The sequence below is a fragment of the Xiphias gladius genome, chromosome 20, assembly GCF_016859285.1.
Source record: "Xiphias gladius isolate SHS-SW01 ecotype Sanya breed wild chromosome 20, ASM1685928v1, whole genome shotgun sequence".
NCBI lineage: Eukaryota > Metazoa > Chordata > Actinopteri > Istiophoriformes > Xiphiidae > Xiphias > Xiphias gladius.
In genome coordinates, this window is record NC_053419.1 from 11,138,231 (window position 1) to 11,400,500 (window position 262,270).

A 262,270-nucleotide genomic window follows, 5' to 3' on the forward strand; every position below is an offset into this window, starting at 1 on the left:
GTAGTTGCACAGCTGTCAGCCTGTGGCCGAAAATACACCTGCCCAGACACCTCTCTCTCTCTCTCTCTCTCTCTCTCTCTCTCTCTCTCTAATTGATCTGGAATGCAATGGGAGGATGTTAGGGGGTGGCGATAGCATCATCATCATCACCACAGAGGGGAGGGGGGTGTGGAAGCACTGTTTGAGGGACACAGGTGCCATCCCTGTAGGAACCACTGCTCATCTCACATCTCATCCATTTTTAGACTATTATCTGTTTATCTTTATTAATTTATTGTCTAAGGTTATATAATCAGTCATTTTGGTAAAAGGGTCTTTCTCTTTATCTCTCTCTCTCTCTCTCTCATGCTCTCACACACACACACACACACACACACACACACACACACATTGAAATGGAGAGACTCTCATCCATAACCAAGGGCAGCGGGAGCAGAGATGTTGAGACACTGCAGTGCTCTGTGAGCATCACTTCAAACAGCAGCATGATAACAATATTTTTTTAGAGCATGCTGTTCTACTGATGTTGAATGTTTTTTTTTTTGTTTTTTTTGTTTTTTTTCCCCAAACCATCGTTGCAAGACCTTCGCTGTTATCGTTATTCAAAGGAGTACCGGAAACTGACAGATCATAAAGGGCCCCTGCGGTTTCTGTAGAGTACAATTACGGCATAGTTACCGATGAGCACTCTTCATCTGCTGTTTCTTTCTGCAGTGGAAGGAACAGTTCTCCAACTGTCTCTCGTAGGTAATCGTTGTTGCAGGAGTTGCAGTGACTTGATGTCCAAAACAGATGATGGTCTATGATTTGTTGTAGGCGTTAGTGGAGAAAGTACTAAAATAAATCCCTCACTTAAATTAAAATGGCATACAACAGAAAAATACTCATGGTAATATCTCAAATTTTTATTCAAGCACATACGTTCATTAAGTGTAACTTGTCACTTCCCACCTTTAGAAGACTTTCGCGAGTGTAACCTGCGGCTTGGGAAAATTAGAAAAAACAAGACTGGTACATAAAATGGTTATTTTTTCGAACTCTTCTGCCTTTCTACAATTTTGTTTTATTGTGAAATAGGTTTAACACTTCAGGTCCTTTAAAATCATTTAAATGTAAAAATACGAGAGGCCAGAATCAGTGTTCAGTGGACCCTGTTTTTTTCTAAGGGATCACAAACCAAAGAGGTTGGGTCACCAGTGCTGAAAATAGTACAATGACGTTTGCATTGGCAGTGAACATCTGGTGCGGGATGCACATTTAATAACGATCTGAGAGCCTCTCCAGCCCTTTATTAGAGTGGCAATCAGCCAAGGATGGATGGATGATTTTAACGAAAATGGCTCGAATCAGAACAATCGTCTGAATTACTGTAAAGTAAATCAGGTTATTATTACTCTCACTTAAATCAATCCTTGCATCCATATACTCAGGTCTCACATAGGATCTAATATGAATGCAATATAAAGAAGTCAATTAAACACTTAAATTACACACACAAATCGATGAAATATTAAGCAACTTAATTATAAGGTCCTTCATTAAAGTCCTGCATTTATCTTGCATAGATTTTGTTTGCACTCAGTCATGGGTTGGAGGACAAAAGGTGACAGACTTAAATGGAGGGGTTTTTATAACTTCCCGTGAGTGTCTTCAAGCCTATAGCGGAGGTCTACGCAGGTAGTGGGTTGAGGTGGAGACTTGTGACTTAACAAGTGCTTTAAGCTCTAAGCTGTAGTAACAAAATGTCATAATCGACAGGGAGTAGGTATTTGAAGTGATCATATATTTCTATTTAGTGTCATAAAGAGTGTAAAAGAAAAACATGCAAATCCAACTTCTGACTGGTAAAATGGTAACTAAAGACTTATTACAACCATAGCACTACAAGCCAGAAAAGGGCAATGCTGTCAGAATGACAGCATTGCCCTTTTAAAACATATTATCTTAAACATGATTAGTAGAACTACAGATTAATACTATATATACTACATTTCCTTATTATTTAATGCTACATTATATAGCTCTATTTTCTTCCTTTTATTTAAAGAAGTCAGTGTTGGTCCAGCATTAAAGAAAATTTGTTAACTCACACTGTTCAGAGACAATTAATCACCTTTTACTGGTAGAAGATATTGAGTGTTGGTCACAGTGGTGTATGCACACACATGCCCATATGGGCACATGCACAAATCAAATAAACAGAAACAGAGGCAGCAGACGAATCACCCAGTAACGGTCGATTAGCTTTCAAACATCAATTCAATCTATCTTTCAGTCCACAGGTCATTTCACTAGCAGCTGGAACATGCAGGACGTCCTTGGGCTTTATATCTTTTGGTATTTGCTTCTCCTGCGCGCACACACCCACAAACACACATTCTAAAACAAAAGGAATGAAAATCAATAAATGAAGCAAAGCACTGCTGGGCTGGTGTGAGCTGATGTAGGCCATTAGGCAGTAAATAATTCCAGGCAGCTCTGACGAGACCGAGGGAGTGTGTGTGGATGGACTGTAGATCAGCAAGGGGGAAGGAGGGATGAATCAATGGAGAGAGGACAGGACGGCGGAGCTCCTCACACGAGAAAGAGGATGGAAAGAAGAGGCATGAATGAACAGCAGGAATGCAAAACAGATAAGGGGGCAGAGAGGGGACAGCATGCAGAGGAATGACAAAGAGAAAAGGAGATACAGGGATGAATGAAAGAAGAGAGAAGAGAGTTTTTCATTCTACACCGCTACGTGTCTACTATCCGGAAACACACTTGGATATACCGCGGGGCTGAAAATATGCTGAAAAAAGGGGAGGAAAGGAGTGACAAAATAGATGAAAGGAAGTGAAAATGGGAGGACAAGAAAGATACATGCAGCCATAAATCCACATCTGCCGAAGATATTAGTGTCTCCTATGACCCTGACAAGCATTCACCATTTGATAGATTGCAAAGCAGATCGATATTTAAGACTGCAACGATTACAGCAGCAGCCAGCCAAGAAGCCCAAGAGTCACTCTCAGGGGGATACATTTACACTCTGATCTCAAATCCTGTTTTTCGTGGGTAGAGATTAAGATTAGGAAAAACAATCCATTTCTTTTTAATCAACAATAAACCCAAGTTAAAATACAGTACAGTGTATGTAATTTTATATGTAAAGTATATGTGTCATTTAAATGAAAGTACCTTCTCTAAGATTGTCCCACTGATTACTATGAGAAATGTTTTTTTTATACATATGAGTATATACATTTAGCCATGATGGTGGCAATGTTGGTCTGTCAGTTCAGTATTGGATGGATTTCCACGAAATTTTGTACAGATGTTTATGTTTCCCAGTGGATGAATCCTACTGACTTAGGTGATCTGTTGACTTTTCTTCTAGCGCCATCGGCGGGTCAAAGTTTTCACATATCCTGTGAAATATCTCAACATCTGCTATATGGATTGCCACAAAATTTCATGGTTCTAAGAGGATGAATCCTTATGACTTTCAGGATCCCTTAAATTTAGTGTAGCATAAAGTTCATTTGCAACAGCAGATATGTTTTGAAATAATTGCGACTGTATTACATTTTCCATTAACATAATGAGAATATGTTGTTCATTTACGTTTTTGGCAAGTTGTAAATACATTGATACTGAACGTATCATTAAAATGTTACCCAATCTTGATAATTTACAAGACTGTGGATGTGAACCCCAGTCTCTGGTGTGACAGTGATGCGGTTTGTACATCCACCATCTACCCCGACCACATCGTGGTTACTCAGCCACCGTCAATAAATTAAGTGCTTCATTCATTCATTCATTCAAAAAAAAAATTGCCTGAGAACATAATCCAGCCCACGATTGTGTTGCCAACACAACATAATTATGATTTAGTAGTTTATGAATGTAATTTCTAGGAGACAGGGTCAGAAATTGTAATTTGTTTAGTAGTTTTGTTTATGATCAATACCTGCAAATCAGCTGTACTTTATCTTTACTGCTAATTAGCTAATGTAAACATGCTAACACACTAAATGCATGTTAGCATTGTCATAGTGTGCATATTAGCATGTTGATGTTAGCATTTAACTCAAAGTACAGCCTCACAGAGCAGGTATTCATGGCTGTGTGACTTTTGGCTCTTTTTTTAAAAACTTTGGATAATAGAAACTTTCCAAAGTGATAAAATTCAGCTCTGCTTTATTTTGGCTATAAAAATGTACACTCCCAACACATTTAGCTGCTACACACTATCAGTTCTTCTATCTGAATCTTAATCAGTCCATCTGACAGTGAGAAAATGTATGCAAAGCAAATGTATGCTGATAAAAATACCATCAAAGCAAGAGATCGGGTGACAGGGCTAAAGAGGAATTGAGATATTGTGAAAAATAATTGTGACTTTACCTCTTGGGCAGTCCAGATATTTAATCTGTAAACATGAAACCAAATCATCAAGCCTGCCCTATTTTTGGAGACATTGAGGAAATTTTAGGGGGGTTAGTAAATCTTAAGAGTGGATTAAGACTCTAAAAAGCTAGAAAAGCTTTAAGTGAGACTACCTAAGGGAATGCTAATAAAACTGAACTCTTTTAAATATCATTGTTTCTTTAAATATACTGTTTCATTTTATGATTTAAAGGCTCTAACTCACATCAAAGAGTGATACTTCCCAATGGTAATGAATTTTGATGATGAGTGCATTATAATCTCATTTGCTATATTTGACCACTTAATTAAGTCATACACTCGTGACCATTAGAGGGGACAGTTGCACAAAGCTTCACAGTCAAGTAGGTCACAGCCTTTTTTTTAATTAACGGCAGCCTATATGTTAGGAGACAGTATAGCTGTCCATTATGCTGAATTATCCTTTTACTGGTATAAGGATAAAGCCGACGCTTCTGTTTCGACTTTTATCTTCTCAATTTTTCTCACTTCATTTTCACTATCAAATTATTTTTGTTTAGCTCTCACAAATGGTGGCTTGTGCTTATGACTTTGAATGTTGTAATTATTTAGATTGACCAGGGTTTGTTTTTATTGTGGACTGATCATGTTAAAGATAATGTTAAGAGCACATGTTAGGAGTCATCGTGTTTGTAAGAGAGAGGTGATTTAATTCTCTTTAAACTATGTTGTTTTTCTGGTTCTTAAATCTACCTTTTGTAATAAACATCATATGTTTATCACACACATCAGGTTGTTTCTGTCTTATGTCAATTATGTATCAATACGCTTGCTTAAAATTCTACTGAGAAAGGATTCTTTATCACTGTGTACTTCATATATATTAAATTTATATATTGGTGTTTTTCAAAACATTTAAGACATCTAATTTTTTACATGTATATGTTTTATATATATATATAGTATATATATTATATAAATTATATATGTATATAGTATTGTACAGTTTCTCAAAATGCTACTGGCAAAGAATGCTTTATAATAATTTTCAAATTCATACACCAATGGAGGTAAATTGATCAACCACTTTGGTCCAGACGTAAATATCTCTGAAAAATTGAATGGATTGCCATGCAATTTAGTACAGACATTTGTGGATGTACTAAACTAAATGATATATCTTTGAAAACCTATTAAGAGTAGAGGCACATGACCTGAACAATTTATACTGGCAGTTAATTTACCATTATTTAAAAATTATTGGTATGGCTCTAGGGACGGCAATGTCAGTCAGTCCACTACTTTGGTTCAGACTGAAATATCTAAAAAAAAAAAAAATTAAATTAAATATTCAGTGTATTGCCATTGAAGTTTGTACAGACATTCATGGTCCCCAGAGGATGAAGCATACTGATTTTGGTAATTTGACTTTTCCTTCAGTGCCACCATGACGTTCACAGTTTTGGTTTTGAGTGATATATCTTAAACGGTTAAATGGGTGGTCATGAAATTTGGTACAGATATTAAAGGTCCCAAGAGGATGAATCTTAATGACATTCACCATCATCTGACTTTTCATTTAGCCAGCAGGGTCAAATTTTTTCAGGTATCCAGTAAGATAGCTCAGCATCTGCTGAGTCTAATGGTCCCTAGATGATGAGCCCTAGTGACTTTGGTGATCCCCTGACCCTTCCTCTAGTGCCACCATGAGGTTGACATTTGTGCTTTTAGGTGAAATGTCTTAACAAATATTGAATGGATTTCAATGAAATTCGGCACGCGCATTCACGTTTCTTACAGAATTAACTGCATTACCTGCTCAATCAACAGATCAAATTTGTCCAATGCGTTGGTTTATGAGTAAATACTTGCAAAACTAATAACATTGGCTGTAGACTCCTTGTCTTTAAACAATATGGAGTAAGCTACTGATTTGAGGAAAGAGATGAGCATTTTAATGATGTCACTGCTTGTACCATCATTACAACTGCCACCACCCAGTTTATAGTGTAGCTTGAGCTGCCATGTGACTCTTTCATAAAACAATTAAAAATACAGAAGCCTTTCTAACTCTTTAGGAAAATTGTCTACTGAGTTGTGCATCCATCTGTCCCACGGTGCTGTGTAGCACTTTGTTACATAAACTTTATATCTTAATTCATAATTACATCGAGGACTTTTGCTGTAAACCCTGTTCTCTTGAGGCAGGCAAGTTGTCTGGAGATAATGGTTTATAAAGACGGGGATGGGAAGAAACTGTAGAGGAATACACTTTGGAGAGTAGATGAGGATTAAAAGGAGAAGAGGATAGAAAATAACGTTTCACTGCTAGCATTACTTTGTGTGGATGCATATTAAAACAAACTGAAGAAAAGGTTGACATCCTCATCGGTGTGTTGGTTAATTTGCCAAGAATCGCTGTCTCTATTCAATGACGGAGAATCAAAAAGCTGCTACATATCTCTGTGTAAGTGAGGACCCTGCTCATCTGACAGAGCAGGGATGGGTGAGGGGAGATAGATGGCAGCACTAAAGTGACAGAAAGCGAGGCACAGAGATGAAGTGTGCTGGTGTGGGAGGAGAGATTTTCATGGGCAGATGATGGATAGCGCAATCCATGGGCGGGGAGAGAGAAAGTGGGTTGAGTGTGTGTGTGTGTGTGTGTGTGTGTGTGTATGTGTACGTGTGCCAGCTTTAACCAGGGGTAGCCAGGGAGGCTGAGAAGTCTCAAGTCTCAGTTTAGATTGACTATCAGAATATGTAACAAAATAATCTCACATCCCGGTACTGCAACTTCAGAAAACAAGTCAAGAGTGAGAAAAATTACTTCAAATCTGTTGGAGTGGTTGTATTTTCCTCCTGGAACTTGCAAAAGTCAGATAATGTTCTTGTCAGGACTTGTCCTTTAAAATACCTGGAAAACTAAAATGCAGCTATGGCTATTCTTGACCTAACACTGATATATTGTTCCTCGTCACAACAAGCATCCCCACATTTCTGGAAAAATCCAAATCAGGTATTTTTTCAGGTACAGTGTTTCTCTTTTCAGCCATTTCCACTGCTCCCCTACCCTCTCTCCAGCATGCCAGAGCCCAACAGAGCTGGTGGCAAATAAACTAACAAGGTCAGCCAAGAGACATTTATCCCCTCTGCATACGGACTCGCCACCACATCAATCTCGCACTAAGAAGCCTGTGTGAATACAATTACAATTGCATGCACATACACACACTATGGGTGATAAACGAACCATGAGCACTTCCACAGGCGGGCAGGCTGTGCCTGGAATAAGATGACATACAAGCTGATCCCTATCAAGGACTGTAACTGTAGCATGTACGAGAATTTGTACTTGATCTCAGAGCATTGCACTTGTCTACTAAACAGAGCAGACAAGCTGCCAGCAGAAGCTTAAAACAACTGTTTGGTCTGTCTAAATAAGTAATTGGGAATTATGTTAATATGGCTTTTGACAAATTGTTCAATTTAAAATGACACTGTCATTCATCAGGTAGAGAGAGGTGTGCTGTTCATTTGGATTCGAATAGTTTGATTTTGAGTATGATAACTTCTGCGTGCAGGGGGTACACAGAATAATGTAAATACTTATAATGAGAAAGGAGGAAACTTTAAAGTAACTAAAGCATCATTGCACTGCTACGAAGGTGTGGATACATACTAAATCGCTCATATCACAGTTTGTTAGTTTTAAAGGATAAAGGTGGCAATAATCTATATTTTTCTTGTCTCAATACTTTCTGGCGTCCTTACCCTGTCTATGGGACTTAGCCCCAAATTCATTCATTCCTACTGAGGATGTAAATCTATTTAAAAAAAAAGGTCACAAATATATGCTTTCATTTTTGGCCATGCTAATGTAATAGATTTATGGATGGCAATGTCGGTCAGTCTGGTCACTTTGGTCCAGACTACAGCATCTCAACAGTTACTGGATGGATTGCCATGGATGCTTGTGAAACCTACCAAGTTTGGAGATCCTCTGACTTTTCCTTTAGTGCCACCTTGAGATTAACAGTTTTGCAGTGAAATATCTTGACAGTAAGTTTGATACAGATGCTGAGGATGAATTGTAATAACGTTTGTCAGCTCTTAACCTTTTATCTAGCAGCCTGCTGACTTTAGCACATAGCTCAAAGCACTGCTCTGCCTAAGTACAGCCTCACCTAGCCGCTAGTGTGACGTGCATCCACACATGTGGATACCAGGTATTTGGTAGTATTTGGCATCTTGTTTAAAGTTACAAAAGTTTAAAGGTCCTTCGCATGGTGGAGCATAACTGGAATCAAGATGATCGTGATTGGCGCTCACTTGGCTCATAATGCGTCAGACGATATCCGCATGAAGTTGAGCCTTTCTCTACTTTCCCCTGTAGCGTAGCTGGATGCTTTTTGAGTCTGTCGAGCTCAGCAGGGGGTGCAGGGGTGCAAAACCAAGTCTCGTTGGCAATGAATAGCAGCTGTCTCTGTCCCAGCTTTTTGAATCCATATGTGTTAACAGTCCGTTAGTCTTGTTGAAAAAGGCTCAGTAATTTTTCTCAAACAGCAGGTCTCTCTAGTTTTTAGCAAATTTTACTCAAACACAAATAAATAGTGCATTTGTTGTTGGCTATTTTCAGCTGCACATGTGTTGAGTATTTACAGCTGCAGGATGGTGTACGTAGAGGGTGGACTTCCAATATGCCACAGAGCCCATGTCCATCATAATGAAGGAACATGGCACCCAGTGCAACTATGTTGCTCATTGATGTGTTTTTGGACAACATTGTAGGTCTAGGGCAAAAAGAGAATAAGCTACATCAGGATTTTTGTAGACAGATAGTACTTAAGTGGGATCAATACATTATTTGTTTTGGTCTTTTCATTGAATTTGATGACAATAAGAAAAATATAGAATATCACCAGACTTATCCTTTCACTTCTGACTGTTCATAGTTGTTGACAGAGTTTGTCTGTTTGGCAGATGTATGACTGTCCTTTTTTAGACATTTAATGATTTAGCAGTTTTCTCTGGACCAATGCACCTGGAGTTGTTTTTTGAAAACCATGTGTGAAAGTGGTGATTGTCAGACCTCTTTGGACAAAGCAGTTTATAGTATTTTATATTTTATTTTCTCCATTGTTGTAAATCCCCAGCTCACCTGTTCACCCCCTATGCCACACCTAATCTATTCTCTAAATAGCAAAAGCTGAGGAGCAACGCCAGCAGGGAGGCAATTTGAAAAGTGCGAATTTGAATTACATTTCAAGGATTGTGTTTAATCTCCAAATTGAGTGCAGGTGTGCTTTTGGTTGCTCATGTGATAACACCAGACTTGCTCGAAGCCTTTCTAGCAAATCTAGCATGTCACCGGATCTCAGCAGTTAAGTCAGTGATTGAAATGTTATCAAAACTCCCTAAAAATGATTGGTAAAACTACAAATTATGGTTGTAAAAATCTTGCATGGCTGCCTGATATGGATGAAACGTTTTCTTTATCCCTGGCCTTGAAGACAGAGGTCAAAGTCTGTGTAGCTCTCCAGTGATGCTGAAACCAGACACTAGAAGGAGAACCACTGAGGCTAACGACTGCTGTGAATACTAATGTTGAGAATAACCTAGACAGAGACTTGGAAAAAGATGGTTGACCCTAAGCGAGCCCAAGGAGAAATCCAGAAAGGAGAGAGCAGAGACTTCAAAATAGAGGACAGTAACTGGACAGATGGGAAACACAAATTTAATAGACAAGGGGTAGAGAGGGCCAGGGGGAAATGAAACGGACTAATGAGATAACATGTTAGACAAAGAGAGATAGAGATAAATATTCCCGACAAAGGGGGTGTCTATGTCCAGTGCGCACACGTGTACACCGTGTCTAAAGCATTAACATGCGTCACTCGCCATCCCCTCCTCCACTTCCTCCTTTCCTCCCCAGAGACATAGGACAAGCCCTCATTATTTATCATCAGTGAACATGAGCTTCATTAGCAGGGCGAAACCGTGGTTCTTCTCCTGGTGACTCATCCGCCATTGCTCTATGTCCATTCTCTTCTCTGCTGGGCAAAGGTGGCAGGACGGTAATTGTCATTCTCCCTGGTTAACGGGAATCCCCGGGGTCACAACATCCACCCACGCCCCTGTGACATTCAGGCAGCAACGATAAATGAGGCATGGAATCCCGTAGATGATGTGGAGGATGAAGGGTCTTAATTCATTTGCACGATGAAGGGGACCAGTACACACAGACTGACACAGCACAGCAGACATCAACCTGTGTGCGCACTCATCCCATCTGTCATTATTATCTTCCTTCTTTCTCTTGTTTTTTTTCTTCAGTCCTCAATTCATATTTCCCTGGCCTCCTCATCAGAAACTTGGAATCATTTAATCCTTACCCTATAAATGTTTTCAGTAAATCTGTTCACTCATGACAGGTAGGATCAATCATTTTGCACCAGTTCAATAGCGGCTTCCTGGAGGATTTTTATCAGCAATAGTCATTATTTGTCATTAGTTTTTGGGGGAAAGTTCCATCAGCTGCATACAAAGAGATTTCCTCCCCATTGTTTAAAGTGCATTGCTTCGGCAGCACCACAAGTACTTCATATTGCAGTTCTGCATGGTGTTGACAGTGATGAGACTGCCCTTTGCTCTACAAAGGCAGCTGTCACTGTCAGCTCTGTCATCTGTATGCTCCTCCTGAAAACAGCAGGCTCTCTTCCTAAAAGTGAAGCAGATTAGAGCCAGGGCAAAGCTCCTTCAGATGTACGGTCAAAAAGTCCCACCCTCCTCTAAAGTACTCTCTGACAGCAGAGGCTGTTAATTCACACACGTAGCACTTAAGTTTAGTTTCATTTGTGAATATTTCTCAGTTGCTGAATGGGGAAAAATAGGCACATGACAAATAAAATGACACACTGTATCTCACGTATCACATAATTTGGTAGGGCTGTAGTCAACCAAACAAAATCCTCAAACTCTTTAACCAATTGATTGATCGCAGGGGGAAAAAAAATTGTAATCTCTAAATGAACTGCGTGTTATCTGTAAATCAAGTAAATCAGCCACAGTGCACTGCGTGCACTCTACCAGGTAGCCTTATTAGCCTAAATGAAATATAAATAAACACAAGAAGTTAGTATTTTCAGCATATTAAATCATTTTAACCTAATTATTTTTATACTGAAATGGTAACAATAGACTCAGAGCTGACCAGCATGCACCTGCCCAAATTCATATGATTTCCAAAAACAGAACTATATCAACAGGTGTTCCCAGCACAAGAACGGTTGAGGAATATACACTCAAAGCATCGAGCGTTAAACAGGAAAGTTTATGAAGCATCCTAATGCAGACAAGTTGGCCTACTGTTTTTAGATGACAAGCCACGTTGGTTGTTGAGCTGTGATATGCAAACTGCTGTTTGCAAAAGTTTACACTTGACTTTTTGGTCACTGGTTTCAACCAAATACAGCCACACCGACGACTTCTTTGACATGGTGTCAGTTATTTTGGAGCCGACTTTGAGTAAACATTCATAAACGTTAAATAAGTTAGATCTGGCAGTCTCCATTAGGTTGGGTGAGTTTTCACAACACCGCCGCGTTTTCACAGGTAGTCAGTCCCTCCTGCAGCTGCAGTAAATAATGGATTAATCCCGGAGGGCTGCTGATGTAGGGCTTTTCCCCTTATGAAAGTAACACCGGCGATGGTCCGACCAGTGAGAATTTGGTCGGACGAGAGCATATCAACCAACCAATTGACCAGTCAGCCCAGAGACTACGCCCCTAATAATTACTATTTAATATCTGGGGCACAAACTGTAAATAGTATAAAGTTAGTATTGCTTTCTCTCTCAGTTTGGGTCTGCTGAACATTTACAGTATGTGAAGCTCTGGAGTGCAAACGTCTCACTTCACACATTTCTGACAAAGTTTTTTAAATACATTGGAAATTACATTATTGATTAAGAAGTTTAATTTGACAGACTCTCTGCTCTTATTGGTGCTCCCTGCTGTCTTTAACTACAGCAAGGTAAATCCCTAACGGACTCTACAGAACCGATTCCAGCAGACACATTCAGTAGCACTGAGATGCGAGATGCACAAAATGCAAAGGGCAAGAGATAAGTACGGTAATAAGTGATTGGAACATGAGGAGCCGGGGTGTGTAGAGAGAAATCAACTCAGAAAGTGACACAGCCAGTAACAGCTGCATTTAACAGGTAAGAGCAGCAGCAGTATTATGAATAAGTGAGAACTTGTCAGATCATAGACCATTTTTGTTCGGTAACTTGTTTGATTGTGATTGATTAGTCAGTAAAAAGAGTTCAACTCAGCTTAATTAGCTGCTTGATATTCATAAAATGCAGGTGTGGAAAAAACAACATTATATATTAATGACTAAAATCAACTATTTGCCAGTCCACTGGTTTAACAGTGGCTGTGCTCCAAAACCGGACCATCACAGTGATGGTTTGACCAAGGCTGGCGTGATTTAAACAAAATACAGCATCAAAAACAATACACACTGTTTTCTCACAGCTTGACTGACTTCATATTAATTTAAACAAGAAAACATTACAGAGATTAAAGTTTGAAGTCAACAAGCTGAAAACACGTCATATTTCATGATCTTATGTGTATGTTTTGGATGGAATGAAATATGCAAAGAAAGTACTGTATTCAGCTGTAATAATGTACTGCAGTAAAATATATCGTTCCCTCTGAAATGTACGTGTAGTCTGGAGACAAAAAAGTAGTTTCACAAAATAGAAGCACTTAGACAAGAGAATTATTTTGATCAAAACTATTTTAGTAAACATACCTCTGAAAAAGTTTGGTGTTTTCAAATCTTTGTTCTTGAACACACAGAATGACGGATCAGTACTTTCACCGGCTCTATATCACATGGAACTGTTCAGTACAAAACAAAACAATTTAAATAATCCAATCTAAAATCTCACATCTAAGAAAACTGAAAAATATCAAGTTACTCACTTAGATGTGGCGGGAGATGAGTTGTCGTTTATGTCTGCCCACTGCAGTGTAAGCAGGTGAATTTACGGTGTTGTAAAGGGTGATATAACTCTAACAGGGCAGTCCTCCAATCTCATTACTGCTCCAGAATCACTTCAGAGACTAATGACATTCGTGTCAGCTCCTAAGGTTCAACCGAAGTGTGTGTGTGTGTGTGTGTGTGTGTGTGTGAGTGAGAGAAAGAAGAGGGAAGGCCTTCTCCGTACGTGACACCCATTCCTATCCCCACCTTGTCTCACCTTGATACTGCAGCACAATTCCCTTCTTCCATTTCTCCTCTTCTCCACCCTTACCTCCCTACTAAATCACCCATAACATCAGCTCCCAGGTGACATATTTCCACTATGGAGCTTAATAGATTCCTGAGCTCCGTGGTTGGCTGAGGAGCAGTGGTTTGATTCTCTAAGAGGTGAAGGAGAGACCGGTTAGAGAGAGGAATAACGCTGATGGAAGGAGGAGGGATGGAGACTAAAGTGAAAGATATTGGAAGAAATGGGAACAAAAGTTAAGAATCAGAACTGCGCAATGGAAAACATGGGACAGAGGTTGGGGTTGCAGCTGGAGGCGTGAGGAGATAAGAATCGTTGCCAAGGTAGTAGGTGAAAGAGGGACTGAACTGTTTCACTTTGTTGTCGGAATCTTTTTGGTTTGATATACTTGTCCAATGTAGTTTTTTGCCACGTCTGTAGCTACAGTTAGAAAAATGTGTAGTCTACGGATTCCATAGTCAATATTTAAGGCCAGAACAGCATAAGTTCTCGTATGTGTTTTGCAGTTCTTATCCAGTATTTGCCCCAGGGGGACTGGGAGGACTTTAAGCTTTGCCTAAAGTGAATGGGGCTCCACTACAGTGGTGTTACACTGAGGATGAATGAGAGACTGAAGCCAGCGCTGGCTGTGCTCCCAGAGGTTGAATCATGAATTATGGAGACCTTTTTGTCTCTGTTTACCCAGACGAAAGTGCCCTTGCTTGATTCATTCACTTCCAGTGTGCATGTGAAAGAGAGAAGGAGAAAGAAACGCTAAGTTTGTAAAACTGCATCTCAGTGATGTCACCAGACAACAGCTGACAACATATTTCCTTCTCAGACTCACAAACACAATGCCACTTACCCTGTCAGTGCATACCAAACACCAATGGGAAAAATGTGTCCTTTGCAGGGAGGGTAGCGCTCAGGGAAGCTGAAGCTGGATGTGAAGCCAAAGTGCAACAAAGTGTCTGTCTGTCCTGTGCTGCAGCTCTCCTCCCTACACAACCACTTTCAGGCTGACAGAGGCCGAGACAGGATTGTGTCACGACACAGACCTGCTAAGGGACATAAAGAAAGCCAAAGGTACAGAGGAGATTGGTGAACTAATAGGTAGTAGGTAAATGGAAAAAGGCACACATACAGACTGTGATGGATTAAGAGACATTAAAAAAACAGACAAAACACACACAAAGAGGTAGGGTAAGATGAAGCGTGTACTACATGACACTGTCTGCAGCAGCCCTTTGGGTATAAATAATTAATAAAGACCATTTCCAATATCAATATATATCATATAACAGACATATTCAAATTCACTTGTGAAATAATCAAGCTGATGTTCAAACTTTATTCAACTATCATTGTCTATTATATTAGACCAAATTCTTCATATGTTAATAAAAAAAACTACTTGATGCTTGAAGAAGCTCGCTGACCTAAAGTTTGCCTCAATAAAAGGATATGGATCAGTATGACACTTTTTACCCATAGAGGCATGGCTCTAGGGGTGGCAGTGTCAGTCGTTTGTCGGTTGGTCAACCGCTTTGGTCCAGACTGTACAAAATTTGAATCCATGTGATAGTTTTTGAGATATTTCAGACATCTGTGGGGCTCAGAGGATGAATCCTACTGACTTTGGTGATCCCCTGACTTTTCCTCAGGTTCCACCAGCAGTTCAGGCTTTTGACTTATCCTGGAATATTTCAACATCTACTAAATGGATTAGTACAAAATTGTGTGCAGACATTCATGGTTTCCAGAGGATGTATCCTTTAGACTTTGTTAATCCCCTGACTTCTGTGTTTAGTACTAATTAGTGCTAATTAGCAAATGTTAGCAAGCAAACATGCTAAACTGGTGATCATGCTAAATATTACACCTGTTTAACATCATTGTCATTTTTAGCATTTTAGCATGCTGATATTAGAATTTAGCTCAAATCACCAGTGTATCCAGGCACAGCCTCACAGAGCTGCTAGTGTGGCTTTAGACCAACATATGTTGGCTGGTAATTAACAAGAAATTTCAGTACAGAGATACCAAAAATATTTTTAAGGTACTGTAGAAATAGTGCTGCCATGACACCTGTGGTTTCACCAAAAAAAAAAAAAAAATCAAGCAGATTGAAAGAAAGGCAGAAAGATAGTTGACAGATAGATGGATGGCACACAGAAATAGATGTACTGAGAGACAACAGAACACAAATGCCAGACAGATACACAGACTGACAGAGCAGACAGCAAGATGACAAAGGGCACATTGATCTGATTAAACAACCTGAATGCTAAAGGTCATTTCTTTCTGAGCTGGTTTGTCACTCATTGTGGCCTAATGCCTCTGAGGGCAGGGATGCCAAAACACCAGAGATCTCTGTGGGTTGGCAAACAATGAGAAATAAACAGTTTACTGTAGGAAGAGGGGGATTAAGTAAAAAAAAGAGAGAGAGGAAGACATGGGCAGTGAGAGAAATGCTAGGAGGTGCAAATGAAGAAGGGGAGGAGGTGCAACCACACCTCACAGAGTGGGCCAATAAAATGTTAAAAGGCCGACATCAGTAAAGCATGAATAAACCTGAGATCAAAAAGTGGCTAGATGGGGAGATGTTTTCACAAACAGAGTGCAGAGAGGGGACAAGAAAAAAGAGGGAAGGAGAGTGAAATCCAGTAAATACCGAACCATGTACATACAGAAATGAAAGATGGCGGGGAGCAGGCTGGTGGTGACAGCCCATTCAGCACAGAATTGAACGGACAGGCGAGTGAATCAAGACAAGAAAGTGATAAACGAGCGGTCATCGGAAGGCTGGGTGGGTCAGCTTTGGGAGAACCCGTTGCTGAGAGACTGTGCACTTCCTTAGACCCTGACACTGATACACACACTTCCACACACACCAGTTTGAAGGGAAAGGGCGATGCTACAGTACATTTCAAAAACAGCATAAAGAAAAATGGAACGGTGTTTACAATATTGTTCTGGGTAAAAGAGTGGGACACGTGAACATTTGGTCAGTCAAGTCATATTCATAAATACTGAAACATACTCAACACTGTAGAAAACATGGATATAATATCGGTGACATTTTGAATCTTGGAGTTGGTTATTCCTGCCTTAATACAGTATCTTCCTAATACAACAGTTACTTAAAAATTTTCTACCAAAATAAACATTTGAGGAATTAAGACTAAAACATCTCATGGAAACAACTTTTTCTTGAGAGACGTTAGTTGCTTCCTGCTGACTTTAATAGAGTCAGCATGCATCTAGTGAACTGCATCTCAGCGTATTTTTACATTAATCAGTTTCTGCTTCTTTTTAAATATCCTCCTTTCCACTCAGTAACTTTTCTCCTCCCATCCCACCGCTATACATCTCTCTATCGTGATTTGCATGCTGAAATCACAGCCCTCAGCTAGTTCTACGTGATCTGACTTCAAAAATGGCAAACTTGATCCTGACGTTTCATACACACGTTGGCAAGTTTGGTAAGTCTTCCCACGTTTCTCAGGGTTTCTTCTCAAAGAGTAGCACATCGTGTGGATAATCGACTCTGAATTGCTCACAATCAGGGGTCTAAAAGTGTTTCTGTTTATGTCTTCATCAAGTGATGCACAAGAGATGTATTAAGTGTTTTCTGTGCCCTCAGTACAAACTTGGAGAGACTCTATTTTCATTTCTGACCCAAAACAGGGATAAGGAATTACTTATCATACAGAAAGCATGAGACTTAAAAATAAATAAACAAATAAAAAAACACTTAAAAGGCCTTTAGCAACCCAACTAGGATGGTGGTGAGGTGAAAGTGTGTTTTTCAAAGCTTCTGAAAGGGTTAGCAACTACCCTCAAAGTAATCAGAACTGTTTTTAATTTATCTTTTATATAAAACAAACCCAAAATACAAACGTTTGACTAAACCTGAAGCCTGGCGTAAAAATACATTATTCACGTCATTGCATTCTCTATTTGTTCCTTTTAGTACGCGGGAGTATTTCTGTTACGGCCCGGTTTCGCTCTGGGCAAAAAGTTGTGCTTCTTTTAGCAGCTGCACACCCTGGTGACGTGCTTGGGCAGCAAGGTGCTCTCACCTCGTGTTCCCAATCAGCAGCTTTAGCAGGATATTATTTGCCTGGCAGAGAGCTGAAAGAAGCAGCAGCTCTACGCAGATCTTATGCCGGATCAACCAGCAGCTGTGACTCAATCTTTGTTTTCATCCTGACCTCTGATCACTGTGTGTCTGCTAATGTAGTACACACTACACAGCACACAGGACCCGCACTCCCACACACAAATCTGTAGCCATATTCTTAGTCTTACTGGGTTTCTGCAGACTCATATCCAGGCCGACATAAGCATCCATTTGAGTATATGATTATATTATCAGTTAGCAACATTAGTATCTCAAACTTTTTTTCTTTTCTACTGTACATTTATCAGGAAATTTGACGTTGATTGTAATTTGGTTTAGTGAGGCTTGAAAGCTGTGCTCAAGGGGCAGTTTGAGACGTGATATGGAAGTAAACAATATTTAATCAATAGTTTGCGCTGGCTAAAGATTTTGGATAAAGTAGATTAAAACAGTTGATTACAGTGCATAAATCATTTTGGTTTCTTCTCTCTAGAGGATTGTAGTTGGCCTCCACTACCTAACAGTAGGGGGGCAATTATTCTAATCCCAGTTGGGTCAGCGAAATGCAGAAATAGTCCTTTTTTAGCCACGCTAGCAGCCTGGATCTAGAAAATGTCTGTTGTTCAGACTGTCCACCACTTTGGTTCAGACCAAAATATATCAATAACAATTAGATGCATTGCCATGTACAGACATATGTGGTCCCCAGAGGATCAATTCTAAAGAGTTTGATGATCCCCTGACTTTTCCTCTAGTGCCACCCTGAGGTTGACCTTTGTGGGTTTGAATGAAAAGTCTCAAAAACACTTGTCTGAATTGCTATGAAATTTGATAGAAACATTTATGTCCCCCTCAGGATGAATCACTCACTTTGGTGATCCTCCATCATCAGATCCTGGTTTTAGTTTGTCCAATACTTTGGTTTATGACCAAATACCAGCAAAATATCACTTTCCCATCCACCTCAACTGTGCTTAGTGCTAATTAGCAAATGTTAGCATGCTAACACGCTAAAATAAGATGGTGAATGGTAAACATTTTACCGGCTAAACATCAGCATGTTAGCATTGTAATTGTGAGCAAGCATCATTAGCCTAAGAAAAGCTTTACAGAACTGTTAGCATGGTTATAATGTGTGAGTCTTTGTTCTTGGCTACTGGTGGCAAAGGTTATCTTTAATTGAGTTTTCAGCGTGAAAGTGTGGACTGCATATGGTTTATTATTTTGTTGTTGACAGGTACTCCCTCAAACACAATGGGCATAGTGATGCATCTATCTTAACACCCCACTGTACAAATAAGAAATTGTTCCAGCAGCGATCGCAATGGAATCAAATTCACAGGTCAGAGAATTCTGGAGTTCGATTGGCTGGTAGTTCATTCATCTCGGGTGATCAGCGACAGGAGACCTCTGAGGCAAGTGTTTGTTTGCTGTTCTAAATTGAGGCTCTTGTATTAAATTTTAGCTTAGGCGCTGAACTGTTGCCGTTCTTACCTTAAGAGCGTAGAGTTTGTGTTGTTAGTCTATGTCACCAGTTCAAATTTAGCTAAACAGTCCAATGAGAACCCCTCATTTAATTTCAAACCCGAAACTTTATATTTGTGAGAATGTGGACATACAAATCAACTAAGAGGATGAAAAGGAAGGACCTCCAAAATAAAGCAAGGTTTTACATTACAGAATAAAGTCTGTCCACAGTATGCAGTATACATTTTACAATTTTTGGAAAAGATGCAAGATTTTAATTTAATTTTAGTGGAATAGTAGTGTAGGAATAGCAGAAAAGAGTGGGAACCCATAGAGTATATGTAGAGCACCTATTGAAGCAGTTCTGTACCATTAAGAATCCCAACAGAAGTCAACTTAACAAAATATTAAATGCATTAAAGGAATTCTGTAAAGGAAATAAGCATGTCTGTGGTGTTTTTGCTTCCTGTTCAGCTGACTGTTGACTATTTTTGTGTGATAATTTTTCTTCAAATTTTTTCCCTCAGACCGTATGCTTTTTCCCTAAAACGCTCTTCTCTTCCTGTGATCATACCAAATGCAGAAACCTGTGTGGTGGGCAAATGTTTTGCGGTTAGTCCTAAATTATCATGTCCTGTTTCCCCGCTTGCAGATTAACTCATTTCCTATCAGACAGTAGCACTCTAGAAATATTCTCTCACTTACAACACTGATATACTTACGGGTGGCCTGCAAATCTGACTTATATTTCAGCATTTTGTCATTGGTAGTCAGGTAATCAGTGGTAGCTGGCGATGAGTGTTTTAGTATTGTCTGCTTGTGTGTGTTCGTGTGTGTGTGTGTGTGTGTGTTTTGACTGATTTTTGCAGTAATGTGGAGGTGTTTAAGTGGTGTACTGTATATGAGAGCAGTTCAGTTGTGCAGAGGTTGAATTCTGTTATGTACAGGAGTGCTTCCAACAGTGTATTCAAGTGTTCCATCACATTTACTGTAAACGTTTAAGCATCGCATTTATGTCTGAAATTTAAAATGTGTGTTATGTAAAGTAAATTATGACTCATCACTTCTGTGGGCCAACATACTAGAAAAAAAAACAACCCTGGAAGTAACAGCTGCATGTCGATAGTGTCTATACTGGTACAACAGACAATCTCATTTTCTTCTTATTGCTCCATCCTGTAAACGGCCTGAGGCACTGACCTAACCCACACTGAGACAGATTTAAACCTAGACCAAAGAGGGAAAGTCTAGAGACAACAGACAGAACTTTAAATTATTGGACCCTACTAAGCCCGGAGCTGATGAAGTAAACTGTTGGATACGAGGTTTTAGTGAAAAATTACTTTCTCCTTCACTGGATCTTGCAGATCTCACACAAAATAAATCTACTTGACATTTGTTTTCTGTACAGTGCACAACAAAACCAGAGGTTGCCAATGTAAATATTTTGGGGAAATTTTCAATTTGGCTCTCTGGGTATCATCGTTTTGTCACTGACAGTATAATTCAAGCTTCATTCTGCTTTTGCAAACTGTTGTAGTTAAAGAGATATTTTTGCTAGAGCCTGAATGAAAAGGTGGGTAATTGTTTAGTCAGTCCAAAGTTAATTAGCATTTTAATTCAATTAATCAGCAACTACATTGATAATGATCCTTTCAATCATATTTCAAGCAAAAATGACAAAATTCATGGTCTCCACCTTCTCAAATGTGAAGATTTGCTGACTTTTTGGTCATATGTGGAAGTAAACTGAATGTCTTCAGGCTTTTGGCCTTTGGTTAGATCATCACTGATGGGCTCTGAGAAATTGCGAATTAATTTTTTCATTATTTATGCAACATATTATAGACCGAAAATAATCGAAAAAAATCATTAGTTGCGGCCCTAATTTTTACCTTCATGGGAAGGTAAAGGAAGAAAGAAAGGATTGGAAAGAGAGATAGACGTGATTTTAGAAGGTTCCTGGATCAAGTAGGGGGCTGGAAGTGATGGTTATTTTCATTACTCAGTAATCATTTAGTCTGTAAAATATGATAAATCACAAAATCTAGTTTGAAATTTCGTCAAGGTCTGTCGCCCATGTAATACCCTCATTTGCAACTGAAGCAACTTCATCCCAGTGAATCGACTTTTTTTTAATTAAATGCAAATTCCAGGCTACTGTTCTAGACAGCACTTAGATATAATGAGCTAGTTTATTATGTATAGAATATAAAAACTTTCTCTAATGTGTGTAGCTGCCGACAAATCCATGTTTCTGCCTGAACTCATAATCACTGCAACACAACTACGTCAAGCGCCACACACGTGCAAAGTATTCTAGAAAATATTCTAGAATATAGATTATGTGCAATAAAACACTACCCAGACAGACAGTACCAGAAATTAGTCTGCAGCCGTGTACACAATTTTACCTCGAATGAGGTAGTCGCAGTTAGGAGAATCCCATCTATCAAGAGCTATCCAAAAGGAAGGGAGCTTGTTGGGATCGGCTGCTGCTTCTGTGCTGGAACAACGCACGTGTCTCGTGTTACGGATGGCAGAGACATATCGAGAGGGAAAGGTTTACACAAGTGGTGGCTGCGGGCTGACAGAGCTCTGACCTCGAGAGTGGTGAAGAGAAGTGACTGCAGCAGAATGATTTCGCCTGCCAGGCCTCGGCTCAGAATCAGTTGGAAATGCTTCCTGTGCTTTGGTAGAGAATCTAAAGTGTGGTCCGACCTGAACCCGCATTCGAGACATAAAAACAGAAAGTGGTGTAGTCAGATCAATTTTTTTTTTATTAGGACAGCGTCTGTCTAAGAGAAAGACGTAAAAATACCTTCACGCCGCTTTCTCCCTTCCAGTTCATGGTTGGTTCCGTTTGTGGTTTAACCATTGTCATGTCCATGTAGAACAGAAGAACCGGGAGGGCGAAAGCAATGTGCAGGTAATTATTATTTTTTGTCCTTTTATGCGTTTAATTGTGACTGAGCACCTGCAAAGAATCTATGGATATGTGTGCCTCCTGTTGATTGTCTGCATCTGTCTAATCACGGTGATCATTAACTAGCTGCAGCATGACACAGAGAAAATTCAATTGATTGCAGGTGGTTGATGGAGACCATCAAAAAATATATCGTCTCTTTGCGTATACAGTGTGCTTTAGTGGATGACCGTAAGTAATGATTAATTTCAGTATTGATTAATCTAGTGATTTTTTTGGAGTAGTGTGAATGGGGGACTAAAGCCCATTCCCCATGGGACACTCTACCGTACGCAGCACAGCACAAAACCGAGGGGTAGTGCCAAGTAGTAGGGCCAAGGGGGAACTGGACCTAAGTCTACGGTCATGGCACACCGATGCTTTGAGCTAAATGCTAACGATAGCAATGGCAACATGCTGACAATGACAAGGCTAGCACGCTGATCTTTAGCAGGTATAATACTTACCATGTTCACCATCTAAGTCTATTTGGTTTATGATCAAATACCTGCCAAACTAATGACATTCACATGATATAAGTATAAGTTAGAGAATCACCAAAGTCAGTGGGAATCCTATGCTATATATTGTATTATCATATGCAGCGATTTTGAGGTAAATGACATTTGGGAAATTTACATTGTAGGTTAAATAAGTGGTGCCAACATATTTTTGGAAGGGGAGCTTTCTGTGTGTTGACACACTATTTCTGTATTCTCACGTCACAGAGGTTCTTTCATCACAGCAACACAAAGTGTGACCCACTTACCTGTTTAAGTCCTTTTTGTCCCCATTTCCAAAGGCCCCTAGGCAAGGGAGGAAGAGCAAGAGGCGAGAAAACGAGAGGGAGGAATTTCAAAAAGAGCAGTGCTGTATGGATGGGAAGGTGGACAGGAGGATATATACAGTATGTGGCTCTGGACATATGACCTTCTATAAATCAAACTGTCCATCTGTTTAAGGTCAGAAACTTCCCCTTGTCTCCCTTTCCCTTTCTTCATTTTTCACACACCAGCACTGTGGTACCTCTTGTTTACCATCAACCTTGTCTTTTCTGTCAAAAGACTTTAATTTTCTGGACGCCTGGACTTATTCACCCCGCGTTTTGGCCCTCCATTTTCTTCCCTGTGATGCATCGATTGAAGGCAGTGCCACTTATTCCCTTCTCGTTCTCTTCTCCCAGCCCTTCCTGTGACCTAAATTCCCCCGTGTGCTCATTAATTAGCTGATGCGAGTCTGTGTTCCCGAGGGAGGGTGGGAGTTTGGAAAAAACACATTACAGGACACATCAATAAGGCGGGATTAATCATCCATTGGTATGTGGGATCCATTGCTCTGTGTGCTTGTGTGTGTACATGTAGTTAACAGGCCCACAGGTGTGATAGCTCTTTATTTATGATAATATCTGTCTTCTTTACCACACTCTCCTGAGTTTAATTTAACAGAAATATGGTTTCTTCGGTCTGTATGTCTTATTCTGAAAATCCTAGATTTTCTTGAACGTTTAATCATCGTACTGTACTGGTTGTCTGTACTTACCTCATTCGTGGTCTCTTGGGTTGGGAGCTGTGCTTTTCCCAGTATGCGGTATTAGACTGATTGCCAGTCCTTTGCATGGCTAGTAGCACATGTACAGAGACCAACCTATTCACATCAATGGGCAGTTCACCGTTTCAGAACAACCTGAGCTTCAAGTCGTTGTATCATGGGAATAGTCATACCCTAATGTAGTTATAATAATACTGATTTCGTTGTTGTTTATGTTGTTGTTCTTGGATTGTGTGATCCACTGGACACGAGGCGACTAGCTGAACATTGGTTGATTTTTTTATTTATTTTCAAATTTACGTCTTATTTACTGAGAGGTGTTTCTATGCTTATTCTTAGTCTTGGACTCTGGGATTGGGAGGGTACTGGGGTACCATAACATTGATTTATAAGAAAAAAAAGGGAGAAAAAAAATTGGGGGGGTTGCTTTTTTTCTCATGAAATGATACACATTTTCATCTCTATCACTGCTCTAAGGTAGACTAAATGCTAGACACACCTCTCAGTATAATGCAATACACTTCGACGGCACCACTAACTACAGCCTCCAATATAATAATTGGGGGCTGAATCAGGTTGATTCAAAACCTCTCTGAGAGTTAATGTAAGTTTCATGACGGTATGATTTATTGCAGGACTGTTGTATTAGAATGCAGGGCGGATAATCACCAGTTCCAGGGCTGAGCCCAGAGTGCTCTTATGAAGGCCATTTAATAATCAAGCCACCCAGGGGAACCATATCAACCATTAGTTATTATTTTATTTATTTTCTTTATGACAGTTTGATGCTCAGGTGAAACTTCCTCTGAATTTGTTGTCTCTGCTGGGTCAGGGCTCTTGAGAGTCATTTTCCTCTAGCTCATGTGGTCACATTTAAAATCCGTTAGTTCTCTCTTTCGAGTAAACTGCAAATGATCACATTGCAGAGATGATGGGTTGATTGATCCACAGAAAATTACTCAGGAGCAATTTTGACAAATGATTTCTCTCTCAAGACAGTTGTCGAGCAAAAACTTCTTGTTCAAGCTTCTCAGATATGAAAATTTGCTGTTTTGAACTGTTGGTCTGACAAAACAAACAATTTCAAGGCGATTTTTCACTATTCTCCATAATTTTTATGGAGTAACTGGCAGTTTAATCAAAGATGAATATAATCATTATTTGCATTATTCTAAAGCAAACTACAAAGCCAGACAGCAAATCGAAAAATGAGAGACACAAAGTACAACAATAAACAGTGGTTTATTAGTAACAATTGATCATCAGTAACAATATTAATCAAATAACATAAAACACAAACACACATTACAGGCTTATTGGTACACTTCATTCATCATTGTATATTAATCATCAAACTGAATGCCAAAGAGGGCACTAGTGGCTGTATTTCCATATGGGTCATTTAAGGCTTTGTTGCGTTAACTTCATGGCACAGTTCCACACATTACATAAGCGCTTTATCCATTACCATGTCCCATTTAATAAAGTAGTGAAACACTCATTCTGCCAGACGGCATCAATTGATTGTGCTCAGTTTTTGGAAACCACCCAAAAGTCGAAAAAGCGCCAGTGCAAACAACATCACGTCATTGGTAGCAAAGACTTTCCTATCTCCTCTTTGCTCAAACATTCTGTGTCCGGACTCTGTTTAACCAACACCATATGTAAGCCCCATAGTGTTTGTAATAGGGTTTCTCTGACTGTCTACACATGTAAGGCTGCAGGCACTGTAGCACCAGTATGTAAGTCGATCAAGGCGTCATACAGTGAGGCTCACAGGGTTCTATATCAAATGGAAAGAACAAAAAAAAATCATAAAAACTGACATTGATAAAATAAGGATTAGAGCCTGACCAATAAATTGTCCAGCCGATATTAGCTTATTGCATGGTATATTGGTTTTGTGACCTACATTATGTGTCAGCTGATAATAACAAGTAAACTGCAGTACAGAAATGCCAAAAATATATTTGCAGTAAATTATAAATGGTGCTGGCAAGATTATTTTTCAGCAGCAAAATGTCTTGCTCACTCATTTATAATGTTTGTTATGCATTTACATGAAAATACAAACGTCTGCCCATGCATTGTTATCTGACTTTTAAACTCTGAAATGAATTTATTGGTATCAACATCAAAAATCCAGTATTGGTCAGGCTCTGGTAACACTGTGGTTAAAGCTTAAACAATGAGTTGTTCCACGGAAAAGTAATCAAACTATTTTGAAAATCAGTTAATTGTTTAAATCATCTTTCATGTGAAGGTTCTCATATGTGAAGATTAGTTGCTTTTCTTTAGATTACATTTCTCTTGCATTATAGGAAACTGAATATCTTTGGGTTTTGGACTGAAATTGAGATATCCATTTTTCACTTTTTTTTTGACATTTTATAGACTAAAAAATGAATCTGTTAATTGAAAAAAAAATAATCATCACATTAATCATCATTTGTAGTTAGTGCAGCAGCAGTTATGACTGAGATTAAGTTAACCTTATTATGTTATAACCTTACTATATAGTGTCACATAGAGAGGCATGTTAATCAAGGTTATATAACGATTTGTTAGTTTAATTGTGCATTGCATTGCATTTCTGGAATGATTGTCCAGCTGTCGTGACTTGTGCATAAAATTACGTACGGCTTAGGTTTTCTACATTCTTGGTTTGAATATGAAATATATTCAATTATTCACTTGTTTGACTATAAAAAATATATGTAACAAAAAATCAGATCGTCTTTATGGCAGACTACAAAACATTTTTTTTGATTGCAGTTTCGGGAAAAAAAAAAGAAAAGGAAAAAAAAAAGATCCAAATCAAAAAGCTAAAAGACCAGCCAAATAAAGTGTTACAGCATGTTTCCTTGAAGAACTGCCCCAATGCTGTAAATAGCCCCTGTGCATAAACTGTACTGAGACGAGCACAGCTTCAGAGTTCACCCAACAGATCCACACTGTCTCCTGCTCAGTCTGTGTCTGATAGATTTAAACCAGAAAACAGATGGGGGGAGGCTCTCTCGCCAGCCGAGAGGGAAACTAGTGCTTTGAAGTGGATTGCAATCATTACTTCCCTCCATGTCCCTGGCAAAAATGTGCTGATGGCCATTGGGTGTGCTGCTTGTTTTGTTCTCCTTCTGTTTTTAAATTAGTGTTGTTTGCCAGGCGAGTGTTGCTGAGGATTATTACATAGACTGAGTGTATAAAACATTAAAGGAGAGGTTCACATATTATCAAGTCTTTTATACATCAATACAGAATTCACATGCCTACATGTACATGTATACTGAAACAGTAGTCTATGTAATAAGCTCAGCTTGGCAATCAAATACTCTCTAGCAGGACTCAAGAGGGGATTTTGTACTAAAGAGTGGACTCTTCGAAGATACCCACTTGATTTGTCAAACTCAGACTGCTAAAGCTTCTTTTTGACTTCGACTGAACTTGAGACTTTTTTTTAATTTTTTTTTTTTTTGCACAGAATGAGGACTGTGGAGTTTGTCCCTTATCTCTTAGGGCAATTGCACATTACATGTCTATTTGACAGAATCTATGGCACACTTGGTGAATGAAATAGCCCTCTTTACACCACACGACTATGCGCTCTGCAAGGGCAGTTAAGACACGAGTTGCATATTACGAGATACAGTTCACTGGGTTCACGCTCAATTTCTCTCTTTTTAACCAATTTAATGAAATCAATTTGCGACCAGCATTGAAAAGGAGGATTACAGCAACTAATAACTCTTTCACTATACTTATAGGCATAGGTATTGAATTACGATTTTTAAAAAATCTGAACCTATCCTTTAATGTAGCCTTGGTACTATGTTTTGAGATGCACTTGCATTTTTTAGTCTGTTTTAAAGGGTCAATTAATCCAGATGTTGAGTTTTTGTTGACACTGTCAATAATGTTTTATCATTGAGATCATAGTTAGTGATGTGTTGCACTGGACTGCATTATATTAAGAGGTGTTTCTAATTTTTTGTCCTCCCTATTCCCAATCCTGAGGAGGGTAGAATATTAGAAACACCTCAATATAATGCAGTCCAATACAGCTCCACCTTTAGCTAGAACCCCAGCAAAAAAAACAAAAAAAAACAAAAAAACAAACAAATAAATTTACACATTTCCAATAATGTCAACAGAAACTGAACATTATTAATTTTGTAAAGATGGATGTTATGGCAGTGTTGTTGTTTTGGTTTTATTTGCCCAAGTTTCAAAATATCCGTTTCTGAGATTTCTGTCGCTCCAAATATAAGTTTTTTGAATGGAATTATGTTTGTGGTTCTCACACCAGCCATAAACTACATTTAAAATTTTTAATATCTCTCTCATCAGAAACAGTGTCCCACATGCTCAGAACAATCCACAGGCTTCACTGGCAACAGTTTGCATTGGATCTACTTTCTACTGAAGAATCGGTCCCTATGAAAACTGTTGATTATTTTTAGCTTGTGAACCTTTTTAAAATAAAGTAAAGTCTACTTGTGACCCCTCATCAGAGTTTATGGCCTCATTGTGGACAGGATTTGCTGATGTTGCCCTCTTGGACTCTTATTTTTCAGTGGCCTGCAGAGGAGCACGTACCCAGTATTTGACAAGAAAGGGGCAAACTTAGTGAAAAGTCAGAAAAATAAACAGAATTCTGCATCACATTTTTTTTCTTTCTAATCCCTTTACTCAGCTATGGACGTGTTGCTGTTTTTTAACGTAACATTTTAATGCTGTGTGTGGCAGAAATCTCAGATGGATATGTAAAAACTATCTGCATGTCTTGAGAAAAATAAAAATAAAAACGTTTTTTAATCAGGTTAACTGACCCTTTAAATACTGTATCTCAAATCTAGTTAAAATTCCTCAAATCTGTCTTCAACATGTAATCAACAAAGATTCATAGTTTTCATGTGATGAAATATTTCATGGATATAGGATCTCCTTACCCGTCCTATCTTGTCATCTTCCACTTGAATGGTGTCATTCATGTAAAGCTACAGAAAGTAATCTAGACTATCTCAATGTGAGAAATAATTAGGCTTGTAGCTTTTCTTGTATAGACTAGGTATGCATAGGACTTGCAGCTGAGTAAATGTTACACTTGATGCCTGTATTTTTTTTAAGGGACTGTCCATTTGCAATGTCAGCCACACGGCGAGATGGTAGTCACGATTATTCTGACAGTCTCAGGAGCAAGGAACGGGTTTTGAGGGTAAAATGTGGCAAGGACAGGCAGGTTAAATTGTGATGACCTGTTCGGGCAGAGTTCATTCGGCTGGTCTTCACTTAATGAACTGTTTGGAAAGGACTTCCTAGTTTGACGGCTTCGGTGGAGTGTCAGGGGCAGCAGGGGACTGAGGGTGGCTGCTGGTGAGTGAGGTAATGTGGCGTGCACGTCTCCCTTCCAATTCTTCATCCTGAGAATCAGAAGCACAGTCAGCCATCAGTTAAGAGACTGAGTTAATATTCCATTTCATCAGAATAAAAATCTACACATTTAATCAAATAATAAGGAAAAAGTACTTAGAAATGCTTAATAAGACTTCTTCTGAATGGCATGTCCTTTGTCTTCTATTGGTTATTTTCCCTTGTTCCTTTTCTCTGATTTATAAGAGCACTATCCAAATCTCTGTTGGATATTCTCAATTCAAGAAATTTAAGAATTTCCCCATCTGTTCAAAATTCCGCTGACTGTCAACACTAATTTACTGGCAATAAATACAGGTTATAAACTTAACCTGCTGCCCTTAAAACTTGTGAGAAGCAGGTAAGTATTGCTGCGTGTCTCAACATATAGCGTTATACATTATATTATAGCAGCGGCTGCATTCTTGTTTAATCTGCTTCGCCACATGCACAGTTGGACTTTCATTTTAACAGTCTCACATTTGATCTGATTACCAGCTGTGACAGCATGCCTGGTACTGTTTTCACCTTGTGAGTCTGTGTTTGTTTCATCGTGGCAAAGTGTGGTCCAGGAGACACCTACTGTAGCAGGAACTAGCACAGAGGTGGTTTTGAGATTGATTGATCTCAGTTTACCCTGAGATGTTTGTTTGACAATACTTAAATGCGACAGCTACTTAAGTGCTGTACTTATTAGATCCTGTAGTGTCCACATGTATAACCCAGAGGTTCGCACCGTGTCAGCAGTCTCCTCCCCTTCAGTGTGCTCTCCATATCGACTGTACAGCTCCATGTCAGACAGAGCGCTCTCCACTGCCTCCTCTTCATAGTCAGTTTGGTAGTCTGACTCCTCTGATGAGGGGAAGGAGTGGAGGACAGGAAGCAAAGAAAGCACATTGTGGGTGAATAAGTTAGAATATGTGGCGTGTAGAAGAGGTGGCAAGAAGAAAGAGGAGGATTGAGATAACTGAGAAAAAAATCATTGGTTGCTTTATTAGGTTGCACTTAAACATGGTTTCTAAATATCATTTAAATATGAAAATTGATTCTATTTATTTCTATCTATGCAAATGTTTAATTTGAAATGATAAATTTGCACAGGTCCTACTTTCAACATCAGCATGTTGCAACCTGTGTGTGTACAGTGTAAACACATAATTGATCAACTAAAATTTCTCCAGCAGCAATCCATTTCCTCTTCCATGTGGAACGGTATTTATTTGTTAATGGAGTGAGACCGCAAAAAGAAAACCCATCCAAAAACAAATAAGAGCAGGCAGTTGAAAGACGAACATGGAGGAGAAATAGTAGTAGCAGGCCTTCTCCCGGACACTGCGTGTACACGTTTGGAAAGAAAAACGTGTGATCACGGGTGTGGCTGAAAGTGAGAGTGGAGGAGTGTGTGGCGGTAGGTTTTACCATCCACCAGAGCAGGTTTGACAGGCTCGATGCGGGACACAATTTCTGCCAGGTCGGTGAAGGAAGCATTGGGACATGTCACCACCTGAAAGACACACACAAACATATAGAATACATACATTAAATTTGTTTTGAAGTCTCTGCCACTAGCTGTGTTTTGTTCTGCTGCGCATTTTGTGCGACACTACTGAACATACAGTGCTGAAGAGATGCATTATTTCCCCTGAGAGTTGCACCCTACAGTAGCATCTGAAAATAGAAAGGCACTCATTAACTGCCTACGTGGGATGGCTATTGTTTTAAAGAATGAGAATTGGATTTATTTATAAAATAGTCTGAAGCATTATGGTTTCAAATCTACAACCATAACTGTAGCTCCATTCTTCTCTCCACTGTTGCTGAGGTGATTTGTTATATTTGTTGTTGTCATTACTCCTTTCACTATGAATTCTACTATTCTTCCCTTCATCCTCCTCAGTCATGTTGTTGCTCAGATTTGGGGGTATATACATCTCATATTTCTTCATTAATCTGTCTTTTTCTCTTGTCTAGTTGGTCCTTTGTCTTTCTTTGACATTGCTGGGGTACAAATCTGGTGTACAGTAAATCTATGTCTCTGTACTTTAAGCGCAGACTGATTCATAGTTTTAATGTTATTACTTTAACAGCAGTTTAGCCCAAACCCTAAAATATGACAATGTGAACAACAAACTGCAGCAGTCAATGAGGATATAATGTAGAAACAATAACGATGAGAGAACATGTAACCAATATAGTAGAACCATTTGGTCGATTACACATGCAGAGACTGCAAATGAGAAGACCGATACCGAGGAAACTCAAGAGGACTTGAAATTTGTCTGGCAGATGTGGGGTGTTTATGGCTAACTTCTCAACATTTTACATAAGTAAGCTCATCAATTTGATGTTACATTCAGCATGTAAAATTACCTAACTTATCTTTGACTTTCCTTTTTAAAGGGTCATTAATGATTATTTTCAACTTAAGCCATATTTTCCTGATGGATTCTATTTGTTAATTGCTATGTTAACATTGTATTGATACTTATTGATAGTTATTAGTAATATCTGGTGGGGATATAACATTTGTTGCATAGAAATGTGTTACAATTTAGAAGTGGATTTATTAGTTTGCGGTTTAATATTCGCTGTGAGTGTGTTTATTATTATCATCATTGTTGTCATTATTAATTTCAATATTATTATCATCATGCTTTATTTGCTTGTTTTGGCACAGTTGGGTACTACTGAAGAGCGGTGACTGAGTTAATGGATTTTCCTATATTAATTTCCAGATTTCTCATCCTGTGCAATCATGCAAAACAAATTTTTCATGATAGCACTGATCTAAATCCGTGGCCATAAAAGTGTATTTTGGACTAAGGCCTGAGTGAGTAGCTGCTACCATAAAAAAGTGTCTTAATTTTCACTATATTCTGATAAAGGCTCAAAACTTTATCGTGATTCACTATTTCATTGAAACCCTGTAGTTTGATCCTTTTTAAAAAGCTTTCATTAAACCCTAAACACATAATGTTTCAGTTACAACTGGCCGTTTGATGCATTTCAGTCAGAAAAATGAAAATTTGTGGTCTACATTGACAAGTTTTGCTCAGAATCTAGAGTCATATTGGCAACGCACAAGGAACATAAGGCTGTGACTCTATTCTGTCTCTGCATATAACTATTCTTAATGGCTTTCTTATCACATCTTCTACATCATTTGCATGTGGTTTTCCCTCCCTTACATTGTTTTTGCTTTGGGTGTTGTAGAACTCCTCCTGGTGTCTGTCCTTCAACATTTTCTCCACCACTCCACTGCGACTCCATACATCAAACACGGTCTTGCCGTGCTGGTATCCCACCTCCTACATCACAGACACAAAGTCATATATTAAAATTGTTTTCTCTTCTGATGAGAACAATAATTAAAAGATACATCAGAAAATGTAAAAATTATATTAATTCAGAATACTTTGTGGGAGTTTGTCTGAAATTTGTTACTTTAATTAACATTTTTACAATAACTCCCGAACAGGGGTAAAACCAAGAGTTAATAAAACAGCCTACAGCTGAGAAGAGAAAAAAATAGAGGTCGGAATCCCAAGATGACACACCCTTTCTCAAACTTACAGCAATCTCATCAAACTTGCCAAACTCCAGTGTACGGTATCTGTCGATTGGAGGTCTGATATACTCGCAGTAGTCACTGTTCTTCACAGACTCCAACTGCCTCACACAGCACACGTAGGCCAGCCGAGTCTGAATCTCTGCCATGTTCAAAACCTAAGACCACCGGTGTAAAAATGAACATATGTATCACTGAAAAAACACCTCTAACAATATCCTCATGTTCACAGGACTCATTTATTTTTAAAAACACAGCCTTGCACAGTATGTTGTGTCTTTATTATTAATCAATCCATTACCTTTACTTTCTCAGCTAGAGGGTTGAAGCGTTTCCATAGCAGCCACCAGCCTGAGAGCGAGTCGCCATAATTAGTGAGGTTGGTTTCATCCCGGCTGCCCACGTCAATAGCTATCACCACTTTGGCTCCCATGGAGCGGGCCACATCAGCTGGGAGAAGGAGGAGACGGAAACAAAGTTGGGACAGGGGAAGAACAAAGTTTTGTGGGGGAAGAAGAAAGAAAAAAAAAAAAATCAAACATAGGTGGTAAAAGACAAAAATGACATGAACCAACACAACTTAGCGAATATATCAAGTTACTGAGACAAAGAATGACATTGGAGGTATGAAGTAATAAAGGTGAAAAGACTACGTGTAACAAACCAGGCAAGTTGTTGATGTAGCCTCCGTCCATCAGTAGGTGTCCATCTTTGGGGTCACAGAGAGGAGGCAGATACCCAGACAGAGACATGCTGGCACGAACATACCGCCACAGAGAACCTCAAACAAAAAACAGGCAACTCTTTAAGTTTCATGCCTATTAAGCACTATGTACTTAATTGGAAGCAACCAACCCGAACCAACAGAAAATTAAACTCGTGAAGGAGACCAATGAAAGGGTGGGTCTATCAATGAGGACAGCGAAGGCAGATATCTCAAATAAAAACGGAAACTATCTGCAGGGCTAGATACCACTTAAAGTAAGAAAAACGTTTTAGTTGAACTGACCTTTTAACAAGAACAAAGGATCTTTAGAAGTAAAAAAAAAAAAAAAAAGGAAAAGGATAGAACACTGTACCTACCATCAGTGTGTACTCTCATGGCTGAGGCAGTGATGTCAGTCGTGATATTGAAATACGGGATCCAAAGGTCCTACATACACAAAAGGTAACATCGAAACAGATCGGCATAATAATGTAAGTTCATAATACGTTTACGCTTATCTTCCACCATCACCAGATTTTTCCGCATCTCAATCAGCTGAAACTAATTCAGTGCCATCTCTGTGCTCTCTTCTTAAGTCTCCATTTGAGTTCGGATTCTGTTGGGTCTCTGGTAACCTCATCTCGCTCACCTCGATCTGTTTACTCTTGAAGACATTGCTGATGCTGGAGTTGAAGGCAGCACCAGAAAACATGGAGGTGACTGGGTAAGTCAAATCCAGAACCTTCTTAAACACTGATGTCATTTCCTACAGGGAAAAGCCAGAGAAAATAAATGTCAAATGGTTTCTTTCCTCCACACAACTGCAAGATGTAGCGTTCCCTCATGTACAAAGCAGAGTTAATCACTCAAAATTAAAATTTAAATTGATTTAAAGGAAGATCTGATGGATTATGATTTATTGTTTTTGTGGGTGCTGTATATTAGGGTTCTTTTTTTCATTATTCCTTCCTCCTGGTGTGTACACATGCTTTGCTTTAAATTTATCTTTAAAAGATAAATTCAATCCTCATAAACACCAGGATCCTTTCAACAGATCAACCTATTCAGTTCTGGCTTTGCTCATCTGAGTTTGCAAAGGATAAACTCTTTTTTAAATGCAACAGTGGTTCTTATAATTTGATATTAAAGGAGCAGAAACCCAGCCAGCTGCTTCTACAGGGAAGATTCAGATCCAAGGACAGTGCCAGAGGAGGAGGGGCTGGGGGCACTGTGGGAGGACAAATCCTGCCACATGCTCTGTCTGAAGACCAGGAGACAGAGCAGGTGTCTCAAATAGCCATCATGGATGGCCACAGTGTTAAAAAACCTGAGGATGAATTTCATAGCACAACTAAAAAGGTTCTGTTCATGAGTTTAATGTAAAACGCATTCAGAGTTATATGTACAAGACTAACTCATCGCTTTTGATGGTTAGTCAGCACAGGATATTAATTATAGAGCAGAATTAAGGTCTAAACTGAATTAGAATTGAATCATTTGCTGTTAGAAAGAATCAACTTCACAAAGACAAACTGTCAGTGGAAAGTCCAAAACCAGAAAATTGAAACTGCTTGAAAATACTCCTCTCTCCACGAGACACTGGAGCATGTGGTAAAGTATTCTCTAAAAAAGAATACTGTTTATCTACTAAAGCCCACTCAAAACATTTGTTTGTCACAATTGTTTGGATGGATTTTAGAGATGACTACAAAATGTCGTGTAGGGAGAAAACACTTGTAGGTCATCTGCCCGAGTTCTACAGAGAGCTGCATGTTGTCTAACATCCTGAAAATGTTTGAGCAAGGTCATGAAGCGTCAAAGTTGGACTGCGAGCCCCCATCTTCTACACTAATTTCCTGACAAAACGATATTGTATCCTGACTAATGAAGGGGGAAAAAACCCAAAACTGAGTTGTAACACTATGAAAATGATAGTGAAATACAGTGAAATACAGTTTGCAATGCAGATCAAACTATCATCGGCGCTTATATTTGGCTCTTAATAATTGGGTTTATTACAAGACTAGTGTCACGTTGTTTTTGTTGCTTTTACTCTCACCATTGCCCATTCTCTGGCCCTCATCCTCATGCGGCTGTGGCTGCGGTCCTCAGAATATAGTGCCCCCATCAGGGAACCAATAGAAGTGCCGCCAATGAGGTCCACTGGGATGCCGGCCTCACAGAGAGCTCGCATTATCCCCACCTGGGAACAACCCCTGTACGGGAGGGAGGAGAAATAAACATGGAAGGACAAAGAGAAATTTAACTATTTAACCACAAAGACACAGATATACCCAGCCAGCGTTGAGATTAAGAACCAAACATCTTTATGATGACACTTTGAGGCTCTGAAAGTTATAAAATCCATTATGGCCATAAGAGAAACCATATTTCGAATGATATGTACAATTTCATGCCCTCAATTACAGTATATTCTAATATGAACTTAGAAAGAAAGACCGGCTGGGACGACAAACAGTGGGATGAATGTTACCTGGCCCCTCCTCCTCCCAGAATAAGGGCAATAGCATTGCCCGTGAGGACCCGAGCCAGGCGAGAGAAGTCAGAGTGGCGGTCTGCTGGCTTCTCAAACACACGTTGATACAGCTCCAACTGGAGAAAAAAGAGAAATGACTGTTATAAAAGTAGAAACAAGGAGTGACAGGATGGAGAAGAATTGAATGGATGACGGTTAAATATAAAGATGAAAAAAAAAAAAAAAATGGAGAGGCTAAGAGAGGGACAGCGTGAAGAGGGCAAAAGAAATCGCTTTAATCTGCAGATGAGTAATGAGAAATTAAAAACAACACTTTGGCCATATTTTCCATTCCTACCAGTTTGGGCAAGCTCCTCTTAGAAAAGACCCTTCGGGGACAGGAGAGGTGGAGGTGTCTGGAGATCCAGCTTCGCATGTTCAGCCAGTCCACAGTTCCTTTGGGCGGGGGGCCGTCTTCTCTGTGCAATAGCACCAGCTGCTTCTGGGCACGCACTGCACTTCCTTCCAACATACGCTCCAGCTAGATGGAAGGCACAAGGCAAATATTTTAGAACATTTTATACTCCTCACTTTCTTCAGAGTTGCTCCTGTGTAGTGCTTGCACGGATGAAATAATGAGAATTTTGAGCAAAACCCCAGAAAAGTCCTGCAAAGTCGTGACTACCAGAGACTACACTGGGTTGAAGTGAGCACAGTATCAGCACTTATACAGGTAAGTGATTGCAATTCCATGTTTATGTTGGGGAATAATTTCAGGTGTGTTTTCAGGGATAAAATCAAGGCTCATGTCTAGAAATTTACATTTATAGCTGAACAGCTACACTGTAATTATATTTAATGGTCTTAGACCAAGGTCAGATCTGCCACACAGTCAACAGGCCCTCTGCTAAAGGTTTATTGTATTTACAAGGTGAGAGACTGTGTGCCCTGAAAGATAAAAATCAACCCAGAGCAATGATTCATTCTGTGCCTGGGCAAAAATGGATCCATCTTTCCATTTCTCCCACCATCTCCCTTTAAACAGACGTACATTCCTTTCTTTTCTCTTTGCCCATTTTTCCCCATGAAGGCAATTAGCCTCTCCTTCATCAGCTGGACGTGATCTTCCTTTCTCTCCAACCCTGCCACTCTTTCACAACAGCCATCCACCCTTCGCCCATTTCTCCAGTGCCAAAAGCTCAAATACAATCCTCACACAGTCTGTTTGACCATTATGGTGGTTAGACCCCTGGGTGTAACCATTATTCAAGGGGAAAATCATCAGCACTGACACAGACCTGCTCTACCAAGATTCCTGCCTGGTAACACATTTGCAGTGCCAGACTGAACAAGAGCTCAGTTAATATTAATTGGTGTGCTGATTTCTCTGGAGAGAAAATTCAAAACAAAGTATATCCGTTTTAAGTATAACTAAAGGGTAAGTCTAGTGACATTCATCTTTTTATAGTCAACAAATCTCAATAAAAGATCAAAATTAATATTGAATTGATTATTCTTACAATTATTGTCTGTGTATCCAAACTCTGTAGTTTAATTCTCTGTGCCATAGACCTCCATTGTTGTACTAAAACAATTAAAAACACATCTGTGACTCACACTGTTGCACTGGGTCAGTTGTTCCTTCGGTAGGCGAACATGGGTATTGTAGTTTATTTTTGACTCAGTCCCACATACACTCTTTTGCTACATTAAAAACTCACTAGCTCAACCAAATCTGCCACCGAAAATAGCCCCAAGCACATACAGCATTTACTTCTGTTTGTGTAACGTTGGCAAAAAACTACATTGCCTAGCAGTTTTAGGTAATGAATTTAGAGTAAAAATGAAACTATATGTGACCCTTAAGATTTACTTGAGCAGTAACCAGTGGGCTTGGCGCTGAGGGCCCAGACAGGAGTGGAGATAAGAAAACTTAAGAGGCGGACTTCTGCGTTGTTGGTTTTCGTCTTTTTAAGGGATTTGTTAGCAACAAAAATATAGAAAATCGCCAGCTTGATTCTATCAGTAATTTATAAAAACATAAATGCCAAAAAGTTCCTGGTTCCAGCTTCTCAGATTTTAGGATTTGCTGCTTTTCTCTGCTATGTATCTTTGTAACTTGAGTAAAAGTTAATAACTTGTTGGCTGGACACAACAAGTAATTTAAAGATTTCGCCTTGGGCTTTATAAACTTGTGAAAGGTATTTTATACTATTTTATAGAAACACATGCATAATCAAAGATAACAGATTCACTGATGTTGAAAGTCATTAGTGGCAGCTGTAAACCAATCAAACAAATCCTGGTCTTCTAAATGTAGTTATAAATAGCTAAGTTCTCCATTAATTCAACTCTCACTTCTCCTCTCACTCGCCCCCAACACCTCACCTCCCCAACGGCAGGGTCCTGCTCCCCTAGTCCCACAATGATGATGCAGTCGGCCTGACGGATGCACCGCTGTGTCCAGGGGGTCAGTGTGTAGTCTGTCTGGTAAAGAACTATACGATGGATGTCTTCCTGTTGGCCCAGCCAGCTGGACAGACGGTACTCATGGACGCTGAAGAGGAAAGGAGTCCATTACTGACAGGCAGCATTGCCTCGCCGGCAGCACATAGTAGATCTATTTTGCTGTTGTGCCAATAAAGCATACTTAAACTGAATTTAATGAATGAGTCAGACAGAGAGACAGCCTTTATTTTCCTTTATAATGGTGGGTGCCGAAGAGAACTTCTGCATCAAATCATACCTGTCTAGTGCTGCAGCTCCAAGTCGCTGTTTGATAATATCACTGGTCAGCAGAAGAATGGGGCCTGTATGCGAAAGATCACAGCAGTTACGGACAATATGTTTGGTTGAAGCACTGACTAAAACCACTCAACTTAAGACAGGTGACATGTCTTAAGGTGCTGCGAGTTATTTTAAAAAATGAGATTCTTAAAAATACGTACAAAGCAAGTGAGTAATCTGAGTAGCATCTTTAATTTTTCTAGAGAGACCGGTGTGAACTAGAAAGCCCTGAGCCACACAGAGACATCAGGTTTGTCACCCCTCTCAAAATTACTCCATAAAGACTTAAATGCTCATTGTTGTGGAAACCTAATTCCTTAATTAAATGTTAGTTAACCTGTATTTTCCTACTTGACCCCAAACACACAGCTTTGTAGTCAGGGGAAAGGAACTCTCCTGAGGGATCAGTCTCAGTTCAACTTTCAGCATAAAGTAAAAAGGACATCTAAAATTCTTCTATTGGGAAGAACCAGAGCTGCTATGCCGTAGCATGGAGACACGACAAATTTCGATGCCTGTATTTTTTTTTTTAATTAATTGATTTTATTTTTTTTTACCTATTGCAATGAGTGCATGCTGCAGCTCCAGGGTGAAGGCAGTGAGAGGTACTTCCTCTGATACAGGCAGGACTGTCACAGTTGAGAGGTTAGAGGCCTGGTTCCCTGCATCCCATTTACTACCTGGAGTGTGGAGTGCCAAACTACGAGCTGGGGAGGGACAGAAGTACATATTAGTACACTTCTCCTTCAGCACTAAGCTGTGTTAAACACCAAAACCAGTGGAACAACCCTGAGCTATCCTACGTGTTGGCGACACACAGCGTGTACACGGATGTGTTGCAATAGGATAAGCCAAAACCAAATATAATTGATGACATTAGACATGCAGACGCACACACCTGTCAGAGGACCATTGACCTGCTGGAGGATCTTCTGTCCTAGTAAGTGGATCAATCTGGTGACAACCTGAGATGCAACATTTTAGAAGCAGCTCTGTTACTCATCAAGCAGACAGCTGTAGTTTCCTCACCATATGTACAGCAATGCCTCCTTTAAAATGTAATTTTTGTGCAGTAAATTAATCTTGATTTTAAATTCAAAATGTTAGGAAAAGTAAAACAAAATGTAAATCATTTTGGGAACCTTTTACCCAAATTATTGTGCAGCTGAAGATGAATTATTCAAACTGCTCATTGTTCGGGTCATGATTCAATCAATCAAGTTCAATGATTTTTAAAGCTGACATTTTGGAAATCATGACACAGATTTGCTCTATTCAAGAAAAATAAAATTGTGCTTTCACATTATCCGGATTTAATTTAACGCTGGATGTTCACCCTACCTGGGGGAACTTCCTCTTGATGGAGCTCAGAGCTCCTTCTGGTAGTTTGGCCAGCTCAGAGTCTCGTACAGCATGCACCGTGGTGGCTCTGTTCTGATGGGTCAGGGCTTCCACCTACAGAAAAATGAACGACACATCACATTGTTTACTTGGTCAGAAAACAAAAAGGTTGGTCCCAAGTAAAAAAGAAATCCCAATTATTCCTTACATTACAGTTAACATAATGTACTACTAAAGAAATCTTCGGTTAAAGATACAAATACTTTGCAAAATACCTTATTTACATAAAAAAAAATGTATGTATGTAATGTCTTTACAACTCAGCATACAGACTTGACGTCAACACAAAAGTGCTAAATACGTCTCTGCATCTTAGCCACCTTTCCTATTCCTACCATCACAGAAGCTGCAATGACAGCTTCCCCCGTCCAGGCAACAGTAACCATAGCATCCATAAACCCAGGTTTTATTAAAAGCACTGTGTCCAGCCAGCCACAGCCTCCAATGGGAATGTGGGTGAAGTATAACATTGACTTTGCTCTACAAGGTTTATCAAAATTAGCATTAGTATCCATTAGTATCCATATTTGTACCTATTTTTAGATATTAACCCATTAAGGACGAGCATTGGGAAATATATGTTCACACATTTTACATGCTTGGTACATGTATTGTTCCTTACCACTCCAATCAGGTCACCGCGTCCATATTCTCCTATAAGCTCCTTCTTGCCATCCTCCTTCAAGATTACAGAGCGAAGTCGACCACTCAGCACTATGAAAGTACAGTCTGATTTCTCTCCCTGCCTGCAAAAAATATAAACATAACTTAAATTCACAACACATCTGTAAAAAAGCTTCTGACCAAAACCAAATTTAAGATTTTAGTTGCCTCCACTGTTGACTTCTTTGGAATGGATCTTAAAAAATATTGACTGCTCCCACATGAACGCATTAGTATTTTTAAAGTTGGCCTTGTTTTCTGAACAACCTTTTTTTCAAAATATAAAAAGTCATCACTAAAATACCTGTAGACGGCCCTGCCAGCTTCCACGGCCATCCAGTCAAGAGCAAAGTCTATCTGTCTGACAAAAGAGGACATCCTCCTCACCACTGTGTGAGCAACATTCAGCACTACTTTTGGCTCCACACGCATTATCCTGAGAAAGAGACAAAAATCGACAGGAAAAGAGGTGAAAGAAAACTAAGACCATTTTCACGGTGCTTTTAAAAAGGTTTTTTTGTTAGGTGCAAGTATTTTTTTTGAAGTCTACAGTCTACAGTGCCCTACAAAGCCAAAACAAAGTAACTACATATTTGGTTATATTTAGACCAGGATCCTACCTCACCTTACCATAAAAAAACATTACACCATAAAAATGTGTAATTTTTGTGAGAAAAAAAAAAAAAAAACATTAAAAAAACTCAAGAAGAGATTAAAAAAAAACAAAAAACTGCAGTGCCTGCACACCAGCTGGTTAAGGGTAGATAGAGAGATTTAGCAAAACCTAATTGACAGAATTTTTCCAGTTTTGTGGAACTGAAAAATCCCTTTTGATGTTCCAACATCTTAGTAATTGAGTTTGTTATAATACATAAATAAGACAATAGCTAAACCTTAAATCATAACGGAGAAAAAAAAGGTAGCAAAACTAGTCCGGTTAAAAGCTAACTAGCTACAAGCTAACTATCTTAGATTGGCAGAGCAAGGTGGAATTCGTGTGATTTGATATGCTTCATGAGGCTGAACTACCTTTAAATCACGTATTTTAATGTATCTAGTTAAAGATGAATTATTTTAACTAACTCCTTCGCTCCTTTGCATCCAGCAAATAGACAAGAAGGCTAAAGGATAAACAAGAACGCATTTTGTTTGTAAATGCTGTGTTCTCCTGGGATCCTGTAGATTTTCCAAACATAGAGTATAGCAATTGTCTTTAGATTCTATGTAAGGTCTGTGACCATTTTTAACAATCAGCATAAAAAGGAATAAAATCCATGTTTTACAGCTTGTATATCTATTATACAGTTTGACTAAGAACCAAACTTCAAACCCTTTCTTTTTTTTCTCTCAACGTCACTGTTTATTTAGTTAATGCTCATTGCCAATGCAAGGCAGTATACGACACGACATATCTTGAATACACTATTTTCGTGCATATATGTCTGCGTGACTTACTCATAAAAGTGAGTTTTGGAAATGGAGAGGAAGCTGCAGTCCCGCTGGGCTCGGACAGTGAATATGAGGGGCTCTCCAGTCAGGACGGCAAGTTGACCGACAAGCTCTCCGGGGTGTGTCACAAACAGGCGTGTCTCCTCTTCACGGTCAATCATCCGCTGGTAAACGTGGAGGAGGCCAGAAATCACAAACTGGATGCTCACCTCCTAAAGCATCAAGAGGAGAAAGAGAGAAGAGCAAAGATTTGACAGTCTGAAGGTGAATGCCAACACTCAGGTGTGGAAATGGGACACCCTGATTTGTCGTCAAACCAGAAATTATTTTCACAATTATCACAGCATTAGCTTTACTTTTCTAATGTCTCATTTAGATATGAGAACTGTGAACAGCAATATCTTGATATTATAAATGTATTACAGTAGTATTATATGGCGACAATAAACAATAATAGCGAATTACCTCAGAAACCTATATTTAAGCATGCAATTTGGGACAATTATCTACTTTTTCAGCATTTTAATGGTTTGCAAATGTCACAAAGTTTTGCATGACATTACAAGTCGTCAGAAATGTGTGCAGCTTAATGGACCAAACTGCCTTCATCTTTCATTTATCTGTGTGGCTTAGTTCAGGTCTTTGAGTGACAATGAGGGTCGCAATACCTCTGCACCCTTCAGCGGAGACAGTTTTAAGAACCACAGCACTAAAGCATATCAATGACGAGAAAAAATAGACAAGAATGAAAATGGGAAACCCTTTCATGAAATCTTTAGTGTCATGAAACAGAAACAAAGGTGTAACTGCGTTTCAAGTTGTTGTTCTAACCTGGTCTCCCTGACGAGCCACCACAGAACCAGCTTTGACTTGATGGAGTGTCACTCTGCCCTCAAGTAGATTCGGATCCTGCAAAATAAAAAATAAAAAAATACGAATATTTGCTTATCATAACATCAAAGAGACAATGAGCTCTCCTGATGTAGACCTGCAATCAGAATTTCCCATAAAATGTGTCCGATTGCACAATGTACAGTACAAGCAAAATTAATATTATCTTTGTTTTTAAAATGATGTAGTCCGTGACTTATTTATACCAGTTGATGTTCATTCTCTGTGATCAACCTCCCACCTGCAGCTGGATGATTCGCAGCAGGTCCTTCTTAGCAGCCTGGAGGATTGTGCTGCTCTTACTCAGGTATATGGCATCAGAGTGCCCCCCACTGTCTGTGTAGTGAAACACTTCAGAGGGTGTGTGCAGCATTGTCACACTCTTCTTCAGACTGGACTGGAGACAGAGACATAAGAGAGTGACTAATGAAGAAGAACGAGACAAGCAGCAGCATACGATGCAGTGGATGCTGGGATATGGTGTTCCATCTACACTTTCAAACTCATGAGACATGGAAGGGGAGTCTTACCTTTTGAGTGACTGGACTGGACGGAGCCTCATCTATAGTGACTCGAGCTCGTTCACAAGCCATGTTCAGGTCATTACCTGTAAGGAGGAGCAATACGGGTTTAAGTATGCCTGTGTCTGTCAGTATGTGTCTGCCAGCATGTGTGTGTCCTTGCTTTCAGATCAGTGACTCTGATAAGTTTGTGCAGGAAATTAATACAGACATATGCCATTTGGTGATCGCCTCTGACCAGGAGTGACCCACCTGTGCAGTCGGTGGGCATCGAGATAGACCGCGACTTCCTGTAGCTGTTTGAAGGGCTGTCCTTTACACCATCTGTTTAATGCACTTTTTCAGTCTCAGCACAACACAAAGCACAATTTTAAATGTGCTTATAGCATACCATACTTTGTCAAATTAAAACCAGTAGTCAGTTAAAAGCCTGGTCTACAATAACAACCGGGGGCATAGTGGATACAAACAAATAAAGGCCAGCCCCCAAATACAAGCCGGGGAAAAAAACAAGAGTGAATAAACCCATGGTGCCTGTCATATAATGTGCATCCAAGTTAAGCATAGTGTAAACGGTATGTTTTAAATTATGTATGTGTGACTATGTGACCTGTCTCTGCAGAGTTCTCTGTTGTCCCAGCAGGTAACTCATCCTGAAAGTGCAAACGACGAGTTGTCTTCCCGGAATTCGCCTCTCCCATAACACTGCTTATATTGGACAAAGGCACGGCCTGGCTGTCCTGTCAGTCAGGCAACAGAACAAATCGGTTAATAGTCCACATTTCAGTTAGACTGGACTATAGTTAAATTTACAGTTACCCTGAAAAAGGGTTTATTCAAAATAGAACTGAAGCACAGGGAAAATGAGGCATTAAGATCATCACTAGTTTGTGATGCAAATAAGTGTGGGTGAGTGGGTAAAACACAGCAACAACACTGACAGTATAGGCATTTTGATTTCAATAAAAAGAAATTAGTATGCAGCCAGACTACTCTATTAAAAAAATGAAAGTAAAATAGCTTCTCAACAGATCATTTATCAGAAGCTTAGTGGCCCATTTTTGGTGAGAAAGTAGTTTCTGAACATCCACAGGTCAGACAATCTCACACATAATAATGATACCCAAATGTTGTTTTTTGAGTTGTGCTCATAATAACCAATCTGCGATACCCTCCAGAAAATGATTTCACTTTCATATTAAAATTTAAAAGGTAATTCATTTATTACTTATTTGAGGATGTTTGGAAATGTATTATTACTACAAAATTCAATATTTAAATTTCATAAATTTCATTATTTCCTCCCAAAAATGACAACATTAAAGAGTATTTTGCTGGTCTCCCTGTTTTCTGTGGAGGGGTATTAATCATTTTTATTCATTTTCACGGAGCTTTATGAAGGACTGAGTTGTGATGCTGTGCTTAATGTTGTGTGAAATTACCTAGCATGTGTGTGACCGTGTATGTGTATGTGCCTTTCTGTGCTTGTTTATGTACAAATTCATAACTATTGGTACGTAGGCTTTCAACATGAGCCTCTCTGTGTGACTGTGTGTATACACGCAAATAAGTGTGCACCAATTAATTTCCTTCCTACCGGATTGAAGAGCTCAGTTGTTAGGCCCAGATAGTTATGTAACGCCAAGAAGGTGACTCTCTGGAGGCGCACCATGATTATCTGCAACACACACACCATATCAAACACTGAGGCAAACAGAACAAAACATATTACACATCAGATTGTAGTTACATCCGAGTAAGATCAAAATTATGCGTTTTAATTAGTGAGGCGTTCCTGAGAGGGGTTATTTGTTGTTAGGCAGTCTGTTACCTGAATAACGCGCACAAGCGTCTCTGGGTATTTCTTAAATACTGACTCAAAGGCCGATGCAGGTAATCGTAATATGGTGGAGCGAGTTGCAGCCCGTGCCGATACAGTCTTATATGGAGCTGGATAACCCTGGCAAATGCAAAAAAAAAAAAAAAAAAAAACTAACAAAATCAGCAACAATAGAGGGCACAGACATTAAAACCTTATCTCAAGCTTTGACGTCAGTGTTGATGGCCACCTCATTAGAATTGTCAGCGGAGTAATTAATAGGACTAAGGCATTTTTTACCTCTCAATTTTATTACTGTATATGATCGTCTACTTAGCGAATGCAACATTTTAAACCTATAGCATGATTAATTGTACACATAAGTTTACAAGTAAGTATGGTACTGCCTTAAAATGCTGGCAAAAGTCATAAGACATCACCAAAATATTTTCATGTTGTGATAAGGGATCCAAGTTTCTACTTCCAACAAGTTTTTCTATGCTTTGATTTCTTTATGTTTCTAAATTTTCAGTGTTTGAATGAATGGGTTAGTGTTCAGTGCAATCTGTTCTGCTCAATAGCAATGTGAATGTCTGAAAAAGATTTTTAAAAAGATATTCAAGGTGAGGACTAATCAAATACATGTTCTTGACCATCATAGGAACCCCAAAGGATACTGCTTTAAGTAAAGAAGTTTAACAGATAAACAAATTGAGTTGAACAGGAAATACAAAAATAATTTGCCTCTAAATGAGATGTATGAATGGAAATATGAACAGTGAAGAAGTGACAGACCAGAGACACAGGGCAAAAGAAGACAGCAGCAAAAGCAGCAGAAGTTTGTCTGATGTTAAGATGGAGTAGAAATAAAAAAGCTCACAGTGATGATGTCCAGAATACTGAGCAGGCTGTGGACGCTGTCTCCTGGGAGCACATCCTTCACCACTGGTTCTGTACCATCCTAAAAAAAAATGCATGTAATATGATAGTTGAGGAACTCATGAAATCTGAAAGTGTATAAGAACCACTATATGACAAAACCAAATTAATTTAATCTGAAAAGATTGTCAACTGAAAATCATCATGTTATCCACATACGTTCTCCTGAATACAGAACTCGAGTCGTCCATCCTGGACCACGTAGATGCTATCGTCATCGTCTCCTGGCCTGAACAGGCCTTCCCCTTCCTGCAGCTCAATAAACACCATGTGGCGACATAGTTCCAGGAACAGGGGCTTCTCAAAATGACCCAAGACCCTACGGCAAGTTACAGAAGAAAGACATTAGGGAAAAACAATTGAAGGGGCTAAATCTGTGGGAAAGTTGTTTATTTGTCTACCTGACATTCTTCAACATGTAGAGGACCTCAGAGGGCAGGTTTGAGCTCTGCACATCAAACTCTGTTAGATCAGCCTCCAGCAGTGACGGAGGGGGCTCCTTGGGCTGCAGGGTGGGAGGGTCTTTACGGATCCTTAGGATTCTGTTAAAAGGCAATAAAAAAAAATTCTAAACAAATTCCAGTAGTTAATATGCTCATCAAGGTTCAAAACAAATCTTAAGAAATGATTCGAGGTTTCACTTGCATACGTAGAATTAAAAAAATATATATTAATAGTGCATACTTCCGAGCTATGCTTAGAACTTTGGTTCTTTTACGTATGCGCTGCGGTTGCTTTGATACTGAGGTGGAAGTGGGGGGAGGAATTGAGGACAGCGTCTGGACCTTAAAAACAAAAACACGGACAAGATTGAAGAGTTTATTTTTTTTACTGCAGGCAAACAAAGACATTTTGGAGACAGAGTTAGAGAAAACAATTAAAGATTTCCCAATTAAATATAGGAAGGTAATATTAATATGAGGATCTCTGTTCATTACTAAGCTAAATGCATGCAAGTAATTATCTGTCTTACTGTATTAGGGTGCATAACAATGATAGGTTAATAGTGCCAGTGGTTAAAGTGGAGTACATTTCATGCGAGGCTGCAAGAAGATAACAACAGCACATCTTTGGCTTGAAAGATTACATTTAGTTTCATGCAGAGAGAATGTAGAAATTTTAAATTTATACAGCACAACTAATGACAATGCGTATCAAGACCTACTGTATTTACCTAAATTGTGTATAAAGATGAATCTACCAGACTGTACATGTTTGTGTGTGAGTGAGAGACAGAAATGGAAATAGAGAAAACCTTTCGCATTATCTTCCTTCCATAGAAGAGCACTTTATCTCTTTTTCTGAAGCGATACTGAGGCTGTTGTTCACCTTGTCACACAAGCCAAAAACAAAATGCAGATAAGGTCATACTCACACCACATATTTAAGACAACTGAAGAGGATATACTTTATATACATTTCCCTAAGGATCCTTATCATTTGCAGTACACAAGAGAAAATAAAATAAATATTATAGCTTTTGAATAAATATGAAGTTCAAGAAGTGGTTGGTTGACTCACGAGCAAGCTTGAATCTCCTGTACAGGAAGAGCACCACAATGCCGATCAGTGAGACTGCGACTGCAGCTCCAATCAGTACACCTGTGAGCTAGAAGACAGACAAGAGCATTGCAACAGTATGGTCACATGAGATAGCATTGCAGTGTGCTTGCACTTAGCATAGGACATTTGAGCTGCTGGCTTAGTAACATTATCCTTCAATGTCAAAAGCTGTGTCCCAGTTAAAATACTACATACTAATTCTAAGCAGGTTTTGAGTTTGTAGTGTGTTCAAAATATAAAAGTGACTAAATAAATTTAAAGCAAACACGTTAGATGTAAGATTGTTGTAGATGTACAATATTGTGCAATAATGCGCAAAGGAAATGGAGCTGCTCACTGCTGGAAAACAAACTAATCATGAATAGTGGAACGAATACACCGAGGACAAATAAATATTAGATCTTTGGTAAAACATTTTGCAGTCTTTTTGTAAAGTTTAATTGGCAGTAAAACTCAAAACCCATGGTTTGTTGACACAACACTGTATGGTAATGATTTCTTCTGTACTAGCTGGTAATAACAGTTTACTATGAAAATTAGTTTATAATACATACTGAAAATAAAAAATAGTGTTGTATGAACTTGGGACAGTTCTTTACTTCCTCGAGGTAATGAAAATGAAAAAAATCAAACATGCTTTATTCAGGCAGAGTTACCAGATTCAACTGAGACTCAAAACCACAGTTACAATAATTAGGCATCTTTATATAAAGTCTTTGGGATAACTTTGTAGTCCAGGTTAAAAGCCCTCCCTCACTGTATATGAACAGATACAAGTTTTAACGAGTCTTTTATCTCAGAGTTATGACAAAGAAAAATTTGAATAGGAAAAAAAGTTTAAACATAATTGTAATAAACGGAAATGAAATTTGGTCAGTCATAGAGTTATCAGTTATTCCGTGGAGTGGAAGGGCCGACATGCTGGATTATATAGTCTAACTCTCCCTCAGTGAAAACTGCCAAAAAGGCTCAAAAAGTAGTCCAAATGATCACAACCCGTCCAAAACATCGAATAAAAAGTAACCCATAATGACGGAAAACTTGTTGAAAGCAAAGGCTGTCAATAATTAGTCATTCCATACCATGGTGGTCTGCATCCTCTCCTCCACAAACTGTTGCACTCGAGCTTTGATGTCATTTTTACTGCTCAACAGTACCTAAAAAACGCAAGTCAGGTTAGCAACGTTTCTTAAATCGAATACAACATTGACTCAACTGCCCATGAAGCTGTTCATGATAAAGTCATCGCTGCTATGTCTGTCGTTTCACATATATTCTAAAAGAAACTGTGGCGCTTACTGAACTGGTCCATTTGCACAGATCTCCATCCTCCTCTCCATGGTTGTCCATCCTGTAAGACAATAGCGCTCGTGAACGCTGCGCCTGTAACCCAGATATAACCTGACATTTGGGTAGAATCGCACAGAGACAGTAGCTTTATATGTGAGAAGGTTACACTTCATGGAGAGGTCGCAAGTTGCTGGAAAAAAAAGGGGAAACTATGAAAAGAAGACCGTGGATTTGTCAATTAGCAGCATTCTGCCAGCCACCCTCAATGTCTAGCTTCGTGTCCTGCTTTACACGCAACTTCGTGGCATAACGTGTTTACGACAGCAGGTATAATTAACCATCAACAAAGTAACTGGCGGCCGATGTTTATTTCAACTGATTTATGTAATATATTCTCAACATCAGCTATAGCTTAGCGTTAGCTAAAATAACATTAGCTTGCAGCTGGCTGACTGAGGTTAGCCGCCTTACCAGTTATTATAAATAACTAAAGTCAACTTCACATTCAAGCATTATGAATCTATCACTGTGAACACCTGGCTTACTTTTCGAGGATTTCTGCCGCGCTGCTGCAGGACAGTGACATTTCAAAACAGACGATGGCGCGATGTTGGCAGGTAGCTAACAAAGTTTTCTGTATGCAGTCACTTGCTTAGCCCCGCCCATGATACTACGCCCACCAATAGCGTTTTTGATGTCTGCTGTTGCCTTGGTACCACTCAAAGCACTCACCCAATCAGGAGCGGATCAGGCACTCCTGGTCTACTCTAGTCTTCCTGTTTACAACATTAAAAGAAGGTGATCATCTAACAAAGATCCTCTGGACCAAGTTTATATTTACACAACACAATGTTTAAGTAAAAGAATTAAGGCTTTTAACGTAGGCTTTTGGTCAGTAGTTGAGAAGCACAATATTATGTATTGTAAGTACTGTTATATTAAAATATTATATGAAAGCTGCAGTTGTGGAAAGTAACTAAGTACATTTACTCAAGTACTAACTACATTGTTGAAGAGCTTATACCTTACTCAAGTATTTCTGTTTTAGGCGACTTTATACTTCTACTCCACTATATTTACTTGACAGCTGTAGTTACTAGTTGCTTTGTTGATTAGGATTTAAAAAAAAACTGAGCATTTAAAACTATATAATAATAACAATGCATTTTAAAGTTGTTAAAATTAGCACCACCTTGACCAGTTACAATGCTGCTTACATGCATGTGTGATGAAAAACCAATGATATAATAGCCTATAAATAACAAAAAAACATTAACTGAAACCATTTTTGCTTGCGTAATGTGCAATTTGATATTTTATGTACATTTGCTGTTATTTCTGTTTGAATTTTAATGCATTTTTACATTGTTGTATAGCCACTTTTACATAAGTAAAGGATCTGTATACTTTTTTTCCACCACTGTAAAGCTGTGAGATGTGTTTAAAAGAAATTACACAAATATTGTAGCCTCTTATAAAATTTTTAGTTCACAACATAAATATGTAACATAAATATATAATTTAGATACACCATGGTTCCATGATATTACATTCCTACTTTTTTAACGTTTTTATTACATTTTATTAAATTATTTCTGTTTCTGGGAACGAACAGGCATGGAAACATTTCATGTAATACATTTCTAGAAGATCAAGAAAAGGGGGTAAAAAGACACATACATATACAGGTACAGACATACAGTATGTACACATATTATTCAGCAAATAATGTATAAACTGTTGCTCCTTTCCTAAAACAAATTAGATATTAGATACAACAACAACAAAAATTGCTGCTTAATACTTCGTTGTTTCTTTATTCCCCCATCCAAAACTAGCCTTATAATCAGACTGAACTGCCGTTTTGTTTCATTTTATTATTCATTATTGTGTCATAATTTCCATCATTGTTTTTATTTATATTCTCATTAATTATTCTTTTTGAATTGCTTAAAAAGTTGGAAATGTGGACATCGATTCTGTCCTATCCTTTGTATTGGTGAAAAATGTTATTTGTTCTTTTAAAAATTTAAAGCACAAAGTCTGTGTCTGGCTTATCCATAGTCATTTGTTTTTAACTTTATGAACATGTAAAAAGACATAAATTTAGTTCCTGTCTCACCTCATTCATACAACAATGTAACAAATTATCTGCAACCAACATTAAGTAAATGCTTAGATACACTACATGCATGCACAATGAGACATAACCTAAATATTCTGTGGGATTCACACTGCTTTCTCTCTCTTACAGGGGCTGAATAAGAAATCCACAATAGTTCAACCAGAGCATGCAGTAGTACATACAAATATACATTTTAAGAAATTTAAAAAGTAAACTTAACTTGAAAAACTTAAAAAGTAACAGCAATACTTTTTATAGAAAGCTAATTATTGAACATGTAATTGCAAACAATTTTCTTTATCCAGACTCATATTATTTTGGCACAAATAAAACATTAATTGTGTACAGTTTTCAGGCATTTTGACAGCTTTTCTCTTTTGTCCCTGCATTTTCATTCAACTCTTCTTTGTTCTCACTTATGTTGCTTCATCTCTCCCTCTTGATCTATTTGTTCAGGTACTTGGCCACAGATTGGTAGGCAATGAGGATCTCTGAGTCATTTGGGCAGGTGTAGCGAAACTCATCTTGTTTGTATGCGTTATCAAGGTAACGTGTCAGACCTTTCAGCTCTGCAGGGATGGTAAAGTCACGATACTCCTTACAAACCACCTGGGGGAAGAGGGGAGATTGTATAATTTGCAAAAATACAGCAGTGGAATTTAGATAACATATTAGAAGGAAATGTCAGTTGTCTTTGATATTAGCAAAAACATTTAATCTGTTCCTCTTTACCGTTGAGATCATCATAAAGAGATTTCTTTCCTCCATGATGGAAATTAAGTCTTTTTTATACAGTGAGTGCTGTTGACCTCTGCTCACCTTGACAATGTGGAGTTTGGGAAGCAAGTTACAGTCGGCCAAGGTGAGGGTTTCACCATCCAGGTAGAGGCGTGAGGACTCAGTGGCATTTGGGTTTTGGTCCAGCTCATGTGGGAGAGGCGTCTCCAGGTACATGTTCAGCTTCACCAGAGTTGATAGAAATTTCTTCTCTAGCACTGAAAGACAGCCAGGTGTAATAGTCTCTACAGGTCACAGTCTCCCTCACGTGGCTACATATCAAACGTAAAACACTGTATAATTCATTTTGAACTAAAGCCCTTACTGTCATTTAATCCGGGATTGGGATTCTTTATGTATCCTGAGAATTTTCGGAAGATGTCTTCTCCAGCACCGTTGGACTCTTTGTATCGACAGCACAATTTCGGATACCTACCATTGTTAGAATAAAAATGTTGTGAGTGTGGGTCGGTGCGATAATGAGGGAGATACTTGAATGTGTTTCAAGAACTAAAAAATACCCGACATGAAATATATTAAACCATCAGTTTGTCTTTAAAAATGTCTCTACGTTTGTGTTTTTGAATGAAAATGGGACGCAGTCCACTAACTGTGGTGGGGCTAAGGTCTCCTCCAGGAACTCCTCAATCTTGTTAGTGTCCGTTTTGACCTCTTCGTTGTAGAGGAGGAAGGGAGGCTGAGAGCCTGGAGCCAAAGCTTTCAGCAGATCAGGTGCACTGTAACAGAAGAGCCGGAAAAAAACAAGGTTTAGCTTACCAGCATTGATCAGATAATAAAAATGACAAGCTTCCTTGTCTTGAACCAAACAAAGACCAAGCACAAGCATGACAACCTCACTTTTATATAATAACTGCCATGACTGTTTCCTCTCATTTTCTTTGGCTGCATTTCCTAATTCCTAAGTTTAGATTTCAGGAGGAAGATAATCTTTTGAGTTTCTTGTCATTGTTGTTTTGCAGTTTATTGTTATATATTAACACCATTACATCACTACTGCCTTTGCATTCAAAATATCCCCCTTACCTTCAAATGGATCCATGGCACTCTACCTTCTTAGGACTGTAGCCAGGATTTTAGGAATACTAGGGTCAATCCCTTAATCCCCTCCAAAAATGTAAGCAAGACACCACAAAGTGTCTCTAAATTTTATCTTATCTTTTGAGTTTTTTATATTAATTTATTCAGTTAACTGTTCAATTGAAGTATATTTCTGTGAATTTCAATCCACCGAACATTTAAGGAAACTTGCAAAAACTGGACAGTTTTACTGTCTGAGAAGATCTTCTCATTTTTGGGCTACTATTTTCATGCCTGTTGCTTACTACTTTGTACATTCTAATTCCTATTGATTAGAATTATTTGTCATTGTTGTTATAGTCTTACATTAATGCAGTGTGGTGACAGCGAGCAGGAAGTTCCTGGGTTTAATCTTCCTGGAGAGGTATGCTTCAAATTACTCACAGTCCAAAGATATGTTGGTAAATTTAACTGGAAACTACACACCGACCAAAAGAACAAATATTCTAGGAGTGTGAAAGTATTCCTCTGTCCATATGTGTTATTATTGTAGGCTTATTGTGCCTATTGTACCCTTTTTACCCAAAGCATGCTGCTATAGGTTCCAGTCCCCCTGCAGCCCTGCCTCAACTCCAGTGGGTGGAACACTTTCTTAATAGAACATTGGCATGTTTGTGTTATGCCTCATATCAATCCTTCTTTTAAAGTCTCCTTGAGATACAGGGGTTGGGAACAATAAGATGAACACAGTGCAATACTATAGTCTTAACATAAATGCAACTTTCAAATTGCCTGAAATGTTTGTTGAAATTTCAGCAGGAAGCAGTCTAGGTAAATTTATATAAAACAAGGTAGAATGTTTTAATTATTACACTATATTGCAGGTGTATGTGTTAATGTGTCTAACCCCTGTCAGTCTCAAAGACAAGACCGAATACTTTGGGAAGAAAATTAAAGTGCTCTTACCGCTTCATGTCCACAGTGGTGAGGGTAAAGTTGACCCCTTTTAACCAAAGAATCATGAAGAGTCTGTGACAGAAGGGGCAGTTCCCCACACTCTCAGCGTCCACACTGGCCTGACAGACAAACAGACATTTCATTATAAACACATACGCTTTTACACTGATTGCAAAAGGTGAAGTGAAAACAATACAAGCAAATACATTTTTGAAATGGCACACTGGTAATTAGCGCAACAATGTAAACGACAGTGAAAACATGGACAGGTATTCTTGCCGAGCCTGCTCTGCTCTGACAGTCTAATAGCAACTGCTGAGGAATTTTAAATGGAGGGTTGAAGCTCCTTTCCACCCAGATTAAACAACCAAGTATTTAAATGGTGTTTGTCAACTAAGCTATATCGTATTGTATATTTTCCACTACAGTCTGATATTTCTGAGTCAGAGATTTGTGGTCTGTGTGGAAGCTAAGGCATTTTTAAAGGGCAGGACACAGGTTTCCAAACTGGACAGGTCTCTTTTCAGTTTCTGCTGTTCACTGATACAACAGTGCAGCACAAAATAGACGCTTCAGCTGTATCATTTTTAACTACAGATATACATACAGATATAGATATAGATATAATTACCATGAAATGCATTACAGTATGATAATATGAGAGTCTTACAAGCCTTTAAGCACTGACATTTTGTAATAAACACACTTTGACAAGCTAGAGCACCATGTTTGAAAGTCCCATAATATATCAAAAAATAAATAAAAGATTATCAATTAACAAAGTAGCTAAACAATACTGAAGCAGACACCTCTGAGATTTAGGTCCATAAGGAAAGCAGCTAACTAAAAATTAAAAGAAGAAACTACTTATTTACTTGTATATTAGTTAAAATAACTGCAAGCTTACTGAACTCTGGATACAAATAGATACTGCATTTATACTGTTTTATCCACATCTGTAGTACCAGTTTCAAGGAGTTTTTTTTAAACACATAACACATCACAATTATTGTAGTTCTTACCTTAACGAAGAGTTCAATCTTCGGGGCCTCGGCCATCTCTCTTTCTCTCTTTCGTGTTATGTCCATTTATGTCCTCTGGATTGGTTTCTGGAACTGTCGATGCAAAGGCAAGCCAAAGATTTTAAAAAGAAACTGTGATTGTGAAGTTTATATTCCTATGTAATAATGACCACTTTGCAGTCTCATTCCTTCATTCATACAAACACTCTCACACACTTCACTTTCTAGAGGTTTTGATGAAACTGGTGGTAAGGTGTATTAGTGAAGCCTATACTCACACTGGTGGTCACAGTCAGCAAGAACCCTGCTTTATCTTCCCTCCACATGTAACTTTTTTTTAAATTCTGCCGTTTTACCTCTCCCTCTCTTCACTGTGTCTGTTTCTGTTTTTTGTTCATCTCTCACCACACCTGTCAGGCTTTGAGAGGGAGCCTACACCCCCTCTGGCCTTTCCAGTCCAACCAGCAAATCTGGATTCCAGCATATTTTCTGGAAGAAATCTATCACTCTCAACCTGTTAATGTCCCAGTCTGTTCACTCTGTCTGTCCCCTTTTGCCCACTGTCTCTTCCTCTACATAAAACTGGTGAGTTAATTGATGAGTAGAGTAGGTGGATCATTAGAGGCTGACATTCAAGGAGATGGTTAACTGTATTTTATATTGTTTGTTTATGAGGCAAAATCCGAAATTTGTAAGGTATCTAAAATGTTTAGAAATTACAACACAATGATCCAGTAAAATACTGTATATAAATAAACATTGCATATATGCAACAAAATTCATTTGATAAACAGTGTAAAGATGTAAGGCATGGTGCACCTAGAATAACATATAAATATATTGGATTGCAACTTGTTCTACTGTCATTTTGTGGAGAAACTCAATTACCAAAAGTATGTTGATGACCAAACATTGCACTCATATTTGATTGTTGACCATCACGTGCCAAAACTATAAAACCTTTATATACAGGCCCCCTACGCTTCTGGGAAAGCTTTCCACAGGATTTGTGGAGCCTGCCTGCAGGGATTTTCTTTCATTTAGCCAAAAGAACATTCGTGAGGTCGGGTACTGATGTTGGGCCATGAGGGTTGGATCACAGTTGTTGTTTAATCCCAAAGATGTTGGATCTTGAGGTCAGGGCTCTGTGCAGGACAGTCCAGGTCTCCCACACTGAACTCAGAAAACTACGGTATTTATTTATGGCCCCCACTTTGTGCATGGGGCATTGTCATCTGTGAACGGGAATGGGCTTTCCCCCAAAGTACTGCCACAAAGTTGGAAGCCTTATACAATATCAGTGTTGTATGCTGTAGCATTCAGATATTTCTTAATTTGAACTAAGGCGATGAGCCAAAACTAACAGCCCTAAAACAAAAATACACAAAGTGTGTGTTCGCATACCTTTGGCCATATAGTGTGTATTTTTCTCTCCATGTCAAAAACATTACGAGGTTTGAGGAAATGGTCCCACTGAGGACATGAGATTCATCTTCATCTCAACTGAAATACAATACCTGAATTAATTTCTCTCTCTCGCGCTCTATGTCTGTCTTGTCCATAGTGTCTCTGTGTTTTGCTGTCTCATTGCTTGCTTTCTGTCTTCCCCTCACTTTGATGTGTTTGTTTTGCGTTCATCCCGCAGCCTACTTTCAGTCGCTGATCAGCATTCATGACTGGCAGAAAATGCTCTCATGTAGCAGGTATTTACTGAGGACACTGAGGTTTCTGTGATTGGAGACGGGAGGGAGAAACACCCCCCAAGCAAACTGACAGAAGGAAAACCAAGGCTGCAAGCTGAGAGGAGTGAGACACAGAGCTCTCTGTTTAATAATCCAGAAAGAAATGATTGAGGATCTGTATGGTAAAATGATTTTAAAACGTGTTTTGTTGTACTGTATAATAAAAGGAGGAAATCAAGTAGCATCAAATACCTGCCCCCCAGGCGTGTCCAAGATGCTCAGTATACTGTACATAGTAAAAAAAATAATAATTTCATAGTATCAAATACACTGTATATAGATACAGTGAAAGTGAATAAAATACAAGTAAAAGTTGAAAAAAAAAATACAATGAAGTGCAAATGATGGTGCAGTGCATAATTAAAGTTCAGGGTACTGTTTATAATGTTAAAAATGCAAACAATGTACAGAAAGGGGCATCTGTATCTATGTTTCAATAATAAATAGCCCAATAATAATTAAATAAACCAGCAACAATAGCTGTCTTTTTGACAGGTAAGGCAGTAATGCAGGGCCTGCATTGGATGATATTTCAGCTTACTGGGTCATATGAACGTGCTTTAACCTGGGGCTTCTGAGGGCCCAGTACAGTCTCCCATTTTACCCATTTGATGATCCAGCATCGCCTAGAGCTAATTACAAACACAGGTCCAACGCCAATGCTTGGCAGTCTTATTAAGCAGGACACTCCCCTCTTGTGGTCTTTTTGTGTAAAACACATAGCATAACTGTAAACTTGACATGAATTTGAACTGCAGTTGAGGATGTAGATGGGACACAGTTTTGATAGCACATGCAGAATAAGCTGGTCCACAGATAATTTAGTTCCATTTCTGTGGTGCAGAGAAGTGTGTCTGATGACTGTCTGTTCAGGTATTCATAAGGTCTGAAAGTCAGCTGATAGGGAACGGCAATTGTAAGCTAACAAGAAACTATGACTTCATGTTTCGATCATTTCAGCTAGGGCATGTTTCCTCCCACACACACACACACACACACACACACACACACACACACACACACACACACACACACACACACACACACACACACACAAAACATTTTTTAGCAACCAGGTGACAACCAGGTTCAAAGCAGTTGAATTTACTCAGTAGAATAAACAAATACATATTGAAACTGTTGTAGACAAATAGAACAAAAAGTGTTAAAAACAGATAATACAACAAAAATATATATATATATTCCTGTAATGATCATTGTGGAATAAAAAAGATGACATGAACATTATACATTTGGATGGAGAAATGAAACTTGTGAGGAGTCAAATAAGACCTGGAACATAACCCTCTATCTTGAGAAAGATAGAGGGTTATCAGCCACATCCTGCTGCTGGCACATCTGCTTGTTCATTTCTAAGTGCTAAAAAGGTTGACACCAACCTATTGATAGCACAAGTATGTCATTAATATACACTATAAAATAACATTTTTTTGTATAAAGTTTTCGGCTTTTTTCCCCCTCTAAAGGCAACACATAGAGCTTTTTGCTGCTCAGACTGGTTTGGAACAGAGTCTGGGTAAAACACGTGATTTGAATAGGTTTTAGTGTGCACACATGTCCAAATTAATTACATTAAAAGAATATTTTACTATCCACAATAGTTTCACTGATGATGATTCACCAGTGTGTGATCGCCCTTGTGTAACCACCATCTACATTTTAGACCATGTGAAACAGTTCCTCTTTTTCTTTCATTGCACATATGCAGCAAACAGCTGGTAATCACACTTAGTTGTTTTACGGAGTTGTGTCAAAGAGTTAGAGGGGATAAAACTACATCATATTTACTAGAAGGCAGGAACTGAGGAGGATGTACACATAGAGAGAGGGAGCAGGTAACATAATGCTGAGCTCAAATCATATGCAGCAATCTTTCAAAGAGCCACACCTCATTTCCTTGAGAGGGGCTGTACCTTTGGTTTTTAGACACTTCAAGCTTAGCATTTTATTCTTACCAGCAGCAGCCAAAAATGGTATCAGTGGTGCCTGAGGATGGATCACAAACAAGTCATTTCATGATCAGGTTAGTGGAGGAAGCTTGGGGTTTTCTCTTTCTCGTAAAGCATCTCTCTGGTCAATGTGGTCTGAAATGTGCTGTTTTCACATACTCTTTTGTATCTGTTCACTCTATGACAAAATCCACATGTCAGAGCACTTTGCACTGTCTGTGCACTGCATCCTGTGCAAATTTCATCTGTAAGTCTCAACCACAGAGGGCTCACCTAAAAATGAATGTCTCTAATAATATCCAATCATATCTGGATGCCCACTTTTTTATAAATTATTGTTATCGTGTTCTACAAAGACATGAACGTATGGCTGTCTCTGTACAGCAATGTGATCCAGAAACGACTTTTTCTCATTATATGGTGTCGTTTTAAGTAAAGATTTAAGCCTCAAAAGAAAGGGAATGAAATGAAATCTACCTGAGCAGTTTGTTTTATGTTATCAGATGACAGGTGCAATTGGTAAAGTCTGCTTTTATAATCTCTGGTTATTGATGTAACCCAGTGAAGGTCTGTTTATCTTAGTATCCTGGTTCTTCTTATTTCATCCTGCAGACTCCTCTTTGTTTATCTTGTGTCCAGATAGTGTAAGGCATGACAATGAAGGTTGCATTAACTGCCTCAGAACACACAAGTTACGAAAGACCTATTGTTGCAAATATGGATAATAATAATGGCAGCTTGCAGTCTGATGGGAGATTTGTTTTAGCTTTGTTGCTCGCTGCTGTCCTATTATAACGTGCAGAGCAGTGCAAAGAGCTATGCAAACCTGGATTAAAGCAATATTAGCAGCGAATAAGCCTGAATAAGTATTCAGTAACAGCAGCAACAACATCATAATGTATCATGTAAAGGAAAAAATTGAAACATAACTTACATCCTGCTAGTTTTATTACTTTAGACAAAAAAGTCCATATCTGAAAACAGACACCATGTTTTATCTTGTAACCCATAAAAAGTTAAAATTTTGAGGTCCCATTCAAATCTCATTGAGTTCACAGCTATAGTGTGAGACTAAAAGTCACTCTCTAATAAAATAAGAGAGATATGGAGGGTTCATTATATCCACGACATCAATAACATCTCCATCTTTATTTACTGCACATTTTGTGGTAGTTTCCACAGGTTTGTGCAATGCAGTTTTTTAAAATTTATTTATTTATTAATTTGTTTATTTGCTACGATTGCTACGATTTTTCGCTTTCATGCACACATACAAGAACATTTGCCAGAATATCTTACCCTCTACAGCTCTTTGTCCTTTCTCACATCCTCTCTGAGTTTTATTAGTTCCTCATTTGTACCCAAGTAAGTAGCAGGACTTTTCCTTTGTCTTATGCAACGTGAAACCCTGTAGTATTGAGTCTGTGACCTGTTTTACCATTCTGCTTTCTTCATCTTTACGATTTCAAATTTCATAAAATACCTTCCCAGGGGGGAACAGATACAGCAGTTAGCCAATAAATTTAAGGAAGGGAGAGAATTATCACAACGACCAATTACTTTTCTCTGTACCTTGATTATATTGGATATTGGATTAATTAAAGAAACAAACAAACAAAGCAGGCACCCAGTTACCCTACAAATGTCATGAAATTTTTGTGTGCCCATCATTTTAATGAAGGGTGTCAGTGGATGAGACTGACTGTGGCTACAGCAGTTATTTCTCTAAATACTCTCTCTTTTTTCCATTTAGGCAAAACCAAGCATACACAAGTTTCTCTTGAGTTGTGGTTGAACAGAGAAATGTCATGGTCTCTGATTTGAATGGATGGTGGTGAGTTCTCTTCATACTGGGAGTCGCAGGCTGAGACAGAATATCTGATGGTGAGTCCTCATTGTAGTATTATGACGACTCATGCATAAGAGTTTAACTTATTTCAAGAAAGTAATTTCAGGAAGAGGAGTGTCTTTTGGTTTTCTAGCTCTACAGTTTGAGTGATTTTCTTCCAAGTGCCTCTTTCTGGAGTTTCTGTTCCTTTAAAGTTGGTTGTTCTACACAAACACTAGAACAAACCATACATGGCTTGTACAAAAAGGTGTTTCATCAGTTATTAATTCTGGGGAAATTAATCTGGATATCAGTGTTTTTACCTCACAGTTAAAAGGAAAAACTGCCACACCCTGAGAATCCCCTTTTGAAGTGGTGTCTTTTCCTGTTTATCTATGTCAGAACAAGAGCATACTCATCAGTTGCACTGTTTCTGCCTGTGGGTCCCCATTAAAAACATTGAGTAGATTTTAAATGGCATGAAAACTTGATGTAGCTTAAACTAAAATTAAATATTATTCCTGAATGTGTAGGGCTACTTTTCATGTTGTCATTTAACATTTGCTTAAGACAAAAGGTAAAGACACAAATACCTCATTGCTCCTTCATAATACTAATTCTTGATTTCCTTTTGTGACAGGAGGGCGATAACACTAAAAAGACTCTATTCAGTTTGGTGAAGAAGCGCATCCTCCTCTCCTTTCTCTGTGTTTTACCGCTTTGTCTTTTCAATGGATGGCTGATAAGATTCCAGGTTCTAACAGCCATGAATCCCACCAACTTCAGCAGCAACAGAAATGTGACCATCTTGCTGTGGTACTGGCCTTTCAGCAGGTCATTCAGCTTGAGGGGTGATGTGTGTTGGGACTTCTACCGCATCCCTCACTGTAGACTGGTGGACCAGCGATCCTTGTTCTCTTCAGCTGACGTGGTGGTCTTCCACAACAGAGAGCTGATACAGGGCCGCCAGAAGCTGCCCTTAGACCTTCCACGGCCGCAATACCAGAGGTGGGCCTGGATGTCCCTGGAGGCCCCTGATTACAATGGAAACTTGCAGCAGTACGCTTATATCTTCAACATGACCATAACCTACAGGAGGGATGCTGATGTCACTGTACCCTATGGCGAGTTGCTACCAAGGGAGGCTGAAGGACATCTGATGGAAGACATCCCTCTGAATAAGAGCTCTCTGGTCTGTTGGGTTGTTAGCAACTACCGGAGCCACCACAAGAGAAGCCAAGTGTACAGTGAGCTCAATACCGCAGTTCCTGTGAAGGTTTATGGGCGTTGGACAAGCAAACGCCTCCCCTCTAAAGACCTCTTGCCTACAATCTCTCGCTGCTACTTCTATTTGGCTTTTGAGAACTCAGTCGCCAAAGATTATATCACAGAGAAGCTGTGGAGGAATGCTTATCAAGGTGGGGCGGTGCCTGTCGTCATGGGACCGCCGCTGAGTGATTACAAAGCTGTGGCTCCACCTAATTCTTTCATCCATGTTGATGAGTTTGCAACAGTAAAAGATTTAGGAAAATATCTACAAAAGCTGGCAGAGGACAAGGAATGCTACAATGAATATTTTACCTGGAAACAACATTGGAAAGTGAAACTGTACACAGACTGGAGAGAAAGATTGTGTAAAATCTGCAAACAGTATAACAGTTTACCTCGACATAAAGTTTACTCTGACCTAGAGGCCTGGGTGAGTGCTAATAACACTTGAGCTTGCATAGTTATGGTTAATCATTAATTGACAAATTGTGAATTTTTCACATTGCATTTCTGACACGCAGACATCATTACCTAATTTTCTGTTTTAGGACTAACTTTATGATTCTTAATGCATTTGTCATGTTATTGCTGTGCCAGTTTAAAAAAAAACAACCTCAAACTGTAATAATCAGATCAACAGAAAAAGGATGAAAAGATGGTAGAAAATTAGGGGGAAAACAATAATTACTAATGAAAATGTGATGAATTAAATCCCCTAGACTCAGGAAACCTTGTCCAACATTTTAAAAACTTTTTGGGAGATTTATCAAAAATAAAAAACTGATATCTCTTATTTACAATAGTATTCAGACCCTTTGCTGTGGCACTCATGATTATGGTCAGGTGCATCCTGTTCGCTTTAATTATCCTTAAGATGTGTCTATGACTTGATTGGAATGCACCTGTGGCAAACTGAATGGATTGTTCATAGTTTAGAAAGGCACACACCTGTGTATATAAGGTCCCACAATTCACACTACATGTCAAGACGAAAACCAAGCCATGATTACCAAGGAATTCTCTGTAGACCTCTGTGATAACAGCACCTCTGTGGTGAGGCATAGATCAGGGCAAAGGTATAAAACGATTTCTAAGGCTCTGAGTGTTCCAAAGAGCACATCACCCGGCTAATACCATCTCTATGGTGAAGCATGTTGGGGGCAGCATCATGCTATGGGCGGGCTTCTCAGCGGCAGGGACGGGGAGGCGGGTCAGAATTGTGGGAAGGATGAATGCAACCAGACTGGGGAAACAATGACCCGAAGCATACAGCCAAGACAACGCTGTAGCAGCTACATGACATGTCTCTGACTGTCCTCGAGTGGCCCAATCAAACCCCAGACTTAAACCCCATAGAACATCTATGGAGAGACCTAAAAATGGCAGCTCACATATAGTTCCCATCCCATCCAACAGCGCTTCACAGGATGTGCCAGGAAGAATGAAATAAACTACCCAAATCCAGGTGTGCAGGCCTGTAGAGACAAAACCAAGTAGACTCAAAGCTGTTGTTTCTGCCAAATGGGTTTCTACAAAGTCCTGAATTAAATGTCTGAATACTTTTGTAAATGAGAGATTTGTTTCTCATTTTTAATAAATTTGCTAATCCTTCTAAAAACATGTTTTCACATTGTAATGAGTTACTGAATGTAGATTGATGGGCAAAATCACTTTTATCCATCTAAAGTTAAATCTACAGCACAATTAAATTAGCAAAAGGTGAAAGGGTCTGAAAACTTGCTGAATCCACCATGTATGCACACCACCAACACAACTAGCATGCTTTATCTACTTCAAATTAAGAACACTGACCATGTGATGTAAATCCATAGCACTTTATACCTAACACCTGACCTGTTGTCAAAAGAATCATCAGACACTGTTTTCACCCTGGTTGCATGTTACATAGCATCGAGCTACAGCCAGCAGCTAGCTAATTTAGCTTAGTACAAACTGACCTGGGTGAAACAGCTAGCCTGGCCCTGTCTGAAGCTAGAAAGTATAATGCTTTAATTAGTGCTAGCAAATTTAGAGATGCTGGCAGGCAGATTTTTTTACCTTTGGTTAGACCCGGGCTAGTTGTTTCTTCTTTTTCCAATCCTTATACTAAGTAAAGCTAAACAGCTGTAGGCTATAGCTTCACGTTTATCAAACAGATTTGAGAGTAGTATCAATCCTCTCGTCTGGCCTTTAGCAAAAAAGCGTGTTTCCCAAAACACAGCCCATTCCTTGCACCAACTCCCAGGCTTGAACACATGTACTGTAAAGACAAGACTGTATCTGATCTAATTTAATTAATTAGTTAAGTATATCCTTACTTACATCATCCATTAAAGAATGCCAAGTGATCCTTGGTGGACACATTGTGATCAATGCATTTAAAATACAAAAATTTTAAAATATAGCCTAATGTCTGAGGCAAAATGCTGCTTTTGGTTCCATCTTAAATGCTTCCTTATGGACGTCACCTTCCTTGAAATAACAGGGGATCCCCAGAATATAGCCTACAAAAAGCTTACCAATAAAAGCTCAAATAGCTTGTTCAAAGGGGACAAAGACTCCAGCATTAAATTGATCCCAGTACTGCAGTGTCAGTGCAATAAAACAATGACTTTAAGTTAAATATATCTTATATTTTCACAATACTGCAATATTAAAAAAAAAAAAAAAATGAGGCACCATGTTTAATAATCCTCTATTTGATTTCTTTTATCCACTATGTAATCTATCTTTGAAGTTGTCCAAAACTGTCATTTCATGTTTGATCTGTTAAACATCAATCTTGTTTAGTTTGTTTCCCCGTCCTAATTGAATTGTTAATTACAACACAATGAATTCCAACAAACAGCTGAGTGGCTTCAAACCTGTGTGAAAGAATAGGTGTTTTCCAGTTACTGTGAGTAATGATTCAGTTTGCCGACACACCTCTTTTAGATTAAAGAAACTATCATTTCAGTTCCCCAGTTGTGGTTCCGCAAATATTTACTGGGGGGAAAAATTTTTTTTAAAAAAAGGCAGTACATAAGTAGTTTGCATATAGAGATGTTTCAAAGAAGGAAAAAAAGTCAGTTTCCCTTGATGCAGATACACATTCAGGTTAAAGATGTGTTGAGTGCAAACTTCTCAGTGTAGCTAACATTTCAATAAATTATTAATCCATTTACAATCTGTTGCGAAAAGGTTATAAAAAATAGCTAGTCACAGGTATGACTGCGCTCTTACAGTAAATACTCAAGTCAGTAATGTTATTCATGAGGCAAGATACTATCAAAGATTATTCAAATGTTCAAGTGACAACTCGAAGTTGGTTCTTGCTCATAATTTCATGGTCACTTAGGGACTTAAGTCATGCGATGCATGGTGAAGGAGAGTAACTGACATTTAATGTCTTCATTTCTAAAATTGTCATCTGAGTAAAAAGCAACTTCTTAAAATACACCTCCAGTGAGCACTCAGACTTGACTTAGTATCAAGTGTTATTCAACATTAACAAAAACAATTTACGATGAAATCAAAATGAGGTATTCGAACAGAGTTGGTCAACTTTTCAATAGCTGATGAAGTCAGACATTTATGTCACTGCCATTCACCTGAGACTTTGAGAGAAAATATTGACAATGTGCAAATGGCGATCGTAGCAGCTAAGACATTTGAGAGTAACATAACATTTGTCACATTCACTTAAATTACTACTTTGAATCTCATCATTCCCCATTTCTTGCTAAAATATTTGCTCAAGATGTCGATGAAAATCAACAACTATAGGACAAAATTTGGGTTTGGTATACAAAACAGGACATTTTTAAAAAGAATACAAAAACATTACAAAAAGCAACTTTGTGCAAAAAAAAAAAAAAATTGAAAAATTCATCTTAAGAATTTGTTTTCCATTCCAGTGGAGACGGTTTAGACAAATACCGTAGCTGCTCTTTCCAGATGGGACACAGAAGTATTGCACAAATATTGACCCAAATGTCGAGGATGAATTCTGTTCTTAAGCATTTCTCACATTGAGATTCCCTTGATAACCCAGATCTTTCGACATGTGCACCACAGAAAACCTTCCCAGGGTTTAGCATAAGTGGATGGAATACCCTGGTTCTTTAACCCTGCTTGTATTTACACAATCATTCCATAGCTTGACAATAATATAGCACCAATTATTTCTTCTAAACCTACATTGACTCAAGCCTATGGAATAACTTACTATGCATAATCCAAGACCACATAATACAAAAGGCAGATTTAACTTTCAGTTCAAATTTTCAAAGTCAAACCAGTTGTTGGTGTGGCGTTTCATGTCATGGTTAGAGGATGTGGCCCATTGCAGTTACATTTCAGCTGAAGAACAGGAACACAAAGCAACTTTGATCCATCTCTTTGCTGCAGTGAACAGAAGGGCCTCCTCCCTTGAATTGTTTCTATCCTGTTTTCTACCAATAGTATTGGCCAGTCAGGCGATTGGAGTCAAAGAGGCTTGGGAAGGTAAGCTATGAATTTGGCTGGGACTACCTGAGCACGTTTATCCAGTCAGGTGACTAACAAGTCCGGGGTGAAGGGCTTGCTTCAGGACATCGGGTCGGTGAAGTGGGGGCATGTACAGTGTGGGAGGAGGGGCTCCAGGGTAGCTGGAAGCAGGGTAGCTCTGACTGGGAATGGGGGAAGGGGCCATGTTCAGTGGGGAGGGGCTCTGCTCGTAATACTGGCCGTCGCACTCCTCATCCAGTGGCAAGGCCAGGCGCTTTCCTTTCTGTCTGCGGTTGCAGAACCAAACACGTACCACCTGCCAAGAACAGCATTTGTAACTTAAAAAAAAAAAAAAGAAGAAAGACCAATGAGACATTATTTAAAAGCCAAACTTAAACGTTTTGTACTTACATCTCTCTCCAGGCCCAGGTCATCTGAGATGTGTGTGATCTCCTGGGTATTAGGTTTGGGACACTTGATAAAGTAAGACTCCAGAGCAGAGCGCACTGCTCCCTCCAGACTAGTCCTCCTCTTCCTCTTTCTGGTGTCAACAAATACTCTTTCAATCTTGTACATCTGAGGAATCAGGAATGTGTTAGTAAGAGTTCATGCAGTGTCAAATACATTTATGAGGATGTGTATGCCATGATATACGGTATGAAATGCGCTAACTAGGACTAGTTACGTACTGAATGGATGGTTATCCCCTTTGTTGAAATTAATGCTTGTGGGATAAGCTTCAAATAAGGTTTCCTGTGATCGCTAAAAAGCTATGGCAACTGGATGGCATAATACGCTTCACAACACCACAGTGATTTGGTTAAGGTTAGCTCAGCAGGAAGTTAGCTCATGCTGAAAAGACCAACCGATCCCATGGGGCCTGGTGATCTGTTGTCCTTTAAACTAGTTGGCAGATGTCAGAGTTGTAGACTTACATCCTGGGGATTCTCCGAGGTCTCTGCCTCATTCAACCATCTCTGAAGAAGGGGTTTCAGCTTGCACATGTTCTTAAAGCTAAGCTGCAGAGCCTCAAAGCGGCAAATAGTCGTCTGGCTGAACATCTTACCTAGATGCACACGCAAACACAAAACATCAGATATTACATGAATTAAACTGAGAATTGTTAACTTAGAAACAAAACTGATGAGAGATTAATCTAGGCTGAAATCCCAATGTGTTAGCTAACTTAACAAAATCTCAGGAGCGACAGTTTGAGAGACATTTTGATCGCTTGGCAAACCAGTGACCTCACACCTGGATACACAAAATGAACCAGATCAGTAGCTACCTTTCTAGTGTTGTAGGTAACAATCCCAATTAAAAACTACACAAACTACAAATCCAAAAAAAAAATAATAATAATAATAATTTCTGTATGGACTTGCATAGTTCTTAAAGTTGCTCCTAGATAACATAGGATCACAGATTGGCATTATGACTCAACTGATCATAACTCCGTAATCTAAACTGAAAAGCAAATACAGTATGTACCAATACCTCCATATGGGAACCAAACTTACCATAAAGGTTACCCAGGGCAAGGCCAACATCAGCTTGAGTGAAACCCAAAGTAATGCGTTTGTGTTTCAGTTCCTTAGCAAACTGCTCCAGTTCTTCAGTGGAAAGGTTCTCCTGTGTGACAGGAAATTTTAAAAGCAAAAACCATTGGAGATGGACAACTTGAGCATAGTTGTAGATGACTTATTTATTTAACCCCTCTGGACAGATTCTCTTTATAAACTTCAGATCTTATTAAAAGGAAACCGCTTTAAAACATCTGCAGACATGATTCAGTGACTGGTCTTACCTCCTCAGAGTCGCTGCAACCGCCGCTGGAAGACCCGCTGCTCCGCGTGGAAGAGGCCGGGTTCTGGGTCTGGGGCCCGGGGGCAGCCTGGGTTGTGTTCACGCTGAAAAAGGCGTTTCCTGGAAGCCCGTTGCTTGGGGGTGAAGGGGACATAGAAGGCGAAGATGCAGAGGATGTTGAGGGATTTTGATTACTGCTACCGGGCGGGGTGATATGGGCGATCCCCGGCCAGAAGGACGGGTTCCAGGCCGCAGGGTAGAAGACTCCATGGGGCACTGCGGCGGAGGCGGGCGGTGTCGGGTACTGCTGACCCTTTATCTCTGTTGAGTAGTCATCGCCAGTGTCCTTCTCAGTCTTTATTTCGGGCAGCTTGATTTGCTCCCGGGTCTCGGCTATGGGGGGACTAAGGTTTGTAGGCTGGGTAGCTGCTGTTACGCCGGGTACCTGGCCGGTGTACTCGGGCGCAGCGAAGGGATACCAGTGCTTGGGTTGCCCAAACTCCCCAGCCTGCAGGTCGGATCCCCTGTAGTCACTGGCCACAGGTGGGAAAGGGAAAAAGGTCTGCGCAGAGGCCGGTGTGATGCCACTATAACAGGATTTGTTGTAGAGGAGGCTCGGGTCTGGCAGAACGCTGTGAGGGAGCTGGAATGACGCGGCGTTGGCCAAACCATCTTGACCCAAAACCTGGGTGCAAGGGTTGGCCCGGCTGAAGTCATACGGCCTGCTTTGGCATTCCGGACTCTGCGATCTTTCAGACATCTTCCACACTGTGTGAAAGCCTACTAACAAGCACGCGTCGGAAAAAATTTAAGGTAGCAGTAAAAAGTTAGTGGTGACTGATTTCGAACCTGCTCATCCGTTTCGAGTTTACGCACAAACCCAAGAGGGATAAGACACGAAGATGCTCTCCGAAAATAAACCAGCGCCTGTCCGAGTAAAGTCCGTTTTGGGGGAAGTTTGTGCGCAAGTGTAGGCCTAAGCAGTCGCCGCTTTGGTGCAACATAACCACCAACACACCTACGGCCTACTCCATGAAGTCCCCGTCTTTCACACCGCCGCCGCCACTCGCCTCAACTTCAAGCTCAAAATGCCGCTCTCCTGCCAGGGCTCCACGGGTTTCCCTAATCACAGCTGCGGGTGTTGGAGAGCGCCCGGTCTCTTCGCCCATTGGCTGGCGCAGACAATTGCGCACAGCTGATGACGAGTTTGTGAATGACCTTGATTCCTCCCAAAGTAGTGGGCGTGTTCTCACACACACACACACACACACACTGCGAGCCATTTTTTTTTGTTGCGGCAGATCAACCGTGTTTTTTTGTTTTGTTTTGTTTTTAAAGTGAAATTAAAACTTCGTAAAGCACATCTTGGGAAAAGATTAATAATCCAACAGTTTTAAGACGCATTAAAAAGCGTATTTCCATTGCTAAATAGACACGGGTCACTGCTACTGTGAATACATAATGTAACACTATATCTCGCTCAACACATACATGAATTATAATGCTGGGTTTGTTTAAATGATTCCTCTTTAAGGAGATGGCTTTGATATGAAAATTCCTGTCACTGAATTCATTTTAATCCCTAACATTTAAAATAAATCAAATATGGTGACCCCGTGATCCTCAATAACTGTGATAAAACAAATTAGCTTAATTAATCGGACCAGGTTTTCATTTGAAACAAACAGATGTGGAGCAGGTTAATTTAGGCTGAGGTTATAAGACTGTTTTGACGGCTCATAAATTAGGCAACACATATTGTAATGGGGAGAAATTTTTTGTTTTTTTAAACGTCTACCTGAAATGGCCCCTGAGTGTAATATTTAGAAAGCAGGAGATGCGCAGGGAGAAGGTTGCACCAATGAAAGGTAGTAGCAGATAAGACGGGAAGATGTGTGGCTAAGCTCGTTGTAAAAGCTTGTTTGTGCTGGAGAACTCGCTTCGGGACTGAATGCACTCGACGCCCTGGAGCTGATGTGTTTTGGTTTTCAGTTCAACTTTTATATTTAAGCAACTGCAAATAACGGAAGCTCTGCTCTATCTTAGGTCTGTTAGATCGTTGTATTTGAATCGGGGATTAGGTATTTTATATCAGATAAAGCAAGATTTAAGTCTTAATACTGCTTTTTCAAGATGAATATTCGTGGCCTACAGTATAGCTATAAGACAACACTAAAACCTTCCACTGTCAGGGTGTGTTTAGGCAGGATTTGGACGAACTGAAATGTTTGCTTTTTTTTTTTTAATTCCAGATTTCTTGCCATACAAGAAATGGAAAAAAAAAAAAATTCAAAAGCCTGGATGGTCGATTCACCGGTATAGATGCGCTCCCCCAGCGCGAGTCGTTGGCCGCAGATTGCAGCAGGAAGACGCACTGCGGGGAGGGAGAGGGGGTGCCATTGTACGACCTGGCCCCGGGGCACCCCGTGGATTTCAGATCCCGAGTTGCGATGGTCGACCATTAGCTCCTTTTCAGATTCGAACAATAAGTCTCAACCCTTTGATTCCGCCCCACACCCACCTCCTCTCCCTCCCCCTGTCCTCAAACACCAAACAGCAGTTTCACTCTGGTCTGCAGGTCCGGGGGTTTACTGAGGGCGAATACCTTGGCATCCAGTCCGAAATGCCCTAAAGGTCCAAAACAGGTCGGAGGACCGTGGTGTTGTCTGCAGGTGCAATAATCAAGTTATGTAGGGCTATCTTTTGCACGGGTAGTATCCAGCTTGAAACGAAGGGGCTTGGTATTCATTCTTTTTGCAGCTTTAGTAGCTTATATCTCTCCATTATTTTTGCCTCCTGGCCGCTTATAATGGAGTGTTGCCTGACTGGTGAGCAATTTGAGTAAATAATGGTGTGACTTTTGCACTGTTTGTGCTGTTTAATTACTCATCAGAGGAGGTTTAGAGGCATAAAATGTGTATAAATGCAAGAAGTGGAATGAAAAAAAACCCAGAAAACATGTTTAGCAGAAACATATCATTCTGTTACACCCCGAAACTATCTCATGGTCTCCTTGGGGGCTCATGGTCCCAGATTGAGATCTACCATTAGACAGAAGTTCTTCCTCTGAACCTTAAAAATGATCTCATAATACATTAAAACCAGCAGATCAGCACTCTCTCTGCCCTCACAGATACAAAGCCATGCAGGTCTAGGATCAGGGAACCTTGGGGAAACCACAAAAGCCCGGTCAATAGCTTAAAAGACATCAAACCCCAACTATACAAGCATTGTCCTGGGCCATGGACTTGGGAGTATAATTGTCATGCAAAAGACAGACAGCAAGAGAGATGGTAGACTTTAGGTAAGGGCTTCAGAGAGAAAGGGACAGCAGAGCACAGGGCTCTCAGGGTGTCCAAAGGAGGGAGGGAGGGAGGGAAGGGGGGGGTCAATGTTGAATAGCTGGGTACAGTGAGGAGGAGATGTGTGAGGGGAGTATCTAGGGATTTAGTTGAACCCCCCCCAGTTGTCTCAGATCTTGTCTTTAGTTCTTTTTAAGTGGCCTCTTCAAGACACCTCGGAGGTCTGCTCGCTACTTGCAGGGCAGGTCCAGTCAAACAGAGAAAGGGAGAAAGTTTGAGATAAAAGAAAGCCCATCGAAGCAAAGGGAATGTGCCGCACACAACAACCAGTCACACCAGTCAACAGAAAACTACCTCTGGTGAATGCTGAGCACTTGCACCCACCCACACACACACACACACACACACACACACACACACACACGCAAGCATAAAAGCCATTTCTCTGTAAGACACCACGTGATCCTGGCAGAGTAATTCAATTGATTACTTTCTTGTAGGCACTTTTCTATATCTGCCCCAGTTCGGCTTTTAATACAACATACGTATGTTGGGTTCCTTTTTCATGTACATTTAATGGGAAGTTATACTGAGTGTATATGTGATATACGGGTGTGTGACTGAGAGGTGTTGCTATCTTAATCAGTGCATACACCCGTGACTGACGGTTGGACCTGAGATCTGAACGCTGAGCATATATGAGAATACATGTGCAATAATGGTTCACAGGCCCCCCCCAATGTGTCATGTGAGATGACACTGGTTTAACTGCACTTGTCAACTCAGAATGAAACCGTGCCAGTTTTATTTAGGGGTTCATGTGGTTGCAAAACAAGTCATGAGACTGTAAGAACTTTTGGAAATAATGGGCCAATAGTCTAGCCCACCCTCCCCCGAGAGCACAACTGAAAGGTCATTTTATTGCTTAATTGTAATGTTTTTCAAAGAAAAGAAGAATGATAAATCTACTTCAAACATCATGGGCACAAATCTCAGTCACCAGAACTTGATTGATAAAGTGCTACCACTGGAATCTACAGTGCATTCAGAAAGTTTTCAGACTCCTTCACTTTTTTGACACTTTGTTGTGTTGCAGCCTGATGCTAAAATAATTTAAATTCAGTTTTCCCTCATCAATCTAAACTCAATAACCCATAATGACATAGAAAAAACAAGAAAAGGGAAAAACTGAAATATCACATTGACATAAGTATTCAGGCCCTTTGCTATGACACTTGAAACTTAGCAGAGGTGCCTCCCATTTGAATTGATAATCTCTGAGATGTTTCTACATTTTGATTGAAATCAACCTGTGGTAGATTCAGTTGATTGGACATGGTATGGAAAAGAACAAACCTGTTTATATAAGGTGTCAGAGCTGAAAATGCATATCAGAGCAAAAACCAAGCCATGAGGTCGAAGGAAATGCCTGTAGAGCTCAGACACGGGATTATGTTGAGACACAGATCTGGGCAAGGCTACAAAAAATTCTGCTGCAGTGAAGGTTCCCAGGAGCACAGTGGTCTCAATCTGAGCTTTTTGACAGAGTGGCCAGATAGAAGCCTCTCCCTAGTGAGAGAAACATGAAAGCCACTTGGAGTTTGCAAAAAAAACACTAAAGGACTCTCAGACTGTGAGAAACAAGATTTTCTAGTCTGATGAAACCAAGATTGAAGTGTTTGGCCTCAATTCTAAGCGCCACGTCTGGAGGAAACCAGGCACCGCTCATCACCTGCCCAGTGCCCTCCCAACAGTGAAGCACGGTGGCAGCAGCATCATGGCCGAGAGCCTGGCCGAGAGCACTCAGGATCTCAGACCAGGCTGAAGGTTCACCTTCCAACGGGAAAAATACTTTAAGCACAAAGCCACTGCAACGCGGGATTGGCTTGGGGATAACTCTTTGAATTTCCTAGAGTGGCCCAGCCAGAGCCCTGACTTGAACCCTATCGAACATCTCTGGAGAGACCTGAACATGGCTGTCCATCAACTCCCGCTATCCAACCTGACAGAGCTTTAGAGGATCTGCAGAGAACAATGGCAGACAATCCCCAAATCCAGGTGTGCAAAACTTGTTGCGTCATTGCCCAGAAGACTCGAGGCTGTAATCGCTGCCAAAGATGTTTCAACCAAGTAATGAAAAAAATGGTCTGGATATTTATGTCAATGTGATATTTCAGTTGTTCATTTTTTTATAATTTTGCAAACATTTCTAAAATTCAGTTTTTGCTTTGTAATTATGGGGTACTGAATGTGGACTGATGAGGGAACACAACAAAATGTGAAAAAAGTGAAGGGGTCTGAATACTTTCTGAATGCACTGTAAACACTGCCCCTCCCGTTGAGCAGCACAATCGTCTCTCACAAACAAGTCTGATGGCTTTTTGATTTTCTTCCTAACGGCCCTGCCTTTGACACCCACCTTCACGAACCCTCCACCCACTCAGGTTTTCATCCGAGGGCCATTGGCTGCCTTCCTTCCACTGTGCACCGCTACAAAGGGCTTTAATGGCCCTTGGCATGTGGCTCAATGGGGACAGGAGACTGACCTATCCCCTCCCCAACTCACACAGACATACAGTATAACCACGTATACAAAACCCATATAGAGGTACATGCAAGCCTTCTCTCTGCCCTACCCCCAACACACACACAGACACACACAGAAACCACAAACACAGTTTCTGGGTTTAGCCATGTGTGTCCTGTAGGTAAAACAAACTTAAAAAGAGTCATACGTAATAGGCAGCAGAGGCAGCACCAAATGTGTCACACTACAAGGTGAAAGGTGTGATGACAGATTTAAAAATGCTTCAAGCACTGTAGTTTTTCCTGCCGATTTAGCAAGACTAAGTAAAATCCAAGCCATCTTAGGTTCCCTTAAAATTGGCTGTGCTCTGTGAATTTCTTCTCTGGTGTTAGGTGGTGTAACCAAGGTTTGTATCATTGGTTGAAAGTGTTGTGCGAATCTGCATCACACATCTTTATATATACCTTGTTTTAGCTCTTCATTTAACTTCTATGATGTTTACACTGAGTGAAATATATTTAAACACAAAACTCAAATTTTTTTAAAGCTGCACTATTTCAACAAATGGAAATACATGTGATGTGCATAATTTTATAGACATTTCCCCAAAATTCAGCCTGACATATTTGGTATCTTTGGAAAATTTGGTATCTTCACTAGAATTTTAAATAACCTTCTTTGGGTTTGAACAAGGTTTTGTTGCACAAATACTTGGTTTTACTGACGTGTTGTACTGACTTTCCTTGACGATATAAACCTAATTTTTTATGTACTAGAAGATTTTGCCACAAAATGCAACTAATATGAGCACAGTTGCCAACATTCTTTCCTGTGCTTTTCTGATATACCTCTATTGTGTTGACCAATAAAGACCCTTCCTTTTTCTTTACTTTGTTGTTGTCTGTTGTTTTATTGCAACATGACTTTTAATCAAAATGTGCCAAACAGCTGTATTACATTGTTATAGGGGTTCCCTTGAACTGCAGTGTCCCTGGTTTGAACCTGGCCAGGGACCTTTACATCATGTCCCTCCTACATTTCCTGTCGTTTCTCCACTATCACACTATCACTATCTAATAAAAGGCATCAAATGTCAAAAAAAAAAAAAAAAAAAAAAAATCTTTTGAATCTATCAGATGCATACTGTGAACCACAAAAAGAAAAGGCAAAAAAAGTCAGTTTTACATGTGGTAAAAAGTTTTAATTCCTTGGTGTGCATGTACAAATATCTATAAAAGGTGAACACTTTCACTCTTTATGTACATTTTGCAGCACGAGGTTAACTTGGAACCGACAAGAGGACAGAGAGGAAAGAGGGACAATACAAGATAGTGATATTTACCACCTACACATCCACCAGTATAGTTTGTCTCCAAAATTTCATTCAAGTGCTAAGAAGTCACTTTTACTGTACATTCCTCCTCCATCAACAGGATGCATACATACAGGAGGAAGAATAACTCATCAAAGCATTGCCATGAGTCAAACATAGTACAGTCAAACCATGCAAACAGACATCATCAAGTACTTCATTTTCATGTATATTTATATTCTATAATCTTAAAATCTTTATGTGCACAGATTTGACAAGACATAAAATTAAAAACACCACTGGTAACATTTTCAATGCTAAACCTTGAGTTGTTTCAGGGTCTTTTTAAAGAGATATCACAGAAATCTGATATTAAACATTTCCTGGTTACCTGTTAGGGATGTGGTTTAGCCACTAGCTATGTATGACAAAATGCAAGGGAGGGCACCTGTATTTCAACATATGTATGTTTGTGTGTGTCTCTGTTGTACATATGTCTGCTATTGTATCACATTCTTTGGAAACAGCTGCAGAAATGAAGGAAAATAACAAAGGTACGTGAGGACAAAATCTTAACTTAGACTGTAACATTTAAACAGGACAAAACATTTATAGGGACAAACCTAGAGGACTCTGAAAACCAAATGTTATAACACAGGAATGCTCCAAAACAGTGAGAAATAAATTAAAAAGGAACCCTACATACATATGTAGTATTAAAAGCCGAACTGGGGCAGATATAGTAAAGGGCCTACAAGAAAGTAATCAATTTAATTACCCCATCCTCTGCCAGGATGACGTGGTGTTTTACAGAGGAATAGCTTGTCTGCTTGCGTGTGTGTGTGTGTGTGCGTGCATAAAGTGTTCAGCATTCACTGGTGATTCCCCTGATAATGTACGGTTGAGTCATCAAATAGAGGGTTCTTCACTTCCATCTCACCGGTCTGTCAATGAGGGAAAAAAATGGATTCTCAGTCATTAAAAAAAAACATCAGAAAAGATTAGTTTCGTGTGTGTGTGTGTGTGTGTGTGTGTGCGCGTGTACCCACCGGCGCAAGTCCAGGGCACTCGTATACCGTAAAGTCTCCTCCCACTTCTTCCTCATCTGATGTGACCTCGGTGTCAAGGACTTTCTGTTCAGGTTTGTGACTGAAGAAGAACAAGAACAAGAAAAAAAGACATTCAAGTTAAGGCGGGAAAGGTAACAAGGTCAGAGGATGTAAAAAAAAAAATTCTAAGTCTGCATCAAGGCATGAGAGGCAGGGGAAGGGGAAAGGGAGGGAGTAACAGAGAGAGTGAAGAGGAAAAAAAAAAAAACTTACTTTCCTACTGAGAGCATCTGCTGTTTTTGATGTTGATAGTGATACATTTGAGCGCTTTGGGCAAGGGTTTTATCTCCCATCTGTGGTGCAAAACAGAGGAAGGAAATGTGAATGACTCACTGGAAAACAAAAGTCTCGGTGTAAAGTGCACCACAGTCCTGTGGTTATTGCAGAAGAAGAACTGAGAAAAAAAAAAAAAAGCAAGCTCTAATCATAGTAGTTTGGTGGAGGAGGATCTGTGTGCTTACCGAGGTACCAGTGGCTGGCGCAGCAGACACACCCACGCCCCCGAAGGCAGGGTAGTCGACCTTCTGAGCGAGACGCGATTCTTTCTGCAACCTGTTGGGGGCATCTTGAATCTAAGTCTCCTGCAATACTGAGGGCTGTTTCCTGCTTCTGGCTTTGAAACATCCCTTTACTTAAATTCACAGACGATGATGTATGAACGGCAAATGCAAGTAGGCCTTGGTTTTAAGGGTCACACCAGTGTCATAAGTATCTACAGATGATTAAAATTGTTAGCGTAAACAACCAACATGCAAAAAAAAAAAAAAAAAACAAACCCTTAATTTAATGCCTTCATTTTATGAAAAACTCTGCTCTTTTTATGAAATGTATTTAAACCAGCCAACAATGCTTAAAGGCAGATTTTCATCTCAATGATGCAGATAGAAAACACACTGACAGTTGACTTAATTAAAGTTTGACAGGCTGCAGGAGGTGAAGGCTGACCCCTTCAGTGACTAATTAGTCACTGCTGATGAGCATTGGACCTAAACCATGTGCTACATACTTTAATTTGAATATCATGATGCCAACTTACATTTGTCTTCCAATCACATCTAACGTTGTGTTCAAGAGAAAAAAACATAGCTGGAAATAACTTCTGATAAAAACTTTGCGTAAATTACACATAATTGTGTAAACTGCCTGACTAGTCTTCACTTTTCCCCTTAACTAATTACAAAATCGATTCTAGCAATATTAAAAGTGTTACTGTTTGGATAGCAAACATGACTGCAGTTTTTGTTTTCATTAATTTATCAGCGTTAATTAATTGACAATTTGGTTTATTATACAATCACTAATACAAACTAAGATCGGTCTTGTGTATTGTAGACAGAATTTAGCTTCCTCTTGCATTTATGTGTTCAGACTTACTTGATGTAACAAACAGTTGCCAGGATCACTGCCACAGTGCCCACCGCGACACACAGAGAGATCATAACTGCACGTTGATGCAAAAAAAAAAAAAAAGGAAAAGAGAAGGAAACAAAGAGTGTTAAGGAGTAAATAATGAGTGGTAAACCTTACTGAGAAATTTTTTATGGCTGCTGAACATAATTATGTTTCAGTTCATTTGCTCATTATGGGTAGTTATGGTCATCGTGAGTAAAATGAAATGCAACATAAAAACAATAAACACACTGGAGTGATAAGAATTAACTGTTCTGTTGGGAATTAGAAAACATAAGCAATGAAATCTTGCTGGCAATCATCCAGGCAGTAGACACCGAATTGCCTCACAACAAATGAGGCTAAGGAAATGACCCAAATTTTTTAACGCCATGGTAGTATATGCATATCTACCAGAATACTGAATTCCCTACCATCGTGCTTTGGCTTTCTGGGTGTAGTAAAGCAATATATTCTCTTACATTTTGCTGTGTCACTGTGTTGACGGCATAAAGCCATACTCACTGACAATAAATCTGTCATTCCTGGGTGCTGGGAGCACTAGAGGACCCGCTCGGCCCTCAGCCCCGGTGGCCCTGGGCTGTGGGGTCTGTGCGTTAGAGACGGCAGACACTGTAGTGCCAGGGGCTGTAGTGAAGGCATGCAGGGTTTTGGATGGGCGGCGAGCCTGGGTGTTCTGTTTTTGTTTGGAGGCGTCTGTCTTGCTTTTTTTAACATCTGTCTGGGAGGTAGCGGCAGCTGATCGAGTGGGAGAGTGAGAAAGACATAAAGAGGGACAGAGTCATAATCAAAGGCTGCCATGAGGGGAAAAAAAAAACAATATCTAATGGAGATAATTATAATTTATAAGGTGTCAAATTATCACAAAATGTAGGGAAAATATTAACCATTCTATCACTGTAATTGTAGAAAAAAAACACTCTCTCTACAAGAAAAACAGTCTTAAGGCTTGAAATAAAACAACCATCTGTTAAAGGACCAGTGTGTAGGATTAAAGGGGATCTATTGGCAGAATATGTTTTCGTTAGTGTATAATCACCTGAAACTAAGAATCGTTGCGTTTTCGTTAGCTTAAAATGAGCCCTTCATATCTATATAGGGAGCGGGTCCTCTTCTACTGAACCCGCCATGTTGCACCGCCATGTTTCTACAGTCGCCCAAAACGGACAACCCAAACACTGGCTCTAGAGAGGGCCTTTCGCATTTGTACGTTACCTGAAGGCCAGCGCAGGTAAGGGGAGGGGCATTCAGGTGGTCGCAATCGGCAGCCTCACTGCTAGATGCCACTAAATACTACATGCTGGTCCGTTGACAAAGCAGGAAGTGATATGTTTCTTCCTTATATGGATATATTTCTGTCCTAAGGTTGTTCTCAGGGTTCTTACCAGGATGTGTGGATTGCTTTTTTGATGGTTTGATCTCAGACACTTTCTGTTTTTTGATGACAGACTGAAGGTAATCGATGTCTTCATCCAGGTCAGGGTACAATGGCACTTTACAAGACAAACGAGATTCAAAGTTTCACTGATTAACTTCTATGGCTTTGACAGTCTTTAAGTATAAGCTGAATACAAAAACATGGTACAGGAAATCCGGTAAACAAAAAATGCTGTAGCAATTACAGTGACGCTAGAGCACTCTAATAAACAAAGCACCTTCATTCATACACACTGTCAGTAACTTCATAGACATCACAGACACAGTTACACATTTCAACCAGTTAAACGTAGTGTGCCTGGTTAGAAATTCATTCTAGTCCTGAAAGGGTGTAAAACAATATTTATGTCATTGTTAGTGAACTAAAATTGTTGTTTGGCTCTCCATCGGTTCAGCGATCTAATTTCATGCTACCAAAGTAAACTGCTGCAGGATATTTGTTCATGTTGCGTTTCCCTGTGACATAAAAACAGCTGTCAGAGTTTCTTGGTCTTTTTGTTGTTGTCACTTTGTTGACTGCACTGTTTAATATTAAATAACGTAAAGACTGAGGTTGCCATATTTATCAAGGTGAGGATGTCACAATTTATCTGAATATTCAAAGAAAGTAGTGTTTTTCTTTTTAGAGGTGCAACTAATTCTTTTCATGATCGTATTCAATTCGTTAATCTGCCAATTATTGTTTCAATTAATCATTTGGTCTTAGAAATATCAAAAAGAGGTGAAAAACATGCAGTATTAATTTTACGATCATATTTGGCAAAAAAAGGAGAAAATCCTCAGAGCAGAGGTAGTTTGGTATTTTTGTTTGAAAAAATTACTTAAATGATTAAAAAAATTAAAATGGTTGCAGATTTATTTGTTGCCAGTCCTACGTCTGAAAATCTAATTTTGAAGCATGTCCAGTTTCATTATTGTATGTTATGTGTGACTGTTATGTGTAATGGAAGGAGAAACAGATTTAGGCATGTATACATGCCTCTTCCCAAACTTTACATGTCTCTTTCAGGGCCTTGCCTCTGAAGTGATGGACAGGGAGTGTGCCCATGTGTCTTGTTTGTTTGTGGACTGGTTAAAAAAAAAAAGGAGACAACACTAAACTGTTGTAAAACAGCCTTTAAGGCCAGACAGTGAGCCACATTCCTGCAGTACTGTCTCGGTCTCCAGGGAGACCAGGGCTGATAGTGTGTGTGTGTGTGTTTGTGTGTGTATGTATGTGTCTGTGGCCGGGGGAGGAAGCACCGCGGGGGGCAGGAGCAATCAGCCAAACCTCTGCCTCACTGGGCTTAGTTGCTGCGTTCACAATAGATCCCATAGCTTGCTGCTAATGGAGGTGATCAAAGTGTTGTTTCCCTTTATAAAGTTACCCTCTATAAAGTTATATATCAAATATCAAATTACAGGTATTTGCACTCAAAGCTGGTGAGGCAGCAAGTCATGAGAAAAGCAGCTGCAACTGCTAAAAAACCCCCACAGGTGCCTGACATGAAAAGCTATTTTATCATATATCATGCCTGAGAGCATCATATCTGTTATGCATTCTGGGCCAATACATGTACAGTTGCTCTGCGTGACATTGATATTAAATTAAAGGTTAAAAAAAAGAAATGCTTGACACCAGTAAACAAATGGGTTATTTAACTTTTTCAGAACACTTTTAACGATTACAGTCTCACTTTCACTCCAGAAGGCTGGCCATCTGGCCAAGCTAATCGGTATGATATGACATGCCAGCACTTTCACTGCTTGCTTTGTTACTTTCTTACCCCCCACCACTAATGGCCATTTAGTGCACTCCATGGCAGGTGTCTGTGGAGGCGGGATGCACCATCTGTACTTTGCAGGTGGCTGAGATCTCCAACCGTGCCCGAGTGCTCACCAGGAGCGTGTGGTAATACAGGTTTACATTTTAGAGGAGACTCGAAAACAAATGAGAGATGTATTGGTGGCATTTTTAAAGTGTGGACTGATTTAAAATCTGCAGGGAAGTGGATGAAAATGGATGTGCAGGGAATTTATTTATTTATTTATAGGGAAAGCCCAACTCAGGCAAAGTTGGTAATTCACCTAAAAAAGGGTCAATTGAGTGTACGTGTGTAGTTTGTCACACGCTGACTAAGCACGCACACCTCTCCTTGTGTAAGAGAGTTTTGTCACTGGCTTGATAATGACCCATAACCTCTTGAGAGGCACCCAGGGGGCAGTTGGGTACAACAAACAAACACTAAACAGCTCAACAGGGTTTGTGGGTCAAACACATCTGTGCTGCGCTCTTTTCCCACTTTAAAAAAATTCAGACTTCCTCCTCCCCCCAAACCACATGCAGGAACACACACGAACACTTCTTTCCTGCCCCCCCATCTCCTTGTTTGAAAACTCAGACAAAGATAACACTGATTTCAGAGATCTTTTGATTTTATTTTCAACCTTTAGGTCTGCATTTGTGTAAAAAATGGCAAAATGCACTGTGATGTGAATATACAGTATATCCTAGGACTAGGAAAGAACCACAACACAGAGAAAACCCTGTGAAGAATGTAAGTGCTTTTAGATGGGACTTTATGAATTTATTTTAATTAGATTTTGATAAACCAGGCAGTGATACCTGACCCATAGAAAACTAAGAAAAGGAGATTATTAAGAACATTTTGTATATCAATCTATGGTAATTTCATCTGGCGTTAGATTAGAAAAGAGGACTGCAACTATGATTTTTTGAATCACTGTGTTATCTGTTGATTATCTTTTTGATATTTAATGTATTTTGTTTAGTCTATGAATTGTCCAAGTTACTAGAACCCAAAGTAATGACTAGACAAATGACAGATTGCTCCCTCAACCAACAGCAAAAATAATAATTAAAAACAACTTAACTGAGGAGTATAATAAAATCCAGCATTTGAGAAGACTGAAGCTGTACTTGATAAACTACTTAGATGAGCAATTGGTTAGAAATCTATTGTATGACTGATAATCTGTCAATCAACGGATCATAATTAAACAAAACACATTCTTGTTTCCAAACTACTAAACCTAGTTAATTTTGTCCCATGCTGAGTTTTTAATGCCTTCCCCTCACTTTGAGCATGTCCTCATTCCTCTTCATAGAGTATTGATGTATGCTATGTGTCCTGTGCCCTCTAGTGGGTAATTTCATATATGGCACATGTAGCAGGCAGAGAGACCACAGAGAGTCTACAGGTCAGTCTGACTGATCTCAAATTCTCTGAAACCAGGTCTTTTGGACAGTTTGACAGATCACAAAATGCACAAAGGGGCCTGCTTTCTTAATCATGTGCTCTTTCCAGTGTTCGGAGGGAAGGTCTACAAGATGGTTGTGTAAAAAGTAAAGGAACCAGCAGAGTCACAGTTTACACAGAGACTCATATCGACTTTATTAGTCAGTCTGTTTTCATATAAGGGAGTGGCACACAGTTAAAATTTAGTTTTGCCCAAGAAATCTAAAGTGTGTAAGGTAGTGTACCTTATAAGTCACCTTCTCGACTGCTATAAAAAGTTAATCACAGCTGAATGTGCAGCTTAAAGAATCATCAGAACATCAACAAACATAAATCTGAATATAACTAAAGGTAACAAGACGGCACTTTTATCAGAAGGTGATACCATTCATTTCAACCAGTTAAACGCAGTGTGCCTGGTTAGAAATTCATTCTAGTCCTGAAAGGGTGTAAAACAATATTTATGTCATTGTTAGTGAACTAAAATTGTTGTATGGCTCTCCATCGGTTTAGCGATCTAATTTCATGCTACCAAAGCAAACTGCTGCAGGATATTTGTTCATGTTGCGTTTCCCTGTGACAAAAAACAGCTGTCAGAGTTTCTTGGTCTTTTTGTTGTTGTCACTTTGTTGACTGCACTGTTTCGTATTACATAATGTAAAAATATATAAAAATGCATACACAAAAGAGGGGAAACAAGCGGTTCACAATATAATTATACATGTGGATGTAAGAGAGAGCAAGAGCTACAGGAGGACAGAAAGACAGTCGAGATAAACACCGGGCTACATGGAGCACATACATGATTTAATTGCATATAAAGTAAAGAACAAATACTATTCACACTGTGTTTGTGCTTCTTTTGGAAATAGGACATGGCTCTGAGGCATATTGTATGTTTACCGATGGCAGTGCACGCCTCCATGTCAAATACAAGCAGCTCCTGCGTGCCTCACTTGTTCACCTGCTATGCACGCTCATCCTCTCTGGACTGAGTATGTGCAATATTAGACAAATCACCTTGAATCCCTAAGATTTATAGGCAACCAAATTACTAGAACAGATCAACAAGTGCAAGGCCTCAATAGTATAATAATTGTGAGTTTGATTTTAGGTGAGAGGAAATTAGAAAGAGGAACATTAGTTTATATTACAGGAAAATATGTGGTGTGACTGCAGTGGGAAGTTAATACAACCCATGCGAGGATAAGAACCATGACGTTACAGGGAAGAGAGAGTTAAACACTAGCCCTCCCACTGATAATTATTTAGTAGAGCAATATTGTAGTCCCACAATTTCTTTGATAATTGATTTAATTAAAAAAATAATGTAAAAAATCAAGGATTTCTGCCCCACTGCGGATAAATACAGTTGTGTAGATGGAGCTCGAATAATCTTAACTCACTCGACTTAAACCCTGCTACTCATTCTCATTAGGGAGCACAGGTCATTCACAAAGGAGCTCCACCGGACTAATAATCTAGTGGTTACTATGGACCAAATTATATTTATTAATATTACTGTGATGCCAGAGATGTGACAATCATTTATCATTATATGTAAGTGTAACGTACTATTAATTAATTGACATTTTTTGGGTTTGCTGGTGCATCATATGACAGAATTTCGGTTTTTAAAATGTTTATTTTTCACACTAAAATTTTAGATAATCAGATCTTTAGTCCTGAAAACACAGCCACTATATTTCCTCTGAAGTGAAATCAAGTTGACTTCAGAGGTGTAATTTGCAGTTAAAAATGCTGCAAAACGCTGGACTGCAGTTCTTTATGTTTCGATGCGTGCCCTGCCTCTGACAAACCAAACAAACCAAGTACAGTATATTTATTGGAGTGAAATTGGAGCAATTTCATCATTTCATTCCAACATTTTGTGCCTAAATGCATGTGCGCTTGTCAGTGGTCTCTCGGGGGTTTATGTAACCACTTTAGGGCGCTTAGCCGAGGCCTGCGGTCTGCTAGATTCGCACAGTGCACACACGCACACAACAGCATCACAACTGTTAAGGTTACAGTCTTCATATGGAAAAATGCACAGAGACACAGAAATATAAATAGAATCCAAAATCCAAACACTGATAACTGATCAGGCCTTATCATTTTCTGAGTGTCCTGCAGAGCAGAATCGCCTCTTCTTTTGCATAATGTGACCTATCTCTCCGATACATCCTCACACTCATCTCCTTCTCATATTTACTTCTCTGTCAGGCACTGCCACCAATAATGTGAGTCAGGTTTGTACTGTATCCTCTCCTGTTGCCGGCCCATCTAAATTATTAATCCTGCAGAGAACACACATGTGCCCATAAACAGACATAACGCACATTCATTCGTGCGAAGGCAAGCCAGTGCACTCAAACATACACAAGATGTTTCAATTTCTCTCTGTAATTGCTGGAGTGCCATGGAAATCAGAAAAATAAGATTTATTTTCGGAGCTTGGCTCTCTCATTGAATGTCATTAGATTCAGTGATGGAGATGAAGGGCAAGACAGAGAGGGAGAGACAGATGCATGTCATCTAAGTGATTAAAGCCAGCAGTGTGTGGGGGCGGTGCATCTGTGTGTCTCTGTGTGTGTGTGTGTGTGTGTGTGTTTGCGTGTGTGTTGCACAGACTGCAGAGCGGATTAAATGATGGGATGGGAGAGAAGGAGGCAGAGCAAGGACCACAACAAGGACATAGAGAGAAGAGAAGTGGACCCAAAAAAAAAGAGATACATGAGATACTGAAAAGGTGAGGGAATAAAGACATCAAGCTAAGACAGAGAGGAGGAGAAGGAAAGCACAGAATCAGTAGGCAATTGAGAGAAAGGTGGAGAGGAAGAGAGATGTGGGCAACAGGACACAGAGATCATTTAAGAGAAGAGAGGACAAAGAATAACTGAGGAGTGAAGACGTAAGGCTAGGGAACAGAGAAAGAATGACAGTGAGTCAGTCATTTACATGCACTCTAATAATTCAATTATAACCAGAGAGAAGCAATTGTTTCAGCTGTCATTTAAACCATATGCAGGTTATTTAACTGGAGCTGAGGGTGCTATTAGAATAAGCAAAACCTGCTTAATCAATAGTCTTCAACTTGCTCTTGAAAAGCTTAATCTTTTCTTTGTTTTCATTCAGCAAACACAGTATTCATGAAGTGTACCAATGTGTTTGCAATAAATTGTTCTCTATTAAATGTTCTGTCTTTAAGAATGACAGAAAATAGTGATAAATGCCCATTAGAATTTCGTTATCACAAAGGGGCATCTTCAGTTCTTTGTTTAGTCTGACTAACAGTCCAAAGATACTAAATTGACAATAATAGAAGACAAAGAAAAAAGAGAGAATCTTCATATCGAAGAAGCTACAACCAGAGAATATTGGACATTTCTGCTTGAAAGCTAAACTGAAAACTAACTTAAATGATTCAAAATAATATCAAAATAATTACTTGTTTGCCGAAAAATTAATTGATTAATCAACTAATCATTTCATCTTTAGTTCTAATAGAAATAATGCTTGTGTTAAGGTGTGTTTACTGTGAAAACATCTGTGGTGAAGATTTAAAGAATTCCAGGACTCAATTGTTCTCTCCCAAAGACAAAGTCTGATGTACTGTACTTAATAAATACTGTATATGAGAATGTTGTCAGGAATACAGACCAGACCAAACCAGAGCTGCTCTCTAAAGTCATTCTGATGCGAAGAAAGAAGTCTTGACACCATAATATGCTCAAATGAATCAGCGGGAGCTTGTGTGTCTAGTGAATGTAGAGTCATATGAGTGTGTTTGTGTGCGAGGTCATGGTTCTCTTCATACCATGCTGATGGTGTCGCCCCCTCTCCACGCAGCGTCCTTCCTCATTCTCCTGCAATGGGGAGAGGCAGGGGCCACAGCGGGAGGAGCCAGGCGTGCAGAGGTGGCGTCCCTCTTTGGCACAGTCTATGTGGTGAGGGCATTTAACGCCAGCTGGGTGGGAGAGAGCGTGACAACAGAAGTTTTATTAGTATCCCAACCACACTGCTGTGAAACAGAAACTATGCCTTTAATGAGACAGTTAAATAACAGTCTTTGTGTGGAATGAAGTACTATAAAAATGTTCAGAATAAGAGATGCTTCAACTTTATAACCAACACTCCTTTCACAAGTGGATGTGTCAGCTCTTCAGCGCCATTCAGAAATAAAGCGTCTGCCCTAAAGAAGAGTCACATCACAGCTTCACTAAGTTTTGGCTGGACTTCAACAGCGGGGCCAGGCCTATATACACGAATGTCCATGAGTGAATGACTGAGTGTGTTAGCTATACCGTTGGTCAGCTGAATGCTGCGTGACTAAGTGCTGACGTTACAACATTGGTTGTTGCTCTTTCAAAATTAATTGGTGCAAACAGTTCTATTGCATCATCGGGGGGGGGGGTTAAGGGCAGTGCTGCCAACTCAGCGGCTTTGTCGGCAGATTTACCAACTTTCACACCCCTTTAGCGAGTTTTCTTCACAAAAGCACCTAGCGACAAACCTAGCAACGTCTTAACTACCTTCCGTAGAAGAAGGTCTCATGTGTTGCTCCCACGAGCGTGAGGACGGGCTTTCCCTCCGCAGGCAGACCTCTCTATGAGTCTCATTCAATTAACCGCACGGCAGCTGAAGCAGACATGAATGACCTTCTAACTTTCTCCCTGACTGATCATTTTACAAGTAAATATATAGCCGAAAACACAGCACAGCTGTTGGCTTTAAATTATGTATATGGTAATTTTGTCAGACGACGTCGTGGTTATAAAATCAGGATTTCAGCAGTGCAGAGCAGCAGCTTGGAAATGGTTTGGAAGTGACTGCTGGTTAACATGTAGTCTTAATGGGCTTCATTTCGGTCACTATTTCACGCTTGTTCCATTGTCTGACAACAGAAACAGAAAAACATGTAAATGAGAACAGCTTCATTGGGAATTTGGCTGAATTAAAATACAATATATACGTGAGCACAGAGAGTAGGAGAGAGGCAAACCGATAAAGAATGGTCCACCCACATACTAGGTTTTGACCTAGTCTTTTTGAAAATGTTTTTTAACCTTTGCTGCTACCTTATCAAGCTTTCAATATAGGCAAGGTTTGCCAGATAGAACAAGAATGTTTGGACAGTAAGAAAAGTACATTTTGAATCATTTTCTGCATTTCGCAATGTGGTGAGCCCAACCTGTTTAGCAACATAAGTCAGGTTAAACCAAAGTAAAGAGTGATCTACAGCTGCTCTCTCACAGACCTGCCCGTAATCAGGTTTGATAATCCCCTTGACCTGATTACTGGCAGTTTCACACAAAAGCGGAGCCAAAATACAATATCTATATATACACACAAACACACACACACAGAGCTTGAGATACACCACAAAGGGAGGAATGGGTCACATAATCACAGCAGGTTTGTTTGTTAGCAGAGGGCAGGTAGAGCACTGGGACGCTACCAGAGCCGATAATGAGCCCAGGGGTGCAGCACAGCTGGTCAGCTAAAGTTGAACACCACAGTGGGTGGTGATAGACAGGAGGGGATAAAAGGTGGGGTGAGAGTGGATGGACTCAGTATTTGTGAGGGATAACGGGTCTCAAAGCTCAACGTAGTGCAAGTCTATAGGTGACAGATCAGCGTTGTAAAAACAAAGAAATCAAACGACTTGAGTGGATCATACAATTGCTGTCTTTAATCATCTACAGAATTGGTCAAACAGGTTTACTGCATTAAACAAACCAGGTTTCTACAAAATACAATTTAAAGAAAAATAATGTTGAAAACCCTGTTTTTTTCTGTTGCGCAACAGACTGCAGTCATTCCTCCTTTCTCAGCTTGATTTTTCAATTGCTACATAACAGGGGGAAATTACACATGACAGGAGATCGGTGTGGGAGAAATGAGACCATGGCAACAAAGCCTTTAATATCAGGAAAGATGTGAGTTATCGAAGGAGCACGTGCAGATAGGAAGTGCTGGTGAGATGAAGAGCGGGCAGCGGACTGGCAGTTGCTTTTTGTACCTGTGTACACATACATATATGCACGTTTATCATCCATCCATCGATACATTTTTATCCCCACTTTTGTGATTTAAAATTTACGATAGACTGTAAATAACTAAAATATAAAACTAGTTTATTTGTAAGACCTCCTAAAATAAAAACAGACCATAGGCATTGCAGGATTTTATCTTTGTGACGCGGTGTCCTTGTGTATAGCTGTTCATTTTTAAATTTGCTCATAACTTTGCGCTTATGTATGTGGATACATATATGGAGTTTGATGTACGTTGCTCTTTTCCACATACTCTACTACTGCTGCTTTTTCTAATGTGTGATTTGATAATTCAACTAAATCCACAACCTCCTCTCTTTTTTCTTTGTTGTCTTTCCTACACTGAGATTTTGTTTTTGCTCAATTTCTGATATATCCGTTCAAGGCTTTAAGTAAAATTGTATGAAATGTGACTGCTGTTGTTTAAGGTCATATATTTCTCTGCATTAGATCCCCATTTTCAGTTAGTTAATGATGCACTGAAAAGGCACTGTGATCAATTTTTTTATATTACACAATACCTGCTGCAATAAAGATAAAAACAATAATAACTAAAAGTAAAAAAAAAACAACAACAAAAACAACAAAAAAACTAGAAAAAAAATCTGCTTTAATAACATCACAAATGTGCAAACACCACAGATAGCAAAACAAATACTAAGACATACACATCATGCAAACACACAAACATTTTGAAAAATCTACACATCAGAAATGACCCCACAGGGCGATGGACACACACATCCACATCTTGTTATATCACGGACTGGTCTAATGTCCCAGGGAGTGAGAGGTGGAGTGACACGTGTAACAGGAGAAGCTTTGTTTTTCTGTCTGTTTGAGTCAGAGATACATAAAGATGAGTAGGCCGGGGATGGGAAATCATGAGCATTTCTAATTTTTGTGAAACATCTGTGGCTGAAAGCGAATGGTTCATTCACTGTTGTATCTATGGGTAGAAAAGCAGATGTTTTACTTCGTGCAGCAAAACTAAACAAACTAACTCCCTGAGCGTGTTTGATCGTTGCCTCTTCTTAATGTCACGCTCTCTTTTTTTTGCTCTCACTCCCAGCAACTCTATCAACAACTCTGTCACCTCTAAGTTTAATTGCTGCCTCACCTGCTCGGCCCGTTGCCAAGTTATTTAACATCCCTGTGAGTGTAACGTGTTCATGTGTCGATCACCCCCCATTGCTGGTTATACTCAAGATTGTATTCTCTCATAATTATTTTCTCTCGGTTTCCTCTCTCAGTTGTTGTGGCTTCTATTTTTACTTGCCACGTGCCTTCCTTTTTATTTCCTTCCAGATACTAAACCTTTGTCTGATCTTTTCACACGTTCTTATTGATTTCCTTCAACCCCATGACCTTAGAGAGAGAAAAAAAAAAAAAGTGTCACTAGAAATAGCTTGTTCCGTCCTTGTGGTATTTCATGAGTTTGTCCAGTTTGTGTCACTTCCCTGGAATTAATTCTCGGGCACGTGTCTGTGTGCATGTGCATGCCATGAGACAAGGAAAAACTAAAAAAAAAAAAAAAAAAACACTGATTCACTCACTTTTAACATATGTCTGAATTGTTTTTTTTTTTTAAATTTAACTCTCAGCTACTGTACATTATACGGTAATTGCAGACTACTTTTGTTCATTTCATTTTCATTTTATGTTGAATTATGCCTGGCTGTTGGTGGTTTAACACTGCCCAAATAGTTGGGGTGAGCAAGAACATTAGTCAATCATCTCAGTGGGGGGCAAGGCAAGAGCATATTAACTAGGCCACCTCTAATAACACCAAGCTAAGGGCTCATGACACAGGACCTTTCCTGTATCTTCTAAAACATGCTAACAAAGCATCACGTTTCCTGCCCTTTCTCAAAACCTTTAAACCTCCTCCTTTCATTAGCTCCCTGTCACTGTCTTCTCCTCACCTTCGCCATGAGTCATCTTTTATGACTCTTTGATCCGCTAACTATTGGAGGATCAGGGTTTGTTTTGGCGCAGGTCAGCTGCAGATGACTGCACGGATCAAGCAACCCATTCACCTCTCAAACCGCTTGACCTTACCTGATTGTGAAGATTAGCCAATTTAGAATACATTAGTCAGATAAGTGCCTGACTGATTTTATGTGTGCATGTCATCAGGGCTGGGAATCACAGAGTCACTCGCCATGTAATGCTTATTAGCAAAACAGCACAGCATATACGACTAAAAGAGGAAAAACCTACCTTGAAAATATATTTTTTAGCCACGCTAACGTCACGGCTGTAGGATGGCTATGTCAGTCGGTCAGTCCACCACTTTGGACCAAAATGAAATATCTAATTAACTTTCTTTCATACATATTTTCATTACATTACAAGTACAGCATTTCAAGACCAAACTAGGGCCAATCTTTTCAGAGAATTTTTTTGTACGGAAGCAGGAATTAATCTTGTATTATATTTATTCGCTGCCTCGTGAAGTGTTTTTGGTTTCACGGAAATTTATGGGCAAATGAGATGAACAAAGGGCTTTAGTCTTAGACTTTTTTAACATACACACAACTGTAAATCCCCATGTGCTGTCATTTAAATGTCAGACATCCAGTGATCATCTACACCTCGGTATCACAGGAGATCAGGGTGAGATATTGGTGCAAAAAATGCATTGCATAGTAGTCTCTTTGCATTGCTGAATCATTTACTGTACTCCTCAATATCATCATGCACAAAAATGACATCAAATTTTACATTTTCTATTCCTGCCACATAAGAAGCATTTAATCCCAGTTATGAAAGGGAAACAGCAGGGTGCTCTATTGTCTGCACCACACTCTTGATTGATTTTAATAATGCAGAATCTCAACACCTCTGGATAGCACTTTGTCTGTTATTCATCACATGGGAAGTTAATGTGGTGGAACCTATTGCAGTCACATGAATCCAGATAATTATTCTCCTCGCACACAAGCGGACACACATACGCAAACACACACCGAAACAGGGACCCAGTGCATGTGTGCCTCATTTAGGATGTGCGAGGCAGGGCAATGTTGAGAAAAAGAGGCTGCGAAAAGCAAAACGGGCGTGAAAATCAGGGCAGAGCTGGAGTTGGATAAAAACTGCATTCATTACCGTTCGCCAGCAGCTGTCATGAAAACCTTTTCCTTATCATTACACTTCAGTAAAATGCTTTTGGTTAACCAGCAGGTGAAAAGGACCAGTAGACTTAATTAGCATTATTTTACCAAACTTACTCACACTTAAATAATAGCACTTTTTCCCAAACACAGGTGAACCAATATAGATACTCATTATAGTAATCATATGACAAAGCAGCTCAAATCTATTTACCAGCATAACAAAGGAGCCGCAGAAGTGCATGTGAAGTCGCCATAGGAGGTGGCCTTGCATCAACATGCCTCCCACACAGTGCTGTCACTAATAAGACAGCTCAACCAGGGAGACAGAGGAAGAGAGACAGTTAGGGACAGAAGAAAAGAAAGATAAAAAAAAAATACAACACACGTTACTACAGTATATCAGATATATATCGGTATGGCTGAAGGCAGTGGAGGTATGAAAAAACATTATGTAACTCAGGGACTCAGAAAGTAGTCCTTGGAACGAGTGAAAAATTACTTCTCTGAACAGCTGCTGCTGCTGTTGCCAGGCTGTGTGCTCAGCAGCAGCTCTGCCAGGAAGAACTGGGAGGCAAACAAAGGCATCCTCACACAGCCTGGTGAACACAGGCACACACTTGCACACTCATAAGCACGAGCACTGTTTCATGTCACCTTTAGCTTGTGCTCCTTCAAGCTGTTCTACAGATTCAATGCAACAAATGTCACCCAATCTATAATTGTGTGCGCATATGCGCGTGTGCCTGAGAGAGCGAGATTCAGAGAGGAGGTAGGAAATGGGTAGGCCAGGGGGGTCACATACTCCCATTGTGTGCATTTCCTGACCCTCTGATAGCAGACAGGAAGTAAGCCAAACACTCCAAATCAAGTGGAAACATTAAAGAGCTCTGCTGAGCGCTCTTCACTTGATGCGTAACCAGTGTTTATTTCCACATGGATAAAGTGCCTGTACGTGTTCCTGTGTGTACATTCGTGTGACTTTTTTGTGTAACCACGCTGCTATCCCCCTGTAGATGTTCAATTTTACTCAGAAAAGGCTGAAATGCAAAAATTGATCTTGAGTTTTTAAGAATCGATATCGGATCATTCAAATATAAATGAAATTAATTTTTGTAGCCAGCCCTGGTAGCTGCGAGTGCAAAGAGCAGCTTATTATAGCAAAGTTTACACATTTCACATTACGCCCTGAATGAGTTCACTGGCTTTGTGTAGCCACGGCATTAAAGCAACATCTGACAGGATTTTGAGCCAGGCTGTACACTGACAAATGGAAGCGAGGCATAGGTTTGATTTAAGTCAACTGCCAAAGAAAGACAGAAAATTGCTCAGTCCAATCTGAGTCATTAACAACATAGCGGAAAGAGCTGCCACATCAACCTAGATTACTTCAGTTCTCAGAAACCAGCGTCTGAAAGCCATGAGTCTAATTCTGTGGAAACTGTTTACTTTATCAGTTTCAGGTAATGTAGGTGTTACGGTTCCCACCTTAATCTGACGCAATGAATTTTTTTTGCCAGTTAGTGGAAAATGGGGCATGACTTAGCACATGTTTAACACATACAGTATGTGCAATCACACACATATGTGCAGGCAGACACATCATAATGCTGTGGTAGGAAATATGCTAGTGATAACGCGAATATAGAGACATAAAAGGTGAAAAGAAAAGTGAATCCCAAAAAAAGTCAAAGAATTTCTTCTTCAATGAGATGTAAGTTTGTAGAAGAACGAGGGGGAACAAGCCTTTGTCTTTCTACTCTCATGGTACTGTCATGTCTCATCTGCCTTATTGCTCCCTGTGTCTATCATTTGTCTTTTCTGTTGCAGTAACTTCTGTCATGTCAGACAATGGCAAGTCCAACCCATTACACAAGGGATAATTACTGTGTCATTTTAATTAGAGTGACGCAGAGCAGCGTGCCCTGCAGCAAATAGAACAAAGCTTAAAGGGATTTATACGACAGCAACATGTAGGTGGCAAATAAAAGCTCCTTGATTTGGTCTTTTTTCACTTTCTTTTTCATTGGCCTTTGGCTGGTTCTGTTGTTAGAACAGTCGGTGGTGCGGCAATTCAGAATATTTCTTTAACTGGAATGACCAGCATAAACTACTTTTCCAAATCAATTGGAGTACTTTGACTCATAATTACCTTAAAATGTTTTACTAGGCTTCGGACAGAGTCCTCGGAATGGGCAATAAGGAAGAAGTTTCATTGGTGCTTTTGTTTAAATGAGATAACTCAGACAAAGCCATTCTTGGTAAAGGATGTGGCTGCACAGAAATGCAAACCTGTGCATGCAGCTGAAAGAGTAAAAATGGCTGTTTTCTGATTTGTTTTCATTTCAAAACAGGCTTGATAAAAGACGATACTGTTGTTTGTGAAAGGTAAGGTGAAGGGTGGTACTAAAACTGAAGGAGCATCGTGTTCATTCAAGCTAAAACTGTGTGGACTCTGGTTTATCAGATATCTATAAGCAATCTATAAGCTAATTGTGGCCCTATCATTTCCTGGAGAGGTCTGGTTGCTAACAGTATGCTTTCAAATGAAGAAGCCAAAGATGAGGCCAAGAAAGAGAGAGAGAGAGAGATGTGGTTTGTGTAGGCCGCCACAGCAAAGCCATGGCCATCCACCTTTTTTTTTTCCAGACTTACAAGTTGAAGCAGCAAGGACCACAATGGGGTAAATCAAATGACATCAATACATCACTCCTGGCTGTTGCGTAATTTCAGTGTGATGGTTACCACTATATAATTGGGGGGCAATTTTTCCTTTCTCTCAGTGGTGAAACACTGGTTGTCAAATCCCCTCAAAGACCACACAAGCACTTTCACAAGTCCATTTGAAACCAAACCACTTGTCAGCTTTAAACTGTATTTTCTAAATTACTTTAGAAAGGGCACTGAGTTCACACTGAGTTCACATACAACACATATCAAAAATTAGGTTAAAAAAAATGAAAGTAGGTATATAGATGGACGTGTACAGTATATAAATTTGGCCCAGTAATACTGATTACTGGTCATTTGTGTCACTGTCCACAGCATGTAGCACTAAAGTAACCTCACATTATCACTCATTCGAGCCAGACTGTCACTACTTATGTTTTCTGAAGTCTGCTCGTGACCCTGCAGCTCATCAACTGTTCTTCACCCTCCAGAGATTCGGTGACCTCCATCAAAACTTTTTGGAGGTTGTATCACTATTGATAGTCTGGACAGAGCACAGTTCAAACCCACTTCAATCTGACAGCTCTCATGTGTTTAAAGATCAAATTTATTCTTGAACCCAAAATATGGGATCAAGAATAAATTTGAACCCAAAAATAAAAATGCCATCTGACCCATACCCGGTCTTTTAATTGCATACTAATATATGTAAATTACACTTAATATTTAATCATATGAGGATACCAATAATTGCGTATGAACCTGGTCATCGACTCAGTGGTGTTTATGTCCCCTGGCAGTGTTCCAGATTCATTTTCACTGTCCTCAATCCCAACTACAACAAAGATTACTAATTTTTGCTGCAGGGCAAAAAAGGTGAATGAAAAACACTGAGGCCAGTAGCTATGTGTGGGTGTGAAAGAGGGACAGACTGTGACACTGAAGATATGAATCGTTAAAGTTTAACCCTGGTGGAAGAAAAGGCCGGAGGCAGCAGCGCTCTGAATAATGATCTAACCAACTTTACGTGCATTTGGTCAATGACAAAACCGCCATTTAAACATGTCAGCACAACAATGATCAGGTTGAATTAGAATAATTAGAAATGAAGATGAGGTTTCTAGAGGGAAATGCTAAAATTAGAGAAGCAAGGACACGTGAATAAATTGTTTTTCTGTTGAAAAAAAAAAAAAGACTTTTCTGGTGCTACTAATTGTAAATGCCCCACTGAACCTATAACAATAATAAATAAATTATATAACAAATTCTGCATGTTAACTTAATTCATCTTGTATCTTGGCCAGCAGACTAGACATAGTTTTATGTAATTAATTGATCTTATGGATATTTTGAACTGCTTCCATCCCAAGAACCCAACGTTCTGTGAAAGCTCTCAAACACCTGATTTCTACACACCTCATGCCGTTGTCACAATCCAGCAAAAAAAGCACCCTGAAAGCTGATTCATCGCAATACTGGTTGTGCTTTTTGAGGTTCCGTAGACGCCTCCAATATATTTAATGAGCTTCACTAAAGTAGATCAAAGTGCAGTGGCGTAGATATGATTACAGCAACATTGCTGCACAGCTACATTATTACATCATCACAAATGTAACAGGGGTTGTGTCGAAATCATAACCCCCATCATGCTAGCAAAATCCTGCGACTGCTGACGAGACCAAACATTATTTTTCTCTGAGCATGTACAACAAGAGACGCATTAGAGGCTACAGTGGATTGACAGCTTTGTCTCTCTCCATCCTGTACAAAATGACGATCTTCTTCTGACACTGAAAAACTTCTCGACGTCAGCAAAACCAGACTCGTCCTACACTTTTGTTTCCTCAGCACTTGAGAGAGGAAATAATGGGATTTGCATTGGTAGATTTTTGATTTGCGGGGAGATAAAAGTGGAAGATCACTGGACTTTTCAAATTTACCCTATCGGGGAAAAAACAGCAGACACTGTATCACCACCTGTCCATCCTCTTTGCTGTGCATAAGATACACACCCTTTTGATTTCATGCACAGACTTCAGTGGGGTGGAGTGAACTGCTAGATGACTGCGTAGATGGGTTCATGTTTTAGTGGAAAAAATACATCACCATCTATAAAACTCACACAACTCCCTGTCCAGGCCAAAGCAGTAAATGTTCGGTGGGAGTGCAGTGTGTGTCCGTGTGTGCCTCTCTCTCTCTCTCTCTCTCTCTCTCAGATAAAGGCTAAAGATAACACGTGATAGTCCAGATGTTGGTTCTCCCTGAGGGTTTTTGTGTTAAAAGCTGAGATACAGATTATCTCCCCTGTAATCATCAGCAGCCACCATCACTGTGGAGAGACCCATCACACACATACACACACGCACATAACCATGCGTACCACTGCACTCAAATATGTATGTTTCCAGTTTCTAAAATGGTGCTCAGACCCGTTTCCAGAATAACCAGTTACTCAATTGAGAAAATATGAATGAATAATTTCCTGTTTTCATAAATGTTTGGTTCAGTTATGGCTTTTATATATATATATATATATATATATATATATATACACACACACACACACACACACACACACACACACACATACATACATATACATATATAGATATATAGTGAATTGTGTGGCTGCTGCCCAGATTACGTATTCAAGCAGTACTGTTTTAAAAATATTACTATGGATTTTCAGGACTTCACTGTGACAGGCAGTTGCCATTATTCTGATTTATTAGATACTGGTTAATTATCATTTTTCAAAACAGGACTTGATCGATGAACAAATAAAAAACAAAATTCTTACAACTATTTCCCCACAGATCTACCTATGTTTGGCCCACTACATTACATTTGGGCTAGACTAGTGTAATATTAACATATTAAAAATCTGTGAGCTTTTGTAAAGCAGTCAACACAAGGAAATTCACTGAGTAACCTGACAGGGAAGGGATTTCTGTTTCACCACGACCTTTTCCTTGTGCTCTTCTCACTCAAAAGCATGGGCCTGCTTACATGTTTAACCTGTCCGAAACGGCTTTACGGCATAACAAACAGATGGGTCTGAGTGAAACGCTGCTCTGTTGATCAGAAAAGCCCCTGCCTTTCTGTTTGTCACCGGCTCATCATTTGTTAAAGATGCTCCGGTAACGGTTATTGATGAGACAAACAATCCAGGGATATTTGGAAATGAGTTTACGCTATCGAGGATAATGGTTTCTGTCTGTCTCTCTCCCTCTCTCTCTCTCTCTGTGTGTGTGTGTGCGTTTGAGGTATTTACCTGGGAGGCCAGCGCTGACAGAGACAATACAGAGCAGGACCGCGGCGAGCAGCGGCAGCGAGGCCCGGCGCTGGCGTCCGTTCCGCGGGCTGGAGAGCAGGAGCATCCTTGGGGGTTTCTCGGGGACGGAGAACCGCACACGGGGTGGGAGGTTGTTGTCATTCCCCCATCGCGTTCGCTTTATGGGGTTTTTTTGTTTTTGTTTTGTTTTGTTTTATGCCAGAGAGCTTCGGCGCGACGTACACGCAGCGATAATCCGGACAAGTTGCACCTGGGCGCAGTCTCTCCACACACTGCTGCGCACTGTAATCCGTGGCGGCGCTAAAGATAGCGGAGCGTCAAGCAGGGAAGGAGGGGGCGTGTGTGCTCCCGCATGTATGTGTGCGTGTGTTTGACTCGCTGCCTTCAGGGTCTCCGCGTAAACTCCTAAAAATGAACAACGAAAATAAGAATAAGAATAAAAATAAATACAAACTAGTCACTAAATACCGAAAAGATGTGTCTGCCACATTATTTTGTTTAAAGAAAAATTATTTTAAATTTGTAATGAATTTTTTTTTTAATTAAGAATATATATATATATATATATATATATATATATATATATATATATATATATATTATTTTTTTTTTTTTTAAATGTCTTTTACCGTGATGCCACTTTTCCCCCACAGCACCTGAAGGCAGCAGTTTACTGAGAGATAAGAATCAGGGCACGACGCAGGAATTACGTGGAACGTGATGACGTTGAAACCCCGGTTTAAATGATGTGCTCGGGTACGTGGTCCTCGCACTGCTAGGGACAGGCGTGTGTGTGTGTGAAAACGGGTCGTCTTGATGTCGAAGAGTTTACGAGTTATCAACCCGGCCATTCATTTATTTTCGAATCAGTTCTTCGTCAAGCGACGCAGATGGGCTAATGACAACCGAGTGAAGACGATGGTAGAGGGAGAAAGTTAGTGAGCAAATAAAGCGAGGCAGGATGGAGCAGGTGCAGTAAAATGATGCCTCCGGACATATTTTAAGAGGTATGAATACACATCAAATAAACAAAGGCCACATCTAATTTTCCTTCTATTGTTGTCCATTCCACCTATTAACTGTATTATTCTTTCCCAAACAGAGGCCAAATGGTGGAAGGCAGCTGGTGACAAGACCTGTACTGTTTGTTTGCATAGAGCTGAAAGACCATGTCCAAACACATGCCAAAATTCAGTGACCAGGGCAGAAAGGAAGCCCTGAGCTGGCCAGCATCATTTAAAACTAGCTCTTTCCACCCGTGCCATACAAGTGCTTGAAAATAAAGCACTGTTGCCAATTCTACCAAGCGGAATCTATCTATCTATCAACACAGAGTATACATTTTGTGAAAATGACATGGCTCTTTTATCCTGTGGGAAATATCTGTTATTGAATTATAAGGCACCTATTGAATTTTAATGTACCACATAACCACCAGAAACTTAATAGACTAAGAACTGTTTGCACATCTTATCTTTTCACACACACACAGACATGGATGATTCCTAAGAAAATGATTTTTCCTCTGACATAGCATGTCGTCTGCAGAGTGCAGCAATAAAACTATCCAGTTGTCTCCAATTACATTTACAATGCAGAGTGAATTCTCAAATGCAATAAAAGAGGGAAGGAGGTTGAAATTGTGAATTGGAATTTATTGACGAGACTGCCTCAGCTCACAGTAAGAAACAGAATACAGAGAAGATGTGAAACAGAAACCGGAGCCATGTCATGCATCTCTTTTGGCACTTTTTGAGCTTCAGCCATTGATCATCAGAAACCTCAGAAAAAAATAACACAATTAAATAGAATCAAAACTAATTCAAAAAAATTCCCTACTTCTTGTCCACGGTCCTTTTTTCTGTGTGAACAGTAACGTACACAGTCCTGAGGTATACGGGTTGGCAGTGCCTCATACTGACTAAACACAAAAATAAAATGTGATGTTGGATTAAGACTTGAAATGAACTCAGCAGCATCTAGAAAAGGTCCACGGTACAAACATAAAAGAAAGCATACTTCCCCACACATACTTCAGCTGACATTTCATGTACGTCAAAGACAAAAAACACGCAACAAATTGTAATTGAGAATAAGTCATGTGAAATGAACAAATGTTGTCAATTGTTGCATACAATTATTACACATAATAATGCCCAAAAAACTGTATTTTTAATCTATCTATTTATCTGTCTGTCTTTTGGAAACAATGTACATGTTGAACGTTACAGTTCAACAGCAATTTGGATGATGCAAAAACCTTGCTGTACTCCAGAAATCTTAAAAGACATCACTATTGCAAAACAAACAAACACACACACACACACACACACACAGACACACGCTCGCAAAGACAAGCTGTTGTCTGTCATTTCTGTTTGGATCTGCCAGAGATGATCATACCCGTGTTTCAAAGTGCGCAACAATCAGAAACTGCAGACCAACCTGTGATGCTGCATCTGGGGCTAACCAGGGTTATTGTACATATAGACTTCAGGTGCATGTAAACCAGCTTTGGTGATTTTTGCAGTGTTTTTAAGATGACATAATTAATTACGACTTAACAATGATTACACAGATATTTATGGTGGCAGAAAAAAAAGTATTTTACAGAAAAAAAAATACCCAAACTGAATTTCAAAAAATTCACGGTGATCAATCCTGCAGACTTCTTATTCTCAATTCCTTGGAGGATGACTTTGAAAAGATAGGAGGGTTACATCCGATAGCGATGATGTTTTAGCGGAGATGCATTCTTGGCTATTATAGTTATTACACACCTAGCACGCACACGCACACATCATAGCAAAAAGGAAATGCAGAACACACACGCACAAAGGTTTTATCAAATGGGTCAACCTAGCAAACTGCATTCACTCTTGTAATTCCCTGAAGTTGCTTACTTTTAAAAAGTAAAATAAACTTTCCAAATTGGCCCCAGTTCTTCTTCACCTACTGACATTATATGACTGAGAGGTCATGGTAGCTAACACCACCTACTGGCAGGTAATTCGCCATTACTGAATATTCAACAGTACTTGTTGACGTGAAAGGTGCAATCTAGATTGAAAACAAACGGCCTTGCATAAAAACATAACTGAGAACATTTTTGTTGCTTTATCTACGGTCTCCTCTAAGGTGAGGTCACTTTAAAAATTCTAGTTAATGATCTACGTCATTATCACCACGTACACCTTCTATGTGCCAACAGTAGCAATACTAGAGGCCAGGTTTAGGCAGCAACAGCCCAGCCGTCTCATCCTACAGTTTTTGGCCATTAACTACCTAGTTTACACTCATGAGATCATAAAAACCCTCATTTCCTGCAGCAGACAGAATACAAGCTACACTGGACTGTCTGTCTAATAAACATAGAACCATCGTTATGTTTCAAAGTCAAGGCAGGATGGGAGTGTGGCCATCACACTGCTTGACTCTCCTCCATCGGCTGTAAACATGCAGGCTGGGTCAGTTAGGGCTCCAAGTAGGGCAGTGAGGGGCTCTGAGGCACATGCCATTCAGAAACTGACGAGGGATCAGTGTTAGGAAACTTGGCTGCTTCGTGATCTGCAGCGGTCAAGGGTTTGTGTTTGGTCCAGAGTTTGGGGTTTGAGATGAATCGGCTGAACACGGTTCAGTTCTGTCATTCTCTGTTGCCTTTGCGAAGAACTGCTGCTGCTCCGATTTTTGTTCTCCTCTGAGCACCTCTTCCTCAAGAAGTACCCCTTCTTTTTTCAAGACAAACTCCAGGGTGGGCCCAATGGCTGCTCCTGCCTCCAGCTCCCCCTCCTCGGCCAGGCGGAGTTTGATATTCATGCCGACAGGTTTTTCTGTCTTATCTGGACAATGGAGGAGAGCCAATGAAATGGAAAATTGGAATGAGAGCAGAGAGAAGAATTACATCTGAGAGATTAACTAAGATTTGATGTTTGATGTCATTTTGTTCTTAGCTGGAATTGCAGTTCACCTTCGCAATAATTAGCGTCATTCTGAATGCTGAAATCCAGCTGTGAGACACATCATTTGCCCCAGTGTCATCTAAATTGGATCATGGCATTTTTTGAATTGGACAGAGATGAGTAACACAATGCTGAAGTGCTCTGAAATGTGCTGATCTGGGCTCAGTGGACTAGAAATCAAGAACAATATCAAAATGCAAATTCAGTAGTGAGATGCATTAGTACGTAGGTTAATATCACCTATTTGCCAAATCAGTGCAATGTTAACAAATTCAGAACAAAATTGCAGATAGAATGTTATTTTTTTTAAGCACTTGAAAAGATTCACAACACGGACAACCATTTTGCTAAAATGTCTAAGATACTGTGTGTAAGAGATCAAAAAAATGCAACAGACTCCTTCCCAGATTTTATCATGAAAAGTCATTACCAGGCACTAAGGAACCGTGACCTGCCAGCATCAGAAAGATCAGCTAATTCATGCATCTGTCACTTTCGCTCTCTTTCTCCTTATGAAATGGTTTGTAAGTGACAGCTAACCAATTTAAAGGATAAGTCTGGTGATATTCTGTATTTTTCCTGAAAACAAATTCCATGAAAAAACCAAAACTCAACTATGAATTGATTCATCTAACAACTGCTGCCTGTATACCTGCATATATTTTGAGTAAATCCCACTTATACTGTCACGCTTTCTTTAATAATCACTACAGCATCCCATCGGCAATCGAAAATAGTCCCCGGCAAATACATCATTTACTCCTGTTTAAAAAAAAATACAGTGCTCAGCTGTTTCAGGGAATTATTTTTTAAAAATTACATATAACCAGATATTTGTTACCTGTTTTAAAGATGTGGGACTTCAGTAGGAATGAATGGACTTTGAACTGAGTGCTGAGACAGGCTGTGGAAGTTGAAAAGTACTGAATGACGGTTGGTTGGTTTTAGTCTTGTAAAAGGGATTTCTTGACGATAACAAAAATATAGAATATCACCAGCCTTATCCTTTAAATCTGTCTCCTCCTGGTTCTCACCATGTCCCAGCTGCCTCTCCTTGGGCAGCAGCAGCACATCCACATTGTGATGTTCCTCCAGGGCAGCCGTGAGCACTGCACCCTCACGACTGAACAGGAAGACCAAAGCTAGGGTGATGTCGTCTGTGGAGTCTCCGTCTCCGACCATCTGGAAGAGGGGTGTTTCCTCACTATTACTTCCCTCACGGTGGTCTGAAAAGTCAATAAGAGAATAGTGAGAATCAGTTCATTTCTATCAGGTCCAGTCAGGTTATTCTAAAATCTGCTTATTTAGCATTGAGTAGTACTGTAGGAAAAAAAAAAAGGTTGATCTGATTTCAGTTCCTTACCTATAAAGATGACTCCTATGGCTCCGGCCTCCTGTAGCCAACGAGCCTTTGCAGCAAACATGCAGTCACCACGCAGTGCAAGAGCAATATGGCCCTTAAGCTCCACTGCATTATCTATTGGCCCACAGGCAGTGTAGGGGGAGGCTTTCACTATGCTACCCTTCACCTGCGGAACAAAAGTTTGACTGTGTTATTGTGAGTTACTGTGTATCTAAAATGGGTGGAGATAAAGTGAAGTGCCGGTAAAACAAAACAGATAACATCTGCAAGTTCGGGAAGAAATCTGTAATGTAATTTTAAAAGTAAATATTTTGGCCTTGGCTAAAAACAAGCCCATAGTTGTCATCAATTGTACTGTTTGTTAAGGTCCATCTTTTTTAATCACTTAGTGATTAATGATTTCATAACATCATTAAACACCTGTGTCTGTATGGTAAAAATATACAACTTGTCTGCAAGATTTGATATTTTCGCTGTATAACATATTACTGTCACATTAGAGGCTCACCCCGTGCTCCTGTTTGGAGAGGTCCATTCCAAACTTGGCAGGTCCTGCTGTGAGGACTGTCCGACCCAGAAATGGGGGGGATATGAGCTGAACAACATGAGGCACCACCTCCTCTTCCTCCGGTGTTTGGCTTACCTCTGCCACAAGTTTTACCCGGTACACTCCTTTATGCTCCTAAAGGTATATTATTTAGAAAACTGGATTGAAAACAATTTATGTAATAGTCTATAGTAGACTACAGTCCAGGCATTTTTTACATTAATTACATTCATTACCTTGACCCAATTTTCCCTTCATTAACTTTACTATTAACCCAATTCTTAAAAAAGTAGTAGTTCCACTGAAGCAGACTTAAGGCATAAAAATGCATGGTTCAACATTTTGTTTGAGTGCATCAATGAAGCCAAATGGACCAAATAAGGTCAGAAGTGAAAACATCAGACAAGTACATAAAGTAGATAAATTGGGGCCCAATACTGTTTATGACTGATTTGGCCACCTGCCTTTGACTTCATGTCATAATAACACACATCTCCCTTAATATATTGATCTTTTTAAATATCTGCAACTCCATGACTGCACATTTGAGTGACTGGATACTACACTACTATAATACTTAAGAGAAACATCCTGCATTGCATTATCCAAAACTAAAATGCTAACATCATGGTTAGATGAATTACTACAGCTGTAAAAATTGCTGTTTTAAAGAGAATCAGTTTGGTGCATTGACTCAATTCTAAACGGATGTATCCTGTTAAAGATGTTGTTGGGACAATGTTGGGGCTTAGTACCTTTATACTTATTACTCAGATTTACTTGCCTACAGTTATGTGTCACTATATACATAGATAAAATTGGACAAGACAGGCAGAACTTCAGGTTTTGAGGGGAGTATAAAAATACCTTTCGACTTCCACTGTTTCCTGCTGTGACCTCATTCAGTGGAGTGAGAGAAATGCCCATGCTTTTCAAAAACTCCACTGGCTCCATGCCATTATCATGGAGTGGTAGTTCAATTTCCCTGTAAAGTACAAACACACACAGGTTAACACTCAAAATAATAACGGCTACCGTGTTCCATCCAGTGATTTCACTCTGAAAAAGAAAAGCCCTTGCGACTTGACACACCTGACAGGTGAGGGGCGGAAGGCTCGTCCTACCCCAGTGAGGTACTTGTAGCTGTCCCGGATGGTTTTTGCAAATGAAGGGTTGTTGGGAAATAACGTCTCTGTGCTGGGGCAGGAGTGTGTGAAGAGATCTTCTTCTTGAGAAACAGGAACAGTCTCCTGGAGTACATGACCCATGGTTAAACAAAACTTATCCGCTCTTACACTGATATGTCAATTCAAATATGAAAGGGTCAGTTGGCATTAATACACAACAATATACAGTATAAATGATGACAATACTTAATAATTACCAATTACATTAAATAAAGTAGTGTCATTAACCAAATTGTTTTATACGGAGCTAAAATACCCTTGTCATGTTTGTTTGAAGTATAAGCTTGCATCAATCAGAGATTCAAAATCAAAAACTGTAGGAGTGATGTGTTAGTGATAGAGTAAGAGCTCTCACCGTAGTGTTGCCTTGACAGGGCGGCTGGGTGGTAGAGAGAGATACAGGGAGGAGGTGAGCCTCTGTTGTGAAAATGTAGTCATCAATATCGATGGGCAGCTGGCTCTTCTCCGAAAACAGCAGGTACAGGTATTTAAACATCTCTGCCAGAAAGAAGGAGTCCATCCTACACTCATACGTTAACATACATAAACACAGACACACAGGATTCTTTAAACATTTATCACAGATGTTTTGAGGCTCCAGTACAACAGTTATTTAATCAACATACAGAAACTACATATTAACAGACCACACCTTCTAAAGTACGTTAAAACATGTTTGTAATGGTATTTCTCTCACGATACCTGTCTTCATGTGCCCCAGTGCGGACATCTTGCACAGCAGCAAACCCGCAAGGCACCCTGGCATAGGCATTGAGCTTTTCCACAATGGACTGTCCCACTCTGAGGTAGTAGGGGTCACCAGTGGCCTGCAAAAATCAAAATATAATCTTGACCACAGGTCTGACATAGTACGTTCAGTTTGCAATGAAAAAGCTTTGTGTATACACTGCAGAGACCAAAACATTATGGCCACCCCTGCCTAATATGCCGTTGGTCCTTCACATGACGCCAAAACAACTCTAACCTGTGGAGGCATGTTTGTGGTTTATCCCTCCTCAGACCACTGTTGGTAGGTACTCACCACTGATGACTGGGAGCATCCCTCGAGCCTGCCATTTCGGAGCTGCTCCAAGCCAGTCGTCTGGCCATGATGATTTGACCCTTGTCAGAGTTGCTCAGGTCTTTACACCTACACCTGCCCATTTCTCTCATATCCAACACGGTGACTACTAGAACCACCAGTTCCCTTACTGTCTAATATATCTCAGACCCTGACATGTGTCATTGTTATGACATAATCGACCTTATTTACTTCATCTGCGAGTGGTCATAATGTTTTGGCTCATTGGTGTACAGTACAAGAGTGGAGTAGTTTCATTAGCGAGCCTACTTCTAACAGACCTGAACTTTCCCATTATTAAAGAAAGATATTGTAGTTTATTTCTGCCTCTGACACTGTGCAGTCAGCTTTTTTACCTTATAGAGGTAGTAGGTGCTTTCTGCAAACTCTGGTCTCAGTAGGTGTTGGCCCCAATGAACTCTGAACTCTGTAGTGAAAGCCTGTGGAGAGATTAACCAAAGAAAGAAACAGTAGTTAGTGACGCTGGCTTCCTCTAAAAATTTTTTCTTTACATTGATGGATAGATTTTACAAAAAAGAACCCAAAAGAAATTTCCATTTCTTTCTCGATTTGGCATTTTCTACAGCTGCTATACACCTACAGTATATATACACTATACTACTATAGATATTACACACCAACTCTAGTATAGTTATGTCATAACTTCACATGTACTGGGTATTGGGGTATATAAACAAAGATATAAGGGGAGGGGCGGGCCTGTTAAACATCATTGTCTGGACAATGGCATCATCCATCGGCCCAACCCTCAATACTTTATCTATGCCAACTAAATGTCATTAAATAGAGCAAAAAATAGGATAGATTGCTTACCTCTGGAAGGAACTTGTGCTGTTTGGTGACTTGGTAAAGCATCTCATGAGTCTCAATAGCTGGTTTCAGATCTCCTCTTAAAACCTGTGTGAAAAATAAAGTGTCACTCCTGCAATATGCTTGCAACAATTTCTATAATTAAAATGAAATAACTAGCACTTGTCTTGACAGGATCCCTGACCTGTAAGCCAGGGAAGAATGCCAGGAGAGAGTCCATCCAGCTGCGCACGCTCACAGTTGGGTTGTGCATGTGTACATTGAGCAGCAGGGGAGGCTGACTGATGTACTTCATAATGGCACTGTAGTGCTGTTAAAGACAAACATCAGGAAAAGCTGATTAGGAAACACTGAAAAATGTCTTCAATCCAAGCAATATAAACAAAACAAATGGTAGGCTAATGATGTTGCAACCAAACAGACAGACTATAGACTTACAGACTACGAGTTTATGGAAGGACACAGTGATGGAGAACTTACAATGTTGAACCTCTCCAGAAAAACATTATCTCCTAGAAGAATGTAGGCCTTCATCAGATATTCATAGTATGAGTCGATACCAGCACCGACTCCGCTGTCTGCAAACACAGAAGTGAGAGGGAAGTCAAATCACTGTAATATGGTTCAAGTATAGAGCTGTGCTTGTATGTACTGTATGTGTATTTCTGAACTATCAGTGTTCTGTACTCTGTTGACCGCCCACTGTCTGTGTGAGAAAATGTGTGTTTCCAGTTTTTATCTCTTGCCTTTACCAAAGTTTTGATGGTTTTACACTATGCATGTGTGTGTTTAAGTTGCCTCACCCCTGCGGACCCATTCTCCATTATGGATATTGATGACAGTCCCCACCAAGTCACTTCCTCTCTGTCTTCTCTCCCAGAGGACATCCATAGCCTTCCTTGCATTTTCCTACAAATATAAAATCCTTAAATTGTTTCTGGTAAAAACAAGTACATCAGCTATAATTGGTAAGAAAACTAATATTGTAGTGTATTTCTTATATTTCAGTATCTTCACATTCAGTGTATATTAAAAAAAACATTACAAACATAAAAAAGCCAAATTTCTAGAGAGGCAGAGGGATGTATTACCTCAAACACAGACTCTCCTGACATTCTGCTGAGGGCAGCAAACTCCAGGATCATTGTTCCTGCACAGGCTGTGCAGGTGTCTGATTCCGTGCCTGTGCGTGAAAGTGGGTTCAGGACGCCATACCGCAGATTCACCTGGTAAACCAAAAGAGGAAAAATTACTGCTGTAACTTCACTTAGCTCAAATTAGTTTTAGTTAGTTACTAAAATCAGAAGTATATTCTTCATTAGTCTCTCTGTGAGGAACTGTTCTCTATCAATGCAAAGACTCATATGTCAGGGTCATTCATAATAAGATCTGATAACAGGCTGTCTGCTACATCTGCAGATTAAACAACTAAGTAAAGATCCTGTGATATTTAACAATAAAGTGAGGAATACCTTAGGGTAGGGAAGGCCACTAGTGGTGTTGAAGGCAGGCAGTAAGCGATGGCCCAGCTCTTTGGCCATGTGTAGGAGCTCATCTTGATACCATTGCATCTTGTCCCCACGCTGACGGAGCATGTCAGCCATCACGTGGGCTCCCAAAAGCCCTCTGGGGAAAAGTAAATGTAGGAAGAAAAGAAAGATTTTCTTTTAAAAATACAAATTTAAGTAGAAAGGTTAAGGTGGAAAGGTTGAGATACTTTATACAGTGAGAAATTTCTGCCGAGTAATTGTAATATGCTGTACTGATGTGGAATAATTCTACATTAAGAATTATTCAAAAATCCAAAGACCCACACTTGAGACAAATTTTGTTATTGAGACTAATCTATTAAAAAGAAAATGTATGTATATATACAGTACAAAAGTAAAGAAATTACAGACACGTTCCATACCCCAAAACCCTGATGTTGGTCTCAAACACAGACACCACCACATCGTTGTCCAGACGTACATCCCTCACAGCCTTCCGCACTGCGTCCTCAAACTCATCAAGCTTGTTTAGCACCTGTTCACACATAAACAGACAGGAACCAATACATCTACTGTCAAAAGGGGGTAAACAAAAGTCCGAAAACACACGGTGAGAAAAAAAAAAAAAGGCTCAAAAACAAAAGCAGAAAAAATACTTTCATGCTAGTAAGCAGGAAAAACAAATACTAACCACCAGGGTGTCAAGGGTGTCAATCAGTGTGAGAGAAAACCTACAGATAAAGAGGAAGAGATGTTATGATGAAATGCACAGCACAGTGGAGCTAGTGTCCCGCTTTGCCATTGCTTCAGTTTAATTTGTAATCAACCACTGACTGTTAAATGTCAAATCTGTTGCATTTGCAGTGAAATTACGTTATGCAACATGTGTGGTACATAAAGCATTGCATTGTAATGTAAGTCCATTTTACTGCCTTCTAGTAAATTTCACTTTACAAAACTTAAATTAGCACCAACTTCATGTATTCCTGAAAAGATTGAATCTGATATGGAGCAGATGCCCTATCTGGTTTGAATTTTGAACAGTATTATATAAGCAATGATTACTGAGTCCCTGTCTTATGTGAAGATGCAAAATGTTTTTCTTGAAGTTTTGACATCACATAAATATTACCTTTAGTGTTCCTACATTCCCTGACATATTTGTTTTTCTCAATTTAATGCTTTATTTTATAGTATATAGGCCAGTGACAGGAGACACAAAGAAGGTCCTCCTAACTTTAGCTTTTAAGTTTAGATTAGGGTGTCCTGCAACTAAAATTGGAAGGTGGATACAAACCTGCAAAAAAAAAAAAAATGCATGGCAAACTTTTTAAGTCAGGAGTTTAAAAAACAACTGTAGCACAGATGTTCCAATGCTGTAAAGAGGCACAGAGCTCCAAGCCAGTTACTACAGATATTAGACTTTAAAAAGACACTTATGGCTTTGGTCTGAACTGATGCCAACTGATGGATTAAAAATACATGGCTTGTTTGCTTGAGGGACTGTTGTTGCTGAATTAACTTCACTGGATCTTTCTAGGCTCCAGATGCCAGTGGACGATGAACGTACTTTCCCAAGGAGTCATCTATGTCGCCTCTGTTGGGCTCCTGGCCACGGACTCTCCCTCTGCAGCTTAGAGGCATCAGCTCGTCTGCTGGATAAGCATATTTCTGCAACACAACCAACAGTGACGGTCTTCAGGCTCCATTTTACAGTCTACAGAAAAAGGTGTCATTAAGGAAAGATGGCTGGAGGGTTGAAAAAGAAATGAGCAGTCCAAAGCTTATCCAACTGCTGCACCACTAGTGGGACAGTTTTTTGTTTCCCACTCACCAATTTCCCCAAATTTTACCAGCTACCTATTCCAGCTATTCCATGATTGAGATTGAGGACAGATTCCAATTTGGTAGATTTCAGTTAGTTACTAATAGATAGCTTGAATGAAAATAGATGGCTTGAATGAAAATAAATAGGCTCTGGGGTCCTGAGGACAGAGCTTACACCTGACCTTCAGGGACAAAAAGCACAGAAACTCTATAAAAGCATAAATTCTAACAAAGGAAAGTACTTGGTTAAAGCATTTGTTGGCTATTAGCTACTAAAAGGAATTAATATCAACGGTTTCTTTCATAGCAAACAGTACTTCATAATGGGATAATATCACCTCTTTGTCTACCATGTACATCCAACACTCGGTAACACAACTCTCCTCAACTAAAAATGATCTTAATGTTCGTAACTTCCATCATACATTTCTTACCAACATGTGTCTTTGCAACCTCTAATAAACCTACACTTGGCTTAGTTATAGTAAATTCTTATAGACATTTTTTGCCTTTCTCAGCTCTAGCACACAATCTGGAAGATAATGCTCCTTTCTCATCTCTCACTCTGCCAGGCCCAGCTTTGTACTTATACAGACCCGGGTTACATTTGAAACTCTGAACCACTGAATGAATCGAGCCACCCATGACCTGATTGTCTTTGCCTGTACACTCTCATTGATTGCTTCGCGTGAGGAAAAGCCCGACTCCTGGATCACAGAATGTTCTGCTGGCATCTGTTGCACCAGGCTGACATTGCAGCTGCAACCAAATCCTCCATGTCTGCTTTCTGCACAGCCGCACTGGATCAAATCCAAATGCGGTGAGGACTCTGAGCAGGCATTGATTCACACTTTTCTTTAGTAGATGACCCTGCTGAAGGCCACAGGCCAAAACATGTTGGTCTTACAATGACATTGTTCTTTATACTAAATATGTTACTGGAGCTTTGACCGCTTCAGTTTTTTATTTGACTCCCCTCTGGACAACTGCAACATGCAAATATAAATGTAGTGGTACTAACAATGATTACATCCACCTGAACAACTTACCATGTAACTGCCATAAGCGTGATCAAACATTTCAAGAATCTGGTCCCTGCAAAAAGGGAAAATATAAATGAATCAAATAGAAAATGGCACATACTCTGTGATATTTTATCACAATATTGCAGAGACTTTTGCCATCACAAATTCAGAAACACACATAAACAGTCTTAATGTGTCTGTCTGGACATTCTTTACCTGATAACAGTCTTCTCCTCTGGTGTCATGCTCTGGCCCTCTTGACATTTCACCCAGCCAAGAAGACCGGTGATTAGAAGGGTCTTAATCATCATCATCATCATCATCATCATCCCAGCGCCAGAAGGGTGGACACAGCAAAGTTTATCTCTTATTCTCCTCATGTAGTTTTGCCTCGCGTTAAGCGTTAATATGGACAAACAAGCTCCTGTCCTTTGTCCAACGCCCACAGAAAATCAAACAGTCCAGCTGGCACAGCTGTCCTCCTTTAGAGCCCCAATCTTCCTCATTTTGGTGGAGAGTCGGCTGCACAGTTCTTGCTAACGCCGACGGACGTTAGCTACCTCGCAGCTCCATTTCCATGTCTCCACTGTGCTTGGTCTGTAGTTGATCCAGCCTTGTTACGACCACCACATGCCACACACAGAGCACTCCAGCTGACCACTGTCCATGTACACACATGTAAACAACAGAGACAGCAAGCTAAAGCTTAGCCTCGATAAACAACATCTGTTAACGTTATCCTGTAGAGGAAAAACAAGCACTGGCTTACTGGAGGAAGCCCAAACAGCGCTGCCAGAACACGTCTTAAATCTAGAAATGTGAAGAGATATGAAGGAAATAATAAGGTAGTTACCAAACTGATGGCAGACTGAGACAGTGCTACTAACCCTCGTTAGCCATCACTCTGCTGTGGGATCACTGCCGCTAGCCAGCTAACAAGTTGCTAGCTCACTGTCAACCTTTTAACAATGCCAGTTAGTTACAAGGCTACCTACATATAGCGTTAGCGAGAGAAAGTCAGCTTAACACCTTCATCTGAAAACAAATGGTTCTCTTCCCGTGTAAACTGATTGTCATACAGTTAAATGGTCGATGACACGTCCTCAAGTATAATGGCCACATAGCGCCCTGCCGGCCGTCGAGTACCGAGCTGTCAAAGTCCGGGCAGGATTTTCGCTACCCGGCTACTACTACTACTACTACTGCTGCTGCTGCTGCTGCTGCTGCTGCTGCTGCGGGGGCTGTGCGGCCAAGGGTGAAATTTCTGCCCCGCACATAGGGTCTTAGGCAAGCCTCGCTCCTACGTAGGCTAACGTCCCTTTCAACAAGTTCAACCCTTCAAGTGTTCATATTTAGGGTTATATAACGGTTAGGTCAGGGTTGAAGTCTGACAATGTAACGGACGTCGGGTGGTGGTCCAGTCAGGAAGGAGGTTCCCTTGCAGACCTTACTTAGGGCATAACTCCCCCCCAAGCAAAGATTGTAACAAAACACGTCACAAGGTAGGAGGAGTCAAGGAGGAAATATAATATAAATTAATATAAAATAATATGATATAAGATTTAGATTTCACACGCCACAGATCTATGGAAACTAACTGGTAGATTTGTAACTCTGCGAGACAACTTGCTATCAAACTGAAGAACAAAAAAACGAACAAACAAAAAAAACTGTAGGTAAACTCTAGTCGACTAAAGCTGCAACAATTAGTCGATTAAGCTATTAGTCAGTTGACAGAAAATTAATCTGCAACTATTTTGTTGTCTTTCTCAATTTGTAAGCAAAAATGTCAAATATTTGCTGTTTCTAACCTCTGAGATATGAGGATTTGGTGCTTGTCTTTGTCACACATGATATTAAACTGAGTATCTTTGAATTGCAGCATGCTGGTCACACAAAAGATATTTGGGGCTCTTGGGGTGTTTTATTATACACATCTCGCCCCCCCCCCAGGATGCTAAGCAGAGCGATCTCTGAATTGTGCTTCGACGGAATTGAACATTATTTTTGAACAAGTGCCCAATAGCCTATATTAATTTTTTTTTAATTTGCATCCAATATATAATTATGAGTTAACTAAGGATTGGCTCAGTTCTGCTGAAGGAACTATACAGAGGAACTGATGAAATTAAGAAATAAGTCCAACTGAAAACTTTTTTTTCCCCCTGTTTCTCAATTTCCTTCCTCTCCCTCTCTGACTCATGCTCCTTCCCCGAGAGGCAAACATGACTTTGGACCCACCGCAAGTTATCACGGAGCCTGTCGCGTTATTACTGAAGCCCAATGGCCTCTGAGGACGCTACAGTGTTGGGTCGTAGACTGAAAGGTCCACTGCGCAGCGGACGATGTCAAGCCCCCTTTTTTTTTTTTTTTTTTTTTTTTGTCGTGAGGTGGACAGATCGTTGCGCAAGGAGGTCCCGGCGGCGTGAAGTATCTGTGCAAGACCTGTGACATGGCAGAACCGTTGCTGTTTACAAATGAGGAGGAGTCTGTGAGAAACGTCTCCGTGATTCCGCTTCCCGCAGCTGATAATGGGTGTTGCCTCCTGAACTTCACTGGAAGGTGTGGCGATTTTTGGCTTTGAAACTTTGACAATCCCTCCTCGGACATCAATCCTACCCTCTCACTTAGGTAAGACGAAAAATACGGGTTTTTTTTCTTACCGTTCTTCTGCACACAACGTTTATGATCGAAAAACTTCACTCCCTGTCTTTATTCCACGCTTCGCTGATCGGGGGGGGGGGGGGATGTGTATTTTACACTGCAGCGGTCGCCACTCAAACGTTATGGGACTGACTTTCGCCAGTCCTGGTGACGCACGCGTATCCCGCCGGAGCGCGTCGGCTTGCCCGGCCGCCAGCCGTCAGATGAAGGGTGGTGAGCGCGGACTCGTGCGGGACGAATAAGCCCGTGGATTTTTGTTAACGTTGGCCCAGGTGGAGGCCTCAGAAAAGCGCTGGCCCAGTTAAAGTCAGGGGGAGAGGAAGTGGAGGAGAAAAACGCGCAGAGAGCAAAGACAACCAGGGGCAGGAGGCCATACCTGAAGAAATACATTAGATCACTATACAGACATATTAAGGTATTAATACTGTATGCTTTTCTTTCCTTCTCCCTAGTTTAAGACCTCTCTCTACAAACACAACAATGTCCGCTTGGGTGAGTATTTGTAGATCTGTGAGTGGTGATATGGTTTAAATTACATTCTACCCTTAAAATAAAAGGAAATAATAGGTGATAATGCAGGCATATTTGTTGACTCCTATTGTAGGATGACTTGGAGCTGCTCTTTGACTCCCCCTCCTCATTGACTGTGACAGTAAGTCGGACACACCTTTGCCTTTTAGTGTGCATGTCCTGTTCATGGATATTATGGTAACGATGCTTGTGATTGTTATCGTGCGGTTTGCCCGAGTTTTGATGGCTCCTGACAAATGGGAATGCCTAGAATATGTAATATTATCAACAGCAGATAATAGATTCACATAACGATAACATAAGTGTTATCGTTCTGTGTTTACAGCGTGGTTACTGGGATGTCATTTCTCATTTTTATGCATGAACCTGTGAGCATGTTACTGTGTTTATCAGTCCAGTGCAAGAGGAACTGTAAAGGACAAGGCAAACTTTAAAGTGGAAGAAGATGTGGCTGCGCTCAGGAAGGCCATAGAGGGCCTTGGTAAGATAATGAGTTACCATTATCAGCATATATTCTAGGTACTTTTCTTTATCAGAGAAACATGTAAAGCACATTAATCACATTTTACTTAGTGTGCGCACATGTCAGTTCGTGGGGGGGGAAAAAAAACAACAACTTTATCTTTTATGTAAGGTTGTAAAACCATTGAACTTTCCAAGTTCAGTGTAAGTGGTAAGCCTGTTTTGTGTTGTCCTCTTCTTTATAGGTACAACGGAAAAAACACTGATTGAGGTGTTGACCCAAAGAAGTAATGCTCAGCGTCAGCTTATCGCTAGGGCCTATGAGAAGGCCACGGGAAGGGTACGTCAATGCATATTTAATTTCAAATAGGAATTGTGGGACAAAGAGAAAATGAGAAGTGGAGTAACGTTTGTGTATCATCAACCTCCCTCCATCAGAAATTAGTAGCTGACCTGGAGGGCGACACCCACGGGGACTTTGAGGACTTGTTAGTAGCCTTGGTCACACCTCCTGCTGTCTATGACTGTCATGAAGTCATGAAAGCCATCAAGGTGAGATTGTGTGTCCTAAAAAGTGTCTGGCTCAGTGTTTAAAAAAAAAAAAAAAGAAACAGAAACCAGTTCTACAAGTTGCACAAATTGCACAGTGTAATTTGTTTACACAGACTGATTTTGCCTTAGATGTTTTTTGATTCATGAAATTTTACTATATATGCATTGTGCTCTCAGAACTCTTATCATTTTTATTATCTTTATTCACTTTTGTACATCACATTTTGTGTGTATCACATACAGGGTGCAGGGACCACAGAGAGTACGCTGACAGAAATCTTTGCTTCGAGATCCAACAAACAGATCCGCGCCATGGCTGAAGCATACATGGCAGGTTCGTATCGTCATCACCATGTTTTTGTAATTTCACAGAATATATAGTAACTCGAATTATTGTGGAACAGATGCTGTGTGTCTGAGTATGTTGAAATTCTTTGTATTGTGCCGTTTCATTGCAGAAACAGGAAGAACGATGATTCATGATCTGCAGGAGGAGGTATCTGGAGATTATGGGAAAGCACTGCTCATCTTAGCCGAGGTACAATACATTAACATTAAAACAGTGATGTGCTATCTGATGGCATTTCCAGCAAATGAGAATCAGACCCAAAGCAATAAACTTACTGTAGCCAGACAGCTCTGGCTTAGATTCCTATCCTATCTCAAAAAATGTCATACATAAATCAACCCACACCTTAATTTTCCTCATATCCAAAGAAGCCACATAATGAAAAACCTCATATAAAAAATGTTTTCATATTTCTGTTCTAGAACTGCAGCTAAAACTCATATTTACTGATGTGAGACAAAACAACACAATAATACAGTCAGAAAAGTTGTTTTCTACAAGATCTGTAAATCTTTGGAAAGCTGTTATGAAGTTACAGTTTTTACCTTAGATGTTGGATTGTGACAATGATTTTAAAAATTCCATTCAAAAAGGCTCAACGCTTAAATTAATTTCTGAGAAAATGCGCAATATACTGAATTTATTCCATTCTCTTCCGTTCATTCTCACAAGGGGAAGAGAGACGAGAGCACCAATGTGGATGCTGCCAAAGCTAAAGCAGATGCTAAGGTATAATCACTACGTTGAAGTCATTCATTGTGTAATCGCCCCTTGTTTTTTCCTCTAACAAACAAATTATGAATACTTCTGTTTTTTCAATGATTCACAGCACTGCCATAAAGCCCATGTGTTTACTGTGGCAAGCATTTGGTAGTTTGAATGATGTTTTATGGATGTAAAGAAATTAGAGCAGTGCCATTAAAAAATTACACTCTAGAGCAGTTTAGTCAGTGTGTCAGACACTTCTTTCAGTTGTTAGTTTGACATTTTAAGCTTGACCGCATATATTCATAGGGCTCGAGGGCACCACTCAACTCAGTTAACGCACCTTACTTGCTGATTCAAGTCTGAACCTGGTCACTTATTCCCATGCTCAACATGTCAGTGCTTGTGCTGCAATTACTGGATTTGACCATGAAAATCCTAAAAAAAAAAAAGCAAAACTATCCTTTAAATGACATCATGCACTCTTTCTGGACTTTCCAATGACAGAACATTTAGATTAATACTCTAAAGCTGTACGTCTGTGCTCACACTGACCTTCATTCCACCGTTTCATTCCATCCAGGTGCTGTATGAAGCAGGGGAGAAGAAGTGGGGTACTGATGAGGACAAGTTTATTGACATCCTCTGTCACAGGAGTATTCCCCAGCTTCGACAGAGTGGGTACACCCCTTATGTATCTTCAATGTTGATCCAAGTTTAAGTAAAAAAACAAAACAAAAACAAACAAAAACACTAAGAGTCTACAACCATGCTAGTTTACTCTCTGAGGCTGTACTTTGGCAAAACAGTGCATAGATCTAAATGCTAATGACAGCATTGCTAACGTGCTCGCAATGACAATGCTAACATGCTGATGCGAAGCAGTTATAATGTTTACCATGTTAACCATCTTAATTTGGCATGTTAGCATGCTAAACTTCATTAGTTAGCACAAAACACAAAGCTGAGTTACGTTGAAATTTTATTAGTTTTGCAGGTATTTTAGTCATAAACCACAGCATTGGACAAAATAATATTTTGACCTGATGATGGCGCTAAATGACAAGTATTAGTTATTTTTCAGGATTCATCCCCTGGGCACCATGGATACCTGTATTAAATTTCACGGCAATCCATCCAATAGTTTTCAAGAAACTTCACTAAAAGCCAAAAATGTCAACCTCATTGTGGTGCTAGAAGAAAAGTTGGGGGATGCCAAAGTCATTATTATTCGTTATTCCCAACAATGTCCAACAGACTTAACATTTCCATTCCTAGATCCAAGGCACCAGTGTGGCTTTAAAAAAAAAAAAAAAAAAAATCATAAAAGAAATCTGTTACACCTTTGACAGGGGAAAAAAAGTTGTATTCAAATGTCTCTTAACTTTTGGCAGCTCTGGTAGAGTACAAGAATATGAGCAAGAAGACTCTGCAGGAAAGCATTGAGAGTGAGATGTCTGGAAACCTGGAGGAGCTGCTAGTGGCTGTCGGTGAGAAAAATGTGTAGCATTGTCTGCCTGATTCTCACGCTAACATTGAACAGCGGCCCATTTTTATTCAATTAATTTATATTGCATCATTATTATCATGTGGGATAAGCGAATCACGGCACATTTGAGAAACATTTATTACAAAAAACTTCAATTAAACTTATTTTTCTGTCTAGTTAAATGTGTGAAGAACGTTCCGGCATACCTCGCCGAGAGGCTTTTCAAGAGCATGACGGTAAGCTGAGCAAAATGTCCAATGAAATCCACATATTGTTTGGTTGCACTGTGCGCCCTTTTTATCCACAGTAGACAGTTGCATTGGTTACTAAGTGGTGTGGAAAGGAATGTTAAGCCACTGTTTTATTGCTGCTGATTTGACTAAATGCGCAACATTGGTGGAAATGTGCCAACAGGCCCTAAAGCAAAAAAAAAAAAAAAATGTAAAGCTGTGCAGACACAGAAGCAACCATTATTGCAAGCTACAGGATCCTAAATTTTAAGTGAATAAGAGGACTCATGGCTGAGAAAGTAGATCCTGCATCTTCATTTGATCTATAAAGAACCTATTTACACCCTTTGTTTTATCCCAAAGTTCATTGTGCTGCTTTGTCCAGGGTTTGGGGACCACAGAGTCTGTTCTGACCAGGATACTCGTCAGCCGCTCCGAGATCGATTTGTTGGACATCAGAGCAGAGTACAAGAAACTGTTTGGATGTTCCCTCTATTCCCAGTTAGAGGTCAGTACATATACCCAGAGATAAAAAAAAAAAAAAAAATCCCAACAAACTCAACATATCAATAGTTCAGCAACGGTTAAATTCTATGTTGTCGATTTAGAAATTGAACAATTTTGTTTACATGTTCATGAACCACAAACATGATTTCTTTTTTTCTTTCCCTTGTTACCCCCATTTTCTCTCGTCATGTTTCTCCAGTCTGAAGTTTCAGGCAGTTATGGTAACGCCCTCAAGGATATCTGTGGCCAAGATGACTAACTCCTCCCAACTCCTGTGATGAGAAACATATGTTGTGAAGTGCAGCTTTACCCCATAGTAGATGAGATGAACTGCATCTAATGATGTACAGTCGCTGACCTTTTTCATTAGATTCATACTGATACACTGGCCTGAACTTAGCCCCGACGATGACTGGAACTAACCATCGAGAAATGTTTTTTAATGTGGAATTCCAGTACTATGCGACCTGACATTGATGTTTTAGCTACGGTGCAATGCAGACTGGTTGATAAAACAACAAGACTAAAGTAGAAGCTGATATTCATGGAAATGAAGATGCAGTTGAATGTCTTTTTTTTAATACATAAAGTTGTCTCTATTCCATGTAACTGATAACTGTAGATTTCTTAATCAAGTATTTTATCTTCTGGTATATTGTAACACAAATAGCCTAGAAGTTGGCAACATGCACACAAATAGCCAGTGTCATAACTTTCATGTTTCAACAAAATAAAAATACTATATTCTACTATGGGATGTGAGTGAGCAGATAAGAGACGACACCATGCCATTTATACAAAAATATAAATTTTATTTAAGCGTTTTGTTTATATTGGTGTAACCAACTCCTACACAAGTCATCAGGACCTTGTCTCCCCCTTTCCTTTCATCTTCTGAAGGCTTCTGGACCTCGATCTTGAATATGATCTGGAAGAAATCTCTAATGTGTCTGAGCAACTCGATCCTGGAGAGACAGCGAGAGAGAAGGGAGATGAAATTTCAGTTTCATTTGTATGTATCATTGATAGTGACCTGTCACCATTTTATACTTCATAATCCCAAAGGAGAGACGTTCACCCTGTGTTGGATGAAATATATTCCAACTGTCAGTAAATAATACACACAGAGATTCCAAGAACACAGTACTCAGGGTCTACTTCATGTTGTCTGCTTCAGGTGATGACAGTAAAGGTTAAAGGTCATCAATCTTATCTTTTATCTCTAATTCACATTATATTCAATTCCTAAAGCTAGGATATCAAAAGCTTCTAAGGCAAAGACTTATTACATAGACAAGGATGAACAAAAAACTCAAATTTTAACTTTTAACTGGTCTTTCAAAAAAAAAAAAAAAAAAAAATACATCTGAAGTAACAAGTTGCGTCAACTGTCATCAGCATTACCTGAATAACGGGAAGAGTGTATTGTGATGGCACTGCCAATCTTCAGTTATCATAGTACTGTACTTGAGAGGGACACAGCACCGGTACCATGATAACTGAAAATGGACAGTTCATAGTTCGCTCCTCATTCATGGTGATGATGTCTGAAATCTGCTTTGTGTTCAGTGTTTTTATTTTTTTTCTCCTTTATCCTTAACCATTAGAAACCATTTATTTACAAGATTTTTTTGTAGAAACACACATTCAACAAGAACCTTTGTGTGAACAGACACTGACCATGCAAATGACTGTGTGAATGAACAGCTGGCTGAGTACCGTGATAATGCAAGTGTTCAAAAGCATGTGAAAAATTTGTGAAAGAAAAAAAATAATTCGAAAGCTGACTGAATTTAACTAGGGCTTTTTATTTAGTGTTTGTTTAAAAAAAAAAAAAAATTAATTTTTCTATTTACTAACAATAATTCTGTTGCCTCATCAGCAGCTCATTTGCATTCTCTCTTCACTTTCTATAACCACAAGCCATTTTCAGTTGTGCTTATGACAAGAAGTTGTTTACTGTGAACTGCACTGGGACATTAGTTTTAGGTGAAAATCAGATGAAAAACACCTGTTTGTCCAGTATTTTTGCCCTACAGTGGGTCAAGAACTTTGGATTACTGTCACTCGACAAGAGGGGACTAGTAGAAGAATAACTAAATGCAAGGTCCAGTGCGTTCTACATTTTCAGACAGTGCATTTGTATATTAACTTATGAAAAGGCCAAGGGTCTGTTTGTAAAGTTCAATGGGACAATGGCTTACGTGTATGGGGAGAGGGGTCCGAGCAGAACCTTTGACACGTCCTGTTGGCCAAGGGTCATCAAGAGCAGCGCCAGGCTCTGATTGGATGAATCCACGCAGCCACCCTAAAACAGAGAAAGGAGGGGCAATGTGCTTCAACAACAAAAACAGAAATACGTCATGGAGGCGGACATGTTTAGAAAGAACTCAGCAACCCCCTGACAGAGGGGTTCGTAATCTTAGGTACAACATTGATGGCTATCCATGCTTGCAAAACATAGTGGGAATCCATTAGAGGTGATCGTGGGTCAGATGTTTTTAAGCTCTGGACACAAAATTAGTGTGATAATGTCTCTAACTCAAACATTGATCAATTAAAAAAAAAAAGATCCTGATCCAAAATTATTATCAAACATATGCCCAAAAGGTACAAGCCCAACACATTTTCAAGCACATTTCAGGCTGGAAGATTTTTACCTTGACTTTTTTTTCCCAAACACGTGCGCATTTTAATCTGAAGTACACCATTTCTATTTCACCAGCTTTTCTTGATGACAGTGGACACAGCGGATGGTTTGGCTGTGGTCACAACTGTGGCATTTCTTCTTTTCTGCACTTCTTACAAACTGTTTTACTGAATCCAAGTGATCACATGCCACTACTCGACAACAGTTACGTGCTATTCCCCAACACTTAAGAAGAGGCTGAAGACTGGACACACCCAAGAGCATTTTATAAACTGCGTTAAATTTAAAATGGCTGTCCACGGACAGTTTTAGTGAGACATTTACCATTTAATGTCCTGCCCTAACCTGATGTACAAATGTGTAACAAGTTAACTGCAGCTACACAGGATCACTTTCTTGTAGGCTACTGTGCAGCCGTTCTAACTAAGCAAGCATGTGGCCCAGTCATTCAGTGTTATGGCATCGTGACAGCTTGTCAGCAGGAATATGATTCAATTACATAATCATATCAGTGGGGCCATGGCAAAACTATGGTGTCATTGTTTTTATTGTTGATGAGGCAGAGATTTGGTTAACTGCATTCCTTCAACAAGTGAATGATATCAGACTTGGTAAGCACTAAAAATGAATTCAAACAAATACTTCATGACCTCAACTTTGCACCCTTATGGAGAACCCCAACCTCATTTCAACTTATTTCCACCATTTTACTCCATTACAAAACCTTAAGAATAGAAGTGTGATCAACTAATGAATTTTCCATATTCAAACAAACATTGGCTTTACAAAGTCCATCTTAACGGTTATTACTTTCTATTACAAAAAAATTTTCATTTTATATTTCCTATTGTCTGGATACAACTCCGAAGACATTTTACCTAAAGAAACATGCTGTGTTTGCATTCAGTAAAAACTCAACCGTGCTCATTAAGAGCACTCATTAACCTTTTCCACAAGCTGGAGAGCACATGAGGCTGACTATTAGGAAAGCGTTGTGCCCGGGCACCTTTCCTTGTTGTGTTGCTGATCTGGACTACACAAGCTGAAACTACTTCAACTTTTCCAGAGCATGTTCTGCATTTCAAACTAAGAAAAATAATGCAGCAATACCATTGCTGACAGGTAGTTTCGGGCCCCGTCTTCCAAAGGAAACATCACACAGTTAAGAAGTCCCAAGAGGCCTGCAGCCACAAACCGGCCACGAGGCCCTATGGAAAAGTCCCTTGAATCCTTCGAGTGAACGGCAACCCCCTTGCCCAACAGTCAAATAAAAAAAACATGGGTTCAGGCAAAGTCAAGCAAGTTCTAAGATGCAATAAAATGTAGCATTTACAGACTAATTTGACCTAAACCTGTAAAACTGTGGAACACTAAATGCGCAAAAACAATGCGGTAGGGCAAGGCCAACAGCTTCTTTCTTGAGGAGGGATTTTAGCCCAATTTGACACCATTCTTATTACTGCAGAAAAACAACAACCCGAGATATTCTTAATTTAGTGAGGACACTAAATGAAAACTCTAAGGGGGAAAGAAAAAAAACAAACCTATAAATCATACCTGGAAATACTTTTTTACTTGTACTGTCAAACTGAATGCAATCAAAGAACATAGCAGACTCTCTACATGGAAACATGCAGATGACAAAACTCTTAACACAGCCCTACACAGCCAAGGGAATGGTATTTTTAAAATTTCATAAAAATTAATGATCATTTAGCAATAAACAAAATTTTAAGAGACCACCACTTACATCAGCTCCTGCCCAGTGTTGATGTTGCTTCCAGAAACAAAATGTCCAGCGTGTAGCTTTGGTTTACTACAAGAAGACTGTACTGATTAACCATAAAACAAACAGACGCGCGCACACACGCAGCGTGCCCATGCCCTTTAATGTGAATCCAGCAAAGTTCTTTTCCTTTCTCAGTTTTTTAAAAATTAACAATCCCAGCAGTAGAGTCACGCATCCATTTTACTCTGGTGTTATCCTCTCTTTTCTCTTCTCAGCTGTGGCAATCACCATGTCCTCCTGCTACAGTTAGATATTAAAATCAGAAGTTATTCAAATGCTACTAAATTTCTCAGCACAGTGAAGCTACCTATTCTACCAGCAGCTGTGGTTTTATGAAAAAAAAAGGAACAAAATGTTTAAAATTGACAATTACAAATCCACCAACCTGGAACTCTGCTAAACAGAAACGTTAGCTTCCCACTCTGTCGCTTGGAGTTAAGATGATGCATCCAACAATATTCCTCTTTCAGAGTTAATCAGCACTACCCTGACCAGCTAACTGGACTCACATGGCTCCTATGAGAGAGGGCTGAGAGGCAGAGCCATGTGGAGGCAAACTGAAATCACAGAGTGACTGGATCTAATATATTCTGATGAAGTGGGCTCTTTTTCCTGTGGGACTGGGGGATTATTTGTGCCCATGTGTGTTTATAGTAACAAACAAGTTACTTTGTCTTGCAGCTACTGTTGTTAGTCACACCTGGGGACACACTACATGAGTAGAAAGATATTGATACATACAGTGTGACTTGTGAGAGTGCCCGCCCCCGTAGCAAACAAAACTAAACTGTAAATCTCGATTTACAAATTTCTCTTTTATCAAGTCTATTTGAACAAACACTATTCAGCTGACACATCACCCAATCAATTAAAACACTGGTGTACTCCAGAAATTAAACACAAAGTTTATGGCCACAGTCACTGACATTTATTACAAATAATGCAATGACCTAAACCTATTACAATATGCAAGTAAATCGGCATTCTTTTTTCTGTTGACTTAGATATTTCAAGAAAGAATTAAGAGGGGAAAAGAAGAGGGCCACCAACCAATGTAGCAGATTAACAACCTTATAATTCTGAGGAAGACAAACAGGAACTGATTAAATATAGCCCTTTTACTGAAACTGGTCTGTTTTGTGTACTCATTTGCTGCTGAGTTTTTTTTACTTTTAATTTTACTGGCTTAAAATTATATTATATTATTAAAACTCATATTACATGGGGAAGAGAAATTGGACAGTTCTGGAATATTTGCCGTGAACAGTCAGTCAGCAAGGATGAGAAGAGTAACCTTGCTCTACTTTGTGCACTTTGTTTTGTTATCTTTAGGGACTCCACATTAAATGAATATGGTTTAAACTCTGTCCTTTCAGACTTAATATCACAGAAAATGCCTATGCACGCTATTCCAACACACAGACACACTTAAATGAAGGCTTCATCAAACAGGCTACAGCATCCATCTTAATGAAACTAAAAAATGATTTAGAATGGAAATACCCTTTAGTTTTTTTCCACTTTATGGGTCTGACCACAAACAGTTATACACTTGAATTCCAGAGGGGGGTTGATGGTCATTACCCAAGAATGCTGGTAAACAAGGGCATTGAAAGTCATTGTTGCATGCTGCGTTTATAATGTGTCCTGTCTGTGTATGTCAGGTATTCCCCGTGAATTTTGAATTGTGCAGTTGACGGGCTGAAAACCGATTCTCCAGCTGCTGTTGTCAGGTTTACTAAGTCCTGATATCAACCTCCAGTGACAATGGAGTTTTTCCAGCCCAGTAACCAAACAAATTTTTTTTTAAATTTAAACTTGAGCATCGTATTGTAACACTGCATTCTTTACTGTGGAAAATTTGGCTTGAGCATGAAATTGACTAAAAAAAAAAAAAAAAAAAAGCGAACAAAAAAATCCCTGAAAAAATTCAATAATACGTTGGCATGGAAATCTATTCTGTGAACCAACATCAGACTTTTGGGATAAGAGTATGAATGGCAGTTGCATTGTAGATCAGTTAGCTGTTGAAAGAGCATTTAGTTGCCTGCAGTATTACAGAAAATCAAACACAGAAAACTGCGTGGACATTAATGTAGCAAAGCCTTTTGCTCGCAAAGCCACACTTTGATTTAATTTTGTCTACTGTCTCTCTAACACACAGAGCACATTTTCACAGTAGACTTCTTTTAAATTAAAAAAAAAAAAAAAAAGACACTTCATGCTACAAATCAAAAGCAAGTCTTTTCTTGTACGATTAACATAGTGCTGGGATGTTCATGCACACAAGGCCTATTTGTGCAAATGCTGAAAAACTTGCCCAGATTCCTGATTATGATTATGTGTCTACATCTGTTCACAGTAAGGAAGACCTTGTATACCCTTCTCACAGCAACCTAGCTGAATCTTTTCTTTGACGATCAACCACAAAAACTACAAAACTGAGTGTGTGTGTGTGTGAGAAATGTGTATGTACTGTAAATGTGGGTCTTTGCTGTGCTTACCCGATGTATCTCCTCTAAAAGTAGCTTGGCACAGTTCCTACCGAGGTCCTCTGGCAGTACGGGTTCTCCCTGCCCCTGCGGCGTGGATGAGATCTCAGCACTAAGGAAGAAGCCATTCAGTGTCTCAGCCACCAACGTCAGGCCAAAACCTGGAGACCTGCGGTTAACCGACATGAGTTATTAAGTGTCTTTTTATGAGTAAGTGTTGAAAGACAGACAGAAACATTCAAACTAGCTGAAACTTACCAATAAAACTATATGAGATACTCACTTGCCCGAGTTGGCTCCTTTCATGTGGTCGGTGTAGATGTAGATGTCTGGAATGAACTGGTTGAGGACGGCCCTGGCAGACTCAACTATCCTGTTGGCCATCTGAGGAGAAACTCGCACCGAGTATCTGGGTTCAGACTGTCAAGGCCCTTTGACGGTTTGTGACAGTGCCAGTTTGTGGGTGTTAAACAAATTGTGCAGTGTGAGCAAACATATATTCATTGCATTCACCAATATTATTAATTGATGAAAAACTGAATTCTCCTTCTCTAAAGGGCATAAACTCGAGAAACAACTCACTGGCATATAATACGAATACGTTTAAACCCAAGAAAGCCTCCTGGGCTTTACATTCATCCTATAAATAGTAACCGTCTCAACTCATTCGAGTTTGTGTGCTACCAAATTCCAGCAAATGTCTGACAAGTGTAGTTTAACATTTAACATTTCTGGTATTCATAAGATAAGATACCTGAGCTGGGGAAGAGAAAAAAAAAAAAAAAAAAAAAAAAATCAGACACTTAATTAGTTAACAGAAACTTACTCAACTATTTTGATAATAGTTGATACTCATTGTTTAAGTAGTTTTTAAGCAAAAATGCCAAAAACATGTCCTTTTCAAGCTATCTCCGATGTGAGGATTCATCAAGAAAATAATAGGGAGCTGAATTGATAAAGAAAATGATTTTTGTAGTCTTAATAGATACTACTGAACACAATAGCACCGAGCTGTGAAAAATGTATTTTTAATAACTATTTGTACTACTTATAATATTGTGTACAGATGAAAAGCAGCCATGACTGTGACCCTGAGAAGGATACGCCACTCCTCTGATCCTCTTTATCTTTCCTGGGTCAGTCAGCATGACTGGCCTGATGGTCCTGCGGACAGGACATGTGAAGACTACCTCTCCTCCCCCACCCGGGGCCATCCCCCTCTTCACCACCTGAGGGAGCAGCAGCAGAGAGAGAATGACACTGAGAAAATATGGACTAGCGTTCTTTCAAGTAGCAGCAAAACGATATATTTGAATTTGCCTCCTCCACCCCAATAAAAAGAAATTATATCATGCTTTTCAAAGGCAGCCATGATGTCCTCACCTTAAGATCAAAGCCCTCTCCATCAATGCCAAACTTTTTCATCAGAGGGAGTGCTGTGGACTTCAACAGGTCCACCTGCAGGACACAGACGAGTGCTGCTCAGTGTTTCCATGACAACAAGAGCAAAAAATGGATGATGCAGTGGCTGAGACTGGCTTGTTATAACAAGACGTCAAACATGAAAACAAACTCAGTGGCAAAGATTTTGGAGACAAACATGGGAGTCGTAACAACGAAAACAGTTGTGGATGTTTTAATACTTGTTGAAGTCAATATAGCAATTTCTGAATTGTTAAAAAAAACATAATGCACATAGTGATGTGTGCACTAGAGGGCAGTGTCCATCTGGATTTGGGAGGTGTTCACTTCACCACAAGATAGTTTACATATTCTTTGCAGAAACATGCTTCAGCTCCACCCAGTATGCTCATGAGCTAGAAGAGTCAAAATTAAATCAGAAGGACCAAATCAAGAGGCAAAAACTATTAGTTAGAGGGTGATCAGATCACTGAGTGTGTGTCCTCACCGTTGGGTCAAATGAGTCATTGGTGACTCCCCTCAGAGTAGCCTTAAGAGAGGTCTTCATAAATGGCGCCAGCATGAGCAGGGCTTCCAGATAGTAACCAATTGAGCGCTGCGGGTTACAGTCATGTTCCACAGAACCTCCGTACAACAAGCCAGGCTGGTAGAATAACACAGTACCTTGAAAGGACAAAAACATGAGGACAATGAGTAAGTCTATAGATGGTACTTTTAGCTATTTTCTCTGTACATTGCTGAGATTTAAAGTCTAGTTATAACAGATCCGCTGTACCCAAATGGAGGAAAGCACTCATGTTGCCAAAAATGTTGACAGAAAGTAAAAACTTAAATTTCCCATTAGTAAACACAGTCGACTGTGATTTCTCTACGTAAAACCAGAAGGTTACAGCTATAGCCTTGGACATAACTACAGCTGAAGTCACACGCAAAAATAAGCAGAATGACAACGGTTTTATGATTATAAAGGGGAAAAAAAATAATGTGGAAAAATCAATAACTAAAAACTAAAATCCCATTGTTCACAGACAAGGTATCTGTCTGGTGGTGTTGCACAATGCTGAAACCTCAACACAGTATTGCTCTCTTACAGTAAACAATTATTAGATAAACCACATTGTTTGTGACAAGGCTAACACTGCAGTCATGCACTAATTTTAACACTCACCTGTTTGGTTAATCTCTATTCTGGAGCCATTGGTCACTTTGTCTAACAGTCTGATGAAGCTGGCCTCAAAATCTGGGGACGAAAAAAAGAAAGGAAAGAAAACAGAAAAGAGGACATTTTTTTCTGAAATTAAAGCAAAGCCTACCATAACTTTTAACATGTCAACAAGTAGATTAAAGAAAACTCATGCATTCTTTTTATATTTTTCATGCTGTAACAAAACACATGGCGCCAGGCAAGTGGAATAACGAATTTCTGTATTTACAATGGTAACTTCTGACAATCCTCACTCGCATTTGCCAAAATAAGTCACTCTAATAACGTAAAAACAGAGCCCTCCACGTTCTGGTTAGGTGCCCTTGACATGCAAAACAACCACACAAATTAGTTCAGTAAGGTGAGATTGTATTTATCTCACAGTTACAGTGTTATCCCATCGATTCCCCCAAGTCCGACGCCCAGTGATTAACCACACTCCCAACTGCGTAACAGCTAGCTGGTTAGCCGCCGAGCTAACTACGACGCCACATGCAGACTGAAGCTGCAACTCACCGCGGAGCCCCGGGTCGTCATCTTTACACCTTATGTTCTTGATCTTAACACGCTTCCCACTGAGTGTGGATAAAACTAGCCGCTGTCTGAGGAAATTGCAGCCGTCGTAGTCGAGTCCCTGGCTGGCCATGTTATTGTTGTTTCTGTCTGGCGTCAGTGGAAATCCACGTGTGTTTGTCCAGGAAGACGTTGAGAGGAGGGGAGGATACGGCAGAGCAGGAGGGTCATAAAGGCTTTTTTTTAATGGTGCATGGCCGTAGTCGACCACCAGCCGGCGCCATATTGCCACGCATTAACGCAGTGGGAGGGGTTGAATAATGACGTTGCGTCTTAAAGGCACAAAACGTGATCAAACTGTAAACAAGGGAAACTACCCATAGTTATACGGATCACTATCACTTTTCTTTCTATTTATTAAGGACTGTATGTGTTTAATTAAGTAAATTAAACTGACACTGAATCTGCTGTCGCTCTCAAAATGAATGATAAGGTCTTTTAATGCGCTACACACACTATCAACAGTAATCCAAAAGTTTTCAGAACTATTAAAGTCTTAATTAGATCAGAAATGCCGGCAAACATGATTTAATTCTTTTAAAACGGCCAAACTGCCCTGAACTATTTCAGAAGCCGAATACGAGGGCGCAGATTGGCTGCTGTCCGACTCTGCCTGCCTGCCTGCCAATCTGTGGGTCTGTCCGCTGAGGGGATCGAGGCCCGGCATGGATTAATCACCGCAACCTTGCCAGCAGGCTTTTTTTATTCCGCCTGTACACCGATTGCATAACCGTGTTATACAATACATACATCTCTACTAAACGGTTAACGGTGAACAGGCGAGGGAGTTTCGCAGGGGACTGCATCCTCATCCGCCCCCGGCACTGTACTGGTCGCAGTTCTCATCTTCTTCTTCCTCCTCCTCCCCCTCTCCCTTCTGTATTCTGCAGGGGCAGAGAGAAGTAAAAGTCTAGGTCCAGTGAGAGTCTAGACTCGCCGGAGAAGACGCGCCCACTCTTGGTTACGTTGCGCATTTCTTGCGAAAGAAAGTAAACCTGCACCGATCTAGTCCTGGCCGAGCATCCAGAGGCAGGGAGGGGGGGGTTTCATGGGAAGGATACGTCTCTTCTATTCCTAGAACGTCAGTTTTGATAAACAATCGTTTAATGATGGTTCTTCAAAGGATTTTTCGTGCTGTCGTTATGGGACCTCCGGGGTCGGGGAAAGGAACAGTGTCTGCGCGCATAACCACAACTTTTGGATTGAAACACCTTTCAAGTGGGGACATTTTGAGAGCCAACATCAACGCGAAAACCGGTAAGGCAGAGGTGTCCTATCACAGATAAATACTAAGGCAGTACAGGTGTGATCTCGAATGAAATCTACGTAGGTCATGAGTCAGGAGGCTGCTGGTATGTTATGATATTTAACAAAAAAAGACAGACACTGTAGAAATGTTATACATCTTTTTCTTTCTGGAGCATATGCACTGTTAGAAATAATTACAAAACATATTATTATGCTCAAAACACAAGAAAGTCATCATTAAAAAAGGAGACTACTAAACTACAAGTTATATTGTGAAAAATAACAACTCTCACTTAGTGCTTTCTGGACTACTGTGATAAGAGCACCACCCCCACAGTTAAATTTCTTATCTTTATATAAGAGGAATAGGACAGAGTAGAAAAGAAGCTGTTCTCTTTAGTCAAGGTCAAAATGATTAGCAGGGTTGTAAGGCCTGCTTTTTTTATGCTTATTTTGGAAACACCTACAACATCATCTGGTCTTTGGAACGAAACCCACTATTTCTCAATATCACCTTGGATGATGGTAAAGAGAGATGTGAAGATAAGGAGGGCTGCGCACCTTTGTTCCTTGAGAGGACGGGTTGTAGAGGAGGACTTTTTACAGTTGTGTGATAAGCCTGGCCGATCTCAGAGCAGTAACGCAGGGCTGCAAAGACTGCGGCTGTTCAGTCAAGCTTTAACCATTATTTATACACACGTGTGTTTTTCCCTCTTCATGCCCTGTCGTACTTTCCTACTTGTGCACGGGCAGACATTTTCGAGCTGCTCAGTTGAACTAAATCCTTGTATTGTTGAACTAAATCCTTGTATTGTCCACCGGAGCAGTTGCCAGTCAAAGCAGTTCTTCTTACTGACTTTTCCTGCTTGAATTTTCCCAAACAGTCCTTGGATCTCAACAAGTGACCTCTCACTTCCCAAAACTGCCTTACTAACCTTCTCATTAGTCATACTGAACATTAAAAACACCCTTTTTGGAAATGAGCACTGCAGATAAACTCCACCACAATGTATTGCGCTGACTAATACATTTACCAGTAGACAAATCCTCCTAAGTTGTTGCGTTGTCACAACTTGCCTGGCTAAGCTGGTAGCAATGTCTTTGCTTTCTAACCAGCTTGTTCAGGGTTCAGCACACTGGTGTGCAGTCTTTATATTTATCACGTACTACACTTATGTGTCTGTATACGTAAGAGCAACACAGAGAGTCCCCCTCTGTATAAAATTCTAGACATTTCCTGTATGTAGCCCATGATTTCCCAATCAAGTTTTATTGTCAAGTTTTACCCTTTGCTCTGTTTCATAGTGACATAAGAGTAGTATATTAGCACAGTCAGGTCATTTCTGCAAGGCTTGTCAGGAAATTCCTTTCTTCAACTGGACTCCGACCAATTAAAGTGGAAGGGATAGGGGAAAAAAGCTCATGCCTAAACCTCCTAAAAGCAGATTATCCCTATAAATTTTCCATTAAGCAACTCTGCAGTAAAAACAAACGTCCCACATTGTGTCACAGTACACACATATTCCTCTTTTTGCTTGTGCTGCTTGATTATAGCTACCGTCTAATACTAGTACTGAGGTGGATATTCAGACCCACAATGCCAAAACCCCACAAAGACATGAAATAAAAATATTGTAGATGATCCATGCATCATTTTATACACAGTTCTGTGGTGGTGAGCGATGCTTGGCTGCACAGAATATGTTTATAATAATGGAAACATTATAAAAACTAGTAGTGCTGAAGCAGCATAACTAAGGCAAAAGCTTTTTTTTTTTTTCTGGAAAAAATTAATGTCATTTGACGGCAGGCAGATACAGCCAGTCTTTCATACTGTGATTAAAGTAGTCTTTCTAGTAGCCAGTCAAGATACAAAAATGCTGTGGGGAAAATAATACCCCATTTTTTGCAGTTGGTCTGATCAGCATTTACTCTCTCTGTCTCTGTTTCTTTGTGCGTGTCAGATCTCGGTCTGTTGATGAAGTCCTGTATTGATCAGGGTCAGCTGGTACCTGATGACGTCATGTCCCGTCTCATCCTGAGTGACCTGAGAGCAATGGGCCAGAGCAGCTGGCTGCTCGATGGTAAGTTTGTATCACCGGTCAATTGCATTATAATTTGCAACATTCTTCTGTTACTCGTAATTAATGGGTGTGGGCTCTACTCTTACACTGTAATCTTCATATAAATTTAAGTTTAGATTTCAGCAGAAATCTGATTTATAGGGATGTTCTTAGTTGTCTGCTCTTTGGAAAGGTCTCCAAGACCTCATTTGTGCTTATGCGTTTTAATTCAAATTATTCATTATTTATCACATCCATCTTTGTTATTTGTCCCTTTATGCCTTGCTTTCCCGTGTCTGTCTCTCTCGCTACCAGGTTTCCCTCGTACAGTACCCCAGGCAGAGGCTCTGGATGACGCCTACAGTGTGGATACAGTCATTAACCTCAATGTACCTTTCCAGACCATCAAACAGAGGCTCACCTCTCGCTGGACTCACCTTCCCAGTGGCAGAGTCTACAACATAGATTTCAACCCGCCTAAAGTCCCTGTAAATACATCCTCTCTTACCTCTGCTGTTTGAGATATTATCATTAAAGACACTGTACATAGAATATCTTTTCAAACATAAACGTCCTTGAGCTTTAAGTTGGCTTAAAACTTTACTCTGGAAACCTGCTGCTCACAATTGGCTTTACTTTTTGCCTAAGAGGTAAATCATACTGTTTGCTTGAGCTGATTGAATTGTTTCAGGTTTTTCTGGACCCACCTTAGAAACAAGACTAGGTCAAAGCCTAGTATTCGGCTGCAGCGCCCTTTATCTTTTGGGCTATCTTCTACTCACTGTGCTCACACATACAGTATTTTAATACTGGGAATTCCCAATAAAGTTGTTCTCATTTACATGTTTTTCTGTGTCTGTGATCAGACAATGGAAAAAGTATACAAAAAGTGACTGAAACGCGGCCCATTAACACTACATATTAACCGGCAGTCATTTCCAAGCTATTTCCGAGCTGCTGCTCTGCACTGCTGAAATCCTGATTTTATAACCACAACAAAATCAGCACACACATAAGTTAAAGACAACTGCTGTGCTGTGATTTATATTTACTTGTAAAATGATCCCTCAGGGAGAGAGTTAGAAGCTCATTCATGTTTGTGTCAGCTGCTGTGCAGTCAGTTGAATGAGGTCTTCCTGCGGAGGGAAACCCCAACCTCGCGCTCCTGGGGCAATACTGGCTACTCTCTTCTACAGAAAGTAGTTAAGATTTGTCCAAAATGTAGCTAGATTTGTCGCTAGGTGCTTTTGTGAAGAAAACTTGCAAAAAGGGTGTGAGAATCGGTTAATGTAGTGCGAAGGCGCAAAGTTGGCAACACTGAATGTACACACCCGCCAATAGAAACTGTCATGCCAATTTATTTTGAAAAAGCAACGACCAATGGTGTAACTGTTGCTATCCAGCCAAAAATTTGATGATAAAGTCGATATGGTTGTAGTAAAAATTATGCAGGCGCAAAGGGAAGAGGAGAGACAGAAGATTAAAAAAAAAAAAAACGAAAGAGAATGACAGACAGATTGAGAGACATACAACTGAGAAATAGAGACAACAAATGACACTGAGACACAAAATGCTATAGAGAAAAACATTAGCATGCAGCAAAAATAGAGTGAACAAAAATGAGATGGGAACAGCGACAGACTGAGAAAAGATTAAACAACAGGCCGCTTGTCTAACAGAGACATGTACGAGAAAAAATAATCTCAGAATCATCTTCATTTTTGCATTATTCAGTTGCATGAATTTTTAAAAAATGAATGCAATTGCTATTATATCTCAGGTGTCTGACTATTTTCCTTAATTTACTGAAGCTCTGTGAGGATGTGCATCAAGCTTTTTTGTGCACGTTGCATCTGTTTCCATGACTACAGACAGAGCTCTCTTATAACTGCAAGTTTATACTTTTTGTAAAAAACTGTGTCTGACATCGACATTATTCTCAGGCTTTTAGCCCTTTTACATATTTTTTTCAACAGTTCAACACTTACTTTTACATTTATTAGAAAATAGCTAATTAAGAGGAAATTATAGAGGAACAGGAAATTGTTCAACACATCCCTTGATTGGCTCAATCAGTCGATGTATCAGTGTTGTATATGTCTGATATAGCAAGGATAATGAGTGTACTGATTGTAACTAATCATAAAAATATATTATATTGGTAGTTTAATTTCAGTTGTGCAGTTACAGTGACAAGTTTGACAAAGTATGGTCTTCCAAATGGTTTTAAGCATATGTTTCCATGTAAATGATGGATGATTCACAGCTAAGGTGCCTGTGGTCACGTACGCATGTTCTTTCTGTGGCAGTGAAATGCAGCACATTGCTGCTAGATTTCCTGCACAGTCTGAAGGAGCAACAAAACATTTATAGTTAATAATTGGCTTCAGTCTATTCTTAACCATCCTATTTGAGAGAGGGCAGTGAAACCAACATGCATTTCTATTTGAGTGGTTATGAGATAGTGCCATTGGGACATGAGGACTGCTATCTTTGCTGATCCTGTAACTTTTCCTCGAGCGCCATTATGAGATTGACATTTTAGGTTTTTAGTAAAACTGTCACTTTTGTCCAATACTTTGGTTTATGACCACACTCCTGCAAAAGTAATGAAATTATGCTCAACTTCAGCTGTAATTTATGTTGAAGTGCTAGTCAGCAAATGTGCTGCATGCTAACATGCTAAACTAAGATGGTGACGATTGTGAAAGTTACCTGCTAGACATCAGCATGTCAGCGTTGGCTCTGGAAGCATGTTAGTATGCTCGCGTTAGCTCTCAGCTTCAACGCTTATCCCCCGTACAGCCTCACAGAGCCGCTAGCATGGCTTTGGACTCTCAGTCCTGTTTTCACTGTGGTCATCTTCCAGTAATGTCCTCAGAGACATCAGGTAGCTGAGAAACGTTTTGTAGGCCTTGCAACCAAAAACACAGTGTGCTTTGTGTAGGACTGGAAAGTAAAACACTCTTGAGCCTGTACCATCAAACCCCAATGGTGTCAAATGATGTAGAAGTTAGAAAATCCACTTTGCTACATGCTAAGTTAGATTTATGCTTTTCATGGAAGACGATGGGGCATGTCATATTAGGAAAAGCACTGGTGTAAATAATAAAATGAATGACTGGTGAACTGTATTTAGCCGCTTGAGTTTCAGGGTCCTGGTATTGTGCATGGTGACTCACTGTCATGACTTACTGGGACAGAGCCACCGGAAATGTTATTAGTAAAGCCTGTGCTTTTCATACTAGGACAAGTCAAAATGTGAGCTGTGCCATCTCCCCCGCTACTGTTTCTGTTTGAGATCATCATTAGACCAGCTGCTCTGCTGACTCATGTTTAAACCTTACAAGTATACAATGGAAACGCAGCGATGACATCTCACACAGGGTGAAAATGCAGGACCATCTGTTACCATATATTAAGTGAACGCAAACATCTTTCAACATTATTTATCTCTATGGCTGTCAGCCTGGTCTCTCCTCTCAGTCAGCTGGCACCACTTTGTGTTTCTTGAGCAGTGTTTACGTTCCAGACTCTTTGCTGCATGTCTGGGTTTGAGCCAGACAAATCCCGCTCATTGTTGTGGATTAATATTTAGCAACTCTGTCCCAGCAGGTTTCCTCTCCTTCATCTCTGGTAAACATTTACAGTATGATATTTCTGTTTGTTATTCAGCAGTGACAAAAACATTGAACAAAACCATACAAAGGCGTGTTGTACAGGTGTAGTTTTTGAGCAAATAAGTCGGTAACAACATTTGCTCATGTGTCTTCTCCAGGGTCTCGATGATGTGACAGGAGAGCCTCTGGTCCAGAGGGATGATGACACACCAGAGACCGTTACATGGAGACTGAAGGCCTATGAAACCCAGACAGAGCCCGTTTTAGAGTACTACAGGTAGGATGGTACAGATAAATTAAAATATACTTCCACCTACTTACATATCTGTGTGTCTTATTACATCACTAGGACTCAGCTCATTACAATAATTAATTCTGAATCCCTGCACAGAGAAATTAAAGAGGCAACATGGGGAGGTGTTTGACTGAGTTACAGAACAATGTCTCACTGAAGTCTAGTCCACATAAATGCCTTAATATAGGGAAAAGGCTACAACCAAAATACTCTTGAACCTTGACCTGCACATTCCTTGCAGTTGCTTACATGACTGAAACGTTCCAAGCGGACAAGCTAATAAGGGCAAACAGTGCTTTTGTCCTAACGACAAAAATTAAATGAATTCAAATACTCTAAAAATGTATTTTTTATCTTTGAGGTTAAACCAGAAACAACAAAACCCAGGCAAAAAGCACAAAACAAAAGCCCAAATACTAGACTTGCTAGGCTGTGGACCCAGTTTAAAACTACATGCATCATCCTATTTCTGGACTACGGCACGAGAACACACTACTCTGTGTTTCCTCAAACCACAGGGATGTGCTTAACTAGTGTCCCACTTATTTCTATTGTAACACAATATTTGAGAGGCTGTTACTCATTTGAAGAAAGCACAGAAAACTACAGACTAGAAGAAAGGGATAGAGACTTCACTGTAAAGGATGAAAAATTATTTCACTTTGATTTCTGTTCAGCATGTTTTATTTGCTGTACAGTATATATTTAAGTTAATACTCATAGATCTATGTGCATTAATAGCTGGTTAATAGATATTGCTCATATTTTCTAATTGTTGTGTTGTAATATTGGAATAACAGTTCAAAATAGTGACTGTAAAAAAAAACGAAAACATTTCTATGTTTCTTTGCCTCTCCAGGAGTAAAGGTGTGCTAGAGACCTTCACTGGGACAGAAACCAACAAGATCTGGCCGCATGTCGAGGCTTTCCTCCACAGAAAACTCTCCTCCGTCAATCAGAAAGTTGCATAGAAAGCCTAAGGAGAGAGGCGCAAGAAGTCTTGAAGTTTACCAGCGGAAACCACTCTGTCACATTGTCCAATGTGCCACAATGTCCAGGTGCCACTTTCTGTGAAACAAAAGGAAAGCCATCTGTGCTATAATGGTTCAAAATGAGGAGCAAGCATACAGTTTATGTCAGGTACCAATAGTAAGACTGCAGATGTTGTTGGGAAAAACTGATTGCACTACTGCTGCACTGTTTCCACAATGTTCCTGAAATTAGTTTGGCAAACTCTCAGGACATGTGCGTAAAATCCTTCAAACATTAGTTGTTAGAGTTCACACAGATTGTATCCCATCTATAATGTGCCTTTATAAAGCCAGGAGACACCACTGAATCAAATATCACGATCCTTCACGGTGGAACATCAAGGTTACTTAGACTAGAGACGTCGCAATACAACCATAGGAACAGTTGTTACGGCATGTTCTCTCTGGTGAATACAACCAACCTTAAGTGAGTGAAGTTATGAATAAATTTTTAACTTTTAAGGTTTGCTAATTGCAATCACAAGTCATTTTGAGTTCTATTGTGAGTAAAAGAAAGGTGTTTATAACTGCCTTTTTGGGACTGTTCCTTATGCAGTGGGTAATTGCCTTAAAGGGAAATGGGCCATGTTCTTCTGTAAATTCACTTTTGCCCTCAAGTGCCTTTTGCTGCTTTTTTTAATGTACCAGGTAGCTCAGTGAATGTAATTTGTAAATAGATTTTATGAAAATGGACCACTGATTGAATAATGAATGAACTGACCACACTTATTAGGCTATATTGAATATTTTAAATTTCTAATTAAACCATTGTTGTACAAGTTTCTTTCAACCACCTCACGTCTTAATAGTGTTACCTCTTAAATATGCCACAGTTTCCATTTTAACCAGGCTTTCTGACCTTCTGTAATCATGTATTGATATTTACCATTCAATGTGACTTGGTGAGTGAAACCTTAATTGAAAAATATAAGTTAAAACATTCAAAGCGCAGTATGCACAGGGCTGTCATCTTGTTAGATGGTATCCCCAGCATTCAAGGTTGAGCTGCAGTTCTGTGTTTTTGCACTTTGGTCTAAAGAATGTTTCATCATGTTAAAAGTAACAGAAATGCTAACTGCCTTGCATTGTAGTGCAGATTTATGCAATGAATGTTTCCTGAATTCTACTGTTTATTTCTAAACACTTGAATACAATGTTTAAAAGCACATCTCCTCTTCATAGACAACTTTCAACTATGTCATGAGTATTTATTATGAATCACAATAAACTTCTGATACTAGTTACTATATTTAGTATACCATTGTTCACCAGAATAACATAACTGGATAGTTTCCTGGTCATTGTTTTAATTTAACAATTTTGACAGTAACACAGTTTCCCCAAAAACAATTAAAAGAGTATTCCACTGATTTAAGATTGCACTCCCATAACATTGTCATAAGGATCAAAATTGATGCCGCAGAACCAGATATATTTTATTATTCCACACATTCTTCTTCCTTATCAAAAGCTGGAGCCTACATTACCCATGATGCCACTTGACAATCGGTGGCGTTACCCTTTTATATACCCTTTTTACTGATAGAGCCATTTCATGATCTTCAATTTTAAATGTCAAAGAGGTCCATTGTATAACTATTGCAGGGGTACAAAGAACTGTAGCAGTTGACGACAAAACACAAACATTTAGCACTGGTTCTATATTGGAGTTTCTCACAGCGGCATGAGAAGCCAAATCTTACTGTCGCCTACTGTCAATGAGAAAGTGTTACACCTAAAATTTTCCTACAGTTTATAGCTTAGTGACAGAAACTCTTACACCAAGTCTTACACTCTCAAATTTTGTGATAAGGATAAAAAAGACAAAACAAAAAAAACAACAAGATCTACAGTGCATTCAAAAAGTATTTAGACCCCCTAACTTTTTTTCCTACATTTTTTTGTGTTGCAGCCTTATGCTAAAATCGTGTAAATTAATTTTTTCCCTAATCACTCTACACTCAATTCCCATTTCTCTTGATCTTCTTTGAGATGTTTCTACACCTTGATTGGAGTCCACCTGTGGTAAATTCAATTGATTGGACATGATTTGGAAAGGCACACACTTGTTTATATAAAAAGGTGTCACAGCTGACAATGCATATCAGGGCAAAAACCCAGCCATGAGGTCGAAGGAAATGCCTGCAGAGCTCAGACACAGGATTGTGTTGAGGCACAGATCTGGGCAAGGCTGTATTGAAGGTTCCCAAGAGCAAAGTAACCTCCATAATTCTTCAATGGAAGAAGTGTAGAGCAACCAGGACTCTTTCTAGAGCTGGCCACCTGGTAATTGGGGGGAGAAGGACCTTGGTAAAAGAGATGACCAAGAACCTGATGGTGACTCCGGCTGAGCTCCAGAGATCCTGTGTGGAGATTGGAGAAACTTCCAGAAGGACAACCATCACTGCAACACTCTACCGATCTGGGCTTTAGGGCAGAGTGGCCAGATGAAACCCTCTCCTCAGTGAGAGACACATGAAAGCCCACTTAAAGTTTGCAAAAAAGCACTAAAGGACTCTCAGACTGAGAAACAAGACTCTCTGATCTGATGAAACCAAGATTGCACTTATTGGGCTGAAATCTAAACATCATGTCTAGAGGAAACCAGGCACCGCTCATCACCTGCCCAGTACCATCCTAACAGTGAAGCATAGTGGTGGCAGCATCATGCTGTGGGGATGTTTTTCAGGGGCAGGGACAGGCAAAACTTAACGGAGCAAAGTACAATGATATCCTCAATGAAAACCTAGTCCAGAAAGCTCAGGACCTCAGACTGGTCTGAAGGTTCACCTTCCAACAGGACAATGACCCTATGCACACAGCCAAGACAATGCAGTGCCTTAGGGACAAATTTGTGAATGTCCTAGAGTGGCCCAGCCAGAGCCCTGACTTGAACCCAATCGAACATCTCTGGAGAGACCTGAAAACAGCTGTCCACCGACAGTCCCTATCCAACCTGACAGAGCTTTAGAGAATCTGCAGAGAACAATGGCAGACAATCTGACTACTTTCTGAATGCACTGCAGAGTAGACAGTTAAGACACCAGAGACACTGGCCACAGGTTTAGTACAGCAGTTTAAGCCCAACAGTTACAGTATTTTGCATAGTTGAGAAGTCACTGTGGACCAAAAAACAAAAACAAATAAACTAGTACACAAAAAAAAAAACCAAATAAAATTTAAGTCCACTACAGCAAATTATTTAAGCATCACTCTTGACAATACCTCAGTTTATGTTTACAGTATTTATGATGCTTTTCATAAGAGAACTGATAGTTTCACTGTAGAATTAGCAACACCTCACATTAACAATGTGATGAATTGTACTTAAATCATTGTATGGTATTTCTAACTCCACAGTCTGTGGTAAAAATCTTGCTGATCGTGTTCGCTCAGCAAATTTTCACACTGACTTTTGTTGTCTTGTTAAATAAAATATGATTATCAAGGGAACAATTATTTGGAAGCCTAATGAATCTGGGATAACTCCCTTGAACAAATAAAGGTCAGAAGACAATAGAATACAAAAGTAAAACGAAACAAAATATCACACAAATCAATCCACAAGCTCATCTAAGGCTTGCACGTAAAATAAAAATGTTCAGAATTTCTTATTCAATTCTGGATGACTGGGAGCACAACAAAGTGACCAAACTAAAAATTGTTGTGAAAAGAGAAGTATAAAGTGCAGGACACATTCAGATGCAGAGAGCTCCGTTCTGCATACAAATATACAGTAAAAGTCTCTTTGTGGAGATTGCAGCCCTTTTTTCCTCCCCTTCATACTGGTGCTATTTCTCACCTACTCAGGTGTAGATCCCGAAATTGACAACTTTAAACACACACCACTGACAACAGTCTGCACAGAGCACTTGTTTAAGGAAACTGGTGGTTGTGACTCTGTTTAGGATTCTGGGTAAAAGACAGCAAGCTGGTAAAGAAAACATAAGCAAGTTTTACTCTAGCATGTCACTGAACCAGAGAAAAATAAATAACTAAAAAGCCCATACAGACCTCTGAAGCCTTTCATGAACTAAAATATGAAAAAATTTGGCATGATTTGTACTTTATTACCTGTACTCAAGGTTGAACTATTTCACCTGAACTATATTATGCTTTGATTATGTAAACACCTGAAATCAACGGGAGCATAACTCAGCTGATGAATAATAATCAACTGTGTGACAAATGTAGTGCCCTCTTTACACCTTACATTGCCATGCCTCTGACACCCAGATAATACCTGGATTTGGATAATTCATTGTCACTTAAAACTGAAATATCCTCATAAAATTGGGCTGATCTTGCCCTTCTCACTGTGTATTTATGTGTATCAAAATCTGAGTGCTCTGTCATGCAATAAATGCAGTTTTTATATTGTCTCAAACATAACTTTGCAGACACTTACCAAAAAGCAAGCGCTGCTGTCTTTAGTTTATTTGTCTCTGTGTTATTTCCAGCAGCTTGAATAAATGAGCCAATAATTATTTTTCTGCAAGCCTACATTGTTTTTGTAACAGAATACGACAATAAGACCCAAGTACACACCAGCTATCATTTCTGAAAATACAGTGTATATTGTTTTCTTCTGTTGTTGTATGTTAAGTGGAAACTCAAATGATTTTCTAGTGATTTTATATTTCAATTCATTGTAGGCATTATATTTACACAGAGAGAATGATAAAATCTGAATGCCGAAGATGCATGTTAATGGAAGATGTAAAGGAGGATCAAGTTGGATTACTTAGTACTTTAACTACTTCTTAAGCCTCTACAGACAACACTAGGTATTCTTTTTAGAGAACTTTCAACATTAAAACCACTCCCGCCTTTCAGGATATGCATGAACTGCATCATCCCCAAACTATGACGTGCTCTGACCTTCACACACCTGCCAATTAGCAAAGTGTTAGAAGCAAACGATGTAAGGCCACATTGATATGAACTAACTCCCATTCCATTGTTGTAAAAGCAGTGTTGTAGAATAACCCATCCATTATATTTAAGATTAGAACTCTTGCTTCACTTTGAGCAACAAGGCTGGCCGCTCTTCATGGCATTTCTGGCACAACAAGGAATTGGAGCCGACTGGCCACCAACACATACTGCATTATTAATCCTCTCCTGTTAAGTAGCCTGTGAGACATGTGAGACTGTGTGCAACTCCTTACATGCAGATCAGTTGTTGGCCTGAAAGATGCAAGAGCCAAAGCCTGAAGGGTTCATCTGACCCACTCAAGATAACACAAATCCCGGTAACCACAACTGGAGCACCTTTGCTTTTTGTATATGCTACAGATTCAGACATTCGCCATTAAACACATTCAAACTGTTCTTTGCAGATCAGCATAAAGCCAGCAATTTGAAACTAAAAACAAAGGCTTATATAGCACAAATTTAAAAGGTGGGAGGCCTGGTTTTTACCAAATGTTCTGGTAATGTTAGATTAGAAACATTAGAAACATAAAAGTTTACTTCATAACCTAGTTTGAAATGTTGTACATACACAATTTTCAGTATTGCAACTGATAGCAAAGCCATTCATATGCCAGTAATGCTTCTTTCAAACTTGACATGATTAATTTTAAGCACCTGTAACATTAGGTCCACTAACCTAAGTTCTGCTTCAGCCATTGGATTTAACTCACTTTTGCTGAGAGACTTTAATGGTTTAGGATTCTTTGTGTTGTCTGGACTTAATTTAGTGAGGATGTTTCTCTGTTCCAGGAGAATTAAAACTAACCAGCTTGAAAGATAATGTGAAATCAGTAAAACCAGTGTTATGGCACAACACATGCACTTAGCTGGCAGAAAACACTGCAGGAACCAACTTGCCAGAGCCCGACCACAGTGACATATTAACAGCAACACTGGGGATTGTCTGTCATCAGTAAAGAATTATTTCCTACAGGTTCTCCACTGAAAAATGCAGCATCAAAAACTGATCACGTCTCCATTTATTCCTGCTCTGCAGTGCCGGCTATGCAGAGCCTGGCCTGCTGTTGAAAGAGGGCTTAAAAAAAAAAATCAGGTTGTTCCTAAATGGGGAGACGATGGAGATGGATGAAAAGCAGCAGTCGATCCTACATTCCCTAGGAGGTCTCCATCATACGTATATCCTCTGTTTCTGTGGAGTCGTCCTTTGTCCACCTCCCTGTGCTTGTCCACAGTCCTGCCTCTAAACAACGCTTCATAGGGTACTCTGCCACCTGGTGGAGGGAGACAAAGACAGAAGGTTCAAATGACAATCAAAAACCAATTACAGGCGAGGATTGCCATGCAAACATCAAAATTAAAAATAAGTAAAAAGAAATAGAGCTAGAGAGACACTGAGGGATTAACCTTCTGCTGCCCAGTTAAAGGATTATAATGGTTATGTAACTGCACTCTGACTCTCCAACATTTCAAAGCTGAGCTGACACTAAAATGCTGATCTTGGATTCACAAATTTTCTATGCTTATTTTACCATGAACTAAAACAAATCTGGGGGGGGGGCGGCGCACAAAGTTGTTCTTAATAAAGAACAGTAACCTTCTCCTCCAATCCATCCTCAGAGGCTGGCTGCGAGTTCAAGCTGAATTGAAGAAAGATGCTACGAGAGGAGAACAGCAACACTCCAAAAGCAGAACCAGGACCGGCTTCAGTTTCAACGGGCTTGATCGCATTCCTCTGTGGGAAAAGGGGAGGAGGCTTTTTCTTTTCTCTGAGTAGATATGTGGCATCCAGTCAAACTGTGGGGCCAATAGAGGGGAGGAGGCCTCATTCTCTCTCGCTTACAAAAGGCTTTCAAACTACAAAGATCAAGTTTACTAGAAAAACCTGTGGAATATGCCATTTGGCAACTTTCATACTCGACTCCATCTGAATATTGAAATACTTGCATAAAATAAAAATCTCCCTCATGTCTGTAATTAGTTTAAGCTGTCATTTACAGAAAAGACTTTAATTTGTATGTGACATCGGTCATATGTGACTCCTCCTCCTTTAAAAAAAAAAAAAAAAAAAAAAAATCAGGTTGTTCCTAAATGGGGAGACGATGGAGATGGATGAAAAGCAGCAGTCGATCCTACATTCCCTAGGAGGTCTCCATCATACGTATATCCTCTGTTTCTGTGGAGTCGTCCTTTGTCCACCTCCCTGTGCTTGTCCACAGTCCTGCCTCTAAACAACGCTTCATAGGGTACTCTGCCACCTGGTGGAGGGAGACAAAGACAGAAGGTTCAAATGACAATCAAAAACCAATTACAGGCGAGGATTGCCATGCAAACATCAAAATTAAAAATAAGTAAAAAGAAATAGAGCTAGAGAGACACTGAGGGATTAACCTTCTGCTGCCCAGTTAAAGGATTATAATGGTTATGTAACTGCACTCTGACTCTCCAACATTTCAAAGCTGAGCTGACACTAAAATGCCTTACTTGGATTCACAAATTTTCTATGCTTATTTTACCATGAACTAAAACAAATCTGGGGGGGGGCGGCGCACAAAGTTGTTCTTAATAAAGAACAGTAACCTTCTCCTCCAATCCATCCTCAGAGGCTGGCTGCGAGTTCAAGCTGAATTGAAGAAAGATGCTACGAGAGGAGAACAGCAACACTCCAAAAGCAGAACCAGGACCGGCTTCAGTTTCAACGGGCTTGATCGCATTCCTCTGTGGGAAAAGGGGAGGAGGCTTTTTCTTTTCTCTGAGTAGATATGTGGCATCCAGTCAAACTGTGGGGCCAATAGAGGGGAGGAGGCCTCATTCTCTCTCGCTTACAAAAGGCTTTCAAACTACAAAGATCAAGTTTACTAGAAAAACCTGTGGAATATGCCATTTGGCAACTTTCATACTCGACTCCATCTGAATGTTGAAATACTTGCATAAAATAAAAATCTCCCTCATGTCTGTAATTAGTTTAAGCTGTCATTTACAGAAAAGACTTTTAATTTGTATGTGACATCGGTCATATGTGACTCCTCCTCCTTTAAAAAAAAAAAAAAAAAAAGGTTAAATGGTAGAGCTCCACTCATGTAACTAGGAAACATAATGATGCCAAATAATGATCTCAGAGTGGCAATTATCTGTGATACCTAAGCTGCTGACATGATAATTAGGGCGAGGGTCAAAGAAAGGCTGATGGCAGAGGTGATGATATTATCTGTTGTTTGGATTTGAAAAAGTGTATCCAGGAAGAATACAGTACATGCAAACAAAACCAAAATCTGGTATATACGTAGAGGAATTGTGGCCTGTTTCATTATCTGTTGGAACAGTTGCTACATTTATCCAAAGAATAAAGCCCAGTGACACAGCATACAAGAATATTCAGATTTACTACCCCCATATAGCGCAGGCTCCGAAAAACCTAAACTTATTTAGCTTATACATTTCAGGAGACATTTTGACTTGATGTACTTTTCTAGGGATGTAAGTCCAAGTTTGAGACAGGTACTTTTTTGGTATGAAAAAAAAAAAAAAGAAAGAAAAAAAGACAATATCCACTTTTGAGCTGTAAAATAGTTTCAAGATTGCACTAGAGTGGAATATGCGATACTTGACAAATTATATTTATTGTCTTTCCCCTGTGCCCTACTGTTAGGTTATCAAGTTTTAACTTGAGACTATCTTTCAGGTTTCCTTGATGACTGCACTCCAACCACCAGGCCTCCTGCAGGGAGAGGCCTGTCAAGAGAGGTTCAATACAGCTGTTTGGCAGAAGGCTGGGGTTTCAAATGAAGGAAGAAAACAAAAAGCGTGTCTGCAAATACAAGTCTGGTTTTACTGAAAACATCAGCAACACATGGAACTCCAAGTCCTGGTTTGTAGGTAAAGTCAACTTTTGGAGTTGCTGTAGCCACAATTGATCATTTGTGCAGTGTTTTACTCCTAGACACGTCTTAAAACTGAACCTGGTCCAGCAAATGCTTGCTTCAAAATCCAGCATCCAACTGAAGATGACCCATACCAGTTCCTTACATCAGAGTACTAATATAAAATAGCTCCGTGGTGCCATCCCACAGCTGTGTGGAGTAACTGCAGTAGCTTTTTAATTTCAGCAGCGATGTGAAAGAGAGAGGAACACTTACTGTAGATGAAGAGTCCAGGGATTCTTTGGGGTCAAGTCTGCAGTTTGTGCCAGTGTTCTGTTGTTCAGTGTGTTTGGTTGTATCACCTCTACACTTGACTGCGTATTCTTTAAGTCTATGTTTGAAGGCCTCAAGCTCCGTATGGAAGACTTCTAAGTAGACATCTTGTCCTTCCTGTAGAGAATTATAGACAACAATATTAAGAAAACATAGCGCAAGATGGCTTGAAGCAAACAATATCCAGCTGAAAGGAGATGAATGAATGAATTTCAATTAGGCATGCTGCCTTCCAGTTTCCATAAAAACAGCTAAAGTCATTTGTCGAGCCACATTTGTGGCCTTGACATATACTTAACGATGCAGCTGGAAAAGCTGTGTTTTACGTGTAAATTCGGTCCCTACATCCAACAGTATGAAAGCCTAAGGTAGGTACACAAGTAGACACAGTACATAAAGTACTGATAAGATGTGTGCAGCTTACTTTGGCTTTGTGGAAGAACTGTCTGAAGCAGCCTCTGGGATCCTGCTTAGAGTTCAAGGCCATCTCCAGGATGAACTGCATGACTACAGCTTGGTGCGCCACCTGCTCCATCAGTGCTTCTTTCTGCAGTCCACATAACAAAAAACTGATTTCGGAGTGCCTGTGTGTCTCTCGACAGGTCACCTATTCAAACTCTTGAGCTGTTTATAAACCTTAAAAGCACTTTTTTTTTTCCAACACTCAATTTTTAAGTCATGTTTCAAATCACTTGTGCAAAATTAGACTTCCAACACCTTCTGTGTGACAATGCAAGAGTATTAAATTTGTTTCAAAATGAACCTGTTAATATTAGAACCCAAATATGGGATTAACAAAGCAGACGAGGCCATTCCTTAAATTCGAAATGTAACATCTTCAGCTGGCACCAAGAGAAAGAGGAACCACTAAACACATTTGACATCTGAATGCTTATGATGTACTGTATTTCAATAACCAGAGAGTACACAAAATTGAGCACTTGAAGGGTAATACTTGTGTGTGTGCACGCACACTGCCGGACTCTGCTGGAGCTCTTTTCTTAAGTAGTACACCATGAAAAACAGCAAAAGGATAAAGCTGACGTTTTTAAATCTTTTTATTATCAATAAATCTCCTGACGAGACTCTAACCAACAATTCATTTATCCTGCCAGCAAGCACATTCTGTGTAGCTACAGTGTGATTCAGCCTTCTGTGCCACAGAGTTAATTGTTGACCAAAAACTCGTAAAAAACACATAAAAGCAGATTGGTGCATAGGCCTTTTTCACTGAAGACACTTCTTATAAGAAAAACATTTTTTTAAAAATCTTGGTTTTGATTGCATAAGGTCTTTTGCAATCAACATTAGTAGTGTAGTTTATGACAAAACTATTCCAGTATTACATTTTCAAAGTCAGTGCACATGCTCAGGCACGTGGCTCTATTTACACTGCTTTTTTTAGTTTGACGAGCTGAGAGGAACAAACTCTCAGCTCGTCACTGGCTACATTCATCATAATGAAAAACATGGCATCCACAAATTATAATAAAAAGACAAATAACATGAGCCTTATTCTATCAGTACGTTACCCCTTCTTGCTGTAGTCTCATGCACCACAGAATTAAGTAATTGGCCGTTTCCTCACAGATGAGCTGAGGCATGTCTGCAAGGAACCGCTGACTGTCATCCCATCTCCTCAACATACCTGACAAATGGAAATAAAGCATATTAGTCTGTTTTATAAAGGACCATGTTTTGCATCTTAAACTACTGTGAGGAAAAAAACAACTCTTGTAAGCACATGTAATAACTGTGTTGAAATGCTTTCTTTTCTCCTGTGTATCTTTAGTGATTGAGTAGTTGTAACCCATTGAAGGCTGAGTGAAATATTATCTCAGAAATAGAAAGCCTGCACATTTCGCTACCGGTTTGTGAGAATGTTGTTAACAATATAGACAGTATACCAGAAATATGTACAGCACTACAACATAGCTGCCTGTAATACTAAAATTAGGGCAAACACAAAACAACAAAATTAGAGTTTTGTTTCGTTAGGCACTTAAGTTTTTCCAATTCTAGACAAAAGGTAAAAAGGCTAACACTTCTATGTAAGCTTACATATGAAGAATATCGGCTGATATTGCAATAAAAATGTTTTACTCTCTAAAATCAGTAATCAGCCCCAAAAATCCAGTATTGGTATTTGTATCACCTATTATCTATTAAGAGCCTCATAGGGGAACATTGCCTCTCGGTCGGTTTGGATTATCATCCAAATCCTCATTGTCACCATGTTCATTACATGTGTAAACCATTTTCTTTATTTGTTCAAAGTCAACTTACAGTCTCTGCAGTGTGTTTTATCTACTCCTGTTTGTATGGAACTGTGACTGAATTCTGAGGTTTCTAACAAACGCCGAATATTCCAGTGTTCTGAAGATGTTCTCATGAGGATCAAAGATAATTTCTAAAGGAGTTTTTACTCCAATACATTTATGTGATCGCTAAATTTATGAGTTGTTTTTTACAGATTAAGATTTTACATTTAAAAACTATAAAATGGTAATCTTATAAAAATGCAGTGTACTGCTAAAGATTAAACGAGTTGTTCACAAACTTTTTGGCTTGTGACTCTTTACAATACATACATGGCCCCCGTCACAGTTCAGATGTCTTTGAATTTTTAGCAGTTTGAGAGATTTCCCCTCAAAAATGCTGACATAGTTTTATTTAAATAACAGCGCAAGGCTGAAAGATGCAGGAAAAATAAGGGATAAATGTAACAAAAGTATCTTCTCTTCAACTAATATTTCAGATTCAGCAGCAGAGACCACTTACTTTTGTGCTCCATTGCTTTCCACATATGCGCAAAAAAATGCCTTTAACAGTCTAGCAATCAAATCATATTTAGCAGCAAATCTTGCAAATCAGATGAGCTGCAGCTGGGCTCATTATTAACTGTATATTAACATTATTACTCTTGTTCTTTTTGAAAAACTGAAAACGTGAAAAACTGTGGTGACAAGAAAATGTATGCAACTCTGACAGTGATTTAAAATAGGCTTAGAAAATATGCTCCCCATGTCTTGTTAATGGTCAACTTAGCAGCAGCTGAAAATCTTGTTTTTGCTGAACTCCAGGAATTTGAGATAGAGACAAACCACTTAAAGAATCCTGAATAGAGAAGTCTGTAACGCCAAAGGTGGCAGTTGTATGAAACATATCCTGCCCCACTCCCCAATAAGCCAAGCATCTGCTTTATAACAGCCGTAAAGGGAAACATATCAAGCCAATTGTGTTGTTGCGCTGACACAAGCGAAACCCTGTGCATGTGTAGCAGGATAACCTGTGGAAACTATAATGGCACCAAGTAGAGCACATACCTCCGTCAAGGGAAAAATGCCCTATCTCGCTATGTTAAGGACAGTGATTAATTAAAAAAATCCCTGATCTGCCCCTTCAACCGGATCCGCAACAAAATGTAATGGGTTCTTCCCTGGGCCAGGCCCCATCCCTCCACCAAGTGCAGATCGGTTCATTAGCTTTTGCGTAATCCTAAATGGTAAATGAACTGTCTTTACGAGGCTTTTCTAGTCTATAGACCAGTCAAACCACTTTACAATGTATGTCTCATTCACCCATTCACACACTGATGGTGCAGCATCAGGAGCAGTTAGGGGGTCAGTGTCTTGCTCAAGGACACTTCGAGGGATTGAACCAGGAGCTTTGGGATTACTAGACGAGCGGCCTACCTCCTAGGCGAACAAACAAGCCAACAAACTGAACCAGGTGAAAACATAACCTCCTTGGTGTAGAAAAAAGTGTGTTAAACCTTATTTTGGGGCAAAGTCACCAAACTTTTTAAGCATTTTTTTTTTTTTTTTTTTTAAATCAGATTTTGCTGGATATTTGAGTTTTTATTTCCCCAGTGACCATTGAAAGTGCAGTTATGGATGTCTGAATGAGACATACATTGTGTATAAATATAATATAATATAATATATATACATGATATATCATATATATGATATATCATATATATGATATATAACACATCATATATATATGAAATATCATATATATAAGACCGATATATCTCTGATAGGCCAATATCAACCGATACATTGGTCAGACTCTACAGCCTATATAATACAGCTCTGCAGATCATTTTAAGACTGATTTCCTACCTTCCAATACGGACACATCATGCCTCTATGGAATTAAAATTAGCTTTTAGACTTTAGACAGGCTCCTCATCCCAATTAATCTGAATTACTCACGTTCAGCCTCTGTACAGGTTAGGCAGCTAGCTGATGTGGTACATGTTAAGTAAAGACTTTGACACAGACTTTTCTGCACAACTCAAACACAGTGTAAACTGCACTGCAGCCTAGTGTTCACTTAAATAACTGAAAAAGCACTTCTATTAAATTTCTTATACAAAATACTGATAATTTGGATAAAACACCTAATGATATTCAAACCATTCAATAATTGACAAGAACAAGGAGTTTGCTGAAAAACAGTAGGTGACTTGCCTTCTTTTACAACAGTGTTGACATGAAACTCCCAACTAAAACTCATCAAATCATTCAAGTCTGCACCTGAAAACTAAATATGATCTTTTCCATTGAAGCTGGAGGAGAAATCCTGCCTAAACTTGTAACAATCTTCACACCACACATTGTGCTGTTAAAAGACAATACTTTATTTAACTGAAAACAAACTATTTATAGTCTTTTTACCATTAATCTCAGGGCAAGACAGTTCTTATAAGAGACTTAGTGTGTCGCTTACCAAAATGCCTGAGCTCTTTCTCATACTTTTGGAGAAGCGTATTGCACTTGTCCTGATCCATTTCAACAGGTTGATTTTGGACATTAATGATGCTCTGTAAGAGTGAGATGACATTAAATGGGTTTTTACGATGTCACTACATGCTCAGCAGACAGTAGGTACACACAGTCAAATAAGTGAAAATGTTAAAAGACAACAGCAAAATGTAACTGTTCTCTTAAAATCTTCTAACGATGACAGGAGTTCTGTTACCTTATCAAAAACATCCCAACTTCCGACAGCTCCAAGCACAGGACTGCGGTTGGGTTCCTGAACTCCCAGCATGCTTTCCTTGCGGCGCCACTCCTCCTCAGTGTGTGTGAGTTCTGTGGGGCAGGCCAGTGTCCGAGCACGTTCCTGCTCCATGGACTCTGAGCTGTGGACCCCTAGAGAACACAGTTGGTCCTGCGCCTCAGCCAGTCTCCAGCTGGAGACGATAGAGGCCTTCACACAGCGCTGCTGGCTCTGGCACAATGATGCCATGGCACAATCACAAAGTTGCGATGATGGTATCTGAGCGAGGTAAATGGAAAGAAAATGAGATTGGGACACGAAAGAAAGGGAACATACTGTCAGTGACTCCAGTCAGATTAGCAGTCCATGCTTTTTACGAGTAGAACAGAGAAAAGTGTGCGGGATAAAAGAAAAGTTAAAGATTTGAATATGAGAGCACAAATCTGCAACTGCATACACAAATTAATCCAGTGGTTGTGCAGGATTCTTGTTTAATTTGTTTAAACACAATCCATCTACCTGCAGTTATGACAAAATAGGCAAAAGCCCCCGAGGTCGCAACAACATCCTCCTCCTCCAGAGGAGAGAGGGATTATACTTACTAGATACTCTTTTCATCAGGGATCTTAACCTTAAATGTTAATCTTAACCCCTTTCCCCCCAAGTTTTTTTATATAGTCCAAATACATCTTTTTCCACAGAATGACTGGCTACCCTAGGAATGAACAGCTGACAGCTACAAACTGCCGCTGAATCACAAACTAAATGTAGGCCCATTTGGTTTTAAGCTTTCATGATCACAGCCATGCTGTATTTGGAAGAGGGTGGGGCAAGAGGGCTAAAAATAAATAAACACTCGTTTCCATCTTGTCCATAGCTTCATGGCTACCCAAACAGCCAAATGTCTTTTCTAGTCCACAACAGCCATCACACACAGCTGTCAGTTTCTGAGAATACGTGGGACCTGTGGGAATGGGAGTGAGCTGCTGCTTGATGTCCTGTCGTGACCTCAGATCTCACCAACCATCCTACACATGGCCAAGCTCTTTCCGACGCTGATTTTAGCAGCGTCCTGACAAGACTGTGCATACCAAGTGATCTGTCTACCTTAAAGCCATATGATAGACTGGAATATCTTTATATACAGTTATTGTTTGCAGCGGGTGAGCAATCATTCTAGCATGCAGCTTGAACACTGATGTATTGCAACTGCACACACCAAGCTAACTGATTAAATAATTACACTACTGTGAAAGTTAGAAACCGGGCAACAGAATAAAAGATGCAACACTGTTGAAAAACAGCCCACACGTTGCTAACTATCAGGCTATGTAACTTGGCACGAACTCACTTCAATGATCCCCAAAACTGCTTAGCTAGTTAGCATGTGTTTAATACCGTTAACTCACCTCTGTGATGTCAAGTAACCGTCTTCCGCCAACAACTCGACCACTAGTATGAGCTAATTACCTGCTGGTGAGGATAAACACCGCCGTAGCCCCTGGCTGCTGAAGCTGGTTCACTGCTGGACTCTTCACCGGGGTAAACCGAAGCTCCGTTGCCCCGCCACTCCATCACTGCTAAGCAACTAGCCGCTAGCTCTGCTGTGGGACCCGCTAGCTGAAGCTAGCTGTGTTGCAGAATTGGACACAGAGTTGTTCTCTGTGATCAGCTGTCTGCCAGTTGTGCATGAAAGGGAAAAACAACGAACCGGGGAATAAGATGCACCGCAAAGGGGGGGGTTGGGGATTGAGGGTTGAGGGGCTGGGCGGGGCAGCTCCTGTAAATAACAACGTTAACTCCAACAACAACAACAACATCCACACTGGCTTCTTTGCCCGGTTGCGTATTTTTAAGAAGTGACACACAGAGCACGTGGTAAACAACTTTGACCACGTGACACAGACTCAAGTTTTTATTTTTTATTTTTCATTTCTATTAAATGAGTTCTGAGTTCTATTAAATTCTACCAGCTTCTTGTGTATGTAAAGTACATGGTCACAGTCAAACTCTGTAAGAAAAGTTATGTGTGAGGACAACATCAGATGCAAAAATATGGAAAAATTCACGGTAGTAATAAAAATGTTGGAAAATTCATTTAGATGTGTCATAATTAAATAAATCGAGACACTAAAAAAATACAGATATTTTATTAATTGTTCTTTTAGAATTTGAGTCATGTATCTATATGAGTGCGCCAGTAGGGGGCGGTAGTGCATTTTGAACTTGCATGACAGCCTCCTATGAAAACCAAGTAGTAGATCAAGAACATTAGGAAACATAGGTTTGTTTGCCCTATTTTTATAATTACAGGCAGCTTTATCTGCAAGTGTGTATCCTGCTCCCGATATCTATATGTATATATATTTATTTATGTTTGCCGCTACAGATACGCTAGAGACGTGGTTCAGGAGTTATGGGTTATGGTCTGTTATATTATGGCGAACAACGTACAGTGAGGGGAAGCGCTGCCTGAGAGGTAAACGGAGGGCAAATTTGGCTCTAGTTAAAAAGGTCCACTCAACTTCTCAAACTAACCTGGAGTAACTAGTAAGCTACTAGTTTTCCAGACAGTAGCTTACTGGAAGAGAGTAGCACACGGTGAGTCCTTTCGCATCGATTATATAACGTTACAGTAGTGTAATTAAATATTTTTATCTCGTGGACACACTCAAAAGGTGCATTGGAAAGCAACGTGACAGTCTAGCATTGAGGTCTGTGAGCTAGCATAAAATACTCGTTTTAAGCTAGCTCACGATGCAGATAACTAATGTTAACTAGAACACTGGCAAAACTACAAGCACCGTTGTGCGTATTTAGTTGGCTCTTACAGCAGGAAGACTGGAGCAGTTAAGACATTAACACACGCACAGGTGTCAGGAGAGTGCGCTTCATCCGACTGGGCCAGACAGGCTAAAGTTTGCTAACAGAGTAAGAAATCAAGCACTGAGAAAGTAGGATGTGTCTTTTTCGCCACTAGGTGGAGATAGAAGATAATAAAAAAGACTTGATTGCAGGTGCCGTATCTCTTTACTCTTCCTCCTCCATCCCCTGGAAAAATGCAGTTGCGCGGACAGTGCAGACTGCCAAAGCCCGCCTTTAGAGCCTGCAGACATTCAGACAGGGAGAAACAACCAGACTTCAGGCCTTAAAAAAACATCCTCAGCCTGAAATCTATTCTCATAGCCAGCTGGCATCTTGCCCTTTCTCAGGCTGCTGTTCCCACAGGTTTCTCTCTCTCTCTCTCTCTCTCTCTCTCTCTCTCTCTCTCTCTCTCTCTCTCTCTGTGTGTGTGTGTGTATGAAGGAATGATGTTATCAACAAAACTGGTTCATAATCATTAGGTGCTGAAGAGTTTTCCTTGATGATGTTTTAATCAGCTTTATACATGACATTTTTCTCAGTGTGTTTCAATTTGATTTTCATTTCAGCTTTTGTTTTTGGTATTTTGGTACCATGACATTATTCAAAAGACAACAAAGTTGCTGCCCAGTGCTTTTAGAGCTGCAATGATTAGTTGATTGACAGAAAAATAATCTGTAGCCATTTGAATAATTGATTAATCATTTCAGTAATTTTTCACGCAAAAATTGTGAGAAAACTCCAAATATTCTTTCATTTCAGCCTCTCAAATGAGAATATTCTCTGCTTTTTTTAATCACATCATTGTAAACTGAATGTCTTTGGGTTATGGACCAAGGTCAAACAGAACAAGACTTTTTAAGATGACACCTTGGGCTCTGAGAAGTTGCAACAGGCATTTTTTTCACAATTTCTTGACTTTGATAATGAAAGTAATCTTTAGTTGCAGTTCTATATATTTTGCAGATAAAGGTATCTCTACTTTTAGGTAGCAACAGTATCATATTTGAGTTATTATGGTGGAGACCTATTTACAGCACTGTGTTCTTTGTTCCCTCACTTACAGAGTGACAGCAGCACACCATCCTGTGGACAGAAATGAACTGTACTACTCCAGAGGCAAGGGGTTTGTATTACAGTTTTTCTACACACACTCTCCTTTAGTATAGACACATTATACATGAGGGTTAATTCTAATGAGGTGATGGGTGTACAGACTACAAAGGTACAAGGCGTAGTTGAATAAAAAAATCTGGAGTTAAATATACTTTACCTCTGATGTTATTAATGTCAGGTAACATAGCTTTTATATAGTTGTTGTAGGCATGTGTAGTCACATACATTTTATCCAAACAACTTTAACATCTGAAGAAAAACAAAATGAGTCAACTCTGATTATCACAGGAGTTATCAATAAGTAAAACAACACTATCGGCATGTCAGACTGGTTTAAAAGAGTTTTTGCCAGCAGATTCTTGTGCTAAAACTGCTACCTTTCGATGTTAAATCACCCCTCCTTTGTACTTTATTATTTAGGTCTTCATTTCACAAATAGAAATTTAATTTATTATGAAAATAATATCTTTTGAGAGATGAAATTTTAAATACATCTCGTGGATAAATGTGTTGCTTCTGCATAGTTACTAACTTGGTCTCATTTCTGATTTGTAGCTTTCTTTACACATGTTTTTTGGCAACATTAGTTTGCTGAACACAAGGAGCTCATGGGGTTTACAATGATATCAGCATCAGCAATCTTTTTAGCTAGACTGCAACAGCAGGGCCAGCCCTAAAAACGCAAATGTCCGTGACTGAGTGATTGAGTGCATGATAAAGTTACACCATTGGTGGAGTGTTGGAGTTCCCCCTTCGGTCGTTGCTCTTTCAAAATAAATTGGCGCAAACAGTTCTATTGCATCATCAGTGTTTAAAGGCAGTGTTTCCAATTTAGCGCCTTTGTCACTAGATTTACCAACTTTTCACACCTGTTTAGCAAGTTTTCTTCACAAAAGCACCTTGCGATAAAACCAGCGACTTTTTTGGAAAAATCTCAGCTACTTTCCATAGAACAGAGTCGCCAGTATTGCCCCACAAGCACGAGGTCAGGCTTGCCCTTCGCAGGCAGACCTCTCTCTGCGCCTCATAGACTTGACCGCACAGCAACTGACACAGTAACTTTCTAACTTTCTCCCTGACTGATCATTTTACAAGTAAATATAGCCAAAATCACAGCACAGCCGCTGTCTTTTACTTATGCGTATGGTGAATTTGTCAGACGATGTTGCCGTTATAAAATCTGGATTTTAGCAGTGCAGAGCAGCGGCTTGGAAGTGACTGCTGGTTAACATGTAGTCCTAATGGGCTGCGTTTCAGTAACTATTTCAGACGGAAGACAGAAAAACATGTAAATCAGAACAGCTTTATTGGGAGTTCGGCTGTATTAAAATACTGTATATGTGAGCACAGAGAGTAGGAGAGAAGCAAACAGATAAAGGGCAATCCAGCCAATTACTAGGCTTTGACCTAGTCTTGTTTCACTGTAGAGCCTGTAGGTATGTGTCAGTCCACACTGGCACAGAAACCAAGCTGTAGTGGGTCAGTTCTGAAGAGGTAATAAACATGCAAACACTGCTTTAATAAGAATCAAATTCTGCAAGTGCTGGTACTCTCCTCATTTTCAAGATTCTGTAATGACACCTGTTGAAAGCTTTCTCCAGCAACTACAACAACAAAAAAAGACAAATACAAAAGAGAAGCACTTGTAGAGGAATGTTGTGGCATCTTTCCAGTGGAGTCGAGCCACTTTCACAGCCTCTGCCAAGTCACACTGAAGCTGTTCTGGTGGCTGTAGTGACACCAAATGCCCCATTTAGACACTTGATCTTTGTGTTTCTTTTATTTTGGCAGCTGCCTGGCAACAGGCTGTTAGACCTGCCTGTCAATTTACTCTCTGTCTAATTTTACTGAAATTTAAGTGCGACTTTTATTTTATTTTTTTTAAGAGTGGGAGACTAGGATAGTGTCAGTTTACTTTAAAATCCACTTAATGAAAATGAAGTATTTTCTCATGTTTCAAATTCTCTTGTTTCAAAAAATACCGAAGAACCTTCACCTTCCCAGAGGTGAATGAGTGCATGTACTGTATGCGTGTCCATGTATTTGTATGTGGTGATGGGGTTATTATGTTGTAATGAATGGGGAGCCTCCAGCTCTGTCATTCACCCACCATCCAAGACTATAGAGAAACTACTTGCTCCACATTCCTCTCCTCTCCTCTCTGCTACTTCTCTGTGCTCTCCTCATACAAACAGTGAGGCCGAATTGAAGTGGGTTGTGCTGTTTGTGTTTGTATGAGTCCCCGTGCACGTACGCATGTTCATCCGTGGGATGAATGGGCTGGAGTGTGGTTTACAACAGCAGAGAACAGTAAAGGAAACTTTGGCATTCAGATGTTTTTTAAATTAAAACAAAACCAAATCAGGCAACTTCTAAGTAACTGAAAATAGATTTTCATACCTGGTGGAAAGGATTTAAAACCACTGATTGTCTAGAGGGCGGGAATTGCATTTACAAAAATCTGAAATGACTGTATACTTTGGAAAATGAGTCACTAATGTACAGCATGCATGATTTGTACTGAATGGGCCAGAACACGCAAAAAGGCTGGTGTGGCATAAAAAATGAACCATATCACAGAGGAAATTATTCAGTTTTTTTTTTTTTTTTTTTTTTTTTGTGTTGGCAATGACGAGATTATTTTTTCTTTGCTGTACCGTTTAAAATGAGAAACAAAGACCAGAGAAACTTGCAGGGAAGGAAGAGAAACTCAGAAACAAGTGATAAACAATGAACATGGAAGTGAGACAAAATGTGTGTTAATCTTGTAAGTGTGGAAGTGTAATTTTACATAGGAATTCGGGTGAGTTTGTTGAGAAAAGTTAAGGAATCAAAGAGAAGCATACTGAGTGAAAAAACAAGCTGAAGTAGAGAAGATGCATCTCTCAAAAAAAAGATTCTCAGACAGGTAAAGAGCATGTTTAAAAGGCGACGTGAAAGATAAAAAGTGTCAGGCCAGGAGCGATACAGTAAAGAAAGAGGCCAACTTAGAGAGAGGGAGAGGCCTTTTGGTCTGCTTTCCCAGGCTATGCATCAGGAAGGCTGTATTTTTTACACCATGACCACCGCATAGCCCTTTCCTGGGGAAATCCGAGACAAAATCGAGAGAGGCTGCTGCAGGGAGGGAGTGGAGAACAGGAAAACTAGCCCTGGGAAGGAGGGAGGGATGTAGGGGGGCAGGTACGGAGGAGCCCGCACAGCATGAGCGACAGAAAGAAGCTGAAGCTTTTGGGAAGGCTCAGTGGAACACATGCACAGGCAAAAAAACGCCAAACGTGAAAGACACATGCATGTACATATCTCTCATTTCCAAGCCCTTTTACTCATTGTGGCCTTCCAAAAAAAAATTTGCCCTGAGAGTCTTCTCTAGAGTATTTTGGCTGCAGATTCAGCTGGAATGCAGAGCTAATGCTGGGTTCCTCTACTATCCAACCAGCCTCAGCTGTTAATCCAATGTTACGGCTGCCCTGTTGTGCTTGTTAAAGGAATGATATTTGACGTTATGACTACTCATGTATGCCTGCTTTAGAGCAAGTCCTTAAGAGCAAGGGCAAATCAACATTGTGGCTTTCAGAATTGTTAATATGACCTGTGCCAAACATATATGTACACAGCAAGGTATAAAGGCCATTATATCCAGGAAACAGTGTTTGGAGGAGTTGATAAACAATATTAATTGTGCTAATGGGACAAAGTAAATGTCATTGTAGGCTTCAGTGGAAATATAAATAGTAGAAAAATAAAGTCGGTTGTAATCATTGGCAGAAGGACCCACAGTATATAGCCAAAGTATTTTTTTTTTTTAATGAATCACAGTCCCAAGTTTTAGCTCTGGAAGTTTTGAATCTTGTATATACCGTGTTTCATTTTCTCAATTCAGAATTTCAAAGATGAGCCTCAGAGACTCAAAACCTTGACAGGATGACAGAGCTCAAAGGTCAGAGTGAAACTCCACCTCATCTATGCGTGTTTGTGATCCCCCCCAGGTCTTGACCCTGCTGTGCTGAGAGACCAGCTCTTCGAGCTATGGAACCAGAAAGATCTGAAGACGGTGAGAGTCACTTCCACAGCATGTGTCAGTTCCACAATTGCAATATGCAATATTGGGTGTGTGTGTGTTTACAAAGGTAGAGAGATGGAGTCTTGTGTCTCTACAAGAAGCACTTGTACAGGAAGGGGAGAGAGAGAGAGAGAGAGAGAGAGATGTTTAAATGAAGCTCACCAGTGTGTGACTGCGCGTGTGTGTTAATGAGGAAACCAGAGTGTCTGTCAGTAGGAAGGAAGGAATTTGTGTTGCACTGAATGAACTTGAGATCTGTGTGAGGAGGATATTGAGTGGATGACATCTGTTTTGCAAATTAAGACACAGTGCGAGGCATTCTCACACAGATATTATTTTCTCATGTAGGAAGTTTCTAATGCCAGAGTTTGCATTCTTAAGCTGAGACCCAAAATGTGTCACAAGCCTGTGTGTCTGTGGGGCCCAGAGGGGGAAGTTAGCTGTTTCTCTTCACAAGCTACTGTGTTCCGGCTCGTCTAAAAATTCACTTGTCAGTAACCTCATTTTACCTACAACTGTGACTCTCGGCAGATGATGATTTGCTAAAAAAAGAAAAAGTGGAGCATGTAATATTTATTGTAAATTTCCATAGCTGGGTGAATAAAAGAAAAGTTTTTGTAAATTTTAAAAAAGGTAACTCTCTACAGCATATCACAATTTAAACTCAAATCATACATGTAAATGTGTTAACCTGAGTAGAGAGATTCCCTTACAGATTCCCTTTAACATGATTTATGGAAAGATTGTTGTATTTTTTAGTAAATACTCTGTGGCTGTAATATGAATGATGCACATATAGTACAGATTTGAATGAAACTCTAACATTAGAGTCTTACCACTCACTCGCTCTCTATCCTCCCACAGCTACATTTGGCAGCCCTCCAGGGATTTTCAAAGCTGTCTGGGCCTCTGGAGGCCTTACTAACAATCCTGGAGAGCTGTCCGGGAAAACAGAAGAGTCGGAGCCACACCTTCAGCCATCACATCCTCATGGAATTCCAGACATGGATGAAGGAGAATCCTCAGGTAACACTAGATTCATAAAAGACACCTTTTTTTTTTTTTTTAACTACAGAAATGTATTACAGAGTCATGGTTCCAACAGTTTCTGACCTGCACTTCTGGACACTTCTGCACTTCTACTGCTCCAGTCCAACCTTATTCATCTTTAGAAGTTTAGTACACATGCTGTTGTGCACTATTTCTAAACATAAAAAGTATTTCTTTCCACTTGTGCCAAATGCAGAGTGCTATAGGTATCTTTTTTGATCAGTAGCGTAAAGAGCATATTCAATTTTTGTGTGTATGTTGAAATAGTAATAACCTTACTACATAAAATTTATTACACTGCCATCTTTGTAAACTGGCAGAAAACATGCATTGTAATTTAAAATAAATGCAAACTGTATACCTGGATATTTAAATCAAAACATTGTGTTCTCTGTAGCCATTCATTTGACCACATAGAATTTAGACTTGAGCCATGGGCCACCTTGATGGCCACGCACGTTTGCCTACTACCAACACAACAGCGAGATTAGTTCCAGTAGTTCCAGTGTTGTCTCATGAGTGATTTTGTTTGGAAAATCTGTATCACCAACAATTATTGCTTCATTTTGCAGATTTCTTTTTTGCTATCCTTCATAATTTATATCTCTGTGTATAGCAAGATAATCTCTCTTGTTTTCTTCAGTATTATTTGTCATTTTTTTGGTTCCTCATTAATTTTGTCCCTCGACCAGGTGACCCTGAGTTCACTCTCACAGCAGCAAGCACTGGAGCTCCAGCATCATGCTCTGAGCTTACTAACAGATACCCACCCCAGCTTTGTAGAGAGCCTCATAAACATCTACCATCTCAGCTCCCTGGACCCAGCCATACTTCGACTGCACATTGTGAAGTTGCAGGCCCTTAACTGCTACAAAGAGGTGAAGGCCTATTTTGATAAGGACAACTTTTTAATGGCAGAAACTTTCAGACAAAAATGTAAAAAGTCAAATTAATGCTGACACAAAAGATTGATTTTTTTTATAACTTTGCTGAATTTCTCTCTGTATTTCACAGGCAGCAGTGCTCTGCATAAAACTTAAGTTACAGCAGGAACTGAATATGGAGGAGGTGAGACAAATATTTTCAGCTGATATGTCTGTGTAGCATTTGTGCCTGTTATTTATAAGCGCTAAATACATAAGCACACTTCAGATGTGTTAGATCTGAAATTCTCAAAATGTCCTGTTTTAAGTCTAACCAAGGCTCCAACTTAAATTTTCTTCTGCAGATGTGTGTACCGCTAATCTTACAAGATAAAATGCCATTGGCAGAGTCCTTTGTCACAGGCCACAATCATCTAGAACAACGACTCATCACACTGCTAGACTCCTGGTGCCACCCCAGCTTCAATGTAGACGAGATAACCAAGTATGGAGCATGTGTGAATGTATGAGAACCAACACTGTACATGTAGGCATCAGTGTGTGGCTGTATAAATCTATATGATTGTGTGTGCCTCCGCAGGCGGTTCCCTTGCCTCTCTCTGTCCAAACACTGCATGGGCCAGCTCCAGCCCAAAATGCTCACCAAACACATCTTACGACTCGTGGAGAAATTCAACATCGACCAAGGTGTGTGATGAGTTTTTCATGTATTATTTGTCTGTCTCAGGCAGGAATGATCGTGATCTCATGTTTTTAACACAGGACTGTGTCCCAATGCTCTTCACAAGAGGAGACTAGACTCTTTGCGTTTCCTCATGTACAAGAGGTTTGTGGAGGTAAGTGATGCAGCAATAGATATCAGGCATACAAGCAGGCCACTCCTCAGTTCTTGCATTTCTGGCTAGTACGAATTGATGATAATAGTGATAGTTTTGAGATGGAAGACAGACATCCTATCTTGATCAGTATCCAAAATAAACATGTTTCACACTGTCTTTATGACATTTTTTTTGTTGTTGTTGACTGTATTGTTTGTGATGGTGTGTAATATTTTGTTGTTTAAGACCATTTTCAAAGCTTTTATTGAGTAAATTATTGACGTCCACCTTTTTACATCTAGTTTCTTTGCTGATTTCTTGGCAGTCTCTTCTCTTTACCAAATTCCAAGACCATATTGAGAATGTATTTCAGTTTTGCGTCCCTCAGTTAAAAGAAAATGCGCAAATTCACATTTTTTAAACTGCAGTACAATATAGACTAAATATAGTTGCACTTTTAATTAAATTTGAAGATTTTACACTTAATTGTAAAAAGTGCTGCAAAATCTGTCTGTAAACTGCAAATCAGACCTTTGAATTAATAGCAGCCTCTGAATCCTTGGGAGGAGTTTTTGCTGGATATTACATAATGTAGTTGAAAGAAGAGCAGGGACTTGGCCTTAGTGAGCCTGTCTGGCTCGTATACACTGCTATTTCCTATCGGTTTATTCTCAAGTTATTTGACTTCAAAATTATGTTACAGTTAAATTAAGTGTATTGTAATTTTTATACAGTGATATATTTAGTGTTTTTTAACACACTAAAACAATACTAGAGTTATTTATTTTATGAGGTTAATACAGTTTAAATTAATAAAAAAAAATAGTGGAAGCAGAAGTTTGTAAACCCCTTGTGTCTTCAGGACCTAATTGTGTCTGAGAAATACTTATTCAAAATGTCATGTTTCTCTACTCGGATCTCTTATCCTAGTTACTTACACGTGACCTTTATTTACCAAACAAAACTGTCATAATTCGTTGATTTTAAAGATGTTTTAGTTCCCGAAAACATGAGCAGAGGGAGGCATTTGAGGTTCACTAAAGAAAGACTTTGAGGCCCAGGTCTGTGGGGTTTAGAAAAAAAAATGTAATAAAATATTAACTTTCCTAACTTTATTTGTAAATGCATTTTGTGGGTGCTTTCAAAAGAGTCTTTTTATCTGAGAAGAGGATATAGTAAAGGTCTTAATGTCACCTTCAAACACTGACAAAACGTTGGTAGCAGTGGATGAAAATGTGGAGCAGAGAATGTAGGAGAGTGGATAAATTCACACTGACTGGAAAAGTTTTAGTGTAGTATGTTTTGAATATAGCAACACCATGTTATCACAGTCTGTGGAAAAGACAAAATCCTAGTCAGATTACCCAGATGGAAACTTTACTCAGAAACAATTAAAAAATACTGATTTTTGTATCCTTTTTTCTATATATATATATTTCATTCTATTTTTCTTTTAGAAAAGCATGACAGGGGAGAACTGGAGTGACCATGTACAGGTAAATCATGCTTAAAGATGTGTATTGACATGAAAATATGCACATAGACTATACTTTATATACATTAGTCTCAATAAGATATGCAGGATGTGTAAAAAGTGCATATGGGTATTATGTATGTATAGTATGTAGTGGCAGATGACCTTAAGCTGCAGATTAAGTTGGTGGAGATGTTGGTGAAGTACTGTGGTCTCCAGAAAGCCTCTCAATGGTCACTGAGGTACAACATCCCCAGAAATCGACTTCCGTGTGGGGTATGGGAAACGCAGCAGAGTCTACCACCCGATCTACAGTAAGTTGGCCAAAATATGCATAAACATATCCTATTACACTACTTACAGTATGTACAGCCTATATGTCTTTAAGTAAAGAGGAATAGTTGCCGCCTCAGAGTTTTATCCCTGAAGTGCAACATGGAGCCAAAATTTTGTTCACCACATCCACTTGCTCACACATTGCAAGTGTGTTGTGTTGCGGTTAATCCAAAGCTGCTTAACCATGTCTCATTAACAAACATCATTAACATTTATCTGTTTCTGACTATTTTCATTGATTGTGTGGGCTAAAACAATGGATTTAATGTGGGTTAAAGCTTTTTGAAACAGAATTACTTCGCTGACCCCCTGAGTCTTCTAGTGTTATGCTTTCTCTTAGATGTGGAAAATTCCACATACCTCAAATTTCATTGAGACACCATGCGAAATCATAAGATCTAATGCTGTGTGGTGTGTGCAGTACAAGTTGCTCAAAAATGGTCAGATTTTATTTGTTTCTTTTTACCCCTTTCTCTCTCTCTTATGAAGCTATCTATCCACTCATTATACACTCTCAAATTTATTTATTTTTATTTTTCCGACTCCTTTTTAATGAACACACTCACAATAACAGACATTTCTCACCTCTACTCAGAGAGATAGGTCTGAGTGATTCAGCACAAACTGAGGAGTGGGTCCAATCTCAGTCTCACTGTCAGAAGTTCTACCAGGTGCCACTCACCAAAGACAAGGTTCAATTTGTGGACACGGCAGAAGCTCTCAAGAAATGTCGAAACATTGTGTTGAAGGTACAGAAAAGTAAAAGCCAGCAAAAAAGGAAATTATTGCCCCCTTTTGTTGATTAGTTTAAATCATCCATTAGTGAAAATCTTGTTTATGGATGGGGAGGCACTTGGGGTAACTAGTGAAAGTATTAATGGTTAATCTGTTTCTCTTTTTAAAAACATTTTTTTGTTGCTGACTTATCGTCCCCTTTCTTTATCCTTTCCTAGGAAGGTGGAGTAGTAGGAATTGACATGGAGTGGCAGCCTACATTTGGCTGCATTTCAGTTCAGCAAGTTGCCCTGATACAGCTTGCAGTTTTTGACCAGGTTTTCTTATTGGACCTCTGTGCAAACTCATTCTGTCAACACCCAGATACTATTAGTTTCATCAGGAGCTTGTTCTCTGAAAGAAATGTCCTTAAACTGGGTAAGCAACTGTCTTGATAAAGGTTAAATGAAATTTATTTGAGGCCTTTCTGTTTATACTTATGTTCTTCACATTTCTCCTTTTTATTACAATTTAGGTTATGGTATGACAGGGGATCTCAAGTGTCTCTTGGCCACCTGGCACCAGTTTTTAGAGGAGCCACTTAAGATGGAAGGGGTGCTTGATCTTCTTAGTATACACCAAAAGGTAACAGTATCTTGTCATTGACATAACTTTATACAAAAGCGTTTTAAATTAAATTCTGCAGTCGGTATCAAAGCAACAGTAGAAAAAGCACGATTAAAGCATTGTTTTTCCTTAATCAGTAAGGCAATAATGTTTAATAAAATTCCGGTTCTGATTTACAGTTTTGTACTACTTTAATACATTTTTTTTTTTTTAAAGGCCAAAATCATACTTTAACCTTATATTTCTAATTTAGAATTCTTTTAACACATTTGTTTTCAATTCATCACAACATTCAACGTATACATTTTTGTAAATGTATAATATTTGTAGCTTCAGAAATGGTCAGGCAAAAACATTGTGAATTTCTCAGCAAGTCAGGTTTTGGTACTTACAGCTGGCAAGAACTGAGCAAGTTTAGTCTGGTTCAGCTCGACAAGCATCCGTGTTTGTTGACTACTTGTCCACTGTGTCCCGTGCAACCGGGGATACTCTACTAGAGGTTGTAACAAATTTGCTGTGGTTATAGTGAACGCTGTTCTTGGCTATACTTGGATGCTAGCCCTGGTACACACTGCTGCTGTGGCCCAGTAGTTTGCCTGAGATATATGCAGCTGAACTCACAGTCTCTGAGGGGGATAGGAATGTGGAAATGGCAACATGGGCCAGTAACTGATGATGTTTCTTCACCATCTGCTGGAGTAGGCTGCATGTTGCAGGATGTGAGGAATGCAAAGACATATTTTGCAAAGTTGCAAGGAATGTCCGTTTGAAACAGGATGTTTTGTCGCAGGACATAAGAAGGGAGGGACTGCTTAAAAGTTCAAGAATGTATTACCTGAAGCTTTGCATTGTCACAAATTCTAGATCATTTAAAATTAGTAGAGTTGCTGTAATTGCATACATGGAAACAAGTTTTAAGAGGATAAATGTTCAAAATTGGACCGTGCCATTTAATTCTAATTTCAATGTCTGTAATGCCTTATCTAGATCCAGAGGTGTAAGGTCAACAGGACTCAAAATGGCCCTAAAGAGGTGCTGGTTGGAGAAAACTCTGCAGAGAAAGGCCTCAGTCTACTGGTACAGCAGGTTCTGGGAAGGCCCCTGGACAAGACAGAGCAGATGTCCAACTGGGAGAAACGTCCATTGCGCATCAGCCAAATTAGATATGCAGGTAAGCTATTATGCATGCTCAGACACACAATGACAGGGAGACAGATGGTTGCCGTTCTTTTCACTATAGAATAACACAGATTATTTTGTTATCCCCTGACGAATTGCACGCCAATAAATTCACCCCTCTCTTCGTCTCTTTTTCTCTCTTTCGTTTCTTAACCTCCTTCTAGTGGCAGATGCTTACTGTTTGCTGGACGTGTACTCTGTCCTCTCCAGCAACCCAGCATACTTTGGGCTACCAGCTGACCTGCACAGCATGTCTTCAAGTCAGTCAGAAAGGAGTGGAGACAAGAAGCAGAAGGAGAAACAGGCCAAGCAGAAGAAACAGGCTCTTGGCAAAGAGGTCGGGGGTCAATTGCCTTTTCTTCATAGCAATTGATGTTATTGACAGAGGTTACTTATTTTTATGAGGTTGGCATCAACACCAAAATAATTTGAAATTTATGATTTGAAGATAAATAAATGAAAGTCACAAGCTTCCTAGAAGAAGAACTGGCTCCACTGAGGATTGCAGCTCAGGAAAACTGACTTCTTCCTCTCTACTTTTTCTAAATAGATGTCAGACAGATGTTTTTTAGAAATAGATAGATTGGAAACAGGACAGGTCGTTTCATGAACGAGATAAGAAAATGGAGAAGCCAGACTCAATTTATGACTTAACCTGCTCTTGACCTGACCTTGATATGTTTGTGTTTGACTCTGAATAAAGGTAATATGGTTTTTGGTTTATTAGAAACATTTCTGTTCAAACATGTTCCTCTCAGGAGTTTGTTCTGAATAAACAAGGGACCTAAGGAAAAACAGGCAGGTAACCTTAGGAAGGTGTTTGCATCAGAATTATATTTTTGATAAAAGGTACTTAAGTGCAAACTTAAGAGGATAATGTCTGAGATTTTTCCATTAGTCCTTTTCACAGGCTGCAATTTTGAATTAGAACCAACCCTTTTAAAAGAAAGAATAAAGAACTATTGTGCTAAGATATTTAACAATTCTTTGTTATGCATTAACCTTGAATTTTCTGAACTGAAGAACCTGGGTTTGAGCATCCAACCAGCAGGGAGGGACAATATGTGTTTGACCAAGACTCTTCAGCAGTTCCTATAAGCTCCAGGGGTGCAGTTGTATAGCTCACCCTGTGCTTTGACCTCCCTGGTCTGTGATGCAAGTGAAAAGAAAATCCCCCTGTGGGGATCAGTTAAGTATCACATTATTGTCTCTGTCCATTTAGGAATGTCAGGGGGCTCAAAGGGTCAGTCCCCCTCACCCTGACACAGAGAAAGGCCTCCTGTGTGGCGAGAAGCCTTCAGAAGATTCCCCCCCTCTGCCACCCCAGCAGTTGCGGGTGGTGTGTGACAACATGCTACAGGGACTTGGGAGGTACTTGCGCTGTTTAGGAGTCGATGTGATCATGTTGGAGAACACTGATGATCACAGAGTAGCAGCAAAGGTGGGTTAGCAGTCTGGACTGACAACATACAGAGACAATAAATACATACAGAAAGAACATAAAGTCAAACAAAAATTCTACATATTGTAGATAATTGGTAATAACAGTACTGCATTTATTAATGTGTTCATTTGTCTCAATGTGTATTTGTTGTATGTCAGTTAGCACAAGCTGAAGCCCGTGTCATACTCACATGTGGACAACCGTTCCAAAGTGTAAGTAATAACTAATGAGAAATCAGGAACAAATCTCAAATGTACAAATGATGCATTTTGCGTGTGTGGTTGTATTAACTTTTTAGTGAGTTCGTTGTTTGCTAATCTACATGTGTTGCCTCTGTCTTCCAACATTTGTAGTTACGTTCGCAGGTGGGTGAGGGTCGCTGTCTGGCCCTAGACTGTTCAGAAAAGGCCAGAGACCAGGCTGTTCGAGTCCTCAAACACTTCAATGTCCAGCCTACTCCCAGCGATATATTCAGCCGCTGCCAGGTAGGAAAGTTCAGGCTGGTTCTTAATGTATTTTTAAAATTAACTTTGTTCTGTGTTGTCCTTCTAACTAAAATAATGTCTGTGATTGTCATTACATGCACACAGGAAGTATAGTGAGGACAGAGAATGATGAAGTCCACCACCCAAAATCTAAGTGTACATTCAGACCAAAAAATGCCCTGCTTGAAAACAACGCATTAGGGGTGGGCGTGTTATTTTTCCAGGTAGAAGAGAGACAATGAAATACAATCCTGGAAGGCCAGTTTGAGCAACAGTATTTGAGGGTGTATCAAACGGCTAAACACTTCACAATGCTTCATAATACTGTGAGACAGGATTCTACATCTCTTGAAAGTTATGACAGCATCAGTTATTTTATCTTTCATTGCAACGATTGTGAGATTAATGGTAGAAATACAGCGTTCATAGTACAAAAGTAATACATTGGGAATGTGTGCAGGCGTGTACATATGTGATTGGCCAACGCAGCGCCTTGCCAGATGATGTTGCATGGTGTTGCAGAAAAAGCTGACCCAGTGTCAATTTTGCAATATAACTGCGTATATTTATTTATTTATATATTTATTTTTGCCCGAGCCCTCTGCGTTGGCACCACCACTGCACCACCAACTGGCCTCATTCAAATAAATCAAGAGGCTGCATTTTTTTCACATGGGGGTAAAGTCGGTCTGCACACAGCCTAAGATAGCACAGGCAGATAAAATAGGAAGGACGGAGGAGGATGACAGACAGCTGGCCGAAAAGAAGTAAACGCTGACTGAAGGCATGTTAAATACATACGATTACACTGTCATTCCCATATTTTACATACCACCATACTACAGTAAAATTTTAGGCATTTAGCTGATGCTTATATACACTACAACCATAAGTGAGAAAGAGGAAAAGGCTTGACTTCCTATATCACTGAAAAGTACAAGCAACATGAATACGCAGGCAATATTTCTGTGGTCATTAAGCACTGCTGAACTGAGCAAAGCTTGAGGTGGCGGCGGTATATTGTATAATCCTGAATAAAAGGGGAAGAAGTTAATATATGATAAGGGGAAATGGAGAAAAGGGCTTTAAAACAACCCTCTATTGTACTTTGTACTTTGGAGTGTTGTCAATGGGGCAGCAGACAGAGGTGAGGGCCTTGACGTGCTGAACTCTGTCTACAAATACTGACTCTTTTGACGCAGAATGTCACTTCTCTTTTGGGAAGGATCTGAAGGTAGTCCAGTAGGTGAACCTACACAAACTTGATATGGTTTATAGTTATACATGCTCTTGAACCAAACTCTTGCATAAGGCCTGGGGCCGCCTTTTTCTGTTATTGCCTAGGGGGAGAGAATGTCTGAGTTTTTACCTCTATGGGTCAGTGTCTTGGGGTCTTATCAACAAGCGAGGTTAAGATGGAGTGAGAGATTGGCAGGCAGATTGGTATGGCACTGGCTTACTGCCAAAGCTATGTCTGTGGGTGTTGTACTGGACTGTTGTGGTGATAGTGACCGAAAAAAGGAAATTGCAGATACAAGCAGCCAAAATGGGCTCACTTTTACTGACAGGATGAGGAGCTTGGACATATCTGAGCATATCCCATCTGGCCTAGGAGGGCCTTAGGACCCCCAGGAGGAGCTGGAGGGTGTGGCTGGGAAGTGGGATGTCTGGGTTGAAACTGGAGGGAGGAATAGATGGATAAATGTAAAATAACGGGTAAATGTGGAGGAGAATTCAACCTGAGCTATTTCCTAAGAAATTTTTCACCATGCAGTGTAACACAAGGAGTCGGACAGCATTTTAACTAGGGAACCAGTATGAAAAAGAGTTAAACCTGGAGGAGAAATGATAGTGGATATAATTTAATTTTTAGGTTTCCTCATAGTCCTTTTTTATATCATGTTCTTCTTTCATCAATCCCAGAAACATTAATGAATATAGATATGTTTATTATTCTAATTCACTCGCTATAAAATATTGGATTTACTGTACCTGACCTGTAGATATCTCCCTGGGTGGCTGTTTAGAGGAACCTGTGTGTGTGCTCTGATGGCTGTGTTTGTATTTGTGTGGCTGCATTGGTGGTGATTGGGAGGGATATCTTTGCAGGACAGTTCCTAAACTTGGGTGTTCTGGTATGCTCCTAGTAGGGGGCCCTAAATGTGTCAAGATATGCCACTGGGGGCATTTGTGTCAGACACAAATTGTTTAAAACCTGGACCACCGTGATGCTACCTCCTGTCTTGATGATATGATGACACAAACAGACACACCAAAGAAATCTGTCTGAAACGGCCAGTGGCCAAATGGTCACCCACCTACCTTCCCTATTTATTGGTTACTCCTGACGCCACTTCAAGTGGAAGACACTTTGATATAGTATGACCAAAGGAAGCCCAAATGTGACCTCTAAAATCATTCAAGTAGCAGCTCTGCCTCATATCTTTCCCATCAGTTTATATACTTCAGGCAGTAGACTTAAATCTTAGGATGTGGGTAATTTTTTTCTTTCAACAAGGGAATAACCATCTGGTTTATTAAAAAGAATGAATGGAAATGACAGTTTACTGAAAAGGCCCTGACTTTGCCTTTTCAATTACTTCTTGATAATTTTCTGGAATCGAATATTTTAAGCATTATTATCTAAGTGTCATTTCTAAAATTTAAGACCAAAAGTAAATGAGTATATTCAAGCACTTTACCTTAAGGATGCAATATGCAGTTCATATTAAAATTTAGTTCATTACTGTTTGAATAGTTAAATATTTCCCTGAAATATTCAAAGTGCAATACTAGTTACCAAATTAAATACCAAATCACTGGACATGATTTGTGCGTATAGGTGTGAGTGAGAGAGAGAGAGTGTGTTTCACCCTGGGGGATGCTCCACGGCCCACCCAGGCGAAGTTAACCCCTTTGTTATCTGATTGTAGAGCTCTGTGATTAGCAATGGATGGGTTAGTTTCTCTCCCTTTGTCTCTCTGTGATTCTCCCTCATGCACTTACAAGGGAAGAGAAGTAAAAAAAACGAGAAAAAAAAAGGCAGAGAACAGAAGATTAACCCCCAAGATCGTGCAGGAAAAGGGTTAATGTTTGTTTCTGTTTATCGATAGGTCACACAGAGATTTTAGAGGCACAGGAATGTATGTCCACCGTGGATACCCCAAGAGTGAAGGGGAGATGAAGGAGGGCTTTGTGGGTACATATGTCCTTTTGTGCAAACTTGTATAATGTATTACTGGCAAAAAAAAAAAAGAAAAAAGCACAGCATGACTTATTTTATGATTGAAAATCTTGTGTTTTGTGTTTGAAGATTGAATCAGCAAATTGGTCATCATCATGTTAACTTCAAACTCATGTCTGTTCTTAGGAAAACAGGTCTTTGCTATTTGTATAAAAGCCCCTCTACACAGGGACATTGTAAAATAGCAAAGGCTCTGGTATGTGTTATTGGTCCATGCTATATACTATAAAAATATAAAATACAAGAAACATGGCAGAGGCCTGCCACACAGAATCATTAATTATTTAAAAAAAGACGTAGGGAAAGGAGAATTCAAAGACTAAATGCAGTCTGGCTGGGAGAAGTTATCGGCAAATAATTGTCGACGAATCCTTTAAATTATTAAGTAAAATAGGGTTTTATTTTCATCCATATTCTTTTTGCCAATTACTTATCCACATGCACCTGCTCCTGTTTATATTTTCTTTTTCTTTTTTTTTTTCTTTTTTTTGGTTGGGGGGCACATTTATACCATTTTCAGCTGTTGATGTGACAAAAAATGAATCTAACTGGCTCCCCCTAAAGTCATGACATGTAAAAACCGTTGTTGTTCAAATAGCATAATGTTACATGGCTGTAATTTTTCAGCTGAGAAGAATATAGCTTTTTCACTCCCCTCTGGCTCAAATGAAAACTAGAGGATGTGAACATACAATAGATGTGTCTTAATGTTGAGCTGTTGAAAAAACATACTGTTTTACTTAAAATAACTAATGACTTGAAATAAACATTTGTTGATGAAAAAAACGTATATTTTTAACCTCAAAATACCTCAAAAATATATAGAGAAAGATCAAGTTAACTGTATCAAGGTGTTGACACATTAATTTAGTCCTTAAATTTTATCTCTGTGGATTCCTGCAAATGGAAGGGTAAGAGGGTGGAGGTGGTGATTGGTCCATCACAGTTTCCTTATTCAGCTGTATCCCATCCCCACCTCTAATGCCTGCTGTGTCTATAGTTTCCATGCACACGCACGCAAGCGCGCACACACACACACACACACACACACAGACACACACACACACACACTTCCGTTGGGTTGCACAGTTCCATCAGATGTCCCATACTGGCCTTTTATAGACATGTTGAGCTAGCATGATTGCCTTACAGATACCAACCAAACACACACACTCACATATACAGTGATGCACATACACAGTCAAAATCCAAAACTTGCAAACATGTACAGACACTATCATATGCACACACACAGAGTCACCTCAGCACCTTTACACACACACACACACACACACACACACACACATACAGCACTTGAGAGTGCACTGACTCGGTGACAGATGCACACACACTCAGACTCATTTGTAGACACCACTGCAGCAGAAACGCTGGTTCCCACGCACCAGACTACTGGGGAAGTGAAAACAAGAGCAACAGGAACTGCCACACCGTGAGAGGGAGGGGTGGGAGAGATGGGGGGTTAGAGAGAGGAAAAAGAGAGGGAGGGAGAGAAGTGAGAACAGAGGTGATTGCAGAGAGGTAAAAAAGATAGAGAGAAAGCAAACGGCAATGAAGGAAAATTAAAAGGAAGAGGTTATTCAGAGATAGGGAGAGAGATGAAAATAACATGGATTAGTTGAGACAGACTGTGTGATGGGGGGAAAAAAATCAGAAGTAATCAGTTTTTTTGCAAGCCACATGAATGTTTGTTGTGAAAGGAAGAGAGAGTGTCTGAGAAAGGTGGCATTGAAAGAATAGGAGGGGTAGAGGAGGGCGAGGCGATAGAAAGACTTGTTGTCTGTCCTTTGATCTACAAAGAGAGCCGCGGGCTGAGAAAGAGAAGGAATGTGAGAGGTTGAGACACGTTTAAAGTTACCCTTCACTGGCTATGTGTGAATGTGTGTGGGTATTGTCCATATGTGAGTGTATCATTGAGTTAGTCAGTGTCAGGATGTACGTATGTGTTAGAATTCAGCAGAAAACAGAAAATACTTCTTATAGGCTTGTCTGTTCTCACACCATAAGTCATAATCACTACTCATTTCTAAATACACATGCAGACAGCTTTTGTAGATAATTGCAAATATTTGTCACATTTGTTTGGAATTGTGTTTGATCAGTGTGGCTTCATCTGACGTCTCTGTGCATATACCGTTCTTCTTGGTGACAAGACAGGAGTCGAATTTGTGTGTCCCGCCTATTTCCCACTCTCCCTCCCCTCTCCAGAGAGTAGTTGGGAGCGACAACAAGAGAGGGGAGGAGGTGACGGTGGGGAGAGGGGCATTCCATAGGCACGCCAAGACATTCCGAGGGAAACCATCCCAAATATTTCCCGCTGTGTGTGGCGAGGGCTCCGCGTCTCCTGTTACTTTCGTGCACGTACGCGCGCATGCATAGACGCACACACGCACACACACACACACACACACACACACACACACACACACACACACACAAATACAGTTTGAGTAAGTGCTAAAAGTGAACAAACACACTGGGAAAAATTGCTGCTCACACATAACATAGGTCCTTCTCACAACCACTCTTTCTGGCGTAGACGTGTAGATAGTTACTGGGTGCAGTTACGAGTAACTGATGGCCAGCCTGTACGTCTGTTTCCTCCTCTGTTTTTTATCTTGGGTACGATGTGCAGTCTGTCTTTCTGTCTGTGCCACTCCAATTTGTGAGTTTATGAATGAATGAGCAAGTAAGACATAACCACAGATATTAAGCTTTCACGTACCCAACTCAGGTTGTAATGTTTTCTTTGGAGAAAAGTCATTATTGCAATTCATAAGGAAAACATTGAAAGGAGAAACAATGTCTTACAAGGGTAAATATCAGTCACATTTTATTATGATATGTATAGTACAGATGTATTGGTTTGTGTATTGAATTAATAATAGGAATATAAACATTTGTTCCCATGTTAATATTTTTATTTTTATTCATTGATTAGCCTATACAAAGCGTTCTGTCGACTGTTTCATCTTTGAGAAAAAGCATTGAGTTAGATTGTGAAATGCTGGTGATCACACATTATTTTAATGGTTAAGAATCCCTGTTCACATTTGAGATGCATAAGATGTCAGTAACAAGTACTCAGTCTGCTGTATTATCATAGTTGTGGTTAAATGTAGGAATTGGTGATGTCGGGCCTCTAAGAAATCACGCCTGTTCTCTTTTCCCACAGTAAAGTTGGCCCCAGGATAGCATAGCAACACTATGACACTTGTGTGTGCAGGTGCATGCATGATATGTATCTGTGTGTACATGTGTGTGCATGCAAGTATGTCAATTTAGAGTTGCTCAAACGCTGCTTAGGTTTCTCCTAGAACTTGGGGCAGGCGGGTGAATGTGTGTATAGGTTGTTTATTAGGACATTTACTTAGTTGTGGGAATCATTCAAAACATAATAATCTGTAATGCTTATTTTTATTGGAGCATAGCCGATCACACAGTGCAGGTATTGACATTCACAAATTTTTCTATTTGTGTTTTAAGACCAAGAGATTCAGTTGATTAGCCTAGATAAACAGGCAACATCTGTCTGCCAATCATAAAATTCTTTAACAGTTGTGTAGTTGTCTGAAACCAGAGACATAGATAAAGATCAATGCGAACACCTGTGCTAAGCAATCTGTGTATTGAAACAGAAAAAAAAAAAAAATCGAACTCACGGAGGCAGTGTGAGGAACGAATCTCTGTCTCGAAGACAAAGTGTGCACCCACCTATGTTGGTCAGAATATGTTCAAACAACCTCTTTACTAGTTTGTTTGCCAACCATAGCGCAGGGTATCATTCAAAAATGTTCAATACCAGTTCCTGAACGATACGTTTTTCGATACCGATTTTATAAAATCCATTTTAACAAATAGGAAATTTCATTATACATAACAGTATAGATCTATAGTTTTATCTTTCAGCCCCTTGGCATTTTTACACACTCAAAGCAGTTTCATAACGTAAAAAATATAAACCTATTTACGGCGGTGTGATTCAACTTTTTCCTGCATGCCTCTACAACGCGTTCGTGTAACGTTACCTTTGAAAGCCAATCACCAGCATTATTAGATCTTGGTACAAGTATGCTGCCTGCCAATTGGCTCGCTGATGCTGATGAGATTTACTCCTTAGGTATCGCAATTTGGTACTGGATGACGAGACATTTGTTGATACTTGATAGCAATTCGGGCGGTGCCATAAAAGTATCGTAGTTCGGTACCCAGCCCTAGTCAGCCACCCACAGCAAACCTTCAAAAATTTACATAGAAATGTTACTGCGGTTGGAACATTTTCAACATATACTGGAAATATACTCTACCATATTTCACCCCCTGTATTTGCCTTACTATTGCTTCTCTTCTGTTGTGTTTCTCTCTTATTTTCTTGGTCTGTATATGCATGCCAGCAAATTTGTTCCATACATTTAATTTTAAATCACTGATTACAAAAATGTAATCAGCCCATGTACATGACCATGTACAAAACAATCTTACTGTCAAACAAAAAGAAGAGATTTGGCGAGCGGCTACTTTCTGGCTGCTGTCCCATGGCAGGTACTCACAGTATTTTAGACCATGTGCATAACCTAATTTGTATGCATACCACAATAAACACATGCCGTCATAGACATACATGAGGGCACAGTTGTTAGCAAATATTCATGCTACAGTAACACAGTATTGTTTTTGTCTCTGTCCTTCTCTGTATCAGTTCCTCCTTCTCACCCTCTGAGTGGCCCTCTCACTCTCCATCTTCCCTGCTCTCCCTCACACACTGTTCTCACCCTGCCTCCCCACTCCGCTCCACTCCCAGCCTCACTCTCCGTTTCAGATTAGCCAAGGCGAGGAATCCGGTGCAGCCGGCAGCTGGAATGTCCTGTTTGTCTTGCTCTGTTTGTGTGTGTGCGCGTGTGTGTGCGCACATGTGTGTGTGTGTGTGTGTGCGTGCCTGTGTGTGCGTGCGTGCGTGCGTGCTTTGTGTGTGTGTGTGTGTGTGTGAAGTTGGTGAGGCTGGTGCTGCTTTTTGATGTGTTCCATTGTCTGAGAGCCAAGCTGCTTCCTGCCCCTGCTTTCCCCAAAAGCCTGAGAGAAACCGGGAGGAGGAAAAAGAGAAGAGAGAAATTGCAAGAAAACATGACAATGAAAAGTTGACATGAAGAGATGGAAGCAAGAAGGTGGAATAAGAAGGGGAAATGGCAAGATGGGAAAGGGGGGAGATGGCTAGGAGGAGAAAGATGAGGCAGGAAGTGATGGAGGGATGGAAAAGGGAGGAGAGAGTTAGAGGGAGGAAGAGAGGTGAGAAGGAAGGAGGGAGAGCTTCAATAGGGCTTTTCCTACAAACACCAATACAATGAAGTAGTGCGTAATTTCCCATGTCCCCCACACCCGCACGCACGCACACACACACACAAAAACAAAGTTTCTCATAGGTTACATAGCTTTATTCTCTATATTCGGGCGGTCATACTTGGGTCTGTCTCACTTCTCCCTCATACGTGCTCTGTTTTTGTGGTCTACGTGTGGTCTGACAATGCGGACAGCACAGGCAATACAGATATGACAGGATAAGAAAATTTGAAATTATGGGGAAGCGTGAGCAAAACAGTGCGATACGACTATGGGAGGAGATGAAGATAAAGAGGATGTCTGTAAGCAGTGAGAAATGAAAAACAATTGCAAAGTAAGAAAATTTCAGAGGAAAGAAAATAGCTCAGAATTGGGTGCGTGCTGTGTATGTGGTACATTTCCCTGTGAAAATGTGGACGTGCATAAATCATTCAACGTGTGTTTTTGTGTATGTGTGTGTGTGCGAGTTGCTGGCCGGTGGAGGGGTTTTGACGGGGCAGAGCAGAGCATTCCTGCTGGGTGGTGATGTCATGAGAACTAGCTCTCCGCTCGCAGACAGACAGCCCTGTTTATGTTCCCCTCCAGAGGAGAAACCACACTGTGTGTGTGTGCCTGTGTGTGTGTGTGTGTGTGTGTGTGTGTGTGTGTCTGTGTGTGCGCGCACGAGACACCACCAATGTGTGTCTCTCTCACTCTCTGTCTGACTGCGTTATTGGCTCATGGGGGAGGTGGGGAAGCCGAGAGGCGCTCAAGAGGGTCTACTTTCCCCTGCCGCTCAGGGAGAGGGAACCACTTACTGATGCCTTCCTCTCAAACATACACACAGAAAGAGGAAGTTTCTCATGTTTTGCAGAGCACAGTAGCTACACAGTCAGACTGTGCTGCTTTGAGTGATTGCCCTCTGCTTCTAAATAGTCTCCTAAGGGATGCAGAATTCTTTTCAGTATAATAATAAAGCTTGGGTCAGCTAATGACAACAGTACCAGAAAGCTGATATTTAGCTATTAAAAGTGTATAATTGTTCACTTTGTTGTATAACTTGAAGGTCTATGCATTTCTTTAGTTGTCTAAGTCTAAAAACATAATTATTGGCACGCTGAGAGTTTAACTATAGGAAACCAGTTGCAAAAGTAGTTCAGAATTGTATTTATTAGAAATATGAAAATATTTGTGAACAGTTGGAATTACATTTGTTTTCCCGACATTGTATGTGCCCATCCACATATGTTGTCTAGATTTACTTTTAGGTTCTCCACAAATGTTGTTTCCATCAATAAAATGGAAATCAAATAGATAACTTTACAAAAATGTTGTGAGAACTATCCCTAACAATCGTGTTTTCCTCTCCCAGATACTGCTGGTATAACTCTCTTTGTGTCTGTGGTCATGGTATAATGGTTTCCCTTGCGATAGTGAAATGTGATCTTCGGTCTTTGCAGCTTAGTGAATCATACATCATTCTCCCACATTCAACCCGAAGTGCAACTTAGCAAACCATTTGAGTTCCTTCTGTCTGTGCTGCACACAACTAGGATGATAAAGAACTTTTGTCAGCCATGCTAATACCTACAGTGAGAAATAGCTGAGAGGTTTAGGCTTGTTATTATCGCAACTCTGTGGCACACAGGCCCACTTTAGTAGCTTTTGAGGCAGCCATTCTTGCTCAGATGTGATATTACAAATGAGCCCTTTCAGAAGATACCCATTTTTTACCTTCTATTTTAAGTGGTTTTTTTATACTGCGATATGATTGGTGTGACTTCCAGGAGGTGGAATAACTTGAATTTAAGCCGAGAATAATGAGTTTTACATCCGTTTTTGTGAAGGCAAACAACTTAATGGCTATGTATTTGGTGGCATGTTTTTCCCATGTTGAGGACACCAGCTTTAGCTCTAGTAGACATTTGACCACTATAAAACAATATTTGAGAAGAGATGCTTGGTCCTGGGCAGGTTTGTGCTTACAATAACAATATCCCCTTTGGCATGAAGGTGTTCTAGGAAGCAAATCATATGATCCTTCCCTGCTGTGTTTCAGTAATGTTAGGTTACTGACTGCATAATTTTAGCTACCTTTCAGCTCATGATTGCTGTCTCTCTGCTTGATGAACGTGTGTGGTCTGCTGTCTGTGTTTAGAGTCACACAAGAGTAGGGGTATTGAAATTCTGTGGTTGTATGTGTCTTCCTGTCTCTTGTTTATAGAGTTTCAAGACTGTTAAGATTTAAAAAAAAAAAAAAAAAAAAAAAAAAAGATGTCTGACATAACTTTGTTTGAGTTATAAAAAGGTGGATGCTACACGATTCCCAAGTTTAATATATAATTATTTAATATATGAGTATCATTTGTGCAAGTGTAGAAATAAAAATCAGGCCTTTCCATGTTTGTTAAATGCGCATCTCCATATATGACAATGACATGTAAAAACCAACACAGATCCTGGTCCACAGGAACCAGAGCCCTGCAGGTTTAAGTTTCAATCAACAACAGATTTACACCTTCAGTGTCATGTGAATGTGGTTAAAGCAACTGATAAGAGAGAAAACCAGCAATACTCAGAGCCACTGACCTATTTATCTTTACAATAACCCCATCCACTGCAGGCTGAGTTGGGTTTTTTTTTTCGACACCCCTGTGTATGTGCACGCTGTGTGTTAGTGCAAGCTTGTGTGCGTGTGCAGTTTCCGAGAACGAGTTGTGTCAACAATTAAATTTAAACCTCATGGAGACAGAGATAATAGATGGTAACCCCCCACATAGTCTGTGGTTTGTGAACTCCACCACTGTACTTCGTGTGTGCATGCATGTGAGTTGTGCTTGGAAGTTGGATTCTCCTGTGATATATTGCTGTTTTTTCTTTTTTTTTTTGCTCTTTTTTTTGTTTGTTTTTTTACTTGTCTGTCATGTTTAAAACTGTGAATGTCATCATTGTGACTGCATGTTTTCACAGTTTATGTTCTAAGTGTAGGTCTGTACATTCTGTGAACATTCTTTAAACGTCTGGTCTGCGTTTGTTTTTGCTGCTTGTACGTGCATGTGTAGGTCTTGGGGAATGTGAGACCACCTCAGCCTTAAAACTTTAAACTATGTCTTGCAGTGGTTCTTTCCAAAGCCTGCAGTTTGCGTGATGTGATGCTATCAGGAGGTCTGTTTGCTTTTTGGGAGCTCCAGGCTTGGCGGGCACACACACGCACATTTTCTCTGTTTTGTTCTCTCTTTCTCTTCTGTTACCCACAGAGTAAGATTAAAGTGAAAGTTTTGTGCGGGGTGGGAATGGTCACAGGCAGACACCCCCTCACCACCACCACCACCACCCACCCTACCCCACCCCCCCAGGGAGCAAAGAGATAGAAAGCTGGAGAGGTCAGGCTGCTTGGCCTGGGAAAGGCCTGAAAGAGCAAGGGGGGACACTGTAGATAGATAGAGAGGGTAGATGGATTGATAGAGATTGGAAAGAAGAGAATGGAGCAAGGAGAGGGTTCAGAGAAGAGATGTATGTCACTAACACAAAGCAACAGAGGGAAAGAAGGAGAAGAAATACGCAATATTTAAACAGAGAAGAGGGTGGTCCAGTGTAGGGTATCAGCATCAACAAAATGAAGAAAGAGGGAAAGGAAAAAGAAAAATCAGACAAAAATAGACTCAAATCATATAGAAATACTATAGAGATAAAGGAGGTAAAGTAACAGTAGAGACCAAGATTTCACTACTGAGTTGTTACTCAGAGGGATGCGGGATATAAATGGAATGGAAAATTAGACCCGCAGTAGGTAAAAAAAAAAAAAATTAGAAAAAAGACGATGATGTGCAACTTGCGTCTTTCCCCATTTCCTCCTCCTCCTCTTTCAGGCCAAGGAAAACCAGCATCTAATCTTTCTCATAGGAACTGCATCCAAGCATTTTAACTCATGACTTGAAGTCTGAGAAGTGTGTTTATACCGTATGTATGTATTCTTGTGTGTACTCTCTGGTGACCAGCAGAATTGCCTATGAACCAAACACAAGCATACAAAAAAAAAAAGTAAGAACAGTTTTGATATATACTGTAGGTTAGCTATGGGCCTTGTACTGGTTGGAAGTAGCCTTTGCACCTCTAATCTAACTTTTTGAATGCCAACCATTCTAGTCATCTCATTCCTTAACTTATGTAAACTTTCAGTCCAAATGTTTTTGTTTACACTTGAGCTCTTAGAGTTGTGTGGTTGCGGGTGTAACTGGGTGTGTGATGGTGTAGTATTAGTGTGCAATTTGGGTGTGTGTGTTTGTGGTTAAGGGTGTTGCCTTTTTGCATTGGACACTGCTATCTATTAAGTGTAGGACCATTATAAGTGTATGTGTGTGAGAAGGAGAGCTTTCAGCATGTCCCACCAACTCAAACCAAAGCTGAATGTCCATTCATGAATTAATATAGCAACTCAAGCCACCCAGCGTCCCTCTTTGTTGCCGGTGGAAACCAGAGGTGACTGGAGTGCCTGAGTACCTGTCTATCTGGATGATCCCATGGACCTCCTACACACACACACACACACACACACACACACACACACACACACAAGCCTCCTTGGACGCAGGGAGCCCTTTCTTTCTTTCTTTCCCTCCATTTTCCTGCTGTCTATTTTGGTCAACTGGTGGCCCGTTCCCACAGTGCTGCTGTTCCCATGGTTATCGCCGCGGAGATAGCGAATGGGGGTTGGGGTGGTGGTGGTGGTGGGCTTGACAGGGAGCGGGAGAGACAGCGTTGCTCTGTTCGAAGAGATAGGGGACTCTATGGCTGTAGATGAGGTGGGGGTGAGGTGGGGTGGAGGGGGGTGAATGAAGGGTAAGGGGTTGAGTGTGTGCATATGTGTGTGAGTGTGTGTGATGTGTAGCTCCCATGAATATCACAGGTGGCCCGTGAAGTTAGAGCCAGTAGGGGATTTCAATAGACATTTGATTTTTAATTTAATCTGGCACAAGCTGATATCATATATTCATTATCCTAAACATTTTCACTTAAAAACTTCAATTGTATGTATTTGAAGGTGTGTATCATATTAAATATGGATGATGCAGGGTTGCAGATACTTTGATTTTAACGTATGGTCAATATCCGCCTTAGATGTTAACATATGTCCGTCCTCCACCATGTGAGACTTCTTTCTGAGGGTAGATGCCACTTCCTGAGATCAAGAACAGAAGTGGGGTGCAAAAAGAGGTGGCAAAGGAAGTGCTGGGGAAGGGTTGGTGCCGGGAGCTGGTTTTGGGGGGAGGGGGGCTGCGAAAGGAGGGGGCAAGGGGGGGAGGGGTGCGGGTGGGTGTGCGAGGCTCAGAAAGAGGGGATGGATTCAGTTCCCACACTTCTAATTACTGTGTCACTGGAGACTGAAAGGGGACTGCCCCTGGCCCTAGGGAATTTGCTGGGGCCAGTCGCAGAGAGGGAGCAGTGGTGGAGGGAGGGAAGGGGACAGAGGAGGCGAGGGGAGGGAGGGAGGGAAGGAAGGGTGGAATTAAAGAGGGTGTATGACACAGGAACTCTCTCCATCATCCTTTCTTTTGGTTTTACTTCGTTGCATTCACATTAGAGGTGAGCCCCTTCAACGTGAGTCTCCTCCCCTCCTCTGCCCAAACACCCCAACCTCTCACCTCCGACCCACGTCTCCTTAACCTCCCTTACCCTCCTCCACATCAGTCTTCTCTTTCCCTTCAGCCTTTGTTCACCATCGTGTACAACTTCCTTTTTACCCCCTCAAACCCATTACGCTTTTTTTTTTACCTCCCCTTTACCTCTCTGCTTTTCGAATGTTGTGATCCTCTCCTGTGTCTCCTGTTAACATGAACAAGGCTCCCAGAGACATTTTGAAATGAGGGAGATTTTTCCCTAACGTGCTCACACACACACACACACACACACACACACACACACACACACACACACACACACACACACAAACACACACACAGATGCCTTATATTGCATCATTACTGCCACTTAACCCAAGCCCTTCCCCTCTTTTATTTATCTTTATCTCAACCTCCCATGGCCTGTCCACTGTGAGTTGTGTGTGTGTTCTGATAAAACCTGGGATGAGACTGAGAGAGACACACTGTATGCATGTGTCTGTGAACCTCCATGAGCTCAGCAGTGGTCTGAGTCTGATAACGGTTTGAAGCAGTAATGATGTTACTATCTTGCACGGCATCTCACACTGTTGTCTCATGGGCCAGTTGGTCATTTGTGGTCCCAATAAAATCACATCTTAACACCGCTTGCTATCCATTGTTCTGAGCTGAACATTAGCTTTTTGGGTGTGCACTAGGGTTGTCACTATACCAGTACCTATACCATTTGAAATTCCACAATTTTTGATTTGATACCACGGAGGGCAAGCGCGCGCATGGACCTCCTACACATACATGCGCGCACACACGCGCGCATACACACAACTCCATATAGTTAGTGTGCAAGCAGTAGTTTCAATTGACTAAAGTGATGAAAGACAAATAGTGTGAAAATATATTTTAAGACTGAACGGTAATGACGGTAGCCTACTATTGTTATGAGCTGTTACTACGTTAGCCTAAACAAGATATTGTTAGCCATTGTTGTAGCATTGCAACAACACATGCCATCCGTTGCAAACAAGAACATTTCAGGATATGAACATTTTGACGACATGTTGTTAATATAAAGTTAACAATTGGAACTCACTCACCCTGAATTCTGTGTACAGATCCGGATGCCTGTCTTTGAGGTGCTTAGATAAGTTTGAGGTGTTTCCTCCTTTTGTTCAAAAATGCTCTGTGATACCATTTGCATGCTGGCTTTCAGTTGTCTATAACTTGTCCCTGATGATCTGCCTCAATTGCAACAACTCGTGCCATGTTTTTTTTTTTTCATAAGTCGTGGCAGACCTGTTGCTGCACCCTCACTTGCCTTGCCATTTACGTGATGTTTTTATTGTTTACTGTGTTGGCCTTGCTTCTTTTTCCCTTTGCATTTGACATCAGGCTAGAACACTTATAGGTTTATTATGCTGCCCTCGTCAGTCCTGGAAGAATCACATCTCCACTACCTACATCTACGGTACCTTCTGTACCTATGGTACTGTAGCAAAACAAGTACTGTCACGTTTTTCAGAATTTTAGCATAGACTTGCTACCAAGGTATTGGTTCTCGTGTCATCCCTTGTGTGTACAGATGTATGTTTTCTCCTTGAACCCATTTAGTGATCAAATTTAAATGTTGTGGGTCTGGGGTGTGAGTTAATTGGAACAATTGTTTGTTTTGATCTAAAGACTTTAGCTCAATACGGTGTGTTTTTAAAAAAAAAAAAAAGTCAGTCTATGTAACAGCCAGACGGTATCTGCTAGACAATAATAACGGCTGGCCGATACAGTCCAAAAATGGATGCAGACAGTGGACGCACAAACAGTTCTGTGTATACTACATTGGTTGCCTGCATACACGGTCACAAATTTACATTACACGGACCCTCATTGCTACACGAATGCAGAATTTATAATTCGCACATAATACTGCTTGCGCTTTAATTGAAGATGATGCGATAAATGCCCACACAAAGGATAGAATTATCTCATTTATTCTGCCGATTTATCCATCTGATTGTACCAAAATGAGAGACCATATTTGTTTCACTGGGATCCTGTCTGAGTGCCATATTCCAGATGAATCTGGCCGGTTCTGTGTATGCTTCAAACTGCAGAATTTACCAGAATTTCTACCACATCCAGGGAAGTCAGGAAAAAAGAGAGAACAAAAGCAAAGGTGCGTGTTGAAATATGTGAGATCAGGGTGAAAAAACTTTGAGACTAACTAAAACTATAAAAACGCTCATAAATGGTGCTGGATAGTGAAGTACAAAGAACAGAATGAGGTTTGTCTTTCTAGGTTCACTGCTTGAACAATGAAATAAAATCACATGGGAAATCAAAAGTGTTTGAAACTGTGTGAGTCTCCACCACAGAAGATCTCGGGCATTTTTTGCTATCGTCTAATTTTGTGGCATTTTCTTAATCCTATTGTGACAGTCCACGAACCACTGCCATTTATTTGTTGCTAAGAAACTCCCACATCTAGTTATGCAAACCAGTGGACACGCAGGCCGGCATGTAAAATAATTTGGTGGCACCCAACCCGATGCCAACACCTTGTCTGTCTAGAGGCTATGTGGGAGAGTCACTTCCTCTCCTTTCTCTCAAAGCTCTTCAGGACAGAACAGACCTGACCAGCAGCAGCAGGAGCCACCATTGTCAATATTTACAGTCCTGGATGATTCACTCTGCATTACAATAACATTCCCTGCATGCCTGCGTGCCTCTACATCAGGAGGAGACGAGAAAAGAAGGAAAAATGAGAGAAGAGGTGAAGAGGGGGGCTTAAGGGTGAAATATGCGCCAGCAGCAATAAACGTTGAGCAGGAATCTGCCGATGGCTCTCCCATGACGGGACTGTCTGTTTGTCTGTGTGTATATGAATCTGTTTGTGTGTGTGTGTGTGTGTGTGTGTGTGTGTGTGTGTGTGTGTGTGTGTGTGTGTGTGTGTGTGTGTGTGTGTGTGTGTGTGTGTGTGTGTGTGTGTGTGTGTGTGTGTGTGTGTGTGTGTGTGTGTGTGTGTGTGTGTGTGTGTGTGTGTGTGTGTGTGTGTGTGTAGTTCAGGTTGACGGATTCAGCTGGAGTGGGTGGAATTTCTGTTTGGGCTGTGTGTGGGTGTAGTGACAGTTTGAGAACTGTTAGCGCATGTCGAGGAAAGCTGTAGATGTCGTAACATGGGGTTGAATGGGTGCAGTGAAGACATGGGAAAAATAGGCATATTTAGACCATTTTAGTAAGCATGTGTAGACGTCACACTGCAGAGACAAACTGGAGGAAAAACATTTGGAGCACCAGATCTGTCTCAAACTGACATATGTTAACTGACAGTTGTATCGATGCCCTATAGTTGAGAGAACCACTTGTCTTTGTTGCACTTATAGCAGAACCACAAAACCCACCATTTGTCTCCTCAACAATTGTGTTTTCCAAAAGAAAACAGGCAGAGTAAATCCCAGGGTTTCCCAAACCTTATGCAATTGAGCATTTGGAGTTTACTCTCAGTGGAAACTTGTTAATAGTTTGTGATAATAATCTAGAGTACTACTTTGTTTCATGTATAAAACTACAGAAAGGCATTATTTATGATTTCTCAAACAAGAGTGTGCTCAAGTTCTTTCAGTGTTTTTTTTTCCTTAGTATCTTTTGCAGAACTGGCTATAAGAATTTCCACCCTTCAGCATGTTAACAAAGTTAAACACTTCATTTTTTTGTGTTCAAAAAACTACACCGTCCATGAAAAATTTTCAGCACGGCAACACACATAATACATGATCCTCAGTTATTTTTCTCTAACTTATGATATCCACCAACATGTTTTTCTAATGTCATCTTTCCAATATCTTTTTAGCCGCAATGTCTGCTGTCTAAAAACATCTACCCATTCGGCTGTTTTATAAAAAATTTCTATTTCTGTCTAGATAAGTGGACTGAACTGCACAACATACTCTTGAGCAAGGTTATGTGATAAAGCTGGATTTTTAGTAATTTCCATCCCTACTACAAATGTCATTGTGATTTTGAATGAGGTTTTCTTACTTTTGGAACAGAATGTCGAAGTTCTAGTTTCACTTTGGCTCTTCATTACCATACAATAATGAGAGAAGCTATTCGGCTAGGATCCTGAAAAAGATCCATAGCAAGTTTTTAAGGGATTAGGGCTTATTATTATTTGATTATAACATTATTATATTGATTATTTTTATCATTGGTTAATCTGCCATGTACTTTCTCATTTAATCAATTAATCATTTTAATTTTTTTCAAATTGTTAAAAAAAAAATTATTCCCAACATAAATTCCTATAGCTAAAGATGATGTCTAAACATTATTTTTTACAACCAACAGCCCAAAATCCAAAGATATTCATTTTAGGCTCCTAAAAGACAAAGAAAAATAGCTAATCTTCCCCATAGAGGAGTAACTGTTCATCTAAGAAATGTTTGGAATTTTTACATGATAAATGACAGAAATGATTAATCGTTTGTTAAAATTCTTGCAGATTAATTAATTATCTGTCAATCAGCTCATCAATTATTGGACCAGTTGTTTCGCCTTTGACTGATTTGCTCCTCATACACCAGCCACTGGTAGTTCTTAGCCATCATGTGTAGAGGCTGAACTTCTGAACACAGAACACCTTTTGGTTGTGATAACCCGACACTGACATGGGAATTAACTAATATTACAGTTGGAAAAACACTGTAGGGCAGGAGTTGAATGTCATGTGCCACCCATCACATTGTCCCTAAAACTTGTTTAGTCTGGTTGTTTTAATTTTGACCCATAAAAAAGCAACATATCAATAGAGGCTGGCTGGCGGTTTAATCCAGCTATTTATGTTTTTGTGATGAGCTGTTCTTCAAAACCCATTGCCCACTGAACAGCATTGTCAACGAACCTTTTCAGCACGTTGTTTTCCTGAGCTGTTTGGCTTAGACTGCCCCCAGCTATCCGGCGTCTGAAGAGTGAGAGAAAAAACGAGTACTTGGAGATGGAAAGAAAGAAAGAGGTTAGAGGTGAGAGACAACCAGAGAGAAGGAGAGAGGGAGATTGAAGGGAACACTGGAAGGGGTAGATGGAGCTTCAAGCAAGACATAGAACAAGAGAGAAGACATAGGTTCAACTGGAGAAAGGAAAAGATAGAGGTTGAGGTTGAAGGTTGAGTGGGTAAAAAACGGAATGAACTGACCGTGCCAAGCCAAAGGAAAGCATTAGTGCTATTTGTGCGACGGATAAACTGTTATCTGCTAGACTTGAGACCATTATCTTCTTCATTACCCCTTTTAGTGAGCTCCCAAGTAAAGGGACTAAGGGAGCAAAGGAGGGAGGGAAGAAAAGGCAGAAATGCTGCGAACAAATGGAGGGTGAGAAAATGGTCGAAAGTGGAAAACAAAGTTGACAAGACAGAGACAAAAAGAGCTTGAGCAAGAGTTAAAGAGAAGGAGGGAGAGCAAACAAGCAATGCATGAAATTGGAAAAGTTTCTCTACATATTCTGAGCGATAGCAATAAACAGTCATTGTGGTGCCTCATCTTGTGTCGCTCCTGATGATCTGTTACAACTCCTAAAATAACGAATTCACATTAAATCAATACATTTGCAATTCATGTAATGTTACTTACATACAGCATCATTATGCTGTGTATCAACTTTAACATCACTTAATGTAGTAAATAGAATATCATGTTAAATTTGGGGTTTTTAGTTGTCAAAAATAAACATTAATACACAAAAGTGTGCATGCAAAGATTTGTCTGTTAACTAAAAAAGGACAAATGTACAATGACTTTAATAAACATGAATAATGTAGCACCTTTTTTTTTTTAAATTAAAAAGTAAATGCACTAAAGGAAAGTATAACAATAAGCATGAAAGAATAAAGTGTCATCAAAAAAATATATAAAAGCCTTTGTAAGTTTAACTAATATAAATATTGTTTTCTTACACAGCATATATGCGCAAATTTAAACTCACTGAAAAGCTTCACTTTCAAAACCCAGCTGGATGATTTGTATCCACTGGATTGGAAAATCAGGAAGGGAAAAATATGACTTCTATAATTTGTTTTATGCAGGTGACATGAATGGGTGCAACAGGAGTCAGGGAATGGTGTGTGTGTGTGTGTGTGTGTGTGTGTGTGTGTGTGCGTGTGCGTGTGCGTGCGTGCACGAGTGAGTGAGTGGGTGAGTGGGTGAGTGAGAGAGACGGATCTGCATGTGAGTTTTTACATCTTCTGCATGCCTTCGCGGTATGTGCAAGTGCGTTTGTTTGTGTGTGAGTGAGGTGAGTCAGAGGAAGGTGTGTGTGATGTCAAGCCCAGACAGGCTCTGCTGTGGTCCAAGTTCAGGTTGCTGTCAGGTGGTAGTGGTTAGTTAACGGAGCTGGTAATTACCTCAGACTGCAGGGCTGAGACACTGGCCAGACACCCTCAGGATACTGTGGGAAAGTACATTTGTAGGTCAACTCAGTATTTCCCTTGTTGTCCTGCTGCAGCAGAAAACTGACCCCTACTCAAGGTGTGTAGGTACAGTATATACAGGAGGAATTTATTTTGAAAGCAATTTACCAAAATACTTAAAAAAACTGACAAAATGGGCTAATAAATTGCAACACATTGCACATGCAGTACAAGAGTAATAAAATGAGAGAGCTATAAAAAAGTTTTCCCCTGGCTCTAGAAGTGCTTGGTTCTTGTTTTGTTTGTTTGTTTGTTTGTTTTAACCAGCATTAATCATATTGTACTCCATAATCTGTTGACTTGATTTGTGTTTTCTGCTAAGACAAATCACTATTTTAAAATTGGACGTGTAACCTAATAATTAACCTAGTAACTGTATTTTCCAGTTGTTTTTTTTTTTTTTTTTGAGGAATCATTTCTCTGTGTCCATTACATTATACACTTTACTTACTACAATTTTAGGTAATCTTACTTTTTGAGTGAAGTCTGACAGCCCATCTGAATCAACTAAATAAGTTACCCGTGTACCCTCATCTTACAGCATTATCTTTTCTATAAGGGGAGAGCGGTTGCAATAAATTATCCGCCTTAATTAAGCCATATTTTAAAGTCTTATACCAACTGTGTGAGATAAATCTCCAGTCAAAAGTTTTACAGCACCCTGGGTTTTTATTGAAATTTAAGCAGTTCAAGTCCATTAAGAACCTTAAATGGTTAAACAGTAAGCAGTAAACTGCCCAAGGGGGGAAAAAAAAAAAGTTTTGCTCACCAAAAACTGAAAAATGATGGAAATCTGACAGAAAACCGGCCTTTTTCAGGGATTAAGAAATTGGTTAATTTGCGGCTTTCCTGCAGCAATGGAAGTAAATGATGCCTTGAAAGTTAATGCAAACAATTCCTAAAGTTGCCCCAACTTTTGTTGCTTACTTTAAAACCCCCTGTCTGTACAAAGGCAGTATTGGAACAAATTGTGGTACTACACCCTCTGATGCATTAATGGGACAATACTGTACTACAGGAAGTAGTACTGTATATTTCTGTCAGAATGGTGACAAAAAGGCAAATAACAATGGAAGACGGACAAGAAAAATGTTTCATTTCATTTCCATTGTAGCACAGCACGTCCATGTTCAGCTGGTTAATCAGTCAAAAATTTAGATTATATTCAGGGTTTTTTTTTTTATCTTTATTATTAATTTGTTCTGTGCTGTAGTTTCAGAGTACACTGAGACATTACTCTGTTTAAATTTCAGTAACAACTGGAAAAAATGGAAGTGTTCTAAAACTTTTGACCAGTAGTGTGTACTAAAAGTGATTAATTTTCCCATTTAGCTAGTATAAAGAGTGATGGAACACTTGCAGAGAGATTGGGATGATTTGTAATTTATTTATATCTTTCAGAAATTGTTTTATTAGTTAAGAGAAATAATGATTCAGTTAAAACCTTTGATTTTGTGACCTGCTCTCACCTCTTTGGTTACTGCTATGGCATTTCATACTGACGACTGGTATTCAAGCTTAATTTTCCACCCAAAGATAACAACTTGATTTAATGATTAACACTGAAATGATGTCAGCTTTTCCAGTGGGAGAGTGCTAAAAGAAGTAAGATGTTTCCAGTCTTCCCTCCTTCCTTCTGCCCAGCCAAAAAAATGAACTTCTTGCATTGCGTTTGCATCCGTCGGTGAAAATCATGTGCGAAATTGTGTCAAATCACCTACAATGAACATGGGCCGGTGTGGGAAAGCAGAGAAAAAAAGTAGTTGCTTTCAGCCTGTTAGCTTCTATGTTACTCATCATTTCTATGGTAGTACGAGGCTGCTTTTTCCAGTTCAGCATGCCATCCCTCATACAATGGACCTACATCATTTCACAGTGGCAACAAAAATTTTACATCTGCTCATCAGAATGAAAGGGAATCAAAGATGGCAGAACGTCCCAGGCATGGGATGGTGGGAGCAAACAATGAACCTCTGGTGTTGTATGTTTTATTTTTCTCTCCTTGGAAGGGATACTGTAGTTTTTAGAAAAAATCTGTTCTTTTCTTATATGCTGTGTATATGTTTTAGACCACAGCAACCTTGGACAGTGGGGAAAAAGTATATTTAACCTTTACTTGAACTTGATATACACATTGAGAAGGAAGAGACAACATGTTCAAACGGAAACGATGATGTGTTTCTTGCTCCCCAATTACTCCACTTTTCTCCGGTTCCCACGCTGCCCCTTACCTGACTTACCACAATTTGAATCAAATCACCAGTGCCCAATTGGCTGCTCTAACCATGTGACCTGTGTCGGCCCGAAAAGCACCGCCTTTTGAGATTGGTCTAGAATTTTCCCATGGGAGCTGCCTACAGAGCCAATGCCCTGTGAGAGAGTGAGTGTGTGTGTGTGTGTGTGTGTGTGTGTGTGTGTGTGTGTGTGTGTGTGTGTGTGTGTGTGTGTGTGTGTGTGTGTGTGTGTGTGTGTGTGTGTGCGTGTGTGTGTGTGTGTGTGCGTGTGTGTGCGTGTGTGTGTTTGAGCACATTAGGGAAAAATCTCTCACCCCCCTCCTCCCTCTCTTTCCTACCTCCTCTCCACTATCCCCCTTTCTCTCCTCTTTTTTCCACCACCTCCCATCCTTTGAAACACAGTATCACACTTTAGATACCCTTTGTTGTCACGGCAAGGAGCATTCTTTCTCTGGCACGGCCACACGGAGTGTGAGAATGCAGGAGGTTCCCCAGAAAAACACAGAAAGAACAAAGGACAGACAGAGCAACAAAAGCCACCAATGTAGCAACTGCCTAAAACTTAATGTAGGGTTAAATAAGAATAAAAATAATGTGTTTTGATGGCATTTTGATCTCAAGGCTCTTCTGGGGCCTTACATTGCAAGGAGAAGCCTGGTGAGAACACCGACTTAAAACCATTATTGAAATATAATTTGGCATGTTCAGTGCAATAGGGAAGAGCTTATGTGTCGCAGTTAGAGGAGACATGCACCCGAAGGACACGTGTTTAACCCAGAATTAATAACATGGTACTATTGACCGATTGTAGGCATTAGTTCTATAAAGATTTCAAAAAGTGCAGCTGACCGACCTGCTCGGATAACGGTGACTGAAGCCACATGCTGTGCTTTTTGATGGTCCTAAACATGATATTTTGCCTGTGCAAACACACCACATTTGAACTGGTTTGACAGTACTTTCAGTCTAATGCTTACCGTGTTGCTAGATGTGCAGGACTTGCAGAGAGGGCACCTATATACCTTCATGATTCGTATGCTCTGCGTGACAACTGTGTGCATGAAATCTCTAGTACTTAGGTGGTTCTGTGGAAAAATCATGTCGTCGTGTCCAGCAGCAAGCCAAAAACAGAGAAAAATTTTATCAAAAATCATCCAGTCCGACCCAGTTTCCAGTCTTACATGGAGGCACAGAGCTACCATCTGTATTCATTCAAATATAATTAATTCCTCGCCACTTTGAACAAGCTCATTTCGTCAAGTCAATTTCCATGAGAACCATTAATGCACTTAAAGCAATGCATGTCCACAGATATGTTTTATCCTTAAATCTGTTAATGTCGTTATGATCTGTGTTATATCACTGAGACATTTGTCGTACTTTAATTTCTACCTTTATGTAATTTCACTTTCTTTGTCTAATAGATCTCTGCGGGATCTTTGTATTTGTAACTCGTGTTTTGATTAATTACAGAATTATTTCCATCTAGGTTGCGTGTGTGTGAGGTGGTGTGCGTGTGTGCCTGCCCGTCCGTGGCTTAGCCTTGAGAGTTCAGAGCAGGTTCTGGCTTGCTCAACTCTGGGAAACTTTGAGCTGAGCAAATAGCTGGGTCTGTTTTCCTGGCTGCCGCCACGCTCATATGTGTGAGCCATGTGTATGTGCTCTAAGCATTTGTATGCATGTGGTTTATGCGCACTGTAGTGTAACCTGTGTGAATTGTAAAGTGTTTTGTCTGTGCGGTAAGTGTGTGTGTGTGTGTGTGTGTGTGTGTGTGTGTGTGTGTGTGTTTAAGGCAGACTACAATACAGAATGTACTGAGGGAAAGATGAGCTTCATTCCCACAGACAAGACAGAAGATGACACCTCTTCTATTCCCACACCTCCAGCGTCTAGCTGCTTTCTCCCGTCCCAACCTCACTTACCGCAGAGGCAAACATCGCTCTGCACATGCACACAGAGGAGAGGACATAATTTTGCATTGGCTGCTTGTATGCTACTGATTTGCAATCTTCATTAAACTTTTCCCGGGTAAAGAGAGACAAACTGGTTTTAAGTGAGCGTGAAGCTTTTATGAGGTCTGAGAGCCTGGTTTGATTTACAGCCCACCTCTAAGTGGAATGCTGTTTGCTGGGTGGAGCTCAGGTGTGTTGACAAGGCTTTTAGCACTGACATGCTGTCAGGATGGCTTACAGACGAGTGTGTGTGTGCGTGTTAGGGGCCGGCAAGCAAGAGGTCACTAATGTCCCACCAGGGAGACCTTTACCATGGAGAAGGATAGGACGGCATGGACATGTGAACGTTACTGAGGCGTAAATGCTGTCTCTACACACACACACACACACACGCACACGCACACTCGCACACACACACACTCGCACACCGTTCTGCTCTTTCTCTAACACTTAGGGCCTTTCACACCAAAGCAACAAACGGAAAAATGTCTGTTTGCCATCGGTGTGAATGGGTCAACACAAGTTATAAGACTCTGTGACTCTGCTTTAGACCAGGTTTTAACATAAGTCTGACACATTTTGACTTGAACGATGACCTCTGCTCACTGCAATTACCACAGCGTTATTAAAGTAAAGTAGTTTCATGGACATTGCTGTTACATCACATTGCGAGTTAAAAAAGTTAATAGGTGCATGGGAGGAACCAGTGAATGCGAAGTGATCGCATTAAATATACCTTAATCTACACAGTTTCACTTACATCAAGGTGACACACTCCTTAAGTTGATGTCCAGTTTATGTCTTGTTCATCTGTTGATTATCATACATTTTTAATTAACAATATTTTAGTCAACATTAAGTAATTTAAATCATGAAACCAGTTATCACTATATTTAGTGAAATGTGCCAAAAGAATGCTCACGTAGCTTTTTGTACATTTTACAATGAGTATTGATAACTGCCTTTATAACAACTTAGTTTCACATGCTATCTCCACCTTATGAAATAAAGGTTCTTACCGATCATAAAAATGTTTGGTTGTAGGACCTTGGCTCTACTGGCTCTATTTATTACGTTATCTTTACAGTGGAAATAGTTCTTGGTCATGATAGAAAACGTGGCACAGCTTTAAAGTAATGTGTTGGTTTTTTCCCTATCAGAACGTGAATCTGCACATGTCCCAGTAGTAAGTTACAAACCAAGTAACTACATTATGGGAAAAACTCCTGCAGACCAAGGTCTTGAAAACATTTCTTTTAACCCTGCCTTAACGACTATTGTCATGTGTCTGTCCAGGCGTGTAACAGTGATCAGTATGTGGCAGTGCCCAGAGAGGACATGGTCAGGATGCTTAAACAGAAAGGTCAGTCAAACACCTCTGCCTACATGGAAACGCACTCAGTAGTATGGGAAAGGGTTTATTTTTACTGGACTCCTTATGGTACTGAATAGCATACACGAGGACGTGTCTGCATGCCATTAATCCTGCTGCTCACATGTCTGTAACGCTTCCGTCAAAGTAGTTTTGACCACACTATGGCCAATCTCACCTAATTTTGACTTTTTAAGAAGTCATAAAATTGTTATGTTTTGCCTGTAGGATTTCTGCAGGACCAGGACAACACTGACCACACACAACAGAGGTCCCATCAACAGGAAGAGGAGAAGGTTGGTGACATCTCGACCCCCAGCGCGACCCCTGAATTCCCCAGGTATGCCCTTCAGTGTCGCTGGGCCCCCCTTTCAGGGCTGGACCCCGACACCCTGACCTTTCCCGGGGGGGCGCCCATACAGCTCCACGCGGTGCCCCCTGCCATCCTGCCGAGGATACCGCTCTTCTATGTCTGCACCAGATGTGGCAAGGTGTTCTGGGAAGGCTCTCACTTTGGCCGTGTCCTCTCCATGTTTCAGGAGGTCTTACACATAACAGACGAGGACACTGAATCAGCTGCAGTGCCCGTTACAAAGCCGAACTGTAAGCCGAACTGACTGATGTAGAGCTCCCACAGTTGACCTGAAAAAAAAAACAAAAAAAACAAAACATCCAGAATAATATATCACACATACACTACCCAGCTGTCATGAAATCCAATTAAATGGCCTCATACATAACAGTAGTTCTGTTTTTCCCTTTTCTAATTGACTTGATAAAATAATAAAAGAGGCATAACAAATATAAATTTAGGCAACTTCAGATTTGTATCACTTGAAATAACAAATTATCTGGGTAAAAATTAGGTGAGTTAATAAGTTTTTTTACACCTGAATCAACGGACTGACTTCAGAAGTCGGACCTCCTGTTGCCCGTCTGGTATTAAAACTTGACAGTCATACCAAAAGAAAACAAAGGTAAATGTGGCGATTATGGACGCTTTATTGTCACATCCCAGACCCAGTCATCCCAGACTTCTTTTCCAATGTATATATTTTCAACGGTTTTAAATCGGTTGTGTTTATAAGAGTTTAAAACTCCTTTTAATTTCAGTGAACCAAAGACGGGTCATACTCGCGTTTTGACTTGGTAATTTTTGTTGCTGATTGTATTCATCGTTATAGCCTGACACATTTATGGTGATTTAGGGTTTGGATCACGTTGAGATAATTTGAGTTGTTATATCTTCAAACTATAAAGCACATTAAGTATGTACAGTTTATGCATTCATGGTAAGTTTTTTCCATTCAACAATTTCTGTTATATCCTATTTGGTGACAACTTTTTTTATTGTTTTGACTTAAAAGCTACAGTTAAACGATGAAAGGACTCGGTTCCTCCATGTTTTTAGCAGTCTATTACTGTATACTTTCACTCTCTGTGATTACATGTGTAGACATTTTAATTATTTCAGTGGAAGCTGAATATGTGTTAATAAACAGAGTTTTCATTTCATTTATTAATCTGTGATAAATCATAATTGTTGGCAGGTTTTTTTATTTTTTGATGCTGTTCAGAATTCACAGAGCAGATGGTAAAGGACCGAGAGTGGACGGATTGATGAGATCATTTAAGCTTCACTGATGTCTGTCAGGTGTAACACTAACGTGGGGGTTTCCTGCCCCAAGGCTCCAGAGCAGACGGGTCACAGAGTAACCCAACACATACACCGCCTGAATCCCTTCATATTTTCTCATACCTTCCTTCCTAACCCTCCTCTCTTCTGTTCACAAATCCCACATTGGATTTGTGTAATCGCAGAAAATGGGATTGCCCAAAAGGGTTTTAAGACATCTTACGTGGAAAATTCTGGTGCTTTCTGGACAGAGTATGCATTTTGTTGAGTATACAGTGGAAGGCTTAGTTTGAATCCTTTTACACTCATAAAAGATAAGGAGCCCTAACCAAAGCCAGATGTGATCGCCTAACTTGCATCAAAAAAGCCAAAGACGGGTCATACTGTGATTCACTGAGGTAAAAGTTTTTTCAGTGACTGTGTTTGAATCACCGTGGCTACCGTAGGAAGTCAGACAGTTGAATCTCAGGATGATTCACTGACACTAGACAATGAAAACACTCTTTAGACTAATCTTTATGCTTTTTTTAAAAACATTAGATAACTTTTAGGGAGAGTTTCTGACTAAAAAAAGAAGAAAAAAAAGTTACCACATTGAGGCTGCAGATGTTTAGTGTTTAAGCCACATTACCAGCTGCATAACCTTAAGGGCATTGCAAAAAGTAGGCGTATGGCTTTTTGTTGAAGCATGTAATGCTACACCAGCCATAATGCAGTTATCTGTAAGGACATAAGTATCGTCACTTCTGAAGAATAACTTTACAAAAGTGGGCGTCTGTTGCCGTGAATGTGAAGTTCACTGTTCATTGTGAGTGCTGGGTGAGCCGTTGTACTCTGGATGTGAACCTGCTGCTCCTCTGCCCTGGGTAAATCTAACATCTATAGGCTGTCACTCCAACCAGAAGCTGGCTCGGACAAGGAAGATCATGCGGATTACTTCTGTCTCAGACATGACTTACATGTTCTCAAGCAGAGCATCCTGTGGAGATAGGATATGTTTGTTAATAATTCTTTAAACTTTCAGATGTTTTAATTTAAGATATTTAGGATAATCCCGCTGTAAAAGGTTTGTGAAATGTTCATTTACCAGGGATTTCAGACTACTGGTACGGCTTCCTAGTAATGCCATATTCTGGTAATACAACCTCTGTAAAGGTTTATATGTTATGTGAAAAACGGGAGATGCAGGACATCTCCCGCTTTTCACCACACTGTGGTCATTCTGAGATATTAAGTAGCTAAAAAAGACGAGGCACATGTCACGCTGGGGCAGGACAGACAGCAGCGGAGGGCATTTTCCACGACAGACACCCTAAAGCTTGTTTTTATTAATGGTTACAACTCATTAGTATCAATGATTTGTAAACCAATAAGACCAAAGTGTGCCTATTGAAAAGTGACCCCCAGAGTATTATTGGAATAGCCAATCAGTTGGTGTTTCTAGTGTAGAAACACAAAGTAACACCTTGTTTGTACAGTTTTCTGTTTCATGAATTCTGTCGTTTATTACTCATTCATTCAGGCATTTCTGTTAGGAAAACACATTTTCAAACTTTGTATTAAATGGGCTCAAATGAGATTTTCAGGTGTGAAGAAAAGGATAATGAAAAACTGGATGCATGACTGCTCTTGCCGGCAGAAAATGGCTGTTGAGATCAAGCTGCCTAATTCTTAATCTGCGGGGGGGAAAAAAATCTTTTCATCCACAAAATGAGGGTTGAACAAGACGCCTACGTTTGTAGTTTCTCTCTAATAATGTAGCTGAATATATCATGACCCTTTTTTGCTCACACATACGTCCAGGAGTACAAAGAAATTTTGGCATGTTGCCATGCGTTTTTTTTCTTTTTTAGGGAGACTGTATAATAACTACAATAACATTAAGTTACCCTGAAGTATTTTTATTGCTATGAATGAAGTCGACACCCAAGCTCCCAAATAAGCCCCTCTCTGTGCGCCCTGTCCCGTCCTTGTCCGGGTGGTCGCAGCCCCTGCCTCTGTGCAGAGTGCGAGCTTTCTGCTGCAGCACCGTGTTATTTGATCCTTGCTCTTTCTTTGCTGGGAAGAAAAGCTCGCCTCTTTCCCACGCTCTGAGGACACGTGGTGGCCGGAATGAATCGGATTCAGAAGCCCCTCCCTCCTGGTAAAACGTCACCCCTCTCTCTCTCTCTCTCTCTCTCTCTTACACACACACACACACACACACAGAGTTCGGTTCAACATGCTTTTTGGCATGAGTGTTTAAGAACAATATTGCCAAAACGTCATGATGAGAAATCGACATATTTAAATGACAGTTGCACATTTATTTTCCCCCCTCTTTGTGAGTTTTCCTTTCCGGACTCTCCTCCTCAGCTACATGCGTGCACACAACATCCCGGGACGGGACGGGACGGCAGGCTCCTCCTGTCTTGTCTGGCCCCGGCTGCCCCGGGTCTAGGCGCCAAAACTCGGCCCTGCGCACCGAGATGCCTCGGATCTTTCCTGCGCTCCGTTTACAACGCAGCAACATCGCACGTCACACACGACTCTGGGTTCTTTCTCTGTCGCTGGGGAAAAAATAAAAAAGGAAACACGTCTTGTTTATCAACACACTGCAATAGAACAGAGATATAGCTGCACAAATAGAACCAGAATAGATTTTTTAGCCTATTATCTCTGCGTGACCACTTTCCATTTGGGAGTTTGAGGAGAGTTGGCGCAGCCTCCTCGCCCAGGTCACCCTTCAGGCTGACTTCACACAGCTATCCACACTCAACGATAGCCAACAGATTTCTGAATATCGATAATTGCAAGATAATGTGATTCGCGTGCGCAATTTACGCACGCATGGAATTTACGCACGCAGTCGTTTTAAATGGATCTTTAGCCTTTTTCTGTTTCTCTCAGACATTTCTTCACACGCGTAGTGTGCGTGATACTAGTTGGGCCTGTGTAGCAAAGAGAAATTCAGAGATTGTTAAAAACCAAACACACAAAAAGCGATCGACGTATTTTATCTCTGCTTGAACAAGTATACCTACACAACACTCTCAACGGTTGCATCTGGTTTGGGCTGCTTCCCAGACAAACATTACCAAACACTCAGGAGCAAAGTGGTGGTGTTGGTGGTGGAGAGGGGAGGGTGGGGGGCAGAGGAGCGCAAATGCCACAGAGTTTGGGGGAGAAACTCATCCATTAGTAGAAACTTTTGGCTCCTGCGGTCTGTGCAAATGTTTTCCAAGTGTCCAGACGCACTGCAGCCAACACGCTGATAGCGGACAGATGTTCCTAATTTTCCAGAAGATGTTCTGTACCGTTCAGTAACCCAAAGAAAAAAAATTATGTACATTAAAAACACGATAAAAACTGATACTGTCCCTAAAAATACCATTGAAATCTGAAAGTAACCATAACCCATAACCTGTGTACATTTATATGCTGTGAGAGTTTTGAACTACAACCTCTACTATGCCCATACAGGCCAATGCTGTGTCATATGAAGTCCATAGAGAGGAACACACATCTGTTACTGTGGCCTACGTAAGAAGGTCTAAGTTGGGTATTCACCACATTTCTATGAATGACTCAGAGCCGCAGTCTTTGTTTTGGAACATTTGCAGCTGTGGGCCACTTGTTGCAGAGGAACAAACAAAAAATAGGCAGACACACAAACAGTCACCTGCAGATGCACCTAAATTTATTCAAAACAAATGAATCACAGTCCCCGACACAAACTGCCTGGCCTATTATCCATCCTTTTATTTTCACTTGAGCAGGCCCTTAAGTCAGAGATACAAATTTCAACAAAATCTATGACAAACATGTAAGATTATATGGTGGCCAGAGCGGATCCTCACTTCTGGTTGGCTGTCAGGTTAAATGGCATTGTAGGCTATACTGGGATCCCTTTAACCGTAGCTCAGGCCAAAGGTTAAACCCTGGTTCTAGATGTGTCTAAAATTATGTAAACTTGCAGATGACCATATCCACAATACAGTCACATTACCAGGTCACTTGCCTCCTGAAACCATCCTCACCAAAGACTAAAGTCAAGTCGGCTTTATTTAGCCCCAAATCACGAATTTTCTTTGCAGACTTGGCACTACACAGCACCCTCTATCCACAAACTGATTACAGACAAAACTTTTAAAAAGCGGTCAATGTCCAAGGCTCCGAGGCGTCCTGTTACAGAAAGCAATGGACCCAAACGATCCAGTTTGATTCACTATATGATGGCTTAGACCTTTAACAACAAAAAACAAAAAAACACGGATCGATTTGGTTGGTAACTGAGTGTTGAGCTGCTCTGACAGAAAAATAATGGACGAGGTGGAGGTGCCATGGGGAGCCATTTCTGCATTTTCTGCACTCTGTTTTTATACCGTGACTTTTTGGAGTGTTTTGTCACACTTATTCCACGACCGCCAAAAAAAAAGTGAAGACAAGGGCACACTGTGTATCACATCATTTTCTGAAGCTTGTTTGTAGTTGCTTAACCCGTGATTGGGTTCCTTTCTGTGGTAGCATAACTTGGTGCTCTGGTTCACAGACCAACTTGTGCATTGACTTAGAGCCGTGGTAAAATTTCAATTTTCAGATGCCACGGTTTGTGACTTTAATATACGCCCACCAGTCTGTCTAAAGCAAATATATAGAGGAATGGGCTAAATCAACCTGACTCTAAAATATTGCCAGAGTCACGCTTTCAGTCATATTTTTCCGGCGTTTCTTTAGATTAAATCAAGTTGGCTGTGACCTTCGTATGTGAGATCGCTGTTAACCGTCTCTCCCACACGGACTCGTGGGCCGGCGCACAGTCGCAGACTCTTGCAGGCAGATGCAGCCTCAGACGAGCGCCAAATGTACGTTTCAGCGTGTGTGCGTGTGTGTGTGGGGGGGGCATCAGAACCGAGAACGGTTTATAAAGTCTTGCACAGACGAGATGTACAACGGGCCGCCGACCGGAGCAAACGGCCCGAGGGAGGACGAGATGTACCTGGTGTGGTTTCCGCATGTATTCCACCCTCTTTCTCTCCATCTGTCCATCTCTGTCACTTTCACATGCATTCTTTCCGTGTAGCTTTGTTTCCATCTATCTGTATTTATCACCACCTCTCTCTCTCTCTCTCTCTCTCTCTCTCTCTCTCACACACACACACACACGCACACACGCACGGGCGCCCAGTTCCCACGGTGGCGGGGGCAGCTGAGCGGTGTGTCAGTCTGCGCACAGCGTCACCTCTTTTCACTTGCAAAGAGGAAGTAGCGCAGGGCTTTTGTTATTTGAAGTCCCACCGTCTAGTCATTTAGAAACAACTGGAATATATCCGCAGTTTATGATTTAAACAGCCAGCTATTCTCTCCTCCTCAGAGGTGTTTTAAACGGAGCGGCTTAAAGCCGAGAGACCCCCGGCCCGGTTTTGTTTTACCCTTTGGTTGAGCGGAGACTGCTGCTGTTCCTTACCAAGCACACTGGCTCTCTGGGGGTTTTAGATGCGTTCACACCTGAGCCTGGAGCCCCTGCCCTCCCGAGGACAGCACTGTTTTGACTGCAAACGCCCCAGTGGCCCGTGGATTTTAAAAAGATAGCTTCCATACGTCTTCATTTTAGTTCTCCATTTGTGCACACTTAAACTGGGGCGTTCGCTGGTAGTCAGCCCGCTGTCCGCAGAGAAAGTTGGGGCAACTTAAAGCTCCAGCAGCGGCACATAGGTGTAGCTGTAAAACGCACCCTCCCGTGGATAATGTGTCATAGTGTGTCACATGAAAGGGTGTTAATGAGTCCAGGTGTTTTTTGTTTCCTACTAAAAAAAAGACAACTTGATTTAGACTAATATTATGTGTAGTCCACGAGCCAATGGTGAGACTATTTTTTGTGTGTGTGTCCTTTTAGGAAGTGAAATGCTACTGCTTTCCCTGACCTTTTCACCTGTTGTGAGAATTATAATAAAGGCGCATCCGCCAAAATGTCACGTTGCGTCAAATATGTCATTTTCAGAGGGTGAGATTTTTCGAATCAAGTTTCCATTTGCTTTATTTTGTCAGCAGCCTTTTCGCTCTGCACAAGTGAAATCCTCGCTGAGGCCAGTGAACATCTACATCCCTTTCACTGAGACCTGACTGACTTTTTGTTTCAAGTTCCTGTTGATGATAATCCGGAGGATGATCCTTTACAACGTGCCCGTTTGCTCAGCGGTTTACAGCTCTGGCAGCACAGTGCCTCTGGCTTTGAGTCCACTTCCTGGGGTCGGCTACAGGAGATCGGATATAGAGCTCACCATAATATTGCCGCGGGCGGCTTGTTTAATATTTCTGAGGCAACACCCCCCCCCCCCCCTTGACAGACCACACCCCCTCTCTGCAGATTCACAGGGGCCCTGGTCCCTCCCCCTAAACGAGCCGGCAGCCTATAACCTCCCCGGGTTTCCGCCCATTCCTCCACAGTTGATTCTTTGGGAAGGTATTGTCATGCAAATAAAGGACGCGTAAAATATTCCCCCAGAGCGCAGCGCAGGGCAGAGACTCACGCGGACCGCACGGAGGACACAGACCGGGGCCACACGGTGGATTTCTATCGTTTTCGTCGCTACGGACCCGTCCATCTGTCACAGGTAAGTCGCATATCAGCAGCGGATTACATTTCCAGACATGTTTAATGGCAAAAATCAAGCAGTATATGCGTGCGTAAACGTGTGCGCACGGAAGTCTCCTCTCTCGCTCATGGATGTGGCGGAATGTAGGCTCTCTCTCGCAGTCTGTAGGTGTGGAATCGGGATTCATGCGGACTTTCCTTGTCCTATTTTTTTTTTTTTTTTTTTTTTTGTCTTTCCCAGACAGCGACATATAGCCCAGGACGGGTAGCCAGGAAACAGGTCGGACCGTTTAAGGAAAACCTGCGGGGACCCGGCAACGAGGAGGCTGCCCTGTGGAGACTGTGGCCATACGTCCAACTTCCCCGAGTGAAGTCGGAGGTGTCTCTCTTCTCCATCCCCTGCGATAGGCTACCTGCTGCTGCTACAGAGGGGGAAACTACATCTAGAGGGACCTGGATCGTTTGAGAGCACCCTTTAATGTTTTAGGGGATTTTAGGATCTCTCAAATATTAACATTTTTGCACACCGAGTGTGTTATTTCCTCTCTCGTCCTTTTTGGGATATATACAGTGATCCTTTTTTTTTCTCTTTTAGTACTTTAAAGTGCCTTAATAACTGGCTCTAATCCAGTGTAACTGTGGCATTGTTACCAGGCAAGAGACGCCCAACAGGGAGAAGACTTTATTCTCAGCTTTAGAGCCCAGGCAGGATTACTGGTTCCCCTCCATCCAGCGAGCTGCAACCATGAGCCAGGCGGATGTGTCGACTTGCTCCGCGCCGCAGAGGGTTTTCCAGGAGGCGGTGAAGAAGGGCAACACCAAGGAGCTTCACTCGTTGTTGCAGAACATGACAAACTGCGAGTTCAACGTCAACTCCTTCGGGCCAGAAGGACAGACGGCCCTCCACCAGTCCGTTATCGACGGGAACCTGGAGCTGGTGAAACTGCTGGTGAAGTTTGGTGCAGATATCCGGCTGGCCAACAGGGAAGGGTGGAGCGCTTTACACATCGCCGCCTTCGGGGGCCACCAAGACATTGTGCTATACCTCATCACCAAGGCCAAGTACTCCTCTGGCGCCCGGTGATCTGTCTCTGCTGTCAGGTAAAATAAGAAAATAACAAGTAACAAAGCAACAGCAAAAAGTGGAAAATAAAACTGCAACAGACAGGAAAGCCAGGCTCTTTTAGAAGCAACAAGACAAACTGCCATCATCTACATAGTTGTGCCAAATTATATGAAAAGGAAATACAAAATAGGCCTGCACAATAATCTTCCCTCACTGTAAACCAAACGGGGCCCTCTCTGCACTCCCGAGCGAAGCACCGCATGGTCCATACACGGCGCTTCAACACGAATCTTTAACAAAAGAAACACCCTTTCGGTGAGTTTGTTGGTACTAAAGCTTTCCTCTTGAATGTGTATACTAGATCGTGTGGTCCACTATGAAAGAAGCCGGCCTCCGTGTATCACATGTGTGTGTTTGGACTCCAGAGTGCAGATGGCCCAGTTTTTTTTTTTGTTGTTTTTTGTTTTTTTTGTTTTAAATCCATGACCTCCCATCCTCAGTACAGTTTATTTATGGGGGGCGCAGATTTGACCTGTTGCTCTTCATTGTTCACTTGTAAAACCCTTTTTAAGTTATTTTTTTATATGAAACACGGCACTTGATGCTACATGGCTGCATGCTGGAATATCTGAAAGGGAAGACACATGAACAAGAGAAGAAGGGTTGCCCTCTGTTGGCCACCAGAGGTCTATTTTCTTTAATAAATTCATTCATTCTTTTTTTTCCTTTTTTTTTTTTTTTTTTTTTTTACTCAAAGAGCGGCATTATGGCTATCCAACACGCTTTTCAGATGTGTAATCATTATGTAACAACAACTGACTTCATCAATGTTGTGAAGTACTGTACACAATAGCTTTACGTTGTTTCTGTATTTTTGTTTTTTTTTAAGAAGGAGACAGTAGCTGAATGCGCTGTGCCTACTGCGAGCAGATCTTGCCATGCTGGCGTCCAACTTTTATCAGGCCAGTGCGACCACTTTTGCCAATGGTCATTGTGTTACTAAAAAAAAACAACCGCTGCTTTCGCTTTGTATCAAAAAAAAGTCACATTTGGAATCACTTTATAATCTCCTTTCAGTATTTTATTAACATCCTAGTCATCACTGTGAAAGCAGGCTGGGTTTTTCTTTTTTTTCTTTTTTTTCTTTTTATTTATGAAGGTACATTGAAAAGATGCATTTTTGAATATGTTGTGGTTCTTCTTTAAGAAAAAAAAATCTATGAGTGTAAGAATATCTGGGGTGACTCAAGCTGCTTCAACTCGTAGTATAAACTGTCCCGTGTGTGGAGGTAGACCTGCCACTCTCCTCACCCACCACCATCCCTGCACCCCCCCCCCACCCCCCCCCCCACCCCCGCCGCCCTCCTTGTTATGGCCTGTTGACCCTCAAGAGGACTTTCTCCCCCCTCCCATTAAAAGGACTTTGTTTGGTTGCCTTTTGCCAGCTACCTCGACTATAAAGTATTCTCCAGTTGTTCAGCTCTTTCACCACTCTGCCACGTTGTTTGGAGTCTGAAGAGATTCACAGTTTGTCTGTGATCACCCGCATGCCAGTATGTCTTTTTTTTTTTTTTCTTCTTCTTCTTCTTCTTTTTTTTCTTTTTTTTTTGCTCTGTAGCCTAACAGACAGATGGACTTCATTACAGGAGATGCAACGAACCCATCCCTGCATCCTCGGTCGGGACAGTTTATTTTACACTACAACCAAACCAATTCTGACAAGCAAAGCATGGTTCTGCCTTAACTGCGAGGGACTCTGTGGTTCTGTCACCGCCGTTGTTGCATGTCTTCACTATAAACCTCCACTTTGCTCCTCTCTCTCTCTCTCTGTCTGCCTCTGTCTTCATCAGCCTGTTTGTTCGTTTATTTTATTTTATTTTATTTTTTCAGTCATACAAAAATGGAATTGTATCGCATGACTTATAAATGCAGGGAGTTTTATTGCACAAAAAAAAAAAAAAAAAGAAGCGGAGCCTTGTGCGCCCCCAGTGTTTGTACGGGGTAACTGCAGGAGCCAAGGCGTTGGAATAGTAACTACTACTGAGCAGGACCCTAATACTGTTGGACGATGAAGACTCAAAGAGAAAAAAGAAAAAAAACAACAACAACACATGACTTTTGGTGGGTGTCACAGAAAAGGAAAAAAGAAAAAAAGAATTTGGTTCCATAAACTTGCCTGCTGCATTTTGAAAGTCATGGCACCCTAACATTTGTATCAATGCTGCTTGTATGTTTCTTTTTTTTGTGTGTGTGTTAATGTTGATGGGTTTAAAAAAAAATTAATTTTTTTTTTTAAAAGCCTACTGCTCAAATGGCCAACAGTTGTATAGAAGCTTCGCAGCAGCACTGGTTCACCCCATGAGAAGCTGCTGAGAGTGTGTGTGTGTGTGTGTTTGGTTTTGTTTTGTTTTTTAAATTGAAGTGTGTCTTCGTGCGTGTGTGTGTGCGTGCTTCTCATGAGGCCCCATGCCGCTGTGTTAAACGGTCATCCAGACTGAGAACTTCCCATTTTAAACCTGGAACAACCACAAGTAACTAAAGCGATAAATCCAATACATCAAGGTATAGATTGGTATCAGGCAACAAATGAAATATGCATCGCTTGTCTTAAACTTGATGTTTTTTTTTTGTTTTTTTTGTTTTTTTTTTTGAATATTGCACTGATGACTGTTGTTGAAAAGTTGGCTTTTATGTGTCAACATTTAATTTTTTTCTGAATAGAAAAAAAACAAACACAACAAAATACTATTGTATAAATATATGCTCCAGGTGATAATGTCCTAATGTGTGTGTTACTTTGTGAAAAAAAACATAACGTTTTTTTTTTAACAAAGATGCGTGTATCTCTGTGATTGGGTGTATGTATATATACATATGGATATATATATCAACGCTGATGATGATGATGATGATGATGATATTTTGGGGCACTTTCTTTTCTGAAGTGCTGTCTTCCTGTTTTTTTTGAAAGGGGAATAATACATTTGATGGTAAGATCATTGTAACATGATTAAAAATTGCACGGTTGTGTGGTTGTTTGGCTTACCAGGGTCATAACATTTATGACGTAAGGAGCCAGCCGCCGGATTGGTGTACATGAGTGAGATGATTTTTTAATAAAAATAAAAAAAGTGCTGACTTCTTTGGACCAAGTTGTGTTTCTGGTCTTGCTTCATTTCAAGCAAGGGGAAACAGCTGATTTTTCATGAGTGATGCAGATGTTCCATCATGTTTAATTTTTGATTTTTTTTTTTGTTTTGTTTTGTTTTTTGTTTGTATTCTTTTATTTTTGAACGTTTGTAACACTGTGATGATGACGTGATGTCACGTGGAGATGAGTGCTGTATTATTTTTGTACGTTTGTGTACAAGCCAGTAAAGAAATCATTAAACTCAAATTCACTGTGTATGTATACATTTCTTCCTCATCTCCCAAGCCAGAGCTACGTTTTCTGTGGCTCCGCGTCCCCCCTCCTCCCTCCTCCTGCGTTTTTCATAGAAAAGGTTGGTTTGGGAAACACACCCCCACCCTCCTCGCTCTCTTTTCCCTCCCCGTCTTCCAAGCCGGGCCCAACCCAGATCCCCATTCTCTCCTTTTGTCATTCATCTGGCATCATCCTTTCACTGCCGGGATAAAAGAGCCCAGTGCATTGTGGGTAGGCTCAGTTTAAAGAAGGGTCCCCTCCCCTGTGTGTGTTGTGGGAGAGCTGGTTTTATGTTACCCCCACACACTCAAAAACTTTCCAACACACACTCTTCTCTTGTGCTCCCTTTCTAACGATTAAAGCTGAAGCTTTGCACTACAATTCAGCTCTCTGCTAACAACCTGTTTTTGCCTCTTGTACTTTGCTTTTCCATACACTTGAGTATGTCCTGTACTCATTATTTATGCTCTTTTTCTCAAATTCTCTTTCTTTCTTCCATTTTTCTAATAAAGATTCACTAGTTCTCAATCAGCTGCCCAGGGCTCCACATCGCAAACTACTTTATTATGAGGGAACAAAACCTATTCCTACTTGTGATTTTTTTTTATGTTTATTTTTGTGATCTTTCTTGTAAAATATGTACTTTGAAGCCTCCTGGCCTGCTGTAATGATGCATGAAATGGCCCTGAAAATGTTGGTTAAACTGTTAACCACTCTCACTTCATTCGGAGCAGTCACGAGTCAGAAAAGGTTAAGAGGGAAAAAAAGACTGGAACACAGATTCATTTGCAGGCAAAAAGTTTAAGAAACACTGTGTGTGCACTCTGTGTGTGTGTGTGCGTACGTGTGTGCGCGCATTCTTTACTGACTCACAAAAGTTAATGTGATTTTTAAGTTAAGCCTGTAAATGAAGGTTTCCAATCATTTGGAGTTGAGCTTTGGTTTATCTCTTTTTCACTGCACTTGTCTCAGCACCTGTTTGCAATGAAGCCCTTTATTGAGTCATGTGCTGAGCTGCAACTGATATTGCACAGGTCATGGGAAAAGTGACACGACAATATGTCTTTCTACATGTCAGGCCCATTCGTGTTGCAACATTTACTGGGTGTCAACCTGCAGTTAACGGCAAATGTTTGAGTAAAAAAGGATTGCAAATGTGATGGGAAAAGCTTAACGACTGTGGTTTGAGAGTTTTCATTTCAACACGATCTTGAATTCAAATGCCGAGTGAAAATAAGGAGTAGCAGCAGTGTACATCTGGTTTTCCCTGACAAGTAAAAGTTCGAGCTATTGTTAGAGCAGCTGTTAAACTTGCTCTCTGAGCTGCAGCTGAACCATCTATGACCTCAAATGTTCTGCACTGACCACATCAAGTGCACGGAGCTGATGTATTTCTTTGTCAGATACTAACTCAACACCAGGAAAGTTAGCTCCTCTAAATACCGGCCCCTCTGTGTTTTGATACCGTGGCAGGCCGAACGGGCTATCTGGCTTGCTGCTCGCTTGTCCTTTCCTCCCTCCCTCCCTCCCAGTCTCTCACTTCTGCAGGATGTTTTTGTTGAGCTGGGTTCCCATTGTTCACACACTGAGTTGGCAGGCCTCCCAGGGTTGCTGCTGGCTGCTAGGCCCCCTAATAGGTTCTTCATGTGCCTTGGCTCTCCTTGCTCGTCTTGGTCTGGCCTTTGCATGGAGCAGCCTGCTTTCGCGAGCCAGACAACACAAGGCATTTTGGGAGGAATTTTGCAGAGAAGACAGAAAAATCAGCTGAAAAATTGTTTGGGGAATTGTATCAAGTCCAGAAAACTTAGGAGAGCAGCATCAAAATCACTGTATTAAAAAAGTGAACAGCCCGAATTGGCAAATATATCCGGTTACAGTCCTGTGTATGTGTATGTATTGTCTATTTTTGTATTTTGCAGATACATAGGGTTAAATATTGTTGGTGCATCAATGTTAAAGCAGCTGCAATAAAGAGCATCTGTGTGATTATATTTTATGATATCTGTGTTCAAAAAGACCATTGTTCGGTGGCTCATAAAATATTCATATCCATGCTTACACCCCTCATTTGAAGAGCTACACTTGATCTGCAAGACACAAGATTAACCGAACATCTTGTGATACGTGTAAAATGCAATTTAATTGGTTTGGCAACACTGAATTCCTCATTTTATAACGGCCCCTTCTCAACCTATGTACAATAATATGAGCATTAACCATGAGATCCTGGGCGTGACTTCCTCAAAGTGCCTTGGTACTGACACGATTGCTGTCTGATTGGGTAATAATGTACAAACGGCTTTGTTTGAATGTTTTATATGTAGGATGAGAACACGTATAAGGAACTTTTGAGTTGCTGCAGGAATATGTTGAGTGATGACAGCCACATAAGGGGGAACTTAAAGAAATGTTTAACAGTCTTTCCAGCATGTTGAACTAGGCTTCACAATATGTTGTGTTTTTGTTTCTTGTTACCCTCCCCATGACTCCTGTGATGCTGTTTAAATGACCTCAGGTTGTCGACTTGAAATCTATTTTTCCTTGTAACATTGTGTGACATACTTGGGAAACTAATGTGAATTTATTCATCTGTGTGGCGAGATTTTCTGTTTGCTACTTGAATGAACTGGCCACAGGATCAGCTTATAGACAAGTTGGCTTTCAGTGTTTTCCATGAGGACATTTCAGAAGTGGTTTAGTGAGTATAACCATTGAGACTCAAAGTCACTTTGTCAAAACTGGGTTTCTTTCAAATTATGACATCTCCGAAGATGTGGCTTAGATGCTGCTTGGGATTACAGCTTTAAAGCCCCCTACACACCTGAAGTCCACCCGCACAGGTGTTTTCAGTTAAGTTGCCTGGGCAGACCTCTTCTCAGGACCCTGTCAAGGACACTTGATTGACATCCACATGACTTATATATTAGTTTTTGCTGCACCCTTAGAATGAAAATGTACACTTTTGTCATTCTTATCAGTGTAGGTCTTACCAGAGTGTTGATGTCACTTAATTTCCAGCATAGCTCTACCCAGCTTCCACCTGACTAGATGCCTAAGCAGCCGGAGTATTTGAAAATGCCCGTGTGGGTGTGCAGGGACTTTATACATGTTTACAATAATTAATTGACTATAGCGCAGGAGCATAGCAGTCTTGCCATGTACTTAATGCTCTCAGCGGTTCAGTGACTTTTCCACAGCGTTCACACCGGTCTGCCTGAGACCTCGTTCATTAAGATGTTTTTAGACTCTGGGCTCGATTCTGTTATATGATGATATCAAAGAGTGAGACTTAGCTAAATCTGTTTTTGCTAAAATAAACCCGTGTTAACTGTTAACTTTCATATAATCATCTGATATGGTGAAATCTTATAACCAAATAGTTGCTTGCGGAGTTGTCTTTGTGTCAACCTGACAAATGTGAGTCCAAAATTTCCTCTACTTTTAGCTCGGTTTTGATCTCCATCAACTCCTGAGGGAGATACCTGGCTCTTTAGCTTCTAAATGCTCCATTATGTTCACCAGCTGGTCTCTAACTGTGTCTGTCTGCTGTTTTGCGCTGGGAAGGTAGCGTACAGTGGAGCTTTGGCATCTTTTCGCTGAAGACATCTGCCTGCTGTTTATAAAACTATTGAATATGACTGCTCTAATCATGAAGCTTATCCACAGACCTTGAAAACACTCAGTCATGTTGATTTGTTTTCTCTGGGTCCATGTAACAAATTGACACCCTCTGTGGTGTTTATATTACCAGCTGATCATAGTTAGTATCCACTGGTCCTTTTAGCATTTCCATTGGTTGTTGCATGAACATAACTGCTAAAAGTTGAATAGTTTCAGCATGAAATGAAGTAAATTTTGCCAAAGACACAGTGAATTCCTCTACATTTCTCCTGAGGCATTTGCTTTAATGACATCATCTTAAGGTGACCTGACAAAGAGCATGTAGGACAAAAAAAAAAAACACCAACGAAAGTGTCCTCTAGAGATGTACTATGTGCTTCCTCCTGTTTTACTGATGTGATAAAATAAATGAAATCTTTGTCTTTGACATACTATCACCCAAAATACTCCAGAAGTCAATGAACTAACAAACAAAAGAAAACAACTTGATATAATCTTTTATTTCTTCATTCAAAGGTTAGGCATGCTTTCATGCAACTAAATTGCATGAAAGCATATAAGTTTATTGCAGCGAGTGATAAACTAAGTCTCATACGTTATAGTTAGAATAAAAAATGTCCACATATAATACACATGAATACCTACTATAATCTCGTATACATGACACAGAACTTCTCTGGTTTGCTTTCAGTTTTCCTTTTTGACAGTCCTACACTCATTTGCGGACTTCTTTGGTTGCAGTCATTTCACGGAATGGAGAACAAAATGATTTCTACCCAAGCACCAACTCATACACGCAGTGAAATCAGCAAAGAGTCAGCGATGCTGGGGGATGACGATGAGCAATGAAATCCTGCTGATACTGCACTTTCTCTCTGAAAACAAAAACATGTCTGTCGCTAAACACGACCAGTGAACACCCCCCTCCCCAAAGTCTGCCAGCGAGTAAGAAGGGGAGTAAAAGAAATAAAGTGAGAGAGAGAGAGAGAGAGAGAGAGACAGGTGGTCGGGCCGGTCTTTTCCTTGCCCTCCGCTCCTTTTTGAACTTTTCTTTCATTCTTCCAGTTCATTCTGTGCTTCATAGCGCTAGTGACAAGGCGCTCCATTCACTGCCTCATTCTTCCACCCCTCCCTCCTCCCCCCATCTCCCTCACACACCCCGACCCCATCCCCTCCCTCCTGGCTCCTTTGTCTAGCTTGCGGGGGCCTGCTCTTGCTGCTATTCACCAGCCAGACGGACCGCCATTGACTGGACCCCCCCCCCCACACACACACACACATCCCTCCCTCCACAAAACACCCTAACACACACATATGCACACAGCAACCTGGCCATTCCCCACCCTACGCCCTGTATCAGGCAGCTGCTATGCTAATAGGGAGGAAGGGATGGATGGATGAAGGGAGGGAGGGATGAGGAGGAGAGACAGAGCAGTCAGCCTATAGTAAAGGAACAGAGGGAGGGAGAGCAGGGAGAGTGACCCCGCTCCTCCATCTCCATAGTCATGCCAGAGCAGCAGCAGACCTCCTGTTACACAAAGGGAGTCCCCCGGCCCTCCTCCTCCCCTTTCTCACCCCTCTCCCTCCTCCTTCCACCCCTCTGTCCCCCTCTTTCTCATTCAAATCCATTTTATACCCCAGTGGTAAAGGGAGCTGTAAGTGCAGTATGTAAAGTAACCTTACTCCTGCCCTGCGGGCGTAACCATTCAGGGCTCAATACACAGAGAACAGCCTGTGTGAGTGTGTGTGTGTGTGTGTGTCCATTCCCCTGCTTTGTTTAGGATTGCAGCCCATACCTACACACACACACACACACACACACACACACAACGGACACCTGTCCTTGAGTTGAGTTGCATCTCCCTTCATATTGCTAGACACATTAGACACATTCATGTTTCACACACACAAACACACATCAATCATTGGTTTTATAAGAGCAATTTATAATTAAGTACACTCAGTTACCAGTTTATTAGATACACTTAGCTACAACCAGTGCAGTCTAATGCACCAGCCCTGGAATAAATGCTATTGTCATTAAAGTTATAATGTCCAATGAGACTGTTTTAGAGAAGTGTTGATTCAACTTTATATAGTGACTTTATATAGGTTATAGAAATGGCCATCCCATTTATATCAGTGAGAGGAGGCTTAAATCATTTATGGCCTCAACTAATTCGCAATGCTTGCGAAAAACTCCATGCAGTCTAACAAAAATATATATGAAATGATATAAAACACAACAATAAAATAAAACGTCAGTAAATGCACCATTAAACTTGATAAGATCTTCAGGAAATTTACTGATCATTAACTGAAGAGTGATCATACATGGGTGCTGCGTAAATATACATTTTATTCACATCTGTTGCATTTTTTCACGGTTTTTCCCCCTTTGGTTTTGATTTTTTTAAATATTCTTCTTCACGCAAACTAATTTGACTGGCTGTGTGTTGGTATGTTTGTGTCAGCAGCTTTTCTTCTGGTAGCATGTGCATACATCTCGTGTGATGTGTTTTGGGGTGGGGGTATGCTGGCAGGAAGGCATTTCTCTCTCTCTCTGTCCCTCCTGTTCTGTTATTTACCCCTGTGTAGTGTGACCCTGTGCCCCATCGGGGAGGCACGTCCCATTTGACATCTGCCTGTTTGCGGGAGGGGGGGGGTATAAGGGGTGGGGTGCCCATATGGAGCTTCAACACCCCAGACCCCCCACCCCTCCAGACCCAGCTACCTCATCCCTGAAACACACACACACACACACACACACACACACACACACACACACACACACACACACACACACACACACACACACATTACTCTAACACCACAGCTCCTGCTGCCTGCTGCCTTTGTTCTACTTTTTGTGTGTATATGTGTGTGTGTGTGTGTGTGTGAGAGAGAGAGAGAGAGATGTCATGCCATTCCAACACACAGACCTGCTGTAAGCCGGGTGAGAAGAATGAGGGGTTGTGTGTGCATTCATAGATAGATAGACAGATAGATAGATAGATAGAAGGATAGATAGACAGAGAGACAGATAGATAGATATAGATATAAACAAACAAACAAAAACACATACATGCTCATGGGTCTGACGGGGCCATTGTGTCATGACCTAGCCCAGCTGGACTCCTGGACTCAGGCAAGTGTGTTGTGTGTGTGTGTGTGTGTGTGTGTTTGTGAGAGAGAGAGAGAGAGAGAGAGGGCCGTTTTTGAGACAAATGCTGATACGTTCTAAAATTTGCAAATGGTGTTTCCGCGCTGAAACTCTTCTGCTCGTGTTTGTCTTTAAAATATGTTTCTGTAAGTTCAAAATACTTACCTGTAAATATCCTCAAGTCCCTTACATTTGATGGATCAACCCACCCATCCACCCATACCTAAATACTGCTGTCCTTACGTGTTGTGTGATGGGTTGTACCAATTACCCTGTATGGATTATCCTCCGACACAATGATTCAGTGTGCTGGATGCACAATGAGCAGGCTGGCCGCAGGGCCAGATTTAGGCTAACAAGCTCGGTGGAGTTTAAATTGCCCAGTGTAACACTGACAAAAACTGTCGGTGATACCGCACTCTCTGACAGCACTTTCTTTGTCAAGGCCTGCTGCCTTTGTCTGACAGGCTGTTTACTACAATACTTCTTGTTAAAGGGCTTACAGCGAATTAGGTTTTTAACACATATTATGACACAGCTGTTGCAGCATTTTTCTCTATTACAGCAAAGAAAATGAGGCTTGGTAGGCTATGGAAATTAATCTCTTTATGCACTGACTGAATTGTTTCTCTCTAGGGTGATCGGGTGCACATCTAATCCTACATTTAGGCCAGGTGTAGGTGTAGGCCAGTGTCCGCTCACTGGTAACTGTATTAACCCTACCAGATCTTCATCAGGCATACACACAGGATGACAAAGGGCAAGGTATATATAGGCACAAAGCTGACTACGTTATGCTGATGCCATGTCAACTGTTCAGATAGAAATAAACACTTACAATAAGATGCTTAAGATGGCGTCAAAAACAAAATATTGCAAAAACCTACAGAAATCACAAAAAAAGAATCAGAAAATATTCCACGAACTGCACGGACTAGAAAACAACGGTAAGAGGCAGAAAAAAGAACCTAAAATGTACTTAATGCAGCTATATTGCAGATATGGGTTGACCAGCTAGTAATCTAGTAATAGAGCAAGTGCAACATTTATCACTTAAACCCAGCAGAATCTGCAGAGGCCTTACGCTGCAGGTCATGAGAACATAAGATACATACATATGCACACATTGCTGCCGGACTTTCAACACCACATGGAAGTGGTCACACTTGTACTGATCAGAGCTGTACATAATGTACTCTGGCTGCAGTCCAGCCACAATGTGACATGCTCGAGAAGAAAAAAAACCCACAATAACAACAATGTAGCTTTCTTCAGAAATGTCCATAGATTGAGGGAGATAATCTTAATATACAATGTCATGTATAACATCACATTTGAAAGAGTTTTAAACGGAAATGAACTTCCAGTAAAAAACATGAACTTTTTAGCAGTGAATGTCATTTTTTTATCGTCTCCCTTCCTGTCTTTATCTACTGTCATGATAAATGTTTATTTACTGGCATTCCTCAGTGTACATGACGAATGATATAGCCCTGCTTGTGCCTACTGTGGTTATCTGCAATGATGACATATACGTACTCTAAACACACCGTAACAGTTTTCATTCTTTACTGAGACATGTGTACAGGTTCAATATGGGTGCACTGATTATCATCTCATCCATACACACGACATTAAACAACTCTGTGGACATACAGCAATGTCATGTCATAAACATTATATACAGTATATGTTTTTTCTTTCAGGTTCAGCTGTTCAAATATTGAACAGAAGAACTTGAAAAATTTGACTCTTGACATATGTTTACGTGTCAAGAGTCAAGAGTCAGCTCTTTTTGTGATTAGTGCATAAAATTGTTTAATATATTTATTCATAATATACATTTAGGCAAATATCTGTATGTATACGTGTGTCTGTGTGTATGTGTGTCTACGTGTGTGTCAAGGAGTAATTATGGAGAATAAAGGCCTGGTTGTACAGAGTGAAACTGTGGGTTTTGAAGTGAGATGGGAGATGCTTTTCTGTTTGGCTGAGCAGACTCAATGGTTCTATTCAGCCACCCCCCTTACTGCCCATTGTCCTCCCACCACGAGCCCTCCACACTCACACTCACACACACAAACACACACACACACACACACACACACACACACACACACACACACACACACACACACACACACACGGCTGTAGGGACTCAGTGGAATAGGAGTGGAGGCCTGGAGGAGAAAGAAGGATGGAGTGTTGGGGGATGAGGCAGCTCCTGCTGAATCTGAGAGCTGTTTGAGGGGGGTGAAGTGAGGAAGAGAGGTGATCTGGTGGAAGGAAACATTGTTGGATGGAGTAGAGGGATAGAGGGAAAATTGTGATGCCTAAGTTTCTCTTAAATGTAATCTTTAAACCTTTCTTAATATAGTTTCCCTGCAGGAGCTTGATGTCTTACTAGCAGCGTCATTGCAAATCCTCAACTACCCAAACTGTTTGATATGTCTTTTACTCTCAGTGTTCTTCAGTGCCATTGTTCAACCAAAGGAGACAGGATTAAACCCCTGTTTACACAAAAGTTAACTGGAGCAGGACCCTGAGCTGCTGTAGCTGTAATCAGTTGTCTTTGACGTCCTCTGTGACAACACTTTAATAATTTGTCACTATTTTGTAAAATTGACGAACCAGCAGAGAGAAAAAAAAAAACATGGAGAAAATGTCATCAAAGAGAAGTTGTAACTATCTCTCTCAAAGACATAGTTAAAACCTTTCTGTCTATCACTCCGCATGGGACACCCTTTTTTGGCACATGTTGGGACCCTTGTTTGTCCATTAATGTTCATAGTTTACTACGGTCAAGAAAACACATGTTGTCACCATCTCGGTTCGACCCTTCCCCAGCAGTTAACCAGCTCCACACGACAGAAAAAAACCCTCACACTATAGCTCGCATACAAACACACAGTCGTCACACAATAGTCTGGCTTGGGGTATGAGGAATTCGCACTCGTCGGGGGTTAATGATCATCGGCCACTGGTTTGGAGCCCATTAGGCCATTGATCTGGCTGCGTCTTTTATACCACCTGGGGAAAGGAATGTGCTGGGTCTCCTATTGTGTCTGTCTGTCTGCGAGTGTCACCGAGTGGTCATACACCCTCTGTGCGTGTGTGTGTGTGTGTGAGTCAAAGAGAGGTCAGTCAAAGCAGAATGGGCCAGAGCTTCACACACTGTGCAGAGAGACAGTGGAGGGTTGAATATTCTTGAGGTCAAGGGTCACGTGGTCTTGATTGAATTGAACACAGAATTTAAGACACGCATGAGAAACATTTATGACCACACACTGACTTTATATGAACACAAAAAATACGAACACGTTCTGGTATCCTGGCTCATAAACCTGCACACACTGACACCACGAGGACACAGTCCCTGAAAAAACCACCAGGGAGGTGGATAAGTGATAATGCAGAGCTCAGCACCTTTGGTGACTACGTGAGGCGCATACATACACACCAAACACACAAAGGGAAGAAAGGAGCTTCATTCACAGCTGCTTCTATTAGGTGGCTGAATTTATTGCCTCCTCTTATCCTATCCTCCATCCTTCTTCAAAAACAATAAAACTTCTCCACAGGTGGAAAACAACTAATTACAAGCACTCTCATTAGTTTTTTAAGCAGCTGATTCATGCACTACTACTTTTTTTCGAAACATTCATGAAATAAATAATTCTCAATTCACTGAAGTAGATTTTGGATGAGGTAAACTATCATTTAGTAGAGTGGCATACATTATAATGGGTGTATGAATTGTAACTAATTTACACAGTGAGAAACCTATTCTTTATTAATAATCAGGTATGCAGTTAAGTTAATAAGTTATTAAAGGGTGATGTGTTATGATCTGCAGTTGCTAATGTTACTAAGCTGTTAATCAGTGGATTCAGAAATGTTCAAACGGTCTATCAGAGGGATCCTCATTATGAGTCCAAGAAAAATGGACATTAAGTTTTTCTGCAGGGGGATTATCAGATGCCAAATTGATAGAGCTTATTAATTGCAATTACCATTATATAAAGTACTGGTAAGTTAAATATTAACCCTGAACTCTCAGATTCATAAGAGGATAAAACAGACTATTTTGTTTTATTTTCTTTCAGAATTTTTTTTTTTTTTTTTTTAGCAAATAACAACTCAAAACACCTCAAAAATCTTCTTTTTTTGTTTATTTACCTCTGTTACTTTTTAAGAAAATGCAGTTTTTGTATCATTACCCCAAAAATCACTCTTATGCGTTTCATATGGAAATTCATAGGAATCTTTAAGAGATTTTTGTCAGGAACAGTATTTACCGTGGTCCACACATTACCACTCACCTACATTACTTTACATGGCAAGACAATTCTATGTTTGATACATGTAAGTGATATAATATCTGTATTTTTTTACCTCCGAATAACTGATATCACCAAATTCATAGTTGTTTTACGTAACATTTATAGCAGTAGATGTGGGAGAACTGTTTCCATAGCTACGTAGCTTGGCTGACTTGGTAGCTAAGTTGTGTAACTTAGAGAGATAGACTAATATTTTGATGCTGGAACTTACAAATAAACAGTGCATAGTTTAAATAATGCCATTATGGAAATCAAATATGTTTTGAGCTCAATTATGAAGATAGCATTTATTTATTTTTTAAAAAGTATTATTTTATATGGGTCATTTTTGACATTCCATTTAAATTTTATATTTATTTTGTACTTTTTCTTGACTAGCAATCAACTTGTACTTGAGTAATATTCGAGTACCATTTTCTCTTTCCAAACCTGAACATTTGTCTGAATTCTGTCTGTTTTCGGAGCAAACGTCTGTTCAGGTCTCGGACTTACTGAAAAGACCCAGATGACAGAGCTGGGATTTAGGGGAGGGGGTTGGCGGGGTCTTTAAATGTTGGGGGCTGCCAGTTGGTCGGCCATGTAATCAGAGTTGAACTTGAAGAAGGAAAGAAAGTGATGTCCAAGACAAGATGAGAGAGAGTGATGTGTGTCTTTGTGTGTGTGTGCGTGCGTGTGTTTGAAGGGGGTCCTCTGTCGGCAGGACAATAGTCAGTGGGAGCAGCAGCTGACCAGAGAATCCCTTCTTCTTTTGTAATCCTGCATAATGACGTCTCCACCACACACACTCGCCTCTACCCTACCCTCCCTCCCTTCTCACCCCATCACTGCTCATCCGTCCTCCTGATTTAGCATCAAGGCATTAACTTCAGCATCATCTCTGTCTCTCTCTCTTACCTCTCCCATCCCTCTTTCTTTGCTTCTACCTTCCCTCCTCTTTCGAATTGTCCATCAAACCCCTGTGACTTCCACTTGTTTTTCTGTCCATCCTGCACTTCAGAATCCCATATTCTCTCCATAAATCATTTAGCGTGTACATGTGTCTTTGTGTGTCTGTGTCCTAAAGAATGTAACCTCTAAGATGCTCTCCCAAACTGAGTAAATATCTCCACTACAGGCCATATGTTCATTGTGTGCATGTCCAGCTCTGTGTGCAACCTGTGTGAATTGACATCTGTTTCACTTTGTTCAGTGAAAGAGACGTTGATTCACTTATAAGGTTGACTGAACAGAAGTATTACTATTATTATTATTATTATTATTCGCTAAGTCTACTTAAAATATCAAAAGTAAAAGTACTTGTTCTGCATAAAAAGCGGCCTGTGTGCCTCATCATTATATATGACACTTTAGATTTAACTACTATTATTAGGTGGTTTAGTCCAGTGGTCACCAACCTTGGGGTCTGTCCGCTTGTAAAGGATGACAAGATAAATCTAAGGGGTCGTGAGATGATTAATATGGTAGGAAAAAAAAAAATTAATCAAATAAAACCATCTAAGAAGTTCAGAGGGGAAATTGATTTTATGGAGCTGCTAACAAGTCATGGAAATGTGAAATGTGACAAGGTTTTGGTCTGCTTTGGTCTAATTGTTAGCAATATATTTTATTTCACAAGCTTAAAATACTGTATGTTTTTAATGTAAAATGATATGAATTTTGAGATGTAACTAGTAACTATAGCTTTCAAATAAATTTAGTGTAGCAAAAAGTACATTAATTTCCTCTGAAATGTAGTGGGGAACAGTGAGGAACAAGTACCTCAAAATAATACTTAGGTACAGCACTTGAAATAATAAAATGTCCAGACTCTGGTTCATTTCATATTTCCAAATGCTAATTAAGCAGGTGTCACAGTAAAAGGGCTACTGAAGGCCTGGCAGAGGGTAAAGCATGCTTTCAGCAGGGTGGTGGACAATCTGGAGGCCTTCAGCTTCGCTTGGACAGTAGGGGGAGTATTAGGTGCAGCGAGGGAGGAGGTGGGCTTTGTTTTATTCTTCTAATTGTCCTGAATTAAAAAAAACAACTCTACCCTCTCTTACTTTCCTTCTAACTTGCAACAAACCAATTCTAGTTAATCAGAAGCCTAAACATTTCTTTGAATTCGTAGGCTTGCAGAGCACCAGACAGCGTGGAACTGACTGCATTTTGTGCGCTTACAATGAGTAATACTGACCAACTCAGCCAGTGGTCAGCCAGTTAGAAAAACTTAAAGGCTGGCAAACATCTAGAAGGACACACAGAGCTCACTGTTGTGATGAACCAGCTGAAGCGTGGTGGGAATTTTCCTGTCAAATATGTGGTTAGCCCAGCCCATCTATGCAAAGGTACTGGAAAGTTTTGTGCATGACTAATTGAAGTTATCGCTTCCTTTCTCTCTTCGTGGGAACTTGCTAAAAATGTTTTCCTCTCTTACTCTTGCTGTTCTCTTGAAAAGCAAGCTGAGGTGTCCGAGTGTGTCAATAAGTGTGTCTCAGTGAATGTGCATGTATGTGTGTGTGTGTGTGTGTGTGTGTGTGTGTGTGTGTGTGTGTGTGTGTGTGTGTGTGTGTGTGCGTTTGCACTTGTTTGGTAGCTCTCCTCCCGGCAGCACCAGGTGATATGGCCTGGTACGGAAGGTCACCGCTGTGATGTCACTTCCCTTTCCTCTCCGGATATTCCCAGCATTCTACTGCCAGCAGCCGGGAACTCTGGGAACTAAGAGCAGGAAGCCTGGCTCCTTCGCAGGAGGGGGAGAGAGAGAGGGAGAGAGGGAGAGGGAGAGGGAGAGAGAGGAAGTAGTGATGAGGTTATGTGGTGATTTTGCAGCATTGAATGACTCATTTGCTGTAAAAAATAAACGTAAACAGCGAGAAGAGAGTTAAATTGATGGAGAAGAGTTAATGACACAGGAACGAGGAAGGTTCTGTTGTGTGCTGTCTGTGTCTTTTACTGTTCTGTGTTAAAATCTTGTGAAATACATGTGAATCATCTTGAAATAGAGAAATAGCGCCCCCTCCTGGTTATGCCCACACAATGAAAATCAGTAGGCCAGAAGATGACAAAGGCCCATTGAATCCTTTGGTTTTACTGAGATTGACTATATTTCCTCACTGTTTGGGGTCCCACACACCCCACTAGTGTATGTTTAATAATCATGATAATAACTGGAAAATCTCTAGATATATATTTTTCATTTCTACTGTCCCTATAAAACTCAGTAAGTGGAAAGGTTTCGAAGAGGCAACACCTCCCTTTGCCGTGCAGGAACAAAATAAAGAATCACTTTAAGGCATTGTTATTAAATCAAGTAAGGAAATATTTCATGCTTTATATGTTATGAGGACTATGTATTAACAAATATATATTTTTTGTTTGTCAAAAAGTAATTTAGAGACAAGTGGACAGTATTTACATACAGTAAAATAGGTTGAAATCCCTGTTACACCTCCAATTAAAACTGCTTTAAAATCTCAAACAACATAGATCCAGATCGACTTAATTGGGATTTGGGAATTATAATGCTGCATACAAAGTACTGTTTACACCAATACAGACCATATGAAAATCCACTATATTTAATCAAGTTTTACAGATGAGGTCTCATAAGATAAGGAAATGCAATGAAGTATCAAGTTAAAAAAACATCGGCAAAGTGAGTAATGTTTTTTTTTATAATAATGATCCATTATGATATAACTTTGTATATTACAATAGATAGCGCAGAAACAAAATCATTATATTTCTTTAATGGCCTCCTTACTGTATGTAATACTGGTTCACGTTGAAACTCTGAATGATAAGTTAAAATGAGTAACGTTTTCCTACAGGAAAAACAGGTTCTCCTGAACCAACAACAGATCTACTTACTAGTAGCATCACCAGTTAACTTACAGATAAAGGTTTTGCTTAAAAAAACTCCACATGGTTAGCTTATAAAATACAACAAATTGTTACAGATTAAACCAGTGGCTCCCAACCATTTGGCTTGTGAACCCTTAGAAAAAAGTCATTGTCTAACTGGGGCTCCTTGTCACATTTCAGATATCTATGAGTTATTATTAGCTGTCATTATTATTATTATTAGTTATTCATTAGTTATTACTTCAAGTTTCAAGAAAAGTCCAAAACATGAAAACCTACATACAAACAAACAAGTAATCAGGTGTAAAGTTTCAACCAACAGAAGACACCAGCAACAGCGGAGAGGATGACTCTTCTTTCCTGTGTTGTGCCCATATCCAAGAATAAAGATACTGCAAATCTGTAGAAAAGACACAATAATACAGGAAAAAAAAAAAAATGCACTTGTTACTGATTCCTCTTCTGCCACATCATGGCATTTATTGATTTGTTGAAGTCGCAGTAACTCTCTAGTCCAACGTTTAAGTCTGTTGTTAATATGTTTATTCTGTTAGTTGTTTTTTGAGGCAGAGCAACTGAAATTCAGTGCAGGAAAACCTGTTTGCTGAAGGCAAACTGAGTGAGTCGAAGAAACAGCGCTGCTCATCCGAGCTCATCGAGCTACCAAAGTTAGATATTAGATGTTGCGTAGTGCGTTTAGACAATGCTAAGGCTATCTGGACGGTGCAGAGCTTGTGCAGCTTTTGTATATCCACCTAATCAGCTGCAGAAAAAAAAACTACAGAGCAACACTCAAAGTGGGTTGGAACCAATCAAGATACATCAATTTTATATCATAAATGCTTTAAGGGATATAGGAATAATTGCTAATTATTATGGCTCTTTCATTTTCTTCACAGCATGTGAACAGTGTGCTGAGAACAAATGAGACGGTAATTCAAAGTGATATGCAACTGTCTGGTCTCTTAAACTCATTCAAATGGGAAACCCAGAAATGATAGGATTAACCGAGGATTGCAAGATAGTTTGGGCCTTGTTACAATAATTAGGGATTTGGCTGAATCCAGGCCTAGATTATTAATACATACCCGGTCATGCATCTATCGTAGGTGAGAGAGCCAGGTCCCTTGTGCCACCACACAGCAAACATTCACAGAGTCAGAAAGGCAGCCATCATAATAAACTCCTCCACAACTAGGACTAGGAGTCGTATTAGATAAATAACCCTTTATCCAAGCGAGTGCAGATTTTGAGAAATGGAAACATTCTCACTCAGTTTTAAACATAGAGAAGATACTGTATACAGTGCATACAATCTACAACCACCACTAGTTTACTCTGAACAAGATCTTTAACCCCGTGGTCAATAATCTGGACTATAGAAGTAACCTGGTCTGTGAGCATGAAAAGAACATGGCGAGAGCATATAAGTGGTATCTTTAATGTGAACCTGAAAAGGGAGAAAGTCTAGATTTTTGTGTCGTGTCATCTGTATGTATTTGTGGAACCCAGGAGGCAACTACATCAGCACAAGCCAATGGGAATACTATAAACAATAAAAACACCAGCCAAACAGAATAATGACTTCCTTTATTGGTGATTGGTTGTGATATAACTTCTCATATTTTGTGAGTGCTGCGACAAAATCATAATCTGCGCCTTGTGTGATGCCAATTTACGTTCCATCACTCGTTCCATCCGTGACAGGTGAGCAGCGATGTTTCCTCATCTCATGTAGTTTTTCCTTCAGGAGCTATGTGTCTGTAAAAGAGCAAAAAGACATTAGATACATTTATCCTATGTGGGTGGAGGCAGTTTAACCAAGTTTTCTTCCTGGTGTTTATCAGGTAACAGCAGTGATATCAGTGTGCTGAATTCTCTTTCTTCGACAGGAATCAGTCAGTTGGTTTTCCGTGGGCTGGGTCATCTAGATGTGTCCTTGTTTCCATTTGCATTCTGCTTGTGTTTCTGTTCTGCATTCCTGTCTTTTTATTTAATTCAGCATCTCACCTTTAACCACCCCACAGTACTCCTCACACTCAGCCTTGCTGTAGAACTTGTTGCTGTTGGCCTGGCAGAAGTCCTGTTTGTAGCGCACACACAGACCGATGGTGGAGTCAAAGGCCCAGATGGGTGGCTGACCTGTGCAGTGTACGGCTACCACGGGCAGACGGCACACAGCTGGAGACACGGAGCAATCCAGTGTTGATATTTTTTATGGAAGTTTTTTTTTTTGGTCGCATATTTTTTTCCAGCCCACACATGTGCATCATGACAGTCAGCATTACTTAATTCTGGCCCAAGGATCTGTTTGACAGTTCTGTTCTGGTAGTCCCTTTTTCAAACTGTCATTCTTGAAGATTTTTTTTTTTTCTTTTTATGCGTGCCCCCTTCAGCAAACGCATAGAAAGAAAAAAAACAGGACGAAACAAAACAAAAATGCACTGACAGAATAAACTAGCAATGGGCAAAAATATTGATGTTCTATGTATTGCATGATAATCCCATATGCAGATGTTGTGTTGTGTTTTTCACTCCTCACCCTCAGTGCGACATCTCTGCAGACACTCTCTCTCATTTTCAAAGTTGTTCTGGTTGCCCAGACATCCTCCATAGTTAAAGATTTCACACCTCATTGAGGTTGCGTTGTAGTAGTACTTTTGATCAGCCCAAAACATGGTCCTGTGTCTGGTGCTGCGTTACAGGCCTCTGGGGGGGGGGTTACAACAGTTACACAGTTACAAGATCAGAATCAAGATCTCTGATCTTCCGTTCAGCACTCGTTAATTTTCATGCATGTGTTATGCCGTACGCTCATATGTAAGCCTATCATAGTATGTCAGTAATCAACTGAGTACGCAGCTCTCGTACCGGTTCCATTGAAAAGCGGTGAGTCATCACCAGAACCCTCCTCCTCTGCAGGAGCTAGAGACGGCACCGCATTTCTCCTGACCCGCTGGATGAGAGCCACAGACAGACTCAGTCAGAGATACAAAGCCGCCTGTACTACAAATATTCCAAGTATTCTCTCTAATACTGTCCCTTATGCTGTTTAAAATGACAGCATCCTATATTCTCTAACTCCTTGTTCCAATAGCTTTTCAGAGCTATATCACATTTTACAGAGGGAGTTACTAATATACAAAACTTCATTTTTTGTACAGTTGCAGCATTACATTAATAGTTTAATTAAGCATGCCTTGCCAATATTAATTGAACAAAACTAAAATGCATTGTCCACATTAATTTGAACTAATAATCTAACTCTCTAAAAGGGACTATTTTTATAATATGTACTTTTAAATTATATGTATACTGTACATCTGTTGCGAATACATCTGTAGTTTTACTTGAGGAAAAATCATGATTTTTATTTGGGGTATTTACCATTATACTTCTTCAAACAACTTTTATACTGTTATTTTACTGTTCCACCGAGAGCACAGCAGGACAGCAAGCTGGTCTAGTTTGCATTTTTACGGCCATCTGAGCAGGGCATGTTAACATGAAATCAATTTTCATTTTCTCCTGCTTTACAGTCAGAAAAATATGACCAGCATTAAATGTCATTTTAGGTATCCCTATATAAATGAACTGCTGCTACTGCTGCTGCCAGTGTTTTTAGTAATATACTACAACTACTGTAAAGACGGGATTTATAATTATTTGACTTAAAACCACTTGTATTTGACCTACTCAGCAAGAAGAGTAAAAAAACATCCTCAATTGGTCAATTATTGTAAGACAGACGATGCATCATATAACAATAAAAGTTTGATTAGTTAAATGTGCTTTTATTTTATTTGTACCTGAGGCTCAGGCTGAGCTGGTGGTTCTGCCACCTGCTCTACAGGAACACAGTCACCTGGGCAGACATGAAATGAAAACACATCATTTAGACGCATAGACTCTTTTAACATCTTCAGTGGTCTTAATGTCTCGTTCTTGTTTTTATGCTGCCTTGCTCCAACAAAAATGTCAGTGGAGATCTGAGTGACGTTGCCATCTCCCTCCACGCACCTCGAACGCTCTGTCAAAATATCGTCTGAATGTTTCGTATCTAGAGGCACGTTGGTGCAGGCACGTTTGTGACACTCTGTGCCTCTGTGTTGTACCTCTGTTCTGCTTGATGACAATAGTGTCGTCGCTCATCCCCTGTTGTCTGACCAGTGTTTTGAAGTCATCCAGCACAGTGGCTCTCACAGCCATAGTTCGACCTGAAGAGGACAGAGTAGCTTAGCTGAAGCAGATGTTAAAGGCATTTTTAACACGGTGTAAGGGTTTGAGGTAGAAGAGTGTTTTTAAATTCACCTAATGATGACTTTAACTTAAACTAGTCAGACATTAACTTTTGTCAAAATGACTGATTTCAATATGTAATCATACATTTCATTAGAGACAATTTATTCAATTTGATTTAAAATATTGTGTGAGAATTTATTCATATAAACGAATATGGTCTATTTTACCATAAATTAGGGGAAATCCTAACACTTGAATACATTAAAACTAATTGTAGGAACTAGATTGATTTTGTTTTGTGGTTTATTTAGCAGAATTTAAAATTTTAAAAGAGCAAAATACAACACTGGTAAAAAAAAGAATGAATATGCCAGTGTCTCTACAGAGTGTCCACTTACTGTAAAGCTTAACTGATGTGGTCTTCTCCCCTGCCAGTTTCTGTTTGGTCATTATCACGATCGCATACTCATTGTAGTTTGTGTGAACCACGTAGGCCTCCACGTCTGCCCCCCAGTCTGCAGGATGGAGAGCACAGGGAGAGTCACACTACCTGTAGAGGCGTCACTGGAAAGAGCGCTGCATGGAAGAGAGAGATACGTACTTGCGTTGTGGTAGAAGAACCGTCCTGGTGTGGTGGTTAGCTCGTAATCCCCAGAGATCTCCTTACATGTTCCATGTCTGCGCACACGCACGCAAACGCACACGCGCGCATACACACACACACGCACACGCACACACACACACGTTCGTGTGACAGGTCGCATGTTCACAGTTGTAGGTTCCTTTTACATCATGTATAATGCAGAAAGCATTCGACTGAATCTGACTAATCTGTGCTAAATGTATCAGATGTATCAGATTTTCTACACTTTATTTTGGATGTTGCACTGCAGTGCTGTTGATGTCATCTTCACAAAGCATTGATAGGATGGGCCTGTGTCTGTGCATAATCATTTACATAATATGCAGTTACATTTGCTATTTACATAGTTTTTCCCCACGATTTCTGCCAATTTTGCATTTCCCTAAAATATCTTTTAATTTTTAAGTGCTGCTATTTGCCTATTTTTTATTTAGCAATAATTGCATGCATGTATTGTTTTCTTTTTTACAAATATTTCTTTTTCTTATTTTAATCTGTTAGCTGAGCAACTATACCTTTCGAAAAGATATATATTTTTCCCCTTGTGTGTTTCTGTGGGTTTGTGTGATACATACACTTCTTACTCACCTGAGTACGGATTTTGTCATCTTGAGTTTTCCTTCAGTGGTGCCTCTCTGCAGTACCAGTTTACCAATGGCTGCATCTCCCCTGTGACTTTGGATGTGGGGACATGTACTTGCCATGGCAACATCATGCCACGTTCCTAGAAACTGTTGGGAAGAGATGTCATAATATACTGTCCAGTTTACTAAAATAACACACTTAAAGCCTATAACTGAAATAGGCACAGTACTGTTGGTTCAGTATAGCAGACCAAAAACATAAAAAATGTGGTTTAGGCCACTTAAAAAAAAAAAAAAACACGCATTTGCAAAGTGCTAAAAAAAAATGAAGATGTTAATAAAGCATTTATTTTGCACTGCTGAGACCAGTAATGCATAGGGCTCAGTGCAGCCTTCCCAATGAAAACCGTGTTGAATTTTTTGAACTTAATCATTGCTTAATCTCACTTCGCACACACAATTTAACACTTGTTCATTTTCCACTGTGTAACAGAAACTGACGTCTTTGTTCCAAACTGCTTTATCGTTCCCAACATTTTTTAGGCATAAACATCCCCGCAGGTTTTATCTTCTACAAGATATGTATTTTGAGGTCATTAATATATGAAGGCTTCCACTGCCTGCAGAACTGAGCATTTTATCTCCGACATGTCGAGTAAATGGTATTCAACAAATAACAGAAAGAAAAGGACAGAAAAGAGAACACATAGGAAGAACAGAATTGCATTTCTGAGCCTCTGCTTTTAATCTTAACACACTGAATGTATTCATTCAAAACGACAGAAAACTGTACATGAAGGAGGTAAAAAAAAAATAAAATGCAAGAATGCAGAAGTCAGCGACTCACCCGGGCCAGGTCAAAGTTCTCCTGCGTGGTGTAGAGAGGTTCTGGGAGGAGAGGGAGCCCTTTGATGGTCCAGGTCCATCCCAGAACCAGAAGGGGAACCAGGATCACTGCTGTCTGCATCCTATAAGCCTGTCTGCCCACTTGTCTCTGAGAGGACTGAAGTCTGACACACCGAATCCCAGGAAAGGGCTAACCCCCTTTCAACTCTTCCGAGGGGGACAGGGCACTGACCTGTTAAATGTGTGCTGTGGCCCCTGCACGTACACTCCCACAGCCAAGTAAAAAAACAAACAAATAAAAGAGCAAAGTACTGCTTGTCTGTCTCTGTCTCTTTGGGCTCTGACTTGCCTGGACAGCCTGGCCAATTAAACATTGGACTTCACAGGTTTGGCAACATCAATAAATCCATACATGTCTTTATCTGAGAGACAAATGAGTAACAACTCATTTCATCCTGTATTATGCATGCGCCATATACATGGGAAGTTTGCATTGCAAGTGTCTTCTGCTGGATAGGACTTCCTTTTTTTTTTTTTTTTTAAAGTTATCTTGTCAAATTCTACAGGTAGGCCATCTAGAGCAGGGCCCATATCCCGGCACAACGCCCGGTCTACGTTTTTGAACTACGACTCCCGTAATGCCTCGGGGCATGTGAACAAACGGTGTAAAGATGCCACGGAGCCAACGACTTAGCCGGTAGCCAAACACTGGCTCTACGGGTCTTAAAGCACCTTCAGTTTCCTCCATGAGCTGTGTGTCGCAGCCGCCGCAGCCGACTGTGACTTGTCCTCAGCTGTGCTTACTGCACCTACCTCCCACCATGTCAACCAGTTCAACAGAAAACCAGTAAGCATTTTAAATGACATTGTATATTTATCACGAATATCCCTGTGTTTTCTTCTGCAACCTCACCTATTGCTTTTCATCCAAAGAGCATATTATCCAGAATAAGCCAGTTGAGCCAGTGGATCTAAATAATAAATACTGCCCACAACTATTTATTTTTTAGTATTCTACTTTATTATCTGTATTTAGAAAGTAATCAGTAACATACAACATAACATTATGTCAGCATAAAAAGCAGAAAATGTTAGGCCGGCATTCAGCAGATAGATCGGAGACTTTGAGTGAGGATGAAATAGAAATTCCTACAGGTCACTGAGAAGCAATAAATCAATAATTATGAAAAGATACTTTAATGGTGTGACAGGACCTCAGGACTTTATATTTTCCATTTCTTTCTAACTTTGTTTGTCTTTAACGTATGTCAAATGTTTGAAAATGATCTGAGGTTCAGTCAAACGTATCCCAATAGTATTTTCATACTTTGCATCATAAGGTATACAGTATGGGCTTCAGTATATACTCGGCCTACATTACAGATTCATTTGGACTTACCAAGTATTTCATATATATGAAAATGCAATACCACGATTAAATATTGCTACATTAACATGTTCATGTACCGACAGGAAATCAGTACTAACAAAACAGCTGTTTTATCCATTGAAGATTATATTTTTCACAATCAGTTTATGCATGTGACAACATGAATGTCTCATGAGTGTTTGTGTGATGATCCTCCTCTTCAGTTTGTCCATGTGATGATCTCTCGACTTGTAACAGAGAAAAAAACATTGATTAATATGCTAAAAATGGACAGAAATACTATGTGTATTTTTTTTATTATTCATCTAGGATTTGTATGCACACAAAGAGGATCTGAATTAAACAGCGTGGTGAAAATGCCAGTCATAGTTTATGAAATGCCAATGGTGGGTTGCCCTGAGGGCCTAAGAGGTGCCGACCATGAACGGCAACGACAGTGATTTGCACCTGGCCGAGGACCTTTGTTGCAGGTCATTCTCACCTCTCTCTCCTGATTTCCTGTCATTTCTCGCTCTAATAAAAGCATTAAAATGCCAAAATAAATGAATAAAATGGCAGTGACATTGGATACATGGGTACAAAAAATACCCTATAGTATTTTACAGTACAGTATGAATTTACAGTTGTACACCACTGCTCCCATGGGCTACCATGTGTGATCTGTGGGAGCCTGAGGCGATGTATTATGAGTGGAGATTATTCTTTAAACCAAAGAAAGCTTGTATAAACACTAGAGTTTATGTAATTTCTTCAGATAATGAGTCATTTGTCCGCTTACATGGTCCAATATTACCAGAGTCCACGTGTGGCACCACATTTCTCCTCGACCTCTCGGGAACAGAAATCTGAATGATAGTTATGCAAGACGCCCACAGCTGGTGAAGGATCCTTCTTATTACAGACACAGATATGTGGTTGCAGTATGCAATTGTCATTTCAGTTACGTACCTGAGTCTGAGTACTGGGCTCTGTCGCTTGATCACCTGGAACACACTCACCTGGGAAGATGGTAAGGGGGTTTCTGTTTAGAAAATCTAGTCCCTGTTTCAAACATAATAGTATTTTCACTCTTACTGTGAATGCAGCCTCACTTGCCACCACAATGGAATGTGGCTGTTGCCTTTGCATTAAGTTTCACCTTTGCTTTTCCTGCTATGACGAGTCAAAATCTCTTCTGTGAGAAAAACGCGTGGGCACGCAACAAACGCACCTTTGTTCTGATTCATGATGATAGCGCCATCACTCGTTCCATGTTGCCTCACCAATGTTTTGAAGTTGTCCAGCACATCGGGACTCACGTCCACGGATCGACCTGAACAAGGCAGAATTTCTGTCACACACACTGTCGAACATATCAGATGAAAAACAACACATTCATAGAAAAGAGGTAAAACAAATTGTCATTTTGATAGATTCAGGGAACGGTCACTCACTATAAAGCTTGACTATGGTGGTTTTATTTCCTGATGGTTTTTCTGTGCTCAGCAGGAGCATCATTGCATACTCCTCATAGTTGGTATGAACGACGTAGGAATCAACATCTGCTCCAAACCCTGCAGGAAGGAACGTGTTCGCAATATGTTGCATGACAGATCTGTGAGCACCAGTTGGTGGCAGATGTACCAAGCCTGCTGCATTTTAGTTTGACATTAGTAAAACCTTGTTAATGTGGTGTGAAATGTATGGACAGAATTTACAATTTGATAAAAAAAAGGATGTGGATATGAAAGAAGCTGAGACACATACTGGCAACATGGTAGAAGAATTGTCCTGGCGTGTTGGTCAAATTATAATTTGTTGACGTCCGCTTACATGAGCCATTCCTACATTCACACACACAAGCACACATAGGTTACACTGAGTTTAACCTACTGTGTGTGTGTGCTGGCATGGATGCGAGTCTGACCTGAAAGTACTGGCTGTCAGTGTGAAGTTGCTCTGAGAAGCGACATGTTGCAGCTCCAGTGCAACAATGACGGGGTTTCCCCTCTTGCGCTGCATGTAGTGAGGACAGGTGGAAACCACTGCCACCTCATACCACTGCCCCATGAACTGCAAGGAATGCGAAAATATTCACTGTACATTAGAAGTGAATATCCAAAGCATTAGCACGTGGAAGGGCATTCAGCCATAACAGCAATCTGTGAAGGACAGTGCTGTTGTTTATAGGTTATACTTGTGCTTTTATACTCATCTGGTACAAAATCTGATACGTTCACAAAACTTTTACATTTATGAGTGATAATTTCCATTTCCAGTTGAACTGAGTTTGAAGGACACAAAAGGGTCGGGGGACTTTGCTAACATCATGTGATGGCAAGGAATTCCCCAAAAGGAAAAATGATTAGATACCATCATTTTGACTAGTTTAATAACCATATTTTGACAGATTAAAAAAAAAACAGACAAAGAAAGAAAAGTGGCAGGTAGCAAGTTAGGAAAGAATTACAAAAATGACAATTTAGTAAAATAAGTCAGCACATGACTAAAAGATGGAAGAAGGAAAATTTGAAGAAGAGAGTTTTTTGTCACACAAAGAAAACGAAATAATAAAAGTTTCATGTGAGCCACTCACCCGGCCCAGGTCAAAATTCTCCTGTGTGAGGCTAAGAGTTTCTGGGAGCGCTTGGACCCCCTGGAGGGTCCAGGCTGACCCTAGGAACAGCAGAGAAACCAGGCTCACTACTCTCTGCATCCTGTGAGCCTGTCTGTCCTCCTGAGGCTCTGTCCCTTACCAACCAGTCCCTCCTTCACTGCTGCTACACTGGGTCAAACCGACATAGTGTGAATGTCAATTTGGTAAATTCTCTCCCAATGCACTACAAGAAAAAAAAAAAAAAAAAAAAAATCACAAAACTAAATACAAAGCTCTGATCATATAATTATCTGCCTTTGTGTGTGTTGCTGTGTGCACAAAAACGTATCCATGTCATTATGTTTGTTCATCCAACTAATCAGCAATGAATCACTGGACTTCAGAATTTGTAAACAAACAGCCAGTCAATACATGGACGAAATGAACAGCTGATAATGAGTAGGGAAAAGGTTGCACTGCTGTCCTCCACCGTGATGATATTTCCACAGTAAAGCGTCTGAAGTAAAAAATTTCTGTTGGAAAAGTTTCTTCTCTGACAGGGTGGGGAGTGATTAAAAAAAGATTTTCAGTTGGATTAATGTGTGGTCTTATAGCCTGTACAATATCTGGTCACACAGCCAGGTACAGCATTAGCTACTACTGTGTAGTGTGACATAAAGCTATGACATCTTGTTCACAGCATAAAAATTATATTTGTGTAGTCAAATCTGCCCCCTGGTGTTCATATCAGAGTAAGGGTCTTATTTACACAAGACACAACTCAGCACTTCCTTATACTTATTTTTATATACATCTCTCTCTCTCTCTCTCTCTCTCTCTCTCTCTCTCTCTATATATATATATATATATATATACATACATATATAATATATAATATATAATATATATATATATGTGTGTATATGTTAATATACACACACACAAACACACACAAACAGACAGACACACACACACACACACACACACACACACACACACACACACACACGTACATTCATACCAGCATCCAGTCTGGAGGTACTTAAGTAGCAATATGTAAGAAATACTCTGTTACAAGTAAAAGTCATGCATTAAACCTTTTTTTTTTACTTAAGTAAAAGTACTAAAGTATTAGGATAAAAATATACTTAAAGGTCCAAAAGTAGAAGTACTCATTATGCAGAAAGGTCTCATTTCAGGTTTGTATCTATTATGTTAGTGAACATAATTACTGATGCATTAATGTCTACATCTCTTTAATGCTGAAAATTTGACTTAAGTACAGTACTTGAGTAAATGTACCAAATTACTTTCCACCACTGGCAGGTGATTAACATTCAGAAAACTCAGAATAACTTCAGTTAACGTGTCTGGTCATAAAAAAAAGATTTATATAAAAATACTTGAGGCAAAAACCAGCATTGAAAATTTTTTTTTTTTGTAAAGTCTTTGGTGATTAAGTAAAACAAACAAACAAAAAACAGCCTAATCACATGCTAATATGCTTGTTATAGTTCAATAAAGCCTAAGATTTAAATACTTAGAGAACAGGTATACACACACACACACACACACACACACACACACACACACACACACACACACACACACACACACACACACACGTACATTCATACCAGCATCCAGTCTGGAGGTACTTAAGTAGCAATATGTAAGAAATACTCTGTTACAAGTAAAAGTCATGCATTAAACCTTTTTTTTTTACTTAAGTAAAAGTACTAAAGTATTAGGATAAAAATATACTTAAAGGTCCAAAAGTAGAAGTACTCATTATGCAGAAAGGGCTCATTTCAGGTTTGTATCTATTATGTTAGTGAACATAATTACTGATGCATTAATGTCTACATCTCTTTAATGCTGAAAATTTGACTTAAGTACAGTACTTGAGTAAATGTACCAAATTACTTTCCACCACTGGCAGGTGATTAACATTCAGAAAACTCAGAATAACTTCAGTTAACGTGTCTGGTCATAAAAAAAAGATTTATATAAAAATACTTGAGGCAAAAACCAGCATTGAAAATTTTTTTTTTTTGTAAAGTCTTTGGTGATTAAGTAAAACAAACAAACAAAAAACAGCCTAATCACATGCTAATATGCTTGTTATAGTTCAATAAAGCCTAAGATTTAAATACTTAGAGAACAGGTATACACACACACACACACACACACACACACACACACACACACACACACACACACACACACACACACACACACACACACACACACACACACACACACACACACACACACGACCTGGAGGTTATTTTGTTTATTTAACAAGGTCAACACAGCAGAACAATAGAAATTAATTAAAACATTACATAAAAGAGGAGGATTTATAAATTTCATCAGCAGTATTTGCTCTCTATCATGTTTGTAGCCAGAATGATGATATTTGCTTTGCTGAGAGAAAGTTCTTTGCAGTACTTCATGGTAAATGCAGAGGACAAAGTGGACTGGAAAAACAGAGCTGGAGCGGCACATCAGATTACACCGCAACCCAGAGCTCAGCTACATCTGGGAACCTGGAGGGAGTAACAGAGACTAATTTACACTGAAGACTTGTCACACATCGCTGAATCTGCAGTTGACTACCGTTGTTTTCACATGTTCCAAAACAAATAGACGCACCTAACGTCCGGATCCGGATGGAGGGCAGTTTTCTGTTGGCAAGAACATATAGACAAGAATTACAAAACTTCACGGTCATTTCTTTCTCCCCATTATCTGGGTGAACATGTGTATATACTGTCTACGCGTGTGTTAGCCCTACTTTACCTGCTGGAGGTGGAGTCAGAATAGACTCTCTGGGGAAACCCTGGGACAAGGCAATGGCTTTAAATTTATTAATTACATCATTCCTGATTCTTTGAGAGCGGCCTGCAAATAAGTCCAGAGACAAATGTAGACAGTGATGAAAAGTACTGACTCTGCAGTGAAGCTAAAATATGCAGGTGTCATGTAAAAATGTGTGTGTTTGTGTGTCTCACCGTAAAGTGCCAGCTGTGTGTACTCCCTGTTGAAAACCTTGTGTTTGAGAACCACGGCGTATTCAGTGTAGTTTGTGTCCACCACTGTGATGTCCTTCACCATGTTATGACCTGACAGAAAACACGACACAGAGGAGACGGACAAAGACTTCTTGGTTTTCAGTATCGAATATGAGCTTATCCAGAGAAAAATGAGAATGAATAGAAAACCATGTACGTGACATTGCGATGGACTTTGTAGAGCAATTAGTAAATTCTGTTGATCATAAGAACCTAAAATTTACGTGATTTGACTTTTGTGAATTTAAGATGAAATTGTTTGGCAGAAATAAAAAGATATTTAAAAAAAATAGAGGGTCTATATTGGATAAAATTGGATGCACTAAACCAAAGGCAATGATATGAAACATATGATGTATATGAATGAAAATGAAAAAATCCAAAAATGTGCACGTATTTGCAATATATTACAATTTTACAGAAAAATACACTTATTGACAGTGTCAATAGCTGTTTACAATGTTAGATATAACACAAATACAAACTATATACTAATTATAATACTTTTTTTAAAAAAAAGGAAAATCTCAATGTGCTACAGTTTTTTAAAAAGCAGACTTTAAGTCAAAAAAAAAAAAAAAAGCTATAAACGAAATTAAAATCCGTACAAGTGCATCACAAAAAATCTAACAAATGAGTGCCAGTCGAATATTGACATTGTCATGGGAAAAGTAGAGTCACAAAGCTTATTAAATATCATTTCTCTTCTCTTTTTCTCAGGGTCAAACCAGGAAATTGTTTATCACTTAAACAGGTGATCAGGAGTGAGCAGAGACTTACGTGTGCTGAAGTAGGTGAATTGTCCCGGCACGCTTGTCTTCTCATACTGGTACAGCTTACTTTGACAGCCCATAGGTCTGAAGCATACAGAGGAAACACAATGTGTCTTTACCTTCTCCAAACCTGCCCATTCATCTGTCTCTTTCCTCTGCTTGTTTCCCTCTCTTCTTTGACTAGCACATACGTAGACCTCTGTCTACACAAACATGGACTGTACTGTATATGCCCATGTATAGACAGTGCTCACACATGTCACCCCTGCACACACAGACTCACGTGGCGTCCCACATTGTGAGGTTAACGTTGCCGTTTGGCAGTAGTGTGATGATGCCCATGGAGGCCTTCAGTTTGTCTCTGTAGGGGACAAAACCTGGAGAGTCATAGGCCAGGCCCACACGGTACCATTTCCCTGCAAACTGAAAACACACACATAGGCACACAAATTTAAGTTGAGATATTAAAGCTCTATTATATGTATTAAATAGTTTTTTACTCTATATTTGACTTTAACAATAGCCCTTATTTATGCACAGGTTACACCTTTGCTTTCTGTGCTCTGAAAAGTCAAAATTTCTGATTCTGTTAATAAAAAAGAAGAAAAAAAAGGAAAACACTCTCTGGGATCTGTAGTATAAGTCTGGTACACGTAACACCAAAACCAACAGTGCACATTGTAAGCTTGTCTCTCAGTACTTTCTGATCTCCATACTCTGCATGTGGTTCTCAGCCCCAATCCCGCTGATCCCTGCTGAAGATGGTAATCTCTACGTGACCGGCTTTTAATTAATTAAAAACAGGTCATGTAGGTGTAGTTTCCTTTTTAAAAACAGCTGGGCACTGTAGTTGGTAAGGTTGCCCAGCAGCAGTGAATAATTTGAAGGGACTATTGTCAGTTGTGGATTTGGTGCGCTAGTATTTAAGACAGCATGACGTCGTATGAGGGATCAACTCGAAATAAACTATAGTTCCCACGTTCATCGTAATGAAGGAACATGTCACCCGGTGCAATGGTGTGGCTCACTGATGTGTTTTTAATTGTTTTTAGACAAAAATGAAAGTCTGTGGGACAGAGGAATAAGCTATATCAGGCAACACTTGTTAGTGGGATCAATTAATTTGATCAACTTTTTATGAGTTGTGTGACAATGAAAAAAATATAAAATATCACCAGACTTATCGTTTAATTTGCATAGGCATGGGTAAAACAAATGTCTTCCTTGATCGAACATCTGTCATTCTGTGACTGTTTTACATGTACACATGGATTTTTAGAGTCTCAATTTTTAGCATAAACAGCCCCAATGGGAAAACAAGAGAGCTGTATTTTTACCATGCTGTAAACCACAGCATCTCCTCATATCTGTACATAGACCCTTTAAAACCCAGACCGGATGGAGGGACTGGGAATGTTCTGTGAATGGACATCCTGACCAACTAACTAACAAGACAGTGTCAGCATGACGCCCTAGGTACGGAATAAACAACTATTATCTGCCGCTGCATATTCTTTGAGCTGCTTTAGGCTTTGTAGATAAAGAATAGACATGGGAATTGGAAGGCGAAAAAAACGGAGACAATCATAGCGAAAATTTCAGGTTGGGTGTTGTCCTGCATTTTCACTTGAACTCACGCCAGATTGGCTACTAAGTGACATTTTGATAAATCCCACCATAGGGATCTTTGAAATCCTTCTGGGATAAATCCAGTTGCCTATCATGTCAGCAACAGGAAACAAGTGAGGATCTTCCTTTTCAAGACATTTCCCAAGGCAGATCTGCCTTGGGAAATGTCAAACGGAGGTCAGTTTGACTTTGAGGTCAACCTCTGGTGTGTGACGAAACCAGAAAAAGAAGGGTTCACAAATGTATTAATCATAACCATTTGTGACTTGACTGCCAGGGCTGAGGCGAGACTCAAACCCATGTTTGTTTTGCTTCACCAACTGAGTAGCTGTTCCCAAACTTTGACTATACACACACAGACACACACGCAACCCTACACAGTGTTCCCTCACAGATGGAGTCACTAAACAACAAATAGTGAGAGCACTAACAGCAAAACCCCTTCACTTAACAAACCCAACTGATTTAAATACATTTATGCTTAAAAACCATCATAAAAAGCTGAATGTATGTGTGTATCTGTCCATCTCACCCTCTGCAGGTTGAAATCTCTCTGCGGCTTCACATCTGCGTGTACCATCATCACGCACAACATCACCATGACAACAGCGACCACCGCAGTCCTCATGGTTGCAGGGCGAAACAAAGCGGCGAGGTGAATGGGCTGAAAGGTTGAGAGAGGGTATCTGACCCGAGTCTAACGTGAACAACCGTAGGCAGTAAACAGACAGGTACAGAGTGGCAGAGCCTGTCGCAATGTTTGTTTTTCTCCTGATCCACCCACCTGGTTGTCAGCCAATCATCGCTGAGGATCAGGGAACACTGGCCAAGTGTTGAAGATGTGTGGTTCCAAAACACCCCAGACCTAGATTTCACGTCCACATAGGTACAGGAATATATCATGCTTGTGGTTTATTAGCATCGGCTGAAGCTCATCTGGTCCCCCCACAAGCTCAAACATGGCTGGTTTCACAAGACCTTGTCCCACACTGAAAGATACACCAAGATGAAGAATCTTAGAAGGATCAGTAACTTCTGCATCTATACCTCTAACCATGCTTTTCACTTTTTAAAAAGACACTGACAGACAATGGTGGAAGAAGTATTCAGATTATTTACTTTAATAAAAGTTGTAATAGCAGACTATAAAAATAGTTACAAACAAAAGTCCTGCATTTAAAATTTGAGTTAAGAAAAGTACAGTAAAGTATTAGCATCATGCAGAAAGGCTCCTGTAGGTGTTAAACTATTATATTGCTGGATCATTATTACTGACACATTATTACGTAAGTGGTACTTTAATGTTGTCACGGTGGAACTGTTTTATATCCTGGTGGGTAGTTTAATCTATGTAATGCATAATATAATATAAGTCATTCATATGTTTTGTATGTTTTACAATATTTCCCTCAGACTTGTTGTGGAGTAGAAGTATAAAGTGGCAGAAAATGGAAATGATCAAGTTAGGTACAAGTACCTTGGATTTTTACTTAAATGCAGTCCTTTATAAGACACAGCAGTGTTTTTTATTTTAATTAACTTATGGATGAATACTGTCATCATGTCTGTACCGACAAGAGAAATTACTCACATGTTAATATTTAAACCCCTTTTTAGCATCCGGTTACAATATTTCTGTTTTGATGAGAATAATTTTCTCATATTCAAAGTAATTTCTTTCCAAGAAACATCTTGCTTTAGGTTTGCTGCCGGTTTTTGCCTAATTTTCCCAAAAAGCACAAAAAAGTAAAGAAATATTGCACAAAATATCAGTCAAGCATTTTAAAGATTGTGCTAAAGCTGAAGAAATAAAATCAAATTTGCATTTCATAGCCTTGTTGGGCATTAGCTTGACATTGCTTAAATTTGGACTGTGGCTGTAATGGATGTTGTGGGCTGTGTAAATGTTAAACATAGGCCAACAGTGACGAGAGTAAATGAATATACAGAACATCCAAACTATGTTTAAAGTAGGTTTGGAGGCAGGTGTGGTTGCGGGGCACAAGAACTCACCACTGAGCTTTTTAGAGGTGTTGTGGGTCTGATTCAATTTTGTTTTCCTCTAAATTCCAAGGAAATTTTTTTTTCTTTGAGCAGTAAATGAATGACCTCGTCCAACAACAACAACAACAACAACAACAGCATCCAACAGCAATGTGCAGGAATCACTTTTTCTAAAAAGATAGTGAGCTCCTCTTTGGCATAGCAGAGACATACTCTGCATGTGCAAGTCATTTTTTTCCTTATTTGTTACAGCAGTTAATAAATAACATGTATGTTATTCATAGTTTTTGAGTAGAATTAAATAGTTATAGATCCATCAATAATTGATCTTAAAATAACAAATACAATAACAATAAATACATTAACATTTAAAGTTTTACACGGAAATTCTCTTACAGGAAGCCCAATATAACCTAAGGTGAACTGCTCAACCCGAGGTTTGCTGCAACGATAAAGCACAACCTTTTTGGGTAAATGGACATGTTGTTTGTGCTGTAACAGTTCAGCTACTGCCAGCATGAAAAAACAAAGAATCTACGTGGGTTAGCTAATCACAGCCGTCGGGTTTCAATCATACTACTGAAGAAGTGGCACAAGAATCAGAACCCGAGTGAACAATTTAAATAGTTTTTATTAATAATGATTTTCCATTTGCAGCACTGCTTTTATCTCATTTTCTTGAAATGCATGATGTATACAGCTAGCCTTCATTGGACAAGAGGACATCAGTGTGTGTGTCTCACACACACAGCACACCTCACAGACCTCCCCTACACACTCTGCACAAGCTTAGAGCTGCCGCCTGTGCAATGAGACGATAAAATTAAAATCTTTCACACCCACAGGCAGATGTGTACAAACTTGTTTCCTTCTCTAGCACTGATGTTCCTGAGGACCAGGACAGGGAGGAAAAAGACAAAAAAAAAAAAAAAAAGTGCAAAAAGCAGGGTGAGACATTTTGATCAGAGGCATGAGGGACAGTAAGATGAGAAAGACAAACACAAACGTACTGTATATACACAAGTCTACAGTCAGGGTTTGTGATCTGTGGCCTGCCTTGTGTGTGATGATCCTCACATGATCGTGAACTTCACTGTGCCCTTAGAAGTGACTTGCTCTTTGATCACAAGTCATTTTTTGTGAGGTGATTCACACTCAGACTCTGGTTAATTTGAGTGATCTCAGTGTGAGCTGGGAAGGCTGGTGGCAGTTCGATGCCTGTGAGGCTTTCTCACAAAATTGTTCACTTTGAAGCTCAACCGAATAAACTTATACATCAATATATACATCAATCACCAAAGACTGACTAAATTTACTATTTCAGTGTAGACATCTCAGGGGCAGACATGAAATGGGTTTCATCTGTCAAGTCATAATGTCAATAAAGTAAATATGCAGAGGACCTGGGAAATGGTAGCTTGTTTGACAAGCGAGAGAAAACGAGTGAAGTGATTATAACTGATTATAATACACACACAAGCCAATTGAAACATTTAAATCTGTTATAAATTTGGTGTACAATTGGAGGGGGAAAAATCCACATTTTGAAATATATCATAAAAGGTTTCGATTAAACCAATACATTTCTATCTACAGTAGTTTCAATTTTTAGTCATTAGGTCCTTTCATGAGTAATCCAAGGACTGCATAATAAATTCATGGTATGGGCACTTGCAGTATGTGCGCCTCTCTTTGACTCTCCCTTGCTTGAGAGAGAGCAATGGCAGGGGTACAGCGCCCCCCTCTGGTCAAATGGGTGACTGAAAACCTCGATTCACCCTGTCCCACAGACCCCTCACTCCCTGCGGGCCTTCGGCTGTTTTTATGCATTGACCTATCTGAGAAATGGCAAACAGGCTCCTGGTTAACATTTACGTCCAGGAAGGTAGATCCCCGACTTGTTTCTTGTGCCAAAGATTGAAAAAACAAAAAAACAAAAAACAAAACAAAAGCAAAACCCTGCCATTTGATTGTCCTTCATTCATGCACGAATCCCATTTTTTATACCAATGTCACAAAGCTATAATTTCACGCAAAGAAAAACAAGCGCAAACACATTACAAAAGTTAAACGATCAAAGTATAATTAACAGTTTTTCAAAAATAATAATTTAAACTCATTTTTTTTTAAAAAAAAGTAAAAATGGAAACATCTTATTCAGAGTGCTCTGGTGCGGGGCTGTTTAGTCACGCGCCCCCTGGTGGTCAGCGTTGACAAGTGCAACCCTCAGTCAGAAGCATCATAACAGCCAAAGTGTGTTCCCTTAGATACGTAAATCACACTTCACAAAATCATCATCAATGGTCACTCATTTGCTTTTCAGACATTCATGAGAACATTTCACACTCATCATTAAAGAAAAAAAATACATGTGTCAGAGGGAGACAGACTCTCTGAACTAAGACTACAGGAAGCAGGGATGAATCTCCATTTCTGTCAAACAGCTTTGTTGGTCTTTTTCCCAAAACAGGGGAATGATGAGTGAGATAAACTTTGACAAACATAGTTGGCAGACTGCAGCTGTCATGGTCAACTGTCTCAGTCAGTGCAAATTACAAACTAAGGAAAGCCATTGAAACATATTGAGAATCAGTCTGCGGAAAACAAAGTAGCGTAAGAATTGCCACAGTAAAACTTAAGAATAGTAAGTCCTCTAAATTATAGCCAGTCCTCAAATGTTGGCAACAACCTGCCTGGCTGTACTGTAGGTGACTTAGGATTTGGTCAGTTGCAAAGGTAAGAAAAAGTCACAGGGTAATGGCAAACTATACACAACACACATCGGCAAAAGATACTTGAAAAGTGTTTTGAGTGTGTAGCTGGAGCTTTATGTTACCAAACCTCCTGAACAATCTCAAAAGTTGACAAAAGAAAAATCCCTCCAATATACTAAATCAAACATTTAAAGAACTCCAATTAGGAAATATTTGAAATGTATTCAACTGCTGTTTTTACCATTGTCTGACTCAACATGAACACTGCAAGATGACGCAGACATGGCAGAGAATGAGGCTTAGTACCTGACAGAGACAGCCAGGATCAAACAGAGGTGCCTGCTCGAAGGGATGGAGGGCCACGGTCAGAAAGAGAGAAGATAGAGGGAAGAGGGAAGAGACGGTTTAATGGAAAAGACCGGGGTGGTTGGCATGAAGATGATAAAGGCTTTAAGTAAAAGTGCTGATCAAATGGGAACTACAGTGAATGACATCTTAAAGAAAACCCAAGAAACAAACGCCCAACAAAGACAGCTAAAAGACAAATTAAGGTTACAGTCAGGGCTGAGAGATCCGAGGGAAAGGAAGTAAGGAGGATAGAGTCCTCGGGAATGCTATGACAGACAGCAGCCTCACAACATTTGGACTCTTGTCCATTGAGACATAAACGCAAACTTGTCCTGCACCTGGCAGGATGAAGATGTCAGCTGCCGGGCTGCCTCTGTTTCTTAGGGGATGATTTTACGAGTAAAATCTGAGCTCCCAAGATTTGGGCCGGCTTTGTGAGGCCACTATGACAGGGAACGTGGACACAGACAAATGAGGTTATGGTGGATAGAAGCTGAATGAGAAGAGTGAAGGTAAAAGTCCAACACAGGGAACCATGTGAGATGCTATGTGTGGGCCAGGGCCTGTGAATCTGGGAGGTGAACCCACAGTAAGGCACAGTGCTCTGCTTGTGGTTCACGATGCTCATTCATGCTGCTACAACCCCTACGACTGCAAACAACAGACAAGACATCGATGACAAAACGCATTCTCTCTTCTACCGCTCCATTTCCATTTTGAATCTTTGGATCGTTCGGCTCTCCTGACTGTGGCAGGACATCCCTCTGTAGCATCAGCACATTGTTGAAAAAGCAAGTCCTCGCTGACGAGGGGATTCGGTGCTTTTCTCTCTTCAGTCAAGTCCTCTTTATAGGTTTCAGAGGAATATACACGCAACCCTACGATAGGCAAAGTCTACCGTTCATGACAAAACCTGCACAATACAGCCACAGTGCTGTGCCACAAGTGAACAGTGCTGTGTATGGAAATAGCCCCATTTATTTAGCCCAGGGTTGAATCAGTCAGATCACTTTACTTTTTGTTCTAGCAGCTGATATAAAATGCATACTGGAGCTTAATTTATGAGGACTCCAAGAGCTACTGAAGCACGGATTTGTAGACAGATATAGCAGAAAAAACCTGATACATTTGCACTACAACAAAAGAGAAAGCTTTTAGAACAACATAAATCACTAAAACTCTCATATTCTCTTATTTATGTAAACAAAAACTACAACTTAAATATTTTTGGTGTAATGCAGACATATTTAAATACAAAGCTTTGTTTTATATCAGCTTTCATGTGGTGCGGCTGATTATTGCACTGCCAACGCGGGGGCCCTATTGCACTTCAGTAAAACTTTCAGCTTCAACCACTGGTCTAATTTAACTCCTGTAACCATTGGTTACACGTCAAAGGCTCTCCAAAATCCTTCCCATCTTTATATGCTCCCTTTAACCCCCCCCCCCCCTCAAAAAAAACCCCCTTGATGTCCTTTCATCATTTTCATCACAAGCTCTGTAGAGTAAGGGTGGAAATGAAGAAAAGGAGACCAGAGAGTTCAAGGAAAGACTTAGATAAAGTTAACTTCAGATACAGGAAAGGTGTAGTTGTCACAGAGGTTTGTCACTGCTGGCTAATTGTGCAGGTGAAGTCAACGATAGAGGCTCCAGTCTTTCACAAAACAATCTTGCTAACGATCAGAGAGACAGTTTAGGTCCTCATAGGTCCCTTCGTGCCGTGCCACACATTGTATGTACTGGGTCCATGTTCTTCTTTATCATCCATCAAGTTTGTGGTTATCTGGAGTTTCAAGTTTTTGCATTCTGGGTGCTAGGCAGCCTGTACTCCCCCCCCCCCCAAGTGGTGTCCACCATTATAACATCTGGTTTGATAGACCATGATGAACTGGCAGGGGTTTGTTTGAGGGCTGTGTGCACTGGGATTGTGCGGCTATGAAGAGTGGTTTCAAGTTACCAAATAGACCTGATTACTGGGTTTGTGCCTCTCTCTGTGTTTGCTGAGGTAGCGAGAGGAGTTGCCGAGATTTCAGGAGGGATGGATGGAGTGGTCCTGTTTGTGTGTGTGTGTGTGTGTGTGTGTCAGTCATTCATAAGTCTGTTTTCAGGGATCAAAGAGCAGAGTGGGTTTGGGAATAAAACATTTACGTGTGTATGTGTAAATGTGTTAGCATTTGACTCTGGGTGCACGGAATGTGTATGGCTATTATTGTATTATGTATTTTTGTGTGTGTATATGGGGACAAGGTTCAGCATTCTGCTATCCTGCTCATGAAATATTGTCTTCTGTTGGGTATCTGTATATGTGTGTGTGTGTGTGTGTGTCTGTGTGTACATATGTAAATGTAGTGGTCAGCCTAGTCATCACAATTTGTGTTTTCCTGACAGTATGGAGTGGTAAAGCTCCTCGTCCAGCTGCACAAAGCGCCCTCTGCTGGAATCTAGGAAGTAGAGTCTGTCCGACACTGCACTGGGGTCAAAGCCATCCCTACGCAACTCTGTCTTCTGAAACTTAAATGTTCCTGAGAAAGAGGGACACAAAGAATGTGAGTTATTTCAATTTGCCTTACAATGCCTCTTAGTTTTAGTTTAGTATTACTGTCTTATTTCTTTAAGAAAAATAATATAATCGTAGAAATAAAAGTATTATTATAAGCAGTATTTTGCAGTCATAAAGTGGCTTTGATTTGAAGCTTTTGCTGGGTTGGAGAGATGAGCAGGATAGAAGTAAATGTGTGGGATGATGAGAAAAAATACAAAATGTAATACAACTCTCACTTTCTCCTTATCCAAGCTTTGGCCCCAATTGAGGTGAAAAAGAAAGAAAGAGGCCGGAAGATGATATAAGATTGTGTCTGTTGGATGACTTAAACTTAGTTTTAAATGAGTTTCAACTGCTGTCAATGGTGTGCCACTGTTATCACTTTGTATTTAAAATTTGGCTTGGGAAAAAAGATTACACATTTACATTGATTCTCCACTGGCATGGAACAGTATTGAATAATTTGACACATCTTGTCTGTTAACAGCTAACAAAGTTTAAAGATCCAAACATGATTTAGACATACAAAAATACTTTGCTTGGAAAAATAATTTGTGCCCGATGTGATTTTTTCCACAAAAAAGTTTAGTTACTTTGTTATAATTTCTTGTTAAATCCATAATCAATGAATATGCAAATAGTTTTAATTTCAAAAGTTTAACTACCGGACACAAGACATTCCTATTTCACTGAAAAGTCCATTCTCAGTTTATGGGTACTGGAGGCTATGAAGTTTTCTTTTTGGACTACAGCTGGTTTCTAAGCTAACTGTGATGTTACAAAAGTGTGATCGTTTCTACACAGCTTCAAGTGAGATGTAAGGTTGGCACAGAAAAGTTTCCACATTCAGCAGGCGAATGTGGAAACAGTTTTAGTGTCAAACTCTGCACATGCATCCTTCTGCACACATTTTTGGGTGGGGGAGGACTTTAAAGGCCTGACTCAGATTCCGTAAAAATATTTGTAAATCTTTCAAAATGCATAGTAAGAAAAACTATATTTATCCCTGCTTTTTTTTATGTTTTACGCAAACAGCAATGACAAGAGCACTGCACCTGTCTTGTTGACCTCTGGAAGGAAGCGAAGGAATACAGGTCTGGCGTATGGAGGGAGAGCCTTCTCCATGTCCTTCACAAACGTCTCCAGGTCAGTGGAGTGAGATGGATCAGCGATGGCTGCCATTCCAGCCTTTCCCTCTGCTCCTGTGCACACAGCGATGGGCAAGTCAGAGGTTTAATTCTGTGGACCACTGAGGTTTCAGGTCAGACAGATGCTTGTGTTTGTGCAAGGAGGTGATGAGTACTGTGCAGAACCGTCCTTATGTCTTTACGTGGTATATCACTTGTACATGTCCTTTTCATATACTGCTAGTATTGTCAGAGACACTGCAAGCGTTAATTTACCTCTACCTCTATACATCATTGACTGATTGTACCATTTATTGTTTTTTATTTTAGGGGCTAGTGTGGCAGTATTTCTTTCATATGTTGTCTGCTGTGATCTGCTGGACTTGTGTATCTTTTGTTGTTTGTCACTGTGCATGGGTGACCTAACTAGTTTCCTCCTTTGGGGATTAATTAAGTAATCTAATCTAATCACAGCGACTGGAAAGTGGCATCTGTGATTTGTCTTTTTGTGTTACTCAGTCTGCAAAGCCTCTGCTGCAGCTCAGCTCTACATGTGGTGACATTTGTAAATGGTAGAATTCAGTCAATGTCACAATAGGCAAGAGTAAGCGAAGATAATGCGGCCGTAAAAACTAAAGAGTTCTTCTCAAACATCTATCCATTCATTGCTCTATACACACCGCAGTAACGTAGTTTGTGATGCTGCTTGTGCCCACTCTCTGTACATTATTTTTAAAGATCAGTGACTTAGCTTTGGTTTTCAAGGGTGATTTTTTTTTAAGGATGGGATGTAACTTTAATAAAATGCATATGATTTGATAGATATTTTACACTGATATTAAGACCCAACCGATAAACCTCTGTACATAGAGAAAGAAAGGAGGCGACAAGGACCCCACTGAGGCCCATTTTAAGTGTTAGATGCTCCAGTCAAAATTAGAACTTTTAGACACAAATTCAATTTTCAAACACACACAGTATGTTAGAAGATGTTACCTGGTACTTCCACTCCATACACAACTACATCTTTCATGTCTAGCAGCCTGCTGAGCGTTCCCTCCACCTCGGTCGTAGAGACGTTCTCTCCTTTCCAGCGGAAAGTGTCTCCTGTCCGGTCCTTGAAGTACATGTGGCCGTACTCATCCATGATCAACACATCACCTGGTGGTGGTGGTGGTGGTGGTGGGGGGCAAAGACCATATACCATATATCAATTTCATTTAGTTCCATCAGCAGGGAATACGGTGAATAACTGTCTGTGTGTGTGACTAACCAGAAAGATAGGCGCTGTCTCCCTTCTTGAAGACATTATGAGCTATCTTCTTGCTGGTTGCTGACTGGTTGACATAGCCATCAAACCTCCGAAGAGGGTCGTTCTGAATGATCCTGCCTACTAGCTGGCCAGGCTCACCTAGACAAAAAGAGAGAGAGACAGAGAAACAAAGACAGAGAGAGACAAAGAGTGTGAGAGAAGTGTGAAAGACCAGAGGGATTTATGAATGTATAAATGGCATTCATGTGAATTCAAAGTGCTACTTTAACCATACAATGTGTATTATTTGATCTCCATCGGGGGTTTCATAGTGGAGTAAGCGTTTGTGAATTTCTGCATCTATAATGAATCACATACATTGTAAACACAATGCTATAGTATAATATTGGGCGGTTGTAGTTTGGTTGGTGTTGGCAGAATAACTCGGCCAGTAACTTTTGATGTTAAAATTTCCAAAAAAACCCCCCCAAAAAACAAAAATGCAAATAAAACAAATGTAATATGCCAACAGTAGCACTTTATGATAGATGTACATGTGTTTAACTTAATATGTGTATTCAGTAAACATACCAGGTTTACAGGGAATGCAGATGCCATCAGGTCCCCTGATGAGCTCCATGGTCTCTTCATCAACCCTCACCAGTCTGATGGGGTAGATGAAGGGTAGAATCTGACTGTTGAAGCCACACGCTCCAACCTAGAGGACAGAAAAAAAAAAACCAAAAAATCTTTCAGTGTGGAGAGGCAGATGGAAGGCAGAGCAGTATCAGCCAGCCAAAAAACTTCAGAGCTGTGTGTTGTGTAGTATGAATGGGAAGCTACCAAAACTGAGAAAACAACAACTTTATAAAACAACAGAGCGCTTAACACAAGGAGGCTTTTAAAACAGTAATGGAAAGGAAATCCTTTGATATAACTTTGAACGTCTCTCAGGTGAAAAGACTTAAGTGGAAGGTGGTAGTGTAACGATTTCAGAAGAGGGTATTTTTCCTCAAAAACCACTATGAAGTTTGAGTCAGAGAATAATCATCACTTCTTTGCAGGACACTTTCCCACCGTGTTATTGAAGTTGCCCAGGCTGCAGTTGCACTCTGTAGCTCCATAGAACTCTGCAATCTGCGGGATATTGAAGCGGTTCATGAACTCCTCCCATATGGACTGGCGAAGGCCGTTGCCAAGTGCCATGCGCACCCGATGTTGCCGCTCCATGTCCCGAATTGGTTGGTTCAGCAGGTATCGGCAGATCTCACCTATGTACTGCACAATCTGGTGGATGGGGGTTAGAAAAACAAAAGTTAAGTGATGAGACACAACAGAGATACAAATAGACTAATTACTGATTTAATACCAAGCTCACAATAATGAAGAAGGGATTCACAGAGCTTAGCTTGAGAATAACATTCAATCTTGAGATTAATTTTATAGGAAGTGACAGGAAAGAAGTATTTTCAGCAACACTGAGAGGCTAATGTGTTACTCAATAACTAAATCTGTGGCAGGGGCCTGTAATTTGCACAATGCTTACAGTGCAGTTGTATTTGACACAGTCGTCCCAGAAACGCGAGGCGGAGAACTTCTTTCTGATGACTACAGTCATGCCATGTATTATACACTGCCCCACTCCCACAATGTTTCCTGTGGACAGAGAAATACGAGGTGTCAGGGTCATAGAGTGCCAGTCACAACATGGAAATATACAAAGACGTATCGTTTAAAGCAACAACATGCAACTTCTTTCATTAAAATAATAAACTAATATTATATGTTATCAGTCTTTGTAACATTATATGTACGTGCCATTTCCCAAGTTTTTCTCATGTTAGCACATTTTGTCATTGCACACCAAGTGAAATTGTGACTATGAAGTAAAAAACTAAATGAAGAAATAAAGGCTAATGTGCTTCTTGACATGAGGAAAAATTGCATATTGTAGCTATAAGGGCATTTCCGGACGTGCGTTGTTTGGTGCAGTTGAATTGGTGTCTAGTTTGTTTTTTCCCCTTGGTACGATTCATTGGTTGAAACTGAACACTGCAATTGTACCATTTGCTCTTTAGAGGAAGTTGTCTCAGTATGGTCACGAAGAATTCTGGTGTAGTTTGTTTGTGGGGGGAATCAGATCCCACCTTGCACCTGGCTTCTGCAGCCAGGTGCGTTCTGCATGCTTTTGTAGATAATCAAAATCAATAGTTGCTAGCATCTATCCAGAGAATGAATCGAGGTCTGACCTAGACAAGGAATGGTACTGGCTTTTAGTGATGTATTTGGTTTGCTCTAATTTTTTTCTGCACGACAAGAAATCGAAACAAGTAGAGACGGCAACAAGTATACCAAGTCATCCGAAGATTCGGACCACTGCAAAAAAGCTACAGGTTTGAAAACGCCATTTCTCCCAACTTTGAACACACACCGTTATGGCATTACCTGCAGAGTGGTAGAGTGGAAGGCAGTCATACAGCACATCATCTGATGTCATCCTAAAGCCGTAATATACCAAAGCTGCCATTCGGTAGTACCTGAAAACCACGGTGGGGTGAGAGGAAAAGAGAGTAACACATTTTATGTTATTTCACATCCATTCTCTTCTTACAGTATTTGAACTTCACATGAAAGCTGCGTGGATCAACAGATAGAGCAGCTGCAGTTCCTGTGTGTCTTTTAGTTAGCTGCACGGCTCTTTCCTACCTGCTGTGCACAACAATAGCAGCTTTAGGCATCCCAGTTGTTCCTGACGTGTAGATGTAGAACAGGCGATCTGAAACAGACAACACAGTGAGAGTGAGGAAAACATACATATCAACATAAAACTGTAGTATGACTGGTTTTAGCGTGTGTTTGAGTGCGTAAAAATGGATGACCTGTCCCTAACCTGTCATGTTTCCACGTGCAGTTTCAATTTACTTTTAATCAAATAAACCATTTTGCTGAATGCTCATTTCTCATTAGATGTGCAGGAGCGTAAATGCTTGGCTTTTATCCTTAATTAAAAGCGTATCTACAGTTTTGACTGCTTTCTCATTTTGACCAAGTTACAGCATTGAAGGTGCAGGCAGTATAAAGCAGAAGACCATTAAGTCCCTTTTTTCCTTCAGGGATATAGTGCAATGTTTAAGCAAAGTAATCTAGTGGTTAGACAGAAATTCCCTATTCAGGCAGAGAATTCTGCTTTCAGATGTATGAAATTGCCTCTACATGCAATTGATAGATCACTGGTATAACAATGGACCACTTGTGTTTGGATTTTGTTTTCCTAATCACAGTGATTTTTATCTCTTTTTATCCCATAATGTTCGAGGTTTCTACCTGTTAAAAGGTAGTTTTTCCTTGCCGCTGTCACCAAGTGCTTGCTCATGGGGGAATGTTGGGTCTCTGTAAATATAACTATAGAGTACGGTCTAGACCTGCTCTATATAAAAAGTGCCCTGAGATAACAACAGTTATGATTTGGCGCTATATAAATAAAAAAAATGATTAGATCTTCAATAAACAAAAACCACTGTTAAGTAGCCCATCAATGCAGCAGTACATTCACACTGTACAACATAATGTATGTGTACATGTATCTCTAATCACCTGACTGAATGTGACCTGACTGTTTTAATCCCGATGCATTTTGTTTGCAATCTGCCCGGATTGCGAGAGAAACATTTTGCCGAGCCTGAACTTGAACAAAGGTCACGGGTTTTATTGCTGTGCCTGTCCATGCGGCTGTCATGTGGTGCTGAAGTGTCCAATAGCAAAAGCGAATGAGCAGGTAAGACTCGATTCAGTGTTCTGAATCACACGTAATTGATTAGCTCTGTGGAGACAATAAAAATATGAAATGCTAAGCAATGTAGATAACAACAAAAATTTTAACTATTGTATCTACAGTACCTACTTTTTCCTGTATCTGAACCAAGGATCTAAAGATAGAGGGTGTAATATGCTGTACAGATTATAAATCCATTTGAGGCAAATTTGCAAGTTTGGGTTAGATTAAAAAATTGACATAAACTTGTTTTTTATTATTATTATTACGGATTCATTTAATTCTCCTTTGGACCCATGTACTGTATATGGGTTGCCTTAGACACAAGCAACCCATATAATCTCTGGTGATGTGTCATCAGTAATTCCCTTCATCTATAACAGTAAAAAAAGGTAAATCATTTCTTGACATTTAAGTTCAATACACGTGTTTTATTTTTTCAATATGATTTAGTGGTGTTATTTTACTGACTGTGAGTCATTGCTAGGCTCCACTCACCACTTGTCAAACGGCCTGTGCTGCCAGACAAACGATCAGTAAAAGCAAACAAATTACGTTTTGAAACTGCTGTCCTGCTTTGGTTAGAGTAGGTGCTGGAATTTGGACTGGAAGAAATGTTAGAATGTTCTGATATTGTTGTTGGTCGGTGAATTATTATTACACCAAGGAAAATATCAACTTAAATTAGTCCCACAAGCATCTGTAAAATGGCTTGAAAACGTTTGGAAGCTCTGATCCTGATTGGTTGCGAGAGATTTGACAAGCGATTCTCACCTGTGAAGCAGCGTTGCGGCTGGCTGGGTAAGTGAGACGGGGCACCAGCCAGCAGGGGTTCTAGGCACTCGGTTCCCTGTGGGACTCGTTTGGGGTCCCAGTCTCCAGAGCAGAACATCTGCACTGCCTTCCCCATTGAACTGTGGACCTCGGAAACAGCTATGAGAGGGAGACAAACACATTAAAGAAAATTAGATTAATTTCACCATCCCCAACTGCAAGAAGACAACATGTGGTATAACATTTAAGCACCATAGCAAACAAGGAACTAAGGAGTTGTGGGGCAAGGTAATATGGTTAGGGTGGATTAAAAGAACTCGGGATGGAAGGTGGGAGAGTGAGAGAGAAAAGAGAAACACTTTTGTATATAGAGAGCAAGTGCAGTGTGACAGAAGAGAAGGGCAAGCAAGTATCATTATGTAACAGTGAGAGAAGCATAATGAGGAAGGGAAACAACAAATTGAAACAGCTAATTTAAAGGCATAAAGCACATGACAGGTCCATGATCCAGTACAAAGACTGTATCAATCCCAGGATGACCAGCTAAAAACTCTTATGTCTTTATCTCTTTATTCCTCCTATCTTTTATCTCACTCTTTATAGCTCTTGATATCAGGGCTTTTCAGGTTGGGCAGGGACCCAAAAGGGCGTGATTAGGTGATTGAGACAGATCCCGAAATTTATGTTTGATTGAGATGCTGCAATTTCATAATATTAGCGCCGCCCAAGACCAAGCAATATAAGGCATGTTCGACAATACACTGAAAGTTAGTAGATTAGACATTATAACAGGAAATTAGTTCCACTTGCACCTTCAAAAATAATCATAAAACACACAAATGTAATCATGTAACAGGTTTTTTAAATCTTATTTCTTAACAGAAATCACCAATCACTGTACACTGGACAGTTGCTTTTTTATCTATTAGTCAATATCACGGATATATGGTCCAGCCCAGTGTCATGTGAGAGGACAACACACAACTATATAATTATTTTATGTGCTGTAATTATTATCCACTAAAACAACAGATTCAATGTAACAATATTTCTAATTTAGAAAAACATTATATGACTCAGTGGGGCTTTACAGTGGTTTTACATCAGCTCTGTTGTTTTAGTTTTTGTTCTAACTTTCATTCTAAAAAATGAGTCTGTAAAATGTTTTGAAAATCTCTAGTTATTACTGTATAATCAGTTTTTAGCTGGGTATCGTACTGTTCATATCTGTCTACATCTCAGTGCTGTAGGTCAACCCATCCTGCCTTACATTCATCCTATCATTTACAGTTTCTCATTTATCAGTCAATCTTCTTTGCTCAGACATTGAACACTGCAGATTGATGATTGAGACATTTTCTGCACTTTCCTCTTCATTACCTCTTCCCTTCTTTCCATCCGTCAGCCGTTTAAAGCTCCATTGACTGATAAAGAGGCACCTCCTTCAAAACCCAGCTGTCTTTTATGACCGATGATGCTTTCTCCCTGCACCACTCACCTCTCTCATCACAGCGGAAGCAGAACAACACTCACCAGTATAAGGCAATGTTGTACAGCCTGTAAATCCCTTTGAGACAAACTTCAGATTCTAGCTATAAACTCGACTATGTCACGATTATAACAAACAAAATCTGTCACATATCTTTCAGATTCTTCTCTAATCTCTAACTCTACCCCCCCCCCCCTTTTCATTCTCCCTTGCTCTCACCATCAGTCAACTCTGAGCCAAATACCACGGCCTTGGCATTGGAGATGGTGACACAGTGGACCAAGGCCTCCAGTCTCAAATTGAAGTTGATGAGAGCTGCCTCTACACCGATCTTGGCCATGCCCAGCCAGAGGCCCACGTACTGGGACCTGTTTTCCATGAAAATGGCCACCACATCGCCCTCCTGAGGAGAGAAAACAACAAAAAGAGGGGCTTGTCAAACTAACTGATCGACTGACATTTAATTTTATTTGTCTTGATTCCCTATTAAGGGTTCATATCATGCTTCCTCCTGGATGGAAACAACATTTGAATGAGCTTTAACTATGAAAAGAAATCAGTCCTGCTTTAGCATCGTTTGGAATGTCAATTTGACATAATCATGCAGACAATTTCGCACCCTTTTTGCAAGAGTCCAACTTACAGGATTTTTTTTTTTTTTTGATAGACACACTATTAACCATTTTTCCACCATTCCACAGAAAATAATTTATTTTTACAACAAATTTCATTCTTAGTAATACTAGGTAAGTTTTTAAAGCTTAATCAAAAGTAGTTATGTACAATTAAGACATTTTTCAAAAGGTTTTTGGACGTGACATATTACATTTACCACAGAAGTCTTTTTCCCCTCAATCTTTAAGGAAAATTTTGTTTTATAGACCTACCTTTAAACCCCGTTCCAGCAGCAGGTTGGCCACTCTATTGGAGTACTCGTCTAACTGTCGGAAGGTCCACCTCTCCCCCGTCCCCTCGAAGATGAGTGCCGTTTTGTCCCTGTGGCGCTGCACTGTTTCAGCAAAGATCTTGGGAATTGTGTTCTTCTCTCTGAGGTGGCGTCTGACATTCATCTTCACCCGCAATAACACACCTGCTGCACTGAAGGGACAAGAGAGAATTTTTATTAATAGGGGAAATCAGCAAGTTAAAATAACATTTCTTGGAATTATTCCCAAAGACTATTTTCCTTTTAATTGTAAAAGCAAATGTACCTCACCTAATTTATCATTGCACTAGTTTCATCTATTATACCTCATGTTTTATCCCATAATTTTAGTTCATTTCAGTGTAAATATGAATGTAAATATGAATTTGTTGCCTTTATTTTGTTTTGAGTTATGTTATCATTACATATTATTGCAGCTGTGAGGAGACACTTTTTTTGAAAACTCTCCTTTTGTGATTTTAAAGATGTTTTGACATTTGAGACTCAGTTGCCAAAAAGCATTCTTCTAATGTGTTACTATGTCAGAAAATGGATCCAAAAAATATTTGTTTACAATCACTGGCATTTGCAGGGACAGAGTTGTGTATACTGGAGGTTGGTTTAGTACACAAAGGCCTTTAGATGTGAACCACAGTGATTCTAACAGTGTAAATACCTAAGCCTTGTCAAAGCACATCATACAATAAGAATTTATCAGTCACTGAGGAAACAGCATGCTTTGACAGAGTTAGATATGGTGAATTTTTAACCTTGAGGCCTCAGACATTGTCCATACATAGACAAACAACCACAACATTATCAGAACTCTACTTATAGTTTGAGGAATCTGTATCTGAGGTACACCCAACTTGGAGGCTGAAGCTGAGGTAGTAATCGGTCTTAAGAATATGAAAAGTTAGTTATGGTATGCTCTTATTATATGACAATTTATCAAAATGTCTTTGAAATATAGCCTTGGAAACTGTGACCTTTCTATCTCTAACAAATAAGAGAGGCGGTTTTTTTTGTATATAATGGGTCATAGAAAAGCGCTAAATGCTACTTATTAAGTCACTTTGGCTTATCTCTCATGGAAAGTTCACAAAAGGTCATCTTTTACAATTTCCTGTCTTACCCTTACTGGAGCTATTAAGGAAAAAAGGAAGTTAACCACAAACCAATTACCATGGCAACCTCCAACTGTAAATATTAGCTTTAGGTAAGACAGTTAAAAAGATTTGCTCCTTCCCTAACCTCTCTATTGTCGTTTGTCTAAAGTATTTCTGGCAACCTATCATGTCAGAGAGTTTTGAAACATGCACGACACGAATATAGAGCTGGTTGCTAACACTGGCTATAAAACTAGGCCTGTTGAGGAAGAGCCTCAGGTCCTGGCCAGTGAGTTCTTCAAAGCTGTTTTCAAAGACGACGGTCTACAGTTTTGCAGGTTACAGATTTGAAAATGCTTCACTTGCACATGTTCCTCCTGTGGACAAAACTGTTATCAATGCAACAAGCAAAATCAGACGGTCGAAAGTCACTCTGACACATCATTGTTATTAACTGCATCATGTCCTGTGGGATAGTGTAATGAGACGCAAATTTTGAAGTTATTTATTCAGATTGTAGTTTGTGAGGGAACTTGACCTGGTGCATGTTATGTAATTATTTACTAAGACAAAATTATTGTCTGTGAGTCAATATCATTGTTTCATCACACATCATTCCACTGAGCGGTGATAAATGATCATTCTGATTTATAGCCCTGCCCTACCTACCCTAATGTCTTTTCCTGTGGTCTAAGCAAAGACCTTTTCAATTATATATGGCATAATTTTTGATGTTCACTATTTGTCAGCAACTACTGTGTTTTGTATTACTTTGTGTCCGGGGTCTTGTTGTGGCTGACTACAGCTATTCTCAGGAACTTCGATTGTTGAGATGCCCGTCAGTGTTTGAACAGTGACATATTTTCTATTGTTCTGGTTTTGTATCCAGTGCACCGGATTTGAAATGAAACGATTCTTGCTACTCTCCCATCCAAATTGAATTAACACTGTGGGAATCATAGTCCATTTTTTTGTAAATAAAAGGAACTATGATTCCCTCAATTTCTGAACAGTGCATTGAGACCATGATAATGCTTGAATCCTCATACTGTTCACACAATTTGGATGTTAATACTCTCAAAGTTTGTCATTGTTTTACTTGAGGTGCAGAGTTCTGGAATGCAGAGCCAAAACCAATGAAAATTTGTGACTGTCAAAATGCAAGCGTTGTGTTTTGGCTGACACTTCCTGTGACAGCAGTTAAGACAAGGCATGACTTGTTGAAAAATAGAGAAAAAAAAAAAAGAAATTAATTAACAGCAGTAATTTTTCCATGCTTGAAGGAGAATGAAAAGCATTCTATGAATTTTCTAGGTTTAACTATTCCTCATTAACACACAACATCCCCATGCTTACTGTAAGTCTCTGCCAACTGTTTTGGCACAAATCTGCAGGAACCTCCATCCTCCGCTGCCCAGGTAGAAGATCAGGATGGCCGGGAGAACCTGGTACCAAGGCAAGCCCACCAGCAGCCTCAACACGAACAGCAGGGCTGTGCAACACGCTAGACGCATCATCCTGAAAGAATGCACACGCGTATAAATAGACAGAGATAATGGCCCACAGGCTGCAGACCCTGGCTAGTAGAGACAAACATTTCAGACCAAACATCAGTTCAGTGGGAGAAAGGTTACATGTGGTTTAAGCAAGCAAACGCATTCTTGAATCTCCATCTTCACAGTGGTATTCAAACCGACCGCTTGAGAACGTTATCTACTTTGCTTCTGTTTACACATTCTGTGTCCATTTAAGTCCAATGACTCAGCTCCGATGGACTGTGAGTTTGCAGAGAATGAGGAAAGAGTTATCTATATGAAATCAGAGAATAAAATTAGAGTCCTTTATTGCTGTAAGTCCTCATCTTGTCTGAATTCTGTGTGTGGCCATGATCGTGCAAAAAGAAAGCAAACCCAACAACCGCACATTGGAGTGTGGCACACGTTTTTACAGGCGCAGAATTGGTAAAAGCCTAGAGAATCCTTGAGTGTCCTTTTCCTTTGCAGCTGAGTAAAGCCCAAAGCTACAGACGCCTCGGGGAAACCCTGACTCAAAGTATATAGTCTTTTCGTGACAGCTAAGAGCAACAGAGAACAACATATGTTGACACTGGTCTTCAGAGCCACCTGATAGCTAGGAAGATGATCCTACCCAACTAAATGATTTACACTGCTTATTATCAATTCGTCAGCCTACTGAGAAAAAAACACTGAAGGGCTATTTCTGTTTATAATTATGGAGCAACAACTGGGTTTTTCTAGAGTCGAGATGCCGACTGGATATCTGCTGCTCTGCCTCCCTGCATGCGGCTGAAATGGTGAATGATGGCTTTCTCACGTCAATTCAATAACTCCGCTGCTATTTACAAGCGTGGACCGAGGCGCAGTGTGGGGCGATTAAATCACTCTGCACGTCCAGCCGATCGACATGACAGAAATGTTGTCACACGTCAAGAGAAAGAAATGCAGAGGCCACTAGCCACTTCTCAGTAAAGGGAAAAAAAAAAAAAAAAAGCTTCATCATTCGCTGCTGCTACACCCGGAAATTTAAAAGGCGCGTAGCATCATATTGCGGTAGTGGATGGGGAAATCATAGAGAGGCTCACCCCACGGTTGGGTAGACCATACTTTACTAACCATGCCATGTGCGCTTTCAGACGGGCCCCTGCAATCGTAGCCCCTATTGGACTACATTTACTGGGCTAACCCGATGTAGGTTATCACGGTAACAGGCGCGTCTGGGAAGCAGGTTGCGCAGCGTATTGCGCGCATCGGCTTGGCAAGGAAGCTGATGGACGGTGACAACATCAGCGACCACTATTAGGATGAAGACACGCGCCGAATTACGTTGTCCACATTCGCATAAATGACCATTCATGGACCGGGGGCTGCCTGGTATTAAGGTGTCGAGTCCCGTCAGTGGGTTGAGCGCGCACAAGGTGGACAAAGGACAAGAGAGTCGTGGCCGGGCTCTCTCCCCTCTCCCCCCTCTATCAAATAATGACCGGACCCATCCGTGAAGTTGAACACCACGGGGGAGCCCGGTCAGCTCGGGCTGTGGCTGCGATGGCCGGTTTTTTTTGCTCACATACCTCGCACTCCGCTCACACCGTCACAGCATGTAGGTGCGAAGAAATCCCGGACGTGAAACTCGTTGTGTAGCGGTTCCACCTTGATCGGCTTATAGGCTAGCCTGGTCACCCCCCCCTTCTGATCCTCACCGCCGCTCGCTTGGCTTGACAGAGGCTCAGAGAAAACTCACAGAGACACACACACACACACGCACCGGGATCCCCTCCTGTTGTTAATACCACAATGAGCCGCCGCCGCCGCTCCTCTCCCCCCTCGTGGGTCGGGAGTCAAATTCGCCTGGCTGTGCGCGTCGACTTTGACCCCGCGATCATCATCCGTTCATTGTCACGATCCCTGATATCATTCCTGGGTTCATTGTAGCCGATAACCTCGCTAGCGAGCGTAATTCAAATGACCTTATAATTTTCTTAGCTGCGCCCGCCCACCACCGTCAGCGTCCCATCAGTGTATCAGGATGAAGCGCTGACGGACGGGTGCCGGGGCCAATGGAAGACTGCGATTTTTTTTTTCCTCTGCATGTCCCCATCCGGCAGGGGCGGGGTTTGCGGCATTGGTGGAGAGGAAATGCGGCGCGGCCCTGCCCGCCAGCCCACCGACAGCGAGGCCGGCAAGCACAGCAGTTTCCATCCAGTAGCGAGAGGCCCCGATGCGGAACCGTGTGGCGTAAAATGAGGCCTGCTTCTGCCTGTAGAGTCCGCCTCGCCACGTCCATTCATCACTCCGCGCTCAAGCCACAACATGTGCTTTAAATAACCATCTGTCGACGGAGGGGACCCGAGGAATGAGGAAGAACAGGGTCTCAAACAACAGCCAGGACACTACCATCGTGTGCCACTGTAGGCCAAGATCTATATTAAAAACTAAGACCTATTAGCCATCAGCCCGCTGGTTTATACTGCAATCTAAAGCGGCACCAGCCAATTGCATGATTGCATATCTAGACTGCAGGAGCAGACGGGACTGAAATATGATTATAACTGTGCCAAGTGATATGCCAACCTCAGGTGGATATAAAACATTTGCTCCAAACTCAGGCAATGCTACAATTTAGGTCCTTTTTGCCAATGACTGACGATTTTTTGTAAGCCAAGAAGAGTCTCGCAGCTCACAATGGTAAAACAGAATAACTTGGGCCTATTTTTAAATGACACAAAGACGCTGACATTTTACACAGTGTTCATTACAGCAATGTAATATGTCACGAAACACATTGCATAACCATGAAAGATTACAAAAGGTCTACCATAAAAAGCAGCTGTGGGTCACTAATGCAGGTCAACTTCCATGGTGGCCTGGAGAGCTCAAATTAACGGGGACACATTTATTTCGAAATTCTTACAATGCTTTCCCACTAGACGACTTTCCCATTCACTTGAATGACCCCACTGTAGCTGGTCCCAAGAATGCAAGAATACCAAAGACTAATCACCTAATAGTAAACATTTTACACCTTGATTAGCCTTTATCATCAGTGGTCTTCTTGTACATGAACATATACCACACTGAACCCACTATGTGAGATGGTCAATGGATGATAAGCAATGCAAAGATCAGGATAAGACAGTTAGATGAGCTTTGACCTGCAAATGACAGATTAAAGTGCACACACACTTTTTCACCATGCACTCAGAATTTTACAAGAGAATACACACCCATTGACACACGAACTCACACACACAAGTCAAACCGGATTATCAGAGCTGTGCAGCTTCTCAGCTGCTATAAGTCCAAGAAGACACTTTATCAGTGGTTTTCAGACAGATAAGGGCACACCCAGTATATTATGCCACTTGTCTGCGTTGTCTGTGCAGTAAATAAATTGAATATTTCAGGCAAGCAGAATAGCATTGGGGACTTTTTTAAATAAAGGAAGCACAGATGGGTGACAATTTATGGAAAACACAACAGAAAGTGTCTTAGTAAGGTGTTCCACCTTGAGCCTCCGAAACAGCTTCATTGCTTGTTTCGATGATGGGGGAGAGCACTGTCTAACACATTATTCCAAAATCCCCCATGGGTGTTCAGTTGGGTTAAGATCTGGAGACTGTGAAGGCCCTTAGCAATGGGCCAAGGCAACTGTGTTGAAAGTGTTCACTTGAGACATGTAGTAATACCACTTTACACATTGTCTCCACAAGTTCCTCCATAACTTAGCTGTGAGCATTTCAAATACTGGAGATAACAAGAAATGCCCCATCTCAACACAAAGCTAACATATCACTAATTTTCATACTCCTTAAACCGTTCAATGAACCTCTTGTCCCCTGTATGGTGGCATCTCCATTTGTTATGATTGCACTAATTTATTCAGGTTTTTCCTGTAGTTGCTCAACATTTTTGCTCAACTTTTAGATGATCCCATTGAACAGACAGGAAACTAAATGAGTGTGACAGTTGTCTAATATTCTTTTCCCCTCCATTAGGACTTTTTAAGAAGTGAAATTAACATGACTTTCAGGGGGATGTTACCACACTAATGTATCGCAATTTGAGTTGAATTCAACAGACAGACCTGTTATGAAACTGGACTTTGTCAAAATAAAATAAATGCATCAGTTTTTAACTTACACTTTCACTTTGATAAATGAATTAACTTAGCTGTTTGGAGGGTGTGAAATGAATATTAAAAAAATATTGAAAAAGTGTATGTTGATACCTACTGACATGCTTCAACTCAGATGTTTCATTCCACCAAATTAATTCTATAACCATTATGTATCTGTATCTCTTTGTGATTCCATAGTGGGCTTAGAGGGGACAATGCAACTGGGAACATATTGTCTATGGTGGTGCCTTATTACATGTTGTTGTCAGTATACAAAGCATATATTACATTATACTAGGAGCTGAAACAGTTTATTTTACTCTTCAAGGTCCAGCATTCCTGGTATTCTTTATAAGTCAAAGAAATAATAAATGTTTGCATACCGTTATCAAAACTCCATCTAGATAAGTTCAAATGTCCAAACAAAAAACCTTTGAAAGTTGTGTCTTAATAGCATTTATATTCTTGCACAACCAAGGTAGGCAAATGGCTGGAGAAAAGTCATTTAATACACATTTATTTTCTGCCACATACTTAAGTTAATAGTTTAAAGTAGATGGTCTCTCTTAAATATCAGGTCTGCCTGCTGAACTAACATGTTTCTCATCTTATCTCATGCCCTCTGCTGTTAACCCAATCTCTCTCTGTAAAGAGCTGAAAACAGAAATAGAAACAAAATGGCCAAACTTCTGTCTGAAGGAGGAAGTTCAGGTCAGCACAGTTCCTATTGTCACATCTTTAGTTCAAGTCCATTCTCCTGTCAAAAGTTCTTTGGTCTTTTCATCTTGATTCCCCTTTCCCCTAGGTCTTTTTCAGTCATCCAGTTCCAGACCAAA

The 262,270-nt window shown here is 40.1% G+C and overlaps 17 protein-coding genes and 1 long non-coding RNA gene across 34 annotated transcripts in view; 6 read left to right on the forward strand and 12 right to left on the reverse strand.

The window, feature by feature from the left end:
* Nucleotides 1–25,030: 25,030 nt before the first annotated feature.
* pnpla7a (patatin-like phospholipase domain containing 7a) lies at nucleotides 25,031–49,921 on the reverse strand. Of its 4 annotated transcripts, XR_005709678.1 has the most exons (37): nucleotides 49,809–49,915; nucleotides 49,273–49,324; nucleotides 49,056–49,130; nucleotides 47,932–48,019; nucleotides 47,666–47,739; nucleotides 47,095–47,195; nucleotides 46,812–46,952; nucleotides 46,570–46,729; nucleotides 46,352–46,432; nucleotides 45,484–45,612; nucleotides 45,250–45,330; nucleotides 44,263–44,392; nucleotides 43,905–43,976; nucleotides 43,662–43,738; nucleotides 43,373–43,528; nucleotides 43,072–43,149; nucleotides 42,247–42,452; nucleotides 41,096–41,227; nucleotides 40,751–40,874; nucleotides 40,069–40,182; nucleotides 39,626–39,692; nucleotides 39,285–39,434; nucleotides 38,687–38,750; nucleotides 38,329–38,497; nucleotides 36,299–36,481; nucleotides 35,959–36,077; nucleotides 35,524–35,680; nucleotides 34,114–34,230; nucleotides 33,842–33,911; nucleotides 33,423–33,539; nucleotides 33,060–33,208; nucleotides 32,764–32,916; nucleotides 32,379–32,498; nucleotides 30,610–30,694; nucleotides 29,927–30,042; nucleotides 29,037–29,201; nucleotides 25,031–25,567 (listed from the first exon to the last, which is right to left on the reverse strand). XR_005709678.1 is itself a non-coding variant. In XM_040157345.1 (36 exons), exons 2-36 carry the CDS (start codon nucleotides 49,311–49,313, stop codon nucleotides 29,097–29,099), a joined length of 3,996 nt encoding a protein of 1,331 aa, XP_040013279.1. In that variant the 5' UTR covers nucleotides 49,314–49,324; nucleotides 49,809–49,921; the 3' UTR covers nucleotides 27,866–29,096. The 4 variants fall into 4 exon arrangements, 3 of the variants coding, with proteins under 3 accessions (XP_040013279.1, XP_040013278.1, XP_040013281.1); XM_040157345.1 differs by lacking the exon at nucleotides 25,031–25,567 and having other exon boundaries at nucleotides 27,866–29,201; nucleotides 49,278–49,324; nucleotides 49,809–49,921; XM_040157344.1 differs by lacking the exon at nucleotides 25,031–25,567 and having other exon boundaries at nucleotides 27,866–29,201.
* A 1,345-nt stretch (nucleotides 49,922–51,266) lies between these two features.
* On the reverse strand, nucleotides 51,267–55,276 carry clic3 (chloride intracellular channel 3). The gene is made up of 6 exons (XM_040157686.1): nucleotides 55,183–55,276; nucleotides 54,170–54,279; nucleotides 52,777–52,902; nucleotides 52,491–52,597; nucleotides 52,208–52,383; nucleotides 51,267–51,997 (listed from the first exon to the last, which is right to left on the reverse strand). The coding sequence occupies exons 1-6, from the start codon at nucleotides 55,246–55,248 to the stop codon at nucleotides 51,833–51,835; spliced, it is 750 nt and encodes a 249-aa protein (XP_040013620.1). The 5' UTR covers nucleotides 55,249–55,276; the 3' UTR covers nucleotides 51,267–51,832.
* A 3,639-nt stretch (nucleotides 55,277–58,915) lies between these two features.
* On the forward strand, nucleotides 58,916–63,577 carry LOC120806347 (fucosyltransferase 7 (alpha (1,3) fucosyltransferase)). Its single transcript, XM_040157406.1, has 3 exons — nucleotides 58,916–58,968; nucleotides 60,648–60,778; nucleotides 61,363–63,577. The coding sequence occupies exons 2-3, from the start codon at nucleotides 60,719–60,721 to the stop codon at nucleotides 62,440–62,442; spliced, it is 1,140 nt and encodes a 379-aa protein (XP_040013340.1). The 5' UTR covers nucleotides 58,916–58,968; nucleotides 60,648–60,718; the 3' UTR covers nucleotides 62,443–63,577.
* A 1,469-nt stretch (nucleotides 63,578–65,046) lies between these two features.
* pou5f3 (POU domain, class 5, transcription factor 3) lies at nucleotides 65,047–69,410 on the reverse strand. The gene is made up of 5 exons (XM_040157404.1): nucleotides 68,266–69,410; nucleotides 67,979–68,090; nucleotides 67,394–67,524; nucleotides 66,870–67,034; nucleotides 65,047–66,774 (listed from the first exon to the last, which is right to left on the reverse strand). The coding sequence occupies exons 1-5, from the start codon at nucleotides 69,022–69,024 to the stop codon at nucleotides 66,514–66,516; spliced, it is 1,428 nt and encodes a 475-aa protein (XP_040013338.1). The 5' UTR covers nucleotides 69,025–69,410; the 3' UTR covers nucleotides 65,047–66,513.
* A 5,881-nt stretch (nucleotides 69,411–75,291) lies between these two features.
* On the reverse strand, nucleotides 75,292–98,077 carry npdc1a (neural proliferation, differentiation and control, 1a). Its single transcript, XM_040156558.1, has 9 exons — nucleotides 97,720–98,077; nucleotides 86,421–86,570; nucleotides 79,310–79,417; nucleotides 78,429–78,662; nucleotides 77,889–77,955; nucleotides 76,976–77,066; nucleotides 76,728–76,807; nucleotides 76,455–76,554; nucleotides 75,292–76,349 (listed from the first exon to the last, which is right to left on the reverse strand). Exons 1-9 carry the CDS (start codon nucleotides 97,823–97,825, stop codon nucleotides 76,278–76,280), a joined length of 1,008 nt encoding a protein of 335 aa, XP_040012492.1. The 5' UTR covers nucleotides 97,826–98,077; the 3' UTR covers nucleotides 75,292–76,277.
* Nucleotides 98,078–99,388: 1,311 nt separating this feature from the next.
* si:ch211-282j22.3 (ER degradation-enhancing alpha-mannosidase-like protein 3) lies at nucleotides 99,389–112,439 on the reverse strand. 4 transcript variants are annotated; one of them, XM_040157726.1, is made up of 22 exons: nucleotides 111,938–112,439; nucleotides 111,267–111,710; nucleotides 111,075–111,120; nucleotides 109,769–109,869; nucleotides 108,890–108,929; nucleotides 108,621–108,733; nucleotides 108,181–108,334; nucleotides 107,800–107,934; nucleotides 107,512–107,617; nucleotides 107,189–107,286; nucleotides 106,893–107,018; nucleotides 106,712–106,795; nucleotides 106,234–106,317; nucleotides 105,499–105,623; nucleotides 105,152–105,317; nucleotides 104,702–104,859; nucleotides 104,477–104,594; nucleotides 103,571–103,744; nucleotides 103,063–103,228; nucleotides 102,734–102,925; nucleotides 102,541–102,603; nucleotides 99,389–101,579 (listed from the first exon to the last, which is right to left on the reverse strand). In XM_040157726.1, the coding sequence occupies exons 2-22, from the start codon at nucleotides 111,428–111,430 to the stop codon at nucleotides 101,317–101,319; spliced, it is 2,676 nt and encodes an 891-aa protein (XP_040013660.1). In that variant the 5' UTR covers nucleotides 111,431–111,710; nucleotides 111,938–112,439; the 3' UTR covers nucleotides 99,389–101,316. The 4 variants fall into 4 exon arrangements, with proteins under 4 accessions (XP_040013660.1, XP_040013659.1, XP_040013658.1 ...); XM_040157725.1 differs by having other exon boundaries at nucleotides 111,904–112,439; XM_040157724.1 differs by having other exon boundaries at nucleotides 111,267–111,790; nucleotides 111,904–112,439.
* A 998-nt stretch (nucleotides 112,440–113,437) lies between these two features.
* On the forward strand, nucleotides 113,438–119,291 carry anxa3b (annexin A3b). Its single transcript, XM_040157177.1, has 14 exons — nucleotides 113,438–113,681; nucleotides 114,167–114,206; nucleotides 114,319–114,366; nucleotides 114,639–114,726; nucleotides 114,953–115,047; nucleotides 115,146–115,259; nucleotides 115,503–115,593; nucleotides 115,718–115,797; nucleotides 116,281–116,337; nucleotides 116,897–116,990; nucleotides 117,708–117,803; nucleotides 117,980–118,038; nucleotides 118,418–118,540; nucleotides 118,739–119,291. The coding sequence occupies exons 2-14, from the start codon at nucleotides 114,195–114,197 to the stop codon at nucleotides 118,796–118,798; spliced, it is 1,017 nt and encodes a 338-aa protein (XP_040013111.1). The 5' UTR covers nucleotides 113,438–113,681; nucleotides 114,167–114,194; the 3' UTR covers nucleotides 118,799–119,291.
* Nucleotides 119,292–119,330: 39 nt separating this feature from the next.
* rcl1 (RNA terminal phosphate cyclase-like 1) lies at nucleotides 119,331–128,863 on the reverse strand. The gene is made up of 9 exons (XM_040157178.1): nucleotides 128,613–128,863; nucleotides 128,061–128,132; nucleotides 127,380–127,555; nucleotides 126,854–126,928; nucleotides 126,575–126,699; nucleotides 125,754–125,879; nucleotides 125,483–125,639; nucleotides 120,744–120,847; nucleotides 119,331–119,504 (listed from the first exon to the last, which is right to left on the reverse strand). The coding sequence occupies exons 1-9, from the start codon at nucleotides 128,740–128,742 to the stop codon at nucleotides 119,351–119,353; spliced, it is 1,119 nt and encodes a 372-aa protein (XP_040013112.1). The 5' UTR covers nucleotides 128,743–128,863; the 3' UTR covers nucleotides 119,331–119,350.
* Nucleotides 128,864–129,383: 520 nt separating this feature from the next.
* On the forward strand, nucleotides 129,384–138,806 carry ak3 (adenylate kinase 3). 2 transcript variants are annotated; one of them, XM_040158180.1, is made up of 5 exons: nucleotides 129,384–129,926; nucleotides 131,882–132,001; nucleotides 132,296–132,468; nucleotides 135,759–135,877; nucleotides 136,755–138,806. In XM_040158180.1, exons 1-5 carry the CDS (start codon nucleotides 129,776–129,778, stop codon nucleotides 136,864–136,866), a joined length of 675 nt encoding a protein of 224 aa, XP_040014114.1. In that variant the 5' UTR covers nucleotides 129,384–129,775; the 3' UTR covers nucleotides 136,867–138,806. The 2 variants fall into 2 exon arrangements, with proteins under 2 accessions (XP_040014114.1, XP_040014115.1); XM_040158181.1 differs by lacking the exon at nucleotides 129,384–129,926 and adding an exon at nucleotides 129,933–130,021.
* A 5,127-nt stretch (nucleotides 138,807–143,933) lies between these two features.
* Nucleotides 143,934–153,972, reverse strand: cdc37l1 (cell division cycle 37-like 1). Of its 2 annotated transcripts, XM_040156734.1 has the most exons (8): nucleotides 153,899–153,972; nucleotides 152,538–152,743; nucleotides 151,047–151,346; nucleotides 150,795–150,888; nucleotides 147,587–147,702; nucleotides 146,479–146,601; nucleotides 145,998–146,171; nucleotides 143,934–144,119 (listed from the first exon to the last, which is right to left on the reverse strand). In XM_040156734.1, exons 2-8 carry the CDS (start codon nucleotides 152,640–152,642, stop codon nucleotides 144,003–144,005), a joined length of 1,029 nt encoding a protein of 342 aa, XP_040012668.1. In that variant the 5' UTR covers nucleotides 152,643–152,743; nucleotides 153,899–153,972; the 3' UTR covers nucleotides 143,934–144,002. The 2 variants fall into 2 exon arrangements, with proteins under 2 accessions (XP_040012668.1, XP_040012667.1); XM_040156733.1 differs by lacking the exon at nucleotides 153,899–153,972 and having other exon boundaries at nucleotides 152,538–152,904.
* exd3 (exonuclease 3'-5' domain containing 3) lies at nucleotides 153,330–194,916 on the forward strand. Of its 4 annotated transcripts, XM_040156730.1 has the most exons (22): nucleotides 153,331–153,668; nucleotides 154,996–155,055; nucleotides 159,032–159,096; nucleotides 159,970–160,131; nucleotides 160,848–161,033; nucleotides 161,170–161,223; nucleotides 161,384–161,523; nucleotides 161,620–161,726; nucleotides 161,802–161,875; nucleotides 163,315–163,353; nucleotides 163,479–163,645; nucleotides 164,263–164,416; nucleotides 164,621–164,819; nucleotides 164,917–165,026; nucleotides 165,996–166,179; nucleotides 166,352–166,524; nucleotides 167,410–167,628; nucleotides 167,790–167,843; nucleotides 167,985–168,116; nucleotides 194,243–194,309; nucleotides 194,547–194,658; nucleotides 194,858–194,916. In XM_040156730.1, the coding sequence occupies exons 2-22, from the start codon at nucleotides 155,028–155,030 to the stop codon at nucleotides 194,871–194,873; spliced, it is 2,442 nt and encodes an 813-aa protein (XP_040012664.1). In that variant the 5' UTR covers nucleotides 153,331–153,668; nucleotides 154,996–155,027; the 3' UTR covers nucleotides 194,874–194,916. The 4 variants fall into 4 exon arrangements, with proteins under 4 accessions (XP_040012663.1, XP_040012664.1, XP_040012665.1 ...); XM_040156729.1 differs by lacking the exons at nucleotides 194,243–194,309; nucleotides 194,547–194,658; nucleotides 194,858–194,916 and adding an exon at nucleotides 192,787–193,114 and having other exon boundaries at nucleotides 153,330–153,668; XM_040156731.1 differs by lacking the exons at nucleotides 194,243–194,309; nucleotides 194,547–194,658; nucleotides 194,858–194,916 and adding an exon at nucleotides 184,913–185,098.
* Nucleotides 194,917–202,445: 7,529 nt separating this feature from the next.
* nrarpa (NOTCH regulated ankyrin repeat protein a) lies at nucleotides 202,446–204,250 on the forward strand. Its single transcript, XM_040156735.1, has 2 exons — nucleotides 202,446–202,547; nucleotides 202,770–204,250. Exon 2 carries the CDS (start codon nucleotides 203,274–203,276, stop codon nucleotides 203,610–203,612), a length of 339 nt encoding a protein of 112 aa, XP_040012669.1. The 5' UTR covers nucleotides 202,446–202,547; nucleotides 202,770–203,273; the 3' UTR covers nucleotides 203,613–204,250.
* Nucleotides 204,251–221,269: 17,019 nt separating this feature from the next.
* Nucleotides 221,270–228,838, reverse strand: LOC120806687 (protein AMBP-like). The gene is given in 11 exon segments (XM_040158063.1): nucleotides 221,270–223,746; nucleotides 223,996–224,166; nucleotides 224,528–224,647; nucleotides 224,650–224,694; nucleotides 224,857–224,941; nucleotides 225,795–225,850; nucleotides 226,101–226,202; nucleotides 226,626–226,742; nucleotides 226,829–226,905; nucleotides 227,459–227,601; nucleotides 228,302–228,838. Coding segments are annotated over 11 exon segments (1,044 nt in total). The 5' UTR covers nucleotides 228,422–228,838; the 3' UTR covers nucleotides 221,270–223,738.
* LOC120806689 lies at nucleotides 228,648–230,388 on the forward strand. Its single transcript, XR_005709729.1, has 3 exons — nucleotides 228,648–228,686; nucleotides 228,867–229,147; nucleotides 230,000–230,388. It is a non-coding gene; the product is annotated as an uncharacterized LOC120806689 (long non-coding RNA).
* Nucleotides 229,116–232,525, reverse strand: LOC120806688 (protein AMBP-like). Of its 3 annotated transcripts, none has more exons than XM_040158066.1 (8): nucleotides 232,266–232,525; nucleotides 231,597–231,742; nucleotides 231,437–231,513; nucleotides 231,124–231,243; nucleotides 230,901–231,002; nucleotides 230,639–230,688; nucleotides 230,469–230,535; nucleotides 229,116–229,917 (listed from the first exon to the last, which is right to left on the reverse strand). In XM_040158066.1, the coding sequence occupies exons 1-8, from the start codon at nucleotides 232,383–232,385 to the stop codon at nucleotides 229,835–229,837; spliced, it is 765 nt and encodes a 254-aa protein (XP_040014000.1). In that variant the 5' UTR covers nucleotides 232,386–232,525; the 3' UTR covers nucleotides 229,116–229,834. The 3 variants fall into 3 exon arrangements, with proteins under 3 accessions (XP_040014000.1, XP_040013999.1, XP_040013998.1); XM_040158065.1 differs by having other exon boundaries at nucleotides 230,953–231,002; nucleotides 231,124–231,321; XM_040158064.1 differs by having other exon boundaries at nucleotides 231,124–231,321.
* Nucleotides 232,526–234,563: 2,038 nt separating this feature from the next.
* On the reverse strand, nucleotides 234,564–240,278 carry ptgdsa (prostaglandin D2 synthase a). Of its 3 annotated transcripts, XM_040156819.1 has the most exons (8): nucleotides 238,529–240,278; nucleotides 238,277–238,408; nucleotides 236,399–236,538; nucleotides 236,123–236,199; nucleotides 235,283–235,393; nucleotides 235,071–235,172; nucleotides 234,924–234,955; nucleotides 234,564–234,817 (listed from the first exon to the last, which is right to left on the reverse strand). In XM_040156819.1, the coding sequence occupies exons 2-7, from the start codon at nucleotides 238,370–238,372 to the stop codon at nucleotides 234,924–234,926; spliced, it is 558 nt and encodes a 185-aa protein (XP_040012753.1). In that variant the 5' UTR covers nucleotides 238,373–238,408; nucleotides 238,529–240,278; the 3' UTR covers nucleotides 234,564–234,817. The 3 variants fall into 3 exon arrangements, with proteins under 3 accessions (XP_040012753.1, XP_040012752.1, XP_040012754.1); XM_040156818.1 differs by lacking the exon at nucleotides 238,529–240,278 and having other exon boundaries at nucleotides 238,277–238,499; XM_040156820.1 differs by lacking the exon at nucleotides 238,529–240,278 and having other exon boundaries at nucleotides 234,564–234,955; nucleotides 238,277–238,501.
* An 81-nt stretch (nucleotides 240,279–240,359) lies between these two features.
* Nucleotides 240,360–259,363, reverse strand: slc27a4 (solute carrier family 27 member 4). Of its 2 annotated transcripts, none has more exons than XM_040156817.1 (14): nucleotides 259,083–259,363; nucleotides 257,157–257,318; nucleotides 254,654–254,864; nucleotides 253,986–254,169; nucleotides 252,278–252,436; nucleotides 250,438–250,507; nucleotides 250,177–250,268; nucleotides 249,278–249,387; nucleotides 248,809–249,018; nucleotides 248,323–248,449; nucleotides 247,753–247,890; nucleotides 247,476–247,640; nucleotides 246,408–246,554; nucleotides 240,360–245,332 (listed from the first exon to the last, which is right to left on the reverse strand). In XM_040156817.1, exons 2-14 carry the CDS (start codon nucleotides 257,315–257,317, stop codon nucleotides 245,175–245,177), a joined length of 1,932 nt encoding a protein of 643 aa, XP_040012751.1. In that variant the 5' UTR covers nucleotide 257,318; nucleotides 259,083–259,363; the 3' UTR covers nucleotides 240,360–245,174. The 2 variants fall into 2 exon arrangements, with proteins under 2 accessions (XP_040012751.1, XP_040012750.1); XM_040156816.1 differs by having other exon boundaries at nucleotides 258,889–259,363.
* A 2,511-nt stretch (nucleotides 259,364–261,874) lies between these two features.
* The window catches only part of swi5 (SWI5 homologous recombination repair protein), a 5,716-nt gene continuing 5,320 nt past the window's right edge, over nucleotides 261,875–262,270 (reverse strand). The window contains exon 5 of the mRNA XM_040157606.1: nucleotides 261,875–262,270. This exon is cut by the window's right edge and continues 41 nt beyond it. Within this exon, the coding sequence (XP_040013540.1) occupies nucleotides 262,247–262,270 (24 nt within the window). The 3' untranslated portion in view covers nucleotides 261,875–262,246.

Coding starts and splice junctions, on each gene's coding strand:
- pnpla7a (XM_040157344.1), bottom strand. CDS start 49,849: ATGTCACTGTCCTGCAGCAGCGCGGCAGAAATCCTCGAAAA. Junction 38,751..39,284: donor GCATGCACTCATTGCAATAG/GTAAAAAAAAAT, acceptor TTTCGCATACAG/GCCCCATTCTTCTGCTGACC. Junction 35,681..35,958: donor CTGGGAGGAGGAGGGGCCAG/GTAACATTCATC, acceptor CCTCCCGTACAG/GGGTTGTTCCCAGGTGGGGA.
- clic3 (XM_040157686.1), bottom strand. CDS start 55,248: ATGGACATAACACGAAAGAGAGAAAGAGAGATGGCCGAGGCCCCGAAG. Junction 54,280..55,182: donor AGATTGAACTCTTCGTTAAG/GTAAGAACTACA, acceptor TTTGTCTGTCAG/GCCAGTGTGGACGCTGAGAG. Junction 52,903..54,169: donor ACCACTGTGGACATGAAGCG/GTAAGAGCACTT, acceptor CTTCTGTTACAG/TGCACCTGATCTGCTGAAAG.
- LOC120806347 (XM_040157406.1), top strand. CDS start 60,719: ATGGATGGTGGTGAGTTCTCTTCATACTGGGAGTCGCAGGCTGAGACA. Junction 60,779..61,362: donor CTGAGACAGAATATCTGATG/GTGAGTCCTCAT, acceptor CTTTTGTGACAG/GAGGGCGATAACACTAAAAA.
- pou5f3 (XM_040157404.1), bottom strand. CDS start 69,024: ATGTCTGAAAGATCGCAGAGTCCGGAATGCCAAAGCAGGCCGTATGAC. Junction 67,525..67,978: donor TGCCCTGGGTAACCTTTATG/GTAAGTTTGGTT, acceptor GTGTGCATCTAG/GTAAGATGTTCAGCCAGACG. Junction 67,035..67,393: donor CCTCGGAGAATCCCCAGGAT/GTAAGTCTACAA, acceptor CTGATTCCTCAG/ATGTACAAGATTGAAAGAGT.
- npdc1a (XM_040156558.1), bottom strand. CDS start 97,825: ATGCTCCTGCTCTCCAGCCCGCGGAACGGACGCCAGCGCCGGGCCTCG. Junction 77,067..77,888: donor GCAACTGTTTGTTACATCAA/GTAAGTCTGAAC, acceptor TGCCCCCAACAG/GTTGCAGAAAGAATCGCGTC. Junction 76,808..76,975: donor CGCCAGCCACTGGTACCTCG/GTAAGCACACAG, acceptor TTTGCACCACAG/ATGGGAGATAAAACCCTTGC.
- si:ch211-282j22.3 (XM_040157726.1), bottom strand. CDS start 111,430: ATGAGGAGAATAAGAGATAAACTTTGCTGTGTCCACCCTTCTGGCGCT. Junction 108,930..109,768: donor ATAGATGACTCCTTGGGAAA/GTACGTTCATCG, acceptor CTTTATCTGTAG/GTTTTCTCTCACACTGATTG. Junction 104,860..105,151: donor CCTGTCAAGGCAACACTACG/GTGAGAGCTCTT, acceptor CATGTACTCCAG/GAGACTGTTCCTGTTTCTCA.
- anxa3b (XM_040157177.1), top strand. Junction 117,804..117,979: donor GGAGCTGCTAGTGGCTGTCG/GTGAGAAAAATG, acceptor TTTTCTGTCTAG/TTAAATGTGTGAAGAACGTT. Junction 118,039..118,417: donor GGCTTTTCAAGAGCATGACG/GTAAGCTGAGCA, acceptor TGCTTTGTCCAG/GGTTTGGGGACCACAGAGTC.
- rcl1 (XM_040157178.1), bottom strand. CDS start 128,742: ATGGCCAGCCAGGGACTCGACTACGACGGCTGCAATTTCCTCAGACAG. Junction 127,556..128,060: donor AATAGAGATTAACCAAACAG/GTGAGTGTTAAA, acceptor TGTCCTTTCAAG/GTACTGTGTTATTCTACCAG. Junction 126,929..127,379: donor ATGACTCATTTGACCCAACG/GTGAGGACACAC, acceptor TGTGTCCTGCAG/GTGGACCTGTTGAAGTCCAC.
- ak3 (XM_040158180.1), top strand. CDS start 129,776: ATGATGGTTCTTCAAAGGATTTTTCGTGCTGTCGTTATGGGACCTCCG. Junction 132,002..132,295: donor GAGCAGCTGGCTGCTCGATG/GTAAGTTTGTAT, acceptor TCTCGCTACCAG/GTTTCCCTCGTACAGTACCC. Junction 132,469..135,758: donor TCAACCCGCCTAAAGTCCCT/GTAAATACATCC, acceptor TGTCTTCTCCAG/GGTCTCGATGATGTGACAGG.
- cdc37l1 (XM_040156734.1), bottom strand. CDS start 152,642: ATGGAGTGGCGGGGCAACGGAGCTTCGGTTTACCCCGGTGAAGAGTCC. Junction 146,172..146,478: donor AGTTCTTCCACAAAGCCAAA/GTAAGCTGCACA, acceptor AATTCTCTACAG/GAAGGACAAGATGTCTACTT. Junction 144,120..145,997: donor CCCTGGACTCTTCATCTACA/GTAAGTGTTCCT, acceptor TCCCTCCACCAG/GTGGCAGAGTACCCTATGAA.
- exd3 (XM_040156729.1), top strand. CDS start 155,028: ATGAACTGTACTACTCCAGAGGCAAGGG. Junction 161,876..163,314: donor TGTACAAGAGGTTTGTGGAG/GTAAGTGATGCA, acceptor TTTTTCTTTTAG/AAAAGCATGACAGGGGAGAA. Junction 167,629..167,789: donor ATCACAGAGTAGCAGCAAAG/GTGGGTTAGCAG, acceptor GTTGTATGTCAG/TTAGCACAAGCTGAAGCCCG.
- nrarpa (XM_040156735.1), top strand. CDS start 203,274: ATGAGCCAGGCGGATGTGTCGACTTGCTCCGCGCCGCAGAGGGTTTTC.
- LOC120806688 (XM_040158064.1), bottom strand. CDS start 232,385: ATGCAGAGAGTAGTGAGCCTGGTTTCTCTGCTGTTCCTAGGGTCAGCC. Junction 231,003..231,123: donor CACCATAGTCAAGCTTTATA/GTGAGTGACCGT, acceptor TGCCTTGTTCAG/GTCGATCCGTGGACGTGAGT. Junction 230,689..230,900: donor CATCATGAATCAGAACAAAG/GTGCGTTTGTTG, acceptor CCATCTTCCCAG/GTGAGTGTGTTCCAGGTGAT.
- ptgdsa (XM_040156819.1), bottom strand. CDS start 238,372: ATGAGGACTGCGGTGGTCGCTGTTGTCATGGTGATGTTGTGCGTGATG. Junction 235,394..236,122: donor ATTCACCTACTTCAGCACAC/GTAAGTCTCTGC, acceptor GTTTTCTGTCAG/GTCATAACATGGTGAAGGAC. Junction 235,173..235,282: donor CACACAGCTGGCACTTTACG/GTGAGACACACA, acceptor ACTTATTTGCAG/GCCGCTCTCAAAGAATCAGG.
- slc27a4 (XM_040156817.1), bottom strand. CDS start 257,317: ATGATGCGTCTAGCGTGTTGCACAGCCCTGCTGTTCGTGTTGAGGCTG. Junction 254,170..254,653: donor TGCTGGAACGGGGTTTAAAG/GTAGGTCTATAA, acceptor TTCTCTCCTCAG/GAGGGCGATGTGGTGGCCAT. Junction 247,891..248,322: donor CTGCATTCCCTGTAAACCTG/GTATGTTTACTG, acceptor CTTTTTGTCTAG/GTGAGCCTGGCCAGCTAGTA.